The sequence below is a fragment of the Cervus elaphus genome, chromosome 23, assembly GCF_910594005.1.
Source record: "Cervus elaphus chromosome 23, mCerEla1.1, whole genome shotgun sequence".
NCBI classification, from domain to species: Eukaryota; Metazoa; Chordata; class Mammalia; order Artiodactyla; family Cervidae; genus Cervus; species Cervus elaphus.
In genome coordinates, this window is record NC_057837.1 from 29959880 (window position 1) to 30203092 (window position 243213).

Consider the following 243213-nt stretch of genomic DNA (forward strand, 5'->3'; position numbering starts at 1 on the left):
TTGATATTATAGTCATTATAAAAAAATCAGGAGGAAAAGAGAGGGACGATACACTGTGCTCCATTTTATTCTCTAAGTCTAGAATGCTATTTTAAGCACTCTTTCCAAAGCATGTTCTTCTCTTGAGTTGCCATCCTCCTACTGGTTGCCAGAGCCATGACTGGCCTGTCTCAAGGAGCAAAAAGAAACAACAGAAACATCAATGTCCTCTGTTCAGTGATCATCATATACTAGGTACAATGAAAACTCAGTTTTGTGGAAACTTTAGGGAGTCAGTCAAGCTGGATAATAAAGATTTTTATTTTTACTATTATTAAATATTGATTATAAACCAGTATGCATACATACATAAGTATTTTTAGAAAATAAAGGGCGCATTTATGAGCATACCACCAATTTAAGAAATAGAACATTCCTCTTTACCTCTGTGACTCTCCTGGTTCCATTCCATCCTATCCTCCTTATTCACTCACACTTTCATTCATCTAATCCAACAGTTATTGAGTGCCAAATGAGCCAGGCACCCTTCTAGGCTTTTGAGAAACATCAGTCAGCAAAACAAACAAGAATCCCTATCCTTGTGTTACATTTTGGCAGGGGATGACAGATAATAAACATATACAAAAAGCAAATTATACAATCTATTGAAAGATGTTAGGTGATAGGTGCTATTTTCTTTTGTAAAGATTTTTTTGATTTGGAACATTTTTTAAGTCTTCATTGGGCTTCCTTAGTGGTCCAGTGGTTAAGAATCCGCCTGCCCATGCAGGGGACACAGGTATGCCCTAGTCCAGGAACTAGATCCCACGTGCTGCAGAGTAATTAAGCCCATGCACCACCACTACCGAGCCTGCACTTTAGAACCCGTGAGCTGCGACTTCTGAAACCTAAGTGCCTCGGGCCGGTGCGCTGAAACAAGAGACGCCACTGCAATGAGCAACCTGTGCACTGCAACCAAGAGTAGCCCCTGCTCACCACAACTAAAGCTCTCATGCAGCAGTGAAGACCCAGCACAGCCAAAAATAAGAATAAATATTAAAAAATAAAATCTTTATTCAATTTGTTACAATATTGCTTCTGTCTTATGTTTTTCTGGGTTTTTAGCCATGAGGCATGTGGTATCTTAGCTCCCTGACCAAGGGTCGAAACTGCGCCGCCTGCATTGGGATGTGAAGTCCCAAACACTGGACTGCCAGGGAAGCCCCTGATAGGTGCAGTTTTCAAAAAGAGCAGAGCAAAGAGATGGAGAATCTTGTGCATATGGAGTGGGGAGGTGACTTGCAGTTACAAACATGTCATCAGGATGGGCCTCATGGGAAGATAACATTTGAGTAAAACTTGAAGGAGGTGAGGGAGCTGGCCTGGAAGATCCCTGGGGAAGAGATTCCCTTGCAAAAACAGCATCCAGTACAAAGGCACTCAGAAATGAGCTTCCTGGCAGGTGTGATGTGCCAATGGGGCTGGCGCAGAGGAGCAAAAGAAGAGGTCAGAGGATAGGAGATGGGGACCCAATCACATAACACCTTGCCTGAAAGCATTTGGCTTCAAGGGGGAGTCAAACAGAACCACCGAAGGGTTCTCAGTGAGGACTGACATGATCTGACTTACTTTATCTTTTTTTTTTTTTTTAAGACTCTCTTCTGTTACTATGACTACAAAGAACAACATTGGAAGCAAGAGTCTTATTGTAATAATAATCCAGGAGAGAACTTATGGGTGTCTCCAACTCAGGTGGCAGCAGTGGAGGCAGTGAGATGTTCAGATTCTGCATTTATTTTGAAGGTAAAGTCAATAGGAGACCCTGATAGATTCTGTATCGGTATGAAAGAAAGAGAGGAGTCAGGACAGTTGTGAGATGTTTGCCTTGAGTAACTGGAAGAACTATAGGTGGAGTTGGCCTGATGGGGTGGCAAAGATCAGAGAGTCCCTTGTACAGCAAGATCAAACCAGTCAAATCCTAAAGAGAATCAACTCTGAATATTCATTGAAAGGACTGTTGCTAAAGCTGAAGCTCCAATACTTTCCCCACCTGATGCAAAGAGCTGACTCATTGGAAAAGACCCTGATGCTGGGAAAGATTGAAGGCAATAGGAAAAGAGGGTGGCAGAGGATGAGATGGTTGGATAGCATCACTGGGTTCAGCAGACATGAACTTGGGCAAACTCCGGGAGATAGTGAGGGACAGAGAGGCTTGGCATGCTGCAGTCCATGGGGTTGCAAACAGTCAGACATGACTTAGAAGCTGAAAAACAGCAACAAACATCAGAAGTTCCACCGTGGACATGCTGCATTTGAGATATCAGACATCCAAGTGGAAATGTGAAATGGGCAGTTAGATATTCAAGTCTCGACTGGGCTGGGTGTATAGATCTGAGACTCAGGGGTTCAATTTCTGAAACTTGGATGGCCCTAGAAACTCAGTGTGTATGGAGGAGAGATGGAAACAGAACTGAAGAGTGAGCCATGGGAAATTTCAACACTAAATGTTTGGGGGGAAGAGCACGAAGGAGACAGAGAAGTGATCACTGAGGTGAGAGAAAAACCAAGAGAATGCAGAGTTGAGGAAGCATCATGAGTGAGAAAGTATGTTTTGTTGTTGTTGTTGTTCAGTCGCCAAGTCAAGTCCAACCCTTTGCAACAGCATGGACTGCAGCATGCCAGGCTTCCCAGTCCTTCACCATCTCCTGGAGTTTGCCCAAGTTCATGTCCAAAGTATGTTAGGTTAGATGAAGACTGAGAATTAGTAATTGGATTTAGGTCATTGTCCAGATCACTGATGACCTGATAGGAAGTTTTAATGCAGTCGTGAGGGTGGGGTTGGGGGGCAAGCCTGACTAGGGTGGGTTTAAGAGAAATCATGAGACTTAACATATTGATAGTTTCTTGGGCTCTGCATTTGTTTATCCCCCCACCTACATCACATTGTCTTAATTATTAAAGCCTCCCAATTTTGTTCTTCTTCAGGAAGGCCTGTCCTTGGCACCTTGCTCTTCTATATAAATTTTAACATCCATGAGTCGAGTTCCATAGAAGATTCTTGAATTTCTCTTGTCATTGCATGGGAATTCTAGCACATACAACAAGCTGGGGAAGCATCCTCTTGTTTTTGTCTTCCGGAAGAAATAAAGTAGAATGGAGGAAAAATTTACAAACGAGAGGTTGCTCAGCCATCAATGAGTTGAGCTGACCTTGTTCTTGCTGTCTCCCTCACTGTCCTTGCAGTAAGAGGCCACTTTCAAAACACAAAGAGAACCTGGCCGCTTATCCATCGAGTCTCTAACCTGCAGCCAGAATGAGCTCCTATAGCCCAAACAGCATCTGAGCGCCTGCTGCACGCACATTTCAGTTTCATCCCAGCTCTCTTATGATCAACCCCAAACTCTTTTCACAGTGGTCGCTTAATACTAGTCAGGCCTGCTCAGTAAAATTCGCCCAAGAGATTTTCCCCGGAAGCACCCGTTAGGAGTTCTGATACGTTACCAACCCTGGCTCCCCTCCCCCACAAGCACGAACGCAGAGCCAACGCCGCAGAGATGCGCGGCCAGGCGGCCCGGATGCAAACAGTCAGCTGCGGGGGCAAGGATTGCCCCACCTCTTGTCTCCCTGGAGGCTACTGGCCACTTTTTGAAGGTAGAAGATGCAATGTTTTTTTTTTAGCGGGGCGAGTGGACACAATGCTTTCCAAATCCGCAGAAGCGCAGCTTGCCACGGAAAAGAAGCTACGTTGAGAGGCGGGCGTGACCGTTTGGACCCCCGTCCTCTTGGCCCCGGCGCCAGGCATTCACAGCAGCGCAGGCCTCCGGCGCAGTTGGCGCTGACGCCCTTTGCTTCCAGCACCTGGCTGAAGCCCTGCACCTTCTCGCTGGGCTCCATGAGGTTCGCGGTCTTCAAGCGTCGTGAGCACCACCTGGCCTTCCCACGGTTTTTCTTTCTCACCGCCTGTGCTCCCACTCCATGAGGGGGAACTGTCTCCCATCCGCCTCACACTTTCAAGATGTCTTCTGACAAAGCGGAAACACAGAAATTTCAGTATGAACTTGAACTTGAACCTGGTGAAGAAGCCCTTGCTGGTCCTTCGGAAGGAAGGCTGGGGTGGCTTATCCTTCAGAGGTCGCCTCAATGGATGGAGCTTCCTTTGGACACACCCTGGAGGACGCAGGTTCCTTCTGTGGCTCTGCCACTACTTCTGATGGGTGGGTGGAAGAAAAGGACACCCTTGGGAGTCTGGGCTGGGGACACAGCCCAGCTTCCCAATGGGGCATGGCCCTGAGGCCTTGGTGAGCCATAATGCGGGGATCTCTATGCAGGCGTGGCTTTGTCAGGGAGACTGGGGTGTTGGAAGGGTGCAGAGCCCTTAGAGCCCTTGACCTTGGCAGGGTTAGGCTGGCTTTGCCCCTTTGCATAGAGGCCTGGCCGGGGCTTGCTCACTCCCAAAGCAGGCAATTCCTGCGTTGATTTGTGCTGGAGGCTAGGTGGTCTCTTCCCCTCCTTGGCTTTGCCACTGCCCTTCTGCCCTACACTTGGTCCTCCTCAGGTGGCTTATGTTCTGTGTTGTCCCTCTGAGTATTGTTAGAATGGGAATTAGTGGAAGGGGCTGCCAGCTTGCTGACACCTCACTGCTGTGTGTTAGCAGAAACTTTGGGTGGATCCTGGGTGGGCTGCTGTTGATTAGATCCACCAAAGTCTGGGGTTTCGGGGCGATGATGTGGCCCTCCTGCTCGGCTCTCTTGTACCTCAGAAGCAGAGAGATGGCCATCACTTGGTTGTGCTTCCAGCCATCAGTGAGCCTTGGACTTCTTGCCTTTTGTCACGCTGGACGCCACCATCAGGGTTCCTGGGAGTCAAGAGAGTGGCTCCATGCAAGGTTTGGTTCATCTTCACGACCTCTGTTTATCCACGGATCTTTCCTGATGAGCTCTAAAGTGCCTTTCTTGCTGGGATTGAGAATGAGAAATTTCTTGAGCAGTTCACATTTCCTGGACATGTGAAAGGGCATATGGTCTATTCCATTAAGTACTGATTCCTGCAGCTCCTTGAAGGCAGGAGTCCATCAACAGGTAAGGGGTTTGCAGACCAGTGTATATAGGATGATTCTCAGATTCCACACGTCTACTGTGGGTCTATCTTATTTGGACTTGGAAGAGTTCCAGGGTGGCCTAAAGGGGGACAGCCAGTGAAGATATCTAGTTTGTTGCCAAAGGTGAATGTAACGCCAAAGCCATAGTCTTCAAAGTTTTCTTCACATCAGCACCCAAAAGCAGGCGCTCTGCCTTTAACTCTATGAGCAATGCACTTCTGGTGACAGTGTATCACCGATGGAATTTGCCAGAACCTCTTTTTCTTATGGATTTCCATGAGCCACCAGGTCCTCAAATATGTCTCTTCCATTGAGTAATTCCTCAAGGAAGGCAGAATGGATCGCTACAAATAACTGTTTGGGGAGGACTCAAGTCTTTCATGGTTCTCACTCAAGGGACCGTCTCTGGAGCCCGGAGGAGTTTGTCTAAGTCTTGTCAATGATCTTCATGACTGCCTCTTTCCTAAGTCAGGATGTACTGAGCCAGCTTTAGCTCGGTCATGTTGCCCATGGTGATGGTCTTGACTGTTAATGATTGTCAATATGGAGGTCATCCTCAACAGAGATGTCTGAGAGGCCAGGAGCGTGTTGGACTTACTGCTGACCTGGGAGTCAGGGTGTCTCAAGGTCAACTTAAAATTGAGGAAAGCTGGTCAGGAACTTGACCCAAATCACCTCAAAAGAAAATCACTTCCCGACATCCTCTGACGAACTGATCTTTATAATGGAACCAAAACATAATGCCAGACGTGCCAATAAACAAAACCAAATACTGACAAATCTAAATAAGAGAAAACAAAGTTTTAAAAAGGAAAAAACATGAGAAAAAGAAAAAAGTAAAGATGAAAATGAAGAAAAGAGTTTTTAAAAACTGAAGGAAAAAAGAACGAAGAAAAATGGGGACATGAAAGTAAAAATTAGTAACAGCCAAAAACCCTGTGTCTACAAGAAACATTGGTGAGAGTTCTGGTCACTGAAAACCAGTTTCTTGAGCTAGAAGAACCGAAAAGCAGCCCAGCCAGGGAGTTAGAGAACTGAAATTTTATGATGGTCTCTTGTGAGACTGTACCAAGAAACGGGCCCATTTTCTCATTTTGGGGACTCTAGATCACTTTATTCTTTTAAATAAATTATTGAGGACCCCCTGAGAGTTTTTTGATTAATGGTTATAGTTATAAACATTTACCTTAGTAGAAACTAAATCCTGTAGGCTTTTCATTTTCAGTGGCTTTTTCATTTCTAGCTTAAAAAGTTGTAATGTTTGGCTTAGAAGAGCTCATATTGGCTACACACACACAAAAGTTATATATGAAGCAAACTGCGTTTTCCAAAGATTTTCTTTTACACATAGACTAAAATTTTCTACCCATTTCATTTTTTTCCTACTTCATTACATTTTCTATGGTGAGATTCACCTTATTATTTTACTAGTCACTAATCAGAAATATAAGCTTTTTCCATAAATCTAAGTGGTTTTAAATATTACATTAACAATTACGATATGGTTCTCCATTTCTGATATCTGGTTTTGTGTGAGTGGCTGAATTTGCTCAAGGTCTGATTGGCCTAAACAGCTGTTGATTATGAATATTCACAAGGAAGGAAGTGAAAAGACTCATACTTGTGTTATTTATTTGAAATGTCTATTAGTGCTACCAAATTCATTATAAACAGGTCCATGGGAAGAAAATCAAAACAGGATTCTTAGTACCTTCTGACTAATCAATGAGGTCAAGTTACTTCTAAACTAGTAAAGTTATAAAGTCAGTGATGTCCTAACACTGAATTGGTGATTATGTCAGGTGACTATGTCACAGGTTAGGTACAGCTGACTATGTCACAACTTTAGATAAATAATTTTCTACAACAAACTCTTAATAAATATAACTTCCCTGAAACCACAGACAACTAATACCACTTCCCAAAGTAAACAACTAAGTAAACATAGCCAGGAAAATCACATTTCACATTATTTTAAAATTAATATGTTTGAAAACTCCTTGCAAAAAACTAACCAGAATGATTTCACTGTAACTAGCTTCAGAAAAAGACTGTCTGACAGGACGCATTTTTACTTTTGTTTGGTTTAACATTTATTATTATTTTGGGCTTCCCTGGTGGCTCGGATGGTAAAGAATCTGCCTGCAATGCAGGAGACATGGGTTCGATCCCTTGGTTGGGAAGATCTCCTGGAGAAGGGAATGGCTACCCACTCCAGTATTCTTGCCTGGAAAATTCCATGGGCAGAAGAGCCTGGCAGGCTATACAGTCCATGGGGTCCCAAAGAGTTGGACATGACTGTTACTTTAAAAGAGTTTTCGAAGTCAAGGTTCATAAATACCTTCCAGCTTTTACCCAGTTAACAAGATGTAATGGCTAGCTCAGGGCTTTATCTTCTCCAGGTACCACTGCCAACAACCTCTCGTGAGTTTAATATTCCTCTTTAAACTTGTGTTAAACTTGTGTCATTTTTAGGCTTGGTTTCAATGCTAATACATAGGGCTGAATTAAATTATAATGGCTCATCATTTTGTTTCCACCCTGATCATTTGGTTGTTAAATTGCATGTGTTTTATGTATTAGTGTCCAATTAACGTATTCTGCAACTGAACTCCACTAAACAAAATGTCTCCCTACTGGAGACATTAATGTATTGGTTCCCCACCTAGCAGCCATTTCCCCCTTCATTTTTGTCAATGATCCTACTTTCATTTGGTTATGGAGCCATATTATGCTCCATCTCCAAGAGAAGACTCATAACTGGTCTCAGCAAGTCTCGTTTGACTCACTCACCCCCGCCAGGGACTGGTTTCAGTGGGGGCATGTGACTGATACTGTCCAGTGAGCAACAGAATGAAGTCTGTTAGGGCTTCTTAAGAAGATTTTTCCTTCTGATAGAAAGAAATGCATGAGGGAAACTTCTGCTTCCTGCCACGTGGTTATGTGAATTGTGACGATCAGAGCTGTCACCACTAGACTGTGAGCTTGAGAGGACAAGCTTGAGGGCCAATGCCAAGAGTCAGAGGATGGCAAAGGGGAAGGACAGAAAGTCCTTGGGATTTTGAGGAGATGTTGTGTAAGCCAATGAGCCCGTCTTGGAAAAGATCCAGACTTTGAAGACAGATAATAACCACTGACTAACCACTTTCAGTAGGAGGCTTTGTTAACTGCATACTAAAAAGGTCATTGATTTTGTAGCTCATCACAAAAGTTATTCTAGTCACTGATTTTAAAATAACGTTACCGTTTATATAACAATTATTATGTATGATACAGAGACCATCATACTGTGATGGTTAATTTTATGTGTCAACTTGACTGGCCTGATTAAACATTATTTCATTGTTTCTGGGTGTATCTGTGGGGGTTCCTTCAATCAGGTAGCCAAAGTATTAAAGTTGACTCATTGGAAAAGATCCTAATGCTGGGAAAGATTGAAGACAAAAGGAGAAGAAGAGGGCAGAGGATAAGGTGGTTAGATAGCATCACTGATTTAATGGGCATGAATTTGAGCAAACTCCAGGAGATAGTGAAGGACAGGGAAACCTGCAGTCCATAGAGTCACAAAGAGTTGGACACAACTTAGCAACTGAACAACAAGAACTGTGGAGGTGCTTCTGGAAAAGATTAGCAGTTGAATCAGTGGACTCAGTAAAATATTGGGTTGGCCAAAAAGTTTCTTTGGGGTTTTCCATAACAACTTATGGGGAAAAACTTGAATGAACTTTTTGGCCAACCCAAAAGATCCCCCCTCCCCAGTGTAGGTGAGCACCATCCAATCCACGAACTGGGTCTGCATGCTCAGTCATGTCTGGCTCTTTTGTGACCCCATGGACTGCAGCCTGCCAATCTTCGCTATTCATGAAGGGCCCGAATAAAACAAAAGTCAGAGGAAGGAGGAATTGCCCCCCTTGTTTCTTGCTACCCTGATTGAGCTGGGACATCCCATCTCACCTTCTCATGTCCTTGGAATGAGATTTTTAAACTCAGCTCCCATGATTATCAGGCCGTTGGGTTTAGACTGAATTGACATCACTAGCTTTCCAGGTTTCCAGCTTGCAGACAGCAGACTGTGGAACTTCTCAGGCTCCATAACTCACATCTGTATCTTCACTGGTTCTACTTCTCTGGAGAACTCCAATGCACACATACACAGAGCAAAGATGAGGATGCCCAGAGGGAAAGAAGAGTCTGCTGCTCAATTCTCCTACATTCTATTGACAAACTTTCCAGCTGGTAACTTTCTCTCAACAAAAAATTGTGGTTAATGACAAAACTTATTGTCAGGTCTCTTAAATGGCTCTTATATCATGGCAAGCGTATAAACCTAACTGTAGTCCAATTCTAGAATGAATATAAAAAGAACACTTTGTTATTCAAAGACCAAATTGAGTTCACAGGGTAAAATAACAGAGGAACAGCTATTTTTAAAAAGTAAACTGATTGGTATAAGATACTAAATATATGTTAAAGTGACAACTTGAAAACTATGTTTGGGAAATATAGGGAAAAATGTTATATGAAAAGAAAATCAGAATATAAAATTTATATTATTTTAATAATGTAAGTGCACACTTAAATGTGAAACAAATTAGAAGGAAACACTGAAAGGAAATGAGTTTTGAGGTTATTGGGTCATGGGAAAATTTTTTTAAAAACACTTCTGTTACAGTGTTTGTATGATACAAATGGGAGAGAAATTACCTTCGAAATGCATTCATTTTAGCAACATTCTTGTGGAAATTTTATTGCTTAGTCTTCAAACAGAACAAGGCACTAAAATCATAGAGGCTTAATTTTTATTAACCTATTATCTCTGAATTCAGGTTGCTACTGGATCCATCAGTTCTATTTATGAAGCACTCTGCATGTATCAGGCACTGTGCTAAGCATTTTAAGTAGATTATTTCTTCTAATCCTCACAACAGGTACTATTTTTATCACTTCATAGACAGGGTTAATTAGTTTGCTTTAGAGTCATGTGATGATGAGGTTAAGATCTTGACCTTAGCTGGTTTTGATCCAGAGACATGTATATAGTGGCTGCAAATCTTCATAGAGTAAATATAAACTGAAATGATACTCAAGCTATAAATCTGAAACCTTAGAGGGACAAAAACTTACACATATTTCCTTCCCATTGCTTTAGCACTTCAATCTGACGTGTTTCTGTCATACAGCTTAAAAATTAGATCTGAGACTTATTTTTTTTAGATTTTAAAATATTTATTGGAATACTTTTTTTTAAAAAAGACTCATAATACTTCATTCTTTTAAAATTATATTTACCTTCCACTTTGATTGAATAATTTCTCATCTTTTTATCCAAAAATTTCTACTGAGAATTTTAAAACTTCTATTCCGCGGCACTACTTAACATGTGATTTATCCTCATTATTATTTAATCTTTGAAATGACACTTTATAATTTTTAAATCAGTGAGTTCATTGAAGGTTTGAGAGCCACTCTGTAGGACTAAGTCATTAACCTGCAATTTTACAGTAGATAAAGTACTGTTTTCATTACTTTGAAAAAAAATAATAACCTTGTGATTGGCTCTTACATTTAACATTTTAATCTCAGCTTGCCACCATTAAATATACCTGATTGCATTGAGCACATAAGAAGCCAGGAAAAAAATCACTGCGTCACAAGTTAAGCTAATTCAATTTAAATTTAACAAAGATAGCCATAATCAGCAATTTACCAAATCAAAAGCCAGGGTTAAGTTACATTCAAAACTAGCAATTTGGGAGACTTCCCTAGTGGTCCAGTGGTTAAGACTCCAGATTCTAATGCAAGGCGTGCAGGTTCAGTCCCTGGCAAGGGAACCAAGATCTCTCATGCTGTGCTGTGTGGCTCAGCCAAAGAGGAATAAAAAAGTTTATTAATGTTTTTCAAGGGTTGAATGATTTATGAAGCTTATAACCTAACACAGTATTGAGTCTACAAACAGGTCTTGTTTCACGTGACCTGCCTTAGGGTCTAGTGTCACAGCTTTTACCAATGGTAGTAGAAAGTCTAGCTGCCACCGAAGATTTCAAGTATTATATTAAAAAATCATGAGACATGAACTTTTTGCCTTCCAGTACCCAAAATGCCCATCTTGTTTCTAGTGAATAAGGCGACAGACATGATGGAAACAGGTTAGAGCTGAATCAGGACATTCAGTGACATTTCAAGAATAGAGGGATTCTGTTGGGCAATGAGAGGTTGCTGCTAAAAATTGTGATCTGAGATTGCTTTACAACTGCATGTTTACTGTTCATCGTGATGATCTGTTACTATTCATTTTACGAAACAAAAGCCTGTTACACTCAAACTCCTAAGGTGGTTTTTTTTAATTTTTCTAATTGACAAGAAAAAAAAAATCACACTATACTTTACCCCGCGTAACCTGCAATACTCTGACCACACGCACAGCTCCTTGTTTTGTTTACTTTACGGCCAGCCGGGTACTATGTAGGTGATGAAAATTGAAGCTGTACAGACCAAAGATGCGAAACAAAACGAGCGGTGAAGCGATTGAGAAAAACAGGAAGATATTTAGAAGAGGAATAAAAGTGCTAAGTTAGACTGGAAAAGGAAAAGAAAGGGTATGAGGAGGGAGGAGGCTTATTAGGTCAGAAGCAAACTATGGTCTCGGTCTTGACAAGAGTAAGTCAACAGATTCAGATCCCTGATCTTGAAAATGTTCTTCAGCTGTCTTACAATTAATTGTCTGACTTCCCAGCGACTCCGTTCGTAACCATTCAAGCCTCCATTGGCTGAAGTAGTCACAGTATTTGGAATTCTCTGAACTGCTGTCACAGAATTCAAGATAGCCTTTATTCGCCTCTTTACGGAGGCTCAAGATGGTCTACATCGTTGCTTGTAAGTGCATGGTTTCCTCACCACCTCCCCATCTCCCCTTTATCTTTATTTCCACATTGCCAGGGATTCGGCAGAGACGCGGTGAAGGGGGCACTGGTTTAGCGTCTCTTTGGCAAGCCGAAAACAGAAAAGCGAGAGGGGCTCAGACTACCAGGCGCTGAAAGGCAGAAATTGGGTTAGAAAGGAGCGGCGACTGGAGAGAGAATTAGCCTTTGGAGTCTAACGGGTACAGTGGTCCCCAGGACAGACAGCGGATAGCTGGCCGCCCGTTCCCAGGCAACTGGAGATCTCGCGAGACACACCTTGCGCCTGCGCACTGCCGCTGGAGGGCCTTTCCCAGCGCCTCCACCCAGCTCCTAAACTCCTGAAACTGTCGCGACGCCCTGGGCAGACAGACTCTCCGGTTTGGGAGTGGTCGGATGCAAAAGAATGTAAAGTGTTTTCTGAGCGGTTCCATCCCCTGCCCCACCGCATTGGAAGGCAAAGGCCGGGCAAGGAGTGAGCTCTACGCACGCGCAGCGCGGCCACGTGGAGCCGGTGCCGGGGCAGACGTGAGTGGAGGGCTCTGCGCTGGGATGTGAGATCCGGAGGGGTCGCTCTGGTTGGGATCGAACCGGCGACTCGGCCAGGCGCGCGCAAAGTTGTCTAGGCCCCCAGTCCCTAGGGCTTCCCCGTCCCGGCGTGTTTTCCTGCGTCCCGGCCTGGGCTCAGGCTCTGCTCTGTTTGGAGTTGCGCGTCTTTTGGATACGAGAAGCAATCAGACAAAGCCCCACCCGGCCCTTCTGTTCTCCGCAGCCTGGAAGTGGAGGCCGACAAGAAAATAACTCCAGTCGTGTGTGCTAATAGTAGGTTGGCACTAGATAGACGGCAGACCAGAGAGAGATGACCTCGGGGATCGATTACCAGATCCGGAAACTGAGTCCTCCCTGCTTTACTCCCAGTTGATCACTAAGTCGGGCGGATTGTACCTCCTGTTTCAACTAGCATGTGTTTCCGTCCACCGGCAACTCTGGTGAAGGTCACTGTCATGTCTTCCCAGGACTATTCCGACTCCTCTTTGCTGCTTTCAGTCTTGGTAAAGATTCCTCCTGGCTCGAGTCCACCAAGGTCTTTGTATGCCGTCTTTGTAGCTGTGCTGTTCCTCTGCTTTGAACGTGACAGCCGCTCCCACTGTAAGGGTTGCAGGCGTCTTCACCATCTGGTCCTTCCCTTTCTCAGTATTTCTCTACTCTCACATCCATGCCCCAGCGACACTGACATTATTTCCTTTAATGCAGTTCCCTGGGATGCTCTTCCCGAATAGGTACTCCTTTTGGTGGGAATTCTTTAGATGTGGGTTAAAAGGTCACTTCCAGGGTGTTTCAGTGGCCGACACTCCTGTTCTCCCAACGCATGAGACCCCTGTTGGAATCCTGCTCAAAGAACTAGATCCTATATGCTGCAACTAAGACCCAGTGCAGCCAAATGAATAAATTTGTCACCTGCTCGAGGCCCTTCCTGACCCCCTCAACTTTGTCAGGCCTCAGGGCCCTGACCTTGAAGTGCATCACATGCTTTGCTGATGAGTCTATCTCATAGACATTAGGCCCAGTGAGTTCAGTAGCTGTTTTTAATTCATAATCTTTCTGTCTTGGTGCAGTGTGTATAACCCACAAATACTTGTTTAAGTAAGACAGGTGGTGGGGGTGCTGAGGGTGGGACTCATTTTCCAGGCAGAGGGAATGGGTATAAGGCCATGGAAGGCTGGACTGGTGGCCTTGGTAAATAGTAAGTGGTTCAGTGGTGGGGCATAAGGATAAAGGCTGATGGGGAGATGGGGACCCTTGTATGTCACCTTAATAAGTTTCCACTTGATCTTTGGGGCAGTAGAAGCCTCCAGAGGCACCTCAGCAGGCCCTTCCTAATTTTCTCCTTCTCCAGCGCTGTTACTTGTTCCCATTTTGGTTCTGGATTATATCCCATGAGATTCTACTTATCTGGCTCTGGTCTCCCCCTCTAGATTCTGAAGACAGGAGGAGCTAATGCCCAGAGCTTCTAACTGTAGTTTGGCGGGGGTGGGGGGGGGATTTTGGTCATGCAGCTTGTGGGATCTTAGTTCCCCAGCCAGGTATCAAACCTTTGCCCCTTGCAGTGAAAGCACAAAGTCTTAATCACTGGACTGCTGGGGATGTCCCTCCCTGTTGTTTGAATTCGGAGGCACGTGAACTGTAGCTTGTGTGAAGCGAAAGCTCTGGTAGATCACCGTATTTGCTCCATGGTCACTGAATTCCCTCTTCCTGACCACCTTCAACCTGGTGCCAGCCTCTGCCAGTCACGTCACTGGATTTGGATGAGCAGCCTCCAGCTTGGGTTTTGACAGTGATGGAGTAGACGTCACACCATCCGGAAGCAACATATCTAACCAGAGCAGAAATGCATTGACTTCACAGAGGAAGGGGAAAAAAAAAGGTCCAAACTGGATCAAGCCAAACAATCAAGTAAGCAAACCTGTACGGCAAATGAGAAAAACTAAGGAGGAGAAGCTAAGAAGAGATTGCTGAAGACTTTGTTCATTACCTCAAATTTCTATGAAAAATTGAGTTTCAAGGTGTGCACTTGAAATATGGACATGAGATACACATTCACCTTTAGAGACATCCAGGCTAGCTTCTTCCTGTTGCCTCGGCCTAGCCCTAATTCCCTCCTTAGGTATTATTTTCAGAAGTTAGTAAGTAATAATGCATAAAATAGTTAGTAAATATAAGAAGAATAAAGTTTAGATTATTCTGAAAGTTTTATCTTGGCTGCAGAGTAGAAATTTAAACCTAGAAATTGGGATCTAGGGAGAAGCATTGAACTAATAGTCCTTCAGTATAAGGTTACAATGTGAGACAAGTGTGTTGTATGTGTGTTTTTTATGTATGTGTGTCTATGTGTCTACAAGTGTAAGACATCACTAAGAGCTCAAGTATTTTTTAATTTTGTGCCTTGTTGTTTGATGTGACTTGCAATTTTTAATGTTTGATAGTGAACAATTATATAAAAGGACCATTACAATATTTGTGTTTTGGTTTTGGATGTACAGGTAGATCGTTGGCCAGAGACAGGATATGTGAAGAAGCTTCAGAGAAGGGACAATACTTTCTATTACTACAACAAACAGAGGGAGTGCGACGACAAGGAAGTCCACAAAGTGAAAATTTATGCTTACTAGCCTCTCTTCTCAGTATTACTTGCCATGATCTTTTTTAAAAATCCGTTGTTTCATTTGACATCATGTAAGTGTCATTTTACAAAATAGTCCCAAGTGCAGACTCTGATGGAATGTTTTGAGACATCAAAAGTTGGTCTCTGGTAATCATCTCCCTTTGTTCTAAAATATAACTGCAGTAGCATGCCGCTGATGCCCGCCTCAGTCTGGTTCTTCCTGTTTTAACTGTGGTAAAGTTAACAGTTGTGCAGGGGAAGAGAAAGCCTCCCCAGGAAACCACTCAAGTGGCTGTGTAGAGGTTAGGCCCACCCCCAGCCCCCCACCCTTTACCACTTCACTAGACCATCACTTTGAACTGCCAGATCTGTATTTTGTGGCCTGGGAGCTTTCTCTTGCCTCTAGATTCCTTTGCTTTTCACTGAATTGCCAAGAAATGATGGTGCCTGGGGCAGAGAGGTGTCAGCCACCTGCTTCCTCTAGAGGAACGTTAATGTCCTGAGGTTAATCTCTAGTCACGTGCCACAGTATCTCACTGGATGACATAGGCAACTGGTTATCTCTCTTCCTCACCCCTTCTCGCACTGCCCTGCTGGTCCTCTCCCTCTGAGTCACTTCCTTGGACTTGAAACCTTGTCCTGGGTCAGCTTCTGGGTCGCCCTTGAATCACTACCACAGGAAATATGTTCCAGTGCTTCCTTTAATCACTGCAGAAATAGCCCAAGTACAAGGAAGGCTATTAGCCTAGGAGACTTAAGTGCCCCCAGATCAGTGAGTCCTGAGGACTTTGAAATTAAATAGATGAAAGATAGCCTTTTATTGTAAATTTTTGTCACTGGGCTTCCCTAGTGGCTCAGATGGTAAAGAATCCACCTGAAATGCAGGACACCTGGGTTCAATTCCTGGGTCGGGAGGATACACTGAAGTGGGGCATGGCAATCCACTCCAGTATTCTTGCCTGGGATCCCCTGGACAGAGGAGCCTGGTGGGCTACAGTTCATGGGGTTGGGAAAGAGTCAGACACAAATAAAGCAACTTAGCATGCATGCCTGCACAAGACTTTTTACCTGTCTCCAATGATAAGTTCTGACCATTGAATAGATTTCACGTCATGAGCTTGATAGCTTACAGATGAACGATGTTGGATACGTTGGCTCTCTGAAGAAGAAGATTTAGCTTGGGACCAGGGACCAGGCTTGGTCACTCAAGAGCTTATATGTAGCAGAGTTTTCTTACAGTATAAAAAGGGACAGAGAAAGCTGACATAGACATCAGAAGGGAGACCGAGAGTGCCCCCCTTGCTAGTCTTCGCAACAGAGTTATATACCTTTCAACTGGTTATTAACAATAAATCAAGAGAATGTCTCAAGGCTGTAAAGGTCTTAACAGACCCACTCCCATAATATACATTTTAAGATGACAGGATTAGTCAGAAGGTTCTCAAGAAGGAGAAACATGTCCTCAAGCAGGATACAATGTTATATTAACTATGAGAAAGCAATGTAGAAAGAAAGAAGTGTCCTTTTCTCCTCCTTGAGAACTCCAGACTCCTATCTGCTCCTCAGGGACCCCAGACTTCTTATCAACCTACCCAGGAACTGACTCTCTCAAGCTCATATTTATCAATTCATTCAACTCCAGGGCTCCTCTTCCAGAACTATGTGTCCTTATGAAGCTCCATTAGTTTTCCTCAAAGTTGTGCCTTTTCAGAACAGACACATGATGGAAAGGATAAATAGACTAGCAAGCCTCTTGTAAGCCTTTCACACGCTGCCTGGTGTCATCTTATTTACCACTTGTTTCAAGTCATTTTTCTGTACCTCTCTGGTCAGGATCACAAAGCTGGTCTATCATTTTCCAGATTTGACAAACCAGTAGGTGCTGAGCATAGTAGGTCTTCTGAACCCAATCATGCTTTTTAAAAAATTTACCACAGTAGAATAATTGACCCCAAAGACAGCCACATCCTTAACCCTGGAACCTGTGGGTATGGCACTTTACCTGGCTAAAGAAACACTGCAGATGTGATTAAATAAAGAACTTGATATATGGACATTAACCTGAAAAACCTCAGCAGACCCCATGAAATCACCCAGGTCCTTAAAGAGGGCAGCAGACAAGTCAGAGTCAGAGGAGATGTGATGAAAGAAGCAGAGGTCTGAGAGAGGTAAGGCAGAAGCCAAAAGCCCCCCCCCCCCCAAAACCACATAAAGCCCCTAGAAGCTAGAAAAGGCCAAAAATTGATTCTCCCCTCCTAGAGTCTCCAAAAGAAACACAGCTCTGCAAACCACTTGGTTTTGCCAAATAAGACCCCTTTTAGACTTCTGGTTTCTAGTACGGTAAGAGAATAAGCTCATGTTGTTCTGCACACCAGTTTATGGTGATTTATTACAGCAGCTTCAGGAAACAGACATTGACACAGCATAGATAAAGCCAGTAACAAACACAGTCTTGAACCATCCATGGTGTGCCATTTCTGACATTTTGTTTCAGGTTAAGGTTCAATCCAGGGGGACTTCCCTGGTTGTCCAAGGGTTAAGGCTCTGCCTTTCAATGCAGAGGTCGTGGGTTTGATCCCTAGTTGGAGAACTAAGATCCCACATGACTTCAAAAAGTTTGGAGTGAGGCCAAACTTTTAAAAAAACTTCAAAGAAGTTGCTCAAGCAGTTTTTGTCTGGAATGCTCTTAGTAATTAGAGTAATTAACTCTTAGTAATTAGCTTAGTAATTAGTAATTGCCACAGTACCTCTGCAGCAAGACTCATTTCACAATCATGGCCCTTGGGACTATGACATGCAATTTTGGTTCACAGAGTCCACATGATCAGCACTTTCCCCATAAGCTTTATGGTAAGCTCAGATGGTGCCAATCTTCCTTAACAAATGCAAAAGCCACTTCCTTCTTGGCCACTCTTCATAAGTGCTGGTGCCAGCTGGCCGCCACGGTACTAGAGAGCAGTGTTCGCAATCACTCATTGTAGGGTATCTGTTCTGTAGTGGGACTCAGCTCATAGGCCTTGGTCCGTGGTAGAAACTGCCTCCCTGCCAAGAGAAGCCCAATCCTGTTCCACGATGGACCATGGGGAATAGCTGTTCTAACACACAGCTGCCAGTTTCAGGCTGAAGCTGCAAGAGGGCCAGACGGTGCAGCTGTGGTTCAGCATCCCCAGTAGGAATGAGCACTGTGGGGCAAACTTTCTCTCTTGGGAACCAGAGACCTGTTTGGTTTCTGCCATTAAATTGTACTCAGTGATGCCTGTCAGGAAGCTGCTGATTGGAATGTTACTCAGGCATAAAAAAGGAACAAACTTGGGTCATTTAAAATACTTAGTAGTGTAGTATGAATTTAAGGTACACCCAGACACACCCCTGAGATTCAAGTCCCTGTGGTCGAATACTCTCTGGAAATCCCTCCATGGGTGCCTCACAGATGTTGCTGTTGAGTCCATTCGGAGTCTTTGATACCCCGTGGACTGTAGCCTGCCAGGCTCCTCTGGCCCTGGGACTGCCCAGGCAAGAATACTGGAGTCCACCTTGGGAATGATAATGTAGGACCTGGGTTTGAACTCTAGGCAAGGAAGATCTCTGGAGGAGGGCAGGGCAACCCACTCCAGTATTCTTGCCTGGAGAATCCCATGGACAGAGGAGCCTGGTGAGCCACACTCCATGGGGTCACAAAGAGTCAGACACGACTGAGCAACTAACACTTAACCTTAATAATCTGATACTAAACACCTCGCCTTTCCCCACAGACCATTTCTGCTGTTTTCCATCTCAAGACCTGACGGCACCGCCACATACCCCATCCATTGGTTAAGTCAGAAAGCTGGGAGTCACACTGTTTGTAGCTCTTCCACACTCACCATGCCTAATAAAGCACCAGATCCCACAGATGCCAGGGAAGGAGGCTGTCGTGGCACATAACGCACAGTAGAGGTGGGCACTGGGGTTTAAGAGCTTCTCAAGCCAGACTAGCTGGGTCTACTGCTTGCCAACATATGTCTTTTAGTCACTGCACCTCTCTGTGCCTTAGTTTCTTTAAATTAAAATGTAGGTAATAATAATACCTTCAGAATTCCCTGGTGGTCCAGTGGGTTTGGACTCTGTGCTTCTACTTCGAGGGTGTGGGTAAAATCCCTGGTTGGGGAACTAAGATTCCACAAGCCACTCAGTGCAGCCACAATATGCATGTGTGTGTGTGTGTGTGTGTGTAGAGACATATATAAAAACTTATACACAAATACAATTTTATAATAGAAAAATAATATAATAATAATACCTTCATCATGTGGGGGAAGAATGTTCACATAACTGTAAAAGTTAAAAGACTTAACACAGGATGTCCCTGGTGGTCTGGTAGCTAAGACTTTGAGCTTCCGATGCAGGGGGCCCAGGTTCAATCCCCAGTCAGGGATCTAGATCCTGCAAACTGCAGTTAAGATCCTGTGTGCTGGGCTTACCTGGTGGCTCAGTGGTAAAGACTCTGCCTGCCAATGCAGGAGACACAGGTTCGATACCTGATCCAGGAAAGTCCCACTTGCCACAGAGCAACTCATCCCATGTGCCACAACTACTGAGCCTGTGCTCTAGACCCAGGTAGCTGCGACTACTGAGCCCACACGCCTAGAGTCCGTGCCTGTGCTCTGCACCTAGGGAAGCCAGCACAATGAGAAGCCTGTGCACCACAACTAGAGAGTAGCCCCTGCTCACCACAACTAGAGAAAGCCCTCGCAGCAGTGAAGACCCAACACAGCCTCAGTTAAATAAATAAAATAACAACAACAACAAAAACCCCATGTGCTGTAACCGAGACCCAGCACGGCCACATTAATAAATTAGCAACCACAATAAAAGACAGCGCGTTAAAAGTGTGAGTGATGCCTGGCCCTTCACAATTGTTCTGTGAGTGTTTCTTAATGTCAGAATGTTAGCCCAAGGCATCATCCTTCCTCTCCTGAATTATTACAACAGCCTCCTAACATGCTCTTCGCCGTGACCTTGTCATCAGAGCCATCACCCTGAAAGATGACGCAGGTCATCTTCTCTTTGTCTTAAGACCAAGCCCCAAATTCTTCAGATTGCTTGCTCACAAAGCTGTCCACAATCTGCCTCCTACTTACATCCAGGCTCCGCCTTCCATCCGTGCACAAATCCTTTTGATTTCTCAGTTACCGTGCACCAGCTCACCTCCGGGGCTCAGGCACCTGTTGCTCTTTCCGCCTTGTTCTCTCACACGCCATTCCGCAGGCCTTCTTTTCCATTGCCTAGCTGGTAGCCAAAACATTTCAGAACATGCTTCCTCTGTGCCAGAGCCTGGCATTGACTGTTTTACATTTGAAATTATTTTTAAATCTTAAGAATGATATCTTCCTAGATACATCTTATATACCCAGCATTATAGCTGGATTACTTTTTAATTCAACCTGACAATTTTGTGTCATACTTAGAGAATTTAGCCCATTAATATGTAATATAAAACTGGGATTTCCCTGGTGGTTTAATGGCTAAGACTTCTCGCCCCCGGTGCAGGGTACCCGGGTTTGATCGTGGAACCAGATCCCACGTGCCTCAACTAAGAGTTCGCATGCCACAACTAAAGATCCTGTGTGCCACAACTAAAAGCTGGCATAGTCAAACAAACAAATGAAAATATTTTAAAAAGCACAGGCAGTGATATTTGGGGTTTAATCTGCTATCTTGTATTGTGTTTTCTGTTTGTTTTACCTGTGTTTTCTATGTTTACCTGTGTTTATTGTGTTTTCTATGTTTTTCCTTACTTTTCTCTTTTTGATTCACTAAACAGTCCTCTCTTCCAGTTTGGGTGGCATATGGTATGTTTCTGTTCTTTCAAGAAACTTGCCTTAGAAATTAAAACATGCATACTTATCAGTCTAAACTTAATAAAACCTCAAAGGAAAAAAAAAGAAATTCCTTTACTTGCTCTTGACATATACATTATTTTGTTCAATATTTTAATTCCATATATATTTTAAGGCCAACTAGAAATTACAGTTACTGCTTTATGCAATTAATGTTTATTTACATTGGCTCACTTATTTACCATTGTCTTTTTAAATTTCTTTTTGCATCTCAAAATCTCCCATCTGCAGTCACTTACTTTCTGCCCAAAGTATTTATTTCCTTTAAAATTTAATTTAGAGAATGTCTTCTGGGTGGCAAACTTAGAAAAGACACTTGAAAATGTCTTTATTTTGCCCTGCTTCTGCTTCCTGAAGTATAGTTGATTTACAATATTATATTATTTTCATGTGTATAGTTGAGTGATTCAGTATTTTTGCAGAGTATACTCCATTTTTAGTACAAGACCATGGCTATAATCCCCTGTGCTTTACAATATATCCTTGTTGCTTTCTCCTTTATACTTAGTTGTCTGTATCTCTTACCACTAGATCCTTAATTTGTTCCTCCCCCTTTCCTCTCCCCTTTGGTAACCCCAAGTTTTTTCTATACGTATGTATCTGTTTCTGTTTTGAATATACTCTCATTTGTATTATTTTTCAGAGTCCATATATAAGTGGTATCATACAGTATTTGTCTTTTTCTGTCTAACTTATTTTATAATCTTTAGGTCTATTTGTGTTGCTGCAAATTGCAACATGAATTTCATTCCTCTTTATGGCTAAGTAATATTCCATTGTGATATCTATATATATGAAGTCAAAGTGTTATTTGCTCAGTCATGTCCAACTCTTTGCAACCCCATGGACTGTAGCCTGCCAGGATCCTCTGTCCATGGAATTCTCCAGGCAAGAATACTGGAGTAGAGATCCCCTTTTTCAGGGGATCTTTCCAACCCAGGAATCAAACCCAGGGCTCCTGCATTGCAGGCAGATTCTTTACCGTCTGAGGCACCAGGGAAGCCCATCTATCTCTATATCAAACCTTCTTTATCCATTCCTCAGTTGGTGGGCACTTAGCTTGCCTCCATGTCTTGGATACTGGAAATAGTACTGCTATAAACACTGGGTTAGATGCAGCTTTTCAAATTAGTGTTTTCATTTTTCTAGATATATATATACTGGATCATATGGTAGCTCTGTGGACAAACCTCTACTGTTTTCCACGGCGGTTGCACCAATTTATATTTCCACCAACAGTGTACAAGGGATCCCTTTTCTCCACATCCTCACTGACATTTATTATTTGTAGACTTTTTGATGACAGCCATACTAACAGGTGTGAGGTGATATTGCATTGTTGTTTTGATTTGCATGTCTCTAGACAAAGGAGCCTGGTGGGCTGCTGTCCATGGGGTTGCAGAGAGTTGGACATGACTGAAGCGACTTAGCATGTATGTGTGCATTGGAGAAGGAAATGGCAACCCACTCCAAGTATTCTTGCCTGGAGAATCCCAGGGACAGAGGAGCCTGGTGGACTGCCGTCTATGGGGTTGCAAAGAGTCGGACACAATTGAAGCAACTTAGCAGCAGTAGCAGCAGTAATTAGTGATGCTGAGGACTTGCCTGGAGGCTCAGTCATAAGGAATCTGCCTGCCAATGCAGGAAACATGGGTACAATCCAAAATCTAGGAAGATCTCATTTGTTGTAGTGAAACTTAAGCCCACGCACTGCAACTATTGAACCTTTGTCCTAGAGCCTGGATGCTGCAACTACTGAAGCCTACATTCTGCAACTAGAAAGTTGCCCCTGCTCACCACAACTAAAGAAAGCCCACACAGCCAAAAATAAATAAATAAAATTTTAGGGAAGAAAAGAGAAGAATATGTTTCTGCTGATTTTGGATGCAATATCCTATAGATTAAGTCCAACTGCTGTACTGCGTCACTTAAGACCACTATTGCCTGATTTTCTATCTGGACGATCTCTTCATTGATGTCAGAGGGTATTAATGCATTATTATAATAATACTATACTACTAATATGCTACTACTATTGTATTATTATAATAATAATATACTAATAATACACTACTATTACTGTACTATTGTTAATTTCTCCCTTTATGTCTCAGTATTTGCTTTATATGCTAGGTGCTCCTGTATTATGTGTGTAATATCCTCTTCTTGTATTGATTTACTTATAATGCCTTTGCCTTTTGTTATAGATTTTGTTTTAGTCTATTTTGCCTGATATGAGTGTTGTTACATTTGCTCCATGCAGGCTGGGGAACACAGCAAGGTGGTCGGGGAAGACCTCTCCCCATCCTACCTGGGGGCCAGCCAGCACCTGTGCATTCCTAAGTGGTGTCCGGGCTGCTCCAGCCTTTTTACCTGTGCCAGAGATTCTCCAACCAGGCAAGGGGGCTTGTCTCTCCACATAGGACCCCAGGACAGGGATGCTCAGTCTGAGCCTTGACCTGCTCACTCCCTGGGGCAGCGTCCACACGTCCAATCCCCTTTCTCCTCTTAGCCCCCTTCAAGGGACACAGGTCCTGACCCAATGTTTTTCTTCCTGTTTTACCCAAATATGTGTGTATCTTTCTTACAGCCTTGATTGTTACAGGAGTCCTTCTGCTATTTTCCAGTTAGCTTTCAATAGGAATTTTTCCGCATCTGGATTTTGATGTTGTTGTTTATTTGGGTTTTTTTTTTTTTTGGCCATGCTATGCAACTTGCTAAACTGAAAACTAGCAATTTTCAACAGTGTAGGAGGTGCCCTTTTCTCCATACCCTCTCTAGCATTGATTGATTGTGGCTTTTTTGATGATAGCCATTCTGTCTGGTGTGAGGTGATATCTCATTGTAGTTTTGATTTGCATTTCTCTAATACTTAGTGATCTTGAATGTCTTTTCATGTGCTATTGTCCATCTGTATATCTTCTCTGGAGAAATGTCTTCTATTTATGTTTTCTCCTCATTTTTTGAGTAGGTTATTTCTTTTGAGGCTGTTAAGTGTCATGAGCTGTTTGCAAATTTTGGAGACTAATCCCTTATTGGTTGCATCATTTGCAAATACTTTCTCCCAATCTGTTGGTTGTTTTTCCATTTTGTTTATTGTTTGCTTTGCTGTGCAAAAGCTTTTAAGTAGACCCTATTTGTTTATTTTTGTTTTTATTTCCATTATTCTGGAAGACGAGTCAAAAAAGATGTTGCTACACTTTATGTCAGAGTGTTTTTCCTATGTTTTCCTCCAGGAGTTTTATAGTGTTCAGTCTCACATTTAGGCCTTGAATCCATTTTGAGCATAGTTTTGTGTATGGAGTTAAAGAATGATCTAGTGTCATTTTTTTACATGTAGCTGTCCAGTTTTCCCAGCACCATTTATTGCAGAGACCATCTTTCCAACATTGTGTAGACTTGGGGGGAGGTGAGTTTTACATCCTTCTGCTCCAGGTTTTGATCTCTTTCAAGTCTGATTCTTCTGATTTTCCCTGCCTTGAGAGTTGTTCTGAAAATCCCAATTTAGCAATTTTTCTTTTAGCACTTGAAGAGATTAGTGCTAGCTTTCCACTCTGCTGTTCCTTCCAGATTATAGTCCATCCCCTCATCCTCTGGGCTTTTAATATTTGCCCTTTGTCTTTGTTTTCCAGTTTCATCATTACATACATTTTTTTCTTTTTAGTCTATTCTGCTCAGAATGTGCTGGGCATCTTTACTCTTTGGACTGGTATAATGTATCAGTTGTGGGAAAATCTAAGCCACTGTCTCCTGAATATTGTCCCTACCTCATCCCTCTCTTCTCTCCTCCAGGATTTCAATCAAATAGACACTTCTATTGTTTTTTTCTTGAGGACAGAGTCACTATCACTTTTATCTGAGGATAACTCCAAATGTTGAGAAATGACCCAGGACTTCAGTGATATCTATTGAAGTAAAATGTCAACTGAGTAAATTGACATTTACTCAATTGACATGTCAAAAAAAAAGTCTATTGAGTAAATTTTTAATTTGTATTTATTTTTGATTACGATGGGTCTTTGTTGCTGTGCGCAGGCTACTCTCTAGTTGTGGTGCATGGGCTTCTTGTTGTGGTGGTTTCTGTTGTTGTGGAGCAGACTCTAGCGTGTGCAGGCTTTGGCACCGGCGGCACACAGGCTTAGCTGCTCTGTGGCATGTGGGATCTTCCTGGACCAGAGACTGAACCCATGTCCCCTGTATTTGTAGGCAAATTCTCAACCACTGGACCACCAGGGAAGACCTATTAAGTAAAAGTAAACACTTCTCCTGCCTATAATGTGCCAAGTCAAAAATAAGATGATATCAGAAAGAAGAATAGGTTTTACTTATTTCTATTAAAAACAGCTGGTGGAATTTAGCCTCATTTTACTGCCGTTCTGTAGCCCTCAGTAACAGCCTTCAGTCATAAACACAAAAAATATGCATCCAACCTCTGATTGCCAATTTTTCTTGGTAGACAAAGCCGTCTCTTCTGGCATTTTATGTCCTTACTTAAGGAGTCAGCGGAATCCTAATGAATCATACAGGTGGGGTGTTTTTTGAGAATTTGTAATTTCTCCAGGCCATTCTTACTAAGAAAACAACCTGAGTGACAAGCTGATCCCCGCCTCCAGGAACTCTCTTCCCCTAGTTAAGCAGGTCTTTCAGTTCCTCCAGGTGCTCTGCACTGCACTATAAGAAGTCAGCACACTGAGAGATCAGCCTGGTCTCCGGGGAACACTCCTGAGGCTCACAGCTGAGTGATCCAGGGCCTTGACATGATTCAAGGAGCTTCTAGGAAGTAAAAGGATAAAGTCCACTAGGGGGGGTAATTATCCTTCCTTTCTTTTCTGAATATTTGTAGCTTGCAGAGTTGGAAGTTTGATATTTCATTTTTTATTTATTTGTTTATTTTTGGTTGCACTGGTCTTCATTGCTGTGTGTGCGATTTTTTTAGTTGCAGTGAGTGGGGGCTACTCTTTGTTGCGGTGCATGGGCTTCTTGTTGCAGTGGCCTCTCTTGTTGGGGAGCACACGGGCTCAGTAGTTGTGGGGCATGGGCTTAGATGCTCCATGGCAGATAGAATCTTTCCAGACCAGGGGTTGAACCCATGTCCCCTGCTTTGGAAGTGGTTTCTTAGCCACTGAGCTAGCAGGGACGTCCCAGAAGTTTGGTATTAGCAGTAAAGTTTTTCTAAGACCTCCTAATTCTTCCTTAAGTTTTAAAATTTTGTAAATATCTAGAAAATGAAGACACCAATATTTTAAACTCAAACCTCTCCTCAGACCCCAATTTTCTAGTCAGTATTGAGTGTTCTTGGTTTGATTTGGCTGCAGGGCATTTACTAGCTGGAGTTTTAGAAATGTTGCATCTTTGTCTTTCTCTGTACTAGCCAGGGGTTCAGCTAATGGAAACACTTACTGATGATTGAATGTGAGCTGAGGCAGGCGACTCCAACATAACATCTGTCATGTTGCTTCTAATCCATTTCTTCTCCTCTTTTTTTTCTTTTTTTCAAATAGGGCTTGGAGCAATAATCAACAGATTTCAAAGTGTGCTCGAGGCTGATCAGAGGTTTTATATCCAAAGAGGTATTGAATTTGGCACTGGCCAGAAAGTTCCTGAGAGCAGCAATTTTGTACCATTTCCTCAACAAATGGAGAGCAGAGACAAAGCTGAGACAATCAGGTATGTCACTGTGTGCAGTCTGGGTTTTTCCAATCCCAGGTGCTCTAATACTCTGCCTCTGGAGGTTGCCCTTTTACATGGGAAGGGGCTTCTCAGAGAGACCTCATTTGATGGCCATTCTCCCTAGTGCAAGGTATTTGTGTTTTTGCCACACCATGTGGGATCCTAGTTTCCCCAACAAGGGACCGAACCCTGCACTGGAAGTGCAGAGTCTTAACCACTGGACCGCTAGGGAAGTCCTGTAAGGTATAGTAAATGGTACCAACTACTCACTGTGTAAAATGGTACTGACTTGGTGGTGAGCTTAATGTGAAACTGTAAATCCATGACTTGGCTACAAATGTGAAAGTAAGATTCCATTTACATCCAGAAGTAGAGTAGACGTCTGTGTCCCTGGCTCTGTCATCTGAAGCCTCCCAGGTGTGCTATCCACTCCCTGCCACTTATGGGTCCACTTGTTGCTTGTTGATGCTGAGAAAACAAGAAGAAGGATAAAGTGGGGAAATAGCTCTTAGGATAAACAGGACTTGTGTTCTAATTCCTGACTTGTCACTGGCCGGGTGACCCTGGGCGAGTAACCTAACATCTCTTGACCTCAATTTCTCCAACTGTCAAACCAGGATTAATAGAAAACATTCATTTTTGTTTTGTGGGTTCCTAAAACCATGCTGAGTATTTTTGAGACATTTAATCAAAGTGTAAGGAAGACGCTATGATTGTCCTCATTTTATAGATGGGGACATTGAGATTTTCAGTCACTCAGGTCATTTTCCTAATGTCATATCAACGGGTTTGAATTCAGATCTCTTTGTTTCCACAGCCTTAGTCACTAGGCTGTTGAAAGTGAAAGTCGCTCAGTCGTGTCTGACTCTTTGTGACCCCATGGACTACACAGTCCATGGAATTCTCTAGGCCAGAATACTGGAGTGGGTAGCCTTCCCCACCTCTAGGGGATCTTCCCAACCCAGCGATCGAACCCAGGTCTCTCACATTGTGAGAGGATTCTTTACCAGCTGAGCTACAAGGGAAGCCCAAGAATACTGGAGTGAGCCTATCCCTTCTCCAGCAGGTCTTCCCCACTCAGGAATCAAACCTGGGTCTCCTGTATTGCAGGTGGATTCTTTACCAACTGAGCTATCAGGCTGTTGATAGTGGGTTAAATGATTGCTCTAATACCTCTCAACTCTAAAGTCTTAGAATTTTATGATTTAACCGAAACCAAAACTGAAGAAGGGGAAGACAAAGAGAAGGCAAGTGCAGGCAGAAGGCTTCCACCCAGAGGATTGGCTTGGGAAGGTTAGCTTTTCTTGGTCTGCGTCTGTTTTTCTCAGGAGACACAGGAGATTGGACGGAGGCAGAGGACAGGCAAGAGCCCAAGAATGAGAATGTTCTGCTAACTGTCCAGGCTTCACAGCAATGAGCAATACCCTCCCAGGCACTACCTTCTTGTGAGATCTTCACCGTGGGTTTGCTGTGGAGGGTAGGCACCCCATCAATGTGGGTTCTGAGGACCCACTGCGACACTGGCCCGGCTCTAAATAAGTGAAGAGCAGCTCCTACCCCCACCCCCAAGGCAAAGAAAGGTGGTTTTATCTTGAAACTAATGATCAAACGGTTTCGCTGGTGGCTCAGTGGTAAAGAATCTGACTGCCAACACAGGAGACACAGGTTTGATCCCTGGGTGGGGAAGATCTCCAGGAGAAGGAAATGGTAACCCAGTATTCTTGCCTGAGAAATCCCATGGCCAGAGGAGTCTGGAGGGCTATAGCCCACGGGGTTGCAGAGTTGGAAATGACTTAGCAACTAAAAAAAACAGCAATGATCAAAGTGTCTAAACCTAATTTTGTGTTTATGGCTTTGTATTGTTTTCCTTATAGAACTCCTGTAATCAGCAGAACTACTTCTGCTGATTACATAGTCTTCAGGTATGGCAAGGCTATACTTATTCTGATATTTTTGTTCATGAGAATGCAAGTCATTGAAATAGACTGAAGTAGGGCTCCTTGGCTTTAAAAAATATGGACTTGTTTTAAAGTAATGTTGAATTCAAGTCATTTTTCTAGACTCTTCAATAGCTTCCAGAAATAAGATTCAGAAAACTCACCCATTAGCTATGCAGTTTTTACCAAACTGTGGAAGGCACTATGGAAGGTTTTGTACTCCTTTAAAAAATGACTCTAGTGTTTTTCCAGTAAATGGTTGATAGCTATGAAGCTCTTATTTAGGGCTGATCCATGGTCAGTGAGTTTGCTGATAATCATTTCAGTTCAGTTCAGTCGCTCAGTCGTGTCCGACTCTTTGCGATCCCATGACCTGCAGCACACCAGGCCTCCCTGTCCATCACCAACTCCCGGAGTCCACCCAAACCCATGTCCATCGAGTCGATGATGCCATCCAACCATCTCATCCTCTGTCATCCCCTTCTCCTCCTGCCCTCAAACTTGCCCAGCATCAGGGTCTTTTCAAATGAGCCAGCTCTTCGCATCAGGTGGCCAAAGTATTGGAGTTTCAGCTTCAACATCAGTCCTTCCAGTGAACACTCAGGATTGATCTCCTTTAGTTAGAAGGAATGTAGCCTCAAGTACAAAATGTCCCTCTTCAAAAGAAAACATTAAAATTACCCCTTTGAGGGGACTTCCCTGACCATCCAGTAGTTAAGACATTGCCTTCCAGTGCAGTGGGCCTGATCCCTGGTCAGGGAGCTAAGATCCCACATGTCCCATGGCTGCCAAAAAACCAAAACATAAAAAATATACTGTAACAAGTTCAATCAAGACTTTAAAAATGGCCCACATTAAAAACCCCTTAAAAAAAAAATGCCCTTTTTTCTCTTTAAATTAGCTATTATTAACATAAATGCCCTAATACAAGCCAAGGAGTTTTTCTCCATAAGTTATTCTTCCCCCCAAGAAAGGTTTTAACTTATGCTTAAGTTTGTGTAAAGTTTCTCATAATTAGTAGCGTTCTATTATTTTTATCATGAAAACCAAAATCCTCTTTAAGGAATACATGTAAACCTGACAAAATCTCAATCATTGTTAGTTTTGGATGCTTGTAGAGATCAACTGGGGGTGCGTCCCTGGTAGTTCAGCTGGTAAAGAATCCACCTGCAATGCAGGAGACCCTGGTTCAATTCCTGGGTTGGGAAGATCCCCTGGAGGAGGGATAGGCTGCCCACTCCAGTATTCTTGGGCTTCTCTGGTGGCTCAGCTGGTAAAGAACCCACCTGCAATGCAGGAGACCTGGGTTCAGTCCCTGAGTTGGGAAGATCCCCTGGAGGAGGGCATGGCAACCCACTCCAGTATTCTTGCCTGGAAAATCCCCATGGACAGAGGAGCTTGGAGGGTTACAGTCCATGGGGTCACAAAGAGTCAGACATGACTGAGTGACTAAGCACAACACAGCACAGAGATCAACTGACTAAATGGGAACTTAAAAAAGAGAGAGGCAAGAGAGATTTAATCATGATAGTAGGGTTGATTTGGCAAGACTATATAACTTTGTAAATAATTTAATGATCAACGTGAAGACTTTACAGGAAGTGTTTAAATTATGGATGATGCAAACATATATATATTGAATGTTTTGTACATATATTTATATTGAATATATATATATTGAATTTTTTAAAAAGCAATTATCTGGAATACTAGGTGGAAGGATAGTTGGACACTGTGGTGAAATTTCCAATGATTATATGCAGATACAAAAAGGTGTATTTAATTAACACTCAGAAGGGAGTGAAAATTACATGCTTTGGAAAACTTACAGATGACCTGAAATCATGAAGACATTGAGATAAAACTGTGTAGATACAAGTATTCCCTGAATTGGGAAAAAGGTGATTTCTAAATGAGCATATCTATCCCTTTTAAATGTGCATATGAAATGTATTTCCTAAATATTACATATAGATACTTGACTATTTCACTTACATCTATCAAAGTTTATATATACTAACTGTTAAAAATGAATCCACGAAAAATTTTTTTGGCTGTTCTTGTTGGGGAAAAAAAAAGGTGATCCCTTTATATATGAATACAGTCTCCTTATAATGAATAAAAATTTCTGTTAAAACACACCTAAATCAGTTAGGACAGGTGGACTTACTTTACATCATGTTAAATATTTGAATTTTCTCCCTAGGAATGAAAAAGTTGTGAACTGCTTATACCAGAATCGTAATGCACTTTTTAGGCTGGTTTGCTTTCCTTGGGGAGGAGGTGGCTCCAATTTCTTTGCCAAATGGGGCCAAGATATTCCTAATTCCGTGGAAGGTATGTGAACTTTTACAGCAATTTGCACGGTCAGATAACATGCACATACAAACAATACAGATTTCCTTACTGGGGGATAGTTAATATTAATAGACACTCAAGATTGCTCTTCAATAAGAGCAATTTTGTCATTTTTCTACTTCCAGAGTAAGAAATTCTGCTATCTTCTGTTACCGAATTAAACATGTTATACCATTTGTTAAGGCCAATAGGTCACTGAGATTCTGTTCAGACTCTGTTCAACTTTTTTACGCCCCTTGTCTCTCTGTCTATTACCCTGTCTGTCTTAGGAATTTTCTTTCTTTCCTTTTTTATTGTTGTTGTTGTTTAGTCTCTAAGTCATGTCTGACTCTTCTGCGATTCCATGGACTGCAGCCCATCAGCCTCTGTCCATGGGATTACCCAGGCAAGAATATTGAAATAGATTGCTATTTCCTTCTCCAAAAGATCTTCCTGACCCAGAGATCGAACCCGCGTCTCATGCATTGGCAAGTGGATTCTTTACCACTGAGCCACCTGGAAAGCCCCTGTCCCAGGTACTTTCTTATTGGTGGACTGTGAACTTGAATTTTTTTTCTCACAGCAGCATGAAAGTGAATTAAACACCACTCTTCTTTTAAGTCATTTTCTGATTATATTTTCTTATTCCCGGACATGGGTAGCTTAAGATAAGTCAAAAGCCTGGAGGGACAAAACACTGTACCTCTTACCTCTCTGAAACTGTAAGTCGCTCAGTTGTGTCCAACTCTTTGGGACCCCCATGGACTGTAGTCTGCCAGGTTCCTCTGTTTATGAGATTCTTTAGGTGAGAATACTGGAGTGGGTTGCTGTTTTCTTCTCCAGGGGATCTTCCTCACCCAGGGATCAGACCCAGATCTCCTACCTTGCAATAGATGGTTTATAGTCTAACCCACCACGGAAGTCCCTTATATCTGAGGTCACAGCATCTAATTCTTGGCTGACGTTACAGCACTGTTTTCCAGCTTTTGGCTCAGCTGGTAGAGAATCCACCTGCAATGCAGGAGACCTGGGTTCAATCGCTGGGTTGGGAAGATCCCCTGGAGAAGGGAAAGGCTACCCACTCCAGTATTCTGGCCTGGAGAATTCCATGGATCATATAGTCCATGGGGTTGCAAAGAGTCAGACACGACTGAGCGACTTGCACTTTTCCAACTTTTCCCTCTCTAGCCCTGTGGGAATATATACAGTGCTGCTGACTTCTTGGCCTCTTAAAAGTAAAGCAATTATATTCTAACAGAAACTTAAAAAGAAAAAGTAGACCTCCACCTGCAGTCTAGAACTTGCAACCTGTACCAGGTAATTGACATATCTCTACAGCAGGAAAGAGGCTGGAGAAATTGCACTTCACTTCTCCAGAGTTTTCCTCTCTTCAGGGAGGTCCAGGTTGCCCCAGCAGTTCAATGATGCCTTCAAACAGGTACTGTGCGTGCGTGTTATTCAGCTTCCCTACCTGTTCAATGAGAGGATTTTTCTGCTGTAAGACATTAAAAAAATTTTTTTATTGGATTATAGTTGATTTACAATGCTGTGTTAGTTTCAGGTGTGTAGCAAAGGGACTCAGTTATACCTATATGGACTCTTTTCTTTTTTTATAGACTCTTTTCACATATAGGCTATTACAGAGTATTGAGTAGAGGTCTCCGTGCTATACAGCAGGTTCTTATTAGTTACTTATTTTATATTTAGTAGTGTATACATGTCAACCCCAGTCTCCCAGTTTATAGCCCTCTTATCCCTTGGTAAGTTTATTTTTTCCATCTGTGACTCCACATCTGTTTTGTAAATAAGTTCATTTATAGTTTTTTAGATTTCACATATAAGCAATACCATATATTTGTCTTCCTGTGTCTGACTTCACTCAGAGATTGTCATCTCCCCTACCAGGGAAGACGACAATCTCTGAGTGAAGTGTCTCAAGTAAGTAAGCGTTATCCTCACTAGAGATGACACTCTCTAGGTCCTAGATCCTGGAAAGTTGGTTCAATAGCGTAGTCTAAGAAACCATCAAGTATCAATTACTACTGCCTTTTCAATACTACTTTTTGAAATATTTGCTTCAGATTTTATTTTTACTTTTGATTAAGATCTCTGTTAATCTTTTAAAAATACAACTATTTTTTAAAATGGTTTAGATTTATGGAAAAGTTGCAAAGTTGTTCTCAACTATGCCTCACCCAGTTTCCTCAATTATCTTCAACACACAGTTTCATGTCATTATATTTCAGGGACATTTACATGGATTATAATTTCAAATATTAGTTCTTTACCAGTATTTTAGTTTGTTTACCTTTCTTGAGAGTCACCATTTGTTCCTGTGTTGGAACACTTTCTGACTTTTGTGATTGTCACCTTCTTTTGGGCTCTTTTCCTTTTTTCTTTGTTTTCTTATTCCCAGCTCTTTTATTCCTGTCCTCCATATCCATTTAAATACATTGCATCTATTACCTCGCAGACAACATTCAGTCATTTTAAAAATAATTTTTGTCCCTTTAATCAATTTCTTTCCAGTATTCTGTCACCCCTTTGTGCAACTGTCTGACTATTTCTGTTCAGGATTTTCAATTTCTGAGTTATAGTGTTTTTTCATGTCTGCAATTTCTCATTTGAATTTATATTAGAGTTTTGTGTTGTTTGCTTTGCTTTGTGAGCTTTTTAAAAAGCATCTTCAATCATTAGCTGAAAAAGTTTGACTCTTACTTTGTTTTGTGTGTTATGCTTCTACTCATGATGAAGTATGTTGGATTTTCCTGACCCACAAAAACAGGTCATTCTGGAACTTTGAGATGTTTTGAGGAATAAACTCATGTTCTTAAACAGTGGGACTCATACACTACATTTTTGTAAGGAGGGGATGAGGAAGGAAATGAACTTACATTTAACATATGCATAAAATACCTTTCAAGGCTTATATTAATAATTGATACCTTTGATTGCCCTTAGCAGCAGCAGCTGGATAACTAGGTGGCTAAGAGCAAGATTTGGAGAGATTCTTGCACTGCAAGCCTTTTTGTACCTCTTGAATATTGAACCATGTATGAGTTTAAACTACCCCAGAAATTTTTAAAAAAAAAAAAAAAAAAAAAAATCCTGTATGAAAAAACGAAAAACCACCCAGGTCATTCAGCAGGGGGTGCTGCTGCTGCTGCTAAGTTGCTTCCGTCTGTGCAACCCCATAGACGGCAGCCCACCAGGCTCCCCCGTCCCTGGGATTCTCCAGGCAAAAACACTGGAGTGGGTTGCCATTTCCTTCTCCAATGCACGAAAGTGAAAAGTGAAAGTGAAGTCTCTCAGTCGTGTCCGACTCTTCGCGACCCCATGGACTGCAGCCTACCAGGCCCCTCCGTCCATGGGATTCTCCAGGCAAGAGTACTGGAGTGGGGTGCCATTGCCTTCTCCGTCAGCAGGGGGTAGCCCGAGGCAATTAGTTGCTTACTCTGTTTATTAGTTCAAGGGTGCCCTCTTCTGTCACTATAAGTGAAGTGCAGTTTATAAATAAATGACACTGTGGAGTTGGGGGGGGTTCATTCTTCTGATTCTTTGATGCTACCTGGCATCTGTGGGGCTCTTATCTTCAGTCACTTCCTTCTTTATTTTTGCCATCAGGCCTCCAAGGGATGTTCCTCCCTTTCCAAGGTGCCTTTCTCAGCCACTACAACTCTGCTCCCTCATGCTTTCCAAGCCGCTTTCTCTCCATTTCCAGGTACTAACACTCTGCCATGGAGGTCTCCCCAAAACCCATGCACTAGAAGAAGAGAGCCCTGTTACTAATATATAAATATATTTTACAAATTATTGAAGGTAATTTCGTATGAGGTTTTCAATCAACAGTTGACAGTCTAAGATAGATATTTCACATATTTTTCTGACTTTATATAAATGTAACATACTGTAAATGTTCCTCTGAAGCTTGCTTTTTTCCCCTCTGTTTTTCTGAGATTCATCCCTTGAATATGTGACTCTCTACTTCACTGACTTTTAACTCGTATATATTATTCCACTGTGTGACTATATGTGTCTAGTCTTCTCTTTATAGGTATTAAGGTCTTTTTCTGCTATGTGTAATAACTTCTGTGAGCAGTCTCATATACAGTTGACCTTTAAATAGTGCAGGGGTTAGGGATGCTGAACCTCTACACAGTTGAGAATCCATGTATAATGAGTAGTTGGCCCTCTGTTTTCAGGGTTCAGCATCTGTGGAATTAACCAGCTGCATTTCTTGTAGTACTGTATACTTACTATTGAAAAAAAATCTGCATATAAGTGGACTCTCCCAGTTCAAACTCTTGTTGTTCAAGGGGCAACTGTATGTGTTCATGCATGCATGGGTAAAAGTCTATACTTAAAGGTGGAATTTCTGGGTATTGGAATAGGAATGTCTCTACTTCAAACTGTCCTCCAAAGGAACTGCAAAGATTTATACTGCCAAAGCAGCACATGAAAATTCGAATCCCTTTATACCCTTGACAACACTGTTATTGCCAAGACTTTAAATTTTTTGCCAATCTGTGCATGAAATTATTCTGATTTTGTTCTATTATTTCCAATGTTATTGAGATGTAAATGACTGAAGAAGCTTGGGGCTTCCTAGGTGGCACAGTGGTAAAGAATCCATCTGCTAAGGCAGGAAACGCAAGAGACGCAGGTTCAATCCCTGGATTGGGAAGATCCCTTGGAGGAGGAAATGGCAACTCGCTCCAATACTCTTGCCTAAAAAATTCCATGGACAGTGGAGCCTGGCGGGCTACAGTCCATGGGGTTGAAAGAGTCATCATGACTGAGTGACTGAGCGCACTCACACACACACACATGCCTGCACATGGTGAATAAGTTTAAGCTGAACCACATAGCTTGACATGTATGTATTGTGAAATGATCATCATGTACGTTTAGTTAACATCTATCCTCTTAAATAGTTTCAGTTATCTTTCCTGTGATAATTTTTTGGATCTATTCTCTTAGCAATTTTCAAATATGCAGTACAATATTGTTAACTATAGTCACCATGTTGTACATTATATCCCTAGAATGTACTCATAGTAATCAAAATAGTATCCTTTGGCATAAAAACAGACACACAGGCAAATGCAATAGGATTGAAAGTCCAGAGATAACCTCCCAAATACATAGTCAGCAAACATTTGACGAGAGCGATGTGAAAGTCGCTCAGTTTTGTTGGATGCTTTGCAACCCCAAGGACTGTACAGTCCATGGAATTCTCCCAGCCAGAATACTGGAGTGGGCTGCCATGCCCTCCTCCAGGGGGTCTTCCCAACGCAGGGATCGAACCCAGGTCTCCTGCATTGCAGGTGGATTCTTTACCAGCTGAGCCACCAGGAAAGCCCACAGAAAAGACAGTCTCTTCAATAAATGGTGCAGGGAAAGCTGGATATTCACAGAAGAATGAAACTAGACCACTCTCATCACTCACTCAAAAAATTAACTCAAAAAGAATTAAAGACTCAAACATAAGACCTGAAATTATAAATCTCCTAGAAGGAAACAAAGAAAAAGCTCCTTGACATTAATCTTGGTTACGATTTTTCAGAGATGACACCTACAGCCCAAACACAAAAGTAAGATAAATAAACAAGATGACTCCAAACTAAAAAAGCTTCTGCACCACAAAAGAATCAGCAAAATGAAAAAGCAACCTACCAAATGGGAGAAAATATTTGCAAATAAAACCCCTAAGAAGGAGTTAATAGCTAAAACATACAAGGAACTCATACAACTCAATACCAAAAAACAATGATTTTAAAATTGAATAAACAGAGGAACTGAATAGATGTTTTCTGAAAGACAACTTACATGGCCAACACGTACATGAAAAGATGCTCAACATCACTCATCATCAGGGAAATGCAAATCAAAACCACAAGGTATCACCTCACACCTGTTAAAATGCTGGTTCCCAAAATGACAAAAGCATTGATGAGGACACGGGGAAAAGGGAACCCTTGAGCACTGTTGGTAGGAATATGAATTAGTGAAGTTACTCTGGCAAACAGTATGGAAGTTCCTCAAAAAATTAAAAATAGAACTACCATGTGATCCAGCAATTCCACTTCTGGGTATATATTGAAAGAAACAAAACTGGTTATCTCAAAGAGATAGCTACACGTCCCATGTTCATTAGAGCATTACTTACAATAGCCAAGACATGGAAGCAACCTAAGTGTCCACTGATGGATGAATGATATAGAAAACGTGATATCTAGATAGACAGATAATGAAATAATAGTTAATACTGAGCTGAAAAGAAGGAAATCCTGCCATTTGCAACATCATGGATGGATCTTAAGGGCATTGTACTAAGTGAAATAAGTCAGACAGAGAAAGACAAATACTATATGGTATCACTTATATGTGGAATCTAAAAGAACAAATTCAGAGAACAGAAGTGATTGGAAGAAAGGGGTGAAGGTGGTCAAAAGGTACAACTTCCAATTACAAGATAAATTCCTCTGATTTTAAACGGAGCAATCCTTGCTATAGATGCGCCTGGGCGTTTTTCTTATGTATATATTCTTGCTGTTGCTCAGTCTCTCAGTTGTGTCCGACTCCTTGCCACCCCATGGACTCCTGCAGCAGGCCACCCTTCCCTGTCCTTCACAATCTCCTGGATTTTGCTCAAACTCATATTTCTATTTATGCTTCATTTCCTGTGAGTTTCTCATCAGATTCTTATGCTTACTTTTCCAATTGATTCTCTTCTTTTTATTGATGTCTAGAAATTCTTTACATATTTATGACCCTAATTTTTTAGGTAGTGGAGGTTAAAATGTCTTTCCCAGTCTATGCCATTTCTTTCTTCACATGTTGTCTTTTGATCCATGGAAGTCTTAAATTTTAATATAGTCAAGTTTATCTCTCTTAAAGTTTGCACTTCTTACGGCTTACTGTAAAAAGTATACCCTAACTGTCAGTCACAAAGTTATTCGCCAATATTTTCTTCTATCAATTTTTTTTTCCCCAGTGGGTTTTGTCATACATTGATATGAATCATTTTGTCATATTCAAGCTAGAATTGACTTTTCTATATCATGTAAGAGCTAGGTTAATAATCAGCTGACTTGGTTATTCAGAGACCTACACTTTCCTTCCCACTGATTTTAAATGTCAACACAGTCAAAAAGTAAGTTCCCACACGTATGTCGTCTATCTCTAAGCTCTCTATTCTGTGCCATTGGTCTATTTGCCTTTCTCATAAATTTAAGGCACTTCAATGCCTTGTCCTTCTCAGCCACCCTGGAAACTTGGTGTCTTATATTCCTGATACAAGCCACAATGGTGTGATCACTCACCTAGAGTCCTGGACATCCTGGAATGCAAAGTCAAGTGGGCCTTAGGAAGCATCACTACAAACAAAGCTAGTGTAGGTGATGGAGTTCCTACTGAGCTGTTTCAAATCCTAAAAGATGATGATGTTAAAGTGCTATACTCAGTATGCCAGCAAATTTGGAAAACTCAGCAGTGGCTTCAGGACTGGAAAAGGTCAGTTTTCATTCCAATCCAAAACCAAGGGAATGCCAAAGAATGTTCAAACTACGCACAATTGCACTCATTTCACACGCTAGCAAAATAATGCTCGAAATTCTCCAAACTAGGCTTCAACAGCACGTGAACCGAGAACTTCCAGATGTTCAAGCTGGATTTAGAAAAGGCAGAGACCAAATTGCCAACACCCGTTGGATCAAAGAAAAAGCAAGAGAATTCCAGGAAAACATCTGCTTCGTTGACTATGCTAAAGCCTTTGACTGTGTGGATAACAACAAATTGTGGAAAACTCTTAAGACATGCGAATACCAGACCATCTTACCTGCCTCCTGAGAAACCTGTATGCAGGTCAAGACACAACAGTTAGAAACAGACATGGAACAATGGACTGGTTCCAAATTGGGAAAGGAGTACATCAAGGCTGTATATTGCCACCCTGCTTATTTAACTTATATGCAGAGTACATCACGTGAAATGCCGGGCTGGACAAAGCACAATCTGGAATCAAGATTGCTGCGAGAAATATCAGTAAACTCAGATATGCAGATGACACCACCATTATGGCAGAAAGTGAAGAGGAACCTCATCAAGAACCTCTTGATGAAAGTGAAAGAGGAGAGTGAAAGAGCTGGCGTAAAACTCAACATTCAAAAACAAAGATCATGGCATCCAGTCCCATCACATCATGGCAAATAGATGGGAAAACAATGGAAACAGTGACAGACTTTATTTTCCTGGTCTCCAAAATCACTGCAGATGGTGATTGCAGTCATGAAATTAAAAGAGGCTTGCTTCTTGGAAGAAAAGCTATGACCAACCTAGACAACATATTAAAAAGCAGAGACATTACTTTGCTGACAAAGGTCGGTCTCTTCAAAGCTATGGTTTTTCCAGTAGTCATGTATGGATATGAGAGTTGGACCATAAAGAAAGCTGAGCTCTGAAGAATTGATGCTTTTGAACTGTGGTACTGGAGAAGATTCTTGAGAGTCCCTTGTTCTGCAAGGAGATCCAACCAATCAATCCTAAAGGAAATCAGTTCTGAATATTCATTGGAAGGACTGATGCTGAAGCTGAAACTCCAGTACTTTGGCCACCTGATGCAAAGAACTGATTCATTGGAAAAGACCCTGATGCTGGGGAAGATTGAAGGCAGGAGGAGAAGGGGATGACAGAGGATGAGATGGTTGGATGGCATGACCAACTCGATGGACACGAGTTTGAGCAAGCTCCGGGAGATGAAGGACAGGGAAGCCTGGTGTGCAGCAGTCCGTAGGGTCGCAAAGAGTTAGACACAACTAAGCGACTGAACAACAAGAAGCCATAGACAATCATTCTGTTAGCATAGGCTCATGACTGGAATTTTTATTTTTTTTATTTTTATTTTTTCCAGTTTTTTTTTTCATTTATTTTTATTAGTTGGAGGCTAATTACTTTACAATATTGTAGTGGTTTTTGCCATACATTGACATGAATCAGCCATGGATTTACATGTGTTCCCCATCCTGACCCCCCCCTCCCACCACCCTCCCCATCCCATCCCTCTGGGTCATCCTAGTGCACCAGCCCCGAGCACTTGTCTCACGCATCCAACCTGGACTGGCGATCTGTTTCACACTTGATAATATACATGTTTCGATGCTATTCTCTCAGATCATCCCACCCTCGCCTTCTCCCATAGAGTCCAAAAGTCTGTTCTATACACCTGTGTCTCTTTTTCTGTTTTGCATATAGGGTTATTGTTACCATCTTTCTAAATTCCATATATATGCATTAGTATACTGTATTGGTGTTTATCTTTCTGGCTTACTTCACTCTGTGTAATGGGCTCCTGACTGGAATTTTTAATTCCCTCTTATTTTTTCTCTTTTCTAGTTATACCATTTACCTTAGTGTGAGCCAAACTCTGCATGCATGTGATTCATCCAGTGTTTCTAAACGTTTTTTAAAAAATTCTAAATGTTGGAGAGTATTTTTCAGATATGTAGTCTGCTATAGCTTGTGTTATTTAATCAGCAAATTCTAAAATTTTTCTCTCCTTACATTTGACTAATATTATTCACATCTTTGAAACTCTTCCCACCATATTAACTTAAGCCCTTTCACAGTATCACAGCAACCCTCCCACCATCTGCACACATTAACCGTCTTCCTTTACTTCCAGTGCATGCCATACGGCTTGCTGGGAGAGAAAGTCGGCTTGACGAACCTTTTGCAAGTGACATGCATCAGGTGGTTGATGAAATTGCCTGTGCCCTACTGCCGATCATCCAGGGTGAAAATTTTGCATTTTTTGGTCACAGGTATTTAACCTCCGTTTTTTTTTTTTTTTTTTATTGTTGTTGTTTTTAAACCTCTGTTTTGAAAAACATTTGGGGGACTTTTTTCCACCACAGATCCATGGTTAACGTTGTCCTCTGTGTCTTCTGGGATGTGTGCCTTTGTTTTAGTTTGGTTTTGATGTTTCACCACTGCTTGAAAGAATGATGGATTCAGTATGGTTAGAGCTCTTCTCAAATGAGAAAGTCAGACTGAAAGAAGTCCTAGTAGGGACCGAAAAGATGGAAAGGCCTAGTGCTGAAATGAATGGAAACCTCTCCTTCAGGAGTGTGTAGATCCTAGGCTTCTCTTGGTATCTTCTCTTTTGAAAATAGCCCCAGCATGTTGGGTAACTCTGACCAGCCACGGCTCTTACAATTGGCCAGTCTGTACAATCATCTGACTTTTTTTCCCTTTTAGGCAGAAAGCATTAAGATTTGTAAAATCAAGACTCTAGCAGCAACGTATATCCCATTTATTTTTAAAATTAAAAAGGATATAAAGAGTATGTATTTCTTAAGCTAATCTGTAGGATTTTAAGGTTAAATCATAAATATCAGAATTCTGTCTGCCTCTTACTCAGTTTGACCTTTGGCAACTTCCTTGGGTTTCTGAATTAAGTTTCTTCCTCTGGGAAGCCGGAATGATAATGGCTCCATTTCTGAGGATTAAATGAATAATAACCATAAATTACTTGGTATTAATTATGGTAAGGACTCAGTACATTTTGGCTCCTGTATTATATATATTTACAGATACGATTGAGCAAAAAAAAAAAAAAATGAAAAATCAAAGTATCCATTATCCCAGATAATCCTTCAGAATTTTGATGTGGCTCCATAGTATTTTTGCGTGTTGGGATCCTATTTTATATTTCTTCCTAATTTTCCCCCCACTTAAACTATTGCTATGGAGATCTGTAATCGCTGCAAGATGATTTTGTCAATTCCTTTTAAGAGAAGAATTATTTCTATCTTTTTTTCTGTTATAAAAGCACTTTGATGACATTTTTGTAGAAAATTTAGTATACATTTCTTATAAATTTCTTAAGGACCACATGTCCAGAATTTAGGTTAATGACATACACATTGATAGAGCACTTGATAGAAATTTCCAAATCACCTTCAGTTTACACTCCAGCGGCAATGACCATGGAACTGAGTTTCCTTTGTTCATTGCTTGAAGATAGTTGCAAAAAATGTTCTTGATCAATACTGTCTACAAAATATAACTACGTAATGTCTACAGCAGTTCACAAACTTTTTACTCCTGGCATTGCTTTAATGCTGGGTTGACCAAAAGGTTCGTTCAGGTGTTTCTGTAACATGGTATGGAGAAACCCAGACAAACCTTTTGGCCAACCCAATACTTCTGGAAGCATTGAGGGGATCAACGAGATTTTATGTGTGGTTTATCCATCAATATTTACCATATTAGAAAATAAAACTATGAAACTTTCAAGATACTTAACATTAATAATCCCCTTATATGCTGCTATAAAGAATACATACTTTATGCAAGACTGTATTTTCCCAAAAAAGCACTGTGAGAAGAGTGGCACTATTTTACACTTTGGCACACATTTGGTACACTCTGGCACACATGTCTGGCTTATCAGAAGGCAGCTAAGATTCTCTCTTTTGCATTCCAACTGTGCTGATAACCCATGACACACGTGGTGTATGGAAAACTCAACTATGCTCTCCTAAAAAAAGAAAATGAGAGTTTAAAAGGGAAACATTTTAACAATATTCTAAAAATGGCTTTAACCTCACAGACCACCTGAAAAGGTGACAGGAACTCCTGGAAGTCCCCAGACTATACCTTGAAAACTGCTGATAAATATTAAATACATAGTGACATCTATCTTTCAGGGAGGAAAGGAAATTTAAATTAATTTCAAGACATGGTGGAAATCAGTATTCCATCTTAGTCTGAATTATCTAGGATGTCTTGAAACACTGCTGATGTTGCTGCAAATCATTGAAAACCTACCATTTACAAATAAGTTAGCTATTATTCAACTAATGTAAGCTCTCCTTCGGTCTGTTTCATGATCATTGCTGTGTTTATGAGTTCTTGTGGACTTCTGATGTATTATGAATTTCATTGAATAGTTATTGTCATGTTTTTCTTCCCCAAATGTAGTATGGGATCTTATATTGCTTTTTTTACTGCACTACATCTGAAAGAAAAATATAATCTAGAACCAGAACATTTATTTGTGTCAAGTGCAAGCCCTCCTCATGTAAGTAATTTCATTTTCCTTAGGGAGGGTGGTGGGAAGGATGGAAGTGCAGTGGGGAAATCAAGTCATTGTTTTCCTTTCTGATGAGTTTTGATCACCAGTAGACATGGTGATGAATAAAAGATACTATTGGTTAATGAAACACTCACAAATCTCTTTCACTGTCATCTTCTCATCTTTGCTCTGAAATGCACTTTAACTGTTTCCTGGTCAGTGCCTGCACTGGCCCAGGCATCTCTGATGAAAACTATTGATTCTAAGTGTATTTTCCTCCATTCTGAGTCAGCAGAGAATTTAACTTTCAGCAGACTAACTGGATCATTCTTTTTTTTTTTAATAAAAAATGTTTATTTTTGGCTGTGCTGGGTCCTCATTGCTGTGCACAGCTTCCTCTAAGTTGCAGAGAGCCAGGGCTCTTCTCTAGTTATGGTGCAGGCTTCTCACTGCGGTGGCTTCTTTTGTTGTGGAACGGAGCTCCAGGGCACACAGGCTTCAGTAGGTGTCGCACATGGGCTCAGGAGTCGTGTCACACAGGCTGAGTTGGTCCACGGCATGTGGGATCTTCCTGGACCAGGGATTGAACCAGTGTGCCCTGCACCACCAAGGCAGATTCTTTTCCGGTGGTCAGGTACTCCTGTCTGCCATCAGGTGATGTTCTGTGAGCACTCCTGTGTCTGAAGGTGTATTCCTGATGTATCCGTGGAGAGAGATGTACTCCATGTACACCTATGTCTCCACCATCTTGCACTCCCCACAAGGCAGATTCTTAACCCCTGGACCACCAGGAAAGCCCTCATCAGAGAACTCTCAAAATCACCGAAAGGGAGAGTAGAGAGCATTCAGGGTCTGAACAGGTGCTTTAAATGAAATGTCAGAGTAATGTTTTTACTGTTTCATGTCAAAGGCCCGACTTCCTTTCCTCAAAGATGATATGTGTGTCGAACAAATTGCCTTTTTACTGAAGGAAATGGGAGGCATTCGTGACGATTTTGTTGGTGATGAGGAACAGAGTCAAGAATCCTTTACCAAAGTGTTAGCAGATCTTCACATTTTGAAAGATGTCATGTAAGTCATTGAGGCATGTTTTCTTTCTTTCTTTTTTTTTTAAATTATCTATGGAAGATGCAGGTTGGCCGTTCTCTGAGGATGCTTATCCAGGAAGGCAGAGTTTGACTTGTTTTCTTTTGAGGCCCACCTGTGATATTTTTGCTGCCTTAAAATGGAGCCTGGGCATGGAAATTACATTAATCAAGGATGAACAGGGCATCTTTATCTTTTTTAAAAAATGTGGTTCAATGTGTGTTGGGTTGGCCAAAAGTTTGTTCGAGTTTTTCCATAAGATCTTACAGAATCCCCAAATGAACTTTTTGACCAATCCAGTATGCTTTATCACATAAAAAAAAATTTGTTGCATAAATTACTAATGTCAAAGGATGCTCATCTTCTTAGGGGAACAGCAGAAGGGGATCCCTACTTATTAAATATGTGGAGGTGATCCAAGACAAGGGAGTGGTTTGCTTCTTGGGGGAATTTTGTTCCAGAACTCATTTGGTTCCATGACACCTGACTATTCCTGTCTCCTGAGAGGTCTCATTGACATTTGATTCTTCTAATAGGACTGAAGTCCTAATGTTCCAGATACTGGCCCTAATAAACTGAAACCATAAGGTTCTTCCTTTTCTAACGTCCCCACAGCAGGTCCTGTGGGGCCAGCGTTTGGCCCTCAGTCACTATGCTATCCCATCGTGCGTTTCTTCAGTTTCGTCTGGCTCTTGTCTGCTTTGGGGAGGAGCCGGACACATGGGTCTGTGCTCCCTTTCTTTCTGCCACAAAGCCTGGAGCTGAACCTAGAGCCTCCACAGGCAGTGCCTGTGAGCAGAAGTTTATACAAATAGCTTTAAAAAAAGAAAAAGGGGCGCAGACTTGAAGCACCTTGGGAACAGAGACAATCCGGTTCATTTTTATCACATCTCTGCGTTCACGCCGACGCCCACCTCTACTCCACCACTAGGGGCACTAGCTGCCCTGGTCTGTCATCTCTCTCCATTTCTACCCCAACTGTCTGAGCAAATGTGGTCCCCACAGGGCTGTGCTGTCTGTGTTCCTGGCTTAGCATGGAGTCAGAATCCAAGAAACACCAGTCCAAGTCCGACATCCCCTACTTCCACCAAAGGAAACGTGATTCAAAGCACTGTGGACATTCAGTGAAATAGCGTAGGCAAAAGCTGCTTTTTAATTAAGCCTCGCACAAACATCCTTCTGTTGAGGCTGTTCACCAGGATCCAGACCCCTGGCCTAGTGGCTGTGAGATCTGGATCCAGGGTCCCGCCTCTCAGAGGAAGGGATGCTGAGAGTAAACCCCTCAAGGTGTGGTAGGTGAGGAGGCCAGGAGGGCGTGTTTAGGAGACGGCGTGGATATGGCACATGACAAACCACCCTCAATTTTTAAAAATCCAACCCAACAATTCACTACCAGAGGCTCTGGTGACTTTGGGGAATTAACATTTGTTAAGAAGAACCCTGAGTGTTGGAAAGGGAGCCGAGGTTCAACCACAGACCCTGAGAGAAATTGAAATAGAGAAGTTCATGACTCACGGGTCATGGAGGAGGTCCACGGCGCACCTCGTGGGGCCACACGGGGAGGTCAAGGCCGACTGCAGGCAGAGAGGTGGCCGGACCTGATGGACATGCCCTTAGGCGTGGGTGGAGGGCTTTGGAATTCCCGGGCTAAGTCCGGATTGGTCAACTTGAACCCCAAAGAGCAGGTTTTGGTCAACTTCATGGGAGGTTTACCTAAAAGGTATACAAGGGAAGGCTCTGGGGGGCCCGGAGCAGCTGTCACCTAGGCCGCTGGGGGAGGGTCACAACAGGAACTCACCTGTGTTTGTGACTCTGCACGTGCTCCAGGAAGGCCGAGGGTCAGGTCCACACTCTCACAAGCTGCCTGGCCACACAGCATGGATGCTGAGGCACCAATATTATAAAGCAGTTTAGCTAAACTCTCAAGAGCTCTCAAAAGAAACCTCCCCCAGACTGAAAATAAAAGTCACTCACAAGGATATTCCACTTGCAGAATTAAAAAAAAAAAAAAAAAAAAGTTTTTTAATAGTCTCACCCTCTCCCCAGCAAATCAAACCTCAGGAGCTACTTATAAGGATTCACTTCCTCTCTCCGAATCTCAAATGTCCTAAGCTTGTTCTGGATTCTCCCCTTTCTGCTTCCGCTCCTTCCCCTTCCTCGGTCTGCTCTCCTCTCTCCAGCTCTCCACAGCACTCAGCTTTTCCCAATATACGTGAAATCAGACCTGAAATGTCTCTCCACCCTCTCCTTGCCCATCACCCACCCCCAAGGCTCAAAGCCTGGAGGTCAAAAGGAAAATCCGAGGCAGGAGGGAAGGCTTTGCAGCTTCACTTCACTCAAGCTGCCCTCCTGTCCTACTCGGACGAATGCACAGTCGTCTTCTCCCTCTGGGACCCTGACGACACACAGGTCAGGCTGGCTGTCATCGTCCCAGGGCTCTCAGATGTTCTCCTTTTTTTAAAACTTTTTTTTCTTTTCGTTTCAGTTTCGATAATTTCCATTAACCATCTTCATGTTGACTGATTCTTCGCTCAGCCGTTATCAAATCTACTGAATAGCTTGTCAAAGGAATGCCCTGTTGCTGCTACTGCTTATTTCTAGAATTTCTTTTGGACTCTTTCTTGCAGTCTTCACCTCTTTAATGAACTTCCCCATTTGTTCACATATGTCCATTTTTTCCATGAAATCCTTTGGCATCTCCATCATAGCGACTGTCAAGCCCTTCTCTGACAATTCCAACATCTGGGTCTTATTTGAGCCTTGTGCATGTGTGCTAAGTCACTTCAGTCGTGTCCGACTCTTTGCAACCCTATGGACTGTAGTCCGCCAGGCTCCTCTGTCCATGGGGTTCTCCAAGCAAGAATACTGGAGTGGGTTGCCATGCCCTCCTCCAAGGGATCTTCACCATCCACGGATTGAACCGGAGTCTTTTATGTCTCCTGCTTTGGCAGGCTGGTAATTTACCACTGAGCCACCTGGGAAGTCTTATTCTTTTAATTACTTTGCCTCTTAACAATGGAGGTTATATATTGCTTTTTGTGTCTGATAATTTTTTTTTTATTGAAAGCTAGGTATCATGCATAAAACAGATATTCTATTGAAGGATATCATGCATGGAACTGACATAAATATACTTTATGATTTGAGCACATCTCCTCTGGCAGGCCCTGAATGTGGGGAGTTGGGTCAGTCCAGACTGGAGAGGAGCTGAGTTTCGGTTTTGTTGCTACTATGGTTACATTTCAGGGCAATGGTTCTCCCAAGTTACTGTGTGCTTACTGTGGAGACTAGACTGGAGGATTTTTCTCAATTTTTCTGTCTCTCTCCAGGCTCTCCCCCACTGACAGCTGTTGTTTGGCCCCCTATGTGTGATGCTAGCATCTGGGGTAACACGGGGAGCTCTTGGATATCCGAGCCAATCTTCAGCTTCAGTCTTAGCCAGGTCCTCTGTGTCTAGGCCTTGTGGGTGGGTCTGGTGGGTATTAGGTGGAAGTTTCCAGTCCCTCCCCAGAAGTAGAAGACTTTCCCTTGGCTTTTGTATAGAACTGGGGGCCTGGCAGCTCAGCTGGTAAAGGATCCACCTGCAATGCAGGAGACCCTGGTTTGATTCTTGGGTCACGAAGATCCCTTGAAGAAGGGATAGACTACCCTCTCCAGTATTCTTGAGCTTCCCTGGTGGCTCAGATGGTAAAGACTCTGTCTTCCTGTGGGAGAACTGGGTTTGACCCCTGGGTTGGGAAGACCCCCTGGAGGAGGACATGGCAACATACTCCAGTATTCTTGCCTGGAGAATCCCCATGGACAGAGGAGCCTGGTGGGCTACAGTCCATGGGGTTGCAAGCAGTTGGACACAACTGAGTGACTAAGCACAGCACAGGGGGCCCAAGACCCTTCCCATTCCTTCCCCCAGGGTAGAGGGTTAATGCTTCCATTCCCTACATCCATGGATCTTCCCATGTGCCCTGGGCGGGGGGCGTGGAGGGGGTGTTTGATGCCCCTCCTCCAGCAACTGAGATTTCTGCTTAGTAGGAGGGGAGGACTTGACTGGGGGCGGGGTTAGTGTCCATCTCATGGTCGCATCCAATTTCCTGCTGTCCACCTGCCCAGCAGAGAGGGCTATTTCTGACCTCCTGCCTGTTCCTATTCTTTCTCGTGAACCCCTCGTGGGGGGCCATGGACAGGAGCCTGTGAGTCAGTGTGAACTGCCTCTGACACATCACCCCACGCTTGGTCCCCAGCACTTGAGCATTTGTAGCTGGTTCCTTCTCACCCACATGGACAGCAGACACCCCTTCATCCTGTGCTCTGCCCACATGAGACAGTCCGTGTGACCCACCTCTCCTTAGAGGGGCCCAGCCTTCCCTGGAGTTCGCTATCTGGTTTGCCTTGCAAACTCAGCTTCCTGATGAGTTCAAGAATTTATGGTTTTGCAGTTTGTCAGGCATTTTTCCTTGTTAGGCTGCGAGGGGCACTCCTGGTTTTCTACATTCCAGGCAGAAGTGGGAATTCTTGCCCCGACTATTGAAAGAGACAACCCTTTGTCCCCTTCAGTCTGTTCTACACATTGTACCAAAAGGGATGACTGTCGGAGTTAAGGACGCGGGGCGGGGCGGGGGCAAAAAAAAAAAAAAAAAAAAAAGGATGACTGTCAAGTCTGGTCATGATATGCCTTGCCCTAAATCCTCTTGGTGGCTTCCTGACTCTTAGGATGACCAGATCCCTTCAGGAGACCTACACGTGGCCCTCGCTTGCTTATTATTGTTTTTTGGTCACACCACGTTGCCTGTGGGATCCTAGTTCCCTGACCCAGGATTGAACCTGCACCCCTTGCATTGGAAGCTTAGAGTCCTAACCACTGGACCACAGGGAAGTCCTCTTGCTTGCTTCTTCTACCGCAATTTGTCCCAATTCTCTATTCACTCATGGAACAAAAGCCACCTGGTTTGTGCTCACCTGGCCCCTCTTTCCCTGCCATCTCTGCCTGTTGCCGAGTTTTTCCTATCTACTCAGATCTCAAGTCTAACCCCATGTTCCAGGGAGTCCCTGCTTGATGTCACTCCACCCCCACTTGTCACGTGTTCACAGATCACCCTGAACTTGGTGACCCATCTGTTCAATCTGTTCAATCGCCTGGCGACTTCATTAATGTCTGTCTCCCCAGCCAGTCTCTAAGTGGCAGGAGGAAAGGGGCTGTGCTTACCCAAGTGTCCCTAAGGGACTAACACAGCCCCAGCACCAGCTCTCAGCAAATGGTTTCCTGCTGTTTTGATGAAACTGAGAATCGGCAGAATCAACTCAGGGGCCCTCTGTCCATAAATCTGCATCTGTTCTGCGCACAGCAACCCTCTGCCGAACAACAGAGGCCTGGGGGATAGAGAGGTGGCCATTTCAGGGGAATGACAGTTGAAGATACTATATAACCAGCCCCATTTTGAGTTGGACTGGGTGCCCAGGTGCCACCTGCCTGCACCTGGCTGTTCCAGAAGCCAGAAGATCTTAGAAAATAACCTGGACCACAGTGACTCTCAGGTGCTGACATGTAAAAGTGCCATGGATAAAAATAAAATAAAATAAAATGTTTGTATTGCTGTAAACAGCAAAAGGGAAGGAAGTGAGGACTTGTTTGATTTAAATGAGGTTATTAATAGGAAAAGATTCTAGGGGGTGTCTATTACGAAATGTTACAAACCGGCATCTTTATATTTGCAGCTGTAACACACACCCTAAGACTCGTCTTTCTTGTGACATAACATGCTTTTCTGGATCTGAAGATATACCAGCGGATATGGAAGGTGAAATGATTTTGATGGCTTGAGGTGTTTTATTGAGATATCTGATGATTTCCATGCCAGAGTTGCTGGCAGGCCTTGCAGCACAGATCTGATTTTTTTTAAAATGTCCTGTACTAGTACATAAATCCAGCCATGCACCTTTTTTCATACACTACAAGGGGATGTGTAATATCCATGCTTCTTTTTTTATCCTTAAACTATTGCCATACTTCAAGTAAGTGTCTTTTTGAAAAAATTCACTTGTATAAAAATGGTCTGGTCAGTACAGGGCACAAACGCCAAACAAAAGTATTAGTTAAAAGTATTAGTATTAGTATTTAACTAATACAAAAGTATTAGTTAAAAACAACAACAGAAAACCTCTCAACTGGCAGTTGCATGGAGTAGAAAACTGGTCCCAGTTTTATCTAGTGTAAATGGAGAGATGTCAGTTCTGTGTAAAATGAGAGAAGGCAGGTAATACCACTGTATACTGAGAGGTCTCTGAGAAATTAGAAATTCAGGATGCACAGAACATGAAACCATGGGAGTAACTCTACCACCAGTGTCAGCTCTTAGAAAAGTAACACCTGGAAGTAAATCTGCGGGTGGTGGCATCATTTGTTATTAAATACAATTCTGTTTTTTCAGCCTGGAAAGATGTAACCAGTGGAAATTTTGACAGTTTTGTGCTTCCAGGACACCACTTCTATCTTCTGGAACCTTCCAACACAAGCTTCATCAAGAAATACATAACCAAGTCTCTAGAAATATCAGCGCTTGCCTCTTGACAGATACCTCCCCTTCTTGGTCTTAAAACAGTCCCATTGATCATGTGATACTCTTCTTCGGTGTTTCAGAGTAGCTTAGGAGTTTGTTTCAGAGATTGGAAAATGATCAATTTGCTGCTGTCAGGGTGATGTGTTATCTACAAATGTATTTCCCCACAGAGCATTTACATATCTGGGGGATGCAAGATGAATGGGTCAAGAATACTTTCGGGAGGGTCTTTCTTCTTTGTATTAGAATCGCATTTGGGTCTCATCTGTGGAAGGTTTGTCAATGAAGTTCCTGCTTGGTCAATGATTCGTTTCTTCCTTTCGGTTATTCTGACAGTGAAAATCACAGACAGGGGAAGTGCTTGAAATGAAATGACTGTTTCATTAACACACTGGGGCCCAAAGCCTGATCTCATCTTTTGAAATATAGGGTTGCCCCAATCAATGAGGAAATGTTAAAATAAGACAGCCCTGAATAATCATTGCTGCCTGTCCTGGCAAGTCCCCGGAATGCCCGTAGCCCTCTTAGGTTCTCTTCTAAGGGGTTCCTCCGACCTGGACTGCTTGCTGTCTGTGTGTGTTCCCGCTGCTGTTCAGGCAATGACCAACTGGGACTCAGGGTGACTGTCCGGAGTCTAGTCCTCGGTGTACAGAGGGCCAGGCACAAATGCCAGACCCAGCAGGCTGCCTCAGCTTCATGTGTGATCATCTGAACCAGACAGAGAAAGCAAGCACACCAGTTGGAAACATACAGGAAAGAAAAGGGAAAAAATTAAGTAGGAGACTGATCTGAGTCAGAGCAACGGCAGACCACCACTGGTAGGATTCACAGATGCCTACTGCCCGGGATGGAGAGGCACCATATCCCCAGGGCTACGTGGGTCCTGCCATCTCTGCCGAGGCCCAAACCGTGTTTGTCTCTTGGAATCCTGGCTGTTTAACTGGCACCTTGATTTGTTATCTCCCTTGGTTCTTCACAATAAAGCCCCTACTGCATGCAACCAGTGTCTCTTCCTTACGGCTTCCAAAGCTTAACACAGCTTGACACGCTAAAATGTCACCTTCTAAAGCACGGATGTGTTTGGGATCACATAATATGGGGTCGTGTTTTTGTTGGTTTAAAAATAGTATATAGAGAGTCTTAGTGAGTAAGATTAAGGGAAATACACACAAGAGGGACTTTTTAGAATATATCATTCTTTTTAATATTTATTTACTTGGCTGTAGTGGGTCTTAGTTGCAGAATGTGAACTCTAAGTTGCAGCATGTGGGATCTAGTTCCCTGACCAGGGATCAAACCTGGGCCCCTGCATTGGGACCTCCGAGCTTTAGCTACTGGACCACCAGGGAAGTCCCCATTGTTTCTTTTTAACAAAGTGAAAATAATATAAAATTCATTGTCAGGGGGGGAGGGTTTTGAGTTAAAATTCATGTAATACATTTGAGTTAAAGGTAACCTCGAGAAACTATGTTCACCGTTTAGTGTGCACTGAACTGTGCTTTACTCTTGGGTAGGATACAGGGCTCTGTTCTAGAAGGATTGGTGCTAAAGGAATCTAGGTTTGTGATTATTCATTTGAACAACCTGTAGTTACTACAGTCCACAAATAGGAATCTCATGATGCGGCCGATGCCAGCCTTTTGGGGTGGAGGTGAGGTCCACGCAGGAACAGCTCAAAGAGTTTCTGAGCCCTCCACTGGAAGAGGGTGTCAACTTCATCGTGGAAGACTTCTGTCTTTAGGCAACACTTAGTAGAGAGGAGAATCACCTTTAACTTTCCCAAGTTTTCCAGATTAGAAATCAAGCTAGATTTGTTTTTCATTAAACTTTTTATTTTGTGAGAACTGTAGATTCACATGGGGTTCTAAGAAATGACACAGAGCTCCCCAGCTTCCCCAACATCATGCAAAATTTTTGCAACATCATGCGAAATTCTAGTGTCACTGCCCAACCAGGGGATGACATTGATACAGAACATCCCATCACCACTGGATCCCTCCTGCTGGCCTTTTAACATCCTCCCTCATTCCCCTCCTCCTTGGCAATCACTATTCAGTCCTCAAGGTTTGCAATTTTGCCATTTCAAGAATGTTACATAAACAGGATCATACAATATATAACCTTTGGGGACTGGCTTTTTTTTTTCACCCAACATAATTCCCTGAAAACTCATCTAGTCAATCCAAAAATTTTTTTCTTAAGTCACATGAAATCAACCTCTCCCAGTGCTCACACAACACCAAACCTACACCCTTCAGCAGGGGACAGAGGCACTCTCTCTGGGAAGACTTCTAGCCTGTAGAATCTCAAATGGATGTTAGGACTCTGAAAATGAGGCCACCTTCTTTCAGAGAGCCTGTGGACACCAAAGTGAGACTGCAAACTGGTCCAATAGACATTCCAGATTCTTCATTTTCACTCTGATAAAACTGGACTTTAGAGGCATACTGTACAGTCTGTCATCACCAGCTACTACATTTCAGCCTGATGTTTTTATTTGTCCTAAGCATAGAAACTTGAATAGCTGATAGCCCATGACAGCTTTTCCTCTTTCTTTGAAGAGCTTGAGATAGACTCATAAGTTTATTTTTAAAAATTTTGTTGCTTGCTCTCATCTTTTATACAGTATACACTTTAAAATGAAGGTAGGATAAATACAGGTACCTCATTCAATTCTTAACCTCTGAGATCGACATTTTCCCCTTACCCTACAGATGCGCTTTAGCCAAAGCTTCAGTAACTTGCCTCGGGTTACCTATAAATCAGTCACTGAAGGGAGCCTGGAGCCAGATGTGTCTGTATTGCCGAGGCTCTGCATTGGTGTGAATCCCAAAGCTACACAGAGGAATGAATTGACCCTTGTGATTAGTTCTTAATAAACTGTGCTGATTATACCAGTAAGACCACTTCACTGCAGAAAAAACAGAGAAGCCAAAAGAACAAGCTTTTTGTGTACACACACACACTACACTAAAAACTAATGTTTTTGTATACAGACTACAAGAGCAACACTTTAAAAATAACTCTTTAAAATTGCCTGGTTTTAGCAAGTAAAATTTTATTAAACATGTAGTTTCAGCATACCTCTAATTCAGAATGACAAGTCATGTTACTAGCAAAAATACTGATGATCCATCAAGAGTTACAGTGCATTTCTCCCCTAAGTATTAGGTCACGATACCATTATGAAGGCTTCAAAAGGAAAATTCTCTCATGGGCTGAATTCTAGATTCCGTATTTTTCTATTAGCTCTCTTGCTTTAGAAATATAGGCACTCATGGCATCTTCCTTCGATAATCCTAGAAAGATACAAACAGGTTGACTCACCGACCGATGTAGTTGGAAATTAAGAAGGTTCGTGTAACACTTAAAAACTACCTTTTTGAAGGTTCCAGGCTTCCCACTTAGCCTTTCCTTTTAGATCTAACAGTGTTGGACACTCTGCCAAAAGAAGGAAAGATACATTCACAGAGTTACTTGTTATTCTATGCTTCTATACTGTTCAACAAAGTGTACTGTTATTTTTTAATATGACAGCACAATACCAATATCTATGTCTCCAGTTACAGACTGTTTGTACAGTCCATAGATCTCTTTTAGTTCCTCATCATCTGGCCTGGTTTTCAGCTTCTTCACGTCTTTGGCCGCCTTGTCAAAATCAGCCTAAAACAAAAAGTGCATTTGCTAACTTTAGGCAGGTTTATCTGCTTCAGGAGAACTTAAAGAGGACAGGAAGCTTTCAATCAGAAATGAACTATTACTGCTCTGGTTCCACCAGGATTATCCTTATTTTAATTTGTGGATACTTCCTTTGGTCCTTACCTGTTACACGGACAATGCACCTACATATTTGATACAGAGAACAAAATAAAATTCTTAATATTTAAAATGTTTATCTAAATGTTTAAAAACTGAAGAATACATAAATAAATGGAAAGATAGTCCCTGTTCTTCAATAGAAAACATTAATAGTAAAATGTTCATCTTACCCAAAGTCATCAACAAATTCAATGCACTTCATTATCAAAATTCCAATGGCATTTTTCACCGAAAGAGAAAAAGCAATCCCAAAATGTGTATAGAACCATAAAAGCTAAAGCAATCTTGAGAAAGAAGAACAAAGCTGGCGGCATCACAATTCCTTATTTCAAATGATATTACAAGCTATGGTAAGCAAAACAGTATGGTACCGACATAAAAACGGACACAAAGATCCATGGAACAGAGTCAAGAGCCCAGAAATAAACCCATGCATATATGGTCAATTCATTTATGACAAAGGAGCCAAGAATATACACTGCAGAAAGGACAGTGTCTTCAGTCAACAATTCTGGGAAAACTGAATACACGAGCAAAAAAATGAGACTGGACCCCATCTTACACCACATACAAAAATCAACTCGAATGAAAGATTTGAACATAAGATTTAAAACTGTAAACTACTAGAAAAAGAGATAGAAAGTAAGTTCCTTGACATCATTCTTAGCAATGATTTTTGGATGTGACACCAAAAGTAAAACTAGTTAAAACAAAAATAAACACAGGACACTATAGCAAACAAAAAACTTCTGCACAGCAAAGGAAACCATCAACAAAATGAAAAGGCAACCTACTGAATGGGACAAAATATTTGCAAACTGTTTATCTGATAAGGGGCTAATATCCAAAATATATACAGAACTCGTATGACTGAACAGCAAAAAAAAAAAAAAAAAAAAAAAAGCAAAACAAAACAATCTGATTTAAAAAGAGTCAGGAGATTTTTCCACAGAAGATACATAGTGATCTGAAACAATGTTCCACATCATTAAGCATCAGGAAAATGCAAATCAAAACAACAATGACATATCTCCTCATATCTGTAAGAATGGCTATGATCAAAAAGGCAAGAAATAACCAGTGTTGATGAGGATTTGGCGAAAAGGGCACCCCATACACTGTTGGTGGGAATGTAAATTGGTGCAGCCACTGTGGAAAACAGTATGAAGCTTCTTCAAAAATTTAAAAAAGAACTACCATGTGATCTCACAATCCCACTTTGGAGTATTTATCCAAAGGAAATGAAATCAGTATCTTGAAGAGACATCCAAATATACTAAAATGTGTCAATACTAATGGCCTCTATTGGTAAGTTTCCTGTTTGTTTTTTTTTTAAATACCATCTATACTCTCCAAATTTCCCATAATGTGCATGCACATATTGTGTCTATAATAAGGACAAAGTTAAAATGCTACATTACTTCCCTCAGCTTCCTAAGGGCAGGACAGGGCCAGACTGTCCAGGAGGTATAGGGATCCTTCCCTTCAGGGTTGGCAGGCATCTCAGGTGTTCTATTTGCTGTGAAGTCTCGTGCCATCTTCCAATGACAGCAACTCAAGTCCTTTTGGCAAGCTAAGCCTTGATACGAATTCTAAGGCTTCTCAGAAACCTGCTAAGTCCCTGCCTTCCAGGAAGGAGTTTTTGGAAGACTGTGCTTCATGTTTTGAGGGGTATGGAACCATCTAACAAGCTCATGAAAGTCTTGGACCCTCTCTATCCAAAAGTGGAGCCCTTGACCATTTCCCAGGCAATTTCAGAGGTCCCCTCTCTACTCTCTCCCCAGGCAGAGGAGAAAAACCCATTCCAGAGCAGGGCCCAGTGTCAGTCTTTCTCTCCAGCATGCCCTTCCCTGGCACCCCAACGTCATGCACTCGTGTTTTACGTGGCAGTTTCAGTGTGCCTTCTCCCAGCCCAGCTACGATGAGCCGTGGCGGGAAAAACATTGGGCTCATGTCAGGATCCTGGGTTTTAATTCTAGCTTGGAGACACACTGCCCTGGGACTCTGTGTAAGCAATGGAGCTCCCATGAGATTTGGCTTCAGCTAAAAAAAAAAAAAAAAAAAAAAGGCATCAACCTTAGCCGGGAAGCATGAGGATGAAACAAGAATAAGACCGTAAATATTCTTGACTTCATTCTGTTGACTCTGCCAGCCCAGAGCTCACCACTTGTATCACACTATTGATTCAATATGTATTGAACACCTCTGAGGGGCCAGGCCTTGGGAGAGCAGACAGGGATGAACAGGGCAGCCAGCTTTCACAAAGCTCAGCATCCTGTGGGAGATGAGTGGGTCACAGTGATCATGTGATACTTGCTCAAGCAGAGGAGCAGTAGGTGTCCTGGGACCACAGAGAAGGGAACAGTTGTGAGGGTGGAAGGCACCTTCTCAGAGAAGATGATGCTTAGTTGAGCCTGGGGTGGGGTCAGTACCTAGCGGATGGACAGTGACAGGGAAGCGGGTTCCAGGCAGACCTAACAGTATTTATTAGGGCTCAGCACAAGGCTGGTGGGAAGGTATTTGTTCCCCCCAAGTATCCAGAACAGAGGATAGGCACAAACATTCATCTCAGTAGCAACAGCCTTGCCTTACAGAGTGCTGGCAGGTGGGAGGAGCCCATCTGAGCCCTGTACCTCCTTGTTGAACACATGAATGAAAAGTGAGTAGATATTAGGAGGGTCTGAAATTATCATAGGTTGCCAGGGTCTAGCCCCAGCAAGATCCAGGGGAACCCTCAGGATGAACGGCGTCGGCGAATGAGAGAGAGAGTGAGACAAAGCTCGGGGCTAAGTCTAAAGTTTATTTTCGCAGGGCCCCTTTATACCCTTAACAACATCTTTTGGGGGGGAGTGCATATTGTTTACACACAGGTCATCTCAAAACATTACAGCAACTTGACCTTCAACAGAAACTGGATGTCACCCACATACTTTTTCGTTCACAAGAGTCTTTTTTATCATTTGGCCTTCAGGCCTGCTAACATTTTATGGCTTGCACCTGGTGTGACTTAAGCAACTTCAGTAGCCGACCCTGTTTTTCTTATAATTAATCTATTTTCTTTCTAATAAGTGTCATCTCTATGGGAACTAGATAGGATTACATTTTTACAGAACAGAAATGCGAAGGACTGCAGAAACAGCAGACATGGCACAAAACAGGCTCTCAGTCTAAAAGTTAACTACCTGCAAGAAGTTGCCAGCTAATCTCTCTCTAAAGTATTTTCCATTAGGCACATTTGTGGCTATCATATTTGTGGAGCTTTTCTCACCCTGTGAAGGGGCCTATGCTTAATAGTTTCTTTTGTTAGTGTACTGTGCTTAGGATGTTTAGAACAATCAAGAGCATTTTGTGCAATGAGATCACACATTTATCAAACAAGCCAGAATGCCAGCAAAATGTTTGAAGTGAAGCATTTCCTTCATCCCTGGCCCCTTCATAGCGTACCAGCGTCCAGGAGATTTATTAATTAGGGTTTTAAGTTGGTCTTTATTCAGTGAAAGAGGAGCAGGAGAGCTCTCGGCAGGCAACACAAGAATCTGCAGCAGGGCAAACAAGAACAGCAGCAAAAGCTTTTAAGTTTCATTAGGTCCCATTTGTTTAGTTTTGCTTTTATTTCCAATATTCTGGGAGGTGGGTCATAGAGGATCTTGCTGTGGTTTATGTCAGAAAGTGTTTTGCCTATGTTCTCCTCTAGGAGTTTTATAGTTTCTGGTCTTACATTTAGATCTTTAATCCATTTTGAGTTTATTTTTGTGTATGGTGTTAGAAAGTGTTCTAGTTTCATTCTTTTACAGGTGGTTGACCAGCTTTCCCAGCACCACTTGTTAAAGAGGTTGTCTTTTTTCCATTGTATATCCTTGCCTCCTTTGTCAAAGATAAGGTGTCCATAAGTTTGTGGATTTATCTCTGGGCTTTCTATTCTGTTCCATTGATCTATATTTCTGTCTTTGTGCCAGTACCATACTGTCTTGATGACTGTGGCTTTGTAGTATAGTCTGAAGTCAGGCAGGTTGATTCCTCCAGTTCCATTCTTCTTTCTCAAGATTACTTTGGCTATTCGAGGTTTTTTGTATTTCCATACAAATTGTGAAACACGTGCATCCCAATGTTCATCGCAGCACTGTTTATAATAGCCAGGACATGGAAGCAACCTAGATGCCCATCAGCAGATGAATGCATAAGGAAGCTGTGGTACATATACACCATGGAATATTACTCAGCTGTTAAAAAGAATTCATTTGAACCAGTTCTAATGAGATGGATGAAACTGGAGCCCATTATACAGAGTGAAGTAAGCCAGAAAGATAAAGAACATTACAGCATACTAACACATATATATGGAATTTAGAAAGATGGTAACGACAACCCTTTATGCAAAACAGAAAAAGAGACACAGAAGTACAGAACAGACTTTTGAACTCTGTGGGAGAAGGTGAGGGTGGGATGTTGCGAAAGAACAGCATGTATATTATCTATGGTGAAACAGGTCACTAGCCCAGGGGGGATGCATGAGACAAGTGCTCGGGCCTGGTGCACTGGGAAGACCCAGAGGAATCGGGTGGAGAGGGAGGTGGGAGGGGGGATCGGGATGGGGAATACGTGTAAATCTATTGCTGATTCATGTCAATGTATGACAAAACCCACTGAAAAAATAAATTAATTAATTAATTAAAAAAAAAAAAAGAACAGCAGCAGAAAAGGGAGGAGGATATAGGGTAGGGTAGAGGCCGAGGCCAACCTGGAGGGTCCCTTATCCTAGACGGCTTTGCCTGTCAGGTATTTTCCTCGTGACCTCGTCATGGATGGGGTCCCAGACGGCCTTGCCTGCCTGATTTTCTTCATGACCTCGTCACAGGTGGGACCTCCCATAACGGCTCCCAGCAATAGGTGAGAAACAGATTTTTTTTTTTTTTTCTTTTAATCTTTGGCCACACCTCACCACATGCAGGATCTTAGTTCCCTGACCAAGGATGGAACCTACACCCCTTGCAGTGGAAGCACACAGTCTTAACCACTGGACCACCAGGGAAATCCCAGAAACAGGGACTTAAAGGTACAGTCATTTACACTTAATTCCAAGCACTCTGGGCCAAAGGGAAAGTTGGATAATGTTCCTGTGCTGCTGCAGAGCTGGGCTCGCGGCTTTGGGTGAGGAATTTCAACGCCTGCTGAGCTCACTCTGCTGGAGCCCGTACTCAGCACCCTGGCTGAAAGCTGACCTGCTGGATTTCCCCCGCGCCTGTGCCTAACGGGTCTTCAAAACAACTGCCTTAAAACCTCTCCTCACACCCTCTCCCGTTCCTGTTTTCGCAAGGCCCCCCGACCCCGCCCCTAGTGTAGCAGTGACCCTGGAGTACCACGGTCACATGGGGTGCATCCTGCCATGTACCCAATGCAAACATTTAAAATTTTTAAAGAATAGTTAGTGGTGACAGAAAGCTCATAGTACAAATTAAAAAAGAGAGAGAGCGAGAGAGCAAAATTATATAAAAAGCAAAGTGTGTGTATAAACATATACATTCACATATCACATAGATGTTTCTCGAACACTTGAGAAAGTAACCTAGTGCTAATGTGGTTATCACTTGGGTGAAGGAATGTCTGATGTTCTACTTTATATTATGGGCTTCCCTGGTAAAGAATCCGCCTGGTTTCATATCTGGGTTGGGAAGGTCCCCTTGAGAAAAGAATGGCTACCCACTCCAGTATTCTTGCCTGGAGAATTCCATGGACAGAAGAGCCCGGCGGGTTACAGTCCACGGGGTCACAAAGAGCCGGACAGGACTGAGAAACTAACACTTTCCCCTTTTTCTTTTTTACTTTACATTTCTTCCCTTTCCCCCAAATTTCCACCCTGAACATAAACTTTTTTTTCCCTCCAAAGACCACAAGAACAGTATATTTAAGATCGTGGTTTTCCAGATCTCTGCACTAGCTTGGAAGAGCCCCTAGGCATGCCAAGGAGCAAGGGGAGGCCGCCCACACCTCCCTCTCCAGGATGGGAAGAGATGGCTGGGCAGGACCCGCCGGGTCCGCTGGGAGCAGCCTGGCGCCCGCCCTCCCGCGGCGGGTGCCTGGTTTGCGGCTAACCAGTCCCCGGGGTTCACAAGAGTTGCCATAGGGAGCCCGGCACGCCGTCAACAGAATGCACCGGTGCGGATTACGCGCAATAAGGGGGCGCTGGCGATGGGGTGGGCGTGTCTCGGGGGTCCCCGCGGACAGCTACCTGGGACAAAGAGGACTGGCAGCAGCGGCCCGAAGTGCCGGGTCAGAGATGCGCCGCGACCCCGGCGGGGCGTCACGCCGGCCCCACGCCCCACTCGAGCGCTTTTCTCCGGGACGTACGCTCCTCCCCGCCCGCAGCAGCGCGCGCACACCCGGCTCACCTGCAGGGACATGGCGGCTAAACCTGGACGGTGCCTGTCTCTAAGCGCCGGGTACCCGGGACCTGACGCCCAGCGACTCCTTAAAGGGCAGCGCGCCTCCGCCCGCCGGCTCCCATTGGTCGCGCTCCCGGGCCCGGCCTATGCCCATTGGTCGCTGGCCCGCGAGGGCGGGGCTGGGCGGTGAGTGACACCGTCCGGGCCCGCGGGGCCGCGCTCTTCTCCCAGCCTAAGCCCTGCAGAGAGTTGTGCGCTGCCAGAGGTTGCAACTGGCAAGGCGCAGGGAAGAGAATTTAAATGAGCTCCTCTCTGCCCCTGACTCGCTCTATTCATTCTCTAGAGGTTGTTTGCAGGAAATCCTGAGAGGTCTCTCCAGGGCACTGACCTCACTTGGGATTCCTTTTCATATATACCTCTGTCCTCTGCATGATTCTAAGAGCTTGGGTGGCAGACAGCGTTTATCTGGTATCTCTGTCTCCCGACCCGTCTTGAGGCACAGCCCACCAGGAATGAAGAGGTAGTTTGCCTCTTCTCCTCATTATAAAAGGAGAGCCACTTACATTCTGAACACGCTCTGCAATCATCCCAACTGGATTTCAATTAGGGTGAAAAAAAAAAAAAACCACACACACACAGGACTCTTCAACATGACCCCATTCTCCAGGGGAACAAACCCAGTGTCACTCCAAGTCTGCAGACACAGAACGGGGTTGTAATTCACGTCTGATTAAATTTTCAAAGAACTGGAACTGCATTTTCTGGTCATCTGAGGAGTTCATTTCATACAAGTCTTCGTGGAGCAAAGTGATTGGAAGAAAGGGCAAACTCTGTTTTAAGAAAGCTATTGATTTGAAATGTCTAACAATGTAACAACATACAGGAGTTCAAGGCCCTAAAACGGTTTATCGTGTTTTTGCATAAGAAACATTTTACCTTGTTTTTGCATAAGATTACACTTAAAAATTATTTGCTACATCTTCATGTAAATCCCTTGGTTTTTTATTTTCTCCTCAAAACTATTTTCATAGGGAAGTCAATGAGTTTCCAAATAAAGGACAAAAAGCAAATTTTAGAACAATATACTGAAAGGGAATTCCCTGGTGGTCCGGTGGTTAGGGCTCTGCGCTTTCACTGCTGAAGGCCAGGTTGGACCCTTGGTGGGGGAACTAAGATTCCACAAGCCATGTGGTATGGTCAAAAAAAGAAAAAGAAAAAGAAATTCTTTTTTCTGTACTGGGCAGAATTTTTTTCAAAATTTCCCAGCGATGAGAAGCACCAATGGAAATAGCAGCTGAAGAAGAGCAAGTGCTCTGTCTACTGGAGAAAGTCCTGTTTATCAGTGTGTGTCAGCTGGGAGCAGTGAGCTCCAGTATGGGTGTGTATCTGCAGTTGAGACATTTTGATATTATAGTCATTATAAAAAAATCAGGAGGAAAAGAGAGGGACGATACACTGTGCTCCATTTTATTCTCTAAGTCTAGAATGTTATTTTAAGCACTCTTTCCAAAGCATGTTCTTCTCTTGAGTTGCCATCCTCCTACTGGTTGCCAGAGCCATGACTGGCCTGTCTCAAGGAGCAAAAAGAAACAACAGAAACATCAATGTCCTCTGTTCAGTGATCATCATATACTAGGTACAATGAAAACTCAGTTTTGTGGAAACTTTAGGGAGTCAGTCAAGCTGGATAATAAAGATTTTTATTTTTACTATTGTTAAATATTGATTATAAACCAGTATGCATACATACATAAGTATGTTTAGAAAATAAAGGGCGCATTTATGAGCATACCACCAATTTAAGAAATAGAACATTCCTCTTTACCTCTGTGACTCTCCTGGTTCCGTTCCATCCTATCCTCCTTATTCACTCACACTTTCATTCATCTAATCCAACAGTTATTGAGTGCCAAATGAGCCAGGCACCCTTCTAGGCTTTTGAGAAACATCAGTCAGCAAAACAAACAAGAATCCCTATCCTTGTGTTACATTTTGGCAGGGGATGACAGATAATAAACATATACAAAAAGCAAATTATACAATCTATTGAAAGATGTTAGGTGATAGGTGCTATTTTCTTTTGTAAAGATTTTTTTGATTTGGAACATTTTTTAAGTCTTCATTGGGCTTCCTTAGTGGTCCAGTGGTTAAGAATCCGCCTGCCCATGCAGGGGACACAGGTATGCCCTAGTCCAGGAACTAGATCCCACGTGCTGCAGAGTAATTAAGCCCATGCACCACCACTACCGAGCCTGCACTTTAGAACCCGTGAGCTGCGACTTCTGAAACCTAAGTGCCTCGGGCCGGTGCGCTGAAACAAGAGACGCCACTGCAATGAGCAACCTGTGCACTGCAACCAAGAGTAGCCCCTGCTCACCACAACTAAAGCTCTCATGCAGCAGTGAAGACCCAGCACAGCCAAAAATAAGAATAAATATTAAAAAATAAAATCTTTATTCAATTTGTTACAATATTGCTTCTGTCTTATGTTTTTCTGGGTTTTTAGCCATGAGGCATGTGGTATCTTAGCTCCCTGACCAAGGGTCGAAACTGCGCCGCCTGCATTGGGATGTGAAGTCCCAAACACTGGACTGCCAGGGAAGCCCCTGATAGGTGCAGTTTTCAAAAAGAGCAGAGCAAAGAGGTGGAGAATCTTGTGCATATGGAGTGGGGAGGTGACTTGCAGTTATAAACATGTCATCAGGATGGGCCTCATGGGAAGATAACATTTGAGTAAAAGTTGAAGGAGGTGAGGGAGCTGGCCTGGAAGATCCCTGGGGAAGAGATTCCCTTGCAAAAACAGCATCCAGTACAAAGGCACTCAGAAATGAGCTTCCTGGCAGGTGTGATGTGCCAATGGGGCTGGCGCAGAGGAGCAAAAGAAGAGGTCAGAGGATAGGAGATGGGGACCCAATCACATAACACCTTGCCTGAAAGCATTTGGCTTCAAGGGGGAGTCAAACAGAACCACCGAAGGGTTCTCAGTGAGGACTGACATGATCTGACTTACTTTATCTTTTTTTTTTTTTTTTAAGACTCTCTTCTGTTACTATGACTACAAAGAACAACATTGGAAGCAAGAGTCTTATTGTAATAATAATCCAGGAGAGAACTTATGGGTGTCTCCAACTCAGGTGGCAGCAGTGGAGGCAGTGAGATGTTCAGATTCTGCATTTATTTTGAAGGTAAAGTCAATAGGAGACCCTGATAGATTCTGTATCGGTATGAAAGAAAGAGAGGAGTCAGGACAGTTGTGAGATGTTTGCCTTGAGTAACTGGAAGAACTATAGGTGGAGTTGGCCTGATGGGGTGGCAAAGATCAGAGAGTCCCTTGTACAGCAAGATCAAACCAGTCAAATCCTAAAGAGAATCAACTCTGAATATTCATTGAAAGGACTGTTGCTAAAGCTGAAGCTCCAATACTTTCCCCACCTGATGCAAAGAGCTGACTCATTGGAAAAGACCCTGATGCTGGGAAAGATTGAAGGCAATAGGAAAAGAGGGTGGCAGAGGATGAGATGGTTGGATGGCATCACTGGGTTCAGCAGACATGAACTTGGGCAAACTCCGGGAGATAGTGAGGGACAGAGAGGCTTGGCATGCTGCAGTCCATGGGGTTGCAAACAGTCAGACATGACTTAGAAGCTGAAAAACAGCAACAAACATCAGAAGTTCCACCGTGGACATGCTGCATTTGAGATATCAGACATCCAAGTGGAAATGTGAAATGGGCAGTTAGATATTCAAGTCTCGACTGGGCTGGGTGTATAGATCTGAGACTCAGGGGTTCAATTTCTGAAACTTGGATGGCCCTAGAAACTCAGTGTGTATGGAGGAGAGATGGAAACAGAACTGAAGAGTGAGCCATGGGAAATTTCAACACTAAATGTTTGGGGGGAAGAGCACGAAGGAGACAGAGAAGTGATCACTGAGGTGAGAGAAAAACCAAGAGAATGCAGAGTTGAGGAAGCATCATGAGTGAGAAAGTATGTTTTGTTGTTGTTGTTGTTCAGTCGCCAAGTCAAGTCCAACCCTTTGCAACAGCATGGACTGCAGCATGCCAGGCTTCCCAGTCCTTCACCATCTCCTGGAGTTTGCCCAAGTTCATGTCCAAAGTATGTTAGGTTAGATGAAGACTGAGAATTAGTAATTGGATTTAGGTCATTGTCCAGATCACTGATGACCTGATAGGAAGTTTTAATGCAGTCGTGAGGGTGGGGTTGGGGGGCAAGCCTGACTAGGGTGGGTTTAAGAGAAATCATGAGACTTAACATATTGATAGTTTCTTGGGCTCTGCATTTGTTTATCCCCCCACCTACATCACATTGTCTTAATTATTAAAGCCTCCCAATTTTGTTCTTCTTCAGGAAGGCCTGTCCTTGGCACCTTGCTCTTCTATATAAATTTTAACATCCATGAGTCGAGTTCCATAGAAGATTCTTGAATTTCTCTTGTCATTGCATGGGAATTCTAGCACATACAACAAGCTGGGGAAGCATCCTCTTGTTTTTGTCTTCCGGAAGAAATAAAGTAGAATGGGGGAAAAATTTACAAACGAGAGGTTGCTCAGCCATCAATGAGTTGAGCTGACCTTGTTCTTGCTGTCTCCCTCACTGTCCTTGCAGTAAGAGGCCACTTTCAAAACACAAAGAGAACCTGGCCGCTTATCCATCGAGTCTCTAACCTGCAGCCAGAATGAGCTCCTATAGCCCAAACAGCATCTGAGCGCCTGCTGCACGCACATTTCAGTTTCATCCCAGCTCTCTTATGATCAACCCCAAACTCTTTTCACAGTGGTCGCTTAATACTAGTCAGGCCTGCTCAGTAAAATTCGCCCAAGAGATTTTCCCCGGAAGCACCCGTTAGGAGTTCTGATACGTTACCAACCCTGGCTCCCCTCCCCCACAAGCACGAACGCAGAGCCAACGCCGCAGAGATGCGCGGCCCGGCGGCCCGGATGCAAACAGTCAGGTGCGGGGGCAAGGATTGCCCCACCTCTTGTCTCCCTGGAGGCTACTGGCCACTTTTTGAAGGTAGAAGATGCAATGTTTTTTTTTAGCGGGGCGAGTGGACACAATGCTTTCCAAATCCGCAGAAGCGCAGCTTGCCACGGAAAAGAAGCTACGTTGAGAGGCGGGCGTGACCGTTTGGACCCCCGTCCTCTTGGCCCCGGCGCCAGGCATTCACAGCAGCGCAGGCCTCCGGCGCAGTTCGCGCTGACGCCCTTTGCTTCCAGCACCTGGCTGAGGCCCTGCACCTTCTCGCTGGGCTCCATGAGGTTCGCGGTCTTCAAGCGTCGTGAGCACCACCTGGCCTTCCCACGGTTTTTCTTTCTCACCGCCTGTGCTCCCACTCCATGAGGGGGAACTGTCTCCCATCCGCCTCACACTTTCAAGATGTCTTCTGACAAAGCGGAAACACAGAAATTTCAGTATGAACTTGAACTTGAACCTGGTGAAGAAGCCCTTGCTGGTCCTTCGGAAGGAAGGCTGGGGTGGCTTATCCTTCAGAGGTCGCCTCAATGGATGGAGCTTCCTTTGGACACACCCTGGAGGACGCAGGTTCCTTCTGTGGCTCTGCCACTACTTCTGATGGGTGGGTGGAAGAAAAGGACACCCTTGGGAGTCTGGGCTGGGGACACAGCCCAGCTTCCCAATGGGGCATGGCCCTGAGGCCTTGGTGAGCCATAATGCGGGGATCTCTATGCAGGCGTGGCTTTGTCAGGGAGACTGGGGTGTTGGAAGGGTGCAGAGCCCTTAGAGCCCTTGACCTTGGCAGGGTTAGGCTGGCTTTGCCCCTTTGCATAGAGGCCTGGCCGGGGCTTGCTCACTCCCAAAGCAGGCAATTCCTGCGTTGATTTGTGCTGGAGGCTAGGTGGTCTCTTCCCCTCCTTGGCTTTGCCACTGCCCTTCTGCCCTACACTTGGTCCTCCTCAGGTGGCTTATGTTCTGTGTTGTCCCTCTGAGTATTGTTAGAATGGGAATTAGTGGAAGGGGCTGCCAGCTTGCTGACACCTCACTGCTGTGTGTTAGCAGAAACTTTGGGTGGATCCTGGGTGGGCTGCTGTTGATTAGATCCACCAAAGTCTGGGGTTTCGGGGCGATGATGTGGCCCTCCTGCTCGGCTCTCTTGTACCTCAGAAGCAGAGAGATGGCCATCACTTGGTTGTGCTTCCAGCCATCAGTGAGCCTTGGACTTCCTGCCTTTTGTCACGCTGGACGCCACCATCAGGGTTCCTGGGAGTCAAGAGAGTGGCTCCATGCAAGGTTTGGTTCATCTTCACGACCTCTGTTTATCCACGGATCTTTCCTGATGAGCTCTAAAGTGCCTTTCTTGCTGGGATTGAGAATGAGAAATTTCTTGAGCAGTTCACATTTCCTGGACATGTGAAAGGGCATATGGTCTATTCCATTAAGTACTGATTCCTGCAGCTCCTTGAAGGCAGGAGTCCATCAACAGGTAAGGGGTTTGCAGACCAGTGTATATAGGATGATTCTCAGATTCCACACGTCTACTGTGGGTCTATCTTATTTGGACTTGGAAGAGTTCCAGGGTAGCCTAAAGGGGGACAGCCAGTGAAGATATCTAGTTTGTTGCCAAAGGTGAATGTAACGCCAAAGCCATAGTCTTCAAAGTTTTCTTCATATCAGCACCCAAAAGCAGGCGCTCTGCCTTTAACTCTATGAGCAATGCACTTCTGGTGACAGTGTATCACCGATGGAATTTGCCAGAACCTCTTTTTCTTATGGATTTCCATGAGCCACCAGGTCCTCAAATATGTCTCTTCCATTGAGCAATTCCTCAAGGAAGGCAGAATGGATCGCTACAAATAACTGTTTGGGGAGGACTCAAGTCTTTCATGGTTCTCACTCAAGGGACCGTCTCTGGAGTCCGGAGGAGTTTGTCTAAGTCTTGTCAATGATCTTCATGACTGCCTCTTTCCTAAGTCAGGATGTACTGAGCCAGCTTTAGCTCGGTCATGTTGCCCATGGTGATGGTCTTGACTGTTAATGATTGTCAATATGGAGGTCATCCTCAACAGAGATGTCTGAGAGGCCAGGAGCGTGTTGGACTTACTGCTGACCTTGGAGTCAGGGTGTCTCAAGGTCAACTTAAAATTGAGGAAAGCTGGTCAGGAACTTGACCCAAATCACCTCAAAAGAAAATCACTTCCCGACATCCTCTGACGAACTGATCTTTATAATGGAACCAAAACATAATGCCAGACGTGCCAATAAACAAAACCAAATACTGACAAATCTAAATAAGAGAAAACAAAGTTTTAAAAAGGAAAAAACATGAGAAAAAGAAAAAAGTAAAGATGAAAATGAAGAAAAGAGTTTTTAAAAACTGAAGGAAAAAAGAACGAAGAAAAATGGGGACATGAAAGTAAAAATTAGTAACAGCCAAAAACCCTGTGTCTACAAGAAACGTTGGTGAGAGTTCTGGTCACTGAAAACCAGTTTCTTGAGCTAGAAGAACCGAAAAGCAGCCCAGCCAGGGAGTTAGAGAACTGAAATTTTATGATGGTCTCTTGTGAGACTGTACCAAGAAACGGGCCCATTTTCTCATTTTGGGGACTCTAGATCACTTTATTCTTTTAAATAAATTATTGAGGATCCCCTGAGAGTTTTTTGATTAATGGTTATAGTTATAAACATTTACCTTAGTAGAAACTAAATCCTGTAGGCTTTTCATTTTCAGTGGCTTTTTCATTTCTAGCTTAAAAAGTTGTAATGTTTGGCTTAGAAGAGCTCATATTGGCTACACACACACAAAAGTTATATATGAAGCAAACTGCGTTTTCCAAAGATTTTCTTTTACACATAGACTAAAATTTTCTACCCATTTCATTTTTTTCCTACTTCATTACATTTTCTATGGTGAGATTCACCTTATTATTTTACTAGTCACTAATCAGAAATATAAGCTTTTTCCATAAATCTAAGTGGTTTTAAATATTACATTAACAATTACGATATGGTTCTCCATTTCTGATATCTGGTTTTGTGTGAGTGGCTGAATTTGCTCAAGGTCTGATTGGCCTAAACAGCTGTTGATTATGAATATTCACAAGGAAGGAAGTGAAAAGACTCATACTTGTGTTATTTATTTGAAATGTCTATTAGTGCTACCAAATTCATTATAAACAGGTCCATGGGAAGAAAATCAAAACAGGATTCTTAGTACCTTCTGACTAATCAATGAGGTCAAGTTACTTCTAAACTAGTAAAGTTATAAAGTCAGTGATGTCCTAACACTGAATTGGTGATTATGTCAGGTGACTATGTCACAGGTTAGGTACAGTTGACTATGTCACAACTTTAGATAAATAATTTTCTACAACAAACTCTTAATAAATATAACTTCCCTGAAACCACAGACAACTAATACCACTTCCCAAAGTAAACAACTAAGTAAACATAGCCAGGAAAATCACATTTCACATTATTTTAAAATTAACATGTTTGAAAACTCCTTGCAAAAAACTAACCAGAATGATTTCACTGTAACTAGCTTCAGAAAAAGACTGTCTGACAGGACGCATTTTTACTTTTGTTTGGTTTAACATTTATTATTATTTTGGGCTTCCCTGGTGGCTCGGATGGTAAAGAATCTGCCTGCAATGCAGGAGACATGGGTTCGATCCCTTGGTTGGGAAGATCTCCTGGAGAAGGGAATGGCTACCCACTCCAGTATTCTTGCCTGGAAAATTCCATGGGCAGAAGAGCCTGGCAGGCTATACAGTCCATGGGGTCCCAAAGAGTTGGACATGACTGTTACTTTAAAAGAGTTTTCGAAGTCAAGGTTCATAAATACCTTCCAGCTTTTACCCAGTTAACAAGATGTAATGGCTAGCTCAGGGCTTTATCTTCTCCAGGTACCACTGCCAACAACCTCTCGTGAGTTTAATATTCCTCTTTAAACTTGTGTTAAACTTGTGTCATTTTTAGGCTTGGTTTCAATGCTAATACATAGGGCTGAATTAAATTATAATGGCTCATCATTTTGTTTCCACCCTGATCATTTGGTTGTTAAATTGCATGTGTTTTATGTATTAGTGTCCAATTAACGTATTCTGCAACTGAACTCCACTAAACAAAATGTCTCCCTACTGGAGACATTAATGTATTGGTTCCCCACCTAGCAGCCATTTCCCCCTTCATTTTTGTCAATGATCCTACTTTCATTTGGTTATGGAGCCATATTATGCTCCATCTCCAAGAGAAGACTCATAACTGGTCTCAGCAAGTCTCGTTTGACTCACTCACCCCCGCCAGGGACTGGTTTCAGTGGGGGCATGTGACTGATACTGTCCAGTGAGCAACAGAATGAAGTCTGTTAGGGCTTCTTAAGAAGATTTTTCCTTCTGATAGAAAGAAATGCATGAGGGAAACTTCTGCTTCCTGCCACGTGGTTATGTGAATTGTGACGATCAGAGCTGTCACCACTAGACTGTGAGCTTGAGAGGACAAGCTTGAGGGCCAATGCCAAGAGTCAGAGGATGGCAAAGGGGAAGGACAGAAAGTCCTTGGGATTTTGAGGAGATGTTGTGTAAGCCAATGAGCCCGTCTTGGAAAAGATCCAGACTTTGAAGACAGATAATAACCACTGACTAACCACTTTCAGTAGGAGGCTTTGTTAACTGCACACTAAAAAGGTCATTGATTTTGTAGCTCATCACAAAAGTTATTCTAGTCACTGATTTTAAAATAACGTTACCGTTTATATAACAATTATTATGTATGATACAGAGACCATCATACTGTGATGGTTAATTTTATGTGTCAACTTGACTGGCCTGATTAAACATTATTTCATTATTTCTGGGTGTATCTGTGGGGGTTCCTTCAATCAGGTAGCCAAAGTATTAAAGTTGACTCATTGGAAAAGATCCTAATGCTGGGAAAGATTGAAGACAAAAGGAGAAGAAGAGGGCAGAGGATAAGGTGGTTAGATAGCATCACTGATTTAATGGGCATGAATTTGAGCAAACTCCAGGAGATAGTGAAGGACAGGGAAACCTGCAGTCCATAGAGTCACAAAGAGTTGGACACAACTTAGCAACTGAACAACAAGAACTGTGGAGGTGCTTCTGGAAAAGATTAGCAGTTGAATCAGTGGACTCAGTAAAATATTGGGTTGGCCAAAAAGTTTCTTTGGGGTTTTCCATAACAACTTATGGGGAAAAACTTGAATGAACTTTTTGGCCAACCCAAAAGATCCCCCCTCCCCAGTGTAGGTGAGCACCATCCAATCCACGAACTGGGTCTGCATGCTCAGTCATGTCTGGCTCTTTTGTGACCCCATGGACTGCAGCCTGCCAATCTTCGCTATTCATGAAGGGCCTGAATAAAACAAAAGTCAGAGGAAGGAGGAATTGCCCCCCTTGTTTCTTGCTACCCTGATTGAGCTGGGACATCCCATCTCACCTTCTCATGTCCTTGGAATGAGATTTTTAAACTCAGCTCCCATGATTATCAGGCCGTTGGGTTTAGACTGAATTGACATCACTAGCTTTCCAGGTTTCCAGCTTGCAGACAGCAGACTGTGGAACTTCTCAGGCTCCATAACTCACATCTGTATCTTCACTGGTTCTACTTCTCTGGAGAACTCCAATGCACACATACACAGAGCAAAGATGAGGATGCCCAGAGGGAAAGAAGAGTCCGCTGCTCAATTCTCCTACATTCTATTGACAAACTTTCCAGCTGGTAACTTTCTTTCAACAAAAAATTGTGGTTAATGACAAAACTTATTGTCAGGTCTCTTAAATGGCTCTTATATCATGGCAAGCGTATAAACCTAACTGTAGTCCAATTCTAGAATGAATATAAAAAGAACACTTTGTTATTCAAAGACCAAATTGAGTTCCCAGGGTAAAATAACAGAGGAACAGCTATTTTTAAAAAGTAAACTGATTGGTATAAGATACTAAATATATGTTAAAGTGACAACTTGAAAACTATGTTTGGGAAATATAGGGAAAAATGTTATATGAAAAGAAAATCAGAATATAAAATTTATATTATTTTAATAATGTAAGTGCACACTTAAATGTGAAACAAATTAGAAGGAAACACTGAAAGGAAATGAGTTTTGAGGTTATTGGGTCATGGGAAAATTTTTTTAAAAACACTTCTGTTACAGTGTTTGTATGATACAAATGGGAGAGAAATTACCTTCGAAATGCATTCATTTTAGCAACATTCTTGTGGAAATTTTATTGCTTAGTCTTCAAACAGAACAAGGCACTAAAATCATAGAGGCTTAATTTTTATTAACCTATTATCTCTGAATTCAGGTTGCTACTGGATCCATCAGTTCTATTTATGAAGCACTCTGCATGTATCAGGCACTGTGCTAAGCATTTTAAGTAGATTATTTCTTCTAATCCTCACAACAGGTACTATTTTTATCACTTCATAGACAGGGTTAATTAGTTTGCTTTAGAGTCATGTGATGATGAGGTTAAGATCTTGACCTTAGCTGGTTTTGATCCAGAGACATGTATATAGTGGCTGCAAATCTTCATAGAGTAAATATAAACTGAAATGATACTCAAGCTATAAATCTGAAACCTTAGAGGGACAAAAACTTACACATATTTCCTTCCCATTGCTTTAGCACTTCAATCTGACGTGTTTCTGTCATACAGCTTAAAAATTAGATCTGAGACTTATTTTTTTTAGATTTTAAAATATTTATTGGAATACTTTTTTTTTAAAAAGACTCATAATACTTCATTCTTTTAAAATTATATTTACCTTCCACTTTGATTGAATAATTTCTCATCTTTTTATCCAAAAATTTCTACTGAGAATTTTATTTTATTTTTATTTTTTTATTTTTTTGAGAATTTTAAAACTTCTATTTGGCGGCACTACTTAACATGTGATTTATCCTCATTATTATTTAATCTTTGAAATGATACTTTATAATTTTTAAATCAGTGAGTTCATTGAAGGTTTGAGAGCCACTCTGTAGGACTAAGTCATTAACCTGCAATTTTACAGTAGATAAAGTACTGTTTTCATTACTTTGAAAAAAAATAATAACCTTGTGATTGGCTCTTACATTTAACATTTTAATCTCAGCTTGCCACCATTAAATATACCTGATTGCATTGACCACATAAGAAGCCAGGAAAAAAATCACTGCGTCACAAGTTAAGCTAATTCAATTTAAATTTAACAAAGATAGCCATAATCAGCAATTTACCAAATCAAAAGCCAGGGTTAAGTTACATTCAAAACTAGCAATTTGGGAGACTTCCCTAGTGGTCCAGTGGTTAAGACTCCAGATTCTAGTGCAAGGCGTGCAGGTTCAGTCCCTGGCAAGGGAACCAAGATCTCTCATGCTGTGCTGTGTGGCTCAGCCAAAGAGGAATAAAAAAGTTTATTAATGTTTTTCAAGGGTTGAATGATTTATGAAGCTTATAACCTAACACAGTATTGAGTCTACAAACAGGTCTTGTTTCACGTGACCTGCCTTAGGGTCTAGTGTCACAGCTTTTACCAATGGTAGTAGAAAGTCTAGCTGCCACCGAAGATTTTAAGTATTATATTAAAAAATCATGAGACATGAACTTTTTGCCTTCCAGTACCCAAAATGCCCATCTTGTTTCTAGTGAATAAGGCGACAGACATGATGGAAACAGGTTAGAGCTGAATCAGGACATTCAGTGACATTTCAAGAATAGAGGGATTCTGTTGGGCAATGAGAGGTTGCTGCTAAAAATTGTGATCTGAGATTGCTTTACAACTGCATGTTTACTGTTCATCGTGATGATCTGTTACTATTCATTTTACGAAACAAAAGCCTGTTACACTCAAACTCCTAAGGTGGTTTTTTTTAATTTTTCTAATTGACAAAAAAAAAAAAAAAATCACACTATACTTTACCCCGCGTAACCTGCAATACTCTGACCACACGCACAGCTCCTTGTTTTGTTTACTTTACGGCCAGCCGGGTACTATGTAGGTGACGAAAATTGAAGCTGTACAGACCAAAGATGCGAAACAAAACGAGCGGTGAAGCGATTGAGAAAAACAGGAAGATATTTAGAAGAGGAAGAAAAGTGCTAAGTTAGACTGGAAAAGGAAAAGAAAGGGTATGAGGAGGGAGGAGGCTTATTAGGTCAGAAGCAAACTATGGTCTCGGTCTTGACAAGAGTAAGTCAACAGATTCAGATCCCTGATCTTGAAAATGTTCTTCAGCTGTCTTACAATTAATTGTCTGACTTCCCAGCGACTCCGTTCGTAACCATTCAAGCCTCCATTGGCTGAAGTAGTCACAGTATTTGGAATTCTCTGAACTGCTGTCACAGAATTCAAGATAGCCTTTATTCGCCTCTTTACGGAGGCTCAAGATGGTCTACATCGTTGCTTGTAAGTGCATGGTTTCCTCACCACCTCCCCATCTCCCCTTTATCTTTATTTATTTCCACATTGCCAGGGATTCGGCAGAGACGCGGTGAAGGGGGCACTGGTTTAGCGTCTCTTTGGCAAGCCGAAAACAGAAAAGCGAGAGGGGCTCAGACTACCAGGCGCTGAAAGGCAGAAATTGGGTTAGAAAGGAGCGGCGACTGGAGAGAGAATTAGCCTTTGGAGTCTAACGGGTACAGTGGTCCCCAGGACAGACAGCGGATAGCTGGCCGCCCGTTCCCAGGCAACTGGAGATCTCGCGAGACACACCTTGCGCCTGCGCACTGCCGCTGGAGGGCCTTTCCCAGCGCCTCCACCCAGCTCCTAAACTCCTGAAACTGTCGCGACGCCCTGGGCAGACAGACTCTCCGGTTTGGGAGTGGTCGGATGCAAAAGAATGTAAAGCGTTTTCGGAGCGGTTCCATCCCCTGCCCCACCGCATTGGAAGGCAAAGGCCGGGCAAGGAGTGAGCTCTACGCACGCGCAGCGCGGCCACGTGGAGCCGGTGCCGGGGCAGACGTGAGTGGAGGGCTCTGCGCTGGGATGTGAGATCCGGAGGGGTCGCTCTGGTTGGGATCGAACCGGCGACTCGGCCAGGCGCGCGCAAAGTTGTCTAGGCCCCCAGTCCCTAGGGCTTCCCCGTCCCGGCGTGTTTTCCTGCGTCCCGGCCTGGGCTCAGGCTCTGCTCTGTTTGGAGTTGCGCGTCTTTTGGATAGGAGAAGCAATCAGACAAAGCCCCACCCGGCCCTTCTGTTCTCCGCAGCCTGGAAGTGGAGGCCGACAAGAAAATAACTCCAGTCGTGTGTGCTGAATAGTAGGTTGGCACTAGATAGACGGCAGACCAGAGAGAGATGACCTCGGGGATCGATTACCGGATCCGGAAACTGAGTCCTCCCTGCTTTACTCCCAGTTGATCACTAAGTCGGGCGGATTGTACCTCCTGTTTCAACTAGCATGTGTTTCCGTCCACCGGCAACTCTGGTGAAGGTCACTGTCATGTCTTCCCAGGACTATTCCGACTCCTCTTTGCTGCTTTCAGTCTTGGTAAAGATTCCTCCTGGCTCGAGTCCACCAAGGTCTTTGTATGCCGTCTTTGTAGCTGTGCTGTTCCTCTGCTTTGAACGTGACAGCCGCTCCCACTGTAAGGGTTGCAGGCGTCTTCACCATCTGGTCCTTCCCTTTCTCAGTATTTCTCTACTCTCACATCCATGCCCCAGCGACACTGACATTATTTCCTTTAATGCAGTTCCCTGGGATGCTCTTCCCGAATAGGTACTCCTTTTGGTGGGAATTCTTTAGATGTGGGTTAAAAGGTCACTTCCAGGGTGTTTCAGTGGCCGACACTCCTGTTCTCCCAACGCATGAGACCCCTGTTGGAATCCTGCTCAAAGAACTAGATCCTATATGCTGCAACTAAGACCCAGTGCAGCCAAATGAATAAATTTGTCACCTGCTCGAGGCCCTTCCTGACCCCCTCAACTTTGTCAGGCCTCAGGGCCCTGACCTTGAAGTGCATCACATGCTTTGCTGATGAGTCTATCTCATAGACATTAGGCCCAGTGAGTTCAGTAGCTGTTTTTAATTCATAATCTTTCTGTCTTGGTGCAGTGTGTATAACCCACAAATACTTGTTTAAGTAAGACAGGTGGTGGGGGTGCTGAGGGTGGGACTCATTTTCCAGGCAGAGGGAATGGGTATAAGGCCATGGAAGGCTGGACTGGTGGCCTTGGTAAATAGTAAGTGGTTCAGTGGTGGGGCATAAGGATAAAGGCTGATGGGGAGATGGGGACCCTTGTATGTCACCTTAATAAGTTTCCACTTGATCTTTGGGGCAGTAGAAGCCTCCAGAGGCACCTCAGCAGGCCCTTCCTAATTTTCTCCTTCTCCAGCGCTGTCACTTGTTCCCATTTTGGTTCTGGATTATATCCCATGAGATTCTACTTATCTGGCTCTGGTCTCCCCCTCTAGATTCTGAAGACAGGAGGAGCTAATGCCCAGAGCTTCTAACTGTAGTTTGGCGGGGGTGGGGGGGCGGGATTTTGGTCATGCAGCTTGTGGGATCTTAGTTCCCCAGCCAGGTATCAAACCTTTGCCCCTTGCAGTGAAAGCACAAAGTCTTAATCACTGGACTGCTGGGGATGTCCCTCCCTGTTGTTTGAATTCGGAGGCACGTGAACTGTAGCTTGTGTGAAGCGAAAGCTCTGGTAGATCACCGTATTTGCTCCATGGTCACTGAATTCCCTCTTCCTGACCACCTTCAACCTGGTGCCAGCCTCTGCCAGTCACGTCACTGGATTTGGATGAGCAGCCTCCAGCTTGGGTTTTGACAGTGATGGAGTAGACGTCACACCATCCGGAAGCAACATATCTAACCAGAGCAGAAATGCATTGACTTCACAGAGGAAGGGGAAAAAAAAAGGTCCAAACTGGATCAAGCCAAACAATCAAGTAAGCAAACCTGTACGGCAAATGAGAAAAACTAAGGAGGAGAAGCTAAGAAGAGATTGCTGAAGACTTTGTTCATTACCTCAAATTTCTATGAAAAATTGAGTTTCAAGGTGTGCACTTGAAATATGGACATGAGATACACATTCACCTTTAGAGACATCCAGGCTAGCTTCTTCCTGTTGCCTCGGCCTAGCCCTAATTCCCTCCTTAGGTATTATTTTCAGAAGTTAGTAAGTAATCATGCATAAAATAGTTAGTAAATATAAGAAGAATAAAGTTTAGATTATTCTGAAAGTTTTATCTTGGCTGCAGAGTAGAAATTTAAACCTAGAAATTGGGATCTAGGGAGAAGCATTGAACTAATAGTCCTTCAGTATAAGGTTACAATGTGAGACAAGTGTGTTGTATGTGTGTTTTTTATGTATGTGTGTCTATGTGTCTACAAGTGTAAGACATCACTAAGAGCTCAAGTATTTTTTAATTTTGTGCCTTGTTGTTTGATGTGACTTGCAATTTTTAATGTTTGATAGTGAACAATTATATAAAAGGACCATTACAATATTTGTGTTTTGGTTTTGGATGTACAGGTAGATCGTTGGCCAGAGACAGGATATGTGAAGAAGCTTCAGAGAAGGGACAATACTTTCTATTACTACAACAAACAGAGGGAGTGCGACGACAAGGAAGTCCACAAAGTGAAAATTTATGCTTACTAGCCTCTCTTCTCAGTATTACTTGCCATGATCTTTTTTAAAAATCCGTTGTTTCATTTGACATCATGTAAGTGTCATTTTACAAAATAGTCCCAAGTGCAGACTCTGATGGAATGTTTTGAGACATCAAAAGTTGGTCTCTGGTAATCATCTCCCTTTGTTCTAAAATATAACTGCAGTAGCATGCCGCTGATGCCCGCCTCAGTCTGGTTCTTCCTGTTTTAACTGTGGTAAAGTTAACAGTTGTGCAGGGGAAGAGAAAGCCTCCCCAGGAAACCACTCAAGTGGCTGTGTAGAGGTTAGGCCCACCCCCAGCCCCCCACCCTTTACCACTTCACTAGACCATCACTTTGAACTGCCAGATCTGTATTTTGTGGCCTGGGAGCTTTCTCTTGCCTCTAGATTCCTTTGCTTTTCACTGAATTGCCAAGAAATGATGGTGCCTGGGGCAGAGAGGTGTCAGCCACCTGCTTCCTCTAGAGGAACGTTAATGTCCTGAGGTTAATCTCTAGTCACGTGCCACAGTATCTCACTGGATGACATAGGCAACTGGTTATCTCTCTTCCTCACCCCTTCTCGCACTGCCCTGCTGGTCCTCTCCCTCTGAGTCACTTCCTTGGACTTGAAACCTTGTCCTGGGTCAGCTTCTGGGTCGCCCTTGAATCACTACCACAGGAAATATGTTCCAGTGCTTCCTTTAATCACTGCAGAAATAGCCCAAGTACAAGGAAGGCTATTAGCCTGGGAGACTTAAGTGCCCCCAGATCAGTGAGTCCTGAGGACTTTGAAATTAAATAGATGAAAGATAGCCTTTTATTGTAAATTTTTGTCACTGGGCTTCCCTAGTGGCTCAGATGGTAAAGAATCCACCTGAAATGCAGGACACCTGGGTTCAATTCCTGGGTCGGGAGGATACACTGAAGTGGGGCATGGCAATCCACTCCAGTATTCTTGCCTGGGATCCCCTGGACAGAGGAGCCTGGTGGGCTACAGTTCATGGGGTTGGGAAAGAGTCAGACACAAATAAAGCAACTTAGCATGCATGCATGCACAAGACTTTTTATCTGTCTCCAATGATAAGTTCTGACCATTGAATAGATTTCACGTCATGAGCTTGATAGCTTACAGATGAACGATGTTGGATACGCTGGCTCTCTGAAGAAGAAGATTTAGCTTGGGACCAGGGACCAGGCTTGGTCACTCAAGAGCTTATATGTAGCAGAGTTTTCTTACAGTATAAAAAGGGACAGAGAAAGCTTCTGACATAGACATCAGAAGGGAGACCGAGAGTGCCCCCCTTGCTAGTCTTCGCAACAGAGTTATATACCTTTCAACTGGTTATTAACAATAAATCAAGAGAATGTCTCAAGGCTGTAAAGGTCTTAACAGACCCACTCCCATAATATACATTTTAAGATGACAGGATTAGTCAGAAGGTTCTCAAGAAGGAGAAACATGTCCTCAAGCAGGATACAATGTTATATTAACTATGAGAAAGCAATGTAGAAAGAAAGAAGTGTCCTTTTCTCCTCCTTGAGAACTCCAGACTCCTATCTGCTCCTCAGGGACCCCAGACTTCTTATCAACCTACCCAGGAACTGACTCTCTCAAGCTCATATTTATCAATTCATTCAACTCCAGGGCTCCTCTTCCAGAACTATGTGTCCTTATGAAGCTCCATTAGTTTTCCTCAAAGTTGTGCCTTTTCAGAACAGACACATGATGGAAAGGATAAATAGACTAGCAAGCCTCTTGTAAGCCTTTCACACGCTGCCTGGTGTCATCTTATTTACCACTTGTTTCAAGTCCTTTTTCTGTACCTCTCTGGTCAGGATCACAAATCTGGTCTATCATTTTCCAGATTTGACAAACCAGTAGGTGCTGAGCATAGTAGGTCTTCTGAACCCAATCATGCTTTTTAAAAAATTTACCACAGTAGAATAATTGACCCCAAAGACAGCCACATCCTTAACCCTGGAACCTGTGGGTATGGCACTTTACCTGGCTAAAGAAACACTGCAGATGTGATTAAATAAAGAACTTGATATATGGACATTAACCTGAAAAACCTCAGCAGACCCCATGAAATCACCCAGGTCCTTAAAGAGGGCAGCAGACAAGTCAGAGTCAGAGGAGATGTGATGAAAGAAGCAGAGGTCTGAGAGAGGTAAGGCAGAAGCCAAAAGCCCCCCCAAAACCACATAAAGCCCCTAGAAGCTAGAAAAGGCCAAAAATTGATTCTCCCCTCCTAGAGTCTCCAAAAGAAACACAGCTCTGCAAACCACTTGGTTTTGCCAAATAAGACCCCTTTTAGACTTCTGGTTTCTAGTACGGTAAGAGAATAAGCTCATGTTGTTCTGCACACCAGTTTATGGTGATTTATTACAGCAGCTTCAGGAAACAGACATTGACACAGCATAGATAAAGCCAGTAACAAACACAGTCTTGAACCATCCATGGTGTGCCATTTCTGACATTTTGTTTCAGGTTAAGGTTCAATCCAGGGGGACTTCCCTGGTTGTCCAAGGGTTAAGGCTCTGCCTTTCAATGCAGAGGTCGTGGGTTTGATCCCTAGTTGGAGAACTAAGATCCCACATGACTTCAAAAAGTTTGGAGTGAGGCCAAACTTTTAAAAAAACTTCAAAGAAGTTGCTCAAGCAGTTTTTGTCTGGAATGCTCTTAGTAATTAGAGTAATTAACTCTTAGTAATTAGCTTAGTAATTAGTAATTGCCACAGTACCTCTGCAGCAAGACTCATTTCACAATCACGGCCCTTGGGACTATGACATGCAATTTTGGTTCACAGAGTCCACATGATCAGCACTTTCCCCATAAGCTTTATGGTAAGCTCAGATGGTGCCAATCTTCCTTAACAAATGCAAAAGCCACTTCCTTCTTGGCCACTCTTCATAAGTGCTGGTGCCAGCTGGCCGCCACGGTACTAGAGAGCAGTGTTCGCAATCACTCATTGTAGGGTATCTGTTCTGTAGTGGGACTCAGCTCATAGGCCTTGGTCCGTGGTAGAAACTGCCTCCCTGCCAAGAGAAGCCCAATCCTGTTCCACGATGGACCATGGGGAATAGCTGTTCTAACACACAGCTGCCAGTTTCAGGCTGAAGCTGCAAGAGGGCCAGACGGTGCAGCTGTGGCTCAGCATCCCCAGTAGGAATGAGCACTGTGGGGCAAACTTTCTCTCTTGGGAACCAGAGACCTGTTTGGTTTCTGCCATTAAATTGTACTCAGTGATGCCTGTCAGGAAGCTGCTGATTGGAATATTACTCAGGCATAAAAAAGGAACAAACTTGGGTCATTTAAAATACTTAGTAGTGTAGTATGAATTTAAGGTACACCCAGACACACCCCTGAGATTCAAGTCCCTGTGGTCGAATACTCTCTGGAAATCCCTCCATGGGTGCCTCACAGATGTTGCTGTTGAGTCCATTCGGAGTCTTTGATACCCCGTGGACTGTAGCCTGCCAGGCTCCTCTGGCCCTGGGACTGCCCAGGCAAGAATACTGGAGTCCACCTTGGGAATGATAATGTAGGACCTGGGTTTGAACTCTAGGCAAGGAAGATCTCTGGAGGAGGGCAGGGCAACCCACTCCAGTATTCTTGCCTGGAGAATCCCATGGACAGAGGAGCCTGGTGAGCCACACTCCATGGGGTCACAAAGAGTCAGACACGACTGAGCAACTAACACTTAACCTTAATAATCTGATACTAAACACCTCGCCTTTCCCCACAGACCATTTCTCCTGTTTTCCATCTCAAGACCTGACGGCACCGCCACATACCCCATCCATTGGTTAAGTCAGAAAGCTGGGAGTCACACTGTTTGTAGCTCTTCCACACTCACCATGTCTAATAAAGCATCTGATCCCACAGATGCCAGGGAAGGAGGCTGTCGTGGCACATAACGCACAGTAGAGGTGGGCACTGGGGTTTAAGAGCTTCTCAAGCCAGACTAGCTGGGTCTACTGCTTGCCAACATATGTCTTTTAGTCACTGCACCTCTCTGTGCCTTAGTTTCTTTAAATTAAAATGTAGGTAATAATAATACCTTCAGAATTCCCTGGTGGTCCAGTGGGTTTGGACTCTGTGCTTCTACTTCGAGGGTGTGGGTAAAATCCCTGGTTGGGGAACTAAGATTCCACAAGCCACTCAGTGCAGCCACAATATGCATGTGTGTGTGTGTGTGTGTAGAGACATATATAAAAACTTATACACAAATACAATTTTATAATAGAAAAATAATATAATAATAATACCTTCATCATGTGGGGGAAGAATGTTCACATAACTGTAAAAGTTAAAAGACTTAACACAGGATGTCCCTGGTGGTCTGGTAGCTAAGACTTTGAGCTTCCGATGCAGGGGGCCCAGGTTCAATCCCCAGTCAGGGATCTAGATCCTGCAAACTGCAGTTAAGATCCTGTGTGCTGGGCTTACCTGGTGGCTCAGTGGTAAAGACTCTGCCTGCCAATGCAGGAGACACAGGTTCGATACCTGATCCAGGAAAGTCCCACTTGCCACAGAGCAACTCATCCCATGTGCCACAACTACTGAGCCTGTGCTCTATCTAGACCCAGGTAGCTGCGACTACTGAGCCCACACACCTAGAGTCCGTGCCTGTGCTCTGCACCTAGGGAAGCCAGCACAATGAGAAGCCTGTGCACCACAACTAGAGAGTAGCCCCTGCTCACCACACCTAGAGAAAGCCCTCGCAGCAGTGAAGACCCAACACAGCCTCAGTTAAATAAATAAAATAACAACAACAACAAAAACCCCATGTGCTGTAACCGAGACCCAGCACGGCCACATTAATAAATTAGCAACCACAATAAAAGACAGCGCATGAAAAGTGTGAGTGATGCCTGGCCCTTCACAATTGCTCTGTAAGTGTTTCTTAATGTCAGAATGTTAGCCCAAGGCATCATCCTTCCTCTCCTGAATTATTACAACAGCCTCCTAACATGCTCTTCGCCGTGACCTTGTCATCAGAGCCATCACCCTGAAAGATGACGCAGGTCATCTTCTCTTTGTCTTAAGACCAAGCCCCAAATTCTTCAGATTGCTTGCTCACAAAGCTGTCCACAATCTGCCTCCTACTTACATCCAGGCTCCGCCTTCCATCCGTGCACAAATCCTTTTGATTTCTCAGTTACCGTGCACCAGCTCACCTCCGGGGCTCAGGCACCTGTTGCTCTTTCCGCCTTGTTCTCTCACACGCCATTCCGCAGGCCTTCTTTTCCATTGCCTAGCTGGTAGCCAAAACATTTCAGAACATGCTTCCTCTGTGCCAGAGCCTGGCATTGACTATTTTACATTTGAAATTATTTTTAAATCTTAAGAATGATATCTTCCTAGATACATCTTATATACCCAGCATTATAGCTGGATTACTTTTTAATTCAACCTGACAATTTTGTATCATACTTAGAGAATTTAGCCCATTAATATGTAATATAAAACTGGGATTTCCCTGGTGGTTTAATGGCTAAGACTTCTCGCCCCCGGTGCAGGGTACCCGGGTTTGATCGTGGAACCAGATCCCACGTGCCTCAACTAAGAGTTCGCATGCCACAACTAAAGATCCTGTGTGCCACAACTAAAAGCTGGCATAGTCAAACAAACAAATGAAAATATTTTAAAAAGCACAGGCAGTGATATTTGGGGTTTAATCTGCTATCTTGTATTGTGTTTTCTGTTTGTTTTACCTGTGTTTTCTATGTTTACCTGTGTTTATTGTGTTTTCTATGTTTTTCCTTACTTTTCTCTTTTTGATTCACTAAACAGTCCTCTCTTCCAGTTTGGGTGGCATATGGTATGTTTCTGTTCTTTCAAGAAACTTGCCTTAGAAATTAAAACATGCATACTTATCAGTCTAAACTTAATAAAACCTCAAAGGAAAAAAAAAGAAATTCCTTTACTTGCTCTTGACATATACATTATTTTGTTCAATATTTTAATTCCATATATATTTTAAGGCCAACTAGAAATTACAGGTACTGCTTTATGCAATTAATGTTTATTTACATTGGCTCACTTATTTACCATTGTCTTTTTAAATTTCTTTTTGCATCTCAAAATCTCCCATCTGCAGTCACTTACTTTCTGCCCAAAGTATATATTTCCTTTAAAATTTAATTTAGAGAATGTCTTCTGGGTGGCAAACTTAGAAAAGACACTTGAAAATGTCTTTATTTTGCCCTGCTTCTGCTTCCTGAAGTATAGTTGATTTACAATATTATATTATTTTCATGTGTATAGTTGAGTGATTCAGTATTTTTGCAGAGTATACTCCATTTTTAGTACAAGACCATGGCTATAATCCCCTGTGCTTTACAATATATCCTTGTTGCTTTCTACTTTATACTTAGTTGTCTGTATCTCTTACCACTAGATCCTTAATTTGTTCCTCCCCCTTTCCTCTCCCCTTTGGTAACCCCAAGGTTTTTCTATACGTATGTATCTGTTTCTGTTTTGAATATACTCTCATTTGTATTATTTTTCAGAGTCCATATATAAGTGGTATCATACAGTATTTGTCTTTTTCTGTCTAACTTATTTTATAATCTTTAGGTCTATTTGTGTTGCTGCAAATTGCAACATGAATTTCATTCCTCTTTATGGCTAAGTAATATTCCATTGTGATATCTATATATATGAAGTCAAAGTGTTATTTGCTCAGTCATGTCCAACTCTTTGCAACCCCATGGACTGTAGCCTGCCAGGATCCTCTGTCCATGGAATTCTCCAGGCAAGAATACTGGAGTAGAGATCCCCTTTTTCAGGGGATCTTTCCAACCCAGGAATCAAACCCAGGGCTCCTGCATTGCAGGCAGATTCTTTACCGTCTGAGGCACCAGGGAAGCCCATCTATCTCTATATCATACCTTCTTTATCCATTCCTCAGTTGATGGGCACTTAGCTTGCCTCCATGTCTTGGATACTGGAAATAGTACTGCTATAAACACTGGGTTAGATGCAGCTTTTCAAATTAGTGTTTTCATTTTTCTAGATATATATATACTGGATCATATGGTAGCTCTGTGGACAAACCTCTACTGTTTTCCACAGCGGTTGCACCAATTTATATTTCCACCAACAGTGTACAAGGGATCCCTTTTCTCCACATCCTCACTGACATTTATTATTTGTAGACTTTTTGATGACAGCCATACTAACAGGTGTGAGGTGATATTGCATTGTTGTTTTGATTTGCATGTCTCTAGACAAAGGAGCCTGGTGGGCTGCTGTCCATGGGGTTGCAGAGAGTTGGACATGACTGAAGCGACTTAGCATGTATGTGTGCATTGGAGAAGGAAATGGCAACCCACTCCAAGTATTCTTGCCTGGAGAATCCCAGGGACAGAGGAGCCTGGTGGACTGCCGTCTATGGGGTTGCAAAGAGTCGGACACAATTGAAGCAACTTAGCAGCAGTAGCAGCAGTAATTAGTGATGCTGAGGACTTGCCTGGAGGCTCAGTCATAAGGAATCTGCCTGCCAATGCAGGAAACATGGGTACAATCCAAAATCTAGGAAGATCTCATTTGTTGTAGTGAAACTTAAGCCCACGCACTGCAACTATTGAACCTTTGTCCTAGAGCCTGGATGCTGCAACTACTGAAGCCTACATTCTGCAACTAGAAAGTTGTCCCTGCTCACCACAACTAAAGAAAGCCCACACAGCCAAAACTAAATAAATAAAATTTTAGGGAAGAAAAGAGAAGAATATGTTTCTGCTGATTTTGGATGCAATATCCTATAGATTAAGTCCAACTGCTGTACTGCGTCACTTAAGACCACTATTGCCTGATTTTCTATCTGGACGATCTGTTCATTGATGTCAGAGGGTATTAATGCATTATTATAATAATACTATACTACTAATATGCTACTACTATTGTATTATTATAATAATACTATACTACTAATATGCTACTACTATTGTATTATTATAATAATAATATACTAATAATACACTACTATTACTGTACTATTGTTAATTTCTCCCTTTATGTCTCAGTATTTGCTTTATATGCTAGGTGCTCCTGTATTATGTGTGTAATATCCTCTTCTTGTATTGATTTACTTATAATGCCTTTGCCTTTTGTTATAGATTTTGTTTTAGTCTATTTTGCCTGATATGAGTGTTGTTACATTTGCTCCATGCAGGCTGGGGAACACAGCAAGGTGGTCGGGGAAGACCTCTCCCCATCCTACCTGGGGGCCAGCCAGCACCTGTGCATTCCTAAGTGGTGTCCGGGCTGCTCCAGCCTTTTTACCTGTGCCAGAGATTCTCCAACCAGGCAAGGGGGCTTGTCTCTCCACATAGGACCCCAGGACAGGGATGCTCAGTCTGAGCCTTGACCTGCTCACTCCCTGGGGCAGCGTCCACACGTCCAATCCCCTTTCTCCTCTTAGCCCCCTTCAAGGGACACAGGTCCTGACCCAATGTTTTTCTTCCTGTTTTACCCAAATATGTGTGTATCTTTCTTACAGCCTTGATTGTTACAGGAGTCCTTCTGCTATTTTCCAGTTAGCTTTCAATAGGAATTTTTCCGCATCTGGATTTTGATGTTGTTGTTTATTTGGGTTTTTTTTTTTTTTTGGCCATGCTATGCAACTTGCTAAACTGAAAACTAGCAATTTTCAACAGTGTAGGAGGTGCCCTTTTCTCCATACCCTCTCTAGCATTGATTGATTGTGGCTTTTTTGATGATAGCCATTCTGTCTGGTGTGAGGTGATATCTCATTGTAGTTTTGATTTGCATTTCTCTAATACTTAGTGATCTTGAATGTCTTTTCATGTGCTATTGTCCATCTGTATATCTTCTCTGGAGAAATGTCTTCTATTTATGCTTTCTCCTCATTTTTTGAGTAGGTTATTTCTTTTGAGGCTGTTAAGTGTCATGAGCTGTTTGCAAATTTTGGAGACTAATCCCTTATTGGTTGCATCATTTGCAAATACTTTCTCCCAATCTGTTGGTTGTTTTTCCATTTTGTTTATTGTTTGCTTTGCTGTGCAAAAGCTTTTAAGTAGACCCTATTTGTTTATTTTTGTTTTTATTTCCATTATTCTGGAAGACGAGTCAAAAAAGATGTTGCTACACTTTATGTCAGAGTGTTTTTCCTATGTTTTCCTCCAGGAGTTTTATAGTGTTCAGTCTCACATTTAGGCCTTGAATCCATTTTGAGCATAGTTTTGTGTATGGAGTTAAAGAATGATCTAGTGTCATTTTTTTACATGTAGCTGTCCAGTTTTCCCAGCACCATTTATTGCAGAGACCATCTTTCCAACATTGTGTAGACTTGGGGGGAGGTGAGTTTTACATCCTTCTGCTCCAGGTTTTGATCTCTTTCAAGTCTGATTCTTCTGATTTTCCCTGCCTTGAGAGTTGTTCTGAAAATCCCAATTTAGCAATTTTTCTTTTAGCACTTGAAGAGATTAGTGCTAGCTTTCCACTCTGCTGTTCCTTCCAGATTATAGTCCATCCCCTCATCCTCTGGGCTTTTAATATTTGCCCTTTGTCTTTGTTTTCCAGTTTCATCATTACATACATTTTTTTCTTTTTAGTCTATTCTGCTCAGAATGTGCTGGGCATCTTTACTCTTCGGACTGGTATAATGTATCAGTTGTGGGAAAATCTAAGCCACTGTCTCCTGAATATTGTCCCTACCTCATCCCTCTCTTCTCTCCTCCAGGATTTCAATCAAATAGACACTTCTATTGTTTTTTTCTTGAGGACAGAGTCACTATCACTTTTATCTGAGGATAACTCCAAATGTTGAGAAATGACCCAGGACTTCAGTGATATCTATTGAAGTAAAATGTCAACTGAGTAAATTGACATTTACTCAATTGACATGTCAAAAAAAAAGTCTATTGAGTAAATTTTTAATTTGTATTTATTTTTGATTACGATGGGTCTTTGTTGCTGTGCGCAGGCTACTCTCTAGTTGTGGTGCATGGGCTTCTTGTTGTGGTGGTTTCTGTTGTTGTGGAGCAGACTCTAGCGTGTGCAGGCTTTGGCACCGGCGGCACACAGGCTTAGCTGCTCTGTGGCATGTGGGATCTTCCTGGACCAGAGACTGAACCCATGTCCCCTGTATTTGTAGGCAAATTCTCAACCACTGGACCACCAGGGAAGACCTATTAAGTAAAAGTAAACACTTCTCCTGCCTATAATGTGCCAAGTCAAAAATAAGATGATATCAGAAAGAAGAATAGGTTTTACTTATTTCTATTAAAAACAGCTGGTGGAATTTAGCCTCATTTTACTGCCGTTCTGTAGCCCTCAGTAACAGCCTTCAGTCATAAACACAAAAAATATGCATCCAACCTCTGATTGCCAATTTTTCTTGGTAGACAAAGCCGTCTCTTCTGGCATTTTATGTCCTTACTTAAGGAGTCAGTGGAATCCTAATGAATCATACAGGTGGGGTGTTTTTTGAGAATTTGTAATTTCTCCAGGCCATTCTTACTAAGAAAACAACCTGAGTGACAAGCTGATCCCCGCCTCCAGGAACTCTCTTCCCCTAGTTAAGCAGGTCTTTCAGTTCCTCCAGGTGCTCTGCACTGCACTATAAGAAGTCAGCACACTGAGAGATCAGCCTGGTCTCCGGGGAACACTCCTGAGGCTCACAGCTGAGTGATCCAGGGCCTTGACATGATTCAAGGAGCTTCTAGGAAGTAAAAGGGTAAAGTCCACTAGGGGGGGTAATTATTCTTCCTTTCTTTTCTGAATATTTGTAGCTTGCAGAGTTGGAAGTTTGATATTTCATTTTTTATTTATTTGTTTATTTTTGGTTGCACTGGTCTTCATTGCTGTGTGTGCGATTTTTTTAGTTGCAGTGAGTGGGGGCTACTCTTTGTTGCGGTGCATGGGCTTCTTGTTGCAGTGGCCTCTCTTGTTGGGGAGCACACGGGCTCAGTAGTTGTGGGGCATGGGCTTAGATGCTCCATGGCAGATAGAATCTTTCCAGACCAGGGGTTGAACCCATGTCCCCTGCTTTGGAAGTGGTTTCTTAGCCACTGAGCTAGCAGGGACGTCCCAGAAGTTTGGTATTAGCAGTAAAGTTTTTCTAAGACCTCCTAATTCTTCCTTAAGTTTTAAAATTTTGTAAATATCTAGAAAATGAAGACACCAATATTTTAAACTCAAACCTCTCCTCAGACCCCAATTTTCTAGTCAGTATTGAGTGTTCTTGGTTTGATTTGGCTGCAGGGCATTTACTAGCTGGAGTTTTAGAAATGTTGCATCTTTGTCTTTCTCTGTCCTAGCCAGGGGTTCAGCTAATGGAAACACTTACTGATGATTGAATGTGAGCTGAGGCAGGCGACTCCAACATAACATCTGTCATGTTGCTTCTAATCCATTTCTTCTCCTCTTTTTTTTCTTTTTTTCAAATAGGGCTTGGAGCAATAATCAACAGATTTCAAAGTGTGCTCGAGGCTGATCAGAGGTTTTATATCCAAAGAGGTATTGAATTTGGCACTGGCCAGAAAGTTCCTGAGAGCAGCAATTTTGTACCATTTCCTCAACAAATGGAGAGCAGAGACAAAGCTGAGACAATCAGGTATGTCACTGTGTGCAGTCTGGGTTTTTCCAATCCCAGGTGCTCTAATACTCTGCCTCTGGAGGTTGCCCTTTTACATGGGAAGGGGCTTCTCAGAGAGACCTCATTTGATGGCCATTCTCCCTAGTGCAAGGTATTTGTGTTTTTGCCACACCATGTGGGATCCTAGTTTCCCCAACAAGGGACCGAACCCTGCACTGGAAGTGCAGAGTCTTAACCACTGGACCGCTAGGGAAGTCCTGTAAGGTATAGTAAATGGTACCAACTACTCACTGTGTAAAATGGTACTGACTTGGTGGTGAGCTTAATGTGAAACTGTAAATCCATGACTTGGCTACAAATGTGAAAGTAAGATTCCATTTACATCCAGAAGTAGAGTAGACGTCTGTGTCCCTGGCTCTGTCATCTGAAGCCTCCCAGGTATGCTATCCACTCCCTGCCACTTATGGGTCCACTTGTTGCTTGTTGATGCTGAGAAAACAAGAAGAAGGATAAAGTGGGGAAATAGCTCTTAGGATAAACAGGACTTGTGTTCTAATTCCTGACTTGTCACTGGCCGGGTGACCCTGGGCGAGTAACCTAACATCTCTTGACCTCAATTTCTCCAACTGTCAAACCAGGATTAATAGAAAACATTCATTTTTGTTTTGTGGGTTCCTAAAACCATGCTGAGTATTTTTGAGACATTTAATCAAAGTGTAAGGAAGACGCTATGATTGTCCTCATTTTATAGATGAGGACATTGAGATTTTCAGTCACTCAGGTCATTTTCCTAATGTCATATCAACGGGTTTGAATTCAGATCTCTTTGTTTCCACAGCCTTAGTCACTAGGCTGTTGAAAGTGAAAGTCGCTCAGTCGTGTCTGACTCTTTGTGACCCCATGGACTACACAGTCCATGGAATTCTCTAGGCCAGAATACTGGAGTGGGTAGCCTTCCCCATCTCTAGGGGATCTTCCCAACCCAGCGATCGAACCCAGGTCTCTCACATTGTGAGAGGATTCTTTACCAGCTGAGCTACAAGGGAAGCCCAAGAATACTGGAGTGAGCCTATCCCTTCTCCAGCAGGTCTTCCCCACTCAGGAATCAAACCTGGGTCTCCTGTATTGCAGGTGGATTCTTTACCAACTGAGCTATCAGGCTGTTGATAGTGGGTTAAATGATTGCTCTAATACCTCTCAACTCTAAAGTCTTAGAATTTTATGATTTAACCGAAACCAAAACTGAAGAAGGGGAAGACAAAGAGAAGGCAAGTGCAGGCAGAAGGCTTCCACCCAGAGGATTGGCTTGGGAAGGTTAGCTTTTCTTGGTCTGCGTCTGTTTTTCTCAGGAGACACAGGAGATTGGACGGAGGCAGAGGACAGGCAAGAGCCCAAGAATGAGAATGTTCTGCTAACTGTCCAGGCTTCACAGCAATGAGCAATACCCTCCCAGGCACTACCTTCTTGTGAGATCTTCACCGTGGGTTTGCTGTGGAGGGTAGGCACCCCATCAATGTGGGTTCTGAGGACCCACTGCGATACTGGCCCGGCTCTAAATAAGTGAAGAGCAGCTCCTACCCCCACCCCCAAGGCAAAGAAAGGTGGTTTTATCTTGAAACTAATGATCAAACGGTTTCGCTGGTGGCTCAGTGGTAAAGAATCTGACTGCCAACACAGGAGACACAGGTTTGATCCCTGGGTGGGGAAGATCTCCAGGAGAAGGAAATGGTAACCCAGTATTCTTGCCTGAGAAATCCCATGGACAGAGGAGTCTGGAGGGCTATAGCCCACGGGGTTGCAGAGTTGGAAATGACTTAGCAACTAAAAAAAACAGCAATGATCTAAGTGTCTAAACCTAATTTTGTGTTTATGGCTTTGTATTGTTTTCCTTATAGAACTCCTGTAATCAGCAGAACTACTTCTGCTGATTACATAGTCTTCAGGTATGGCAAGGCTATACTTATTCTGATATTTTTGTTCATGAGAATGCAAGTCATTGAAATAGACTGAAGTAGGGCTCCTTGGCTTTAAAAAACATGGACTTGTTTTAAAGTAATGTTGAATTCAAGTCATTTTTCTAGACTCTTCAATAGCTTCCAGAAATAAGATTCAGAAAACTCACCCATTAGCTATGCAGTTTTTACCAAACTGTGGAAGGCACTATGGAAGGTTTTGTACTCCTTTAAAAAATGACTCTAGTGTTTTTCCAGTAAATGGTTGATAGCTATGAAGCTCTTATTTAGGGCTGATCCATGGTCAGTGAGTTTGCTGATAATCATTTCAGTTCAGTTCAGTCGCTCAGTCGTGTCCGACTCTTTGCGATCCCATGAACTGCAGCACACCAGGCCTCCCTGTCCATCACCAACTCCCGGAGTCCACCCAAACCCATGTCCATCGAGTCGATGATGCCATCCAACCATCTCATCCTCTGTCATCCCCTTCTCCTCCTGCCCTCAAACTTGCCCAGCATCAGGGTCTTTTCAAATGAGCCAGCTCTTCGCATCAGGTGGCCAAAGTATTGGAGTTTCAGCTTCAACATCAGTCCTTCCAATGAACACTCAGGATTGATCTCCTTTAGTTAGAAGGAATGTAGCCTCAAGTACAAAATGTCCCTCTTCAAAAGAAAACATTAAAATTACCCCTTTGAGGGGACTTCCCTGACCATCCAGTAGTTAAGACACTGCCTTCCAGTGCAGTGGGCCTGATCCCTGGTCAGGGAGCTAAGATCCCACATGTCCCATGGCTGCCAAAAAACCAAAACATAAAAAACATACTGTAACAAGTTCAATCAAGACTTTAAAAATGGCCCACATTAAAAAACCTTTAAAAAAAAAATGCCCTTTTTTCTCTTTAAATTAGCTATTATTAACATAAATGCCCTAATACAAGCCAAGGAGTTTTTCTCCATAAGTTATTCTTCCCCCCAAGAAAGGTTTTAACTTATGCTTAAGTTTGTGTAAAGTTTCTCATAATTAGTAGCGTTCTATTATTTTTATCATGAAAACCAAAATCCTCTTTAAGGAATACATGTAAACCTGACAAAATCTCAATCATTGTTAGTTTTGGATGCTTGTAGAGATCAACTGGGGGTGCGTCCCTGGTAGTTCAGCTGGTAAAGAATCCACCTGCAATGCAGGAGACCCTGGTTCAATTCCTGGGTTGGGAAGATCCCCTGGAGGAGGGATAGGCTGCCCACTCCAGTATTCTTGGGCTTCTCTGGTGGCTCAGCTGGTAAAGAACCCACCTGCAATGCAGGAGACCTGGGTTCAGTCCCTGAGTTGGGAAGATCCCCTGGAGGAGGGCATGGCAACCCACTCCAGTATTCTTGCCTGGAAAATCCCCATGGACAGAGGAGCTTGGAGGGTTACAGTCCATGGGGTCACAAAGAGTCAGACATGACTGAGTGACTAAGCACAACACAGCACAGAGATCAACTGACTAAATGGGAACTTAAAAAAGAGAGAGGCAAGAGAGATTTAATCATGATAGTAGGGTTGATTATCTCACATTTGGCAAGACTATATAACTTTGTAAATAATTTAATGATCAACGTGAAGACTTTACAGGAAGTGTTTAAATTATGGATGATGCAAACGTATATATATTGAATGTTTTGTACATATATTTATATTGAATATATATATATTGAATTTTTTAAAAAGCAATTATCTGGAATACTAGGTGGAAGGATAGTTGGACACTGTGGTGAAATTTCCAATGATTATATGCAGATACAAAAAGGTGTATTTAATTAACACTCAGAAGGGAGTGAAAATTACATGCTTTGGAAAACTTACAGATGACCTGAAATCATGAAGACATTGAGATAAAACTGTGTAGATACAAGTATTCCCTGAATTGGGAAAAAGGTGATTTCTAAATGAGCATGTCTATCCCTTTTAAATGTGCATGTGAAATGTATTTCCTAAATATTACATATAGATACTTGACTATTTCACTTACATCTATCAAAGTTTATATATACTAACTGTTAAAAATGAATCCACGAAAAATTTTTTTGGCTGTTCTTGTTGGGAAAAAAAAAAGGTGATCCCTTTATATATGAATACAGTCTCCTTATAATGAATAAAAATTTCTGTTAAAACACACCTAAATCAGTTAGGACAGGTGGACTTACTTTACATCATGTTAAATATTTGAATTTTCTCCCTAGGAATGAAAAAGTTGTGAACTGCTTATACCAGAATCGTAATGCACTTTTTAGGCTGGTTTGCTTTCCTTGGGGAGGAGGTGGCTCCAATTTCTTTGCCAAATGGGGCCAAGATATTCCTAATTCCGTGGAAGGTATGTGAACTTTTACAGCAATTTGCACGGTCAGATAACATGCACATACAAACAATACAGATTTCCTTACTGGGGGACAGTTAATATTAAGAGACACTCAAGATTGCTCTTCAATAAGAGCAATTTTGTCATTTTTCTACTTCCAGAGTAAGAAATTCTGCTATCTTCTGTTACCGAATTAAACATGTTATACCATTTGTTAAGGCCAATAGGTCACTGAGATTCTGTTCAGACTCTGTTCAACTTTTTTACGCCCCTTGTCTCTCTGTCTATTACCCTGTCTGTCTTAGGAATTTTCTTTCTTTCCTTTTTTATTGTTGTTGTTGTTTAGTCTCTAAGTCATGTCTGACTCTTTTGCGATTCCATGGACTGTAGCCCATCAGCCTCTGTCCATGGGATTACCCAGGCAAGAATACTGAAATAGATTGCTATTTCCTTCTCCAAAAGATCTTCCTGACCCAGAGATCGAACCCGCGTCTCATGCATTGGCAAGTGGATTCTTTACCACTGAGCCACCTGGAAAGCCCCTGTCCCAGGTGCTTTCTTATTGGTGGACTGTGAACTTGAATTTTTTTTCTCACAGCAGCATGAAAGTGAATTAAACACCACTCTTCTTTTAAGTCATTTTCTGATTATATTTTCTTATTCCCGGACATGGGTAGCTTAAGATAAGTCAAAAGCCTTGAGGGACAAAACACTGTACCTCTTACCTCTCTGAAACTGTAAGTCGCTCAGTTGTGTCCAACTCTTTGGGACCCCCATGGACTGTAGTCTGCCAGGTTCCTCTGTTTATGAGATTCTTTAGGTGAGAATACTGGAGTGGGTTGCCATTTTCTTCTCCAGGGGATCTTCCTCACCCAGGGATCAGACCCAGATCTCCTACCTTGCAATAGATGGTTTATAGTCTAACCCACCACGGAAGTCCCTTATATCTGAGGTCACAGCATCTAATTCTTGGCTGACGTTACAGCACTGTTTTCCAGCTTTTGGCTCAGCTGGTAGAGAATCCACCTGCAATGCAGGAGACCTGGGTTCAATCGCTGGGTTGGGAAGATCCCCTGGAGAAGGGAAAGGCTACCCACTCCAGTATTCTGGCCTGGAGAATTCCATGGATCATATAGTCCATGGGGTTGCAAAGAGTCAGACACGACTGAGCGACTTGCACTTTTCCAACTTTTCCCTCTCTAGCCCTGTGGGAATATATACAGTGCTGCTGACTTCTTGGCCTCTTAAAAGTAAAGCAATTATATTCTAACAGAAACTTAAAAAGAAAAAGTAGACCTCCACCTGCAGTCTAGAACTTGCAACCTGTACCAGGTAATTGACATATCTCTACAGCAGGAAAGAGGCTGGAGAAATTGCACTTCACTTCTCCAGAGTTTTCCTCTCTTCAGGGAGGTCCAGGTTGCCCCAGCAGTTCAATGATGCCTTCAAACAGGTACTGTGCGTGCGTGTTATTCAGCTTCCCTACCTGTTCAATGAGAGGATTTTTCTGCTGTAAGACATTAAAAAAATTTTTTTATTGGATTATAGTTGATTTACAATGCTGTGTTAGTTTCAGGTGTGTAGCAAAGGGACTCAGTTATACCTATATGGACTCTTTTCTTTTTTTATAGACTCTTTTCACATATAGGCTATTACAGAGTATTGAGTAGAGGTCTCCGTGCTATACAGCAGGTTCTTATTAGTTACTTATTTTATATTTAGTAGGGTATACATGTCAACCCCAGTCTCCCAGTTTATAGCCCTCTTATCCCTTGGTAAGTTTATTTTTTCCATCTGTGACTCCACATCTGTTTTGTAAATAAGTTCATTTATAGTTTTTTAGATTTCACATATAAGCAATACCATATATTTGTCTTCCTGTGTCTGACTTCACTCAGAGATTGTCATCTCCCCTAGTGAAGTGTCTCAAGTAAGTAAGCGTTATCCTCACTAGAGATGACACTCTCTAGGTCCTAGATCCTGGAAAGTTGGTTCAATAGCGTAGTCTAAGAAACCATCAAGTATCAATTACTACTGCCTTTTCAATACTACTTTTTGAAATATTTGCTTCAGATTTTATTTTTACTTTTGATTAAGATCTCTGTTAATCTTTTAAAAATACAACTATTTTTTAAAATGGTTTAGATTTATGGAAAAGTTGCAAAGTTGTTCTCAACTATGCCTCACCCAGTTTCCTCAATTATCTTCAACACACAGTTTCATGTCATTATATTTCAGGGACATTTACATGGATTATAATTTCAAATATTAGTTCTTTACCAGTATTTTAGTTTGTTTACCTTTCTTGAGAGTCACCATTTGTTCCTGTGTTGGAACACTTTCTGACTTTTGTGATTGTCACCTTCTTTTGGGCTCTTTTCCTTTTTTCTTTGTTTTCTTATTCCCAGCTCTTTTATTCCTGTCCTCCATATCCATTTAAATACATTGCATCTATTACCTCGCAGACAACATTCAGTCATTTTAAAAATAATTTTTGTCCCTTTAATCAATTTCTTTCCAGTATTCTGTCACCCCTTTGTGCAACTGTCTGACTATTTCTGTTCAGGATTTTCAATTTCTGAGTTATAGTGTTTTTTCATGTCTGCAATTTCTCATTTGAATTTATATTAGAGTTTTGTATTGTTTGCTTTGCTTTGTGAGCTTTTTAAAAAGCATCTTCAATCATTAGCTGAAAAAGTTTGACTCTTACTTTGTTTTGTGTGTTATGCTTCTACTCATGATGAAGTATGTTGGATTTTCCTGACCCACAAAAACAGGTCATTCTGGAACTTTGAGATGTTTTGAGGAATTAACTCATGTTCTTAAACAGTGGGACTCATACACTACATTTTTGTAAGGAGGGGATGAGGAAGGAAATGAACTTACATTTAACATATGCATAAAATACCTTTCAAGGCTTATATTAATAATTGATACCTTTGATTGCCCTTAGCAGCAGCAGCTGGATAACTAGGTGGCTAAGAGCAAGATTTGGAGAGATTCTTGCACTGCAAGCCTTTTTGTACCTCTTGAATATTGAACCATGTATGAGTTTAAACTACCCCAGAAATTTAAAAAAAAGAAAAAAGAAAAAAAATCCTGTATGAAAAAACGAAAAACCACCCAGGTCATTCAGCAGGGGGTGCTGCTGCTGCTGCTAAGTCGCTTCCGTCTGTGCAACCCCATAGACGGCAGCCCACCAGGCTCCCCCGTCCCTGGGATTCTCCAGGCAAAAACACTGGAGTGGGTTGCCATTTCCTTCTCCAATGCACGAAAGTGAAAAGTGAAAGTGAAGTCTCTCAGTCGTGTCCGACTCTTCGCGACCCCATGGACTGCAGCCTACCAGGCTCCTCCGTCCATGGGATTCTCCAGGCAAGAGTACTGGAGTGGGGTGCCATTGCCTTCTCCGTCAGCAGGGGGTAGCCCGAGGCAATTAGTTGCTTACTCTGTTTATTAGTTCAAGGGTGCCCTCTTCTGTCACTATAAGTGAAGTGCAGTTTATAAATAAATGACACTGTGGAGTTGGGGGGGGTTCATTCTTCTGATTCTTTGATGCTGCCTGGCATCTGTGGGGCTCTTATCTTCAGTCACTTCCTTCTTTATTTTTGCCATCAGGCCTCCAAGGGATGTTCCTCCCTTTCCAAGGTGCCTTTCTCAGCCACTACAACTCTGCTCCCTCATGCTTTCCAAGCCCCTTTCTCTCCATTTCCAGGTACCAACACTCTGCCATGGAGGTCTCCCCAAAACCCATGCACTAGAAGAAGAGAGCCCTGTTACTAATATATAAATATATTTTACAAATTATTGAAGGTCATTTCGTATGAGGTTTTCAATCAACAGTTGACAGTCTAAGATAGATATTTCACATATTTTTCTGACTTTATATAAATGTAACATACTGTAAATGTTCCTCTGAAGCTTGCTTTTTTCCCCTCTGTTTTTCTGAGATTCATCCCTTGAATATGTGACTCTCTACTTCACTGACTTTTAACTCATATATATTATTCCACTGTGTGACTATATGTGTCTAGTCTTCTCTTTATAGGTATTAAGGTCTTTTTCTGCTATGTGTAATAACTTCTGTGAGCAGTCTCATATACAGTTGACCTTTAAATAGTGCAGGGGTTAGGGATGCTGAACCTCTACACAGTTGAGAATCCATGTATAATGAGTAGTTGGCCCTCTGTTTTCAGGGTTCAGCATCTGTGGAATTAACCAGCTGCATTTCTTGTAGTACTGTATACTTACTATTGAAAAAAAATCTGCATATAAGTGGACTCTCCCAGTTCAAACTCTTGTTGTTCAAGGGGCAACTGTATGTGTTCATGCATGCATGGGTAAAAGTCTATACTTAAAGGTGGAATTTCTGGGTATTGGAATAGGAATGTCTCTACTTCAAACTGTCCTCCAAAGGAACTGCAAAGATTTATACTGCCAAAGCAGCACATGAAAATTCGAATCCCTTTATACCCTTGACAACACTGTTATTGCCAAGACTTTAAATTTTTTGCCAATCTGTGCATGAAATTATTCTGATTTTGTTCTATTATTTCCAATGTTATTGAGATGTAAATGACTGAAGAAGCTTGGGGCTTCCTAGGTGGCACAGTGGTAAAGAATCCATCTGCTAAGGCAGGAAACGCAAGAGACGCAGGTTCAATCCCTGGATTGGGAAGATCCCTTGGAGGAGGAAATGGCAACTCGCTCCAATACTCTTGCCTAAGAAATTCCATGGACAGTGGAGCCTGGCGGGCTACAGTCCATGGGGTTGAAAGAGTCATCATGACTGAGTGACTGAGCGCACTCACACACACACACATGCCTGCACATGGTGAATAAGTTTAAGCTGAACCACATAGCTTGACATGTATGTATTGTGAAATGATCATCATGTACGTTTAGTTAACATCTATCCTCTTAAATAGTTTCAGTTATCTTTCCTGTGATAATTTTTTGGATCTATTCTCTTAGCAATTTTCAAATATGCAATACAATATTGTTAACTATAGTCACCATATTGTACATTATATCCCTAGAATGTACTCATAGTAATCAAAATAGTATCCTTTGGCATAAAAACAGACACACAGGCAAATGCAATAGAATTGAAAGTCCAGAGATAACCTCCCAAATACATAGTCAACAAACATTTGACGAGAGCGATGTGAAAGTCGCTCAGTTTTGTTGGATGCTTTGCAACCCCAAGGACTATACAGTCCATGGAATTCTCCCAGCCAGAATACTGGAGTGGGCTGCCGTGCCCTCCTCCAGGGGGTCTTCCCAACGCAGGGATCGAACCCAGGTCTCCTGCATTGCAGGTGGATTCTTTACCAGCTGAGCCACCAGGAAAGTCCACAGAAAAGACAGTCTCTTCAATAAATGGTGCAGGGAAAGCTGGATATTCACAGAAGAATGAAACTAGACCACTCTCATCACTCACTCAAAAAATTAACTCAAAAAGAATTAAAGACTCAAACATAAGACCTGAAATTATAAATCTCCTAGAAGGAAACAAAGAAAAAGCTCCTTGACATTAATCTTGGTTACGATTTTTCAGAGATGACACCTACAGCCCAAACACAAAAGTAAGATAAATAAACAAGATGACTCCAAACTAAAAAGCTTCTGCACCACAAAAGAATCAGCAAAATGAAAAAGCAACCTACCAAATGGGAGAAAATATTTGCAAATAAAACCCCTAAGAAGGAGTTAATAGCTAAAACATACAAGGAACTCATACAACTCAATACCAAAAAACAATGATTTTAAAATTGAATAAACAGAGGAACTGAATAGATGTTTTCTGAAAGACAACTTACATGGCCAGCACGTACATGAAAAGATGCTCAACATCACTCATCATCAGGGAAATGCAAATCAAAACCACAAGGTATCACCTCACACCTGTTAAAATGCTGGTTCCCAAAATGACAAAAGCATTGATGAGGACACGGGGAAAAGGGAACCCTTGTGCACTGTTGGTAGGAATATGAATTAGTGAAGTTACTCTGGCAAACAGTATGGAAGTTCCTCAAAAAATTAAAAATAGAACTACCATGTGATCCAGCAATTCCACTTCTGGGTATATATTGAAAGAAACAAAACTGGTTATCTCAAAGAGATAGCTACACGTCCCATGTTCATTAGAGCATTAGTTACAATAGCCAAGACATGGAAGCAACCTAAGTGTCCACTGATGGATGAATGATATAGAAAATGTGATATCTAGATAGACAGATAATGAAATAATAGTTAATACTGAGCTGAAAAGAAGGAAATCCTGCCATTTGCAACATCATGGATGGATCTTAAGGGCATTGTACTAAGTGAAATAAGTCAGACAGAGAAAGACAAATACTATATGGTATCACTTATATGTGGAATCTAAAAGAACAAATTCAGAGAACAGAAGTGATTGGAAGAAAGGGGTGAAGGTGGTCAAAAGGTACAACTTCCAATTACAAGATAAATTCCTCTGATTTTAAACGGAGCAATCCTTGCTATAGATGCGCCTGGGCGTTTTTCTTATGTATATATTCTTGCTGTTGCTCAGTCTCTCAGTTGTGTCCGACTCCTTGCCACCCCATGGACTCCTGCAGCAGGCCACCCTTCCCTGTCCTTCACAATCTCCTGGATTTTGCTCAAACTCATATTTCTATTTATGCTTCATTTCCTGTGAGTTTCTCATCAGATTCTTATGCTTACTTTTCCAATTGATTCTCTTCTTTTTATTGATGTCTAGAAATTCTTTACATATTTATGACCCTAATTTTTTAGGTAGTGGAGGTTAAAATGTCTTTCCCAGTCTATGCCATTTCTTTCTTCACATGTTGTCTTTTGATCCATGGAAGTCTTAAATTTTAATATAGTCAAGTTTATCTCTCTTAAAGTTTGCACTTCTTACGGCTTACTGTAAAAAGTATACCCTAACTGTCAGTCACAAAGTTATTTGCCAATATTTTCTTCTATCAATTTTTAAGCATTTTGTCATATTCAAGCTAGAATTGACTTTTCTATATCATGTAAGAGCTAGGTTAATAATCAGCTGACTTGGTTATTCAGAGACCTACACTTTCCTTCCCACTGATTTTAAATGTCAACACAGTCAAAAAGTAAGTTCCCACACGTATGTCGTCTATCTCTAAGCTCTCTATTCTGTGCCATTGGTCTATTTGCCTTTCTCATAAATTTAAGGCACTTCAATGCCTTGTCCTTCTCAGCCACCCTGGAAACTTGGTGTCTTATATTCCTGATACAAGCCACAATGGTGTGATCACTCACCTAGAGTCCTGGACATCCTGGAATGCAAAGTCAAGTGGGCCTTAGGAAGCATCACTACAAACAAAGCTAGTGTAGGTGATGGAGTTCCTACTGAGCTGTTTCAAATCCTAAAAGATGATGATGTTAAAGTGCTATACTCAGTATGCCAGCAAATTTGGAAAACCCAGCAGTGGCTTCAGGACTGGAAAAGGTCAGTTTTCATTCCAATCCAAAACAAAGGGAATGCCAAAGAATGTTCAAACTACGCACAATTGCACTCATTTCACACGCTAGCAAAATAATGCTCGAAATTCTCCAAACTAGGCTTCCACAGCACGTGAACCGAGAACTTCCAGATGTTCAAGCTGGATTTAGAAAAGGCAGAGACCAAATTGCCAACACCCGTTGGATCAAAGAAAAAGCAAGAGAATTCCAGGAAAACATCTGCTTCGTTGACTATGCTAAAGCCTTTGACTGTGTGGATAACAACAAATTGTGGAAAACTCTTAAGACATGCGAATACCAGACCATCTTACCTGCCTCCTGAGAAACCTGTATGCAGGTCAAGACACAACAGTTAGAAACAGACATGGAACAATGGACTGGTTCCAAATTGGGAAAGGAGTACATCAAGGCTGTATATTGCCACCCTGCTTATTTAACTTATATGCAGAGTACATCACGTGAAATGCCGGGCTGGACAAAGCACAATCTGGAATCAAGATTGCTGCGAGAAATATCAGTAAACTCAGATATGCAGATGACACCACCATTACGGCAGAAAGTGAAGAGGAACCTCATCAAGAACCTCTTGATGAAAGTGAAAGAGGAGAGTGAAAGAGCTGGCGTAAAACTCAACATTCAAAAAACAAAGATCATGGCATCCAGTCCCATCACATCATGGCAAATAGATGGGAAAACAATGGAAACAGTGACAGACTTTATTTTCCTGGTCTCCAAAATCACTGCAGATGGTGATTGCAGTCATGAAATTAAAAGAGGCTTGCTTCTTGGAAGAAAAGCTATGACCAACCTAGACAGCATATTAAAAAGCAGAGACATTACTTTGCTGACAAAGGTCGGTCTCTTCAAAGCTATGGTTTTTCCAGTAGTCATGTATGGATATGAGAGTTGGACCATAAAGAAAGCTGAGCTCTGAAGAATTGATGCTTTTGAACTGTGGTACTGGAGAAGATTCTTGAGAGTCCCTTGTTCTGCAAGGAGATCCAACCAATCAATCCTAAAGGAAATCAGTTCTGAATATTCATTGGAAGGACTGATGCTGAAGCTGAAACTCCAGTACTTTGGCCACCTGATGCAAAGAACTGATTCATTGGAAAAGACCCTGATGCTGGGGAAGATTGAAGGCAGGAGGAGAAGGGGATGACAGAGGATGAGATGGTTGGATGGCATGACCAACTCGATGGACACGAGTTTGAGCAAGCTCCGGGAGATGAAGGACAGGGAAGCCTGGTGTGCAGCAGTCTGTAGGGTCGCAAAGAGTTAGACACAACTAAGCGACTGAACAACAAGAAGCCATAGACAATCATTCTGTTAGCATAGGCTCATGACTGGAATTTTTATTTTTTTTATTTTTATTTTTTCCAGTTTTTTTTTTCATTTATTTTTATTAGTTGGAGGCTAATTACTTTACAATATTGTAGTGGTTTTTGCCATACATTGACATGAATCAGCCATGGATTTACATGTGTTCCCCATCCTGACCCCCCCCTCCCACCTCCCTCCCCATCCCATCCCTCTGGGTCATCCCAGTGCACCAGCCCCGAGCACTTGTCTCATGCATCCAACCTGGACTGGCGATCTGTTTCACACTTGATAATATACATGTTTCGATGCTATTCTCTCAGATCATCCCACCCTCGCTTTCTCCCATAGAGTCCAAAAGTCTGTTCTATACACCTGTGTCTCTTTTTCTGTTTTGCATATAGGGTTATTGTTACCATCTTTCTAAATTCCATATATATGCATTAGTATACTGTATTAGTGTTTATCTTTCTGGCTTACTTCACTCTGTGTAATGGGCTCCTGACTGGAATTTTTAATTCCCTCTTATTTTTTCTCTTTTCTAGTTATACCATTTACCTTAGTGTGAGCCAAACTCTGCATGCATGTGATTCATCCAGTGTTTCTAAACGTTTTTTAAAAAATTCTAAATGTTGGAGAGTATTTTTCAGATATGTAGTCTGCTATAGCTTGTGTTATTTAATCAGCAAATTCTAAAATTTTTCTCTCCTTACATTTGACTAATATTATTCACATCTTTGAAACTCTTCCCACCATATTAACTTAAGCCCTTTCACAGTATCACAGCAACCCTCCCACCATCTGCACACATTAACCGTCTTCCTTTACTTCCAGTGCATGCCATACGGCTTGCTGGGAGAGAAAGTCGGCTTGACGAACCTTTTGCAAGTGACGTGCATCAGGTGGTTGATGAAATTGCCTGTGCCCTACTGCCGATCATCCAGGGTGAAAATTTTGCATTTTTTGGTCACAGGTATTTAACCTCCGTTTTTATTTTTTTTTTATTGTTGTTGTTTTTAAACCTCTGTTTTGAAAAACATTTGGGGGACTTTTTTCCACCACAGATCCATGGTTAACGTTGTCCTCTGTGTCTTCTGGGATGTGTGCCTTTGTTTTAGTTTGGTTTTGATGTTTCACCACTGCTTGAAAGAATGATGGATTCAGTATGGTTAGAGCTCTTCTCAAATGAGAAAGTCAGACTGAAAGAAGTCCTAGTAGGGACCGAAAAGATGGAAAGGCCTAGTGCTGAAATGAATGGAAACCTCTCCTTCAGGAGTGTGTAGATCCTAGGCTTCTCTTGGTATCTTCTCTTTTGAAAATAGCCCCAGCATGTTGGGTAACTCTGACCAGCCACGGCTCTTACAATTGGCCAGTCTGTACAATCATCTGACTTTTTTTCCCTTTTAGGCAGAAAGCATTAAGATTTGTAAAATCAAGACTCTAGCAGCAACGTATATCCCATTTATTTTTAAAATTAAAAAGGATATAAAGAGTATGTATTTCTTAAGCTAATCTGTAGGATTTTAAGGTTAAATCATAAATATCAGAATTCTGTCTGCCTCTTACTCAGTTTGACCTTTGGCAACTTCCTTGGGTTTCTGAATTAAGTTTCTTCCTCTGGGAAGCCGGAATGATAATGGCTCCATTTCTGAGGATTAAATGAATAATAACCATAAATTACTTGGTATTAATTATGGTAAGGACTCAGTACATTTTGGCTCCTGTATTATATATATTTACAGATACGATTGAGCAAAAAAAAAAAAAAATGAAAAATCAAAGTATCCATTATCCCAGATAATCCTTCAGAATTTTGATGTGGCTCCATAGTATTTTTGCGTGTTGGGATCCTATTTTATATTTCTTCCTAATTTTCCCCCCCACTTAAACTATTGCTATGGAGATCTGTAATCGCTGCAAGATGATTTTGTCAATTCCTTTTAAGAGAAGAATTATTTCTATCTTTTTTTCTGTTATAAAAGCACTTTGATGACATTTTTGTAGAAAATTTAGTATACATTTCTTATAAATTTCTTAAGGACCACATGTCCAGAATTTAGGTTAATGACATACACATTGATAGAGCACTTGATAGAAATTTCCAAATCACCTTCAGTTTACACTCCAGCGGCAATGACCATGGAACTGAGTTTCCTTTGTTCATTGCTTGAAGATAGTTGCAAAAAATGTTCTTGATCAATACTGTCTACAAAATATAACTACGTAATGTCTACAGCAGTTCACAAACTTTTTACTCCTGGCATTGCTTTAATGCTGGGTTGACCAAAAGGTTCGTTCAGGTGTTTCTGTAACATGGTATGGAGAAACCCAGACAAACCTTTTGGCCAACCCAATACTTCTGGAAGCATTGAGGGGATCAACGAGATTTTATGTGTGGTTTATCCATCAATATTTACCATATTAGAAAATAAAACTATGAAACTTTCAAGATACTTAACATTAATAATCCCCTTATATGCTGCTATAAAGAATACATACTTTATGCAAGACTGTATTTTCCCAAAAAAGCACTGTGAGAAGAGTGGCACTATTTTACACTTTGGCACACATTTGGTACACTCTGGCACACATGTCTGGCTTATTAGAAGGCAGCTAAGATTCTCTCTTTTGCATTCCAACTGTGCTGATAACCCATGACACACGTGGTGTATGGAAAACTCAACTATGCTCTCCTAAAAAAAGAAAATGAGAGTTTAAAAGGGAAACATTTTAACAATATTCTAAAAATGGCTTTAACCTCACAGACCACCTGAAAAGGTGACAGGAACTCCTGGAAGTCCCCAGACTATACCTTGAAAACTGCTGATAAATATTAAATACATAGTGACATCTATCTTTCAGGGAGGAAAGGAAATTTAAATTAATTTCAAGACATGGTGGAAATCAGTATTCCATCTTAGTCTGAATTATCTAGGATGTCTTGAAACACTGCTGATGTTGCTGCAAATCATTGAAAACCTACCATTTACAAATAAGTTAGCTATTATTCAACTAATGTAAGCTCTCCTTCGGTCTGTTTCATGATCATTGCTGTGTTTATGAGTTCTTGTGGACTTCTGATGTATTATGAATTTCATTGAATAGTTATTGTCATGTTTTTCTTCCCCAAATGTAGTATGGGATCTTATATTGCTTTTTTTACTGCACTACATCTGAAAGAAAAATATAATCTAGAACCAGAACATTTATTTGTGTCAAGTGCAAGCCCTCCTCATGTAAGTAATTTCATTTTCCTTAGGGAGGGTGGTGGGAAGGATGGAAGTGCAGTGGGGAAATCAAGTCATTGTTTTCCTTTCTGATGAGTTTTGATCACCAGTAGACATGGTGATGAATAAAAGATACTATTGGTTAATGAAACACTCACAAATCTCTTTCACTGTCATCTTCTCATCTTTGCTCTGAAATGCACTTTAACTGTTTCCTGGTCAGTGCCTGCACTGGCCCAGGCATCTCTGATGAAAACTATTGATTCTAAGTGTATTTTCCTCCATTCTGAGTCAGCAGAGAATTTAACTTTCTGCAGACTAACTGGATCATTCTTTTTTGTTTTTTGTTTTTTTTTTCATTCTTTTTTTTTTTTTAATAAAAAATGTTTATTTTTGGCTGTGCTGGGTCCTCATTGCTGTGCACAGCTTCCTCTAAGTTGCAGAGAGCCAGGGCTCTTCTCTAGTTATGGTGCAGGCTTCTCACTGCGGTGGCTTCTTTTGTTGTGGAACGGAGCTCCAGGGCACACAGGCTTCAGTAGGTGTCGCACATGGGCTCAGGAGTCGTGTCACACAGGCTGAGTTGGTCCACGGCATGTGGGATCTTCCTGGACCAGGGATTGAACCAGTGTGCCCTGCACCACCAAGGCAGATTCTTTTCCGGTGGTCAGGTACTCCTGTCTGCCATCAGGTGATGTTCTGTGAGCACTCCTGTGTCTGAAGGTGTATTCCTGATGTATCCGTGGAGAGAGATGTACTCCATGTACACCTATGTCTCCACCATCTTGCACTCCCCACAAGGCAGATTCTTAACCCCTGGACCACCAGGAAAGCCCTCATCAGAGAACTCTCAAAATCACCGAAAGGGAGAGTAGAGAGCATTCAGGGTCTGAACAGGTGCTTTAAATGAAATGTCAGAGTAATGTTTTTACTGTTTCATGTCAAAGGCCCGACTTCCTTTCCTCAAAGATGATATGTGTGTCGAACAAATTGCCTTTTTACTGAAGGAAATGGGAGGCATTCGTGACGATTTTGTTGGTGATGAGGAACAGAGTCAAGAATCCTTTACCAAAGTGTTAGCAGATCTTCACATTTTGAAAGATGTCATGTAAGTCATTGAGGCATGTTTTCTTTCTTTCTTTTTTTTAAAAAATTATCTATGGAAGATGCAGGTTGGCCGTTCTCTGAGGATGCTTATCCAGGAAGGCAGAGTTTGACTTGTTTTCTTTTGAGGCCCACCTGTGATATTTTTGCTGCCTTAAAATGGAGCCTGGGCATGGAAATTACATTAATCAAGGATGAACAGGGCATCTTTATCTTTTTTAAAAAATGTGGTTCAATGTGTGTTGGGTTGGCCAAAAGTTTGTTCGAGTTTTTCCATAAGATCTTACAGAATCCCCAAATGAACTTTTTGACCAATCCAGTATGCTTTATCACATAAAAAAAAATTTGTTGCATAAATTACTAATGTCAAAGGATGCTCATCTTCTTAGGGGAACAGCAGAAGGGGATCCCTACTTATTAAATATGTGGAGGTGATCCAAGACAAGGGAGTGGTTTGCTTCTTGGGGGAATTTTGTTCCAGAACTCATTTGGTTCCATGACACCTGACTATTCCTGTCTCCTGAGAGGTCTCATTGACATTTGATCCTTCTAATAGGACTGAAGTCCTAATGTTCCAGATACTGGCCCTAATAAACTGAAACCATAAGGTTCTTCCTTTTCTAACGTCCCCACAGCAGGTCCTGTGGGGCCAGCGTTTGGCCCTCAGTCACTATGGTATCCCATCGTGCGTTTCTTCAGTTTCGTCTGGCTCTTGTCTGCTTTGGGGAGGAGCCGGACACACGGGTCTGTGCTCCCTTTCTTTCTGCCACAAGGCCTGGAGCTGAACCTAGAGCCTCCACAGGCAGTGCCTGTGAGCAGAAGTTTATACAAATAGCTTTAAAAAAAGAAAAAGGGGCGCAGACTTGAAGCACCTTGGGAACAGAGACAATCCGGTTCATTTTTATCACATCTCTGCGTTCACGCCGACGCCCACCTCTACTCCACCACTAGGGGCACTAGCTGCCCTGGTCTGTCATCTCTCTCCATTTCTACCCCAACTGTCTGAGCAAATGTGGTCCCCACAGGGCTGTGCTGTCTGTGTTCCTGGCTTAGCATGGAGTCAGAATCCAAGAAACACCAGTCCAAGTCCGACATCCCCTACTTCCACCAAAGGAAACGTGATTCAAAGCACTGTGGACATTCAGTGAAATAGCGTAGGCAAAAGCTGCTTTTTAATTAAGCCTCGCACAAACATCCTTCTGTTGAGGCTGTTCACCAGGATCCAGACCCCTGGCCTAGCGGCTGTGAGATCTGGATCCAGGGTCCCGCCTCTCAGAGGAAGGGATGCTGAGAGTAAACCCCTCAAGGTGTGGTAGGTGAGGAGGCCAGGAGGGCGTGTTTAGGAGACGGCGTGGATATGGCACCTGACAAACCACCCTCAATTTTTAAAAATCCAACCCAACAATTCACTACCAGAGGCTCTGGTGACTTTGGGGAATTAACATTTGTTAAGAAGAACCCTGAGTGTTGGAAAGGGAGCCGAGGTTCAACCACAGACCCTGAGAGAAATTGAAATAGAGAAGTTCATGACTCACGGGTCATGGAGGAGGTCCACGGCGCACCTCGTGGGGCCACACGGGGAGGTCAAGGCCGACTGCAGGCAGAGAGGTGGCCGGACCTGATGGACATGCCCTTAGGCGTGGGTGGAGGGCTTTGGAATTCCCGGGCTAAGTCCGGATTGGTCAACTTGAACCCCAAAGAGCAGGTTTTGGTCAACTTCATGGGAGGTTTACCTAAAAGGTATACAAGGGAAGGCTCTGGGGGGCCCGGAGCAGCTGTCACCTAGGCCGCTGGGGGAGGGTCACAACAGGAACTCACCTGTGTTTGTGACTCTGCACGTGCTCCAGGAAGGCCGAGGGTCAGGTCCAGACTCTCACAAGCTGCCTGGCCACACAGCATGGATGCTGAGGCACCAATATTATAAAGCAGTTTAGCTAAACTCTCAAGAGCTCTCAAAAGAAACCTCCCCCAGACTGAAAATAAAAGTCACTCACAAGGATATTCCACTTGCAGAATTTAAAAAAAAAAAAAAAGTTTTTTAATAGTCTCACCCTCTCCCCAGCAAATCAAACCTCAGGAGCTACTTATAAGGATTCACTTCCTCTCTCCAAATCTCAAATGTCCTAAGCTTGTTCTGGATTCTCCCCTTTCTGCTTCCGCTCCTTCCCCTTCCTCGGTCTGCTCTCCTCTCTCCAGCTCTCCGCAGCACTCAGCTTTTCCCAATATACATGAAATCAGACCTGAAATGTCTCTCCACCCTCTCCTTGCCCATCACCCACCCCCAAGGCTCAAAGCCTGGAGGTCAAAAGGAAAATCCGAGGCAGGAGGGAAGGCTTTGCAGCTTCACTTCACTCAAGCTGCCCTCCTGTCCTACTCGGACGAATGCACAGTCCTCTTCTCTCTCTGGGACCCTGACGACACACAGGTCAGGCTGGCTGTCATCGTCCCAGGGCTCTCAGATGTTCTCCTTTTTTTAAAACTTTTTTTTTCTTTTCGTTTCAGTTTCGATGATTTCCATTAACCATCTTCATGTTGACTGATTCTTCGCTCAGCCGTTATCAAATCTACTGAATAGCTTGTCAAAGGAATGCCCTGTTGCTGCTACTGCTTATTTCTAGAATTTCTTTTGGACTCTTTCTTGCAGTCTTCACCTCTTTAATGAACTTCCCCATTTGTTCACATATGTCCATTTTTTCCATGAAATCCTTTGGCATCTCCATCATAGCGACTGTCAAGCCCTTCTCTGACAATTCCAACATCTGGGTCTTATTTGAGCCTTGTGCATGTGTGCTAAGTCACTTCAGTCGTGTCCGACTCTTTGCAACCCTATGGACTGTAGTCCGCCAGGCTCCTCTGTCCATGGGGTTCTCCAAGCAAGAATACTGGAGTGGGTTGCCATGCCCTCCTCCAAGGGATCTTCACCATCCACGGATTGAACCGGAGTCTTTTATGTCTCCTGCTTTGGCAGGCTGGTAATTTACCACTGAGCCACCTGGGAAGTCTTATTCTTTTAATTACTTTGCCTCTTAACAATGGAGGTTATATATTGCTTTTTGTGTCTGATAATTTTTTTTTATTGAAAGCTAGGTATCATGCATAAAACAGATATTCTATTGAAGGATATCATGCATGGAACTGACATAAATATACTTTATGATTTGAGCACATCTCCTCTGGCAGGCCCTGAATGTGGGGAGTTGGGTCAGTCCAGACTGGAGAGGAGCTGAGTTTCGGTTTTGTTGCTACTATGGTTACATTTCAGGGCAATGGTTCTCCCAAGTTACTGTGTGCTTACTGTGGAGACTAGACTGGAGGATTTTTCTCAATTTTTCTGTCTCTCTCCAGGCTCTCCCCCACTGACAGCTGTTGTTTGGCCCCCCATGTGTGATGCTAGCATCTGGGGTAACACGGGGAGCTCTTGGATATCCGAGCCAATCTTCAGCTTCAGTCTTAGCCAGGTCCTCTGTGTCTAGGCCTTGTGGGTGGGTCTGGTGGGTATTAGGTGGAAGTTTCCAGTCCCTCCCCAGAAGTAGAAGACTTTCCCTTGGCTTTTGTATAGAACTGGGGGCCTGGCAGCTCAGCTGGTAAAGGATCCACCTGCAATGCAGGAGACCCTGGTTTGATTCTTGGGTCACGAAGATCCCTTGAAGAAGGGATAGACTACCCTCTCCAGTATTCTTGAGCTTCCCTGGTGGCTCAGATGGTAAAGACTCTGTCTTCCTGTGGGAGAACTGGGTTTGACCCCTGGGTTGGGAAGACCCCCTGGAGGAGGACATGGCAACATACTCCAGTATTCTTGCCTGGAGAATCCCCATGGACAGAGGAGCCTGGTGGGCTACAGTCCATGGGGTTGCAAGCAGTTGGACACAACTGAGTGACTAAGCACAGCACAGGGGGCCCAAGACCCTTCCCATTCCTTCCCCCAGGGTAGAGGGTTAATGCTTCCATTCCCTACATCCATGGATCTTCCCATGTGCCCTGGGCGGGGGGCGTGGAGGGGGTGTTTGATGCCCCTCCTCCAGCAACTGAGATTTCTGCTTAGTAGGAGGGGAGGACTTGACTGGGGGCGGGGTTAGTGTCCATCTCATGGTCGCATCCAATTTCCTGCTGTCCACCTGCCCAGCAGAGAGGGCTATTTCTGACCTCCTGCCTGTTCCTATTCTTTCTCGTGAACCCCTCGTGGGGGGCCATGGACAGGAGCCTGTGAGTCAGTGTGAACTGCCTCTGACACATCACCCCACGCTTGGTCCCCAGCACTTGAGCATTTGTAGCTGGTTCCTTCTCACCCACATGGACAGCAGACACCCCTTCATCCTGTGCTCTGCCCACATGAGACAGTCCGTGTGACCCACCTCTCCTTAGAGGGGCCCAGCCTTCCCTGGAGTTCGCTATCTGGTTTGCCTTGCAAACTCAGCTTCCTGATGAGTTCAAGAATTTATGGTTTTGCAGTTTGTCAGGCATTTTTCCTTGTTAGGCTGCGAGGGGCACTCCTGGTTTTCTACATTCCAGGCAGAAGTGGGAATTCTTGCCCGGACTATTGAAAGAGACAACCCTTTGTCCCCTTCAGTCTGTTCTACACATTGTACCAAAAGGGATGACTGTCAAGTCTGGTCATGATATGCCTTGCCCTAAATCCTCTTGGTGGCTTCCTGACTCTTAGGATGACCAGATCCCTTCAGGAGACCTACACGTGGCCCTCGCTTGCTTATTATTGTTTTTTGGTCACACCACGTTGCCTGTGGGATCCTAGTTCCCTGACCCGGGATTGAACCTGCACCCCTTGCATTGGAAGCTTAGAGTCCTAACCACTGGACCACAGGGAAGTCCTCTTGCTTGCTTCTTCTACCGCAATTTGTCCCAATTCTCCATTCACTCATGGAACAAAAGCCACCTGGTTTGTGCTCACCTGGCCCCTCTTTCCCTGCCATCTCTGCCCGTTGCCGAGTTTTTCCTATCTACTCAGATCTCAAGTCTAACCCCATGTTCCAGGGAGTCCCTGCTTGATGTCACTCCACCCCCACTTGTCACGTGTTCACAGATCACCCTGAACTTGGTGACCCATCTGTTCAATCTGTTCAATCGTCTGGCGACTTCATTAATGTCTGTCTCCCCAGCCAGTCTCTAAGTGGCAGGAGGAAAGGGGCTGTGCTTACCCAAGTGTCCCTAAGGGACTAACACAGCCCCAGCACCAGCTCTCAGCAAATGGTTTCCTGCTGTTTTGATGAAACTGAGAATCGGCAGAATCAACTCAGGGGCCCTCTGTCCATAAATCTGCATCTGTTCTGCGCACAGCAACCCTCTGCCGAACAACGGAGGCCTGGGGGATAGAGAGGTGGCCATTTCAGGGGAATGACAGTTGAAGATACTATATAACCAGCCCCATTTTGAGTTGGACTGGGTGCCCAGGTGCCACCTGCCTGCACCTGGCTGTTCCAGAAGCCAGAAGATCTTAGAAAATAACCTGGACCACAGTGACTCTCAGGTGCTGACACGTAAAAGTGCCATGGATAAAAATAAAATAAAATAAAATGTTTGTATTGCTGTAAACAGCAAAAGGGAAGGAAGTGAGGACTTGTTTGATTTAAATGAGGTTATTAATAGGAAAAGATTCTAGGGGGTGTCTATTACGAAATGTTACAAACCGGCATCTTTATATTTGCAGCTGTAACACACACTCTAAGACTCGTCTTTCTTGTGACATAACATGCTTTTCTGGATCTGAAGATATACCAGCGGATATGGAAGGTGAAATGATTTTGATGGCTTGAGGTGTTTTATTGAGATCTCTGATGATTTCCATGCCAGAGTTGCTGGCAGGCCTTGCAGCACAGATCTGATTTTTTTTAAAATGTCCTGTACTAGTACATAAATCCAGCCATGCACCTTTTTTCATACACTACAAGGGGATGTGTAATATCCATGCTTCTTTTTTTATCCTTAAACTATTGCCATACTTCAAGTAAGTGTCTTTTTAAAAAAATTCACTTGTATAAAAATGGTCTGGTCAGTACAGGCACAAACGCCAAACAAAAGTATTAGTTAAAAGTATTAGTATTAGTATTTAACTAATACAAAAGTATTAGTTAAAAACAACAACAAAAAACCTCTCAACTGGCAGTTGCATGGAGTAGAAAACTGGTCCCAGTTTTATCTAGTGTAAATGGAGAGATGTCAGTTCTGTGTAAAATGAGAGAAGGCAGGTAATACCACTGTATACTGAGAGGTCTCTGAGAAATTAGAAATTCAGGATGCACAGAACATGAAACCATGGGAGTAACTCTACCACCAGTGTCAGCTCTTAGAAAAGTAACACCTGGAAGTAAATCTGCGGGTGGTGGCATCATTTGTTATTAAATACAATTCTGTTTTTTCAGCCTGGAAAGATGTAACCAGTGGAAATTTTGAAAGTTTTGTGCTTCCAGGACACCACTTCTATCTTCTGGAACCTTCCAACACAAGCTTCATCAAGAAATACATAACCAAGTCTCTAGAGATATCAGCGCTTGCCTCTTGACAGATACCTCCCCTTCTTGGTCTTAAAACAGTCCCATTGATCATGTGATACTCTTCTTCGGTGTTTCAGAGTAGCTTAGGAGTTTGTTTCAGAGATTGGAAAATGATCAATTTGCTGCTGTCAGGGTGATGTGTTATCTACAAATGTATTTCCCCACAGAGCATTTACATATCTGGGGGATGCAAGATGAATGGGTCAAGAATACTTTCGGGAGGGTCTTTCTTCTTTGTATTAGAATCGCATTTGGGTCTCATCTGTGGAAGGTTTGTCAATGAAGTTCCTGCTTGGTCAATGATTCGTTTCTTCCTTTCGGTTATTCTGACAGTGAAAATCACAGACAGGGGAAGTGCTTGAAATGAAATGACTGTTTCATTAACACACTGGGGCCCAAAGCCTGATCTCATCTTTTGAAATATAGGGTTGCCCCAATCAATGAGGAAATGTTAAAATAAGACAGCCCTGAATAATCATTGCTGCCTGTCCTGGCAAGTCCCCGGAATGCCCGTAGCCCTCTTAGGTTCTCTTCTAAGGGGTTCCTCCGACCTGGACTGCTTGCTGTCTGTGTGTGTTCCCGCTGCTGTTCAGGCAATGACCAACTGGGACTCAGGGTGACTGTCCGGAGTCTAGTCCTCGGTGTACAGAGGGCCAGGCACAAATGCCAGACCCAGCAGGCTGCCTCAGCTTCATGTGTGATCATCTGAACCAGACAGAGAAAGCAAGCACACCAGTTGGAAACATACAGGAAAGAAAAGGGAAAAAATTAAGTAGGAGAATGATCTGAGTCAGAGCAACGGCAGACCACCACTGGTAGGATTCACAGATGCCTACTGCCCGGGATAGAGAGGCACCATATCCCCAGGGCTACGTGGGTCCTGCCATCTCTGCCGAGGCCCAAACCGTGTTTGTCTCTTGGAATCCTGGCTGTTTAACTGGCACCTTGATTTGTTATCTCCCTTGGTTCTTCACAATAAAGCCCCTACTGCATGCAACCAGTGTCTCTTCCTTACGGCTTCCAAAGCTTAACACAGCTTGACACGCTAAAATGTCACCTCCTAAAGCACGGATGTGTTTGGGATCACATAATATGGGGTCGTGTTTTTGTTGGTTTAAAAATAGTATATAGAGAGTCTTAGTGAGTAAGATTAAGGGAAATACACACAAGAGGGACTTTTTAGAATATATCATTCTTTTTAATATTTATTTACTTGGCTGTAGTGGGTCTTAGTTGCAGAATGTGAACTCTAAGTTGCAGCATGTGGGATCTAGTTCCCTGACCAGGGATCAAACCTGGGCCCCTGCATTGGGACCTCCGAGCTTTAGCTACTGGACCACCAGGGAAGTCCCCATTGTTTCTTTTTAACAAAGTGAAAATAATATAAAATTCATTGTCAGGGGGGAGGGTTTTGAGTTAAAATTCATGTAATACATTTGAGTTAAAGGTAACCTCAAGAAACTATGTTCACCGTTTAGTGTGCACTGAACTGTGCTTTACTCTTGGGTAGGATACAGGGCTCTGTTCTAGAAGGATTGGTGCTAAAGGAATCTAGGTTTGTGATTATTCATTTGAACAACCTGTAGTTACTACAGTCCACAAATAGGAATCTCATGATGCGGCCGATGCCAGCCTTTTGGGGTGGAGGTGAGGTCCACGCAGGAACAGCTCAAAGAGTTTCTGAGCCCTCCACTGGAAGAGGGTGTCAACTTCATCGTGGAAGACTTCTGTCTTTAGGCAACACTTAGTAGAGAGGAGAATCACCTTTAACTTTCCCAAGTTTTCCAGATTAGAAATCAAGCTAGATTTGTTTTTCATTAAACTTTTTATTTTGCGAGAACTGTAGATTCACATGGGGTTCTAAGAAATGACACAGAGCTCCCCAGCTTCCCCAACATCATGCAAAATTTTTGCAACATCATGCGAAATTCTAGTGTCACTGCCCAACCAGGGGATGACATTGATACAGAACATCCCATCACCACTGGATCCCTCCTGCTGGCCTTTTAACATCCTCCCTCATTCCCCTCCTCCTTGGCAATCACTATTCAGTCCTCAAGGTTTGCAATTTTGCCATTTCAAGAATGTTACATAAACAGGATCATACAATATATAACCTTTTGGGACTGGCTTTTTTTTTTCACCCAACATAATTCCCTGAAAACTCATCTAGTCAATCCAAAAATTTTTTTCTTAAGTCACATGAAATCAATCTCTCCCAGTGCTCACACAACACCAAACCTACACCCTTCAGCAGGGGACAGAGGCACTCTCTCTGGGAAGACTTCTAGCCTGTAGAATCTCAAATGGATGTTAGGACTCTGAAAATGAGGCCACCTTCTTTCAGAGAGCCTGTGGACACCAAAGTGAGACTGCAAACTGGTCCAATAGACATTCCAGATTCTTCATTTTCACTCTGATAAAACTGGACTTTAGAGGCATACTGTACAGTCTGTCATCACCAGCTACTACATTTCAGCCTGATGTTTTTATTTGTCCTAAGCATAGAAACTTGAATAGCTGATAGCCCATGACAGCTTTTCCTCTTTCTTTGAAGAGCTTGAGATAGACTCATAAGTTTATTTTTAAAAATTTTGTTGCTTGCTCTCATCTTTTATACAGTATACACTTTAAAATGAAGGTAGGATAAATACAGGTACCTCATTCAATTCTTAACCTCTGAGATCGACATTTTCCCCTTACCCTACAGATGCGCTTTAGCCAAAGCTTCAGTAACTTGCCTCGGGTTACCTATAAATCAGTCACTGAAGGGAGCCTGGAGCCAGATGTGTCTGTATTGCCGAGGCTCTGCATTGGTGTGAATCCCAAAGCTACACAGAGAAATGAATTGACCCTTGTGATTAGTTCTTAATAAACTGTGCTGATTATACCAGTAAGACCACTTCACTGCAGAAAAAACAGAGAAGCCAAAAGAACAAGCTTTTTGTGTACACACACACACTACACTAAAAACTAATGTTTTTGTATACAGACTACAAGAGCAACACTTTAAAAATAACTCTTTAAAATTGCCTGGTTTTAGCAAGTAAAATTTTATTAAACATGTAGTTTCAGCATACCTCTAATTCAGAATGACAAGTCATGTTACTAGCAAAAATACTGATGATCCATCAAGAGTTACAGTGCATTTCTCCCCTAAGTATTAGGTCACGATACCATTATGAAGGCTTCAAAAGGAAAATTCTCTCACGGGCTGAATTCTAGATTCCGTATTTTTCTATTAGCTCTCTTGCTTTAGAAATATAGGCACTCATGGCATCTTCCTTTGATAATCCTAGAAAGATACAAACAGGTTGACTCACCGACCGATGTAGTTGGAAATTAAGAAGGTTCGTGTAACACTTAAAAACTACCTTTTTGAAGGTTCCAGGCTTCCCACTTAGCCTTTCCTTTTAGATCTAACAGTGCTGGACACTCTGCCAAAAGAAGGAAAGATACATTCACAGAGTTACTTGTTATTCTATGCTTCTATACTGTTCAACGAAGTGTACTGTTATTTTTTAATATGACAGCACAATACCAATATCTATGTCTCCAGTTACAGACTGTTTGTACAGTCCATAGATCTCTTTTAGTTCCTCATCATCTGGCCTGGTTTTCAGCTTCTTCACGTCTTTGGCCGCCTTGTCAAAATCAGCCTAAAACAAAAAGTGCATTTGCTAACTTTAGGCAGGTTTATCTGCTTCAGGAGAACTTAAAGAGGACAGGAAGCTTTCAATCAGAAATGAACTATTACTGCTCTGGTTCCACCAGGATTATCCTTATTTTAATTTGTGGATACTTCCTTTGGTCCTTACCTGTTACACGGACAATGCACCTACATATTTGATACAGAGAACAAAATAAAATTCTTAATATTTAAAATGTTTATCTAAATGTTTAAAAACTGAAGAATACATAAATAAATGGAAAGATAGTCCCTGTTCTTAAATAGAAAACATTAATAGTAAAATGTTCATCTTACCCAAAGTCATCAACAAATTCAATGCACTTCATTATCAAAATTCCAATGGCATTTTTCACCGAAAGAGAAAAAGCAATCCCAAAATGTGTATAGAACCATAAAAGCGAAAGCAATCTTGAGAAAGAAGAACAAAGCTGGCGGCATCACAATTCCTTATTTCAAATGATATTACAAGCTATGGTAAGCAAAACAGTATGGTACCGACATAAAAACGGACACAAAGATCCATGGAACAGAGTCAAGAGCCCAGAAATAAACCCATGCATATATGGTCAATTCATTTATGACAAAGGAGCCAAGAATATACACTGCAGAAAGGACAGTGTCTTCAGTCAACAATTCTGGGAAAACTGAATACACGAGCAAAAAAATGAGACTGGACCCCATCTTACACCACATACAAAAATCAACTCGAATGAAAGATTTGAACATAAGATTTAAAACTGTAAACAACTAGAAAAAGAGATAGAAAGTAAGTTCCTTGACATCATTCTTAGCAATGATTTTTGGATATGACACCAAAAGTAAAACTAGTTAAAACAAAAATAAACACAGGACACTATAGCAAACAAAAAACTTCTGCACAGCAAAGGAAACATCAACAAAATGAAAAGGCAACCTACTGAATGGGACAAAATATTTGCAAACTGTTTATCTGATAAGGGGCTAATATCCAAAATACATACAGAACTCGTATGACTGAACAGCAAAAAAAAAAAAAAAAGCAAAACAAAACAATCTGATTTAAAAAGAGTCAGGAGATTTTTCCACAGAAGATACATAGTGATCTGAAACAATGTTCCACATCATTAAGCATCAGGAAAATGCAAATCAAAACAACAATGACATATCTCCTCATATCTGTAAGAATGGCTATGATCAAAAAGGCAAGAAATAACCAGTGTTGATGAGGATTTGGCGAAAAGGGCACCCCATACACTGTTGGTGGGAATGTAAATTGGTGCAGCCACTGTGGAAAACAGTATGAAGCTTCTTCAAAAATTTAAAAAAGAACTACCATGTGATCTCACAATCCCACTTTGGAGTATTTATCCAAAGGAAATGAAATCAGTATCTTGAAGAGACATCCAAATATACTAAAATGTGTCAATACTAATGGCCTCTATTGGTAAGTTTCCTGTTTGTTTTTTTTTTTAAATACCATCTATACTCTCCAAATTTCCCATAATGTGCATGCACATATTGTGTCTATAACAAGGGCAAAGTTAAAATGCTACATTACTTCCCTCAGCTTCCTAAGGGCAGGACAGGGCAAGACTGTCCAGGAGGTATAGGGATCCTTCCCTTCAGGGTTGGCAGGCATCTCAGGTGTTCTATTTGCTGTGAAGTCTCGTGCCATCTTCCAATGACAGCAACTCAAGTCCTTTTGGCAAGCTAAGCCTTGATACGAATTCTAAGGCTTCTCAGAAACCTGCTAAGTCCCTGCCTTCCAGGAAGGAGTTTTTGGAAGACTGTGCTTCATGTTTTGAGGGGTATGGAACCATCTAACAAGCTCATGAAAGTCTTGGACCCTCTCTATCCAAAAGTGGAGCCCTTGACCATTTCCCAGGCAATTTCAGAGGTCCCCTCTCTACTCTCTCCCCAGGCAGAGGAGAAAAACCCATTCCAGAGCAGGGCCCAGTGTCAGTCTTTCTCTCCAGCATGCCCTTCCCTGGCACCCCAACGTCATGCACTCGTGTTTTACGTGGCAGTTTCAGTGTGCCTTCTCCCAGCCCAGCTACGATGAGCCGTGGCGGGAAAAACATTGGGCTCATGTCAGGATCCTGGGTTTTAATTCTAGCTTGGAGACACACTGCCCTGGGACTCTGTGTAAGCAATGGAGCTCCCATGAGATTTGGCTTCAGCTAAAAATAAAAAAAAAAAGGCATCAACCTTAGCCGGGAAGCATGAGGATGAAACAAGAATAAGACCGTAAATATTCTTGACTTCATTCTGTTGACTCTGCCAGCCCAGAGCTCACCACTTGTATCACACTATTGATTCAATATGTATTGAACACCTCTGAGGGGCCAGGCCTTGGGAGAGCAGACAGGGATGAACAGGGCAGCCAGCTTTCACAAAGCTCAGCATCCTGTGGGAGATGAGTGGGTCACAGTGATCATGTGATACTTGCTCAAGCAGAGGAGCAGTAGGTGTCCTGGGACCACAGAGAAGGGAACAGTTGTGAGGGTGGAAGGCACCTTCTCAGAGAAGATGATGCTTAGTTGAGCCTGGGGTGGGGTCAGTACCTAGCGGATGGACAGTGACAGGGAAGCGGGTTCCAGGCAGACCTAACAGTATTTATTAGGGCTCAGCACAAGGCTGGTGGGAAGGTATTTGTTCCCCCCAAGTATCCAGAACAGAGGATAGGCACAAACATTCATCTCAGTAGCAACAGCCTTGCCTTACAGAGTGCTGGCAGGTGGGAGGAGCCCATCTGAGCCCTGTACCTCCTTGTTGAACACATGAATGAAAAGTGAGTAGATATTAGGAGGGTCTGAAATTATCATAGGTTGCCAGGGTCTAGCCCCAGCAAGATCCAGGGGAACCCTCAGGATGAACGGCGTCGGCGAATGAGAGAGAGAGTGAGACAAAGCTCGGGGCTAAGTCTAAAGTTTATTTTCGCAGGGCCCCTTTATACCCTTAACAACATCTTTTGGGGGGAAGTGCATATTGTTTACACACAGGTCATCTCAAAACATTACAGCAACTTGACCTTCAACAGAAACTGGATGTCACCCACATACTTTTTCGTTCACAAGAGTCTTTGTTATCATTTGGCCTTCAGGCCTGCTAACATTTTATGGCTTGCACCTGGTGTGACTTAAGCAACTTCAGTAGCCGACCCTGTTTTTCTTATAATTAATCTATTTTCTTTCTAATAAGTGTCATCTCTATGGGAACTAGATAGGATTACATTTTTACAGAACAGAAATGCGAAGGACTGCAGAAACAGCAGACATGGCACAAAACAGGCTCTCAGTCTAAAAGTTAACTACCTGCAAGAAGTTGCCAGCTAATCTCTCTCTAAAGTATTTTCTATTAGGCACATTTGTGGCTATCATATTTGTGGAGCTTTTCTCACCCTGTGAAGGGGCCTATGCTTAATAGTTTCTTTTGTTAGTGTACTGTGCTTAGGATGTTTAGAACAATCAAGAGCATTTTGTGCAATGAGATCACACATTTATCAAACAAGCCAGAATGCCAGCAAAATGTTTGAAGTGAAGCATTTCCTTCATCCCTGGCCCCTTCATAGCGTACCAGCGTCCAGGAGATTTATTAATTAGGGTTTTAAGTTGGTCTTTATTCAGTGAAAGAGGAGCAGGAGAGCTCTCGGCAGGCAACACAAGAATCTGCAGCAGGGCAAACAAGAACAGCAGCAAAAGCTTTTAAGTTTCATTAGGTCCCATTTGTTTAGTTTTGCTTTTATTTCCAATATTCTGGGAGGTGGGTCATAGAGGATCTTGCTGTGGTTTATGTCAGAAGGTGTTTTGCCTATGTTCTCCTCTAGGAGTTTTATAGTTTCTGGTCTTACATTTAGATCTTTAATCCATTTTGAGTTTATTTTTGTGTATGGTGTTAGAAAGTGTTCTAGTTTCATTCTTTTACAAGTGGTTGACCAGCTTTCCCAGCACCACTTGTTAAAGAGGTTGTCTTTTTTCCATTGTATATCCTTGCCTCCTTTGTCAAAGATAAGGTGTCCATAAGTTTGTGGATTTATCTCTGGGCTTTCTATTCTGTTCCATTGATCTATATTTCTGTCTTTGTGCCAGTACCATACGTCTTGATGACTGTGGCTTTGTAGTATAGTCTGAAGTCAGGCAGGTTGATTCCTCCAGTTCCATTCTTCTTTCTCAAGATTACTTTGGCTATTCGAGGTTTTTTGTATTTCCATACAAATTGTGAAACACGTGCATCCCAATGTTCATCGCAGCACTGTTTATAATAGCCAGGACATGGAAGCAACCTAGATGCCCATCAGCAGATGAATGCATAAGGAAGCTGTGGTACATATACACCATGGAATATTACTCAGCTGTTAAAAAGAATTCATTTGAACCAGTTCTAATGAGATGGATGAAACTGGAGCCCATTATACAGAGTGAAGTAAGCCAGAAAGATAAAGAACATTACAGCATACTAACACATATATATGGAATTTAGAAAGATGGTAACGACAACCCTTTATGCAAAACAGAAAAAGAGACACAGAAGTACAGAACAGACTTTTGAACTCTGTGGGAGAAGGTGAGGGTGGGATGTTGCGAAAGAACAGCATGTATATTATCTATGGTGAAACAGGTCACTAGCCCAGGGGGGATGCATGAGACAAGTGCTCGGGCCTGGTGCACTGGGAAGACCCAGAGGAATCGGGTGGAGAGGGAGGGGGGAGGGGGGATCGGGATGGGGAATACGTGTAAATCTATTGCTGATTCATGTCAATGTATGACAAAACCCACTGAAAAAATAAATAAATTAATTAATTAAAAAAAAAAAAAAAAAGAACAGCAGCAGAAAAGGGAGGAGGATATAGGGTAGGGTAGAGGCCGAGGCCAACCTGGAGGGTCCCTTATCCTAGACGGCTTTGCCTGTCAGGTATTTTCCTCGTGACCTCGTCATGGATGGGGTCCCAGACGGCCTTGCCTGCCTGATTTTCTTCATGACCTCGTCACAGGTGGGACCTCCCATAACGGCTCCCAGCAATAGGTGAGAAACAGATTTTTTTTTTTTTTCTTTTAATCTTTGGCCACACCTCACCACATGCAGGATCTTAGTTCCCTGACCAAGGATGGAACCTACACCCCTTGCAGTGGAAGCACACAGTCTTAACCACTGGACCACCAGGGAAATCCCAGAAACAGGGACTTAAAGGTACAGTCATTTACACTTAATTCCAAGCACTCTGGGCCAAAGGGAAAGTTGGATAATGTTCCTGTGCTGCTGCAGAGCTGGGCTCGCGGCTTTGGGTGAGGAATTTCAACGCCTGCTGAGCTCACTCTGCTGGAGCCCGTACTCAGCACCCTGGCTGAAAGCTGACCTGCTGGATTTCCCCCGCGCCTGTGCCTAACGGGTCTTCAAAACAACTGCCTTAAAACCTCTCCTCACACCCTCTCCCGTTCCTGTTTTCGCAAGGCCCCCCGACCCCGCCCCTAGTGTAGCAGTGACCCTGGAGTACCACGGTCACATGGGGTGCATCCTGCCATGTACCCAATGCAAACATTTAAAATTTTTAAAGAATAGTTAGTGGTGACAGAAAGCTCATAGTACAAATTAAAACAGAGAGAGAGCGAGAGAGCAAAATTATATAAAAAGCAAAGTGTGTGTATAAACATATACATTCACATATCACATAGATGTTTCTCGAACACTTGAGAAAGTAACCTAGTGCTAATGTGGTTATCACTTGGGTGAAGGAATGTCTGATATTCTACTTTATATTATGGGCTTCCCTGGTAAAGAATCCGCCTGGTTTCATATCTGGGTTGGGAAGGTCCCCTTGAGAAAAGAATGGCTACCCACTCCAGTATTCTTGCCTGGAGAATTCCATGGACAGAAGAGCCCGGCGGGTTACAGTCCACGGGGTCACAAAGAGCCGGACAGGACTGAGAAACTAACACTTTCCCTTTTTTCTTTTTTACTTTACATTTCTTCCCTTTCCCCCAAATTTCCACCCTGAACATAAACTTTTTTTTCCCTCCAAAGACCACAAGAACAGTATATTTAAGATCGTGGTTTTCCAGATCTCTGCACTAGCTTGGAAGAGCCCCTAGGCGTGCCAAGGAGCAAGGGGAGGCCGCCCACACCTCCCTCTCCAGGATGGGAAGAGATGGCTGGGCAGGACCCGCCGGGTCCGCTGGGAGCAGCCTGGCGCCCGCCCTCCCGCGGCGGGTGCCTGGTTTGCGTCTAACCAGTCCCCGGGGTTCACAAGAGTTGCCATAGGGAGCCCGGCACGCCGTCAACAGAATGCACCGGTGCGGATTACGCGCAATAAGGGGGCGCTGGCGATGGGGTGGGCGTGTCTCGGGGGTCCCCGCGGACAGCTACCGGGGACAAAGAGGACTGGCAGCAGCGGCCCGAAGTGCCGGGTCAGAGATGCGCCGCGACCCCGGCGGGGCGTCACGCCGGCCCCACGCCCCACTCGAGCGCTTTTCTCCGGGACGTACGCTCCTCCCCGCCCGCAGCAGCGCGCGCACACCCAGCTCACCTGCAGGGACAAGGCGGCTAAACCTGGACGGTGCCTGTCTCTAAGCGCCGGGTTCCCGGGACCCGGCGCCCAGCGACTCCTTAAAGGGCAGCGTGCCTCCGCCCGCCGGCTCCCATTGGTCGCGCTCCCGGGCCCGGCCTATGCCCATTGGTCGCTGGCCCGCGAGGGCGGGGCTGGGCGGTGAGTGACACCGTCCGGGCCCGCGGGGCCGCGCTCTTCTCCCAGCCTAAGCCCTGCAGAGAGTTGTGCGCTGCCAGAGGTTGCAACTGGCAAGGCGCAGGGAAGAGAATTTAAATGAGCTCCTCTCTGCCCCTGACTCGCTCTATTCATTCTCTAGAGGTTGTTTGCAGGAAATCCTGAGAGGTCTCTCCAGGGCACTGACCTCACTTGGGATTCCTTTTCATATATACCTCTGTCCTCTGCATGATTCTAAGAGCTTGGGTGGCAGACAGCGTTTATCTGGTATCTCTGTCTCCCGACCCGTCTTGAGGCACAGCCCACCAGGAATGAAGAGGTAGTTTGCCTCTTCTCCTCATTATAAAAGGAGAGCCACTTACATTCTGAACACGCTCTGCAATCATCCCAACTGGATTTCAATTAGGGTAAAAAAAAAAAAAACCACACACACACAGGACTCTTCAACATGACCCCATTCGCCAGGGGAACAAACCCAGTGTCACTCCAAGTCTGCAGACACAGAACGGGGTTGTAATTCACGTCTGATTAAATTTTCAAAGAACTGGAACTGCATTTTCTGGTCATCTGAGGAGTTCATTTCATACAAGTCTTCGTGGAGCAAAGTGATTGGAAGAAAGGGCAAACTCTGTTTTAAGAAAGCTATTGATTTGAAATGTCTAACAATGTAACAACATACAGGAGTTCAAGGCCCTAAAACGGTTTATCGTGTTTTTGCATAAGAAATATTTTACCTTGTTTTTGCATAAGATTACACTTAAAAATTATTTGCTACATCTTCATGTAAATCCCTTGGTTTTTTATTTTCTCCTCAAAACTATTTTCATAGGGAAGTCAATGAGTTTCCAAATAAAGGACAAAAAGCAAATTTTAGAACAATATACTGAAAGGGGAATTCCCTGGTGGTCCGGTGGTTAGGGCTCTGCGCTTTCACTGCTGAAGGCCAGGTTGGACCCTTGGTGGGGGAACTAAGATTCCACAAGCCATGTGGTATGGTCAAAAAAAGAAAAAGAAAAAGAAATTCTTTTTTCTGTACTGGGCAGAATTTTTTTCAAAATTTCCCAGCGATGAGAAGCACACTAAAAGGCACAATGGAAATAGCAGCTGAAGAAGAGCAAGTGCTCTGTCTACTGGAGAAAGTCCTGTTTATCAGTGTGTGTCAGCTGGGAGCAGTGAGCTCCAGTATGGGTGTGTATCTGCAGTTGAGACATTTTGATATTATAGTCATTATAAAAAAATCAGGAGGAAAAGAGAGGGACGATACACTGTGCTCCATTTTATTCTCTAAGTCTAGAATGTTATTTTAAGCACTCTTTCCAAAGCATGTTCTTCTCTTGAGTTGCCATCCTCCTACTGGTTGCCAGAGCCATGACTGGCCTGTCTCAAGGAGCAAAAAGAAACAACAGAAACATCAATGTCCTCTGTTCAGTGATCATCATATACTAGGTACAATGAAAACTCAGTTTTGTGGAAACTTTAGGGAGTCAGTCAAGCTGGATAATAAAGATTTTTATTTTTACTATTATTAAATATTGATTATAAACCAGTATGCATACATACATAAGTATTTTTAAAAATAAAGGGCGCATTTATGAGCATACCACCAATTTAAGAAATAGAACATTCCTCTTTACCTCTGTGACTCTCCTGGTTCCGTTCCATCCTATCCTCCTTATTCACTCACACTTTCATTCATCTAATCCAACAGTTATTGAGTGCCAAATGAGCCAGGCACCCTTCTAGGCTTTTGAGAAACATCAGTCAGCAAAACAAACAAGAATCCCTATCCTTGTGTTACATTTTGGCAGGGGATGACAGATAATAAACATATACAAAAAGCAAATTATACAATCTATTGAAAGATGTTAGGTGATAGGTGCTATTTTCTTTTGTAAAGATTTTTTTGATTTGGAACATTTTTTAAGTCTTCATTGGGCTTCCTTAGTGGTCCAGTGGTTAAGAATCCGCCTGCCCATGCAGGGGACACAGGTATGCCCTAGTCCAGGAACTAGATCCCACGTGCTGCAGAGTAATTAAGCCCATGCACCACCACTACCGAGCCTGCACTTTAGAACCCGTGAGCTGCGACTTCTGAAACCTAAGTGCCTCGGGCCGGTGCGCTGAAACAAGAGACGCCACTGCAATGAGCAACCTGTGCACTGCAACCAAGAGTAGCCCCTGCTCACCACAACTAAAGCTCTCATGCAGCAGTGAAGACCCAGCACAGCCAAAAATAAGAATAAATATTAAAAAATAAAATCTTTATTCAATTTGTTACAATATTGCTTCTGTCTTATGTTTTTCTGGGTTTTTAGCCATGAGGCATGTGGTATCTTAGCTCCCTGACCAAGGGTCGAAACTGCGCCGCCTGCATTGGGATGTGAAGTCCCAAACACTGGACTGCCAGGGAAGGCCCTGATAGGTGCAGTTTTCAAAAAGAGCAGAGCAAAGAGATGGAGAATCTTGTGCATATGGAGTGGGGAGGTGACTTGCAGTTATAAACATGTCATCAGGATGGGCCTCATGGGAAGATAACATTTGAGTAAAAGTTGAAGGAGGTGAGGGAGCTGGCCTGGAAGATCCCTGGGGAAGAGATTCCCTTGCAAAAACAGCATCCAGTACAAAGGCACTCAGAAATGAGCTTCCTGGCAGGTGTGATGTGCCAATGGGGCTGGCGCAGAGGAGCAAAAGAAGAGGTCAGAGGATAGGAGATGGGGACCCAATCACATAACACCTTGCCTGAAAGCATTTGGCTTCAAGGGGGAGTCAAACAGAACCACCGAAGGGTTCTCAGTGAGGACTGACATGATCTGACTTACTTTATCTTTTTTTTTTTTTTAAGACTCTCTTCTGTTACTATGACTACAAAGAACAACATTGGAAGCAAGAGTCTTATTGTAATAATAATCCAGGAGAGAACTTATGGGTGTCTCCAACTCAGGTGGCAGCAGTGGAGGCAGTGAGATGTTCAGATTCTGCATTTATTTTGAAGGTAAAGTCAATAGGAGACCCTGATAGATTCTGTATCGGTATGAAAGAAAGAGAGGAGTCAGGACAGTTGTGAGATGTTTGCCTTGAGTAACTGGAAGAACTATAGGTGGAGTTGGCCTGATGGGGTGGCAAAGATCAGAGAGTCCCTTGTACAGCAAGATCAAACCAGTCAAATCCTAAAGAGAATCAACTCTGAATATTCATTGAAAGGACTGTTGCTAAAGCTGAAGCTCCAATACTTTCCCCACCTGATGCAAAGAGCTGACTCATTGGAAAAGACCCTGATGCTGGGAAAGATTGAAGGCAATAGGAAAAGAGGGTGGCAGAGGATGAGATGGTTGGATAGCATCACTGGGTTCAGCAGACATGAACTTGGGCAAACTCCGGGAGATAGTGAGGGACAGAGAGGCTTGGCATGCTGCAGTCCATGGGGTTGCAAACAGTCAGACATGACTTAGAAGCTGAAAAACAGCAACAAACATCAGAAGTTCCACCGTGGACATGCTGCATTTGAGATATCAGACATCCAAGTGGAAATGTGAAATGGGCAGTTAGATATTCAAGTCTCGACTGGGCTGGGTGTATAGATCTGAGACTCAGGGGTTCAATTTCTGAAACTTGGATGGCCCTAGAAACTCAGTGTGTATGGAGGAGAGATGGAAACAGAACTGAAGAGTGAGCCATGGGAAATTTCAACACTAAATGTTTGGGGGGAAGAGCACGAAGGAGACAGAGAAGTGATCACTGAGGTGAGAGAAAAACCAAGAGAATGCAGAGTTGAGGAAGCATCATGAGTGAGAAAGTATGTTTTGTTGTTGTTGTTGTTCAGTCGCCAAGTCAAGTCCAACCCTTTGCAACAGCATGGACTGCAGCATGCCAGGCTTCCCAGTCCTTCACCATCTCCTGGAGTTTGCCCAAGTTCATGTCCAAAGTATGTTAGGTTAGATGAAGACTGAGAATTAGTAATTGGATTTAGGTCATTGTCCAGATCACTGATGACCTGATAGGAAGTTTTAATGCAGTCGTGAGGGTGGGGTTGGGGGGCAAGCCTGACTAGGGTGGGTTTAAGAGAAATCATGAGACTTAACATATTGATAGTTTCTTGGGCTCTGCATTTGTTTATCCCCCCACCTACATCACATTGTCTTAATTATTAAAGCCTCCCAATTTTGTTCTTCTTCAGGAAGGCCTGTCCTTGGCACCTTGCTCTTCTATATAAATTTTAACATCCATGAGTCGAGTTCCATAGAAGATTCTTGAATTTCTCTTGTCATTGCATGGGAATTCTAGCACATACAACAAGCTGGGGAAGCATCCTCTTGTTTTTGTCTTCCGGAAGAAATAAAGTAGAATGGGGGAAAAATTTACAAACGAGAGGTTGCTCAGCCATCAATGAGTTGAGCTGACCCTGTTCTTGCTGTCTCCCTCACTGTCCTTGCAGTAAGAGGCCACTTTCAAAACACAAAGAGAACCTGGCCGCTTATCCATCGAGTCTCTAACCTGCAGCCAGAATGAGCTCCTATAGCCCAAACAGCATCTGAGCGCCTGCTGCACGCACATTTCAGTTTCATCCCAGCTCTCTTATGATCAACCCCAAACTCTTTTCACAGTGGTCGCTTAATACTAGTCAGGCCTGCTCAGTAAAATTCGCCCAAGAGATTTTCCCCGGAAGCACCCGTTAGGAGTTCTGATACGTTACCAACCCTGGCTCCCCTCCCCCACAAGCACGAACGCAGAGCCAACGCCGCAGAGATGCGCGGCCCGGCGGCCCGGACGCAAACAGTCAGCTGCGGGGGCAAGGATTGCCCCACCTCTTGTCTCCCTGGAGGCTACTGGCCACTTTTTGAAGGTAGAAGATGCAAGGTTTTTTTTTTAGCGGGGCGAGTGGACACAATGCTTTCCAAATCCGCAGAAGCGCAGCTTGCCACGGAAAAGAAGCTACGTTGAGAGGCGGGCGTGACCGTTTGGACCCCCGTCCTCTTGGCCCCGGCGCCAGGCATTCACAGCAGCGCAGGCCTCCGGCGCAGTTCGCGCTGACGCCCTTTGCTTCCAGCACCTGGCTGAAGCCCTGCACCTTCTCGCTGGGCTCCATGAGGTTCGCGGTCTTCAAGCGTCGTGAGCACCACCTGGCCTTCCCACGGTTTTTCTTTCTCACCGCCTGTGCTCCCACTCCATGAGGGGGAACTGTCTCCCATCCGCCTCACACTTTCAAGATGTCTTCTGACAAAGCGGAAACACAGAAATTTCAGTATGAACTTGAACTTGAACCTGGTGAAGAAGCCCTTGCTGGTCCTTCGGAAGGAAGGCTGGGGTGGCTTATCCTTCAGAGGTCGCCTCAATGGATGGAGCTTCCTTTGGACACACCCTGGAGGACGCAGGTTCCTTCTGTGGCTCTGCCACTACTTCTGATGGGTGGGTGGAAGAAAAGGACACCCTTGGGAGTCTGGGCTGGGGACACAGCCCAGCTTCCCAATGGGGCATGGCCCTGAGGCCTTGGTGAGCCATAATGCGGGGATCTCTATGCAGGCGTGGCTTTGTCAGGGAGACTGGGGTGTTGGAAGGGTGCAGAGCCCTTAGAGCCCTTGACCTTGACAGGGTTAGGCTGGCTTTGCCCCTTTGCATAGAGGCCTGGCCGGGGCTTGCTCACTCCCAAAGCAGGCAATTCCTGCGTTGATTTGTGCTGGAGGCTAGGTGGTCTCTTCCCCTCCTTGGCTTTGCCACTGCCCTTCTGCCCTACACTTGGTCCTCCTCAGGTGGCTTATGTTCTGTGTTGTCCCTCTGAGTATTGTTAGAATGGGAATTAGTGGAAGGGGCTGCCAGCTTGCTGACACCTCACTGCTGTGTGTTAGCAGAAACTTTGGGTGGATCCTGGGTGGGCTGCTGTTGATTAGATCCACCAAAGTCTGGGGTTTCGGGGCGATGATGTGGCCCTCCTGCTCGGCTCTCTTGTACCTCAGAAGCAGAGAGATGGCCATCACTTGGTTGTGCTTCCAGCCATCAGTGAGCCTTGGACTTCCTGCCTTTTGTCACGCTGGACGCCACCATCAGGGTTCCTGGGAGTCAAGAGAGTGGCTCCATGCAAGGTTTGGTTCATCTTCACGACCTCTGTTTATCCACGGATCTTTCCTGATGAGCTCTAAAGTGCCTTTCTTGCTGGGATTGAGAATGAGAAATTTCTTGAGCAGTTCACATTTCCTGGACATGTGAAAGGGCATATGGTCTATTCCATTAAGTACTGATTCCTGCAGCTCCTTGAAGGCAGGAGTCCATCAACAGGTAAGGGGTTTGCAGACCAGTGTATATAGGATGATTCTCAGATTCCACACGTCTACTGTGGGTCTATCTTATTTGGACTTGGAAGAGTTCCAGGGTAGCCTAAAGGGGGACAGCCAGTGAAGATATCTAGTTTGTTGCCAAAGGTGAATGTAACGCCAAAGCCATAGTCTTCAAAGTTTTCTTCATATCAGCACCCAAAAGCAGGCGCTCTGCCTTTAACTCTATGAGCAATGCACTTCTGGTGACAGTGTATCACCGATGGAATTTGCCAGAACCTCTTTTTCTTATGGATTTCCATGAGCCACCAGGTCCTCAAATATGTCTCTTCCATTGAGTAATTCCTCAAGGAAGGCAGAATGGATCGCTACAAATAACTGTTTGGGGAGGACTCAAGTCTTTCATGGTTCTCACTCAAGGGACCGTCTCTGGAGTCCGGAGGAGTTTGTCTAAGTCTTGTCAATGATCTTCATGACTGCCTCTTTCCTAAGTCAGGATGTACTGAGCCAGCTTTAGCTCGGTCATGTTGCCCATGGTGATGGTCTTGACTGTTAATGGTTGTCAATATGGAGGTCATCCTCAACAGAGATGTCTGAGAGGCCAGGAGCGTGTTGGACTTACTGCTGACCTGGGAGTCAGGGTGTCTCAAGGTCAACTTAAAATTGAGGAAAGCTGGTCAGGAACTTGACCCAAATCACCTCAAAAGAAAATCACTTCCCGACATCCTCTGACGAACTGATCTTTATAATGGAACCAAAACATAATGCCAGACGTGCCAATAAACAAAACCAAATACTGACAAATCTAAATAAGAGAAAACAAAGTTTTAAAAAGGAAAAAACATGAGAAAAAGAAAAAAGTAAAGATGAAAATGAAGAAAAGAGTTTTTAAAAACTGAAGGAAAAAAGAACGAAGAAAAATGGGGACATGAAAGTAAAAATTAGTAACAGCCAAAAACCCTGTGTCTACAAGAAACATTGGTGAGAGTTCTGGTCACTGAAAACCAGTTTCTTGAGCTAGAAGAACCGAAAAGCAGCCCAGCCAGGGAGTTAGAGAACTGAAATTTTATGATGGTCTCTTGTGAGACTGTACCAAGAAACGGGCCCATTTTCTCATTTTGGGGACTCTAGATCACTTTATTCTTTTAAATAAATTATTGAGGATCCCCTGAGAGTTTTTTGATTAATGGTTATAGTTATAAACATTTACCTTAGTAGAAACTAAATCCTGTAGGCTTTTCATTTTCAGTGGCTTTTTCATTTCTAGCTTAAAAAGTTGTAATGTTTGGCTTAGAAGAGCTCATATTGGCTACACACACACAAAAGTTATATATGAAGCAAACTGCGTTTTCCAAAGATTTTCTTTTACACATAAACTAAAATTTTCTACCCATTTCATTTTTTTCCTACTTCATTACATTTTCTATGGTGAGATTCACCTTATTATTTTACTAGTCACTAATCAGAAATATAAGCTTTTTCCATAAATCTAAGTGGTTTTAAATATTACATTAACAATTACGATATGGTTCTCCATTTCTGATATCTGGTTTTGTGTGAGTGGCTGAATTTGCTCAAGGTCTGATTGGCCTAAACAGCTGTTGATTATGAATATTCACAAGGAAGGAAGTGAAAAGACTCATACTTGTGTTATTTATTTGAAATGTCTATTAGTGCTACCAAATTCATTATAAACAGGTCCATGGGAAGAAAATCAAAACAGGATTCTTAGTACCTTCTGACTAATCAATGAGGTCAAGTTACTTCTAAACTAGTAAAGTTATAAAGTCAGTGATGTCCTAACACTGAATTGGTGATTATGTCAGGTGACTATGTCACAGGTTAGGTACAGTTGACTATGTCACAACTTTAGATAAATAATTTTCTACAACAAACTCTTAATAAATATAACTTCCCTGAAACCACAGACAACTAATACCACTTCCCAAAGTAAACAACTAAGTAAACATAGCCAGGAAAATCACATTTCACATTATTTTAAAATTAATATGTTTGAAAACTCCTTGCAAAAAACTAACCAGAATGATTTCACTGTAACTAGCTTCAGAAAAAGACTGTCTGACAGGACGCATTTTTACTTTTGTTTGGTTTAACATTTATTATTATTTTGGGCTTCCCTGGTGGCTCGGATGGTAAAGAATCTGCCTGCAATGCAGGAGACATGGGTTCGATCCCTTGGTTGGGAAGATCTCCTGGAGAAGGGAATGGCTACCCACTCCAGTATTCTTGCCTGGAAAATTCCATGGGCAGAAGAGCCTGGCAGGCTATACAGTCCATGGGGTCCCAAAGAGTTGGACATGACTGTTACTTTAAAAGAGTTTTCGAAGTCAAGGTTCATAAATACCTTCCAGCTTTTACCCAGTTAACAAGATGTAATGGCTAGCTCAGGGCTTTATCTTCTCCAGGTACCACTGCCAACAACCTCTCGTGAGTTTAACATTCCTCTTTAAACTTGTGTTAAACTTGTGTCATTTTTAGGCTTGGTTTCAATGCTAATACATAGGGCTGAATTAAATTATAATGGCTCATCATTTTGTTTCCACCCTGATCATTTGGTTGTTAAATTGCATGTGTTTTATGTATTAGTGTCCAATTAACATATTCTGCAACTGAACTCCACTAAACAAAATGTCTCCCTACTGGAGACATTAATGTATTGGTTCCCCACCTAGCAGCCATTTCCCCCTTCATTTTTGTCAATGATCCTACTTTCATTTGGTTATGGAGCCATATTATGCTCCATCTCCAAGAGAAGACTCATAACTGGTCTCAGCAAGTCTCGTTTGACTCACTCACCCCCGCCAGGGACTGGTTTCAGTGGGGGCATGTGACTGATACTGTCCAGTGAGCAACAGAATGAAGTCTGTTAGGGCTTCTTAAGAAGATTTTTCCTTCTGATAGAAAGAAATGCATGAGGGAAACTTCTGCTTCCTGCCACGTGGTTATGTGAATTGTGACGATCAGAGCTGTCACCACTAGACTGTGAGCTTGAGAGGACAAGCTTGAGGGCCAATGCCAAGAGTCAGAGGATGGCAAAGGGGAAGGACAGAAAGTCCTTGGGATTTTGAGGAGATGTGGTGTAAGCCAATGAGCCCGTCTTGGAAAAGATCCAGACTTTGAAGACAGATAATAACCACTGACTAACCACTTTCAGTAGGAGGCTTTGTTAACTGCATACTAAAAAGGTCATTGATTTTGTAGCTCATCACAAAAGTTATTCTAGTCACTGATTTTAAAATAACGTTACCGTTTATATAACAATTATTATGTATGATACAGAGACCATCATACTGTGATGGTTAATTTTATGTGTCAACTTGACTGGCCTGATTAAACATTATTTCATTGTTTCTGGGTGTATCTGTGGGGGTTCCTTCAATCAGGTAGCCAAAGTATTAAAGTTGACTCATTGGAAAAGATCCTAATGCTGGGAAAGATTGAAGACAAAAGGAGAAGAAGAGGGCAGAGGATAAGGTGGTTAGATAGCATCACTGATTTAATGGGCATGAATTTGAGCAAACTCCAGGAGATAGTGAAGGACAGGGAAACCTGCAGTCCATAGAGTCACAAAGAGTTGGACACAACTTAGCAACTGAACAACAAGAACTGTGGAGGTGCTTCTGGAAAAGATTAGCAGTTGAATCAGTGGACTCAGTAAAATATTGGGTTGGCCAAAAAGTTTCTTTGGGGTTTTCCATAACAACTTATGGGGAAAAACTTGAATGAACTTTTTGGCCAACCCAAAAGATCCCCCCTCCCCAGTGTAGGTGAGCACCATCCAATCCACGAACTGGGTCTGCATGCTCAGTCATGTCTGGCTCTTTTGTGACCCCATGGACTGCAGCCTGCCAATCTTCGCTATTCATGAAGGGCCTGAATAAAACAAAAGTCAGAGGAAGGAGGAATTGCCCCCCTTGTTTCTTGCTACCCTGATTGAGCTGGGACATCCCATCTCACCTTCTCATGTCCTTGGAATGAGATTTTTAAACTCAGCTCCCATGATTATCAGGCCGTTGGGTTTAGACTGAATTGACATCACTAGCTTTCCAGGTTTCCAGCTTGCAGACAGCAGACTGTGGAACTTCTCAGGCTCCATAACTCACATCTGTATCTTCACTGGTTCTACTTCTCTGGAGAACTCCAATGCACACATACACAGAGCAAAGATGAGGATGCCCAGAGGGAAAGAAGAGTCTGCTGCTCAATTCTCCTACATTCTATTGACAAACTTTCCAGCTGGTAACTTTCTTTCAACAAAAAATTGTGGTTAATGACAAAACTTATTGTCAGGTCTCTTAAATGGCTCTTATATCATGGCAAGCGTATAAACCTAACTGTAGTCCAATTCTAGAATGAATATAAAAAGAACACTTTGTTATTCAAAGACCAAATTGAGTTCCCAGGGTAAAATAACAGAGGAACAGCTATTTTTAAAAAGTAAACTGATTGGTATAAGATACTAAATATATGTTAAAGTGACAACTTGAAAACTATGTTTGGGAAATATAGGGAAAAATGTTATATGAAAAGAAAATCAGAGTATAAAATTTATATTATTTTAATAATGTAAGTGCACACTTAAATGTGAAACAAATTAGAAGGAAACACTGAAAGGAAATGAGTTTTGAGGTTATTGGGTCATGGGAAAATTTTTTTAAAAACACTTCTGTTACAGTGTTTGCATGATACAAATGGGAGAGAAATTACCTTCGAAATGCATTCATTTTAGCAACATTCTTGTGGAAATTTTATTGCTTAGTCTTCAAACAGAACAAGGCACTAAAATCATAGAGGCTTAATTTTTATTAACCTATTATCTCTGAATTCAGGTTGCTACTGGATCCATCAGTTCTATTTATGAAGCACTCTGCATGTATCAGGCACTGTGCTAAGCATTTTAAGTAGATTATTTCTTCTAATCCTCACAACAGGTACTATTTTTATCACTTCATAGACAGGGTTAATTAGTTTGCTTTAGAGTCATGTGATGATGAGGTTAAGATCTTGACCTTAGCTGGTTTTGATCCAGAGACATGTATATAGTGGCTGCAAATCTTCATAGAGTAAATATAAACTGAAATGATACTCAAGCTATAAATCTGAAACCTTAGAGGGACAAAAACTTACACATATTTCCTTCCCATTGCTTTAGCACTTCAATCTGACGTGTTTCTGTCATACAGCTTAAAAATTAGATCTGAGACTTATTTTTTTTAGATTTTAAAATATTTATTGGAATACTTTTTTTTAAAAAAGACTCATAATACTTCATTCTTTTAAAATTATATTTACCTTCCACTTTGATTGAATAATTTCTCATCTTTTTATCCAAAAATTTCTACTGAGAATTTTAAAACTTCTATTCTGCGGCACTACTTAACATGTGATTTATCCTCATTATTATTTAATCTTTGAAATGATACTTTATAATTTTTAAATCAGTGAGTTCATTGAAGGTTTGAGAGCCACTCTGTAGGACTAAGTCATTAACCTGCAATTTTACAGTAGATAAAGTACTGTTTTCATTACTTTGAAAAAAAATAATAACCTTGTGATTGGCTCTTACATTTAACATTTTAATCTCAGCTTGCCACCATTAAATATACCTGATTGCATTGACCACATAAGAAGCCAGGAAAAAAATCACTGCGTCACAAGTTAAGCTAATTCAATTTAAATTTAACAAAGATAGCCATAATCAGCAATTTACCAAATCAAAAGCCAGGGTTAAGTTACATTCAAAACTAGCAATTTGGGAGACTTCCCTAGTGGTCCAGTGGTTAAGACTCCAGATTCTAATGCAAGGCGTGCAGGTTCAGTCCCTGGCAAGGGAACCAAGATCTCTCATGCTGTGCTGTGTGGCTCAGCCAAAGAGGAATAAAAAAGTTTATTAATGTTTTTCAAGGGTTGAATGATTGATGAAGCTTATAACCTAACACAGTATTGAGTCTACAAACAGGTCTTGTTTCACGTGACCTGCCTTAGGGTCTAGTGTCACAGCTTTTACCAATGGTAGTAGAAAGTCTAGCTGCCACCGAAGATTTTAAGTATTATATTAAAAAATCATGAGACATGAACTTTTTGCCTTCCAGTACCCAAAATGCCCATCTTGTTTCTAGTGAATAAGGCGACAGACATGATGGAAACAGGTTAGAGCTGAATCAGGACATTCAGTGACATTTCAAGAATAGAGGGATTCTGTTGGGCAATGAGAGGTTGCTGCTAAAAATTGTGATCTGAGATTGCTTTACAACTGCATGTTTACTGTTCATCGTGATGATCTGTTACTATTCATTTTACGAAACAAAAGCCTGTTACACTCAAACTCCTAAGGTGGTTTTTTTTAATTTTTCTAATTGACAAAAAAAAAAAAAAAATCACACTATACTTTACCCCGCGTAACCTGCAATACTCTGACCACACGCACAGCTCCTTGTTTTGTTTACTTTACGGCCAGCCGGGTACTATGTAGGTGACGAAAATTGAAGCTGTACAGACCAAAGATGCGAAACAAAACGAGCGGTGAAGCGATTGAGAAAAACAGGAAGATATTTAGAAGAGGAAGAAAAGTGCTAAGTTAGACTGGAAAAGGAAAAGAAAGGGTATGAGGAGGGAGGAGGCTTATTAGGTCAGAAGCAAACTATGGTCTCGGTCTTGACAAGAGTAAGTCAACAGATTCAGATCCCTGATCTTGAAAATGTTCTTCAGCTGTCTTACAATTAATTGTCTGACTTCCCAGCGACTCCGTTCGTAACCATTCAAGCCTCCATTGGCTGAAGTAGTCACAGTATTTGGAATTCTCTGAACTGCTGTCACAGAATTCAAGATAGCCTTTATTCGCCTCTTTACGGAGGCTCAAGATGGTCTACATCGTTGCTTGTAAGTGCATGGTTTCCTCACCACCTCCCCATCTCCCCTTTATCTTTATTTATTTCCACATTGCCAGGGATTCGGCAGAGACGCGGTGAAGGGGGCACTGGTTTAGCGTCTCTTTGGCAAGCCGAAAACAGAAAAGCGAGAGGGGCTCAGACTACCAGGCGCTGAAAGGCAGAAATTGGGTTAGAAAGGAGCGGCGACTGGAGAGAGAATTAGCCTTTGGAGTCTAACGGGTACAGTGGTCCCCAGGACAGACAGCGGATAGCTGGCCGCCCGTTACCAGGCAACTGGAGATCTCGCGAGACACACCTTGCGCCTGCGCACTGCCGCTGGAGGGCCTTTCCCAGCGCCTCCACCCAGCTCCTAAACTCCTGAAACTGTCGCGACGCCCTGGGCAGACAGACTCTCCGGTTTGGGAGTGGTCGGATGCAAAAGAATGTAAAGTGTTTTCTGAGCGGTTCCATCCCCTGCCCCACCGCATTGGAAGGCAAAGGCCGGGCAAGGAGTGAGCTCTACGCACGCGCAGCGCGGCCACGTGGAGTCGGTGCCGGGGCAGACGTGAGTGGAGGGCTCTGCGCTGGGATGTGAGATCCGGCGGGGTCGCTCTGGTTGGGATCGAACCGGCGACTCGGCCAGGCGCGCGCAAAGTTGTCTAGGCCCCCAGTCCCTAGGGCTTCCCCGTCCCGGCGTGTTTTCCTGCGTCCCGGCCCGGGCTCAGGCTCTGCTCTGTTTGGAGTTGCGCGTCTTTTGGATACGAGAAGCAATCAGACAAAGCCCCACCCGGCCCTTCTGTTCTCCGCAGCCTGGAAGTGGAGGCCGACAAGAAAATAACTCCAGTCGTGTGTGCTGAGTAGTAGGTCGGCACTAGATAGACGGCAGACCAGAGAGAGATGACCTCGGGGATCGATTACCAGATCCGGAAACTGAGTCCTCCCTGCTTTACTCCCAGTTGATCACTAAGTCGGGCGGATTGTACCTCCTGTTTCAACTAGCATGTGTTTCCGTCCACCGGCAACTCTGGTGAAGGTCACTGTCATGTCTTCCCAGGACTATTCCGACTCCTCTTTGCTGCTTTCAGTCTTGGTAAAGATTCCTCCTGGCTCGAGTCCACCAAGGTCTTTGTATGCCGTCTTTGTAGCTGTGCTGTTCCTCTGCTTTGAACGTGACAGCCGCTCCCACTGTAAGGGTTGCAGGCGTCTTCACCATCTGGTCCTTCCCTTTCTCAGTATTTCTCTACTCTCACATCCATGCCCCAGCGACACTGACATTATTTCCTTTAATGCAGTTCCCTGGGATGCTCTTCCCGAATAGGTACTCCTTTTGGTGGGAATTCTTTAGATGTGGGTTAAAAGGTCACTTCCAGGGTGGTTCAGTGGCTGACACTCCTGTTCTCCCAACGCATGAGACCCCTGTTGGAATCCTGCTCAAAGAACTAGATCCTATATGCTGCAACTAAGACCCAGTGCAGCCAAATGAATAAATTTGTCACCTGCTCGAGGCCCTTCCTGACCCCCTCAACTTTGTCAGGCCTCAGGGCCCTGACCTTGAAGTGCATCACATGCTTTGCTGATGAGTCTATCTCATAGACATTAGGCCCAGTGAGTTCAGTAGCTGTTTTTAATTCATAATCTTTCTGTCTTGGTGCAGTGTGTATAACCCACAAATACTTGTTCAAGTAAGACAGGTGGTGGGGGTGCTGAGGGTGGGACTCATTTTCCAGGCAGAGGGAATGGGTATAAGGCCATGGAAGGCTGGACTGGTGGCCTTGGTAAATAGTAAGTGGTTCAGTGGTGGGGCATAAGGATAAAGGCTGATGGGGAGATGGGAACCCTTGTATGTCACCTTAGTAAGTTTCCACTTGATCTTTGGGGCAGTAGAAGCCTCCAGAGGCACCTCAGCAGGCCCTTCCTAATTTTCTCCTTCTCCAGCGCTGTTACTTGTTCCCATTTTGGTTCTGGATTATATCCCATGAGATTCTACTTATCTGGCTCTGGTCTCCCCCTCTAGATTCTGAAGACAGGAGGAGCTAATGCCCAGAGCTTCTAACTGTAAGTACCAACTTCCTGTTGTTTGGCGGGGGTGCGGGGGGGATTTTGGTCATGCAGCTTGTGGGATCTTAGTTCCCCAGCCAGGTATCAAACCTTTGCCCCCTGCAGTGAAAGCACAAAGTCTTAATCACTGGACTGCTGGGGATGTCCCTCCCTGTTGTTTGAATTCGGAGGCACGTGAACTGTAGCTTGTGTGAAGCGAAAGCTCTGGTAGATCACCGTATTTGCTCCATGGTCACTGAATTCCCTCTTCCTGACCACCTTCAACCTGGTGCCAGCCTCTGCCAGTCACGTCACTGGATTTGGATGAGCAGCCTCCAGCTTGCAGAGCTGGAGGGGAAGAGCCGACTCCGATGACTGGAATGCGCAGGGCTGCTCTGGAAGGAAGTTTAGGAGACAGACACCGAGTCACAGCAGTGGGCACCACTGACAGGAACAGTTCAGTTCAGTCGCTCAGTCGTGTCTGACTCTCTGCGACCCCATGGACTGCAGCACACCAGCCCTCCCTGTCCATTGCCAACGACCGGAGTTTACTCAAACTCGTGTCCATTGAGTCAGTGATGCCATCCAACCGTCTCATCCTCTGTCATCCCCTTCTCCTCCTGCCTTCAATCTTTCCCAGCATCAGGGTCTTTTCCAATGAGTCAGTGCTTTGCATCAGGTGGCCACAGTATTGGAGTTTCAGCTTCAACAAAGTCCTTCCAATGAATATTCAGGACTGATTTCCTTTAGGATGGACTGGTTGGATCTCCTTGCAGTTCAAGGGACTCTCAAGTCTTCTCCAACACCACAGTTCAAAAACATCAATTCTTCAGTGCTCAGCTTTCTTTATAGTCCACCTCTCACATCCATCCATGACTACTGGAAAAACCATAGCTTTGACTATACAGACCTTTGTCAGCAAAGTAATGTCTTTGCTTTTTAATATGCTGTCTAGGTTGGTCATAGTATTTCTTCCAAGGAGCAAGTGTCTTTTAATTTCATGGCTGCAGTCACCATCTGCAGTGATTTTGGAGACCAAAAAAATAGTCTGTCACTGTTTCCACCGTTTTCCCATCTATTTGCCATGAAGTGATGGAACCAGATGCCATGGGCTTAGTTTTCTTAATGTTGAGTTTTAAGCCAACTTTATCACTCTACTCTTTCACTTTCATCAAGAGGCTCTTTAGTTTTTCTTTGCTTTCTGCCATAAGGGTGGTGTCATCTGTATATCTGAGGTGATTGATATTTTTCCCAACAATCTTGATTCCAGCTTGTGCTTCATCCAGCCCGGCATTTCTCATGATGTACTCTGCATATAAGTTAAATAAGCAGGGTGACAATATACAGCCTTGACATACCCCTTTGCCTATTTGGAACCAATCTGTTGTTCCATGTCCAGTTCTAACTGTTGCTTCCTGAGCTGCATACTGATTTCTTAAGAGGCAGGTCAGGTGGTCTGGTATTCCCATCTCTTGAAGAATTTTCCAGAGTTTGTTGTGATCCACACAGTCAAAGGCTTTGGCATAGTCAATAAAGCAGAAGTAGATATTTTTCTGGAACTCTCTTGCTTTTTCGATGATCCAGTGGATGTGGCAATTTGATCTCTGGTTCCTCTGCCTTTTCTAAACCTAGCTTGAACATCTTGGAAGTTCATGGTTCACGTACTGACAGGAACAAGGTAGGAGCTTTCACTCCAGGGAGCTGAATTTTAGTTTTCTGTGAAGTGACATAGGAGGAACTTCAGAGGCCAGTAGAGGTCAGGAGACCCTGTCTCAGGGATGTAAGTGTGGAAAGGTACCCATCCTGCAGCAATGGTTCCCAATCCCAGTTCTGTATCAGAGTCACCTGGGCAACCTTTTGACAAGTAAAGGAGCCCTGCCATATTCTCAGGGATTTTGATTCAGCAGACCTAGGGAGAAGGCAGTGGCAACCCACCACAGTACTCTTGCCTGGAAAATCCAATGGACAGAGGAGACTGGCAGGCTGCCATCCATGGGGTCGCTAAGAGTCGGACATGACTGAGCAACTTCATTTTCACTTTTCACTTTCATGCATTGGAGAAGGAAATGGCAACCCACTCCAGTGTTCTTGCCTGGAGAATCCCAGAGACGGAGGAGCCTGGGTGGGCTGCCATCTATGGGGTCGCACAGAGTCGGACACGACTGAAGCGACTTAGCAGCAGCAGACCTAGGGTAAGGACCAACAATCTATATACTTTAAAAAGTCACAGCTTATTTTTGAGATGCATCCAGGATTGAAAGAGCACAGAATTTGGATTTAGGAAACCAGCTATGACTCTGGCAGGGTATTTAACCTGAGTCTGTTTCCTCCTCCACTCATGGAATTTTGTGAGAATCAAATATTTCTTGGAGAAAGTGCCTTACTTGTTCTGACATCCTTCTCAGCATTGGCAGCCAGGCTCTTAAGGTGTTTAGTGGAGGGGATATTCACCCTTAATCCTGCCTGGGCCACTTGGGGGTGGGGGGCATCTGTGGGATGAATGACCTGGCATGAGGAGAAATCTGGAATGAGAAAATTTGGTTTCCTGAAAACAGGGACAGTCCCAAACTCCAGACTTCTCCAGAGGTAGCTCATTTACCTTCTTTCAGTTTTGCAACGTGGGTGCCTATGGTTCCCAGGTGAGCCCAGGAAGTGAGGAAGAACACAGAAGAGAGGAGCATGCAGTTGCCTCTGGACAGGATTATCAGGACATGCTCCCGAGAACAGTGATCTGTAACATTTTGCCAGCAGTCATCCCTCTGTTTTGCCTTAACAGATTAGTATCTTTAAATTTCATTACCAAATTCCCATTATTTTCATCACACTGTCAGCCAGAGGAACAGCACAGCCTGCTCGGACTTATCAGAGGAAGGGGGAATCTGTGTATCTGTGTTTTAGGAAGGACAGACAAGGAACTTAGGGTCCAGGGAGAGGAGGAGGACTTACAAAAGGGCACAGAATGAATCATTCAGATTTTCAGTCATGTGCATATATTATGGTCCCAGTTCTTTAAAAATCACACCTGCTTAATGGCAGAGGCTTCCAGGGCCCTCAGAGATTCTGTGCTGAGGGCAGAGGGATTTGGGGACTCACAGAGGTGGTCATGGGAACTTGTTCAAGGCTGAACCCCAGTGCCCATGACTCCGAGTAGAGGTGCTCAGTGAGTATCTGCTGAATGGATAAATAGAAGCCTAAGTGGAAAGCAATTTAGAAAATGGTCAGAAATCTATCAGACTAATACCAGAGGTCCTGAAGAAGATAAATAATTACAATAAGTAGCAACATTGGAACATTTTCAATAAAGGAAACATAGAATTTCACTGTGATTACAGTAAGGCAAAATATTCATAAATTGCCTGTATATGAATGAAGACTAAGTCATAGAAAAAAATGGGGAAAATAAATGACTTAGAGAGATTAGGTGTATGGTCACATATATAATTATTTACATAAATATATATAATTATTTACGTACATATATATATATATATAAGTATATACATGTCTTATGTAAGTAGGCTTGCTCTAGCCTTTCAAAAATCAGAAAGAGCACAACCAAGATATCCTTAAGAGGCGCATGTCTGTTAACACGAATTTCCCTTTGCCGTTTTGCTCCCCTGTGAAGGATTTTTCAGTATGGCTGCAGCCCCACAAGCTCCAGGGCGGGGCTCCGTGCGGAAGACGAGACCTCCACCTGTGAAGACGTCACTGAACAACCCGTACAGCATCTGCTGGGGCGCCCTGGACAGGGAGGACATGCACTTCATACTGCACACCCTGGAGGACAGAATTCAGTCTCTCGGGCTTCAGAAGATTGAGGATAGGAAGAGAAAGAAAAAGCAGCCCCCTTTGAAACAACAAAGCGGAGACATGAGCAGCATAGACGTGGACACTGGTGAGGATCTGAAGAAAGAAAAGCCCAAAGGTGATGCCCCGGTGTCAGGGTGGACCCCAGCTGATGTCAGGAAGCAGCTTGCTATCGGCATCAACGAGGTCACCAGAGCGCTAGAGAGGAACGAGCTGCTCTTGGCCTTGGCGTGTAAGTCTGCCAAGCCAGCCATCGTGACCTCACACTTGGTGCAGCTGAGTGTCAGCAGAGGTGTCCCCGCCTGCCAGGTGCCCCGGCTCAGCGAGAGGCTCGCACCTGTCCTGGGCTTAAAATGCGTCCTGGCCTTGGGGTTCAAGAGGAACACTACTGCCTTTGGGGAGGAACTGAGGGCCATCCTCCCCAGAGTCCCCCGTCTGAATGTGGCATGGCTCCAGGACACACTCGAAGACCCCAGGGAGAACCTGCAGACAGAATCTTTGGAAAGCCAAGAAGAGATTCTGGACACTTCCTTTGAAGACCTCTCTAAACCCAAGAGAAAGCTCGCTGAGGGTCAGCAGGCTGTAGTGTTACAACCCCTGAAAATAAAGAAATTGATTCCAAACCCCAATAAGATAAGAAAACCACCCAAAAGTAAAAGAACTGCTTCAAAGTAATCTTGTATAAACCTGTCACTTGATACAGTTGTAAACGACACCTCATTAAGAAGCCTTGACATGAATAAAATGACTTTTACATATATTCTTGTGACTGTTTAGTGTCATTCCTTTCACATGTGTAAAATTTTCTGTCTGTGGAATACAGATATGCTGAAGCTTAGAAACACCAAGTGCAGAGATTATTCAGAAGTGTGAATATCAAAACAAAGCTTTATTGAAACGAAGGTCCAGGCTGGTATAAATTCACCTTTTAAAGGGCTGGTACAGCGCTTATGAGCAAGAACATCTGTATCCTGCAACACTGAACACCTTTCCATCCAAACTTGGAAAACCTGCCACACAAACACGGTTCCAGTTGAGGGGCGGATGTGGGGGCGGGGGGGGGGGGGGGGTGATGAGGCTAGACCGCAGACGTACCATCTGTGTTGGGGAGATACTAAATGCCAAGCAACACACTGTTCTCAGAAGTAATATGTTATTAATTTTTACTGTCAGTTTGTCTTTTTTGTAGGTATGGGCTTGGGAGAAAGGCTAAACATAGAAAATGCCAGGTAAGCTATTTTGACTAGAATTCACCACTTTATATGGTTAGCTTACTTCCTTGGAATTTTTTTATTATTTTCTCCCCTTGGAACTTTAACATGTATAAAAAGTATGATAGAAATAGGTGAAATGAGGCAGGAAGAGAATAAAAAAGTAAACGGAGGAGCCTGTATGCTCCGATGTGGGTCTGTCGTTGACAGGGTCATTTGTGTTAGTATGTGGAGCATAATTGATGCTCTGAGTGAAAGCATTGCTATTTATAGTGTTGTTTGGAAAAGGTATTTTCTGTAATTTACAGGGAAGGAATTGGGTTAAAGTTTTATTTTCAGCCTAAATTCTGGTTGATCTGTGGATTATGCCACCTGTTTCTTAAATTGACTGAATGTCATCCTGACCAAAAAGGTGGCGGGGGGTGGCGGGGCAAGGATACGTCATGGACTGGAGCGTTTCCACTGCTGACAAAGGACACGGGATAGTGTGGTTTTTTGAATCTATGACTCTATATATTACATTGAAATTTGGTTCTATAATAACAGCTATTTTATAAACATGAGCTGTTTTACTGATTTTCTATTTTAAAATGCTCATTGGCAACATGTTTACATTATAAAGAGATGGATGTGCTAGTCATTTATTAACTACTGAATTTAAAATGAGTAAAAGGATATGAACCCTATAACAACAACAACTATGTAAGTGAATAGAGTAACTGCCACAGTTCCATCATGAGGTGAGCCTGTACAAAATTTCTGAGGGGCAATCAAGTGATTTTTTGAAAACCTACTTCATATAAGGCTGCCATAAAAATGAGTGGGACATGATTCTCAACTGGAACCTCTTCTGCAGATTAAGTTAAAAATCTCATTTACTTAATTCTGGTGTTTCAGTGAATTGGTTCACTTTTGCTTCTGAAGCCATCCTGCTCCTGTTAGGAAAAAAAATGGTAGTGCAACTGGCTTTGAATCATCATATATGAGAGATCTAACCTTGGGCCTTCAAGGAGGAAAACAGCACTTGTCCTCAATTAGGGAGGACTTGGGGGCCCATGTGCACCCCCTAGTGGAGGTCCCAGGGCATATTCTTGCCTGGAGAATCCCATGGAGGGAGGATCCTGGTGGGCTACAGTCCATTGGGTCAGAAAGACTCAGCTAGGACTGAGCGACTTCACTTTCACTTTCTAGGGGGCCCACGTGCACCCCCTAGTGGAGGTCCCAGGGCATCACAGCTGTGAGCTGGCCTACTGGATGACCAGAAGCTTCAGAAATTTGCTTTCAGCTCCTTAGGGGAAATCAGGGGCGACAGAATTTGTTTCTGTAAGGGGCCAGGCTGTAAATGTGTTAGGCCTTTGGGTTCATAGTCTCTGTCAGAACAGTTCTTAACTCTGTATTTTGTAGAGTAAGGCAGCCACACACAGGCAACACAAATGAATGACCATGGCCATGTTCCCACAACACTTTATTTATGGATGCTGACATCTGAATTTCCTGTAAATTTTGTGTCACAAAATGTTATTTTTTTGTTTTTTTTCCTCAACCATTCAAAAAAATATAAACACCACTCTTAGCTCCTGGGCTGTACAGAAGGCGGCGATGGGCTGAGTTTAGTTCACGGGCCACAGGTTGCCAGCTCCTGCCTGGTATAGGGTATGATTGTTTCCTTTGACCACGTATAACATGAAGGAAGGCCATCCTGTTGTCTAAGGGAACTAGATGTTTATGGACCGAACGGCCGAGGCACTGGTACGTAAAGGCAGGAAGTATCTACTTTGTGGTATTTGAGCCGAGGCCAGTTGAGGTGGCCTCATCCAGCATCTTTCCCCCTTGGACTGTTGGCAGTATATATACGTATTTATGCACACTGAGAAGTTTTTCAAATCCTAGATAAAAACACCATCAGTAATAAAACTATGAGACTTATTTACAAATAAGACATCTTCCTAGGGCAGGACAGCTTTCATGGTAAGTTAGAGTCAGTGTAGAGGAATATGTGCAATTCTGCATAAGTAATAAAAAACATTCAAACTCTCAGTGTCCTGATGGCACTAATGAACTCCTCTGGGCATGTATTCTGACTTGCGGGCTTTGATTTCCTTTTCCTCACATATCCCGGCTGTTGCTGAGAAGAAACTAGAATCTGTGCAGGAGCAGAAGTCTGGTTTGGCAGGGGTGTACACTCTTCAGAGAGCACACTTCATGTCTGCCCCAAACCTTGCTTTGGAACCAATCCATCGTCCTGCTGGAGATCCAAGTACAATTTGTGTGTTTACTGATTTGGCAACTTGACTTCTTGAGAAATAAGAGAGTCCCAGGACATTTTTATCTTGCTCTTCACTTTAACACCCACTGTGTGTCACTGAGTTACAGAAGTGCTGGTTCCAATGAGATCGTGTACAGTGATGTAAGTAAACACTTTCCGAGTGGCTCCCTCATTCTGCTACGTGGATCCACAGACCATCACTTCATAAACAGAAAAGCAGCAGTGTATCTCCACACAGTGGCAAAGATTTTCTGACACAATTCTGTGACTTCTGTTCAGTTCATAGAAAAGGGGTCCCTTTTCTAGAGAGAGGAAGAAACACCTTCGTCTTCATCAAGAGACAGCCAGAAGGCTGAAAACCAGAGGAATGTGGTCTTTACCCTCTTTGCATCCCTCCTACAAATGGGTCAACAGTGGGAAAAAAGGATGGATGTTAATGTCAGCTAGAAATGTGTTCTACATGTGTGGTCACAAATGGATGCTTTTCCATCTCTTCTGTTACTGACACTTCGATGTCACTTAAGTTGTGCTTTTATTCTTCTTTGGAATGGCAGTTCCAGGAATCTTTAACTAGGGTATTAACAAATGATGATGTCAGAGTTCTAGAAATATCAACAGAAATATCCATCTACTGTAATACGAGTCCAACCTAAGGGGAGGGAAGAGATGGAATAGTAAACACAAGTGAGAAAGAAAAATCATAATGTAGTATAATAGATGTATATTTTTATTTTATTCTTTTATTTTTTTATTATTAAATTTTTTTTTGGCACGTGGGATCTTACTTCCCCGACCAAGGATTGAACCTCTGCCTTCTGCCGTGGAAGTGCGAAGCCTTAACCACTGGACTGCTAGGGAAGTCCCATAGATGTATATTTTTAAAAAACTACTAAAAACAAAAAGACTAAAAACCTCTCAACACTCTGATGAGAAGCAAGTATGAGGTTTTGCAGGTTAAGTTTATCAAGTTTACAAAGACTCATCAACTTCACTCACCTTTTCAGACTCTGTCCCTGGACACCTCCAGTTGTACAAGTAATACTGTAAATTGCCATCGCCTATGCCAAACTTGAGTTTTTCCAAGAATGTCTTATTTTCCATCAAATCTAGTGCATTGAATACATCAAATCCTTTCTGTCAATGTAAAAAATTTTTTAAAATGTTAAAGCATTAAAAGTTTAGAGTATTTTGTGTATGATGCATTTCAGTATAACATTTCATTCTCCTACTAGTAGCTTGAATTGAATATGCATTTATAATGAGGTTTAATGTCTGCAATATATACTATGCGTTAATAATTCAGGTCACAACTATCTTATTAAACTAGAAAGCCGTGAATATGATGGAATCAACAAGATTTTCCAGAAACGCTGAATCAAAAAATACAGTCTGATGGCTAATAGTGACAAAAAAATATTAAGGTTCAAGAAATGTTTTGCCCCAGTTTTTGGGAAAGGTTTTCAATGACCAATAATTGCGCCTTGGATAAACCTCATTGGCTACGATACTGCCACTGCGCAAAGCTTGCCCCAGTTTTTGAAGGAAACAGTTGTCTAGATGGCCCCATCACCAGAACTGTTACTGGCCTTTCTAAGTTCTGACTTACCTGAACCTACAGCCAAGAAACCAAACCTGTAAAGACTAGAAATTGTGTATTTGTCTTGGGCTAATACTGGGAAATAAATTTAGTTACATTTTAATACTAAAAACAGAATAAAAAAAGTACTAGTTAATACTATGCAAAATGTGACACAGATGAAGTACCTGCATTTCTATTTCTCAGGGGTTTTACTTTAAATAACTTATTACTAGCCTTTTTGGGAGGAGGTAGTTGAAAATGAGCTACAAGATCAAAGAATCAAAGGCAAATGCTGATTTTGGGGTCCACTTCTAATAGATTAAAAAAAAAAATGTTTCCAATGATCAAATACTAGAAGAATACAAGGAAAACACTTTTGATGTGTAGCTCCCGATTTCTCATAGGCAATATTTTCTCATTCAGTACTTATATCCAAATATTTACATCTGCTGATTTCTGTTACCTTTGAAAAGAAAATGTTTTATTTGTAGCAAGAATTTAACAATCATCCTAACTACTATACTGAGGAAGTAAAAAATAATGCAAATCCATTAAGGCACATTTTGAATTTAACTCTTTTTGTTTTAAATCCTCTTAATAATTTTATTAATTAAATTTCTTAATTTTAAAATTCACAGACTATTTAGTTGAATAAAAAAACTTGCTACTGCCAGTTAGTCACTGTACCACAACACTCACATTTTCCCCATACAGGCAGATCTCATTTTATTGTGTTTCACAGATTCCGTGTTTTTTACAAATTGATGGTCTGTGACCACCCCGCACTGAGAAAGTCTATCAGGGCCATTTTTCCAACTGAATCTGCTCACTTCATGTCTCTGTTCCATTCTGGTAATTACTGTTAATACTTCAAACTCTTTCATTATTATTATAGTTGTTACAGTGATCTGTGATCTCTGATGTTAAGAATATAACTCACTGAAGGCTCAGATGATGGATAGCATTTTTTTTCGGGAACAAAATACTTAAAATCAAGATCTCTAAGTTATTTAGTTATTACTGCATACTTAACAGACCACACTATTGTGTGAAGATAACTTCTGAATTGTTTTTTTATATGCACTAGGACACCAAAAATTCATGTGGCTCACTTTATCACAATACTTGCTTTATTGAAGTGATCCGGAACCGTCTGGAACTGAACCCACAATATCTCCAAGGTATATGCCTGTATATAGGGATCATGTAATTTCCTTATATTCCTTATATTATGAATTTTATGTTTTTTACTTTTTTTAAAGATTTTTTTATATGGACCACCTTTTAAAAGTCTTTATTGAATTTGTTAAAATATTGCTTCAGTTTTATGTTTTGGTTTTTTGGCCACAAGGCATGGGGGATCTTAGCTCCCCGACCAGGGATCAAACCTGCATCCTCTGCTCTAGAAAACGAAGTCTTAATCACAGGACCACCAGGAAAGTCCCATGTACTTTTATATAAGGGTTAAAAGTTTCTGATTTGTACAAAATGTCTTTTTGGTTAAGTTACAATAGAGCTGATGATGAAAACAGTCTACTAAAGTTTTTTAAAGAAACCTCTTATCAAAATAGTTCTTTTGACTGATGGTCAACAGTGAAATATCTCAAATGAATTCCCCCGTGGGGAAGAAAATACAAGATATTTATATACACATCTGGAGACGCACACACAGGACAGCCAGGAGTGAGTCACCTACCAGCTTGGCGATGATGAGCGCGTCGCTCATGAGGTCCAGCAGGGGTGTCTCCGTGTGGATGTTGTAGAAGGAGTAGGCAGCTTTGAGGCTCTTGTGAGCCGGGTGGTGCATGACTGTGGAGGGGAGTGTGTAGAAGCTCAGGAAGTCAGTTAGTTTACCACTGGAGTTCTAAAGAACAAAGGTAACGTCAAATAAACATCTCCTCAAACAAGTGTCATCCAGGCACTTAAGCTCACTTCATAATCTCTGACTTGCACCATAGCTTTCCACCAGAATGGAGAGCAACTGCCCCTGCTCCATCCTCCAGGTCTGACACGGGGCCCGTACTGCGTGCCAGGCAGCGGCCAGGGAAGGGCGTGGGGCTGTGCTTCAGCCTAAGTGCTCGCTGGTGCCTGGCAGCAAGTTCTTAAGAAGGAATGCTTCTCTCTGATTGACTACAGACTTATAGGGACAGTGATAAAAGTCAATTCATTGTTTTTGCAGGAATAAGAGCATTAAGGATCAGGATGCTACCTTTTCCAACTCAAGGATACTGTGTGACATCTAACATCTTCTTTGCACAAAGCAAGAATTTTATCAGCTTAAAGTGAAGCGGGATAGAGTTTGGGAGTTTTTTTTTTTAGAAGCTTGTAAAAGGCATTGGTTCTGCACCAAAGTATACGTATATGAATGACTGAGAAAATCTGAAGCTATCAGATATCAAAAGGGATGCAAAAAAGATGGTGTTTGTTCACCATCACTGGTACACCCTTCAATACAAGAAATTAGTCAATACTGTTTGGGTTGTTTCAGTTAGCTGTGGTAACTAGGTATGTATGTGGTAACTAGGAAAGTCTGCGTAGAATTCAAGCTATATTTGAATGATAGAGCTGCAGAGGCTAGACCACATATGTCATTGCTAGCATTTGTTTTAGCAGAAATTTCCAGAGGGATGGATTTATTTGCTTTTTGAGTGCTTCTGATTCATTAATCCTTTTTTTCAGACATTAAAAATTAAAGATGTTAAGCTAAACTGATTCTTTACTGTGCTGTATTAGCAGCTCAAGTATTAGAGATGACTTAAAGGCCTAGATTTTCTGCTTTGTTAAGGATTTTAAAATACCATAGCAGAAATTAGAGGAAAAAAAATCACTGAATGGGCTCAGTAGCAGAGTGGAGATGACATGATAGAATCACTGAACTTGAAGAATCCAGCAGAATTTACCCAATCTGAAACAAGAGAGGGAAAACAGACTGAAAAAAAAACTAAGCCTCAGGGATCTGTGAGGCAGCAATAAAAGATTCACCGTTCATATCACTGGAGACCCAGAAGGAAAGAAGAAAATGCGGGGCTGAAAGAGACAATAACTGAAAACTTCCCAGAGTTGGCAGAGATTTAAGAAGGTTCAAGAAGCCAAGTGAACTCTAAGAGGATGAGCCAAAAGAAATCCACATCATCATAAAATTTCCCAAAGTTAAAGACAGAGATCTTAAAAGTAGCCACAGAAAAACAACTCATTACCTACAGGGAAATACTAATTCAAATGACAATAGGCTGCTCACCTGAAACCACAGAGGCCAGAAGCAAGTGGCTCAAGAGCTGAATGAAAAGAACGATCAATTGTGAATTCTGTATCTGGTAAAGCTTCTTTCAGGAAAGAAGGGCAAATAAAGACATTCTCAGACAAATGAAAACTAGAAGAATTCGTTGCCAGCAGACATACCTTTAACAGTGGCCAAAGAACATCCTTCAAATAGAGAGGAAATCTCAAGATACTCAAGATGGTGATATTTTGAGACAGTAAAGAGACCTAAATGGAAGTAAAATCACTTGAAGTGGTACAATGTGGATACCAGAGGACTGATAATTTATATCTATATACTATAATACTCAAATGCTTGCTTGCTTGTGTTCAAGCACAAGCACTCTTTTTGACCCCATAAATGTGGCCCACCAGGCTCCTCTGTGGAATTTTCCAGGCAGGAATACTAGAGTGAAGTCACTCAGTCATGTCCAACTCTTTGGGACCCCATGGACTGTAGCCTACCAGGCTCCTCTGTCCATGGAATTTTCCAGGCAAGAGTACTGGAGTGGGTTGCCATTTCCTTCTCCAGGGGATCTCCCCAATACAGGGATCTAACCCACATCTCTTGTGTCTCCTGCATTGGCAGGTGAATTTTTTTTTTTTTACCACTGCACCACCTGGGAAGTTCCATACTCAGATAAGGCCTATACAAATATACTCAAATGCACTATAAATAAATCAAGACAGATCCAAAAATGGTGGATAGGCAGGCAAGGAAAAGGAGAGGGACAAGAGCCAGAAGAAACAAACAGAAAATATTTTATAATATGGAAGACTTAAGCTCTAATATATCAATTATCATCAGATGTAAATAGTCAGAACACACCAATCAGAAGAAATTCTGCAGAGTACATAAGGAAACGTGGCCCAAGTATCACTTCACATTCAGTGACACAGATGGGCTGAAAGTAAAAGGACTGAAACAGATATATCATGCAAACGTGAATTTGAAAAAAGTAGGAGTGGCTATACAGGCACACCTTGGAAATATTGCATGTTTGGTTCCAGACCCCCTCGATAAAGCAAATATTGCAATAAAGTGAGTCACGTGAATTTTTTTCTTTTCCCAGTTTATATGCAAGTTCTTTTTGCACTATACTGTAGTCTATTAGTGTGCAACAGCATTAAGTCTAGAAAACAATATACATACCTTAATTTTAAAATACTTAAAAAAAATACTTTATTGCTATAAAATGCTAAAAAATGCTTTATTGCTATAAAATGCTAATCATCATTTGAACTTCAAAGCAGTAACATCAAAGATCACCATAATACATATGATCATAAAGAAAAAATTTGAAATATTGCAAGAATTACCAAAATTATTGAGAGACAAAGTCAGCAAATGCTGTTGGAAAAAATGGCACCAACAGGGTTACCATAAACTGTTAATTTGTTAAAAATGCACTATCTGACTAGTATAATAAAACAATGGGTGATAAGATGAGGTCTGCCTGTATTAGCAGACAATGAGAAAGAATTTTCTAAGGTTAGATGGGTTCAACTGGAGAATTCTAGCAAACATTTAAGGAATGAACACCAGTTCTATATAGTTTCTTCTAGAAAATAGAAGAGGAGGTCACACTTCCCAACTCCTCTTATGAGGTCAGTGGTTTCCTGATACAGAAACCAAACAAAGACAGTAAAAAAAAGAAACTGCAGATCAGTATCTCTCATGAACTCAGGAAATACTCAATGAAATATTAGCACTCCAAATCCAATAATGTACAAAAAGAATTATACACAATAACCAAGAGGGTAATTTTCCTATGTGAGGTGGTCAAACATTTGAAAATAAGTAAATGAATATACCATATCAACAGACTAAAGAAGAAAAACCATATGATTATATCAACTGAAGCAGAAAAGGCACTGGACAAAATCCAACATCCATTTATGATGAGAACTCTCAGCAAGTTGGAAATTTTCTCACATTGATAAGGAGCATCCATGAAAAACTGACTGCTAATATCATGGGGTAAGAGTCATGGGGTAAGACCAAATGCTCTTCCCCTAATATCAGGAACAAGGCAAAGATGCCAACCTTCACCACTCTTATGTAATGAAGTACCAAAAGATCTAGCCCCTGCAATAGGCAAGAGAAAGAAAGAAAATGCATACAGATGGGAAGGGAAGAAGTAAAACTGATTCTATTTGTAGATGACACAATTATCCATGTAAAAACCCCAAGAAATCTCCAAATAAACTCCTGGAACTACTATGTGATTTCAGCAAGGTTGCAGGATACAGGAGCATCACAGAAAAACCAATTACATTTCTACATACTAACAAGGAACATGTGAAAAACGGAACTTTAATGTGTAGGATCTGGATGCTGAAAATTAAAGACTGCTGATAAAATAAAATTTAAAAGACCTAAATAAACGGAGACATATCATGTTCATGGATTGGAAGACATGTTAATTCTCCCTAAATTAATGTAATCCTGCTGAATATCATGTAATTATTGTAACAATCCTGGAAAGGTCTTTCATAAATTAAGACAAACTTATTCTTAAAATTTATATGCAAAAGCAAGGAATTACATTAGCTAAAACAATCTTGACAAAGAAAAATGAAATGGGAAGAATCACTCTACCTGATAACAAGGCTTACTATAGAGCTACAGATTAATTAAGACAGTGTGATATTGGTAGGGGAATAGACAGAGATCAACAGAACAGAATGGAGAACGCAGAAACAGACCACAGTACAAAGTATTAGTATTCAGCCTATAAAAAACTTTAACAAATCAAGAAGACAAGGTTGAATGAAGTGATTGAATTATGCCATCTTGAACAAAGGCAGTCCAATTCCAACCAGTTTTGCAAAGCAAAACAGTATTAAATTTTGCGACACATTCATCTCTAATGAGGTCATCCAAACTGGCCTTTTCAAAACAGAGAAACAATTAATCACACAGGCAACACCAGAGCAGTATCCTGATTTCCCATTATTAAATACTAAAAGTGTGCCCTTGTGCCAGGAATGGAAACTGTAAGAACAGCTTGTTCTAAGAGAGTGAGCAGAAACCTGCTATAGAAGCAGTGAGTCATGGACAGAGAGGAAGGAGATGGGTACTCTAGGATCCTTCTGGAAAATGGACTCAATCGCATAGTATTTGCATACTTTTCTGTACTGTCTTATCACCTTATCTTTACCTCCACTACAAAAGTGTCAATGATGTGCTCTTGAGGGAGGAACCAGTGGGCTACTTCCTCTTCATCCATCACCGGGGCTAGATGAAACTGCTTCAGGTATGTGTTGGTTAGTTCTTGAACAGCTTTGATATCTCTTGGTTCCATTGGCCTCAAGCCTGAAGTTTTTGTAACCTGTTGGGGTGAACACGAAACCAATGGGGAGGTTTAAATAAGAGGACTAAACAAACTTGGAGCCAGTGTGGTCCCCAAACCAACATTATCAGCATCCCAGGGCAGCTTGTTAGAAATGCAGAATCCTGGGCCTGCCCCAGATCTGCCAGGGCAGAATGAGCAATTTCACAAAATCCTCTGGTGATTTGTATACACACAAAGCTTGAGATGTATTAGTTTAGTACATAAGCTACACAATGTGTTCTATCCTATCTTTGTGTACCAGGTCTTTGGTTAGTATTGCCTATGACCCAAACAAAACCAATGGGAACACTACAAATCCACCCATATACCCACGCCAAGAAATTAAACAGCTCTGAGATCTAACGCCTGATGATCTGAGGTGAAGCTGATGTAGTAATAATAGAAATAAACTGCACAATAAATATAATGTACTCGAATCATCCTGAAACCACCTGCCCCCTACCCCTGTCTGTGGAAAAATTATCTTCCATGAAACTAGTCCCTAGGAACAAAAAGCTGGGGCCTGCCAGCCTGCATAACAGGGCAGAACAATCCCAGCGTGTGTTCTGGAGTAGCACGCTCTAAAGACTGCCATGTCTGACATTTTGAAAACACAATTGGGAATGGCTGAGAAACTCATCTTGTCCAATAGCCCATGAGTAAGATGTAGCTATTTTGTTCTCATGAGCAACAAAAATGAAAGAAAAGTCAATCATATCAGTCAATATGGGAAGGCAAGCATTTTAGTTACCAAGAACGAATGGCTAGTTGCCAAGTACTGGCCCTAGTGTCTCATGCCATCTTTTGATTAAAAGGTGATCATAATACTCATCTGAATCCTTCATCTCATAAGTCACAGTTTTTACATAAAGCCATAGGGTTGGATGGCATCATCGACTCAACGGACATAAGTTTGAACAAACTCTGGGAGATCGTGAAGGACAGGGAAGCCTGGCGACGTGCTGCAGTCCACGGGGTTGCAAAGAGTCAGACACAACTGAGTGACTGAACAAAAACAACAAATAGGAATGACAAACCCTCAAAGGTCGGGACACGGCCCCATCTGGATTTATTTGTTCAAGTACTTATCCTTAAAAGAGCTTAAGACGTCAACTATAAGAAGAGTCCAGATACCAGGACACTTGACACCAGAAGTGAGAAAACTCACTACATCCCTTGTCTGTACAAAGACAAAACTCTTAATACTCACAAATGAGTTTGAGCAAGCTCCGGGAGTTGGTAATGGACAGGTAAGCCTGGCATTGTGCAGTCCATGGGGTTGCAAACAGTCGGATACGACTGAGTGACTGAACTGAACTACAAAAACAAGTTCAGTTCTTCTAGTTAACTTGATACTTTTTTTTCCTTGAAGAAATACTGGATAAATTTTTAAGTGGCAAATAACTTGTATATAAATACTCCTATTCTACCTAATCTGTCCTAAATTATTTCTGAGCACTTTTAAATTAGAAACTGCCTCTAAGATTAGATCATCACAATTCCTGCATGCCCCCAGAGTGGTGGTTACAGAAGACCAAGGTGGAAAATGGGTTTTCATCTTGAATGCCAATGGATGTCAGTAGTCCTGTTGAGGTTACTATGGTTCTGTGACAAGGAATGCTGGTCAATTACTGATTCATGTTGGGAAGAGAAGGGAGAGATGTTCTTTGTATTTACAGACCCAACAGTCCTTAGCTAAGTATTTACTATGTGCTACTCAGTTATGATTTACAGAATTCTATAAAGACACCATAATGAACCTAAAATAGTTTAATACTCTAAATTAAAAGAATTTAAGTCCTTAACATTTAACAGAACACTCAGACTTCCAGCATTTCTGTGGATCTCAAAGCCAAAGAGGGGCTTCCCAGGTAGCTAGTGGTAAAGAATCCACCTGTCAATGCAGGAGACATGGATTTGATCCCTGGGTTGGGAAGATCCCCTGGAGAAGGAAATGGCAACCCATTCCAGTATTCTTGACTGGGAAATCCCATGGACAGAGGAGCCTGGTGGGGTATAGTCCATGGGGTCACAAAAGATTTGGACACGACTTAGCAACTAAACAACAACAAAGCTAAAGGACCTGAAATCTCCAGGTCCCAGCTTCCATCTAAGGCTTCAGTTCAGTTCAGTCACTCAGTCGTGTCTGACTCTTTGCGACCCCATGAATTGCACCACGCCAGGCCTCCCTGTCCATCACCAACTCCCGGAGTTTACCCAAACTCATGTCTATCAAGTTGGTGATGCCATCCAACCATCTCATCCTCCGTTGTCCCCTTCTCCTCCTGCCCCCAATCCCTCCCAGCATCAGGGTCTTTTCCAATGAGTCAACTCTTTGCATGAGGTGGCCAAAGTATTGCAGTTTCAGCTTCAGCATCAGTCCTTCCCAATGAACACCCAGGACTGGTCTCCTTAGGATGGACTGGTTGGATCTCCTTGCAGTCCAAGGGACTCTCAAGAGTCTTCTCCAACACCACAGTTCAAAAGCATCAATTCTTTGGCACTCAGCTTTCTTCACAGTACAACTCTCACATCCATACATGACCACTGGAAAAACCATAGCCTTGACTAGATGGACCTTTGTTGGCAAAGTAATGTCTCTGCTTTTTAATATGCTATCTAGGTTGGTCATAACTTTCCTTCCAAGGAGTAAGCGTCTTTTAATTTCATGGCTGCAATCACCATCTGCAGTGATTTTGGAGCCCCCAAAAATAAAGTCAGTCCCTGTGTCCACTGTCTCCCCATCTTATTTCCCATGAAGTGATGGGACCAGATGCCATGATCTTAGTTTTCTGAATGTTGAGCTTTAAGCCAACTTTTTCACTCTCCTGTTTCACTTTCATCAAGAGGCTCTTTAGTTCCTCTTCACTTTCTGCCATAAGGGTGGTGTCATCTGTATATCTGAGGTGATTGATATTTCTCCCGGGAATCTTGATTCCAGCTTGTGCTTCTTCCAGCCCAGCGTTTCTCATGATGTCCTCTGCATATAAGTTAAATAAGCAGGGTGACAATATACAGCCTTGACGTACTCCTTTTCCTACTTGGAACCAGTCTGTTGTTCCATGACCAGTTCTAACTGTTGCTTCCTGACCTGTATATAGGTTTCTCAAGAGGCAGGTCAGGTGGTCTGGTATTCCCATCTCTTTCAGAATTTTCCACAGTTCATAATGGCCTGAATAGGTGTTGAATGAATGAATGAATGCACAAATTCTTAGGTTTTTAGCACAATCATTTACTCAATAAGGTGAGGTGAAGGCTGCAGACATGGAAAAAAGTCACTGTCAGCTCTGAAGAGATGGCATTTCTATGGCCTAGCATTCAGGTGCAAGCCAGGCATGAAACCAGTATTTTCCTTTTGTTTTTGTAAGCCAATTTTAGTTATTTAGAGCATTTCTACACTGCAATTTGTGGGAAGAGGGAAACCTATGTGATTGCTAAATGGTGTTAAATGAGATAAATATACATTTTGAAATGCTGGTAGAAGACCAAAACCATACTGCATGTATACTGCAGTCATTTGAAAAGGTTATTTTCTGCTATGAGGATGACCTTGATAAATTTCAAATAGCCTTTCTCAACATTAGACTGTTTTTGCATTTGTTACTGATTCAATAACAATCAATGATATCAGGACTTCCCTTGTGGTCCAGTGGTTAAGACTCTGTGCTTCCACTGCATGGGGCACAGGTTTGATCCTTGGTTGGGGAACTAAGATCCTGCATGCCACAGCTCAAAATAAATGAAATGAAATAAAATAAAATGAGCTTCAGAGAATGAGATTATCTCATGATAGTAACAGGATACATCCTCTCTGTTCATAAAGAGCATTCAGAAATGAGGAATAAAGCTTGCCAACTCCTTTTTGGAGCAAAATATGCTTTTGCAGCACAATTCTTATTCATTGAACATTCATATCGTGAAATCACTAAATCAAAATCTTTTTTTTTGTCTGGTAGACATCCTTAAAGCTGCAGTTCTCAAAGATTTTGGTCTGGAACTTTGTTATGGTCTTAAAAATTATTTAATACTCCCAAAGAGTTTTGTTTACATGGGTTATCAGTTCAGTTCAGTTCAGTCACTCAGTCGTGTCTGACTCTTTGCGACCCCATGACCTGCAGCACGCCAGGCCTCCCTGTCCATCACCAACTCCCGGAGTTTACCCAAACTCATATCTATCAAGTTGGTGATGCCATCCAACCATCTCATCCTCCGTTGTCCCCTTCTCCTCCTGCCCCCAATCCCTCCCAGCATCAGGGTCTTTTCCAATGAGTCAACTCTTTGCATGAGGTGGCCAAAGTATTGCAGTTTCAGCTTCAACATCAGTCCTTCCCAATGAACACCCAGGACTGATCTCCTTTAGGATGGACTGGTTGGATCTCCTTGCAGTCCAAGGGACTCTCAAGAGTCTTCTCCAACACCACAGTTCAAAAGCATCAATTCTTTGGCGCTCAGCTTTCTTCACAGTACAACTCTCACATCCATACATGACCACTGGAAAAACCATAGCCTTGACTAGATGGACCTTTGTTGGCAAAGTAATGTCTCTGCTTTTTAATATGCTATCTAGGTTGGTCATAACTTTCCTTCCAAGGAGCAAGCGTCTTTTAATTTCATGGCTGCAATCACCATCTGCAGTGATTTTGGAGTCCAGAAAAATAAAGTCAGCCCCTGTGTCCACTGTCTCCCCATCTATTAGCCAAGAACTGATGGGACCAGGTGTCATGATCTTAGTTTTCTGAATGTTGAGTTTTAAGCCAACTTTTTCACTCTCCTCTTTCACTTTAATCAAGAGGCTCTTTAGTTCTTCTTCACTTTCTGCCATAAGGGTGGTGTCATCTGCATATCTGATACATGGATTATATTTATCTGTATTTATTGTATTAGAAATTAAATTCGAAATTTTAAAGCCAAAGAATATATAAGCTCACATTCCATTTAACCTCTGGAAGACTGCACAGTACACTTGTAAGATAATGAAAGATACAAATTATTTTTGTATTATTCTAAAAAACTGACTTCACAGGCACCCCCAAAGTGTTCTGGGAAGTTCCCGGGGTCTCTGGACCACGCTTTGAGAACTGCTACCTCAGTCTCTGAAGGTCAGGAAAATGGGTAATAGAATTTAGATAAGGAGGACTTAGTGAAACAGTTATTTTGGCAAATGCGCAGTGAGAAAGTATATAAACTTGGCAGTTTTCAAGCACTTCAAACAAGTTTTTACAGGAGCTAAGGTAAAGCAGAAGGCAACATCAGACTACATCCAATTATGAAACATAAAAGGTCCTAGAAACAGGGGAAGAATATATGCTTTTGCTGATCAACAATGGCTTATGTATCTCAGAACCTAAGTTTGTTTCTTTCTAACATCATAAAGTCACATCCTCTCCAGGAAATCTACTGAAGCATGACACAAATTTTAATACATAAAATTATATTCTAGGGGGTTCCCTGGTGGCCTAGTGGTTAGGATTCTGGGCTTTCACTGCTGTGGCCTGTGTTTAATCCCTGATCAGGGAACTGAGATACTGCAAACTGCATAGTGTGGCCAAAAAAAATAATTCTATTTTATATAATAACTGTTGTTTTCACGAAGAGGTGGAAGGAAATGTCATGCCTCGGTAAAAGTTTAAGCTTTGGCATAATCTGAAAGAGTCAGATGGCAATGTTTTCTGAGATTTCAATAAAAAGCAAAAAAAAAAAATTCCAGTAACTTAACTGAGAAAACCTTAAATTTCATAAGCAAACTCTATTTCTGAATCAGAGCTACTTTACCATGATCGAACTAATATGCATTACCCATCAGACTCTCCATACACTGAAATCTGCATAAAATTTGCTTTTAAGTATATAAGGAAATCAAGCTCAGAGCCCTATTAAAAAACAGAAGCAGTGCTGTTCTCCATCAAGCTATGTGGTGTAACTGATTTGGAGCCAAGATTCCAGAGTAGAGATGTAAGCCTTGATTATGGATTTTTTTTTTATTTAAGAAGGAGCAGTAGGACATTACACACTAAAGAAACAAAAAAACCTACAGTTACTAAACCAAGAATAGCTGTGTTTTAGCATGGCTTCATATGCGTACACATCTTGCAATACAACGTAAAGATGCTGGGAGAGTAACCTGACTCCTGCTTTTTATCTACTTCAAATTTCTTTACCTTGGGACTTCCCTGGCGGTCTGGTGGTTAATACTCTGAGCTTCCAATGCCCCTAGAGGGTGCAGGTTTCATCCCTGATCTGGGAGCTAAAATCCCACATGCCTTGTGGTCAAAAAATAAAACAGTAAAAAAAACAAAACAAAACCAATATTGTAACAAATTTAATAAAAGACCAAAAAAATGGCCCACATTAAAAAAAAAAAAAATCCTTCACCTTGAAAAGCACTGACCAAAAAAAAAAAAAAAAAAAGTGCAACATTGTTTGGAAATTCTCAACACCAAATTAAAAACAAACTGACATTCACTGTAAAGCAACTATACTCCAATTAAAAAAAAAAAACAAAAAACAAAAAACCAACATTGAAAGGGCAGGAAACTGTTCCTCTCGGGAAAATCTTAGTCTCGTTGGTAATGGTAGCTAATGACATGAGCTGGTAGGGATGGTTCTGTCCTGACTGAAAGACTCTGAGCAAATCAATCTGTGTCTCAACATTCTCTTCTGTGACTGGGAACAATGACCTGCCCCCTCTGATCGTGTGAATAATAAATGAGTTTTTACAGATATTAACTGTTTGGCATAATGTTGGCCATAATCAATATTAACATGTATAGTCTATGATCAACACGTAAAGCTGGCACGGTGAGCTGAAATGGTTACAACAAATGAGAAAATGAGGCTGAACAAAAAAGTTGTGTTCAGTAAGGCTTATCTCTACACTTCATAATACAAAATGTTCTCAAACGATGTGACTGTCTGGTCCTGGGAGAGAAGGAGGTGGTCTGGCTGTTGCTGCCTCATCCAGCTTCTAAGCCAGGAGCCCAACACCAAGGTTGCTGCTGGTGGCACCTTCCAATTTTTCAATGTCTCTACTTGCATCTCTTCTACCTTCTCTCTCTCTTTTTTAATTAATTTACTCTTTAGTTTTCTTTCCTTCCCTATGACTTAAAAAGAGTGAAGGAGGCTAGAACAAGCCAGTAAGAGCTGTTTGGAGAACCTTCACAAGCCTCAGACTTTGCATCTGTACAATGGGGTAATACCACCAAATTCAGAAGGTGGTTGGGAGAATATGCTAATATACGTGACAGCACTTTCTCAGCTTGGACTTATCGTGGAAGAAAAAAGGCAGTCACCATAGCACCATGGCTGGAAGAGGCATGCTCTTCTGTAACCAAGTTAACTGCAACCAAATTGCCAGAGTCTGCTTTCACCACCATTGTCCGACCAGCAATTTATCACCAACTTTTCAAAACTTGGTTACCTGTGAGTTGATGGATGCTTATGCAAGAATACAGAGGCCAATGGACAAAGTCAAGTCAAAAATAACTTTCAGCACCTCGAACTCTAATCATCCCAGATAAACCAATGACAGCTACTGAATTTCCTTATGCGTTATTCCACTTCAGGTGACTATACAGACAAGGAAGTGCTTTCCTTACACACAAGTTAAACAGAGTTAGGTTCAAGAAACTGAAATCAGGGGAGACCAAGGTAGAATAGCATTCGCCCCTAGTGGGAAAAGGAGGCTTGCTTCAAGTTCTTATTTTAACTCGTAGATAGCAAAGCATCTGACACTGGGCCAGGAGGACGCTGAGCATCAGCTGTGTCTTGTCTCAGCCGTGCACTATGCCCCTCCAGTGCCCTTTTTTCTCACAGCCATTTGTGCCCCTATGGGACCCCACCGTTCTGTGTCTCTGGGACTTAGCCATCAGCAGGAATTACTTCTAGTTGATCAGTAAATCCTGATGGTCATAACGATGGTGTGACCCCTCAGGGCATTTTCCAGAGTCTCCATATACTTAGCTTCATGTCTGTCACCCCAGCTTGAGGGGCCCTGGTCCTCCTTTCCCAGGACATGTGGACCCTCCCTCGTTATGTCACCTGCACTTTTTATTTCCCTCTATGTTCCTCCCTCTGTCCTTGGCCTCACAGACAGGCAGTGAGTTCACGAGTTTAAGCCCCACTGTCTGTAACTGTAGCTTAGACAGAAGGGAGACCGTGCCTTCTGGTCCCTCTGCCACATGTGAAGCCCCGGAACACCTGGTTTCCTTCATCTCCACGTCTCCTTATGAAATTTTGCCTAAGTCAGAAATTCGTTGATTCTGTCAATGAAACAAAGACTTCAATCTGTGCAGCCACTGATCACATGTATCTGGTAAACATACAAGTGGTCCAAGGCAAAAGGAGCTGGAGTTGGCCACACCCTCCATAGAGGAAGTCCCTCCTCGCCTTGTTTAGAGGAACATGGCTACACTCTATGTGAATCCCTCAGTTGAGCTTGAAGTACCTACTACAACCCAAAACAAAGAACAGCTCAGATGAAATCAAAACTTCACACTACAGATCCCATCTGTGGCGGAAAGATTCCAAGATGGCCCCAGTGATGCCTGCCCACCTTCACTGGAGTTCACACCCACACCATCCACTTATCTTGAGTGTGGGTGGGACCAATGACATATGGCAGCAGTGATTTCATTTGTGAATTGACTACACAGGGTTCTAATTTCCATCTTGCTAGCAGATGCTCTCTGTAGACTCTCCTCATCGGCTTTGATGAAATAAGCTGCCGTATATCGTGATCTGCCCTTCAGAGAACCCCCACCGACAAGGAGCTGAAGCAGCCTCAGGCCGACAGCCAGCAAGGAACGGAGGACCCCAGTCCAGCTGCCCACCAGGAACTCAAGGCTTCCAACAGCCACATGAGCTTGAAAGCGGATCCATCCTTAGTCAAGTTTTCAGACGAGACCCTGACCCTGGCTGATGCCTTGATGACAGCTTCACAAGAAACCCTGAAGCAAAGACCTCAGCTAAGCTGTGCCTTGATTCCTGACCCACAGAACCCAAGAGATAGCACATGTGTTGGTTTTAGCGTCTACTTTTGTGGTAGTTTGTTATGGAGTGACAGAGAACTCATTTACCATCTAAGCCCCAAATAAAAGCCAAAACTGATAAGCACATTTAAATTTTCCCTTATTAAGGGACAACTTTTCACACTGGGAAGTTTCTAGTTTAAAACAATGCTGATTTAATGAGACACTATTTCCTCTACCCGGGTTTCTCTTTTAAACCTTATTCCTTAATTCCATTCTTCCTAAATAGAATATAAGTGCTCAAAATTTAAAAACCTACAAGTCTGGAGTTCAACCCCATCCAACCCCAAACTGAAGACCTTTTAAAAGCCTTAAAAAAAAAAAAAAAAAAAAAACCACCTGGTATTTCCAAATGAACTCTCCTCCTTTTTCCTGGCCCTGAAGTTCTCTGAAGCCTTTTCAGCTACATATTCACATCCTCAGACACATGAACCAGTTTTTAGCTTCCTGCAAATAATTCTTTTCTACATTAAAAATTTCAGTTGTTAACAGCTTCAAAAAACAGCAAGTCCTTCTTACTTACGTCTGGAAGCCTGTACAGCTTCATGGTTCTCTGCAAAGTCATGTTTCTACTCAGGTGAGAAAATTTCACTTCTACCAGTTTTCTGGGGTTTAGTGATCGATGCCAGTATCTGAAATACAATACAGGCTTTAAGGTCTGATTGATTCCTAACTCTCCAAGTTTTCACTTTGTCTCGGCTCAGCTGTTACTGGAGTATTAAACAAACATCATGTAGGGCCTGGTGCAGTGCTAGGTCCTGGCCCTCTGCCTATGTCATTATTTTATCTGTCATTTTTTACCTCGAAATGATGTTCCAGTTATGCTCCTTTGACATTGGTAATGTTCCATCTCTTTTAATATAGAGAAATCTTAAAATTGCAGGAAAAATATTGACAATCTCCAGTTTGTAAGTATTGAATGACCATCACAGATTCTAAGAAGGCAAACCAAAAACTTTAAAAACATGAAAATACTCCCTTAAGTTAGTAGCCTTCACATTTATATAATGCACATGGAAGAAAACAACTTTTTGAGGAGTTTGAATTTCTCAAATGATTCTGGCTTAGGTACTGGAATGAATGATTGCAGATTATATTAAAATATACCTGTGAAGTCTTACTTATTCTGTTTATTTATGAATAATTTAATAGGAGAGAGGCATTTTACAGGTTTGTCTTTTACACTCTTTAAGTTTTTTTTCCTGAGGTTCATCTTATTTGAGTCAATAAAAATAGGAGTGGCTTCCCAGGTGGCTGAGTGGTAAAGAATCTGCTGGCTAATGCAGGAGATGCAGGGGACTTAGGTTCAGTCCCTGAGTTGGGAAGATCCCCTGGAGGAGGAAATGGCAACTCACTCCAGTCTGGATAATCCTATGGACTGAGGAGCCTGGCGGGCTGGGATCCATAAAGTAGCAATGGGTTGGACACGACTGAGCAGGCATGCATACCCGCATGCAAAACAGAGAGGGAAGGACTTCCCTGTCAATCCAGTGTTTAAGACTCTGCACTGAAGATGTAGGGGGTGAGGTTTCAATCCCTGGTTGGGGAACTAAGATCCCAGATGCTGTGCAGTGCAGCCAAAAGATATAAAAAACTTAAAAAAAATAGTAGAGGGACACAGACTCTTTCTGATACTCTAAAAACAGGTTAGTCAGGTGAAAATCTGATATATGCTTTTCTTACTGGATTAACTTTTGAAAGCTTGAAAAGAGCAGATGAAATAATAAAGTAGTAAGAACAGAGCTTTAGCCTTCTTTTCACTCATAGCAGACAAATATGTTCAGGCTTTCTGGCTAGATGCTTATCAGCTTTTGGAGTGGTTCCTGGCAGCACTGGTACAACACCTGAGTGTTCGAGAAGGAAAGAAAATGGTACTACAGGGACATCTCCCGATAACTGATGCCCTGGGTTTCCCAAGGCAGCAACTAGCCTTTCAAATGGAGAGACACAGAAACGGACACGCAGCATCATTCATATACATGTGGCTGTGGGGTTTACCGCAAGAATACTGGGCTAGTGGTTCTTGGTTGTATCTCCATCTCTGCTACCAACCAACATCATCATCATGGGTCAGCCAAAATCCTTCCAGGTTACAAGGGTGGAGAATAATACTTGTAGCAACATGGCAAGGAGGCTTGAAGCATTAGGCAAAGGTGATGTGCAAGATAAAGGTGTAATGCTAATACCTGCATGTGGCCACTGGCTTTGGAAGAACAACTCCAGCAGTATAAACGGCCTGGAAAATCCCTTCCAGGTTCACTCTTCTGGTTATTTCTCGAATCAACACGGGGGCTACTCGTTTTGATCTCAATTTCTTATGAACACAAAGAAAGTTGATTTCGACCATCTTCTTCACACTAAGAAAGAAAGGTGTTGAAAAGTAGAGCCAATGTAAGAGGAGAACATTTTTAAAAAACAAGGTAACACCTATAACATTTCAAAGAATAAGAAACTGAAAGGTTTCCCTTAACATAATATTTAAGTAAAATATTCTACCATTTAGATATTTCACAAATTCAGATTGACACACTATTCCCCACATGCCCCCACCAAAATGATCATAAACTCTAGGCTGTGGAGGTGCAAACCCTCTTGTTCTAAATAAATCTGAGAACTTGGGTCTATTCTAAAGTTTTCAGTTTAGAAACTGGATCAGCTGTGCCTCAAAGCTTCTATATCTGTTTTTCCTGTAATGTATACAACTATAGCAGAAACTGGGTCACCCAGATGCAGAATCTAATAAGACACTGCTTTGGAGTATAATGCAATCTTTGGGATCCCTGGGAAGCACCTCGATAAGTCCAGAGCTGGTACTTTTCTGAGCAACAATAAATCTTCTAGAGCTTCAAAGTCCATTTGCTGCTCTGGTTCCAGATACACAGGCATTTCATTTGGCACAAAATATTCCTTGAGATCAGATGTGTTTCAGCAGTAAATAAGCTCACCCAGTATACTGAAATGTGAAGAGACCTATGCACTAAATCTTCACATTTCATAGCTCTATCTTTGACTCTTTAGGCTGGAGACCCAGGGCAAAAATGGAACACACATATCTTATAGATAAAAAGACTTTAAAAAAAATCCTTCAGGTAATTTCCTCCCCAGAAACAAGTCTGAAGTACCTATTTATATCTTTGTTTTTTCTACTATGTACATACATACATAACCTGTGTGTGCATGTATGAGACTGAGAAGCAGAGAAAGATCGAGAAAAATACACCTGTCTTTTTTTGGTTATTGTTCACAACCTTTTAAAATAAATTCACAACCTTTATTTTTTAGAGCAGTTTTAGGTTCACAGCAAAACTGAGTTCCCATGTACCTCTGCCCTCCCCACATGCACAACCTCCCCTACCATCAACAACATGTACTCAGTCATTTTAAAAAGCCATTTGTAGAGATGTGGATGAAACTAGAGCCTGTCATACAGAGTGAAGTAAGTCAGAAAGGGAAAAACAAATACTGTATATTAACGCCATATGTGGAATCGTCCTGTGACGACCTACAGAGGTGGGATGGGGGATCTGTATACATATGGCTCATTCATGTTGTTGTACAGCAGAAACTAACAGAACACTGTAAAGCAATTATATTCCAATAAAATAAATAAATAGGCTAGACACTGGGAAAAACAAAAGCCTATTCTAACCACAATTCTTGGAGAAGCAATATGTCAAAACCAACGAGGGACAAGCTTCACCACGTACCTGTCATAGATCCGAATGTTTGCGGGGATGGCACTGATGAATCCCACCAGTTTTTTGTTCGAAGACACCCTGACGCCACAGTGCCACTGAAGAAGCCAGCCTGGGGGACGCAGAGCCCTGAAGTCAACACAGGCGAGGAAAACGGGTGCGCTGAGTGTCCAAGAAACCAGGGACAGAGATAGACGGCCCAACCCCACTGCAGTCGCATCCCCACCAGGCACCGGCAGCCACGAGACTCACCACAGCAGGAACTCAGGTGAATAGTCAAACCGGAACATGTTGTCATCATCCTCGACGTAATTCTCATTCAGCAAGGTGTACAGCTCCCGGAGCTATGAGATCAAACATGTGTCCCCCCTGTGACGCTAGGGACCGACGCAGCAGCAACCCACGCCGATGCGGGGACCGAGGTCTAAGGTTTTACTCACCACTTCGGCGTTACCCAAGTCTAAAGTGTCCCACATAAAACCCTGCGGCAGAGAGTATGGCTCCTGACGCACGTTTTCTTTATCAGCTTCAATTGCGCCATGAGATGTTATTACTTCATCTAGACACAGAGAGAAGGAGAAAAAAAACAAAAAGAGAGACGATTCAATTACAAAGTATTCCGACGACCCCCAATGGTCAGTTATGGGAAACAAAAGCATGCTTTAGGGCTACTGAGTTTCACATAATCCTTAAAAATACTGTACTGTTTCAGCTATCTCTAGAGGGAAGTAGGGTAGTTACGTGGAGGTGGAGAGTAACTGCCATCTGAACAATTACAGGAGAAATTACTCGTCATCCGATGGCAAACTGGACACAAGAAAACAATAGTGGTTCCTCAATCTGAAGCCTCAGACTAGAGACTAATCATACAGCAAAACTGCCGACAACGTAGGTTTGCTATGACAGTCTTAGAGATGTTTTCTTTTTAACTCTGTTTTTCAACAAACAGGGGGCAAGGGCTGCAGTGACCTCTGACCCCTCCCAGCCCAATCCAAAATTCAGTTCAGGACTGTTTCCTTCTGTCTGGGCTGCTGGCAGCACAGCTCAAGCCATCAGTATCTCCAGCGATTTCCACAAAGGTGCCCTTTTCCAGTCCCTCCTCTGGAACCTCCCAGTGTGGCTGGGATAAAATCCAGACCTTTGGCCGTGGCCTGCTGCCTGTCTGGCCAGCCTCAGCACATCTGCCCCACCGACCTCCCTCGGGCTGGGCCTCTGCTCAGAAGGCTGTCCCCTGCCTTTCACATGGCCAGCCACTGCTGCTTCTTCAGATATGTTACACATCACTTCCTCATAGCATCCTCGACGAAAGCTCTTCCTACGTGGAGCATGTCCTCCCTACCTGCTCCCCGTTTACGCTGCTTTCCCTTTACTGTCTCCCGTGTCTGCGTCCCAGTGCCTGACATTTACTACAGACACTCAACAGACATCTGCTGAATAAATGACCTTCAGGTACAGTTCTTACCATCAGAGACCTTTTAACAGGGGGAAGTCACGGAGTTTGCACCCACCCTAAAGGGTTTCTTTTCTCTCCTCCTAATCCCTGACTTTGCAGATTCATCTTATCTCCAGTCGGTAGCTCACCCCCACGTGAGTACCTCAGGCTCCCTCAGGTCAGCCCCAGTGGCCAGGTGCCCAGCTGCTCCCTTGGGGTCCCTGGGGAGTTGCTCTTAGGGCTTGGCTGATGTATACAACACCAGGGGCTCACCCCATTCAAGCAGCTCCAAACAGCAGGGTGTGTTTGACTGAACTGGAATAGGGCTCTGGAGGGAGATGATGAGATAGTCTCCCTGACTTTCAAACGTTCTCCCCAACCTCAGGTTCCCTCTTCGGCCATTAACCTGGCTCTGCCTTAATTGAGGTGCACAGGGAATGTTCTAGGAACCCGAGAACCAGGCAAGGATTTAGGGGAGGGGCTAAAATGAGGTGAGCAGAGCGGTGCACTGGGGTGGGTGCCGGCTAAAGAGACTTCCTTCTCCCCTGAGCCATGACCCAAAAGCCACCAGCAGCATTTAGCCAAACCCAATACATTCAGACAATAAACCTTCATTCCCTTTAGCCAATGGTCACTTAATTCAGTGTCATTTAAAATCCAGTAAATTCATTCTAGAGGGTCTTCCTTCCTCACCAAATAATTTCTAGAGACTTAAAATCAAGCAAAGATCATTGCTTTCTTCTTCTGTTCACGCTGTGAAGCTCTTGCTTTTGAAGCTGCATGGGGCGGGTGTGGGTGGGAAAGGAACAGTCCCTTTTAAAAAGTTTGAAATCCATGATTTGATGGCATGGAGGACAATTGTTCCCTGCTTTATAACTGATAAAACTGGCCATCTGTACATAACTTGGCTAATAAGACTTTGGGATGGCAATGAACCCCTTATATTAAATATTATATATTATACATTAAATATTATATATTGAATTTTGAATCTGGAACTATCATTGAAGAAATATATAGAAATGATACAATGATCTATCTTTATATAAACATAAGTCAAAGCAACAGGTTGAGCCTGTAATACACTGATAAACATTTTTATGGTATTTAGAGCATCTATTGGGTTGGCCAAAAAGTTCATTCCGGTCTTTCCACAAGATGGTATGGAAAACGCTGAATGAACTTTTTGGCCAATTTTTTTTTTTTGGCATAATGTGAAAGGGTAACAATGGAATTATGTTTACAGAAACTTAAGTGGTAGAAGTTTAAGTGAAATATGATGGAGCAGGCCTGGCACTGTGGGAAGAGGACTAGTAATGAAGTTCTGACATGACCCACAGCACTTACGAAGGCCTTCACAAGGTGTCCCGATTCACTTATACTGGAGTGTTATCACATTGGTAATCATTAACACCGTGGGTGACTGTTCAGAATCCTACTGTTAAACAGAGCAAAATTTTCTATTTCAGTAAGATTTAATAGGCAAATTTCCTGTGTCTTCTGGGATAACTGAGGTGTGAGATTGCTAAAAATTTACGTAGAAGGAAAAACCACTCCATGAAGATTGGAATCAAAACACTGGTGGTGGAGGAGACTCCTCTTTTATGTGTATATATATATATACTTAATACACTAATATTTGAAGTGCGGGGACACGATTTTTTTGTCAGCACAGGAGTTATATTAAAATTGTTGTTACTAAAAGCCAATGTCATCACTCAATATTTATTTTAACAGGAAAAATATGACTCAGAATCTGTGGTCTGAAACAAATCATATAAGTGAAATCAAGTCTCTTTTTGTGTTTTTCTGTTTGTTGTTAACCCAGCTTTGTTTTCAGAGGGAAAAGGCAGAAAAGCTTACTGAGTTTGGGCACCGGCTGTGTGTCCCAAAACTGGAACCTGTGTTTGGCAGCCTCATCAGCGTTCCTGGCGGGGCCCTGGCACGCAGACAACAGCTCCATTGCCCTCTGGATGTCCTGCAACTTCTGCATTGGGATGGAATTCTACAACAGCAAAGACACACAGGCACAGAGCATGAGGAAGCTGCCGCCGCTCCCAAACCCGGGGCAGGTGCACGCACGCCTGCCTCGGAGACTACAGCGTTCGCTGGAAAAACGCACGATTCTCCTCGAAGCGTGGACCCTGGGCTCAAGTATGCTAACGTATTAAAATATAAGCAAAGGTACAGGATAAAGGCAACAACAGTCCTACAGTTTTAATGGGGCTCTGACAGTCTGGAAAATCTCTAGTAAATCAAACCAATGTTTGCTTCAGTTTCCCAACCATCTGCAAATGGTCCTCACGGTTAATTACTCATGTGCGTGGAGCAGCAGAAAGGGCTGCCATGCAATGCAAACGTGAGCATCATAGAGCAGCCAGTCAGCCCCTGGTTTTGGCTTCACTGCTGGAGTTAATGCTTGACAGGAGCAATGTGGGGACAAAGGAAATAACTTCTAGAATGGAAACGAGGTGGACAAGGCAAATTTCAATTCAAAAAAAGAAAGAAAGAACCCTGAACTTAGTGCTGGGTGGAGGAGGAAATTCATCAAGAAAGGACTCTCAAAGGATGCCTTATCCTGGAACACACCCCACCCTCTCCTAATTCTGACGCTCCTCCAGAGACAAATCCTTCAATGAGGATGTGCAGTCTCCTCCACGAATTCAGAACCTTTTGCAACCATAGCCTGTTCACCCCAACCCAAGTGTGGTAAATAACTTTCCTTTTTAGTAAAGCATATCCTCAGTCTATAAAACTGACAATGCCTTTAAAAACTTAAGTTCCTTCCTTAAAACCAATATTTCTGTCATTTCTGAAGATTCCTTAGTTCTTTTTTTTTCTGGAAAGTCCCTCAAATGACATAATATTTAGAAAATAAGACTATACTTGAAATGAGAGTGGGACATAAGACTGAATATGGAAATTGGTGAGGTTTTCTCAACATGAAAAATTACTGATGGGTTTTAGAATTTTGATGCCATACAAAGAACGCTCTTCGCTGTGCGTTCAGAAGTGGTTAGGAGTCTCAGAGCTTTCAGTTTTTGTTAACATCACAGGCACCAAGGAAAGGTACCATCGACCCTCAGTGGTTTATTAACAGCAGGTCTGGACTTAGTTCAATTCTGAATCTGAAGTCTGTGACCTGGAGCAAATCTTTTTATCTGGGAAGCTGACTTGTTTGACTCAGTGTGAAAGTCTTAGTCGCTCATTTGTGTCCAACTGTTTGTGATCCCGTTGACTGTAGCCCACCAGCCTCCTCTATCCATGGAATTCTCCAGGCAAGAATACTGGAGTGGGTAGCCATTCTCTTCTTCAGTGGATCTTCCCGACCCAGGGATCAAACCCGAGTCTCCTGCATTCCAGCCATATTCTTTACCATCTGAGCCACCAGGGAAGCCCCAGTAAAATATATTTAATACAGACCGTCCTGTGGTAGTTTGACTCACCAGGTTCCCTTAAGATTCTTGCTCCTAAAATGATTCCAAGAAACAAAGTGCTGGAGTCTAACTAGGAGGAGGTTAAAGTCTTGATATCTCCACTTGGAAGTCTAACAGCATCACCCAGGACTACCACAGATTTTGTAAGCTATTTTATATTTTGATTGAGGTCTAAATCATCAGGTTCATACCTCAATTACACATACTAATTTAACAAAGTTATATTGTTGTTCTGACTTATTGTAGTTTTAGACGGCTCTTTCTGGGTCTCCTTTGAGCCTCCAACACAAAAGTAACAGATTTCTAGCTAAATGATTTTACATCCATCTGAGCCCCCAACAACACAATGAAGACACTTATAACTTATAAAGAAAGTAAGAGGACAGTATATTTAAGCTAATAATGCTTGAACATGCATCCATTTATGTTACAATAGGCCAAGTAGAACCTAGTCTTACAAAAATATATCTACAGTGTCTGCACTGAATTTGCCATAGTAATTCTTTCCTGCTATTTGAGTTAAATCCTCTAACATGAATATACCAAACTCCAACTCTTTCATAACAAACATGCATCAGCATCTTTGTTTCAAAGAAGCCAGTGATGGTACTCCATCTCCATGAAGAAACCCTCAGAGTGGTTTCTGCCTAAGCAGGCTGACCAGCAGTCTTTATATAAAATCACCATTCATGAAATAGCTATATCCTGATGCTCACTATTCAATGCTCTCTTTTAAATGAGTCTAGTTGATTTACAATATTATATTAGCTTCAGGTGTACAACATAGTGAGTCAATGTTTTTACAGATGATGCTCTTAAAGTAGATTGAAGTAAGTGCAACTTTCAAATCCACGGTGACAGCAGTAAACTCCGCTATGGTAAATTCTTAAACCTATCCAATCACCTTCTGGAACGGCACCAAATGGAATGTTTAGAAAGGTGAGACTGGGTAAGGATCCTACATTAGTCTCCCACTATTGTATTTGCAATGTAAGAGTCAGACATGCCTCTCTTTCTCCTTACCTGCTCCTTGGGAAATACTAAACACCAACTGTACTCCTTGCCCAATAGTTTCCAATTTAATATCATGGAAAAAATGTCCAAGTCTTTAATCACCATGAAGTGTATAAGAACCCAAATACCATTTTATTTTGGTTCTTGAGCGTAAACCACAATATTCTTGAAACTAAAGAATCTCTAAAAGTCACTGTAATTGATGGTTTTATGTGAGCTGGCATCAGTTTAGGGGAAAGGAGCCCCAGTTTTTAAGATGCAGTGAAAAGCCCACATTAAAACAATTTTGACTTCACTAAAAAAAAAGAATCTCTCTACGACATCATGCTAGCCGTTCCTCCTGCCTTGCCTGGTTCCTTTTCCTTAAAATTCTATTCATCCACTCATTTTATTTTTAATTAAAAAAATTTTTTTGAAGTAGGGTTGATTTACAATGCTGTGTTAAAATCTGCTGTGCCCCAAAGTGACTCGGTTATACACAGATGTATTTGTTTTCATATTCTTTTCCATTATGGTTTGTCACAGAATGTTGAATATACTTACCTGTGCTATACAGTAGGGCTTTGTTGTTTGTGAAAGAAAGTGAAAGTCGATCAGTCATGTCCGGCTCTTTGTGACCCCATGGACTATTATACCTTCCATGGAATTCTCCAGGCCAGAACAATGGAGTGGGTAGCCTTTCCCTTCTCCAGGGGATCTTCCTAGCCCAGGGATCAAACCCAGGTCTCTGGCATTGCAGGCAGATTCTTTACCAGCTGAGCCACAAAGGAAGCCCAGGAATACTGGAGTGCGTAGCCTATCCTTTCTCCAGCGGATCTTCCCGACCCAGGATTCGAACCGGGGTTTCCTGCATTGCAGGAGGATTCTTTACCAACTAAGCTATCAGGGAAACCCCTTGTTGTTTATCCATCCTATACGTAAGAATTTGCATCTGCTAATCCCAAATTCCCATTATGTAGCTTCTTCTAAGTCACCAGAGGTAGGGAAAGGACCCCAAATCACCAGGGGTACGGGGACTGGCAGCGGCTGGTGGTGAAGACAGAAGGAATAAGGAGATAGTCATGAATGCATGTAAGTAACACTACACTTATCTGATCAAGCAACCTTGAGAAATAAAAAAGATATCTTGCCAGCTTATACGAGTTATCTTGGAACTTATAACTGTGGATAGACTATTTATTATCTGAGAACCATATTGAAAATCTATCGATGGAGACTGTACTTTCTTCTCACCCCACAAAAGCAGTCAGGGAAAAACTGGGGCAGGTAATTTTCCTTCTCGGTGATTCCTGGTCCTTGTGTGTAAAACTGATAATAACAACAACAAAACCACCTGCCAGGCTCCCCCACTGTCACATGATGTAAACTTTGTGCAAGAAAGACATTTAGAGCCCACAAAACTTGCGTGACCATAACAACTGCCATGTATACACTGCTTTACAGCATAAAAACCACGTGATAAAGACGGTCTGACTATGACCTCACGAGAGCCTGTGAGCTGGGTAGCTGTGGGAGGGGCAGAGCCTGGCAGAGGCACCTGGCTGGACAGCCACAGGGCCAGGACCTAGCTCCTGCCAGGATACCACGTGCTCCCCAGCTCACCTGGAGCTACAACAATCACATAATCTGTTTTGTTACATGCCTAACTCTACCCGCTTTTTGCTGTGTCTGGCATCAAGAGTTCTGTCTTTCCTGGGCCTAGCACACAAGGTCTCTGTTCGCAGTCAGGGTGACCGGGGTGACCCCAGGGAAGGGGCGTCTGGCATCAGCACCTCCAGAGGCATACAGGACACGGGGCCCAGCCAGACCTCTTCTGGTTTGGCCTAAACTGGGTTATTTCCACCCTCTGGCAATGGAATTAGGACTGGCCGCTGCAGACTGGTCCAAGGCAAAGTCAACATGAAACTTACCCGTGGTGGCTCCTACTGAAATCTGCTGCCTGACGGTGCTGTATTCAAATAATTAGACAGACACCCAGGAAAATAAAAAATGTGAATATCTCCTGAACAAAAAGGAATCAAACATTAAGTGTAACTTAAAAACCTAACAAGGTCACACTGAGACTTATAAAAATGTGAATATCTCCTGAACAAAAAGGAATCAAACATTAAGTGTAACTTAAAAACCTAACAAAGTCACACTGAGACTTCATTCTATGATTATAAGCTACATATTAATTTGCTTAGAAAGGGGCAAGATGTAGGCGTGCGCGCGCGCGCACACACACACACACACACACACACCACACAGAAGCCCAGCACACACACGCACACACACACACACACACACACCCCCCACAGAAGCCCAGCACGGACCACTTAGTTATCTGGGTAACTTAAAAACCTAACAAGGTCACACTGAGACTTCATTCTATGATTATAAGCTACATATTAATTTGCTTAGAAAGGGGCAAGATGTAGGCAGACCACACACACACCCCCCCCCCCACACACACACCCCCACACAGAAGCCCAGCACGGACCACTTAGTTATCTGGGTGCCAATGTGAGTTCTGTAAATACCTCAGAGAGACCCCTGCCATGCAGTACACAGTGACGGCAACACCCTAACTACACCTCTGCCCCAACAGAGTGCTCACCTAAGCTGCCCGGACCCACTTTCACAGGCATACAACACCACGGAGATTAAAATAAAACACAGTTCTCACTTTTGAAGGCGGCTGAATCTTAATCTCCTGGGAATCGGATGCTGAGTCTGACTTGGTGCCTCCAGAATTTGGTTTCTCCTTTTTTCTCTTCTGTTTCTTCTTTTTCTTTTTGGCACCCAAATCCCCTCCAGGACTTCTGTTAGAAAATTCACAGGGTTTGCAAAAACAATAACAGGTAGGTCACTATGTAAAATCTGAATTGCATGAAATTAATCACTTAGGAAAAACATATGTTATACTATATTAGGATGTTCAGTATTATGATTGATGTCAAATACGTATATATTCAGATAATCAAATATGTACTTGCTTTTGATCCATGGTTCCTGGATCACAGTTCCCTAAATGCTTAGAACTTCCTAAGAGAAGAGAACTTAAAGGTGACCCTTAGGTCACGGTAAGGAGGAGACTTTTAGAAGCACCTAAGGATAGGGCTGGTTACCAGGGGAGCAACTCTGTGATTAGAAGGTTGGAACTTTCAATCCCACCCCCTGACCTCAGGGAGGCAAGCAGGGCTGGAGTCTAATCAAACACCAATGGCTGATGATGTAGTCAACCGCATCTATGTTAAAGTGCTGCATTCAATATGCCAGCAAATTTGGAAAACTCAGCAGTGGCCACAGGACTGGAAAAGGTCAGTTTTCACTTCAATCCCAAAGAAAGACAATGCCAAAGAATGTTCAAACTACTGCACAATTGCTCTCATCTCACACACTAGCAAAGTGATGCTCAAAATTCTGCAAGTCAGGCTTCAACAGTACATCAACCGTGAACTTCCAGATGTTCAAGCTGGATTTAGAAAAGGCAGAGGAACCAGAGATCAATTTGCCAACATCAGTTGGATCATCGAAAAAGCAAGAGTTCCAGAAAAATATCTACTTCTGCTTTACTGAATATGCCAAAGTCTTTGTGTGGATCACAACAAACTCTGGAAAATTCTTCAAGAGAGAGGAATACCAGACCACCTGACCTGCCTCTTGAGAAATCTGTATGCAGGTAAAGAAGCTACAGTTAGAACTAGACAGGGAACAACAGACTGGTTCCAAATAGGGAAAGGAGTACGTCAAGGCTGTATATTGTCACTCTGCTTATTTACCTTATATGCAGAGTACATCATGTGAAATGCTGGGCTAGACGAAGCACAAGCTGGAATCAAGATTGCTGGGAGAAATGTCAATAACCTCAGATACACAGACGACACCACCCTTCTGGCAGAAAGCAAAGAACAACTAAAGAGCCTCTTGATGAAAGGGAAAGAGGAGAGTGAAAAAGCCGGCTTAAAACTCAACATTCAAAAAACTAAGATCATGGCATCTGGTCCCATCACTTCATGGCAAATAAATGGAGAAACAGTGGAAACAGTGACAGACTTTATTTTTTGGGGCACCAAAATCACTGCAGATGGTGACTGCAGCCATGAAATTAAAAGACGCTTGCTCCTTGGAAGAAAAGCTATGACCAACCTAGACAGCATAATAAAAAGCAGAGACATTACTTTGCCAACAAAGGTCCATCTGGTCAAAGCTATGGTTCTTCCAGTGGTCATGGATGGATGTGAGAGTTGGACTGTTAAGAAAGCTGAGCACTGAAGAATTGATGCTTTTGAAGTGTGGTGTTGAAGACTCTTGAGAGCCCCTTGAACTGCAAGGAGATCAAACCAGTCCATCCTAAAGGAAATCAGTCCTGAATATTCATTGGAAAGGCTGATACTGAAGCTGAAATTTCAATACTTTGGCCACCTGATGCAAAGCACTGACTCATTGGAAAAGACTCTGATGCTGGGAAAGATTGAAAGCAGGAGAAGGAGATGACAGAGGATGAGATGGTTGGATGGCATCACTGACTCAATGGACATGAGTTTGAGTAAGCTCTGAGAGTTGGTGATGGACAGGGAAGCCTGGCGTGCTGCAGTCCATGGGGTCACAAAGAGTCAGACACGACTGAGCGACTGAACTGAACTGAATATAAGGGAGGCTCCATAAAAACCCAGAAGGAGGGGGTTCTGAGCCTGTAACCTGTGGAGTCTGTTGCTGTCTTTGAGAAGACAGTGTCAGAACTGAGTTGAATTACGGGACACCCAGCTGGGGTCTGAGAAGCACCTCGTGTTATGTGGGAAGTTCCTCCACCCCACCTCCCCATTGGAACTGGGTGCAGGAACTCAGAAGATTATTAGTCTACACTCAGTGACCCTGCAGGGTGCTTAGATGTCATTTAAGCAGGAAAATCATAGCTATAAACGCTATTTTATCATGGAAGGCAAATTGCTTTCACGGGTATCCACTCTGCTAATGTACTCTCTAGTCAGGGAGAGACACATGTTGTAAAATATGTCATTATAAACGTCTCTTGGGTACACAAACCATGAATCTTGACATAACAGAACCAGAGAAAGTGCTTCCCTGCAGAGGGGGAAATGTCTCCTGATAAGGATTTTTATTAGAATTAACAATTAAAAACTCTACATGAGAAAACAAAAAACAATCACTGGTAAGACATTTCTGTTTGGAACCCTTGTCATCTCAGAGCTGTCACCTTCTGAAAGAGCACAAGAGACACAAGGAGATTTCAAATTCCCGTTTCTTTGAGCCTACTCTCCCACAGTATCTGCAGAGATAAATTCAAATTTAGAGTCAGGTATTATTACTGCATTATCACCTGATGCAGGGAAAAGTGACTGAAATACCAGTTCTGTTCTATCACTCTTCTTTTGAAATTTATGTATTCATTTAAATTTGGCTGTGCTGGGTCTCAGCTGTGGCATGTGGGCTCTAGTTACCTTACCAAGAATTGAACCCAGGCCCTCTGCATTGGGAGTGTGGAGTCTGAACTACTGCACCACCAGGGAAGTTTCCTCTTCTATCGTTCTTAACTAGCTCTATCTGTTCCTATTTTCCTACTTGAATTTTTACCTAATTATCAAGTATATGTTCATTATGAGACAAATGTCATTAAGTAACAGCCTTATATATACATCAACAGCCTTATAAAAGGGTCCCTCAAAGGAAACCAATAGTTTTTCTGGCATAAATTCTTTAAAAATAGTCTTTCTTCTCTAAGCATGCCTCTGTTTTTACTATGAGTAAATTTTAAACAAAAATTGAATCTTAAACACACTATTTTGAAATCTGGCTTTTTCTCTCCTTCCACTGAACAAATGTGTCTTGGATTTATTTCTTTCCATGTCAGGATATATTGAGCTACTTCATTTCTTTTTAGCAACTGGGTAGCATTCCCTTGTGTAAGTACAGCATATTTTATGCAACATTCCTATATTAAATATGCTGCTGCAAAAAAATCTTCTGGTACTTACGTCTTTGTGCACTGATGCTAGTTTGTCTATAGGTGGAAATGCTAGGTCAAAGAGCACATTTTTATTTTTACAAAATATGGTATTTAGTAAAGCAGTTACCAGTTCCCACCCCACCAACATTAAGTCAGTTTCTGGTTCTGCATGTAAGGAGCTTGGAAGACACCACTCCACCCTAGTAGACTGAAAAACCAACAATTCCTCTGAGATCCCTAAGGGAGGGAGGGACACAGGACAACCTCCTGTCCCCAAGATTGGGGCAACAGTTTCTGGGAGCAGAGACTCACAAGTGGCAACCTCCATGGGACCAGTGCTCAGGGAGGGACCCCGGGACCGTAATTCACAAAGTCCTGGAGGCTGTGTGTGGACAAGCCTGAGAGTTACTAGCCCAGTCACAGGGGTCTCCCATACTTTCGTGAGTTTTACCCCTGGAGCCCAATCAGGTTCCCATGGGAGATACTGCAGAAGAATCCCCTCATACTTCTGGCAGAGGAATCATTTTAGAAATATGCCAGACATTCTGTGCTTCTTAACAAGGCCTGTCCTCAGCAGAAACTAGTCAACCAGAACCTAACCAACTGGGCTATGATCAGAGCCTAACTGATCTGAGGAAGGGAAATACCCAACTCCAGCCCCTTTAAGCCATCCTATCCCACATCTGTGAGGTCACAGGCCAGAGGCACAGGCTCACCAGAAGACAGAGACCTAGTCATAGGACCTTAGAACGCTTCCTGTCCCCACACATCTCACCACGGCATGACCATAGGCCTATTTACAGCAGGTCCTTTTACCCAGTACATCATGGCTGGCTATCAAGTGAAAAAAAAAAAAAATGACAAGGCATCCCAAAAAGCCAAATACACAGTTGGAAAAAATACAGCAAGCATCAGAACTAGACATGGTAGGGATGGGGGGATGATCAGACCTGGGATTGGAAACAACTATGATTATATGCTAAGGGCGCAAGTGGACAAAACAGAAAGCACACGAGAACAGACGGGCAATGTGAGCAGAGAGGTGGAAATCCTGACAGAGCGAGAAGAATCAAAGCACTGTGACAGAAACGAAGAATGTCTTTTGATGTACTTATTGGCATACCGGATGTGGCTGAGCAAAGAATCTCAGAGCCTGAGGACATAGCAGTGAAAACCTCAGAACCACCCCCCTCCCCAAACTTGAAAAGCAAAGAGAAGATGGAAAAAAGAAGAATAGAGTATCCGAGGACTGTGAGGAAACCAGAGTGTGACATACCTATAATGGGAGAACCAGAAGGAGGAGAGAGAAACAGAAGAAATATTTGAAACAATAATGACTGAGCATTTCCCCAAATCAACAGCAGGAGCTAACCCACAGATCCAAGAAGCTCAGAGAACACCAAGCAGGATAAATGCCACCCAAACAGCATCTTGGCAAATCATTTTCAAACTACAGAAAATCAAAGATGAACAGAGCCAGAGAGGAAAAATTACCTTACCTATAGGAGGCTTCCCTGGTAGCTTAGCTGGTAAAGAACCCACCTGCAATGCAGGAGACCCCGGTTCAATTCCTGGGTTGGGAAGATCTGCTGGAGAAGGGATAGACTGCCCACTCCAGTATTCTTGGGCTTCCCTGGGTGGCTCAGTGGGTAAAGAATCTGCCTGCAATGTGGCAGACCTGGGTTCGATCCCTGGATTGGGAAGATCCCCTAGAGAAGGGCATGGCAACCCACTCCAGTATTCTTGCCTGGAGAATCCCAAGGACAGAGGAGCCTGACAGGTATAGTCCATAGGGTTGCAAAGAGCTGGACACAACTGAAGCGACTTAGCACACATGCACACACATAGAGGAACAAAGGACAGAACAGTAAATAAGAACATCAGTTTGCCTACATCTCTGCTAGTGCTGAAATATAACCATACTTTTTCATCTCTGACAATCTGACAGGTAGAAAAAAAGTCTCATTGTAGATTTAAATGTTCTTTTATTTAACCAGGAGTGAAGTTGGAAAATAGAAAATGGACCTAATGAGCATGAAACTAAGCAAAAAGATTTCTGGGCAGAAGGCTGAAAGCATGCTGGCTTTTCCCAGCTGTCTACAAGAAAATGAGAACAGAGAGAGATTAACTCAAGAATGAGATTCTCAGCATTTGAACGGAAGTTAGAGAATTCCATGGACTGTATAGTCCATGGGGTCGCAAAGAGTCGGACACGACTCAGTGACTTACACCTTAGAGAATGCAAAACCCCAGGCAGAATTTGGACTTCCCAGGGTGGCTCAGTGGTAAAGAATCTGCCTGCCAGTGCAGGAGGCACAGAAACGTGGATTCTGTCCCAGGATTGGGAAGATTCCCTGCAGGAAGAAATGGCAACCCACCCCAGTATTCTTGTCTGGAGAATCCCATGGCTACATAGCCTGCCATGTATGTAGCTTGGCAGGCTACAGTTCGTGGCGTCACAAAGAGTTGGATACTACTGAGCATTGAGGCAGTACTTGCTAGACTCTGAATTAAACTGTTCCCCATCCCCAGCATCTCCAGAAGGTGAAGTTCAGTTCAGTTCAGTTGCTCAGTTGTGTCCGACTCCTCATCACCAACTCCCGAAGCTTATTCAAACTCATGTACATTGAGTCGGTGATGCCATCCAACCATCTCACTCAGGACTGATTTCCTTTAGGATTGACTTGGTGGATCTACTTGCAGTCCAAGGGATTCTCAAGAGTCTTCTCCAACATCACAATTCTAAAGCATTCTTCGGCACTCAGCGTTCTTTATGGTTCAACTCACATCCACACATGACCACTGGAAAAACCACAGCTTTGACCAGACGGACCTTTGTTGGCAAAGTAATGTCTCTGCCTTTTAATACGCTGTCTAGGTTGGTCATAGCATTTCTTCCAAGGAGCAAGCGTCTTTTAATTTCATGGCTGCAGTCACCATCTGCAGTGATTTTGGAGCCCCCCAAAATAAAGTCTGTCACTGTTTCCACTGTTTCCCCATCTACTGCCATGAAGTGATGGGATCGGATGCCATGATCTTAGTTTTCTGAATGTTGAGTTTTAAGCCAACTTTTATTTATTTATTTATTTAAATTTTACTTTACAATATTGTATTGGTTTTGCCATACATCACAGCACTATTTATAATAGCCAGGACATGGAAGCAACCTATATGTCCATCAGTACACGAATGGATAAGAAAGCTGGGGTACATATACACAATGGAATATTACTCAGCCATTAAAAAGAATACATTTGAATCAGTTCTAATGAGGTGGATGAAACTGGAGCCTATTATACAGAGTGAAGTAAGCCAGAAAGAAAAATACCAATACAGTATACTAACGCATATATATGGAATTTAGAAAGATGGTAATGATAACCCTGTATGCGAGACAGCAAAAGAGACACAGGTGTATAGAACAGTCTTCTGGGCTCTGTGGGAGAGGGCGAGGGCAGGATGATATGGGAGAGTGCCACTGAAACATGGAAATTATCATATGTGAAACAAATCACCAGTTCAGGTTCGATGCATGATACAGGGGGCTTGGGGCTGGTGCACTGGGATGACCCAGAGGGATGGGATGGGGAGGGAGGTGGGAGGGGGGTTCAGGATGGGGGACACATGTACACCCCTGGCAGATTCAAGTTGCACTCTCCTCTTTTACTTGCATCAAAAGTCTCTTTAGTCCAGAAGATGAAAGCTTCACATATTAAGACATGGCCTCAGGGGACTTACCCGGTGGTCCAGTGGTTAAGACTCACACTTCAAATGCAGGGATCGTGGGTTCAATCCCTGGTTGAGGAATTAGTCACCAGACTCCTCTGCCTAAGGGATTCTCCAGGCAAGAATACTAAAGTGGGTTTCCATTTCCTCCTCCAGGGGATCCTCCTGACCCAGGGATTGAACCCATTTCTCCTGCAACTCCTGGATTGGTAGGTGGATTCTTTTTACCACTGAGCCACCTGGCAAGCCCCTAACAGATGAATGAAGAATATATACAATGGAATACTATTCAGCCATGAAAAAGAATAAAATAATGCCATTTCCAGCAACGTAGATGGATTTAAAGATTATCATACTAACTGAAGTAAGTCAGAAAGATAAATACCGTATGATACCACTTATATTTAGAATCTAAAATATGACACGAATGAACCTATCTACAAAACAGAAACGGACTCATGAACATAGAGAACAGACTGGTGGTTGCCAAAGGTGCGGGGGTTGAAGGAGGGGAGGAATAGGAAGTTGGGATTAACAGATGTAAGCTTTTATATATAGGATAGGTAAACAAACTATGTTTAATATCCTATAACAAACCATAATGGGAAAGAATACATAAAAATGTATATATGTGTAACTGAACTACTTAACACAACAATCGACTATACTTCAATAAATTAAAAAAAAGAAAGAGTTAAGCCAAGAATTACCTCTTTCGAGAATCCTTGTTCCTTTCTAATCTGAAGTAGGCTCTCCTAACTCAATGCTCCTCCTGCCCTCTGAAGTGGAAGTGTGAGTTGCTCAGCCGGGTCCAACTTTGCGACCCCAAGGACTGGAGCCTGCCAGGCTCCTCTGTCCATGGGACTCTCCAGGCAAGAGTACTGGAGTGGGTTGCTATTCCCTTCTCCAGGGCATCTTCCTGACCCAGGGACTGAACCTGGGTCTCTTGTATCGCGGGCAAACTCTACCTTTCGAGCCACTCACACAATATCCCCCCATCTAGCACACACAAAACCTGCTTTTCCCACTAGAGTGTAGGCTCCCTAAGAAGAGAGTCTCTCCTGTCTCTTTAAAAATGCATGTGAAATAACAGAGACAACATAAGGCCCCAGTCCCTGGCACAGAGCTCCCAGTCTGTTGGAATTTCCCGGGTGGCGATAGCAGTGTCTTTTGTTCTCATGAAGTGCCTGTGGGTGGGCTCCTGGATGGTCATAAAGACCAAGCCATGATCAGAAGCTTGAGACCCCCATCCGCAGTTCTCCAGAGATGTGAAGGGGCAGGAAATGGAATTAATTATCAGTCATAAGCCTTCAGGAGCAGAGACCTTCCCGGCTGGTGAACCTGGGGAGAGGCTGGGAGCATGGACTCTGGAGGGTGTGAGAGTTCCATGTCTCAGCCCTCACCCCTTGTCCCACGCACCTCTTCCATCTGGGTGTTCATCTGTATCCTTTATCACATCCTTTTACAATCAACTGGTAAGCAGTAAAAAGTGTTTTCTTTTCCTTTTTTGGGGCCATGCTGTGTGGTATGTGGAATCTTACTGCCCCAAGCAGGGATTGAACCCAGGCCCCCAGCATTGAAAGCATGGAGTCCTAACCACTGGACCACCAAGAAATTCCCTAAAAAGTGTTTTCTTGAGGACTGTGAATTCAAATTAACCACAACAAGGAGGGGTTCTTGGGAAGAACCTCAAGTTTGTAGCTGGTTGGTCAGAGGCACAGGGGACAGCCTGGACTTAGGACTGGTGTCCCCAGCAGGGAGGGTGCAGTCTGTGGGATCTCCACCTGTGGGACCTAACGCCGTCTCCAGGTGGACGCTGTCCCAGTCGACATAAATGGCAGGATCCCCGCTGGCTCTGCAGACGTGCCTGGTGTCAGAAGAGCTGAGGGGGACGGTGGTCAGTCAGGAGAACACAGGAGGAGAACTGGGTTTTTCCTACTCAGATAAACACCACTCGTCCTCACCAGTACTTCTGACCCCCTCCTGTGGATGCTCCGGTGGGCCCATACACTCCCCCACCCGGAGCGAGAAAGGAGGGCCCCAGCAGGCTGTTTGCTGAGCGAGTGGAAGACAAGGAGATGGAGCAGGTGGAGTTTCCGGGAGCATGTGAGGGTGCTGCGCCTGCTCGTTGCTGACTTCCCCTCCCAGCCAGCCTGGCAGCCTCGTCAAGATGCTGCACTGGAAGGTGGTGGGCCTCCGACAGCCGAGGTCCCCTGAGGACACAGGCCCCCACCCGCCGCATGTAGTGCGAGGGAGAAGGAACTGTGCTGATTTAACCCAACAGAGCTGTGGGCTTGGTCTTCACCACTAAGAGGACCCCAGGTGGCAGTCTCATCACCCCATATCTAGGTCACAGAGGAACTCTTCTTTCTGATGGTTATTTATGTATTAAAATCACAAACTTCTTGAGTTATAGTGACTAATTCACTTCTCTGCAGAGTCAAAGCATGAAAGGCATGTTGAACAGTGAGAAAAAGTGTTTAAAAGACAAGCACGTGAGGGATTTCCCCAGTGGTCCAGTGGTTAAGACTCTGTGCTTCCACTGCAAAGGGCTTAGGTTCGATCCCTGGTCAGGGAACTAAGATCCCACATGCCACATGGTTCTGTCAAAAAATAAAATATATAAAATAAAAGACACTAACAATTATTATTATTTTAGAAAAGGGTGAGTGGATGAGCTATAGATGTGTGTTTCCCTGTTCTCCCTAATCCTGGAATAGAAAGTAGTGCTCGTTTTCTGTGATACATGAAGACCCCGCCAAATGACACCCTGTTGGTCTAAAAATAGTAAAGCATTCCCATCCCCAAAACGAGCAGTTTGTTTTCATCGGTAGAATCAAATCTGCACCGTTGTGATGTTTATGTTTAAAATCATCTAGTAGGGAAAAAAAAAAATCATCTAGTAGTTAAGGACTTCCAGAAATATCTGACTAGCGACTGGGTTTAAACAAACATCACAGCCAGATACCAGAGCTAGAAATATGCCATGGGTAGTATGGTTTTGCACATTCTCTGATTCGGGAGTCCTTCTATCTCGGGCTTTCCTTGCTCAGGGTTCCCGTGGTTGGTGCCTTGTTAAGTAGGAAACTTGCGGCACTGTGGTTATGTGATTTATGTGTGCATTTGTGTTAGTATGTGAAGGGCGCAGAAGAGAGCGGTTCCTATTGGTACCCCTGAGGTCGCCAATGCTTTACTGCCCAATACTAGTAGATTTTTATAACAAGTACTTCTTGAATGAATGAGTGAATAATTCTGGTTCTTGGGGTAGTTCCAATCACACATTGCCAGGAAGAAGATCTCTGAAAGCTACAGTTCTCCCTACCTGCATGGTGAAGTTGACTGCAGCCTATTATCCTGTATTTACTGAGCTGTCTACTATGTGCTCACCACTGCACTGCATGCAGGGGAAGAGTGGCAGGGGTCTGGCCTTAAGGAGACTAGAATTTGGGAATCAGAGCTGAAAAGTTTACCTTCCCTAGGACAACTGGAACCAAAAAGGATAATGACAAGTGTTGGTGAGGAAGTGGAAAAACTGGAACCTTCATATACTGCTGGTGGGATTGTAAAATGGTACAGGTGCTCTGGGAAACAGTCTGGCAGTTCCTCAAAATGCTAAAGAAAGATTTACCACATCACTCAGCAATTCTACTCCTAGGTAGATGACTAAGAGAAATGAAAATATCTGTGCCCACAGACACTTGTATACAAATATCCATAGCAGCATTCTTCATAATAGCCAAAAAGTAGAAGAAACCACCCAAATACCCATCACCTGGTGAATAAAGAAAATGTGGTATATCCATACAATGGAATATTATTCAGCAATTAAAAAATGAAGTATTAATTCATGCAACAACATGGATAAACTGTGAAAACACTACACCAAATGAAAGAGTCACAAAGGGCCACACACTGTATAATTCCATTTATATGAAATGGCCAGAAAAGGCAAGTCTAAAGAGAAAGAAAATGGGTCAGCAGTTGTGAGTGACTCGGAGGACAGGGGGTGTCAGGGGGTGACAGCTAAGGGACGCATGGTCTCAGTTTGGTGTGATGAAAATGTTCTAAAATTGATGCTGGTCACAGCTATACAACTCTGTGAATAGAATGAAAGCCAAATGAGTGACTCACAGGTGCATGGACTGTATCTCAACAAAGCTGCTGAAAAAGTGGAGATGAAATTTATCCCATGGGGATGGAAAGATACTGAGAAGCCCTCAGGATAAGAGGAAAATCCCTGCCTGAGAAGATTCTTCTGGGATATCCGATAGAGAAAAGGGTTCAGACTCTCACTGCCTGAAGTTGATTACTGAATCCCATACCTTTAGCCACAGAAATCATGCCACCCTTTTACAAAGATCTCTTGGATTTTTAAGAAGAGAAGTTCCATTTTCCACCTCCCCCACAATTCATACGAAAAATCCATAAGGAAAAGCCTCCCCATTTTGCTACTGCAGGAAGGCCATATACTTGTATCTCTGCCTAAAGAGAATCTTTGGCACATTTTAAACCCCAAGGTAAACCAACAAACTATTTCTCAGCCATGGAAATGTCAAACATTTAATAAGCACATCCTGCAGATCTCTTTGACGTATTCAGAGGTTCTGCAGACTAGGACTTAATGAAATGAGCAAAGGAACACATTTTATAGGAAACTGTAAATGTTTTACAGTTGCTCCAGGAGAAACAAGTGAGAGAGAGAAAGACTGCCAGCTGCCCACAAAGACCCATTCCCCCTTGGTCCAGGAGCTCACAGCTGGACTATGTGTCCCTGTTGCTGGCAGGTCAGGTACAGTCACGCGACTGAGTTCCAGTCATTGGCATCATAGTGGACGTGAACCCCCACTTTCTGCTGGCCCAGAGAGGAGCCTGGCGGTGCTCCTGGATGCTCTCCCTCCCCTGGGCTAGTTGGAGGCAGGTGTCGGATGAGACAGTAGAGAATGGCAGAGTCATGTGATGGAAGGGGGCCAACCCCTGATGGACAAGATGAAGGGAAGTCCCCTTACCATCCATCTGTATACCTGTCCAGAGCTGTCCCATCAATAAGGAAAAAACCTTATCATGTTGAACAGTTACACTGTAGGGTCTAGTCGTTATAGCAGCTTAGCCTGTCATAACTAACAGGTCAATTGTAAGAACTTGATGCATGGTATGGAATGCCAAAGATAAACAATTCTTAAATTTTTAAAAATTTTCTTGGCTGTGCCACCTGGAACTTGAGCCCCCTGCATTGGAAGGTGGAGTCTTAACACTGGACCACTGGGGAAGTCCCAAGAAACAATTTTAGATTTCAGAGGATTCCATCAGAGGGATCACTTACCCTCTCCCCACAATGACCATTAATAGTTTGATATTGTAATTATTTTACAAAAATTTCCCCTTTGATTTCCAATTTCCTGCATAGAAAATGGTAAGATTGTAAGTGATTTTAATCATTTCTGTATTTTCATGCATTTTCTAAACTGTCTATAATAACCACAATGCCTTGACAACTAAAACATTATTAAGATACACCAAACTCAAGAATAAATAGATCAAAGAAGTGGAGTAGGCAGGCCAGTAACACTCGTTACATACAAGAATTTGATATATGATGATTACATCATAAATCAGTAGTGAAATGAGTTGTGTTGGCTTTGTTAACGTCTATCCATACCTAGAATAGCATCTGGCATATGATAGACGCTCAAGTAAGTATCTGTTGATTGAATAAGCAAACGAATGACAATGGGGACTTTCCTGGTGGTCCAGTGGTTAAGGCTCCGCACTTCCAATGCAGGGGGTGCAGGTTAAATCCCTGGTGGGAGAACTAAGATCCCTCAAGTCACTTGACAGGACCAGAACACCTCCAAATAAACAGTTTTTAAAAATCCAATTAAAAAGAATGACAATAACTTCATATCAGTGAAATAAATAATTTCTTAAATAAGGACCCAAAAGTACACACTATAAGATAAAACTGGACTACATCTAAGTTAAATATTTTGTGGCAAAGTGATTATAAACAAAATTTTAAAACTACAGAAGGAGGTGAGGAAGGAGGTGAGGTATTTATAAAACACATGACAAAGTAGTAATAGAAAGCTCTTTTCCTGTTTACATTCTATCTCTAGCATAGTATAGATAGGCAACATACTATCCTGGTTAGGACTGCAGGCCTTAGCTAGAGTCGGACCACCTGATTTTGAAACCTGCCTCCACTACTTCCCAGCTGCGTGACTTGGAATATATTACTTAACCTCTCTGTCCTTCAGTTTCCTTGCCTGCAAAAGATGAAGTTTTCAAAAGATGGTGTTCCCAAAATTGTGAGGATAAAACGAGTTAATATGTTAGTAGCTGACACAGAGAAATCACTCAGTCCATGATAGTTAGTATTACGATTATCCCGCTTTATTTTTCTTCATATAACTTTTTGAGAGCTAAGAATGTAGTATTTACTTGTCTTCCTCTGACAAGAACATAAAATCCATAAGACAGCCTCTTCCATTGTATTCTAAGCACCTTAACAGTGTCTGAGGTGTAAAATAAATATTTGCTGGATGAATGAGAAATCAATGTAAAAATCATTAGGAAGATAAAAGACCAAGAGAAGAATGGGCTAAGGATATGAATAAATGATTTGCAAAAGAGGAAATCCTAACAGTCAATAAATTTCTGAAAAGATGCTCAACCTCACCAGCAGTAAGAAAACTGAAAATGAAACCACCTCAGATTCTACTTTTTCTCCTTGATTTGCCAAACATTTTTAAGTCTAAAAATACCAGAAAAATGTGAGGAAAGGGAACACTTACATAATGCTGGTACAAGCACTTTGGTAGTAAACTGGCACCCCCACCATAACTATCATCAGCAGCATCATCATCATCATCCTCACCACCTCCATCATCATCACCATCATCACCACCACTGCTACCATCAACACCATCACCACAATCAACATCACCATCACCACAGTCAACATCACCACCACCATTATCAACATTACCACCAGCATCACCATAACCACTATCATCACCGTCACCCTCACCACCACCATCATCACCCCAGCAACATCACCATCAACACCATCACCACAATCAACATCACCATCACCACAATCAACATGATCATCATTACCACCACCATCACCATATCCACCACTATCACCACCACCAATATCACCATAACCACCACCACCATCACCACCACCACCATCACCATAAGCACAATCAACATCATCACCATCATCATAACCACCATCACCACCACCACCATCACCATAACCACAATCAATATCATCACCATCATAACCACCATCATCATCACCACCAGCAACACCACCATAACTACCATCACTACAATCAACATCATAATCACCACCATCATACCACCATTCTCATCGCCGTCATGGTTGTTGGCATAACAGTTAACACTTTAGTGCAGTCACAGGGCAAGCACCTTACAAATATCTACCGTGTAAACTATCACAACAACTGTGTGAGGTTAAGTCCTCTGATGATAGTTACTCCCAATTTACAGAAGAGGAAACCACAATATGTAGAAGTACCTTGCTGAACATCACAGCTAAAGAACAGCAGAGCCAAGGACTCAAATCAGTCACTCAGGCTCCAGGATCCAGTTAATTACTATGCTATATCATCTGCTATTTATGCACTGCCACTGGCTGAGTATCTGTTTAGATATTTATTGGCAATCTCGAGGTCTTTGGGGAATGACCTCTTCTTTCGTGAACATTTTAAAAAAATTAACAGGGTGGTCTTTTATTGAATAGCAACAGATCTGTATGTGTTTGTGTATAGGTGTGTATGTGTATTCTGTTTGGGATCTCAAGTCACTTTACTGAGAGGGAAATGTACTACCCAGGAGAATATATATATATGAGGTGATTTTGGCACAGTTTAAGAAAAATGTAGGGGTAACCCAAGGAGCATCACAGTGCCCAGCTGACGGAAGAAAACTCATAGCCCCAGCCACAGGGGAGCTGGGCTGAGGTCAACTCAAACTCTCCAGAGTACTGGCCACAGGCTGTTCCCATACTCCATCAGGGCACCCATCTGATACAGGCTGACCACGTGGCTGCCCCCCTCAAGAACTGATTTTATCTACAGTTCAGGTTCTCTTAATAGAGGTGCCATGAGTGAGTCTGGTTTTTTGTTTGTTTTTGCCCACACCATTCATTCTGTGGGATATTCCCAAATCAGAAATTGAACCCATAACCCTGCATTTAGCGCACAGAGTCTTAATCACTGGACTGACAAGGAAGTCCTGAGTGAGTCTGTTTTCTCAGCAGCCAATCTGTGCGATTCCAGTCACGACTTCTTCATCTGCTTCCTCCCCAAGTGTGATGCACAGTCCAGAGCAAGAAGCCAAGCTCTTGCCGCTCTCAGCACCTGGCTTCATCACAGCATGACCTTCAACAGGATTTCAGCCACCTCATCAATTAGGGAGCTTCATCTCTAGCTCAGCAACTTCTTTCCCCGAGGTTCTTTAGAACCACATCATCTCTGGTCAAAGCAGAAAGTCACAGAGAAGACCTTGGAGAGCTCCAAGCTCAAAGCCACCCTAGAAGTTTGTGACCAGTGAGGAGCAGAAACTGACAATGACCTTTATCATTATAAAGGTCAGCCAAGGAGACAGGCAGCGGTAGCTACCGAGGCTGGAACATGGGGCAGCGGCCACAGTGGGACCAGCCAACAATCCCAATGTTTCCATGTCAGCAGTAGAGGGTGGCTGTCTCCGGCAGTGAATCACCAATAAACCCTGGGCAACCCTAGCCCAGCTAGAATAGGACCCTGGATGATTCCCTTTGCTAGTTTCTGGTCTACAGTTTGTTAACCAATTCCCCCTTTTAGATATTGGGTTGTCCCCAAGTTTCTAGTTCTTTCAGCTTTTACCATAACCTAAACGTGGGAAAACAGGTCCTATCTCATTAGCCTTCTTTTTTCATGATTATTTCATTATTATCCAACATGTATGAGGCTTGCTTCCCATAAAAATCCATTCTTTCATGTTGAGGTTTGACAGAAAACAACAAAATTCTGTAAAGCAATTATTTAATAAAAAAACAAATTATTAAACAAACAAACAAACAAAAATCCAATTCTAATAAGGCTGTGGAAACATGCTCAGTCGTGTCCGACTCTTTGCGACTCCATGGAATGTAGCTTGCCAGACTCTTCTGTCCATGGGATTTCACAGGCAAGAATACTGGTGTGTGTTGCCACTTCCTCCTCCAGGGGAACTTCCCTACCCAGGGATCGAACTTGAGTCTCTTGCTAACTCATCATAAAATTTTATCAATACGCACTGGCCAGAAATAGTCCAGCGTGAAGTTTAGTTTGTGAAGTAAGACTTGTCTTTGCAGATTATCCAAGATCAGATTGAAGGAAGAAATATTTTAAATGCTCCTAAAAACTGTTTGTATATCTTTAAGATCATTACACATAACTGAAAAACTAAATATAAACTGCTCAGTTATTCCACAAACAAATTTCTTAAAAGCCTATTTGCTTGCATTGCACTTAACACTTCCAAGATGAAATGGTGAAGAAGACAAGTAGAAAAATCAAGTTTTTCAAAAAGGGTCGAGGGTGTTGGTAGAGCATAGCCTTCAAGATAGTCCAGATCAGGGAAAAACTACCCTATTCCCTCCAGCCTTTCTCACTCATGCTCACAAATGTTTTTATGACAGAAGATCAGCCCATACACAGTTACAGAGTAGCTCCCACTTCTGTGACTTTTCTCATTTCCGGATCTTTCAGAGTGAATGAAGATGATTAACAAGTCAAAAAAAATTTTTTTTCTGGCTGTGCTTCATTTCAATATTGCATTACCACTGTTATATTTAATAAGATTAATGTGCCAGCAAAGTTCACAATTTCATGTGCTTTTCAAATGATATTCCTATTTCTGAATTCTCTTGCTAGATCCAATTTTCATTTTTAATAATACTTCCTCTTTTGAATAATTCCAATGATGCTCATGGACCTAACCAATTCTCTCATTAAAGGAATGTTCTATGTTTTGATGAAATCCTTATGGTTACAGTGTGTAACAAAACATTAGGCTCCCTCTGCCCCACTGCACTCCCAGAAAAATCTGATCCAGAAGCGAGGGACAAAATGTGCCCGGCGGGGAAGAAAATCATCATCTCAGGCAGTTAAATATGTGAGGAGGGGCAAGAAGGCTCCAACAGCAGGAAGGTAATAGCCAGATCTCATCTAGGCTGCAGGGATTCCAGGGACTGATGCCTCCGAAGGGGTAGGTAGAAACACTGGAACAGAGAAATCACTTGCTTGACCTCAAGTAGAAGAGCTGAGTGATGAGTCTGTGATATGAGACCAAGTGCAAAGGCCAGAAACGAGATGCAGAGAAAACACGATTTCAGTGGGCAGTCAAGGTTCAGAGGCCGAGTGGAGGCTGTGCAGGTGACCTTCTTCTCCGGGAATCACGAAAGTGAACTTGGAGTTATCAAACATAAAGGACAGGACCTCCCATATCCAAAAGGGAGCCAGAGGTCATGGTCCACTTTGGGATGGTAGAGGAAAGAGGGAAGGACATTTTTTAAAAAAGCAAGAGCAGATGCAAACTAGTATACAGAGGATGGATAAAAAAACAACATCCTATCATATAGCACAGGGAACTATATTCAGTGCCCTATGAAAAACCAGAATGGAAAAGAATATGAAAAATATACACATGTATAACTTTGTCATAGAGCAGGAATGAACACAACATTGTAAATCAACTATACTTCAATAAATGTTTTAAAAACAAAATTAAAAAATAAAAATGTAAAAAAGCACAGAAACACCCCAGAGCTCAGAAAAAGTGTCTGAAAGAGAAGGAACAGCTGGCAATGCCTAGGATGACAGCTTAAAGGTGGGGACAAGTCAGGAGTCAGGCAGGACAGGCGTCTGTCTTTTGCACTGTTTATACTGTCCCAACCTTTGGGCTGTGAAAAACAGAAGGTTAATCCAAGGAGCTCTGGGGGCCTCACAGTGAGTTCCTGAGGCTCAAGGTCTCCGGTCCTTAAACCTGAGGGATGGGACAGGGCTCAGGACAAAGTGCGTACTTGTTAAATCCTACGAATTCGAGGGCCAAATGCGTCAATTTCCCAATGAAGACACTCATACCCAGAGAGATTCATTGACCTCTATTTCGACATCTGACTGAAGGGGGAGTTTTTTGATTCCTGGCTTAATACTTATTTCCACATACCACACCACCCGCCTAAAACTTGTTAATGGCTTTTAAATTATTCATGAAGAAATATCTTGAAGAAGTGCTACACATCCAAGGATACTTGTTTCAGCGTTGTTTCGTTAGCACAAATGATTGAAAACAGCCTCATGATCTGAGAACAGGAGACAGATTAAATGAGTAATGGGACATCTATGCAATGATGGTACACAGTCTTTCAAAAAATTAGGTTCAGGGTTTCTCTGGTGGCTCAGTGGTGAAGAATCCGCCTGCCAAAGCAGGAGACACAGGTTCGATCCCTGATCCTGGAAGATCCCTCATGCCTGGCAGCAATAAAGCCCGTGTGCCACAACTATTGAGCCTGTGCTCTAGAGCCCAAAAGCTGCAGCTACTGAACCCATTCACCCTAGAGCCTGTGCCCTACAAAAAGAGAAGCAAGCCACTGCAACGAGAAGCCAATGCATCGCAACTAGAGAGTAGCCCCCACTCGCCCACAACTAGAGAAAAGCCAATGCAGCAACAAAGATCTAGTACAGCCAAAAATAAAAATAACTAAATAAAAAATAAAATTGTTTTTGAAAAATGAGGTTGAGGGAATTCCCTCGCAGTTCAGTGGTTGATTAGGATTCAACGATTTCACTGTCAAAGGCCCAGGTTTAATCCTCTGTTGGGAAGCTAAGATCAGTGCAGCCAAATAAACAAAAAATGAGATTGGTCTATGGGTTTTGATATATAATAGCCTTCCCTGATAGTTAGTAAAGAATCCATCTGCCTGCAACACAGGAGACCCCAGCCTGATTCCTGGGTCGGGAAGATCCACTGGAGAAGGGATAGGTTACCCACTCCAGTATTCTTGGGCTTTCCTGGTGGCTCAGCTGGTAAAGAACCTGCCTGCAATGCAGGAGACCTGGGTTTGATCCCTGGATTGGGAAGATCCCCAGGAGAAGGGAAAGGCTACCCACTCCAGTATTCTGACCTGGAGAATTCCAAGGACTGTATAGTCCATGAGGTCGCAAAGGGTCAGACACAACTGAGCAGCTTTCACTTTCACTTTCATAAAAATATGTATATGGATTTCCAAGATACACTGGTAAGTGACAATTCAAGTTGCAGGAATGAAGGGGCATGCTGCCATTGGTGGGGAATGCCTGTTCTACGTAAGCACGCTCGTGCACACATGCACACGCTCCACAGCCTTGTGCGTGTGTAGGATGCCACCAGGAGGACACGTCAAGAACTGGCATCAGGAGATGCTCACGGTGAGGGAAACTCAAGGCTGGCAGAACGAGAAGTCCTCCTCACAGGATACCCTTCTTGTGCTTTTTGAAACTTGTACCATATGCTCGTGAAAGTGAAAGTGAAGCCGCTCAGTCCTGTCCGACTCTTTGCGACCCCATGGACTGTAGCCTACCAGGCTCCTCCGTCCATGGGATTCTCCAGGCAAGAGTACTGGAGTGGGTTGCCATTTCCTTCTCCAGGGGGGATCTTCCCGACCCAGGGATCGAACCCGGGTCTCCCGAATTGCAGGCAGATGCTTTAACCTCTGAGCCACCAGGGAAGCCCACCATATGCTTATACTACTAATTATAAAAGACGAAGGTGCCTGCAAAGTCAAGGGTGACAAACAGAAGTCCTATTCGTTACAGTACAGGTCGAGCTGTGTGGGTCAAGTCCCGAAATAACAGCAGCACAGGACACAGACGCTCACGTCTCCCTCCCGGGAAAGTTGTAGCTTCCCTCGATGGGGAAGTTCCGCTCTCCTGCCTGCGGTGCACCATGCGGCCCTGCTATACTCACCTGTGAGCCAGAGCTTCCTTCCGATAAAACAAGGGTCTGCATGAGAAGACGGCTGGGGGTGGGGGTGGGGTGTGACGGGTGCAGAGGCGCTGGGTGAAGGATGCACTGGGTGAGGGCCACAGGGCCTTTGCCAGGGGCTGTCACCCTCAGTCACAATGACTGGGGAAGGCATCATGACAGAAAGGGTGATGGAGCTGGACTTTGAACTTGGAGAAGAGGCGGAGGTGGGAAGACTAAGAGACCACACTCAGAGGGGTACTGCAGGAGGCTGCGACCTATTGGAGGTGGGGTGGAATGGATGTCACTAAATCCCTAAGAGGAACAAGATGTCTGACATTGAATTTGAACTTGTTTTCTGCCTTAGGCTACAGTCAAACCTGATTCACTGGAAAGACCCTGATGCTGGGAAAGATTGAAGGCACAAGAACGGGACAACAGAGGACGAGATGGTTAGATGGCATCACCGATTCAATGGACGTAAGTTTGAGCAAGCTCCAGGAGATGGTGAAGGACAGGGAAACCTGGTATGATGCAGTCCATGGAGTCACAAAGAGTCTGACACGACTAAGCGACTGAACAACAAATAGTCAGACCCTGCCCTCTAGAGTCACAAAACCTTTATCTAATGCTGTATTGAGTGGTTCTTGGTGGGGGAGGTGGGAGGAAAGAGAACTAACTGTATTCCACTCAGGGTCAAAGGTCTAGGGAGTGGAGAAGGAAATGGCAACCCACTCTAGTATTCTTGCCTGAGAATCCCATGGACAGAGGAGACTGGAGGGCTACAGCCCATGGGGTCGCAAAGAGTCAGACACGACTTAGTGACTAAATAACAACAATACTTAAGAATTCCAACTATCAAACTGTCAAATAAATTTTAATCAACCATGTTAAAAGAAACTGGATTATCTGCATAACCCCTCCAAAGAAAATATTACAAAATCATCTCACATGAAAAAGCAATCAGAAACTAATCAGCCAAAATGTAAATAAAATTGTATTATAAAGATGTGTCAGACAGTTATAATTTAAAATATGTTTCTCTGGATATAATTATACTTGTAGTATTTCTCAGATTTTTTTATTTATAATCTTTTTTCTCTTCTCATTCCAATTAAATACCATCTTTGGTTCTCACTATGTGAAAGAAAAAAAAAGGTCTAGGGAGAAATGCTACAGGACCCAAAGAATTCAGAGCTAGTGATGGGGGAGACAGGGGCAACAAGGATGTGCTGGAGGACCATGAAAACCTCAGTAGCCACAAGACCCCCAGGAATATGTATGAGCTTGAGCCATTTTGTTGGATATTAAAGAAAAGAGTGATTCTGGAAGGTAAAATGATACGGAAACCCTTGGGTTTTAGAAAAATGAGGAGAAAAATCCCAGCAGCTTCTAGACTGAAAACATGGCAAAACAAAGAAAAAGAATATGGTTGCCTATAAAAGAAAGAGAAGCAGACAGGCAGAGAAACATCTGTTCCTAAATGCTAAAAGGTAATAAAAAGATAATAAAATAATGTTTACGGAGCTTGAAGGAAAACGATTATCACAAAATTATGCTTGTATCCAGACTCTGGTTCATGCAAAAAAAGCATCTTCAGATTTATAGGAGGTTAGAAAATATATCATCCACACACTCTAATAAAAAAATTAAATGAGAAAATATTCAAAGAAGAAAGGGGAGGGTGCAGTTTATAAGAAACAGTGGTTAGCAATGAAAACAGTAAAGCTGTCAAGACGGTTTAAGACATTTTTTACACTATGGATGTGAATATAACACAATAGTTAAAAAAAAAGCTTTAATATAATACAAGGGCAAAAAGAAAAGCAGCCAGATGGAATTAAAATCCCAGATTATTTCAACAAAACCCAGGATATGAAAAGGAAGGAGAAATCCAAATATCCTATACAGCTTGTCTTGTTTGGTAGTAGAATATTTTGGACATTGGTTAATTTTTTACATTGACAGAGAAATACAGGAAAAAAGCATCCTTGTTAGAAATTTAACGGTAATTCCCAGAAGAAGAAAAATAGGATATAGAGCTCCTAAACCATTAGAGGAAGAAAAAATTAAGGATGTATGGAAACGTGACATATTCTGTAAAACACAAGAAAAGGATGAGGAAGTATTCTGAATACCAAGAAGGCTTATAAAATTCAAAGGCAGGATATGATCTGAGCTGTCTAACATATCAGCCATGAACAACATGCAGTTATTAAATTCTAATAGTTTTGAATTAAAATTGAATAAAATTTAAAATTCAGTGCCTCAGTCATACTAGTCACATTTCAAGTGGCCAGTGATCTCTGTATCAGACATTTTCATCATAGCAGAACAGTCTAGCAGACAACACTCACAGCCAGCGCAAAATACAAGGTAATATGAGTCTATATAAAGTATGATCCTATTTATGTTAAATATACATTTACCTACACATATAAATATATAAAGGGGTACCCAGGTGGCTCAGTGGTAAAGAATCCACCTGCCAGTGCAGGAGACACAGGGTACTCGGATTCAATCCCTGAGTCAGGAAGATCCCCTGGAGGAGGGCATGGCAACCCACTCCAGTATTCTTGCTTGGAGAATCCCATAGACAGAGGAGCCCAGTGGGTTACAGTACATAGGGTCACAAAGAGTCAGACATGACTGAGCACACACGCACGTAAACATATAAACACTGATTGAGTCAGTGAAAAAAAATAACAAAAGCATCTCTGTGACGTATGATCTTACGTAAATATATGTGCATATATATATGTATATAAATATAAATAAGGATAAATTACACTGTTAATAGTGGTATCTCTTAAGAAGTAAGATGACTAAGGGGCTTTCTTTCTCCATATATCTTACTGTTTGTATTTTCATTAATCATATTACTATTACAATAAGTAAAAGTCATTAACATATTTTCAGTGGGAGTAACCATAGACCAACCAACCAATCTCTTTCTTGAACTTGGTTCCAAACCCTGGGTTAACCCAGTAACTGACTTTAACTCGTATATATCTACCATGTACACTTGGGTTAATAAATAATTTCAAGATGGCACAGCATGTGTCCAATATACTTAGAGACTTGCTAGAGTTTGACCAAGCCCTGCAAGAAGTTTGTTCTGAGCCCCAGAGTGATAGCACCCTTTCAGATGGAAACCTTTGATCATTTTAAATGTTATTTCCCAAACCAGGAGGTTGCTTGAGCAAAACTTGTTAGTTCACCTTTCCATTTAGATTTAGATTTAGATTAGATGTATGTGTGTGTTGATTCTCTTCGATTGTGTCCAACTCTTTGCTACTCCATGGACTGCAGCCCACCAGGTTCCTCTGTCCATGGAATTTTCCAGGCAAGAATACTAGAGTGGCTTGCCATGCCCTCTGCCAGGGGATCTTCCCGACCCAGGGATCAAAGCTGTCTCTCGTGTCTCCTGCATTGGCAGGCGGGTTCTTTACCACTAGCACCATGGATAACAGATCACATTTCAGAAGGAGCAGTTTTGAATTATCCCTTAAGTTTTCCATGACAAGAAAAATATCTTGAGCATTCTGGTAATTTTCTGCATCTTCCCACAGACCCTACAGTTGACTGAAGAGAAGATCAACAAAGTCAGAACTAATGACATGGTGCACAGAGTAGCTTCCAACATCCGCACCCCCCCCCCCTTAAATTGGAGGTAAGAGAAGAGAGCTTAGGGTCTCTGTTAAAAGAATTTCCAAGTTTTAAACTTTCCCAAATGCCAGATCTTTATTTTTTTTTTTAAGAAAAACAATATATTTAAAATGTCTGGGAATAACCCTCAAATACCAAAACTATTTCAGATCTACCCTAGGGGATAGTTCAGTCATTTATCTGCCAACAAAGACATCTTCATATATGCTTACTTTATTCCCTATGTAAATATTCTTGATAACTATTCTCCACAGTGAATAATGAGGGGAAAGTTCTCTCTGAGTGAAAAGGGGATGAGACACATCAATTTGTCCAGGAAATATGCACTTTGAAAGTCAGTGTTGGTAAAGTAAGGAGAGAGTTGGTTCTGCTGCCAACTTAAATGCTAATTTAAAAGAATCCACCTGCAACGCAGGAGTCATGGGTTCGATCCCTGATTTGGGAACATCCCCTGGAGGAAGAAACGGCAACCCACTCCAGTATTCTTGCCTGGAAAATCCCATGGACAGAGGAGCCTGGTGGGCTACAGTCCATTAAGTTGCACAGAGTTGAACAAGACTGAACACACCTGCACACTTTTCTCCTGGGGCTCTAGTTTTAATATGTGTAAGACAATAAGTAAACGCATTATACTCAACGGTAGATGTAAATTAATTCTTTCAGGCCACAAGTGTACTATTTAGTGAATGACTGCTCTGTGTACTGACCCATACCTAGTGGCTCAAAGTGATCATTCACCTTTAAAATATCCATTCCTTCAAAGCCTCATTATTTGTCACCTGATTTCAACTGGTGGAGAACGAAGAGGTCAGGTGTAGAAAAGAGGTGTCTTTCAAATTTTAACATTTGTAAACTTGAGCTACTTAAGAAAAAAAAAAAATCTAGGTTTCCACTGAGCCATATCATCAGTACCCAAGCCAAATAAAACACAATTACTCCCCCAAATTTGGCACACGCCATCTGAATTCAAATCCAAAAAAGTGGTCCAACTAGCACAGCCACTTGGGTTTTTACTAATCTCCTTATATTTTAATAGACTACAATAAACCCATTACAACAATTTCTTCCTTCTAGAAGCTTAAATCATGTCATCTGTTCTTGCGTAAAATATTTCAGTCCATTGAGCAGCTCTAATTTTGAGTAACTGTGCTAACATATAATTAACGTGCTGATGCACTAAACTGAAAACCTTGGAAGAAGGCATGGAGATGCTTCTGGATGTGAACATGGGAACTGTGCAGAGCCTCCTGCAAGGTTCCTGCAGGCAGCTTCCCCATCACCGGCTACACACGTGAGTAATTTTCTGTACCATGGGACATTCTTGACTATATACGCAAAGAAGTACATAATCAAACCTTCAAAAGGATGAAGAACAAGAAACAGACATTACAGGGGAGAAGACAGACTGTTAAGGATCTTGCTAGAAAGACAGGTGCTAAAGTTTGGGGGGTAACTCAGCACATTTGCATCTGGGCCCATTTCTGGCACTAGTGCCGTTGTTTCAATAACATATCTATATTTAGCTATCTATCATAGACCAATTTCTATCACTGCATAAACAGAACTGGAGCTCAGATGGCTTCAGAATTTCCTTTCCTCTCTTTTAAAAAAAAAATTCAAAAAAAAATATTCAGACTAGAATTCTAACATTCTGTACTTGCAGCTGCCACTGAAAAATATTCATGCCAACGAAAGATACATTTAGTCAGCTTTTCTCTTTCTTGATCTCTTTTAATATTTCATAACACTTTAAAACTTAAAGTTCCTGTCTTAAATAAATCTCCAAGCAGACGTTAAATAGAATGTAAATACTCCACACTTTAAATCATCAATCATTTAAAGAATCCTCTCCATGAACTGAATAAATAAGCCATCTGTGACTAAGGCCTCCCTATCATGTTTTTAAGCTGACCCACTTCTTCGCCAGTCACCACGGTTTGCAAAATCTCACTTCTAAAGGGATGAGTGCTGGGCGCCAGAGCATAGTTCGAATCCAACAGGGTAAAAGGGTAATTAATGTAAACACAAGTTGGTATTTAAAATGATCCCCCCTACCTATAAAAACAGAACTTCAATACCCCCCTTCACCGGAAGCAATCTTCCCCTCCAAGGGAGAGCGAATTAAGTCTGCAGCGGGGGAGAATGGGAGCCAGTGAAAGGAAGAAGAAACCTGATCAGGTGTTAAAACGCGTGTCTTTGGACATCAAACAGCAAACTGGATCTGGTCGGGTCGGCGGGAGCGACCCCCCAAGACTGAGCTGAAATTTGGGTCGTGACCGCTCCAGAGATGCGGACTCGCTCGGCGGCGGCGGACCTGCGCTACCCCAGGAACCCGGCTGGGACCCCCCGGCGCCCTCTGCCCCGGTCCGCGCGGGGCAGGGCAGCCAGGGCAGCGCAACTTTCCGCAGCTCCCCCGCCAGAGCCGCGGAAACCAGTAGGGGCAAATCTCAAACTGCTCCCCGCCATCGGAGGCTCGTTCTCCCGGGGGTGGTGGCGGCTGGGGGAGGGGTGGGAGGGTCTGGGAAGACTTGGGAGGAGGGTGACAAGGAGAGGAGAGAGGAGAACCACTTCCCACCGGCCGGGCCGCCACAAAGGGAAGGGCGTCGCGTTCCCCTCGATGCCACCGAGTCATACGCCGGCTGGGATGCAGACGCGCGAGGCCAGCGGGTGACAGCGGTGTGGCTGGTCCTGGCGCCCCCTCGCCCACCCGCGGCCTCGCCCCCGCCGCCCAGCTCCCCTCGCGAGCCGCACCCCCGGACCTCCAGCCGCCCCGGAGGCGCGCGAAAGCCACGCGGGGGCCCGCCCGCCCCGGAGCCGGCGTCCGCGCGGAGCCCGGGCGCGCCTACCCTTTGGCGTGCTCCGTCTCTTCCTCATTGTCCCCGTCGATCCCGCACGTGTCCTGGTCGTCCAGCTCCAGGCTCTGCTGGCTGGCCGCGGACTCGCTGTCCTCCGCCATCTCGGCGGCGCGGGCTGGGAGGCGGCGCTCAAGGCCGTGAGCGCGGGGGGCGGGCGCGGCGAAGGCGGCAGCTGGAGAAGCTCCCTCTAGCGCAGCTCGCCGTCTCCTCCCGGCGCGCCCGCCCACTCTGCCCCGCCTCACCTTCGTTGCGCCCCGCCTCACCTCGTTCCGTCCCGTCTCGTCCCGCCCCTCCGCACCGCGCCCAGCCCCGCCCAGCCCAGTCTCGCCCCGCCCCACCCAGCCTCGCCCCGCCCCACCCAGCCTCGCTCCGCCCCACCCACCCTCGCTCCGCCCAGCCCCTCTGTGCCCGGTTTAGGGGCGGTGCGCGCGCCCCCGCCGTCCGGGGTGCGGGGCGCGCGGGACAGCGACACGTGCTGTGCGCAGGGGCGTAGCCCTGGAACACGCCTCAACCCGCTGACCCCAAATTCTGAGTCTTGGTTTTTGGAGGATAGACAACGCGATTTTACATCTATTCATATTAAGAAGAGCTTTCAACTCTACAGGAAATTCATACTCAGGGGTAGGCCGTGCTGAGGCCACTGATTTCCAGAACCCAAACCCATCCCCCAACCCCAACCAGGTACACTTTGTAAAGATTTCATTTCATACGTCTCTGTCTGTCCAGTGTACTATAAAGTCAAAGTCTAAACAGAGTGCTTCCAGCACTCCCACCTGTCCATTCCAACCGGACTCGCGGCCCTAAAACTCTTGGCAGAGGACAGTGTAGAGCTGCCCCTTTTTTTGCTGGACCGCTTAGCCCACAACAGCCATTTTGGGGGAAATGGGGCTTGAAGAGTGTCAGGGGCGCCATTCTGGCATCCTCAAGTGAATGTTATGACCTAAACCTCCAAGCAGAAGTGGGTGGCCTTCTAGGCTGAAATGGTTCCGTGTCTCTCCCGGAGAAGGCAGGAGGGTAAGGAGGCACTCCATGGCTTGCCAAATAAAAGGTACATGAAGTCCAAACTCTTGTTTGCTGTTGCACTCTGTACACCCCCGGTCCTTCCCTTTGTTCTCCTTTCATGGGCAGAGTTCAGGGTCCCACTAGATTATGGGAAGCCTGCATGGTTTTACAAAGGCAGCAGAAAGATAGTTAACAGAAATGCCCAGTGAGGGAAAAGAGACTAAAAAGCTACCTGTAATTTTTGGTGTGGGCCCCTTTTTTTTTTTACAAAAGGTATTGAGAGCATTTTGTGGCTTCTTTGTTTTCCCCACAAGCAAGACCATGCCCTTAAAATGATAGAAGTACCTAAAAACAAAAATAGTATAGCGATTTCAAACTTCACCAGACTTTTATGACTGCCTGAGGTTGAGCCTGCAAAGGTTCTGAAAGGAGTGGAAAATGGGGCCAGATCACGAAGGAAATACAGGCTTTCTTTCACAATTGCAACGATTTCTGAGACCAAAAGTCACATGTGAGCTCTGGTTTCAAACTTTAGGCAAATATAGATCAGTGAATTTCCTTTGGTTCCTCCCTGTGGATATGAAGGTTGGATAATGGTAACCTAGTTGGGTAACCAGCAGAATCCTGACCAAGAGCAAATCAGATCAGTTGCTATAAACTACTGGAAGGGTTCTCTCTCTTTTTTTTTTTTTTTGGAAGGGTTCTCTAAAAAAGAGAAATGCAAATCAAAACTACCTTGCACCAGTCAGAAAGAAAACGTCTACAAACAATAAATGCTGGAGAGGGTATGGAGAAAAGGGAACTCTCTTGCACTGTTGATGGGAATGTAAATTGATGCCGCCATATAGACAAAAGTATGGAGGTTCCTTAAATAGCTAAAAATAGAACTACCATATGACCCAGCAATCCCACTACTGGGCATTTATCCTGAGAAAACCATAATGGAAAGAAACACATTTACCCAAATATTCATTGCAGCCCTATTTACAATAGACAGGACATGGAAGCAACCTAAATGTCCATCAACAGATGAATGGATAAAGATGTCATGCATATACACAATGGAATATTACTCAGTCATAAAAAGGAACAAAATTGGGTCATTTGTGGAGATGTGGATGGACCTAAAGTCTGTCAAAGAGAGTGAAGTAAGTTAGAAAGGCAAAAATATTGTATATTGATGCATATATGTGGAATCTAGAAAAATGGCACAGATGAACCTACTTGCAGGGCATGAAAAGAGACACAGGTGTAGAGAATGGACATGTGAACAGGGATGGGGAGGGTGGGTTGAAATGGGAGTTTAGGATTGATGTATATACACCATGTGTAAAATAGTGGGAACCTGCTCTGTAGCATACGGAGCTCGGCTCGGTGCTCTGTGATGACCTAGAAGGATGGGGGAGGTGGGAGGAGGTCCAAGAAGGAGGGATATATGTATACCTATAGCTGATTCACTTTGTTGTACAATGGAAACTAATGCAACATTGTGAAACAATTATACTCCAATTAAAAAAAGACCAAAGGAAACGCAGCAGACACATATTTATCTGAGTTCTCAAGAAATGTCGCCTAAGAACCTCTCAAAAAAGAGTAAGAAAACAAATAATTCTGGAGAAATAACATGAGAGTATCAAAAACCAGTTGAACACTGGAAAGCAATGATAAATAGGGAATATGTGTTCCCCGGAATGCAAAGAAGTTGGCACAGGTGACTTTTCAGCATTGGATGGAGGTATTACATAATACGAATGTGTGTCATCATTAATCATTTGAAGCAGGATAGAGTTTGCAGATGACCCTGGCATTCTTAAATGCTATTGTTATGCATAGAAACAATAGGATTTAACAGTATGCCTGGCATACTGCTGTCCATGGGGTCTCAAAGAGTCGGACACGACGGAGTGACTGAACAACAACAATGCATAGAAACTCACTATATTTCTAAAAATGATGGCTTCTTTTCCCTATTTTAATCCCAGAGTTTGGGGGATTGGAACCAGATGGCATCCTTAGAACCTCAGATCCAAGATTTCTTTGGGGGAAGAGACTACTGCACAGTGGTTACTTGTGTGTTAAAAGAGACTCTTGGAAATTTCCTATCCTGCTTGACTCATCTCTTATTATAGATGTAAGATCATAGTTGTATAATTAGTCTTGTTTTATTTAAACTGCTGTAACTTTTTGCTTTAAAAAACTGTGCTATAATATATGCAACATAAAATTTACCATTTTAACTATTTCTAAGTATACAATTCAGTAGCATTAAGTACATTGACCTTGTTGTGCAAGCCCATCTCCAGAACTTTTACATCTTGCACGACTGCAACTATAACCATTAAACAACTCCCTCTTCACCCCTCACCCCAGCCCCTGGCAACCACCTATGAATGTGACTGCTTTCTATCCCTGTGAATTTGACCAGTCTATGTTCCTTGTATAAATGGAATTATGCAGTCTTTTTGTGACTAACTTATTTCCCTTAGCAAAATGCCCTCAAGGTTCATCTGTGTTGTACCATGTATCAGAATTTTCTTCCTTTCTAAGGCTGAATAATATTCTACTGTATGAATAATATTGCACTATATTGCAAATCATAGGATCCTGAACTTTGAGGTTGATGCTATGATTTGTATGAGATGTTGGGGAGTTTTGTGGGAGGATTGATCCCTGGTCAGGGAACTAAGATCTCACATGCTGCGGAGTAACTAAGCTCTTTGTGCCCCAATGACTGAGCCCGTGTGCCACAAACTAGAGAGTCCGTGCACCACAGTGAAAGATCCTGAGTGCCACAACTAAGACCCGAAGAAGCCAAGTAAAATAAATAAACAAATATTTTTTAAAAAGAAGAAAGATGTGACTAACTGGCCAGAAGGCAGATTGATAAATTCACTGCAAAGGTATGAATTCAAATCTCCATCCTTGTCATTGCAGCTCCTCCCATCAAGAGATGGAACGAATGTCCCCACTGTTTGATTTTAGGATGACTAACAAAATTCAGCAGAAGTGATGGTGTGGCAGTTTTGGCACATAGAATATACCCTTCTGCTTCCTCTATCTCTTTAATTCCAGCAAAAAAAAAAAAAAAAAATTCTGACGATACAGGGTGTGTATCTAGAATGCATGCATGCTAAGTCACTTCAGCTGTGTCCCACTTTGTAACTCCATGGACTGTAGTCTGCCAGGCTCCTCTGTCTCTGGGATTTCCCAGCAAGAACACTGGAGTGGGTTGCAATGCCCTCCTCCAAGGGATCTTCCTGACCCAGGGATTGAACCAGCATCTCTTACATCTACATCTCTGGCATTGGCAGGCGTGTTCTTTACCACTAGTACCACCTGGGAAGCCCCATGTATCTAGCATACATCATCCTTATTAATAAGAGAACTAATAAATTTTGGCCAAAGGGAATGTTAAAGGGATCTAGCCTTGAGAGGGTTTGCATGACCTGCTCCGCCCAGTGGAACGCTTTCCCTCCTGGGCTCTCGCATTCTCCGTCAGTCCACTAGCTGACCACGGACACATATGCAAGCCCCACTGAGATCAGCATAACTGCCTAGCTGACCCATAGATGTGTGAGAAACAATCCATGGTTATTGTTTAAAGCCATTAAATTGTGGAGTGTTTCTTTTTTTTTTTTTTCCCTGCATCGATAACTGACTGATAAGTTACAGGAAAGCAAAGACCCAAAGAAAATCTTAAAGATGGACACATTCTTTATCATCAACTGTGATAACTGTCTATATATCAGGTCTGTCTGAAAAAGACTCCTGCCAAGTTGATAATCTGCATGTTCCACTCTGTGCTCACAAAAACAGTGCCTGTTACTTTGGCATTGTGTTAACTCTTCCTAATAGCTGGTCTGCTTTACACTCAGGTTGACTTGATCTTATTTTTTTAAAAAGTGACTCCATTTCTGGACTTCCCTGGTGGCTCAATGTTAAAGAATCCACCTGCCAATGCAGAAGACATGGGTTTGATCCCTGGTCTGGGAAGATCCCACATGCTGAGGAGCAACTAAGTCCATGTACCACAACTACTGAAGCCTGAGCGCCCTAGAGCCCGTGCTCTGCGATGAGAGAAGCATCACAAGGAGAATCCCACGCACCACAGAAAGAGTAGCCCCCACTCTGCAGCTAGAGAAAACCTGCACAGCGACAAAGACCCAGCACAGCCCTAAGTAAATAAATAAATAAAATTGTATATATTTTAATAAGTGACTCCATTTCTAATTGTGAAGGAAGCTATGACTGTACCTTACCTTTTGCAACTGTGCATTTGAGAAGCACTTCTTGGGATCAGTGTGAGCGTGGTTTTCACCTCCTGCTGCTTATGATTCTGCTGAAAGGCTTTCCCACTTGTTCAAGCCAGCAGGGTGGTGTCACCGTGAGAACCGCAGACCAGCTGCATACGGAACTGCACCGTGGGTGAGTCTGGCTTGCTCCCTGTGGGACAAGGTAGGGCCTGAGGGGGTGCCGAGGAACCTGCCGGAGATGTCACGGCAGGTCAGTGGGCGTTGATCACCAAGAGGAGATTATATCTGCACCAGTTAAGTCAAACCCGTTACACTGTCTTTCTCTAATCCCTCTTCCCTACTACATGGGCTCTAGAGGAGCCAGAAGACGGGCATGTGGGGAGATCCTTTGAGCCATTGGGAAACACCAGAATCAAAAGGTGGGGGTGGACTTGGCACTGGACTGAAGATTAAAGATTCAAACTGAATGTGATTGGAGTGAGTTTTTAATACCTGAAGTCACTGAAAGCCCTGGAGTCTGCCCAAGATATCACTAAGGGTGGGAAAGGGAGATTTGAAAGCATGGTTGAAAGCAGTGATTAAAGAAAAAGCATACCCATTTGATTTTATAAAATAAAAACAGAGCCAAATCCTCCACCTATGTATCATTTTATTTATTTGTAAATAGTGTCTTCTAGCAAAAACGGTACCATCCTTTGAAGACAAAACTATAGTTAGATTCAAATCCCTGTACCTTCCTCTTTGTGTTTATAGCCAGGGAAGATGCTTATTTGAAAGATTTGCATAGAGTAAAACCTCAGTGTTAACATTTGTTGAGGGTTATAGCCTGGTTGAATTTGTAAAAATTCTAAGTTGGAGAATGCTTTTATAGAAATTTGTACAAAGTGATTAAAGTCATCGTTTTTCATTAAATACAACCGTTCACCCACAGAGATTTCTTAGGTTGTCCTTCTCATCCACTCAGGAGGGGCACTTCAGCTGTTTACTCAGCATTGAAATAAGTTGGTACCAATTGTTTTTCTTAATTTATTTGGCAGCACCAAGTCTTAGGTGTGACACATGGGACCTAGCAGCAGGTGAACCAGTATGTGGGATCTAGTTCCCTGAGCAGGGCTGGAACCCAGCCCGGTTGCACTGGGACCTCAGAGTGTTAGCTGCTGGACCACCAGGGTAATCCCCAACTATTAATATGTTCCTTCATCCTCATTGACCTCAACTTGCCCCTTTAATGCCAGAGTCTTGCCTATTGGTGGTACATAGTGTGACCATCAACAGAGAAAACCGATTTGATCCTTGAGAGAAGTCAATGCTTGATGTTAGAGCTGTTTCGTCCTCATAGCCTGACTTGTACAAAAAGAGCAGAAACAGCCTCACAGATACCAAGGGCAAACTAGTGGTTACCAGTGGGTAGGAGGAAGGGGGAAAGCGTGAGATGGGGTAGAGGATTAAGACACTCAAACTACTGTGTTTAAAATAAGCAAGCTAAAAGGACATACTATACAGCACAGGGAAATATGGCCATTATTTTGTAATAACTTTAAATGGAGTATAATCTATAAAAACATTGAATTCCTATATTGTACACCTGAAACTAATATAATATTGCAAATCAACCAGACGTCAGTAAAAACAGAAAACACTAACTTGAAAAGATACATGCACCCCGGTGTTCACAGTAGCATTAGTTACAGGTGCCCAGATATGGAAGCAAATGAAGTGTCCATCAGCAGATGAATGGATGAAGATGTGGAATATATACACAACGGAGTCTTACTCAGCCATAGAAAGAACTAAAATTTGCCGTTTGCCGCAAAACAAATGGATTTGGAGGGTATTACACTAAATGAATCAGTAGGAAGTGGTGCCAGAGAAAGTACTTCAGAGATGTTCAGGCACTACATATATGTATAGAATTACCACGAGGCTAGGCCTCCCACAGAGCATGGCAGCACTTACAGTTCCAGTGGAGAAAATTAATGATTTATCACTGTCCATTTGTTTTTCTGCCTTGTTGAAGACCAAATGTTCAAATGGTCCTCTTTAGTTGGACAGATATGAATTCATATCATTGCTGGTATGAGTTTCCTGGAAGAAGTGGGCTTAGAGATGAATTTTGCATAAAAATAAGGATTTTTGGATCTTAGGTAGAGACAGCAGGAGGCTTTGATGACAAATTAGAGCAGGGAGAAGAAAATCAAATGTCTTTTGCATAGTTGGCAGGGAAAGAACTCGTGAATAGACCTGGTAAGTGATATAATTAGGATAATTTGATAAAGAGTCTTGAAATCAAATGTGAGTAAGTTGAATCCACTCAGAAGCATCCACCAATTGTGTTATCAAAGATGCAGGTGGGAGAAATGGATGTCACTACAGTGTTTGAACCTCTTGCAAGGACCAGAGTCTGGAGGCAAAACTCCCAGTTAGTGTGATTTATTTCAGATAAGAAATGACCCCAGATGGTCCCAGAGACTCTACAGTGGAGGAAAAAAACCAGCCAAACACACACACAAATTCAACAACAACAAGAGTCCCCCATTGCTTTAGCAACAAGCTAGTTGCAGGAAGGAATGGTTGATGAGCCTCCACACCTGAGGGAGGATGATGATGGATACTCAGATGGTCTAAGGAAAATGTGTTAGATGCTTAAGAGTAGTTACAGAGCTTTCTTGTAAATAGAATGAAGTATGATTACATTTGAAGTCAATTCCTACCAGGCCAGCCTTTGAATTGTTTACGTTTACTTCTATTTTGCCAACAAAGGCCTGTCTAGTCAAAGCTATGGTTTTTCCAGTGGTCATGTATGGATGTGAGAGTTGGACTATAAAGAAAGCTGAGGGCCGAAGAATTGATGCTTTTGAACTGTGGTGTTGGAGAAGACTCTTGAGAGTCCCTTGAACTGCAAGGAGATCCACCAGTCCATCCTAAAGGAGATCAGTCCTGAATATTCATTGGAAGGACTGGTGCTGAAGCTGAAACTCCAATACTTTGGCCACCTGATGCGAAAAGACCCTAATGCTGAAAAGACCCTGATGCTGGGAAAGATTGATGGCAGGAGGAGAAGGGGACAACACAGGATGAGGTGGTTGGAATGCATCACCGTTTCAATGGACATGAGCTTGCGTAAACTCCAGGAGTTGGTGATGGACAAGGAGGCCTGGCGTGTTGTAGTCCATGGGGTTGCAAAGAGTCGGATGTGACTGAGTGACTGAACTGAACTTCTATTTTGCATGTCAAATTGATTTTTTAAAAACAAACATCAACAAAATTCAAGAGGGTCATGTTCCAGGTGAACACTGTTTTATTTGGTCAACATGTATTTATTGTGTATTTTCTCTGTAAGTGATAGAAAGGATGAAACAGGGGTGTATTTGTTACATCAGGTATTAGAGCAGAGACTTTTTTTTTTAAATTATTTTATCTTGAAGCATAGCTGATTTACAATGTTGTGTTAGTTTCAGGTTTATAGCAAAGTGATTCACTTATACATATACACACATCTATTCTTTTTCAGATTCTTTTCTCATATAGGTTATTAGAGTATTGAGTAGAGTTTCCTGTGCTATACAGTAGGTCTCTGTATATAGTTGTGTGTACTGAATGAAGGCAGGAGGAGAAGAGGACAACAGGGAATAAGATGGTTGGATGGCATCACCTACTCTATGGATGTGAGTTTGAGCAAGCTCCAGGAGTTGGTGATGAACAAGGAAGCCTGGCTTGCTGCAGTCCATGGGGTCGCAGATAGTCAGACATGACTGAACTGAAACTCCCAGTTTATCCCTCCCACCACCTTTCCCCTGTGGTAACCATAAATCTGTTTTTCGTGTCTGCAAGTCTGTTTCTGTTTTGTAAATAAATCCATTTGTCTCTTTTTTTAGATTCCACATCTAAGTGATAACACATGATGTTTGTCTTTCTCTGACTTACTCACTCAGTGTGACAATCTCTAGGCCCATCCACCTTGCTCCAGCTGTCGTTATTTCATTCCTTTTTATAGCTGAGTGAGACTTTTTAATATATTATTTCATATTAACTCTACACCAGCTCTGTGATGTAGGCATTATTCTCATTTTCCATTTGGGAATCTGAGCCTCAACGAGGTTATGTAACTTATCCAAAATAGTATCTTAGCAAATTCTTACAGCATTCACAGTGCTGTGTTGCAAGTGTCTGCTTTCCTGTTAGAGCAGACGCCTGTCTACACAATATGCTACCCTGTTCTGTCATCAGAATCCACTTGCCCCTGTAGACAGACACTGCAAATGCCAGATACTCACTTTGGCAGCTTCTCTCACAGCTAGAGGTGGCACTATAACCCCTTTGTGTCGATGAGACATAAAGACTATTCCTGGAGGCCATCGGGAGGAGTTCATGGTGTGATGAATTCAGTGAGCAGATGCAACTATTGTCCAGCCACCTGTTAGATGGGAAAGCTAAGAGCTTGGTCCTCAGTGCGTCACAGTCTTGAGCTCTAGGACCACCACCTGCAGGCTTTCATTAGGGGAGAAAAATAACCTCCTAGTGTTTAGGTTTCTGGGATTTGGATATTGTCTTATTTGGAACTGAGAGCATTCTACCAACACAGACAGGCCAGGCTCGCCTCTGTAGGCCCAAATTCTCACCACCCACTTGGAGGGGGAGGACCCTGCCAGCAAGTCACTGCAGGGAGACAGGGCAGTCTGCCTGGGGCAGGCAGAACCATCAAATCACCCTGCCTGAAAACATCCCCTGCCAAAGGGTTTGAAGGCCAAGCTGGATTCTCTCTTTTGGGAATTTTAACTGGAGATATAGGGAAATGGTTATTTATTTAACAGAGGAGGGAGAAATAAAAACAAAAATGAGAACTTCCCTGGTGATCCAGTGGTTAAGAATTCACCTGCCAATGTAAGGGGCACAGGTTCGATCCCTGATTCAGCAAGATTTTGAGGCAACTAAGCCTGCACTCCACAACTACTGAGCCTGTGCACCTAGAGCCCATGCACCACAAGAGAAGTCACTGCAGTGAGAAGCCCACACATCACAACAAAGAGGAACCCCTGATTGCCGCAACTACAGAAAACCCTCTCGCAGCCGCGAAGACCCAGTGCAGCCATAAATAAATGAAACCAAACAAGATGAAATGAGCAAAACAGAAGCTATGATAAAAGCGGAGTCATATCAAGATGGTGAAGTGCACTCCGGCGATTACCACCTGTTGCCTCCTTACGCCCAGAGGATGGGATGATCAGAGGTGGAGATCACGGTGTGGACCAGTTATTCTCCTGAGGCCTCAGCTCCAGCCTCAGCTGAATTCTGCTGTTTAATGATCCTCTTCTCAATTTCATTTTTAGTTTCTAGGGAAAACTGGCTGAGAAGGGAGGGGGAGCTAAGAGAGCCCAGGCTGAGATGAGCCTGTTGTTTGCTCCTTAGGCATCTAGGAGCTTAGGAAAGCAGGCCTGTTCTCAGAGCCTCCCAGCAGGCCTTGGATTCTACAAAAACCCCTGAGATCTGATGGATGCAAAGGCCAGGGCACCCCCAGGTCAGAATGAAGGCGACTCAGAGCAGCCTAGGCCTTTCTCTCCAACGTCAGGACCATGCTGTTTCCTTGCCAAATCCTCCAGTTAGACCAGTACTTTCTTTTCTTCTTTTTTTTAATTGACATATGCTTTCAGTATATTATATAAGTTACAGGTATACAATATATTGGGCTTCCCAGGTTCCAGTAGTGGTAAAGAACCTGCTGGCGATGCAAAAGAAAATGTAAGAGACTCGGGTTAGATCCCTGGGTCAGGAAGATCCCCTGGAGAAGGGCATGGCAACCCACCCCAGTATTCTTGCTTGGAGAATCCCATGGACAGAGAGTCTGTCAGGCTACAGCCTATAGGGTCACAAAGAGTCAGACACGACTGAAGTGACTTAGCACACATGCACACACACACTATATGGAATCACAGTTTTTAAAGTTTATACTCCATTTATAGTTCATATAAATATGTTTTTTTATGTGGACCATTTTAAAAGTCTTCACTGAATTTGTTACAATATTGCTTCTTCTTTTTTTTTTTTTTTTTAATGTTTTGGTTTTTTGGCCACAAACCATGTGAGATCTTAGCTCCCTGACCAGAGATCAAACCAGCACACTTGCAGTGGAAGCGTGGAGTCCTAAGCACTGGACCACCAGGGAAGTCCTGAGAGGATGACATCTTAAGGTCTAAAGTAAACTTTCCACTCAGAACAATAGTTCTGACATTTTTACCAACCATTTAAACATTACTAGAAAGTGTAATCCTGTCTTCAGTAAAAGGAATTATTTCATGCCTATGATAACTAATAGTGAATAGCTTAGGAAAGGTTTTTTTCTCATATGGACTATTGGCATAGTTGTGCAGAAGACACCACAATTTTAAAGTTAGAAGTGCATCCAATATTCATCATGAAATTTTAAGTGATTTCTTTATACGGCTGTCTTTTCACATCTTTTTTTCAACCCAGATATTGGATTGTATAACACCTGCCATCATGCTTTATGCTTTAACTTGTGCTTCGTTTTTCTAAAATTATTTGTTATTTGGGAAAAATGAACTTACAGAAGTATCTTTCTGAGATCAAGCCCGACTTCAGAATTTTCATATATATATATATATATATATTTCAGGAGAAAATGCTAAGAATACTGCACTTTTTGAAAAAGAATCTCCTTAGCAAAACTATTAAAAACCATACCTACTGCTGGGAAAATATTCCAATAGTGTGATATGATGACCTGCTCTGTAAATGTTAAGGAATTCAAGCATCACACCCCTATCCTCTGCTATCTGCCGTGTCATCATATCCATCCCCCCAGCACCCTCCATGGGTCCACCCATGGAGTCAGTTGTGTTTAAAAATTATTGTGGGACTTTTTGAGCTTCTCAATACAAATGCAAGTAGCCAGAAGCTTTTAAGAATATGGATTTTTTTTCAAATGTATTATTGGAGTTTAATTACTTTACAGTGTTGTGTTGGTTTCTGCTATACAACAAAATTAATCAGCTGTGTGTATGTGTGCTGTGCTTAGTCGCTTCAGTCGGGTCCGACTCTTTGGGACCCCATGGACTGTAGCCCCCCAGGCTCCCCTGTCCATGGGGATTCTCCAGCCAAGAATACTGGACTGGGTTGCCATGCCCTCCTCCAGGGGATCTTCCCACCCCAGCGATCAAACCCAGGTCTCCCACATTGCAGGCAGATTCTTTACCGTCTGAGCCACCAGGGAAGCCCAAGAATAATGGAGTGGATAGCCTATCCCTTCTCCAGGGGATCGGAACTTCCTGACCCAGGAATCGAACCGAGTCCCCCTCCCTCTTGAACCTCCCTCCCACCAACAAAGGTGGGTAGTTAAGAACACTCCTTCCTGTGTGCTCTTTTCATGGTATGCCTGTGACTCATTTCAGGGCATAACCTTAAGAGAAGTCAGTTTTTAAATTTTCACATGACTTTATGATGATCCTTCTGAAAGATGTCACACATCTTTCCATATTTAGTGGCTCAATTGGTCCATTCATTCTTCTATTCATTCTTTCAACATGGAAATGCATACTATTACCCCAACTTTTTTGAGGAAATTTGGGGAATAGAAGAGTAACTATTGAGGTTGTAAGAATCAAGCTAAAGAAGAATGGAACTGGAGGAATCAACCTGCCTGACTTCAGACTATACTACAAAGCCACAGTCATCAAGACAGTATGGTACTGGCACAAAGACAGAAATATAGATCAATGGAACAGAATAGAAAGCCCAGAGATAAATCCACGAACCTATGGACACCTTATCTTTGACAAAGGAGGCAAGGATATACAATGGAAAAAAGACAACCTCTTTAACAAGTGGTGCTGGGAAAACTGGTCAACCACTTGTAAAAGAATGAAACTAGAACACTTTCTAACACCATACACAAAAAGAAACTCAAAATGGATTAAAGATCTAAATGTAAGACCAGAAACTATAAAACTCCTAGAGGAGAACATAGGCAAAACACTCTCTGACATAAATCACAGCAGGATCCTCTATGACCCACCTCCCAGAATATTGGAAATAAAAGCAAAAATTAAAAAATGGGACCTAATTAAGCTTAAAAGCTTTTGCACAACAAAGGAAACTATAAGCAAGGTGAAAAGACAGCCCTCAGATTGGGAGAAAATAATAGCAAATGAAGCAACAGACAAAGGATTAATCTCAAAAATATACAAGCAACTCCTGCAGCTCAATTCCAGAAAAATAAATGACCCAATCAAAAAATGGGCCAAAGAACTAAACAGACATTTCTCCAAAGAGGACATACAGATGGCTAACAAACACATGAAAAGATGCTCAACATCACTCATTATCAGAGAAATGCAAATCAAAACCTCAATGAGGTACCATTACACACCAGTCAGAATGGCTGCTATCCAAAAGTCTATAAGCAATAAATGCTGGAGAGGGTGTGGAGAAAAGGGAACCCTCTTACACTGTTAGTGGGAATGCAAACTAATACAGCCACTATGGAGAACAGTGTGGAGATTTCTTAAAAAACTGGAAATAGAACTGCCATATGACCCAGTAATCCCACTTCTGGGCATACACATTGAGGAAACCAGATCTGAAAGAGACACGTGCACCCCAATGTTCATCGCAGCACTGTTTATAATAGCCAGGACATGGAAGCAACCTAGATGCCCATCAGCAGACGAATGGATAAGGAAGCTATGGTACATATACACCATGGAATATTACTCAGCCATTAAAAAGAATTCATTTGAATCAGTTCTAATGAGATGGATGAAACTGGAGCCCATTATACAGAGTGAAGTAAGCCAGAAAGATAAAGAACATTACAGCATACTAACACATATATATGGAATTTAGAAAGATGGTAGCGACAACCCTATATGCAAAACAGAAAAAGAGACACAGATGTACAGAACAGACTTTTGGACTCTGTGGGAGAAGGCGAGGGTGGGATGTTTCGAGAGAACAGCATCGAAACATGTTTATTATCTAGGGTGAAACAGATCACCAGCCCAGGTGGGATGCATGAGACAAGTGCTCGGGCCTGGTGCACTGGGAAGACCCAGAGGAATCGGGTGGAGAGGGAGGTGGGAGGGGGGATCGGGATGGGGAATACATGTAAATCTATGGCTGATTCATGTCAATGTATGACAAAAACCACTACAATATTGTAAAGTAATTAGCCTCCAACTAATAAAAATAAATGAAAAAAAAAACAGTAAAAAAAAAAGAATGAAGCTAAATCCCTCATTAGTGTTGATTTTAACAGTCAGTTTTGACACCTGAAACTAACACAACACAGTAAATCAACTATGCTCCAATATAAATTAAAACAAGGCCTTCCCCGGTGGCCCAGTGGTTAAGAGCCTGCTTGCTAATGCAGGAAACACAGGATTGATCCCTAGTTCGGGAAGATCCCACATGCCCCAGACCAACTAAGCCTGAGTGCCACAGCTACTGAAGCCTGTGTGCGCTAGAGTGTGTGTGCGCTCTGGAGCCTGTGCTCAAATATGAAGCATAGTCCCCGCTTGCAGCAACTAGAGAAAGCTGATGCACAGCTATGAAGACCTAGTACAGAAAAAACTAAAAAAAAAAAACAAAAAACATCTGAAACTAACAGAACACTGTAAATCAACTATACTCCAATAAAAATAGAAAAACAAAACAAAAGCGATCAATTTTGAATTGGATGTTGTACATTATTTCACATGAAACTCATCCTTCTTCTTCCTCATTGACATCAGCCTATGGCTGCTCTGGCAGTCTCTTCCCTTATCCTTCTCCCTCTTTCTTTCTTGCCCTTTGGATAAAGCAGAAAGAAATGAAGAGAGGTGTCATTTTGCTTTTTGGAGATTCTTCAGGAACCAGACCTCTCTGGAGGGCAGAAACACCACAATAGAAAGTAAAGGTCAAGGTGACTGCGGTGAAGCAAAGGCTTTTGTTTGGCTGTCCTGTGCGTTCCTCTGCTGGGGTCTGGAACCTCTGATTGTGCAGAGCAAGAACAGCCTGGTACTTTCTAATCCTGTAGCTGCTTTCATCACAGGTAGGGACAGGAAGAGCATGCTTGGGTTTTAGGAAAGCTGAATTTCTAGCTGCCTTTCAAACTTTTGGTGAGTCATCCTCTTGGATAAGTAAGAGTGAGGATACAGAGCGGCCCAGGGTAGGCAAAGATGCTCCTCCCAGATACCGCCTGCCTTCTTCCTGAGCCTCATGTTTCCTAGCCAGATCCCAGCTCTGACTTGAACATTGAATCTGGACTGTTAACTCGGGTTCATTTCCCTCTGAATAGCCTGCTTCTCAGCTTACCTGTGTCTGATTTTGATCCTGGATTTCAGAACCTGATACTGGTGTTTTCCTTATGATTTTCTAGCATAGATTTATTCCCCTGCTGTTTTGGATTCTCAACCTTGATTTCTGACATGTTGAGGCTGGGAAGCAGAACTGGGTCCTCGGGGAGCACCCCGTCTTGGCTCTGTGTACATCAGCTGTTGGACGTGACCATGAGAATGCAGTTTGCCTTGCTGCCAGCAGCCCTGAGCTCTAGAACTGCTCTGTCTTATTTTCAAATCCTCTTTTTTTTTTTTTTTTTAAACAAGGTAGAGTATTCTTCATGACTGCTTGTGAGTAGAACAAATCCTTTGTACTGTGGGTAATTAGAGATGAAGAAAGGTTTGCTTTCATTAACATTTTCTAAATTACCTGTTGTACTGATAGCTCAAGTCACACCTGACTTTCTTTTGAAATAACTGTGACAGTGTGAGCTATCATTTAGCACAATTGCATACCTCTGTGGTGGCATTTCTCCAATTTGTAATGCAGTCGGGGTGACTTCTGGGGGTTCATGTGAATAATCTACAGTCATTCAATTTCAGTTGTCACACACCGAGTGACTGAATCCCACGAAGCATTCTTTGACGCCAGGCTTTTGAAAAACAAAAAGCCTATTTATGAGGAGGTGAACAAAAAGAAATGATAAAAATTGCAAATGAATAGCAGTGAAAGTGAATGTCGCTCAGTCATGTCCAACTCTTTGTGACCCCGTGGACTATACAGTTCATGGAATTCTCCAGGCCAGAATACTGGAGTGGATAGCCGTTCCTTTCTCCAGGGCATCTTCCCAACCCCGGGATCAAACTCAGGTCTCCCATGTTGCAGGTGGATTCATTGGCTCAACTCTTATTTCGCCACCCTGACCCTACAGTTAGAATGTTCTCAAAGGCTAGACATCGCTTCCTTAGGCAAGATTTGATGGGAGAAAGATGCAGTAATGTTGATGACTTTCTCCTGCCAAGCCTTGGCTGCCTCTGGGTTTCCAATCCCAGTGACATTTTTGTTCCTATGGAAGGTTGGGAAGGGTCAAGTTGGCTCTTAAGATATCATCTGGCATGTAATCTTTTTTAGAATTAAAAAATATGAAGTATAGATACTGAGAATAAAATGTATAATTTGCTTTATAAGAGTTTGGTATATTAAAATTACATTTATCAAGGCATGATTTTTTTTTCACTACAAATAATGCACACTGTTTTCAATATAAAGAAGGTATTGTTAATGTGTACTTATAAAAAAAACAAATGGCTATAGAAAGCTATAGATGGTTTTCAGGAAGCAAATTCTATTTGCTTTTGATATATATATATATAATACAATTATATATGCACATATATAATTTCAAATAATGAGCTGAACTGAAGCAATATATGTATTAAAGTTTTGACAACATTTGCACAGTAAATGTTTGATAGGCTTATTTAAATAAATGTTTTGCTATCAAATATTATATTAAAGCAAGACTAAATTTTGGTTATTTGTTAGAATGACATAACACATTGATCTGGGTATATTTATTCTGCTTTTAACTATAAGCAGTGCATGTAACTCTCTATCTCCTGTGTAATCAGAGATTCTTAGTAATTCTTAGTAATCAGAGATTCTGTAAACAACTCACAAACTGTATGGTAAACAATTCTTAGTGAAAAGAAAATGAAAGGAAAGCAAGATTTCATAAAAAATAAATATTGCTATGTTTGAAAAAGGATATCATCTGAATGTAGAAAGTAAGCTTACAATTACCAAGGGGGAAAGAGAGGGAGGGATAAGTTGGGAGATTGGAACAGACATATATACAGTACTATATACAAAATAGATAATTCATAAGAACCTACTGTATAGTACAGGAGCTCTACTCAGTACTCTGTAATGGCCTATATGGGGAAAGAATCTAAAAACAAGTGGATATATGCGTTTGTATAACACTTTGCTATACAGCAGAAACTAAGATGACACTGTAAACCAACTCTACTCCAATCAGTTCAGTTCAGTTCAGTTGCTCAGTCGTGTCCGACTCTTTGCAACCCCATGAACGGCAGCAACGCCAGGCCTCCCTGTCCATCACCAACTCCCTGAGTCCACCCAAACCCATGTCCATTGAGTCGGTGATGCCATCCAACCATCTCATCCTCTGTCGTACCCTTCTCCTCCTGCCCTCAATCCTTCCCAGCATCAGGGTCTTTTCAAATGAGTCAGCTCTTCGCATCAGGTGGCCCAAGTATTGGAGTTTCAGCTTCAGCATCAGTTCTTCCAGTGAACACCCAGGACTGATATCCTTTAGGATGAACTGGTTGGATCTCCTTGCAGTCCAAGGGACCCTCAAGAGTCTTCTCCAACACCATAGTTAAAAAGCATCAATTCTTCGGCACTCAGCTTTCTTTATAGTCCAACTCTCACATCCATACATGACCACTGGAAACACCATAGCCTTGACTAGATGGACCTTTGTTGGCAAAGTGATGTCTCTGCTTTTTAATATGCTGTCTAGGTTCTTTTCAAGGAGTAAGCGTCTTTTAATTTCATGGCTGCAATCACCATTTGCAGTGGTTTTGGAGCCCAGAAAAATAAAGTCTGACACTGTTTCCACTGTTTCCCTATCTATTTGCCATGAAGTGATAGGACCAGATGCCATGATCTTCGTTTTCTGAATGTTGAACTTTAAGCCAACTTTTTCACTCTCCTCTTTCACTTTCATCAAGAGGCTCTTTAGTTCTTCTTTGCTTTCTGCCGTAAGGGTCGTGTCATCTGCATATCTGAGGTTATTGATATTTTTCCCGCCAATCTTGATTCCAGCTTGTGCTTCCTTCAGCCCAGCGTTTCTCATGATGTACTCTGCATACAAGTTAAATAAGTAGGGTGACAATATATAGCCTTGACGTACTCCTTTTCCTATTTGGAACCAGTCTGTTGTTCCATGTCCAGTTCTAACTGTTGCTTCCTGACCTGCATATAGGTTTCTCAAGAGGCAGGTCAGGTGGTCTGGTATTCCTATCTCCTTAAGAATTTTCCACAGTAAAAATGAAAAAAAAAAAATATCATCTGAATAAGCAAGGTGTCGTCTGCAGCAGCCCCTGCGTGGAGCTCAGCCCTTCTCAGAACTCTTCTTCCAGCCAGGATCCTTCAGATCCCACTGGTCCTTCTTTACTAGAGCTATTATAACAGATGGGAATGGCCGATCTTTTGTTGCCCCATTTATTTTTATGTAGGAGAACAGTACTGATGCATACCAGACCTCAATCCATTTCTCTACATCTTGTGCTGACCAGTATATTCTATGGCATGTCCTAAAGCATTTCTGAACCCTGAACATCAGCATGGCCATAACAATTTATAACAGGAGAAGCCCCAACACTCAGGAACACTGCTTTACCTTTCGTGGTTCTAACAGGGTGAGATAATCACAAACAGCTTTAAAAATGATTGGTTATGCTTAATGCTGGACTGGTTACATGAGTGAGCTTTGAAAGCAGAACCCTGTTACACTTTTTTTTTTTAGTAAAATTTTATTGGCGTCCAGTTGCCGTACAATGTTGTGTTAGTTGCGGCAGTACCGCAAAGTGACTCAACTACACGTGTACATGCCTGCGTGCATGCTAAGTGGCTTCAGCCATGCCCGACTCTGTGTGACCCGATGGACTGCCTCCCACCAGGCTTCTCTGGCAAGAGAATCCATGGGATTCTCCAGGCAAGAATACTGGAGTGGATTGCCATGCGCTCCTCCAGGGGATCTTCCCGACTCAGGGATGGAAACTGTGTCTCTTATGTCTAACCTGCAGTGGCTGGCAGGTTTTTTTTTTTTTTACCACTAGCCACTGGGAAGCCCATCCGTGCGTGTGCATGTGCGTGTGTGTATACATTTATATATATGTATACATACATATCTCCTCTGTTTGGATTTCTTGCCCATTTAGGTCACTACAGAGCATTGAGTAGAGTTCTCTGGGGCTTCCCAGGTGGTTCAGTGGTAAAGAATCTGCCTGAGAATGAAGGAAACATGGGTTTGATCCCTGGGTTGGGAAGATTCCCTGGAGTAGGAAATGGCAACCCACTCCAGTGTTCTTACCTGGAAAATTCCATGGACAGAAGAGCCTGTTGGGCTGCAGTCCATGGGGTCGAAAAGAGTTGGACATGACTGAGCAGCTGAGCACACCACTGAACTAGATAGTAGAGTCTCATATAATGAGATATCAACTCATCTGGGTCAGAATGGCCGTTACTAAAAAAAATCTACAAATAATATATGTTGGAGAGAGAGTGGAGAAAAAGGGACCCCCCTAAACTGTTGGTGGGAGTGTAAATGGATACATCCACTATGGAGAACAGTGTGTGTGGGGGGGCGGGGGTTCTTAAAAAACTAAAAATAGAATTACCATATGACTCAGCAATTCCACTACTGGGCATATACCCAGAGAAAACCATCATTCCGAAAGACACACGCACCCCTGTCACATTTCTGTATCCCAGAACTTTGATTAGTGCTTCCTGATGGTTGCTACTTGAGAAGTAACTGCTTAATGCTGAATGATCTTGCATGAACTAAAACAACATATACTCTTTTAAGAGAATTTATCTTCTTATCTCAGCCTTTAAGGACCTTGGTAAGTGCAAGAGGAGTCATTAGAAAAACTGGAAAGATAAAAAGGGACTAAAATCTGATTCTTATTTGAGAGGAAATTATTACTTAGCAGAAGTCACCCACCATCTCTGATACAGAAGGGAACAGGGAATAGTTAATGCAAATTCAAGTTAAAAATAGCAACATGTAATTTATGCATAGATATTTTGCAGCCATCCCTCCTCCAAATATCTTCAGGGTTGAATACTTGGGATAAATGATGTCAGGGGATCCATATGTAGGGCAAATAGCATGTGAAAAAATTCACCAGTTCTGTCAAGTTCCTGATGTACTGTCTTTGAAGTTCCTCAAATGATTCTCTTTAGAGGAGAATATCCATTTTTCAAGGGCTTCACTTGGGCTGGTTGGCCACTCTTGCCGTTCACAGTTATAGGTCACCTCTCTGCCGTCAGTGAAACCAGCCTCAATCTAACCCTTTATTAAATCTTCAGATGAGGAGACTGAACCAGGGGCTTCTAAGGGCCTCTTGGCTCCTCGTTCTGGGATGACATGAAACCATCAGAGTAGATCTGGAAGCAGTGAGCTTCTCTCTCTGCACGTTTTCCCCCTTATTCCTCTAAATTACAGCTGTGAGGGCAGGTATGAGGTTAATTTTCTAAATCCCTTAAATGGCTCAATTTGGGGAGCTCCTGTTCTCCCTAGTCCTTCCCTTGAGAGCCAGCGTGGAGATGCTGCTGCTGTTCCAGGGCAAGCCGAGTGGAGTCAGGTCCCCGCTTTGTTCCTTCTTCTGGATGTGAGCAAGTCACACTTGCCCCCACTCCCCATGCTGAGAAGCACCCTCCTCTGCCCTAGGGCTTCCGCTGCCGTCCTCCACTGCCTGCTTCTACTGCTTCTCTCCTTCTGATACTTTTTTAAAAAAATGAAACAGCAGGACTACAAGCTAAGAACAAGTCCTTCTTGCCACAGCCTAGCACAATCAGTTTAAAATGCTGTTATTTTTTCTTTTTTTAACTGAAATCATTTTAGAAAAAGTCATTACACGTCGTCCGGAATAGATAAATCAGGAAAGATTGGAAGATCCTATCTCGGCTTTGAGCTCACAGAACCCTGTTATATTTTAGAATAATTTGAAAACCAATTGCTTAGGATACTGAAGAAAGAGAAATTACTGGGGAAAAAAAATAAGTATCAGTAAAAACACTCTGCCTGTTCCCTTAGCTGTTACAACTGGGGCTTTTTTTTTTTTAAACCATTGACTTGCACACTTTATTTTTTATTGTGTGTGTGTGTGTGTGTGTGCTTATTTATTTATTGGCCGCACCACTCAGCTTGTGGGATCTTAGTTCCCTGGCCAGGGACCCGGGCCCACAGCAGTGAAAGTCCATGTCTTAACCACTGGACCGCCAGGGAATTCCCTTGGGCTCACTTATGAGAGAGTTTCTTTGGGTTCTTTCATTTTCCCCATTCATAGTGATGAAGGCATTATGACCTGGGTCAACCAAATTAAAAAAAAAAAAAAATTGAAGTAGGAAGTCAAAGACTGTGAGTCATACAGAACTATCTCTTTATCAGGATCAGATCCAACAAAAAGAATGATGAACAGGAAATGTCCAGTATCACAGCATGAGGCTAGAGTTAAATAAACAAGTTCTACTTAAGTATAACAAGAATAGAATCAACTTCATGGGCTTGTAACGAAGCCAGAGAGCGTGCCTGGCATACTCCTTCAGTCTCTTAGTTGCACTTTATCTATGCCTAGCCCTTAGTTTAATGGTCATGCGTTTGTCTAGGCTTCTGCCCTGGGAAAATTGCAAGTAATGATTTAGGATGGGGAGGCTGGTTCCTCTGCCGCCTGCCTCTACACTGCAACCCAGCATCTGTGCAGGTGGGGTCAGTGTCCCTGTGTTTAGCAGGGGAATCATGCCTCATGCCCTACTCATCTTTCCTACAAGCTTTTCCTCTGTTGATTTGAAGTAAAGAGTTTGGCTTTTTCAACTACATCAGACTCAAGTCTGTCCATCCGTTAAAAACTGCTAGATTGTGATCCTCCTCCTTTGGGAAGGAGGAAGAGGAGCATTTCAGCCTGAACAAGAGGGACCCAGGCCCATTTACCCCCACTAGTCTATCTGCAGGTATTTTTCAAGCAGTGACTTTTATAACAAAGCTTATCCCTAGCATTAGAGTTGAGTCTCTCTAAATGTCCAGTGGTAATCACACCAGCAAATTAAAGAACAAGGCCACATAGCGGGGCTGGTAGGGCACACAAACAGAGATAAAACAGCCTGGTTCTAAAAGGAGAGGGTGAGATGTATGGGAAGAGTAACGTGGAAACTTGTATTACCATATGTAAACTAAATAGCTAACGGGAATTTACTGCGTGGCTCAGGAAACTCAAACAGGGACTCTGTATCAATCTAGAGGGTTGGGATGGGGCAGGAGATTAAAAAAAAGTTGTATCTGTATTCTAAAGTTAATGGAAGGGGAAGGGGAAAGGAGGATAGATAGCTTAATTTAGCCAAAATTTTTTACTTTAGAAGTATTGGTTGATATAAGTCCTACAACCATTTCTAAGCACTAGCTTTCAAATTAACCAGTTGTTTGAATGAAACGGCGAATTTTCTTTCTTTCCCCCAAGCCAGGCTCACATGACTACCACCTAAAATCAATGATTAAAAAATGCTTAATGGTACATAATAAAAAGCAGAAACTGTCAGGTTGGTGACATTTCTGGTCACTCTCAAAGAACATCTTACAGACCATCGGAAGTGAAAGTGAAATTTAGTCGCAAGTCGATGGGACTCTTTGAGATCCCATGGACTGTAGCCTGCCCCGCTCCTCTGTCAATGGAATTCTCCAGGCAAGAGTACTGGAGTGGGCTGCCATTTCCTTCTCCAGGGATCTTCCCAACCCAGGGATTGAACCTGGGTTTCCTGCATTGCAGGCAGATTCTTTACCAATTCTTTACCACTTGGCTTCGAAGGCATACAAACTCTTAGATAACAAAATGAGTTTCAGATTATTAATCAGAAAACTCAGTCCTGTGAACAGTCAAAACGTCTGCTGGTTTTGCCATTGGACTTTTCTTCCCGGTGGGGTCACCATGATGGAGAACACAGGGTCAGACAGGAGGGCTGTGGTTTGTGCCCTCCTCCTGCCACTCCAGGCTTCTTGCTCTTAGAGATTTCTTCTCCCTCCTTAGCATCTGGCCCTGGGCTTAGGGGCAGAGGACTGGAGTTCACAGCACGGTTTTGTTTAAAGAAAGCCTCCAAGGTGCTCCCAGTCTCACAACTCTTTTGTAAGTGGGCTAAGAGTGTGGGAAAGTTCCTAGACATTATCTTTGTGAGGTCTGCATACCTGCGCTCTGCAACAACAGTATCAGTTTCTGGCAAAGCCCTTTCCCTTTCTGAGTCATTCAGAGCATTCTTTGCAAGACTAACTCATTCTTTTTCTTTTTAAATTGAAGTATAGTAGACAGCAAGGAGGTCAAACCAGTCAGTCGTAAAGGAAATCAACCCTGAATACTCATCGGAAGAGACTGATGCTGAAGCTGAAGCTCCAATAGTTTGGCCACCTGATGCGAAGAGCTGACTCATTGCAAAAACCCTGATGCTGGGAAAGATTGAAGGCAGCAGAAGGGGGCGACAGAGGATGAGATGGTTGGATGGCATCAGTGACTCGATGGACATGAGTCTGAGCAAACTCCAGGAGATAGTGAAGGACAGGGAAACCTGGCATGCTGCAGTCCATGGGGCCGCAAAGAGTCAGACACAATGTAGTGACTTAACAACAGAAATAGTTGATCTACAATATTTTGTTAGTTTCAGGTGTTCAGAGTGATTTTGTTTTGTATATACATATTTTTTTCCCCAGATTATTTTCCATTAGAGACTGTTACAAAATACTGAGTATAGTTCCCTGGGTCATATAGTAAATTCTTAGTTGCTTATCTTTTATTTATTTATTGATTGGCTGTGCCGCACAGCATGCAGGATCTTGATTCTTCACTGGGGACCAAACCCATGCCTGATGAAGTGGAAGCTGGGGGTCTTAACCACTGGGCCAGCAGGGAAGTTCCTATCTATTTTAAATAGAGTAGTTTGTGTCTCTTAATCCCATACTCCTAATTATCCCTCCTCCCTCAGTTTCCCTTTTGTTTTCTGTAAGACTAACTCGTTCTTAAGAGAGTAAAGGCTGAAGTTTGTAGATGAATCTGGCCTGGCTTCCCCGAAGTCTCTAAACTCTGAACCACATGTAGCTGTGATATTATTTAGCAAGAGGCATCCCTCCTCTGTGCTTCCACACAGAGATGAGCCACTCCCGATTATTCCATGGCATGGTTTTCTCCATCAGTCAGAATTTATCTTTCAAAGATGCCCGCTCTGTTCACAAATTTACAATCTTGGAGAGGCATGCTGACTGTACCACTTAATCTATTAACTATCCCCAGGGTCTTTTGAGGATCCCTGCTGGCTCAGCCTGTAAAGAATCTGCCTATTAAAAAAAAAAAAAAAAAAAGAATCTGCCTGTGATGTGGGAGACCCAGGTTTGATCCCTGGGTCAGGAAGATCCCCAGGTCAGGAAGATCCCCTGGAGAAGGAAATGGCAACCCACTCCAGTATTCTTGCCTGGAGAATTCCATGGACAGAAGAGCTTGGTGGGCTACAGTCCACGGGGTTGCACAAGAGTTGGACATGACTGAGTGACATGTATATATATATGGACTTCTGAGGCTCCAAGGCTTCAATTCAGTGAAATCTATACTACTCTTTCTGTTTAGTTTTTCTGTGTGAATTAACCTAAACTCAACCATCCTTGTGGTGGGAGAGTTTCATATACAAACGTTAGATTCTTATATCTTGTCTACTTGCACGGTTAGTGTCTCAAACATATGTTTCCTCAACAAAACTGTATCAGGAGAACCAAGGGTGACAGCCTGGCATGCCAGGGGCAGGATCTGCTCCTCTTGGACCACAGTAGTTTTACAAGTAAAGTGCTTAGAGCATCTTCCACAGAAGCAAATGCTGGGGCTATAGGACTTGGGGCTCTGTGGACTGGTTAGGAGTTCTACAACCTGAAGCAAGAATGGAAATTTTCTATTCACAACAGTTTTAAACAACTCAAAACCTTTTCGTACTGGGGCTGGTGTCACTTGGAAGGAGGGAGTCAGACAGAGCCGTCACCCTGTTTCTGTCTCGGTCATAAGCAGAGGGTATGAACAGGTAGATGACAGAAGGGCCATGAAAGGATTTTGTCAGTAGATCCATACATTGAAACAATCAGGAGTGACTTTATCAAAGCAAGCAGATAACAGATAATCATACTGGGTGAGTAATCTCATTGAGAATGTGGTGACTTAATCCACCAAGGGTTTCTGAAACCCTGAATTCCTAGAGCAGGATCTGTGTTACAGGCTTCAGAGGACAGAGGCAGAAAAAACTCTGAGTCATACTATGGCATTTTTATAATTATTCCAAAGGTTATTCTCAAATGAAAAAAGAAGTCATTGTTATTATGGTATTCCTAAAATCAGACAGATTCTAAGTCATGAGAGATGCCATCATCTGACAGCTAATGTCCCCAAGGATAAAGTTAAGGACACTTCCTGTGTATGAAAGGATTCCTACCATTTAATTAACACATGCATCACCTCACATATTTATCTCTCTCTTTTTTTTTTTTTTGGTGAGAATGTTTACATTTTACTCTCTTAGCAAATTCTAATTACTATACAACACAGCGTTATCAACTTTAGTCACCAAGTTTTTCATCTTATAATGGAAAACTTGTACCCTTTTACCAAGCTCTTCCTAATTCTCCCAACCCCCAGCCCTGGCAACTGCTCTTCTACCTTGTTTCTATGAGATTGATTTTATTTTTTTAAGACTCTACGTGTAAGTGATATCATGCAGTACTCTTCTGTGTCTGTCTTGCTTATTTAGCATAATGTTCTCCAGGTTCATCCATGTCATTTCGCATGGCAGGATTAAGTTTTTTAATTGGATTAAAACAAATAATTCAGGTACCACTGAAAAATTCAAGATGTTAGTGTGGTAGTAAGTTCAACTTTATGTCTTCTAGGTACATCTATCTGGAGTCTTATGCACAAAGAATAAACATGCAGAGAAATATTTCTGAGTTCTGTAGAACTGAGTTCTGTAAATAAGATTGTAAACCGATAGCATCCTACCCTTGGTTCTTGTTGTCTCCACTTCTCTTTTCCCAAAAAACTCTCTCCCTCGACTTTTTAAGTGGAGTACAAATCTCATTCTTTCTTGGACCTCCCTAGGCTCTCCTTATCATGTTGCTGCTGCTGCTGCTAAGTCGATTCAGTCGTGTCTGACTCTGTGCGACCCCATAGACGGAAGCCCACCAGGCTCCCCTGTCCCTGGGATTCTCCAGGCAAGAACACTGGAGTGGGTTGCCATTTCCTTCTCCAATGCATGAAAGTGAAAAGTGAAAGTGAAGTCGCTAAGTCGTGTCCAACCCTTAGCGACCCCATAGACTGCAGCCTACCAGGCTCCTCCGTCCATGGGATTTTCCAGGCAAGAGTACTGGAGTGGGTTGCCATTGCCTTCTCCACCTTATCATGTTAGCCCTGATCTATTTGATCTGTGAATTGTAGTTAAGTCAATTTGGGCTTTGTCTCAGCAGAAAAGGCACCTGTTCCTAAACTGACAGCTGTGATTGACACTGTGGTCGGTCAGATGAGTTGGCTGGATGTTCACTTACTGTGCTTTGGGTTTATAGCGTGGGTGCATGTTAAGGCAACATGTCATCATAAAGGCAGCCACAAGTGGATCTGTCCCTATGCAAATTCATAGGTACACCTGCCAAGGCGTATACAAGGTCGAATGTAGAGCTTAAGAGAAACAAAGAAACTTAGTTAAGAAAAAAGGGAAGAAGAGGAGATTTTTAAAATTAATCCAAAACAAATCAACACAGGAGAAAAAAGAACCCTCCTACACTGTTGGTGGGAATGTAAATTGGTGCAGCCACTATAGAGAACAGTGTGGAGTTTCCTTAAAAACTAAAAATAGAGCTACCATATGATTCTGTAATCCTACTCCTGGGCATATATCTGGACAAAATTCTAATTCAAAAAGATACACGTACCCCAGTGTTTATTGCAGCACTATTCACAATAACCAAGGCATGAAAACAACCTAAATGTCCCTCAACAGATGAATGGATAAAGAAGACGTGGTATGTATATATAATGGAATACTACTCAGCCATAAAAAGAATGAAATAATGCCATTTGAAGCAACATGGATAGACCTAGAGAAGATCATACTAACTGAATTAAGTAAGAAAGAGAAAGACAAATACCATACCATATTACATGTGGAATATACAAAAATGATACAATTGAACTTATATACAAAACTGAAATGCACCTATGGACATAGAAAACAAACTTATGATTGCCGAAGGGGAAAGGGAATAGGAAAAATTAGAAGTTTTGGATTAACAGATATATTATATTATATATAAAATAGATAACTAGCAAAGACCTACAGTATAACACAGGGAATTATACTCAATATTTTGTAATAACCTACAAGGGAAAAGAATTTGAAAAAGAATACACAGACACACATATATATCTGAAACACTTTGCTGTATCCCTGAAGCTAACACCAGATTATAAATCAATTATACTTCAAAAAAAACCAACACAAACATAAGATTTAAAAGACAAATAAATCAATTAAAAAACTCATTCTGTTAATCAGACAGTTTCTGCATCTTAACTTTGGTGAGTCTTTGTTTTCACACCCTGCTTAATATCAAGGGTGGAGACTATGTTCTGTGAACCAAATTAGAAAATGATTTTGATTGTCATTCTCAAAATTCATGATTCTTATGTGCCTTCTCCATTTCTATAATGGGAAAGCACTATAATTCTAAAGCAGAGGAAGTCAGGAATGGTCTTTTATTCTCATTTGTATTAATAGAATGGAGAGCATCTGAAATGCAGCAAAACAAGACTTTGTTTTGTCATGGTGACTGCTGATCAGTACAGTGGTGACTTAGGGTTTCATGATTGGGTGGGCATGAGTGATCTAGGACTTTCTGATAAAACTGTTCATGTCCTTCTATAAAAGCCAGGCTAAAAACTTCTAGAAGTGTGCATTCCAGCTAATTTCCAAAGCAAAGCAAGTCTTTAAGTGTCTAAATTGTATATAATGTGTTTGCATGAGGTAACAAAAATCGATACCCCATTTTCACTGACTAGTTTGTTTCAAGAGCTGAGCTGCCTGGTGTTGAGGTATTTAATTAAGACAAAATGCTGAAAGGAATCAGGTCAAGTCTTTAATCACAGCTGTAAGATAAGCCAAGAGGCTAAATGGGAAAACACACCAGTCTCTGCAGTGTTCCATCTTCCCCCTGGAGTGTGCGTGTGTGTGTGTGTGTGCGCGCATGCATACACCCTGGTGCAGGCGAGCAGCTTCCCTACACAGAAAAGCTTTCTAACTGCCTATGGTTGGACCTGAAAAGTTCCATGTAGTTTTTAGCCAGCTGCTATGTCTGGCTAGTAGGATGTTGGGCTCTGTGACATTGTGGTGACAAACAAACTCAAACTAGTTGACAACAAAGAGGAATTTACAGGAAGGATATTGGAACATTTTAAGCAATGGAAAGAAGGGGGTGAATAATTAAATTATGTGAAGGACAGTGATATTCATGAGCTCTGGCAGCAAGGAATCTCCTCTCACTCACTTCTTCCTTGTGTGAGTCAGGATTATTCTCTCTCATTGTGGACCAGCTGCCTTAGACAAAATGGGAACTTTATTGGAAAGCTAGTGGGGTGCCTCAGGTAATCGAAGGAATATGACTTTTAGCAACATTGCAATTTCATATATGCAATTCCACCACTAGTGTTACCTTTCCCAGTTCTAGTTTAAAAAAGCTAGAGAAGAACTCTGATTGGCTTCTATCTGGATCAATCACTGTGAATGTGACCAATCAATCTGCTCCCATTATGGAGATTTGGATATTGGGCTCCACCTTTTCTATTGGGCATCATTCCCAGAGAAGGAATTATCAGCCAGAAAATGGCATAGAAGACATCTGTTCAAATAACATGAGAAGAAATGTCATTTTGGTCTTATGTCTAAGGGTGTAAAGAAAAGAAGAATGATTGAGAAAACTGAGCAAACAGTTTTTCATCTGCCAAATAACTTGTTTTATAAGTAGAGGAAACACCAAGAGTCACTACATGGTTCAGTAACTTTGTTTTTATAATTTATTAGCCAGTGTTTTTTGAGCTCTTATGTTCTTCTCTTTTATACACACACACACACACACACTACTGTGCAAGTCTGAGGATACAAAGTGAATGAAAGATGAGGTTTCTGTTCTTTAGAAAAATTACATTTCCTCTATTCCTCTTTTACATTCAGCATACTAAAGTTTTAGTTGATTAGCTGATTTGGAACCAGTCTGTTTTTCCATATCCAGTTCTAACTGTTTGCTTCTTGACCTGCATACAGATTTCTCAGGAGGCAGGTAAGGTGGTCTGGTATTCTCATCTCTTTCAGAATTTTCCACAGTTTGTTGTGATCCACACAGTCAAAGGCTTTGGCATAGTCAATAAAGCAGAAGTAGATGTTTTTCGGGAACTCACTTGCTTTTTCAATAATCCAGTGGATGTTGGCAATTTGATCTCTGGTCCCTCTGCCTTTTCTAAATCCACCTTGAACATCTGGAAGTTCACGATTCATGTACAGTTGAAGCCTGGCTTGGAGAATTTTGAGCATTACTGTGCTAGCCTGTGAGATGAGTGCAATTGTGCGGTAGCTTGAGCATTCTCTGGCATTGCCTTTCTTTGGGATTGGAATGAAAACTGACCTTTTCTGGTCCTGTAGCCACTGCTGTGATGGCATCCGGTCCCATCACTTGATGGCAAATAGATGGGAAAACAGGAGAAACTTTATTTTCTTGGGCTGCAAAATCACTGCAGATGGTGACTGCAGCCATGAAATTAAAAGACGCTTGCTCCTTGGAAGAAAAGCTATGACCAACCTAGACGGCATACTAAAAAGCAGAGACATTACTTTGCCAACAAAGGTCTGTCTAGTCAAAGCTATGGTTTTTCCAGTAGTCATGTATGGATGTGAGAGCTGGCCTATAAAGAAAGCTGAGCGCCAAAGAATTGATGCTTTTGAACTGTGGTGTTGCAGAAGACTCTTGAGAGTCCCTTGGGCTGCAAGGAGATCCAACCAGTCAATCCTAAAGGAAATCAGTCCTGAATATTCATTGGAAGGACTGATGCTGAAGCTGAAACTCCGATACTTTGACCACCTGATGTCAAGAACTGACTCATTGGAAAAGACTCTGATGCTGGGAAAGATTGAAGTCAGGAGGAGAAGGGAATGACAGAGGATGAGGTAGTTGGATGGCATCACTGACTCGATGAACATGAGTTTGAGTAAGCTCTGAGAGTTGGTGATGGACAGGGAGGCCTGTGTGCTATAGTCCATGGGGTCGCAGAGTCGGACACAACTGAGGGACTGAACTGAACTGAGCCCATATCACTAATTCAGTACATGTGCCTCTGGAAGTATATCAGCTTTCCAACCACAAGATTTTTCTGAAAGTCTACATTTTATTCTACTTTCCCAGTGAAAAAGTTAAGTTTAAACAGTGTGTTGCATTCTTAATAGAAGGACCAACTGTACTTCTAAAGATTTTTTTTTTTTTTTGGATGTGGACCATTTAAGAAGTCCTTATTGAATTGGTTACAATATTGTTTGTTTTGTGTTTTTGTTTTTTGGCCACCAGGCATATGGGATGCAGGATCTTAGCTCCCCAATAAGGGATCAAACCTCCTGCATTAAAGGCAAAGTCTTAACCAATGGATCACCAGGGAAGTCCCCCAAGTGTAGTTCTAGTTCATATGAAATGACAGTTGATGCTCACATAAATTAAAGTTTCATTGCAGTTCACGATGACTATTTGGTTAGTTATTTGTTGATACACTGTCTCATTTCAGTACCCACTGGAGATGAGCTAACTGTAGTATCATACCATAACCACTTAATAAACAACTCTCTTTTATATGAGACTCACCAAGTGCTCCCTGGCCAAGAATCACCTTTACTCCATGAAACTCCTTCTCTGAAGATGCCTCTCTCCAGCTTTCTTTTACTTTCCAATCTAGAAAAAGGCAAAGCTTCTTAAGAAATGATCTACATCCTTTTTCTCTCACTCAAGAAACTGAGAATCTGTCTCTCTGGCCTCTTTGAAGGAAAAATGTAATTGATCGCCCAATGCGATTTGAGTTGTTCTCTGTTTCCAAGCAGTTCTAGATTCATCAGTGTGATACACCTTCTGTGTGTCTCCTGATATCAAACACGGATTTTTTTTTTATTGCTGGGCATTTGATCTCATTTTAACCTACTTTCCTACCTTGTCTGGCCTCCAGGGGTGACATATCACAGGACCCCAAAACTTCCCACTTGGGGAGTAAGTATCAAGTTATCTTTCTAAGTTTCTAGGATCCCTTAGGACTTCAGTGACCACCACCATATTTCTTGAAAAAATTTTATAATTATGTTATAATCTTTATCAAACTGTTGACATTCTTGGAAACAACATTTTAATTTTTTAAAATTCTGGCCACGCCACATGTCATGGGGGATCCTAGTTCCCTGACTAGGGATTGAACTTGCACCTCCTGCCCTGGAATGTGAAGTCTTGATCACTGGACTGCCAGGGAAGTCCCAGGAAACAACATTTTTATGTTCCCATAAGATAATAACACTACTTCATAAGCATTGCAGAAAGGTAGAGAGCATAGGTCTGTGGGTGAGAAAATGTCACCTGCTATATCAATAAACAAAGGGTGTTGTAGCCCTCAAGCCGTTAGCCACTGTAGTCACCCCTGAATGTGTACCCTGAGGGGATTCAGGATTGAGAAAAGCAGGACACTGGCCCTAGATAGTTCAGTTCAGTTCAGTCGCTCAGTCGTGTCTGACTCTTTGTGGCCCCATGGGCTGCAGCACCCAAGGCCTCCCTGTCCATCACCAACTCTCAGAGCTTACTCAGACTCATGTTCATCGAGTCAGTGATGCCATCCAACTACCTCATCCTCTGTTGTCCCCTTCTCCTCCCACCTTCAATCTTTCCCAGCATCAGAGTCTTTTCCAATGAGTCAGTTCTTTGCATCAGGTGGTCAAAGTATCGGAGTTTCAGCTTCAGCATCAGTCCTTCCAGTGAACACCCAGGACTGATCTCCTTTAGGATGGACTGGTTGGATCTCCTTGTAGTCCAAGGGACTCTCAAGAGTCTTCTCCAACACCACAGTTCAAAAGCATCAATTCTTCAGTGCTCAGCTTTCTTTATAGGCCAGCTCTCACATCCATACATGACTACTGGAAAAACCATAGCTTTGACTAGACAGACCTTTGTTGGCAAAGTAATGTCTCTGCTTTTTAATATGCCGTCTAGGTTGGTCATAGCTTTTCTTCCAAGGAGCAAGCGTCTTTTAATTTCATGGCTGCAGTCACCATCTGCAGTGATTTTGGAGCCCAAGAAAATAAAGTCTCTCACTGTTTCCACTGTTTCCCCATCTATTTGCCATCAAGTGATGGGACCAGATGCCATGATCTTAGTTTTTTGAAGGTTGAGTTTTAAGCTAGCTTTTTCACTCTCCTCTTTCACTTTCATCAAGAGGCTCTTTAGTTCTTCGCTTTCTGCCATAAGGGTGGTGTCATCTGTGTTAAGGCGCTTATCAAAGGAATGACTTCAATGAACCCAGCACTAAATTCATTAACTTGAGATGTCTGTTTTTCTTCAGTTAACAGTAATCTTTTGATGGTCTGTCTACCTGGTTTTTGTTGTTTGTTTTTTTCTTTTTTTGCAAAAACTGCTAAATGTCTTTTGACTCCTTCCTCACCTCTTTGGAGGGATCTCTCAGAGTGATGTAAGAGGCTGCCTTGGGGCTTAAGTCCTCAGCATGTTTGCCAAATAAAATGCAATTCTCAGCTTTGAAGTCGTGCATTTTTTTTTTTTTTTCCAGTTGACAGGTAAGTTTCTCTGCTTCTCTAGTTTCCTGTCTGTGAAATGACAGAAGAGCTGATCTCACAGGTTCCGGGGAGGATTCAGTGATCCACAGGAAGTGCTTAGAACCCTGCTTGAACACATCAGGTACCCAATGTCAGTTCTGTGACCAGCCCTGGAATTCACCTCTGTGAGGTATCTGGGTGTAGAGGGGAGAACACTGCACTCCGGGTGAAGCATCTCGATTTCTGCTGAAATCCTGGGTCTTCACTGTTGGGGCAAAACACTTCCTTTCTGTGTCTTTGAATGCTGGGGTGGATTCACATCAGCTGCTTTAGCTAGATGACAGGGATATTGTGATAAAATAAGATTCTTGTTTTTCAGTCACTCAGTCATGTCTACTCTTTGTGACCCTATGGATTGTACAACGCCAGGCTTCCCTGTCCTTCACCATCCCGCATAATGAAAACAGTCTATACACAAAAACCCCTTTATGGGGCTATGATTGTATGCAGATAGGGTAATGGGTCCCAGCAGAAAGGGATGTGGGTGTGGCTTTCTTGGCATAAGAGAAGCCATTGTAGGCTTATGCCATTCTGTGACCTGAACCTGGCCACAGTGCCTGACTTGCAGAAGAATAGGTCTCAGTAGTTAACGTTTTAGGGATAAGAACATACAGTTATTATCAGGCCAGGGAAAGAACTGTACTGGGGACAATAAATTAGCTGTAAAAACTCCCAGTTCTGTTTCAAAGGTAAAGACTAGCCTGAAGGACATTCTTGAACTGTTTTGCAGGTCCCAACCTCCAGCTTGAGCAATCAACCACCAGATTAACCAGAGCCTAAGGATTGATGATGCTGACCTTTGCTGACCCTTGCAGCTTCACTCTACTAGAATCTGGACTCTCAATGTCTGCCCCAATTCAAAGCTGAATTCTTCTCTGCCTAAGCCCCTTCATGAATATATATGCATCCTTAGCTTAAAACGTCCCCCATTTTGCAGTTTGGGGAGACACAGCTTTAGGAAATATCCCTGGTGTTCCCCTTACTTAAAAAAATTTTTTTACACAAGTTTGTTACTTATTTTTTAAATGTATGCATACTCCATTCCTTGGGCTTCCAGGGTGGCTCAGTGGTAAAGAATCTGCCTGCTAATGCAGGAGACACAGGTTTGATCTCTGGGTCAGGAAGATTCCCTGGAGAAGGAAATGGCAACCCACTCCAGAGTTCTTGCCTGGGAAATCCCATGGACAGAAGAGCCTGGTGGGCTACAGTCCATGAGGTCACAAAGAGTCAGACCTTGCTTAGTGACTAAACAATACTCCCACTCTCTTACTTGTTTCAAGTAATAAATCCCTCCTTCTCCTGCTCTTTGGGTTGGTTGTGTCTTTTGGTTCAATACCCACCAAGAGGTGAATTCAGCTTGGGGGTACAATTATTATACTTTGCCTTTTGTGGTTTGGTTCCCTTGTACAATTTTGACACCAATTCTGATATGTGGGTTTTCCAACACCACCAAGCAACTCTCCAACATCAGCTGGGTGTCCTACAGTATAACTCAGTCCTGATACTACCTACCTGGAAATAGCATCAGATCTCCCCAGGTTAAGGCCTCAGTCCCACACTCACATGTGTCTCAGTCCAGGTTGCTTCCTGTGCTTCTGATCAAATGACTGTAAATCACACCACCACTCTGTCTTTGGGTCCCATTAATTGACCTGCCTCTTGAGAAACCTGTATGCAGGTCAGGAAGCAACAGTTAGAACTGGACATGGAACAACAGACTGGTTCCAAATAGGAAAAGGAGTACGTCAAGGTTGTATATTGTCACCCTGCTTATTTAACTTATATGCAGAGGACATCATGAGAAACGCTGGGCTGGAAGAAGCACAAGCTGGAATCAAGATTGCCGGGAGAAATATCAATAAGCTCAGATATGCAGGTGACACCACCCTTATGGCAGAAAGTGAAGAGGAACTAAAAAGTCTCTTGATGAAAGTGAAAGAGGAGAGTGAAAAAGTTGGCTTAAAGCTTAACACTCAGAAAACTAAGATCATGGCAACTGGTACCATCACCTCCTGGGAAATAGATGGGGAGACAGTGGAAACAGTGTCAGACTTTGTTTTTTGGGGCTCCAAAATCACTGCAGATGGTGACTGCAGCCATGAAATTAAAAGACGCTTACTTCTTGGAAGGAAAGTTATGACCAACCTAGATAGCATATTACAAAGCAGAGACATTACTTTGCCAACAAAGGTCCATCTAGTCAAGGCTATGGTTTTTCCAGTGGTCTTGCATGGATGTGAGAGTTGTACTGTGAAGAAAGCTGAGCGCCGAAAAATTGATGCTTTTGAACTATGGTGTTGGAGAAGACTCTTGAGAATCCCTTGGACTGCAAGGAGATCCAACCAGTCCATCCTAAAGGAGATCAGTCCTGGGTGTTCACTGGAAGAACTGATGCTGAAGCTGAAACTCCAGTACTTTGGCCACATCCTGCAAAGAGTTGACTCATTGGAGAAGACCCTGATGCTGGGAGGGATTGGGGGCAGGAGGAGAAGGGGATGACAGAGGATGAGATGGCTGGATGGCATCACCGACTCAATGGGCAAGGGTTTGGGTAGACTCTGGGAGTTGGTGATGGACAGGGAGGCCTGGCATGCTGCGATTCATGGGGTTGCAAACAGTCGGACATGACTGAGCAACTGAACTGAACTGAACTAAACTGAATTGACAAGAGTGGGTCACTGGAGAAGGAAATGGCAACCCACTCCAGTATTCTTGTCTGGAGAATCCCAGGGACAGAGGAGCCTGGAGGGCTGCCGTTTATGGGGTCGCGCAGAGTCGGACATGACTGAAGCGACTTAGCAGCAGCAGCAGAGTGGGTCACAGAACTTAGAGAAATATTTTACTTCCTAGATTACTGGTTTATCATAAAAGGCTATAACTCACGGGTAGCCAGATGGAAGAGATGCACAAGGCAAGTGATGGGGAAGGAGGCAAGGAATTTCCAGGCCCTCTGGGTGTACCCCTCTACCCAGATCTCCAGGTGTTCACCAACACAGAAATTCTCTCAACCCCATCCTTTTGGGGTTTTATGACACAGGCATGATTGATTAAGTAACTGGCTGCTGGCAATCACTTCAATCTCCAGCGCTGCTCCCCTCTCCCAGGGTCAAGGGTTTGGGAGTGCAAGTTCCAACCCTCCAATCACACAGTTGGCTCCTCAGGCAACTAGTTCCCATCCTTAGCTGTGGCCCCAAAGTCACTTCATTAATACAAACTCAGGTGTGGTTGAAAGGAGTTTATTATGAATAATAAGACATCTTTATTACTCTCATCATTTAGGAAATTCCAAGGATTTTAGGAGTTCTGTGCCAGGAACAAGGATGAAGACCGAATGTATACTCCTTTTTATAAATCACACCTTATTTTGCCCGCCTCTCAAATCTCCCTTTAATGATGAAGTCTCTCATTTAACTGATGCTAGTTTGAGTTTGGTGTCTATTATCTGCAACCACACGAACAAGTGACATGATTGGATTGTACATCACACTTGCAGCAGTGTGGGCATGAATGGGGAGACTGGGGTGGGGGACAGTGAGGGGGGCTGTGACAGCAGTGTTGCTTAGAAATGGGGAGAAGAGGGACAGTCTGGGAGATATTTAGCATGTGATAAGTCTTCATGTAAGTACTTACTTTATCCTGACAGCAAAAATGAGGTTTCTGGATCAGTGGCAGACCTATCTTTATCCTGTGCTTCATTTTATCCTGTGGGGGTGGGGGAATGTGATGAATACAGATACCACATCATACATATGAAAGGAGGTCTGTGGGAGAGAAACCCCTGAACTAAGAATTTTGGAGTTTTAAAACAATCCCTTTGGGGAAGAGAAGGAAAGGTCCCTCTCTGTTATAATGAATGTAAATGAAGATCAATGAAAGAATGGCTCCAGGGGAGATAAATCTGTAAATCTCTGGAGTAATTCACTCTGTCCCCCAAGGAATTGCTTATATTCACTTAGCCTTAGACCCAGGATGGCAGTAAATTTTGCTCAGAAAGCCCTGACCAGCCAGAAACATGAAAGATTCACATTGTTTCCTGACAGCAGGTGAAATTGATAGGATGTGATTCTCGAACCCGAGTGGTGAGGTTGATAGAGGTATGGAGGGTGACCCTGAGGTTCCTGGCTGGGGAAATTGTATACAGTGAGGCTTTACACTGGGGTCGCAGATGAAGGATGAAAGTACGAGAACTGGGCTTTTTCTTTTTTGGGGTAGGGGACAGGCAGGGAGGTTCATGGGATGATGTATGATGCTTACATTTTGGGACAAGTTGGTTTAGGTGTTTGCAGGTCCGCTGGATGGAGATGCATGGGCAGCAGTTGGAAACTAAGTCTGAATTCCGACAGCAGATTGGGTTGCAGACACAGCCATGGGAATCCTTCACAAGCAGTGCTCTGAAATAGCCATAGGGGTCACAAGAAGAGGAATGGAACAGAAGGGGAATATGCAGTAATGTGAGTAGGACAGGACAGAGCCTAGGGTTGTCAGCATCTAGATTTCTGACCGTGTGAACGAAGCCGAGTCAGAGCACTGGTCACGTGGCTTAGGCACATGATGCTCAGCCTGGGGGGCTGTTATTGACTGTATTTGCCCTTCCCAACTGCAAACCTAGAGCAGGACGGCTAACCTACCCTAGAAACAAAGGGGAAATCCATCATTCTCAGAGCTGCCCAACAGAAGGTTCTACCAAACTGTGACGTATCTTCAGAATTCCTAAGGTAGTGATTTACAAGCCTAATTATTAATACATCAGAATCGGCTGGGGGCAGTGTTTTGTTGTTGTTGTTTTGGTTTTGTCTTGTTTTTAGTATCAGTGCCAGGTTTCCCCTGCAGAAATTTTGATTCTGATTGGTCTGTGGTGGGATCCAGATACTTGAGCATATTTTCCAGCCCCCAGGTGATGCTTCTGTGCTTCTGGGTTTGAGCACCACTGTTCTCAGGTTACAAGCACATGAGCAACTAAATCAAGGAATTAAGAGCCTGCTACTGTGTTTTGCCAAGGGATTTACCTTTGTGGCCACTAGCAAGTAAGTTATGGTAATTGGGCACCTACCCCAAAGTTATTGCTTTGTAGGCATGTCCTTACACGTTTCGAGACCATCATGTAAGGAGGCTGCATTTTCATTGAGCTTCCTGGTTTATGTCAAATATTTGGCAAATCATCTTACTTATAAAGAGAGGGATCACTCAGCTGAAGCATGTGGGAAACAGTAAGCATGGGGAAAGGTCCTGTTGTTTTGTTATCATTTTCCTAAAAACTAGCTGAGAAGCTGCTGGTATAACAACAACAAAGATCACTGTTACACACAGTATGGCAGCAGGATTAGGGAACTACAAGATTAAAAGGATAATTAGGAAGAGCAACAATTTATACTTTCACCAGAGCTTGCATTTTATAAGGAACTTTATTTTTTAAATTAATTTATTTTAACTGGAGGCTAATTACTTTACAATATTGTAGTGGTTTTTGCCATACATTGACATGAATCAGCCATGGGTGTACAAATATTGTCTTTTTTGAACTCAACTTCCTCTTTTACTCCTCCTGAGAGATAAGCAGTGCAGGTACCCTTCTACAACCTTTGAAGTTGGCCACTTGTCTGATTCCTGGAGCTAGGTGTTCTGTGTCTAAAGCCAGGGTTCTTTCCGTGACCCTGGAATTTTATTCATCAGTATGGCTTACAAGGCTGCATACTCTGGTTATGTTTGCACATGGCATGTAAACAGATGGCAGAGGGTGCAGATGAGCTGCCAGAAAGAGCAGCAGATGGAGAAGCCATCTGAGGAGGTGAACACATACAGGGCTAGGTGTCAGGAGACAGGGCTCTGTCTCGTGCTATGACCTGAGTGTCTGTGTCCTCCCCAAATTCATATGATGGAATCTTAGAGCCCAAGGTGATGATGGCATTAGGAGGTGGGACCTTCAGGGTGATTAGGTCATGAGGGTGGAGCCCTCATGAGTGGGATATGTGCCCTTATGGAAGAGGCCCCACAGAGCTCTCTCTACCCTTGTCCACACTGTGAGGATGAGACAAGAAGATGTCCATTGTGAATCAGAAGGGCCCTCACCCCATCATGCTGGGTGCCCTGATCTTGGACTCGTGGTCTCTGGAACCGTGAGAAATAAACGTTTATTGTTTATAAGGCATCCAGTCCATGGTATTTTGTAAAGCAGCCTGAACAAACTAAGTCACCCAGTGTGGTCCCGCACTGCCTGTGTGGGGAGGTCACTTCAACATTCTTGGCTCCAATTCCTCCTGTGTGAGATTACCAAGGCTCTTTCATGTTCCACACTCTTAGGGGCTCTAATGACTGTTCATTCTACTGAGGGGAAACAGTCTTATAGGAATTATTAGCCACTTTTGGGTACCAGAACACCAGCACTAAACAAGTCACAATCTCTGTAAAGAATTATAAAAACTTTTATCAGAGATTTTGGTGTGTATTTATATCATGGCTTTGAAAATATAGTTTCAGGTGGGCGGGAAAGGGGGTTGAAATTTCCACTTCACCTAAAGAAGTTGCAAACTTCCATTTAAAAAATTAAAAAGTCATGGGGATATAATGTACAGTATCATGACTATACTAATAATGCTATACTGCATATTTGAAAGTTGCTAAGAGAGTGGATATTGAAAGTTGTTATCACAAGAAAAAAATTCTCTACCTATGTATGGTGACAGATGTTGACTAGACTTATTTGTGGTGATCACTTTGCAATATATACAAATACAGAATCATTATGTTGTACATCTGAAAATAATACAATGATAATAAAATGACAATAATATATAATCATAATACTGTATATATAAGGTTGTATGTTATATAATATAATGTTGTATGTCAATTATAGCTCAATTAAGAAAAACTCTAAAGACCAAAAAGAAAAGAAAAAGAAATTGTGGGACTCTGAAATAGTTGAAAAATCACCACACATTTCTATCTGTAACTATTCATTTTTATCTCCTTGTCCTCCAAATACAGAGGTCTGCAAAAGTAAAATTCAAGGGGATGAACATGAGAAATCATATATAGAGTTTATTGTATTTGTGGCTTGATTATTTTTAGATTTTATGCTCTATTTCCTTTTTGGTTCTGGTTTCATTTTCTTGGGCACTCTGCCTCACTGTTTTAGCATTATCTGTGTTAGTTTCTACTAAATAGAATTCCCTAAAGCACAGGGTCTCTGGTGTTTAAATAATGTTATATATCTCCTGGCATGGTTTAGCACACATAAATTCATTTCTTTCATAAATTCCTCCCCAGTCTTACTATCTGATTCAGCAAAGAAGTCACTCCATGACTGATCAGTGAGTGAAGTTCCAAGATGCATTGTTTCAGTTACATTAATCATTAATGTAAAAAACTCTCAACAAATGTTTATGCTTTTGTCACTTGCAATAGGCTGGCTCTGACTGAAATCAACGAAAGCATTCTGCGAGAATCAGTTATCAAGTGGAATTTACAATTATCCATTTTATTATGATTTATAATGCATTTTTAATTTAAATGCATTCATTTCCAGAGTGCAGGCCATGCATGAGACACACCCCTGATTCTAGCTGAATGACCTCAATTACTTAACCTCAAGCCTCCATTTAGTTAGGTGAAAAATAAAGAATAAACCCCACAAGATTTTGACAATTTAATGCATGATTGTTTCCAACATAATGTTTCCAGGTAGAGACTCAACAAACGTCAGCCCAATCTCGCTCATCTCACCTGGGAGACAGAAGCAGCGCCCAGGGCATCTTCTATGCACACTCACCTGTCTTCCCAGAAGACAGCTTCTCAGAAGAGAGCTGTTTTAGTCTCCTTAAGAGGCAGGTGAAAACTCACCACTAGGTGGCAGAAGCAAGGTGCCTTTGACAGCTTTAGTTCTTTGCGCAATATAACTGACCCGGAACTGTGTGATAAGATAAATACACTGTTTAAGTCCACACAGTTAGGGTGCTCTTTCCAGACAATTTGAGTCTGGTGACCCAAGTTGGCTCCCTGAGCAAAAAAGTTAGCCTCTGAGCCTCTTTTTGGATCAGTGTAAGATGAGTGAGCTTCATCTTTGGCAGAATCAATTTCCCTTTGGCAAATACACGGCCTTGTCTTTCGAGGAACAGTGTCTCATGCTTATGGCTGGCTGCTCCATACTTTTTATTATCCTGCCTAATGAGAAGGAATCAGGGAAGCCC

At 42.6% G+C, this 243213-nt stretch overlaps 4 protein-coding genes and 2 pseudogenes across 29 annotated transcripts; 2 read left to right on the plus strand and 4 right to left on the minus strand.

Moving 5' to 3' along the window:
* Nucleotides 1-12249: 12249 nt before the first annotated feature.
* Nucleotides 12250-51675, plus strand: LOC122681636 (S-acyl fatty acid synthase thioesterase, medium chain-like). 6 transcript variants are annotated; one of them, XM_043883909.1, is made up of 8 exons: nt 12250-12501; nt 14082-14427; nt 26517-26682; nt 30829-30959; nt 40642-40780; nt 42945-43044; nt 43949-44109; nt 50547-51675. In XM_043883909.1, exons 3-8 carry the CDS (start codon nt 26651-26653, stop codon nt 50575-50577), a joined length of 594 nt encoding a protein of 197 aa, XP_043739844.1. In that variant the 5' UTR covers nt 12250-12501; nt 14082-14427; nt 26517-26650; the 3' UTR covers nt 50578-51675. The 6 variants fall into 6 exon arrangements, with proteins under 6 accessions (XP_043739844.1, XP_043739842.1, XP_043739847.1 ...); XM_043883907.1 differs by lacking the exon at nt 14082-14427; XM_043883912.1 differs by lacking the exon at nt 14082-14427 and having other exon boundaries at nt 44009-44109.
* A 2038-nt stretch (nt 51676-53713) lies between these two features.
* LOC122681635 (acyl-CoA-binding domain-containing protein 7-like) lies at nt 53714-60934 on the minus strand. The gene is made up of 4 exons (XM_043883906.1): nt 60881-60934; nt 54221-54338; nt 54054-54116; nt 53714-53974 (listed from the first exon to the last, which is right to left on the minus strand). The coding sequence occupies exons 1-4, from the start codon at nt 60890-60892 to the stop codon at nt 53901-53903; spliced, it is 267 nt and encodes an 88-aa protein (XP_043739841.1). The 5' UTR covers nt 60893-60934; the 3' UTR covers nt 53714-53900.
* A 13636-nt stretch (nt 60935-74570) lies between these two features.
* LOC122681199 (ribonuclease P protein subunit p38) lies at nt 74571-143099 on the plus strand. Of its 21 annotated transcripts, none has more exons than XM_043882975.1 (9): nt 74573-74820; nt 75065-75345; nt 88881-89046; nt 93203-93333; nt 102958-103096; nt 105260-105359; nt 106295-106455; nt 112114-112196; nt 112826-113954. In XM_043882975.1, exons 3-9 carry the CDS (start codon nt 89015-89017, stop codon nt 112963-112965), a joined length of 786 nt encoding a protein of 261 aa, XP_043738910.1. In that variant the 5' UTR covers nt 74573-74820; nt 75065-75345; nt 88881-89014; the 3' UTR covers nt 112966-113954. The 21 variants fall into 21 exon arrangements, with proteins under 21 accessions (XP_043738914.1, XP_043738917.1, XP_043738910.1 ...); XM_043882977.1 differs by having other exon boundaries at nt 75065-75288; XM_043882976.1 differs by lacking the exon at nt 75065-75345 and adding an exon at nt 76404-76749.
* On the minus strand, nt 115992-116634 carry LOC122681737 (annotated as a pseudogene).
* Nucleotides 143100-144998: 1899 nt separating the features above from the next.
* Nucleotides 144999-202026, minus strand: NMT2 (N-myristoyltransferase 2). The gene is made up of 12 exons (XM_043882960.1): nt 201783-202026; nt 175264-175399; nt 170008-170149; nt 167153-167271; nt 166965-167056; nt 166725-166841; nt 165204-165374; nt 163541-163649; nt 153818-153988; nt 149092-149259; nt 146813-146950; nt 144999-146465 (listed from the first exon to the last, which is right to left on the minus strand). The coding sequence occupies exons 1-12, from the start codon at nt 201890-201892 to the stop codon at nt 146445-146447; spliced, it is 1494 nt and encodes a 497-aa protein (XP_043738895.1). The 5' UTR covers nt 201893-202026; the 3' UTR covers nt 144999-146444.
* LOC122682359 lies at nt 147164-147341 on the minus strand (annotated as a pseudogene).
* Nucleotides 202027-243213: the final 41187 nt, after the last annotated feature.

What these genes read in the sequence shown, in the direction of transcription:
- LOC122681636 (XM_043883909.1), top strand. Translation starts at nt 26,651, where the DNA reads ATGGAGAGCAGAGACAAAGCTGAGACAATCAG. An exon ending in TATTCCTAATTCCGTGGAAG is followed by an intron (nt 30,960 to 40,641) that starts GTATGTGAACTT and finishes CTTTACTTCCAG; the next exon opens with TGCATGCCATACGGCTTGCT. An exon ending in CAAGTGCAAGCCCTCCTCAT is followed by an intron (nt 43,045 to 43,948) that starts GTAAGTAATTTC and finishes TTCATGTCAAAG; the next exon opens with GCCCGACTTCCTTTCCTCAA.
- LOC122681635 (XM_043883906.1), bottom strand. An exon ending in AACTGGAGACATAGATATTG is followed by an intron (nt 54,117 to 54,220) that starts GTATTGTGCTGT and finishes TTCTTTTGGCAG; the next exon opens with AGTGTCCAACACTGTTAGAT. An exon ending in AGCCTGGAACCTTCAAAAAG is followed by an intron (nt 53,975 to 54,053) that starts GTAGTTTTTAAG and finishes GTATCTTTCTAG; the next exon opens with GATTATCGAAGGAAGATGCC.
- LOC122681199 (XM_043882970.1), top strand. Translation starts at nt 142,169, where the DNA reads ATGGCTGCAGCCCCACAAGCTCCAGGGCGGGGCTCCGTGCGGAAGACG.
- NMT2 (XM_043882960.1), bottom strand. Translation starts at nt 201,892, where the DNA reads ATGGCGGAGGACAGCGAGTCCGCGGCCAGCCAGCAGAGCCTGGAGCTG. An exon ending in AACATTCGGATCTATGACAG is followed by an intron (nt 165,375 to 166,724) that starts GTACGTGGTGAA and finishes TTTCTTTCTTAG; the next exon opens with TGTGAAGAAGATGGTCGAAA. An exon ending in CGCTCATCATCGCCAAGCTG is followed by an intron (nt 146,951 to 149,091) that starts GTAGGTGACTCA and finishes TTACATTGACAG; the next exon opens with AAAGGATTTGATGTATTCAA.